Here is a 275,574-nt window from a genome sequence, read left to right on the forward strand (position 1 = left end):
AGTCAGTTAGACAGTCAGTCAGTCACTCTGTCAGTCAGTCAGTCAGTGAACCTATCAGTCAGTCAGTCAGTCACTCTGTCAGTCAGTCACTCTGTCAGTCACTCAATCAGTCACTCTGTCAGTCAGTCAGTCAGTCAGTCAGTCAGTCAGTCACTCTGTCAGTCAGTCAGTCAGTCACCCTATCAGTCAGTCAGTCAGTCACTCTGTCAGTCAGTCTGTCAGTCAGTAAGTCAGTCTCTCTGTCAGTCAGTCAGTCACTCAGTCTGTCACTCTGTCAGTCACTCAATCAGTCACTCTGTCAGTCAGTCTGTCAGTCAGTCACTCTGTCAGTCACTCAATCAGTCACTCTGTCAGTCAGTCAGTCACTCTGTCAGTCAGTCAGTCAGTCACCCTATCAGTCAGTCAGTCAGTCACTCTGTCAGTCAGTCTGTCAGTCAGTAAGTCAGTCTCTCTGTCAGTCAGTCAGTCACTCTGTCAGTCAGTCTCTCAGTCATTGACTCAGTCACTCAGTCAGTCAGTCTGTCAGACAGTCAGTCAGTCACTCTGTCAGTCAGTCAGTCAGTCAGTCAGTCAGACAGTCACTCTGTCAGTCAGTCAGTCAGTCAAAATGTCTGTCAGTCAGTCAGTCACTATGTCAGTCAGTCAGTCAGTCACTCAGTCTGTCTGTCATTCAGTCAGTCACTCTGTCTATCAGTCAGTCAGTAACTCAGTCTGTCAGTCAGTCAGTTAGACAGTCAGTCAGTCAGTCAGTCAGTCAGACAGTCAGTCAGTCACTCTGTCAGTCAGTCATTCAGTCAGTCACTCTGTCAGTCAGTCACTCTGTCTGTCAGCCAGTCAGTCACTCAGTCAGTTAGACAGTCAGTCAGTCACTCTGTCAGTCAGTCAGTCAGTCAACCTATCAGTCAGTCAGTCAGTCAACCTATCAGTCAGTCAGTCTCTCTGTCAGTCAGTCAGTCAGTCAGTCACTCTGTCAGTCAGTCTGTCAGTCACTCTGTCAGTCAGTCTCTCAGTCAGTCACTCAGTCAGTCAGTCTGTCAGACAGTCAGTCAGTCACTCTGTCTGTCAATCAGTCAGTCAGTCACCCTCTCAGTCAGTCAGTCACTCTGTCAGTCAGTCAATCAGTCACTCTGTCAGTCAGTCAGTCAGTCAGTCAATCTGTCAGTCAGTCAGTCTGTCACCCTATCAGTCACTCTGTCAGTCAGTCTCTCAGTCAGTAACTCAGTCAATCAGTCAGTCAGTCTGTCAGACAGTCAGTCAGTCACTCTCTCAGTCAGTCAGTCAGTCACTCAGTCAGACAGTCACTCTCTCATGCAATCAGTCACTCTGTCAGTCTGTCAGTCTATCACTCTATCAGTCAATCAGTCAGTCACTCTGTCAGTCAGTCATTCAGTCAGTCACTCTGTCAGTCACTCAGTCAGTTAGACAGTCAGTCAGTCACTCTGTCAGTCAGTCTGTCAGTCAGTCACTCTGTCAGTCACTCAATCAGTCACTCTGTCAGTCAGTCAGTCAGTCACTCTGTCAGTCAGTCAGTCAGTCACCCTATCAGTCAGTCAGTCACTCTGTCAGTCAGTCTGTCAGTCACTCTGTCAGTCAGTCTCTTAGTCAGTCACTCAGTCAATCAGTCAGTCAGTCTGTCAGACAGTCAGTCAGTCACTCTCTCAGTCAGTCAGTCAGAGAGTCACTCTCTCATGCAATCAGTCACTCTGTCAGTCTGTCAGTCTGTCACTCTATCAGTCAATAAGTCAGTCACTCTGTCAGTCAGTCATTCAGTCAGTCACTCTGTCAGTCACTCTGTCAGTCAGTCTGTCAGTCAGTCATTCAGTCAGTCACGCTGTCAGTCAGCCAGTGACTCAGTCAGTCAGTCAGTGACTCTGTCAGTCAGTCAGTCACTTTGTCAGTCAGTCAGTCACTTTGTCAGTCAGTCACTCTCTCATGAAGTCAGTCACTCTGTCAGTCAGTCAGTCACTCTATCAGTCAGTCAGTAACTCAGTCACTCTGTCAGTCACTCTATCAGTCAGTGACTCTGTCTGTCAGTCAGTGACTCTGTCAGTCAGTCAGTGACTCGGTCAGTCAGTCAGTCAGTCAGTCACTCTGTCAGTCAGTCAGTCAGTCAAAATGTCTGTCAGTCAGTCAGTCACTTTGTCAGTCAGTCAGTCACTCAGTCTGTCTGTCAGTCAGTCAGTCACTCTGTCTATCAGTCAGTCAGTAACTCTGTCTGTCAGTCAGTCACCCTGTCTGTCAGTCAGTCAGTCACTCTGTCAGTCAGTCAGTCACCCTATCAGTCAGTCAGTCAGTCACTCTGTCAGTCAGACAGTCAGTCAGTGACTCTGTCAGTCAGTCAGTCAGTCTGTCAGTCAGTCTGTCAGTCAGTATGTCAGTCTCTCTGTCAGTAAGTCATTTTGTCAGTCAGTCTGTCAGTCAGTAAGTCAGTCTCTCTGTCAGTAAATCATTCTCTCTGTCAGTAAGTCAGTCACTCTGTCAGTTAGTCAGTCACACTGTCAGTCTGTCAGTCACTCTGTCAGTCACTCAGTCAGACAGTCAGTCAGTCTCTCTGTCAGTCAGTCAGTCAGACAGTCAGTCAGTCACTCTGTCAGTCAATCACTCAGTCAGTCACTCTCTCATGCAGTCAGTCACTCTGTCAGTCAGTCAGTCTGTCATTCTATCAGTCAGTAAGTCAGTCACTCTGTCAGTCAGTCATTCAGTCAGTCACTCTGTCAGTCTGTCAGTCAGTCACTCTGTCTGTCAGCCAGTCAGTCACTCAGTCAGTTAGACAGTCAGTCACTCTCTCAGTCAGTCAGTCAGTCAACCTATCAGTCAGTCAGTCAGTCAGTCTGTCAGTCAGTCACTCTGTCAGTCAGTCTGTCAGTCACTCTGTCAGTCAGTCTCTTAGTCAGTCACTCAGTCAATCAGTCAGTCAGTCTGTCAGACAGTCAGTCAGTCACTCTCTCCGTCAGTCAGTCAGACAGTCACTCTCTCATGCAATCGGTCACTCTGTCAGTCTCTCAGTCTGTCACTCTATCAGTCAGTCAGTCAGTCACACTTTTAGTCAGTCAGTCAGTCAGTCACACTATCAGTCAGTCAGTCAGTCAGTCACTCTGTCAGTCAGTCTGTCAGTCAGTCACTCTGTCAGTCACTCAATCAGTCAGTCTGTCAGTCAGTCAGTCAGTCATTCACTCTGTCAGTCAGTCCGTCAGTCAGTCACTCTGTCAGTCAGTCAGTCACACCGTCAGTCAGTCACTCTGTCAGTCAGTCTGTCAGTCAGTAAGTCAGTCTCTCTGTCAGTCAGTCAGTCACTCTGTCAGTCACTCTGTCAGTCAGTCTCTCAGTCAGTGACTCAGTCACTCAGTCAGTCAGTCTGTCAGACAGTCAGTCACTCTGTCAGTCAGTCAGTCAGTCAGTCAGACAGTCACTCTGTCAGTCAGTCAGTCAGTCAAAATGTCTGTCAGTCAGTCAGTCACTTTGTCAGTCAGTCAGTCACTCAGTCTGTCTGTCAGTCAGTCAGTCACTCTGTCTATCAGTCAGTCAGTAACTCTGTCTGTCAGTCAGTCAGTTAGACAGTCAGTCAGTCAGTCACCCTGTCTGTCAGTCAGTCAGTCACTCTGTCAGTCAATCAGTCACCCTATCAGTCAGTCAGTCAGTCACTCTCTCATGCAGTCCATCACTCTGTCAGTCTCTCAGTCTGTCACTGTATCAGTCAGTCAGTCACTCTGTCAGTCAGTCATTCAGTCAGTCACTCTGTCAGTCAATCAGTCAGTCACTCTGTCAGTCAGTCATTCAGTCAGTCACTCTGTCAGTCACTCAGTCAGTTAGACAGTCAGTCAGTCACTCTGTCAGTCATTCAGTCAGTCACACTTTTAGTCAGTCAGTCAGTCAGTCACACTGTCAGTCAGTCAGTCAGTCACACTGTCAGTCAGTCAGTCAGTCAGTCAGTCACTCTGTCAGTCAGTCTGTCAGTCAGTCACTCTGTCAGTCACTCAATCAGTCACTCTGTCAGTCAGTCAGTCAGTCAGTCACTCTGTCAGTCAGTCTGTCAGTCAGTCAGTCAATCACTCCGTCAGTCACTCTCTCTGGCAGTCAGTCACTCTGACAGTCAGTCAGTCTGTCATTCTATCAGTCAGTCAGTCAGTCACTCAGTCAGTCATTCCATCAGTCACTCTGTCAGTCTGTCAGTCAGTCACTCTGTCAGTCAGCCAGTCAGTCACTCAGTCAGTCAGTCAGTCAGTGAACCTATCAGTCAGTCAGTCAGTCACTCTGTCAGTCAGTCACTCTGTCAGTCACTCAATCAGTCACTCTGTCAGTCAGTCAGTCAGTCAGTCAGTCAGTCAGTCACTCTGTCAGTCAGTCAGTCAGTCACCCTATCAGTCAGTCAGTCAGTCACTCTGTCAGTCAGTCTGTCAGTCAGTAAGTCAGTCTCTCTGTCAGTCAGTCAGTCACTCAGTCTGTCACTCTGTCAGTCACTCAATCAGTCACTCTGTCAGTCAGTCTGTCAGTCAGTCACTCTGTCAGTCACTCAATCAGTCACTCTGTCAGTCAGTCAGTCACTCTGTCAGTCAGTCAGTCAGTCACCCTATCAGTCAGTCAGTCAGTCACTCTGTCAGTCAGTCTGTCAGTCAGTAAGTCAGTCTCTCTGTCAGTCAGTCAGTCACTCTGTCAGTCAGTCTCTCAGTCATTGACTCAGTCACTCAGTCAGTCAGTCTGTCAGACAGTCAGTCAGTCACTCTGTCAGTCAGTCAGTCAGTCAGTCAGTCAGACAGTCACTCTGTCAGTCAGTCAGTCAGTCAAAATGTCTGTCAGTCAGTCAGTCACTATGTCAGTCAGTCAGTCAGTCACTCAGTCTGTCTGTCATTCAGTCAGTCACTCTGTCTATCAGTCAGTCAGTAACTCAGTCTGTCAGTCAGTCAGTTAGACAGTCAGTCAGTCAGTCAGTCAGTCAGACAGTCAGTCAGTCACTCTGTCAGTCAGTCATTCAGTCAGTCACTCTGTCAGTCAGTCACTCTGTCTGTCAGCCAGTCAGTCACTCAGTCAGTTAGACAGTCAGTCAGTCACTCTGTCAGTCAGTCAGTCAGTCAACCTATCAGTCAGTCAGTCAGTCAACCTATCAGTCAGTCAGTCTCTCTGTCAGTCAGTCAGTCAGTCAGTCACTCTGTCAGTCAGTCTGTCAGTCACTCTGTCAGTCAGTCTCTCAGTCAGTCACTCAGTCAGTCAGTCTGTCAGACAGTCAGTCAGTCACTCTGTCTGTCAATCAGTCAGTCAGTCACCCTCTCAGTCAGTCAGTCACTCTGTCAGTCAGTCAATCAGTCACTCTGTCAGTCAGTCAGTCAGTCAGTCAATCTGTCAGTCAGTCAGTCTGTCACCCTATCAGTCACTCTGTCAGTCAGTCTCTCAGTCAGTAACTCAGTCAATCAGTCAGTCAGTCTGTCAGACAGTCAGTCAGTCACTCTCTCAGTCAGTCAGTCAGTCACTCAGTCAGACAGTCACTCTCTCATGCAATCAGTCACTCTGTCAGTCTGTCAGTCTATCACTCTATCAGTCAATCAGTCAGTCACTCTGTCAGTCAGTCATTCAGTCAGTCACTCTGTCAGTCACTCAGTCAGTTAGACAGTCAGTCAGTCACTCTGTCAGTCAGTCTGTCAGTCAGTCACTCTGTCAGTCACTCAATCAGTCACTCTGTCAGTCAGTCAGTCAGTCACTCTGTCAGTCAGTCAGTCAGTCACCCTATCAGTCAGTCAGTCACTCTGTCAGTCAGTCTGTCAGTCACTCTGTCAGTCAGTCTCTTAGTCAGTCACTCAGTCAATCAGTCAGTCAGTCTGTCAGACAGTCAGTCAGTCACTCTCTCAGTCAGTCAGTCAGAGAGTCACTCTCTCATGCAATCAGTCACTCTGTCAGTCTGTCAGTCTGTCACTCTATCAGTCAATAAGTCAGTCACTCTGTCAGTCAGTCATTCAGTCAGTCACTCTGTCAGTCACTCAGTCAGTTAGACAGTCAGTCAGTCACTCCGTCAGTCAGTCAGTCAGTCAGTCACACTATCATTCAGTCAGTCAGTCAGTCAGTCACTCTGTCAGTCACTCAATCAGTCACTCTGTCAGTCACTCAATCAGTCACTCTGTCAGTCAGTCAGTCAGTCACCCTATCAGTCAGTCAGTCAGTCACTCTGTCAGTCAGTCTGGCAGTCAGTCTGTCAGTCAGTAAGTCAGTCTCTCTGTCAGTAAGTCATTTTGTCAGTCAGTCAGTCAGTCACTCTGTCAGTCAGTCTGTCAGTCAGTAAGTCAGTCTGTCTGTCTGTAAGTCATTCTCTCTGTCAGTAAGTCAGTCACTCTGTCAGTCAGTCAGTCACACTGTCCGTCAGTCAGTCACTCTGTCACTCAGTCAGTCACACCGTCAGTCAGTCAGTCAGACAGTCAGTCAGGCACTCTGTCAGTCAGTCAGTCAGTCAGTCAGTCAGACAGTCACTCTGTCAGTCAGTCAGTCAGTCAAAATGTCTGTCAGTCAGTCAGTCACTATGTCAGTCAGTCAGTCAGTCACTCAGTCTGTCTGTCATTCAGTCAGTCACTCTGTCTATCAGTCAGTCAGTAACTCAGTCTGTCAGTCAGTCAGTTAGACAGTCAGTCAGTCAGTCAGTCAGTCAGACAGTCAGTCAGTCACTCTGTCAGTCAGTCATTCAGTCAGTCACTCTGTCAGTCAGTCACTCTGTCTGTCAGCCAGTCAGTCACTCAGTCAGTTAGACAGTCAGTCAGTCACTCTGTCAGTCAGTCAGTCAGTCAACCTATCAGTCAGTCAGTCAGTCAACCTATCAGTCAGTCAGTCTCTCTGTCAGTCAGTCAGTCAGTCAGTCACTCTGTCAGTCAGTCTGTCAGTCACTCTGTCAGTCAGTCTCTCAGTCAGTCACTCAGTCAGTCAGTCTGTCAGACAGTCAGTCAGTCACTCTGTCTGTCAATCAGTCAGTCAGTCACCCTCTCAGTCAGTCAGTCACTCTGTCAGTCAGTCAATCAGTCACTCTGTCAGTCAGTCAGTCAGTCAGTCAATCTGTCAGTCAGTCAGTCTGTCACCCTATCAGTCACTCTGTCAGTCAGTCTCTCAGTCAGTAACTCAGTCAATCAGTCAGTCAGTCTGTCAGACAGTCAGTCAGTCACTCTCTCAGTCAGTCAGTCAGTCACTCAGTCAGACAGTCACTCTCTCATGCAATCAGTCACTCTGTCAGTCTGTCAGTCTATCACTCTATCAGTCAATCAGTCAGTCACTCTGTCAGTCAGTCATTCAGTCAGTCACTCTGTCAGTCACTCAGTCAGTTAGACAGTCAGTCAGTCACTCTGTCAGTCAGTCTGTCAGTCAGTCACTCTGTCAGTCACTCAATCAGTCACTCTGTCAGTCAGTCAGTCAGTCACTCTGTCAGTCAGTCAGTCAGTCACCCTATCAGTCAGTCAGTCACTCTGTCAGTCAGTCTGTCAGTCACTCTGTCAGTCAGTCTCTTAGTCAGTCACTCAGTCAATCAGTCAGTCAGTCTGTCAGACAGTCAGTCAGTCACTCTCTCAGTCAGTCAGTCAGAGAGTCACTCTCTCATGCAATCAGTCACTCTGTCAGTCTGTCAGTCTGTCACTCTATCAGTCAATAAGTCAGTCACTCTGTCAGTCAGTCATTCAGTCAGTCACTCTGTCAGTCACTCAGTCAGTTAGACAGTCAGTCAGTCACTCCGTCAGTCAGTCAGTCAGTCAGTCACACTATCATTCAGTCAGTCAGTCAGTCAGTCACTCTGTCAGTCACTCAATCAGTCACTCTGTCAGTCACTCAATCAGTCACTCTGTCAGTCAGTCAGTCAGTCACCCTATCAGTCAGTCAGTCAGTCAGTCACCCTATCAGTCAGTCAGTCAGTCACTCTGTCAGTCAGTCTGGCAGTCAGTCTGTCAGTCAGTAAGTCAGTCTCTCTGTCAGTAAGTCATTTTGTCAGTCAGTCAGTCAGTCACTCTGTCAGTCAGTCTGTCAGTCAGTAAGTCAGTCTGTCTGTCTGTAAGTCATTCTCTCTGTCAGTAAGTCACTCTCTCTGGCAGTCAGTCACTCTGACAGTCAGTCAGTCTGTCATTCTATCAGTCAGTCAGTCAGTCACTCAGTCAGTCATTCAGTCAGTCACTCTGTCAGTCAATCAGTCAGTCACTCTGTCAGTCAGTCATTCAGTCAGTCACTCTGTCAGTCACTCAGTCAGTTAGACAGTCAGTCAGTCACTCTGTCAGTCATTCAGTCAGTCACACTTTTAGTCAGTCAGTCAGTCAGTCACACTGTCAGTCAGTCAGTCAGTCACACTGTCAGTCAGTCAGTCAGTCAGTCAGTCACTCTGTCAGTCAGTCTGTCAGTCAGTCACTCTGTCAGTCACTCAATCAGTCACTCTGTCAGTCAGTCAGTCAGTCAGTCACTCTGTCAGTCAGTCTGTCAGTCAGTCAGTCAATCACTCCGTCAGTCACTCTCTCTGGCAGTCAGTCACTCTGACAGTCAGTCAGTCTGTCATTCTATCAGTCAGTCAGTCAGTCACTCAGTCAGTCATTCCATCAGTCACTCTGTCAGTCTGTCAGTCAGTCACTCTGTCAGTCAGCCAGTCAGTCACTCAGTCAGTTAGACAGTCAGTCAGTCACTCTGTCAGTCAGTCAGTCAGTGAACCTATCAGTCAGTCAGTCAGTCACTCTGTCAGTCAGTCACTCTGTCAGTCACTCAATCAGTCACTCTGTCAGTCAGTCAGTCAGTCAGTCAGTCAGTCAGTCACTCTGTCAGTCAGTCAGTCAGTCACCCTATCAGTCAGTCAGTCAGTCACTCTGTCAGTCAGTCTGTCAGTCAGTAAGTCAGTCTCTCTGTCAGTCAGTCAGTCACTCAGTCTGTCACTCTGTCAGTCACTCAATCAGTCACTCTGTCAGTCAGTCTGTCAGTCAGTCACTCTGTCAGTCACTCAATCAGTCACTCTGTCAGTCAGTCAGTCACTCTGTCAGTCAGTCAGTCAGTCACCCTATCAGTCAGTCAGTCAGTCACTCTGTCAGTCAGTCTGTCAGTCAGTAAGTCAGTCTCTCTGTCAGTCAGTCAGTCACTCTGTCAGTCAGTCTCTCAGTCATTGACTCAGTCACTCAGTCAGTCAGTCTGTCAGACAGTCAGTCAGTCACTCTGTCAGTCAGTCAGTCAGTCAGTCAGTCAGACAGTCACTCTGTCAGTCAGTCAGTCAGTCAAAATGTCTGTCAGTCAGTCAGTCACTATGTCAGTCAGTCAGTCAGTCACTCAGTCTGTCTGTCATTCAGTCAGTCACTCTGTCTATCAGTCAGTCAGTAACTCAGTCTGTCAGTCAGTCAGTTAGACAGTCAGTCAGTCAGTCAGTCAGTCAGACAGTCAGTCAGTCACTCTGTCAGTCAGTCATTCAGTCAGTCACTCTGTCAGTCAGTCACTCTGTCTGTCAGCCAGTCAGTCACTCAGTCAGTTAGACAGTCAGTCAGTCACTCTGTCAGTCAGTCAGTCAGTCAACCTATCAGTCAGTCAGTCAGTCAACCTATCAGTCAGTCAGTCTCTCTGTCAGTCAGTCAGTCAGTCAGTCACTCTGTCAGTCAGTCTGTCAGTCACTCTGTCAGTCAGTCTCTCAGTCAGTCACTCAGTCAGTCAGTCTGTCAGACAGTCAGTCAGTCACTCTGTCTGTCAATCAGTCAGTCAGTCACCCTCTCAGTCAGTCAGTCACTCTGTCAGTCAGTCAATCAGTCACTCTGTCAGTCAGTCAGTCAGTCAGTCAATCTGTCAGTCAGTCAGTCTGTCACCCTATCAGTCACTCTGTCAGTCAGTCTCTCAGTCAGTAACTCAGTCAATCAGTCAGTCAGTCTGTCAGACAGTCAGTCAGTCACTCTCTCAGTCAGTCAGTCAGTCACTCAGTCAGACAGTCACTCTCTCATGCAATCAGTCACTCTGTCAGTCTGTCAGTCTATCACTCTATCAGTCAATCAGTCAGTCACTCTGTCAGTCAGTCATTCAGTCAGTCACTCTGTCAGTCACTCAGTCAGTTAGACAGTCAGTCAGTCACTCTGTCAGTCAGTCTGTCAGTCAGTCACTCTGTCAGTCACTCAATCAGTCACTCTGTCAGTCAGTCAGTCAGTCACTCTGTCAGTCAGTCAGTCAGTCACCCTATCAGTCAGTCAGTCACTCTGTCAGTCAGTCTGTCAGTCACTCTGTCAGTCAGTCTCTTAGTCAGTCACTCAGTCAATCAGTCAGTCAGTCTGTCAGACAGTCAGTCAGTCACTCTCTCAGTCAGTCAGTCAGAGAGTCACTCTCTCATGCAATCAGTCACTCTGTCAGTCTGTCAGTCTGTCACTCTATCAGTCAATAAGTCAGTCACTCTGTCAGTCAGTCATTCAGTCAGTCACTCTGTCAGTCACTCTGTCAGTCAGTCTGTCAGTCAGTCATTCAGTCAGTCACGCTCTCAGTCAGCCAGTGACTCAGTCAGTCAGTCAGTGACTCTGTCAGTCAGTCAGTCACTTTGTCAGTCAGTCAGTCACTTTGTCAGTCAGTCACTCTCTCATGAAGTCAGTCACTCTGTCAGTCAGTCAGTCACTCTATCAGTCAGTCAGTAACTCAGTCACTCTGTCAGTCACTCTATCAGTCAGTGACTCTGTCTGTCAGTCAGTGACTCTGTCAGTCAGTCAGTGACTCGGTCAGTCAGTCAGTCAGTCAGTCACTCTGTCAGTCAGTCAGTCAGTCAAAATGTCTGTCAGTCAGTCAGTCACTTTGTCAGTCAGTCAGTCACTCAGTCTGTCTGTCAGTCAGTCAGTCACTCTGTCTATCAGTCAGTCAGTAACTCTGTCTGTCAGTCAGTCACCCTGTCTGTCAGTCAGTCAGTCACTCTGTCAGTCAGTCAGTCACCCTATCAGTCAGTCAGTCAGTCACTCTGTCAGTCAGACAGTCAGTCAGTGACTCTGTCAGTCAGTCAGTCAGTCTGTCAGTCAGTCTGTCAGTCAGTATGTCAGTCTCTCTGTCAGTAAGTCATTTTGTCAGTCAGTCTGTCAGTCAGTAAGTCAGTCTCTCTGTCAGTAAATCATTCTCTCTGTCAGTAAGTCAGTCACTCTGTCAGTTAGTCAGTCACACTGTCAGTCTGTCAGTCACTCTGTCAGTCACTCAGTCAGACAGTCAGTCAGTCTCTCTGTCAGTCAGTCAGTCAGACAGTCAGTCAGTCACTCTGTCAGTCAATCACTCAGTCAGTCACTCTCTCATGCAGTCAGTCACTCTGTCAGTCAGTCAGTCTGTCATTCTATCAGTCAGTAAGTCAGTCACTCTGTCAGTCAGTCATTCAGTCAGTCACTCTGTCAGTCTGTCAGTCAGTCACTCTGTCTGTCAGCCAGTCAGTCACTCAGTCAGTTAGACAGTCAGTCACTCTCTCAGTCAGTCAGTCAGTCAACCTATCAGTCAGTCAGTCAGTCAGTCTGTCAGTCAGTCACTCTGTCAGTCAGTCTGTCAGTCACTCTGTCAGTCAGTCTCTTAGTCAGTCACTCAGTCAATCAGTCAGTCAGTCTGTCAGACAGTCAGTCAGTCACTCTCTCCGTCAGTCAGTCAGACAGTCACTCTCTCATGCAATCGGTCACTCTGTCAGTCTCTCAGTCTGTCACTCTATCAGTCAGTCAGTCAGTCACACTTTTAGTCAGTCAGTCAGTCAGTCACACTATCAGTCAGTCAGTCAGTCAGTCACTCTATCAGTCAGTCTGTCAGTCAGTCACTCTGTCAGTCACTCAATCAGTCAGTCTGTCAGTCAGTCAGTCAGTCATTCACTCTGTCAGTCAGTCCGTCAGTCAGTCACTCTGTCAGTCAGTCAGTCACACCGTCAGTCAGTCACTCTGTCAGTCAGTCTGTCAGTCAGTAAGTCAGTCTCTCTGTCAGTCAGTCAGTCACTCTGTCAGTCACTCTGTCAGTCAGTCTCTCAGTCAGTGACTCAGTCACTCAGTCAGTCAGTCTGTCAGACAGTCAGTCACTCTGTCAGTCAGTCAGTCAGTCAGTCAGACAGTCACTCTGTCAGTCAGTCAGTCAGTCAAAATGTCTGTCAGTCAGTCAGTCACTTTGTCAGTCAGTCAGTCACTCAGTCTGTCTGTCAGTCAGTCAGTCACTCTGTCTATCAGTCAGTCAGTAACTCTGTCTGTCAGTCAGTCAGTTAGACAGTCAGTCAGTCAGTCACCCTGTCTGTCAGTCAGTCAGTCACTCTGTCAGTCAATCAGTCACCCTATCAGTCAGTCAGTCAGTCACTCTCTCATGCAGTCCATCACTCTGTCAGTCTCTCAGTCTGTCACTGTATCAGTCAGTCAGTCACTCTGTCAGTCAGTCATTCAGTCAGTCACTCTGTCAGTCAATCAGTCAGTCACTCTGTCAGTCAGTCATTCAGTCAGTCACTCTGTCAGTTAGACAGTCAGTCAGTCACTCTGTCAGTCATTCAGTCAGTCACACTTTTAGTCAGTCAGTCAGTCAGTCACACTGTCAGTCAGTCAGTCAGTCACACTGTCAGTCAGTCAGTCAGTCAGTCAGTCACTCTGTCAGTCAGTCTGTCAGTCAGTCACTCTGTCAGTCACTCAATCAGTCACTCTGTCAGTCAGTCAGTCAGTCAGTCACTCTGTCAGTCAGTCTGTCAGTCAGTCAGTCAATCACTCCGTCAGTCACTCTCTCTGGCAGTCAGTCACTCTGACAGTCAGTCAGTCTGTCATTCTATCAGTCAGTCAGTCAGTCACTCAGTCAGTCATTCCATCAGTCACTCTGTCAGTCTGTCAGTCAGTCACTCTGTCAGTCAGCCAGTCAGTCACTCAGTCAGTCAGTCAGTCAGTGAACCTATCAGTCAGTCAGTCAGTCACTCTGTCAGTCAGTCACTCTGTCAGTCACTCAATCAGTCACTCTGTCAGTCAGTCAGTCAGTCAGTCAGTCAGTCAGTCACTCTGTCAGTCAGTCAGTCAGTCACCCTATCAGTCAGTCAGTCAGTCACTCTGTCAGTCAGTCTGTCAGTCAGTAAGTCAGTCTCTCTGTCAGTCAGTCAGTCACTCAGTCTGTCACTCTGTCAGTCACTCAATCAGTCACTCTGTCAGTCAGTCTGTCAGTCAGTCACTCTGTCAGTCACTCAATCAGTCACTCTGTCAGTCAGTCAGTCACTCTGTCAGTCAGTCAGTCAGTCACCCTATCAGTCAGTCAGTCAGTCACTCTGTCAGTCAGTCTGTCAGTCAGTAAGTCAGTCTCTCTGTCAGTCAGTCAGTCACTCTGTCAGTCAGTCTCTCAGTCATTGACTCAGTCACTCAGTCAGTCAGTCTGTCAGACAGTCAGTCAGTCACTCTGTCAGTCAGTCAGTCAGTCAGTCAGTCAGACAGTCACTCTGTCAGTCAGTCAGTCAGTCAAAATGTCTGTCAGTCAGTCAGTCACTATGTCAGTCAGTCAGTCAGTCACTCAGTCTGTCTGTCATTCAGTCAGTCACTCTGTCTATCAGTCAGTCAGTAACTCAGTCTGTCAGTCAGTCAGTTAGACAGTCAGTCAGTCAGTCAGTCAGTCAGACAGTCAGTCAGTCACTCTGTCAGTCAGTCATTCAGTCAGTCACTCTGTCAGTCAGTCACTCTGTCTGTCAGCCAGTCAGTCACTCAGTCAGTTAGACAGTCAGTCAGTCACTCTGTCAGTCAGTCAGTCAGTCAACCTATCAGTCAGTCAGTCAGTCAACCTATCAGTCAGTCAGTCTCTCTGTCAGTCAGTCAGTCAGTCAGTCACTCTGTCAGTCAGTCTGTCAGTCACTCTGTCAGTCAGTCTCTCAGTCAGTCACTCAGTCAGTCAGTCTGTCAGACAGTCAGTCAGTCACTCTGTCTGTCAATCAGTCAGTCAGTCACCCTCTCAGTCAGTCAGTCACTCTGTCAGTCAGTCAATCAGTCACTCTGTCAGTCAGTCAGTCAGTCAGTCAATCTGTCAGTCAGTCAGTCTGTCACCCTATCAGTCACTCTGTCAGTCAGTCTCTCAGTCAGTAACTCAGTCAATCAGTCAGTCAGTCTGTCAGACAGTCAGTCAGTCACTCTCTCAGTCAGTCAGTCAGTCACTCAGTCAGACAGTCACTCTCTCATGCAATCAGTCACTCTGTCAGTCTGTCAGTCTATCACTCTATCAGTCAATCAGTCAGTCACTCTGTCAGTCAGTCATTCAGTCAGTCACTCTGTCAGTCACTCAGTCAGTTAGACAGTCAGTCAGTCACTCTGTCAGTCAGTCTGTCAGTCAGTCACTCTGTCAGTCACTCAATCAGTCACTCTGTCAGTCAGTCAGTCAGTCACTCTGTCAGTCAGTCAGTCAGTCACCCTATCAGTCAGTCAGTCACTCTGTCAGTCAGTCTGTCAGTCACTCTGTCAGTCAGTCTCTTAGTCAGTCACTCAGTCAATCAGTCAGTCAGTCTGTCAGACAGTCAGTCAGTCACTCTCTCAGTCAGTCAGTCAGAGAGTCACTCTCTCATGCAATCAGTCACTCTGTCAGTCTGTCAGTCTGTCACTCTATCAGTCAATAAGTCAGTCACTCTGTCAGTCAGTCATTCAGTCAGTCACTCTGTCAGTCACTCAGTCAGTTAGACAGTCAGTCAGTCACTCCGTCAGTCAGTCAGTCAGTCAGTCACACTATCATTCAGTCAGTCAGTCAGTCAGTCACTCTGTCAGTCACTCAATCAGTCACTCTGTCAGTCACTCAATCAGTCACTCTGTCAGTCAGTCAGTCAGTCACCCTATCAGTCAGTCAGTCAGTCACTCTGTCAGTCAGTCTGGCAGTCAGTCTGTCAGTCAGTAAGTCAGTCTCTCTGTCAGTAAGTCATTTTGTCAGTCAGTCAGTCAGTCACTCTGTCAGTCAGTCTGTCAGTCAGTAAGTCAGTCTGTCTGTCTGTAAGTCATTCTCTCTGTCAGTAAGTCAGTCACTCTGTCAGTCAGTCAGTCACACTGTCCGTCAGTCAGTCACTCTGTCACTCAGTCAGTCACACCGTCAGTCAGTCAGTCAGACAGTCAGTCAGGCACTCTGTCAGTCAGTCAGTCAGTCAGTCAGTCAGACAGTCACTCTGTCAGTCAGTCAGTCAGTCAAAATGTCTGTCAGTCAGTCAGTCACTATGTCAGTCAGTCAGTCAGTCACTCAGTCTGTCTGTCATTCAGTCAGTCACTCTGTCTATCAGTCAGTCAGTAACTCAGTCTGTCAGTCAGTCAGTTAGACAGTCAGTCAGTCAGTCAGTCAGTCAGACAGTCAGTCAGTCACTCTGTCAGTCAGTCATTCAGTCAGTCACTCTGTCAGTCAGTCACTCTGTCTGTCAGCCAGTCAGTCACTCAGTCAGTTAGACAGTCAGTCAGTCACTCTGTCAGTCAGTCAGTCAGTCAACCTATCAGTCAGTCAGTCAGTCAACCTATCAGTCAGTCAGTCTCTCTGTCAGTCAGTCAGTCAGTCAGTCACTCTGTCAGTCAGTCTGTCAGTCACTCTGTCAGTCAGTCTCTCAGTCAGTCACTCAGTCAGTCAGTCTGTCAGACAGTCAGTCAGTCACTCTGTCTGTCAATCAGTCAGTCAGTCACCCTCTCAGTCAGTCAGTCACTCTGTCAGTCAGTCAATCAGTCACTCTGTCAGTCAGTCAGTCAGTCAGTCAATCTGTCAGTCAGTCAGTCTGTCACCCTATCAGTCACTCTGTCAGTCAGTCTCTCAGTCAGTAACTCAGTCAATCAGTCAGTCAGTCTGTCAGACAGTCAGTCAGTCACTCTCTCAGTCAGTCAGTCAGTCACTCAGTCAGACAGTCACTCTCTCATGCAATCAGTCACTCTGTCAGTCTGTCAGTCTATCACTCTATCAGTCAATCAGTCAGTCACTCTGTCAGTCAGTCATTCAGTCAGTCACTCTGTCAGTCACTCAGTCAGTTAGACAGTCAGTCAGTCACTCTGTCAGTCAGTCTGTCAGTCAGTCACTCTGTCAGTCACTCAATCAGTCACTCTGTCAGTCAGTCAGTCAGTCACTCTGTCAGTCAGTCAGTCAGTCACCCTATCAGTCAGTCAGTCACTCTGTCAGTCAGTCTGTCAGTCACTCTGTCAGTCAGTCTCTTAGTCAGTCACTCAGTCAATCAGTCAGTCAGTCTGTCAGACAGTCAGTCAGTCACTCTCTCAGTCAGTCAGTCAGAGAGTCACTCTCTCATGCAATCAGTCACTCTGTCAGTCTGTCAGTCTGTCACTCTATCAGTCAATAAGTCAGTCACTCTGTCAGTCAGTCATTCAGTCAGTCACTCTGTCAGTCACTCAGTCAGTTAGACAGTCAGTCAGTCACTCCGTCAGTCAGTCAGTCAGTCAGTCACACTATCATTCAGTCAGTCAGTCAGTCAGTCACTCTGTCAGTCACTCAATCAGTCACTCTGTCAGTCACTCAATCAGTCACTCTGTCAGTCAGTCAGTCAGTCACCCTATCAGTCAGTCAGTCAGTCAGTCACCCTATCAGTCAGTCAGTCAGTCACTCTGTCAGTCAGTCTGGCAGTCAGTCTGTCAGTCAGTAAGTCAGTCTCTCTGTCAGTAAGTCATTTTGTCAGTCAGTCAGTCAGTCACTCTGTCAGTCAGTCTGTCAGTCAGTAAGTCAGTCTGTCTGTCTGTAAGTCATTCTCTCTGTCAGTAAGTCACTCTCTCTGGCAGTCAGTCACTCTGACAGTCAGTCAGTCTGTCATTCTATCAGTCAGTCAGTCAGTCACTCAGTCAGTCATTCAGTCAGTCACTCTGTCAGTCTGTCAGTCAGTCACTCTGTCAGTCAGTCAGTCAGTGAACCTATCAGTCAGTCAGTCAGTCACTCTGTCAGTCAGTCACTCTGTCAGTCATTCAATCAGTCACTCTGTCAGTCAGTCAGTCAGTCAGTCAGTCAGTCAGTCACTCTGTCAGTCAGTCAGTCAGTCACCCTATCAGTCAGTCAGTCAGTCACTCTGTCAGTCAGTCTGTCAGTCAGTAATTCAGTCTCTCTGTCAGTCAGTCAGTCACTCAGTCAATCACTCTGTCAGTCTGTCAGTCACTCAATCAGTCACTCTGTCAGTCAGTCAGTCAGTCACTCGGTCAGTCAGTCAGTCAGTCACCCTATCAGTCAGTCAGTCAGTCACTCTGTCAGTCAGTCTCTCAGTCAGTAAGTCAGTCTCTCTGTCAGTCAGTCAGTCACTCTGTCAGTCAGTCTCTCAGTCATTGACTCAGTCACTCAGTCAGTCAGTCTGTCAGACAGTCAGTCAGTCACTCTGTCAGTCAGTCAGTCAGTCAGTCAGTCAGACAGTCACTCTGTCAGTCAGTCAGTCAGTCAAAATGTCTGTCAGTCAGTCAGTCACTTTGTCAGTCAGTCAGTCAGTCACTCAGTCTGTCTGTCATTCAGTCAGTCACTCTGTCTATCAGTCAGTCAGTAACTCAGTCTGTCAGTCAGTCAGTTAGACAGTCAGTCAGTCAGTCACCCTGTCTGTCAGTCAGTCAGTCACTCTGTCAGTCAATCAGTCACCCTATCAGTCAGTCAATCACTCTGTCAGTCTGTCAGTCTGTCACTCTATCAGTCAGTCAGTCACTCTGTCAGTCATTCATTCAGTCAGTCACTCTCTCAGTCTGTCAGTCAGTCACTCTGTCTGTCAGTCAGTCACTCTGTCTGTCAGCCAGTCAATCACTCGGCCAGTCAGTCAGTCAGTTAGACTTTCAGTCAGTCACTCTGTCAGTCAGTCAGTCAGTCATCCTATCAGACAGTCAGTCAGTCAGTCAGTCACTCTGTCAGTCAGTCTGTCAGTCAGTCACTCTGTCAGTCACTCAATCAGTCACTCTGTCAGTCACTCAATCAGTCACTCTGTCAGTCAGTCAGTCAGTCAAAATGTCTGTCAGTCACTCAGTCACTTTGTCAGTCAGTCAGTCACTCAGTCTGTCTGTCAGTCAGTCAGTCACTCTGTCTATCAGTCAGTCAGTAACTCTGTCTGTCAGTCAGTCAGTTAGACAGTCAGTCAGTCAGTCACCCTGTCTGTCAGTCAGTCAGTCACTCTGTCAGTCAATCAGTCACCCTATCAGTCAGTCAGTCAATCACTCTTTCATGCAGTCCATCACTCTGTCAGTCTCTCAGTCTGTCACTCTATCAGTCAGTCAGTCACTCTGTCAGTCAGTCATTCAGTCAGTCACTCTGTCAGTCAATCAGTCAGTCACTCTGTCAGTCAGTCATTCAGTCAGTCACTCTGTCAGTCACTCAGTCAGTTAGACAGTCAGTCAGTCACTCTGTCAGTCAGTCAGTCAGTCACACTTTTAGTCAGTCAGTCAGTCAGTCACACTATCAGTCACTCTGTCAGTCAGTCTGTCAGTCAGTCACTCTGTCAGTCACTCAATCAGTCACTCTGTCAGTCAGTCAGTCAGTCAGTCACTCTGTCAGTCAGTCAGTCAGTCAGTCACTCTGTCAGTCAGTCAGTCAGTCACCCTATCAGTCAGTCAGTCAGTCAGTCACTCTGTCAGTCAGTATGTCAGTCTCTCTGTCAGTAAGTCATTTTGTCAGTAAGTCTGTCAGTCAGTAAGTCAGTCTCTCTGTCAGTAAGTCATTCTCTCTGTCAGTAAGTCAGTCACTCTGTCAGTCAGTCAGTCTGTCATTCTATCAGTCAGTAAGTCAGTCACTCTGCCAGTCAGTCATTCAGTCAGTCACTCTGTCAGTCTGTCAGTCAGTCACTCTGTCTGTCAGCCAGTCAGTCACTCAGTCAGTTAGACAGTCAGTCAGTCACTCTGTCAGTCAGTCAGTCAGTCAACCTATCAGTCAGTCAGTCAGTCAGTCTGTCAGTCAGTCAGTCTGTCAGTCAGTCTGTCAGTCACTCTGTCAGTCAGTCTCTTAGTCAGTCACTCAGTCAATCAGTCAGTCAGTCTGTCAGACAGTCAGTCAGTCACTCTCTCAGTCAGTCAGTCAGACAGTCACTCTCTCATGCAATCAGTCACTTTGTCAGTCTGTCAGTCTGTCACTCTATCAGTCAATCAGTCAGTCACTCTGTCAGTCAGTCATTCAGTCAGTCACTCTGTCAGTCACTCAGTCAGTTAGACAGTCAGTCAGTCACTCTGTCAGTCAGTCAGTCAGTCACACTATCATTCAGTCAGTCAGTCAGTCAGTCACTCTGTCAGTCAGTCTGTCAGTCAGTCACTCTGTCAGTCACTCAATCAGTCACTCTGTCAGTCAGTCAGTCAGTCACTCTGTCAGTCAGTCAGTCAGTCACCCTATCAGTCAGTCAGTCAGTCACTCTGTCAGTCAGTCTGCCAGTCAGTCTGTCAGTCAGTAAGTCAGTCTCTCAGTCAGTAAGTCATTTTGTCAGTCAGTCAGTCAGTCACTCTGTCAGTCAGTCTGTCAGTCAGTCTGTCAGTCAGTAAGTCAGTCTGTCTGTCAGTAAGTCAGTCACTCTGTCAGTCAGTCAGTCACACTGTCCGTCAGTCAGTCACTCTGTCAGTCAGTCAGTCACACCGTCAGTCAGTCACTCTGTCAGTCAGTCAGACAGTCAGTCAGGCACTCTGTCAGTCAATCACTCCGTCAGTCACTCTCTCTGGCAGTCAGTCACTCTGACAGTCAGTCAGTCTGTCATTCTATCAGTCAGTCAGTCAGTCACTCAGTCAGTCATTCCATCAGTCACTCTGTCAGTCTGTCAGTCAGTCACTCTGTCAGTCAGCCAGTCAGTCACTCAGTCAGTTAGACAGTCAGTCAGTCACTCTGTCAGTCAGTCAGTCAGTGAACCTATCAGTCAGTCAGTCAGTCACCCTGTCAGTCAGTCACTCTGTCAGTCACTCAATCAGTCACTCTGTCAGTCAGTCAGTCAGTCAGTCAGTCAGTCAGTCACTCTGTCAGTCACTCAATCAGTCACTCTGTCAGTCAGTCAGTCAGTCAGTCAGTCAGTCAGTCACTCTGTCAGTCAGTCAGTCAGTCACCCTATCAGTCAGTCAGTCAGTCACTCTGTCAGTCAGTCTGTCAGTCAGTAAGTCAGTCTCTCTGTCAGTCAGTCAGTCACTCAGTCTGTCACTCTGTCAGTCACTCAATCAGTCACTCTGTCAGTCAGTCTGTCAGTCAGTCACTCTGTCAGTCACTCAATCAGTCACTCTGTCAGTCAGTCAGTCACTCTGTCAGTCAGTCAGTCAGTCACCCTATCAGTCAGTCAGTCAGTCACTCTGTCAGTCAGTCTGTCAGTCAGTAAGTCAGTCTCTCTGTCAGTCAGTCAGTCACTCTGTCAGTCAGTCTCTCAGTCATTGACTCAGTCACTCAGTCAGTCAGTCTGTCAGACAGTCAGTCAGTCACTCTGTCAGTCAGTCAGTCAGTCAGTCAGTCAGACAGTCACTCTGTCAGTCAGTCAGTCAGTCAAAATGTCTGTCAGTCAGTCAGTCACTATGTCAGTCAGTCAGTCAGTCACTCAGTCTGTCTGTCATTCAGTCAGTCACTCTGTCTATCAGTCAGTCAGTAACTCAGTCTGTCAGTCAGTCAGTTAGACAGTCAGTCAGTCAGTCAGTCAGTCAGACAGTCAGTCAGTCACTCTGTCAGTCAGTCATTCAGTCAGTCACTCTGTCAGTCAGTCACTCTGTCTGTCAGCCAGTCAGTCACTCAGTCAGTTAGACAGTCAGTCAGTCACTCTGTCAGTCAGTCAGTCAGTCAACCTATCAGTCAGTCAGTCAGTCAACCTATCAGTCAGTCAGTCTCTCTGTCAGTCAGTCAGTCAGTCAGTCACTCTGTCAGTCAGTCTGTCAGTCACTCTCTCAGTCAGTCTCTCAGTCAGTCACTCAGTCAGTCAGTCTGTCAGACAGTCAGTCAGTCACTCTGTCTGTCAATCAGTCAGTCAGTCACCCTCTCAGTCAGTCACTCTGTCAGTCAGTCAGTCAGTCAGTCAATCTGTCAGTCAGTCAGTCTGTCACCCTATCAGTCACTCTGTCAGTCAGTCTCTCAGTCAGTAACTCAGTCAATCAGTCAGTCAGTCTGTCAGACAGTCAGTCAGTCACTCTCTCAGTCAGTCAGTCAGTCACTCAGTCAGACAGTCACTCTCTCATGCAATCAGTCACTCTGTCAGTCTGTCAGTCTATCACTCTATCAGTCAATCAGTCAGTCACTCTGTCAGTCAGTCATTCAGTCAGTCACTCTGTCAGTCACTCAGTCAGTTAGACAGTCAGTCAGTCACTCTGTCAGTCAGTCTGTCAGTCAGTCACTCTGTCAGTCACTCAATCAGTCACTCTGTCAGTCAGTCAGTCAGTCACTCTGTCAGTCAGTCAGTCAGTCACCCTATCAGTCAGTCAGTCACTCTGTCAGTCAGTCTGTCAGTCACTCTGTCAGTCAGTCTCTTAGTCAGTCACTCAGTCAATCAGTCAGTCAGTCTGTCAGACAGTCAGTCAGTCACTCTCTCAGTCAGTCAGTCAGAGAGTCACTCTCTCATGCAATCAGTCACTCTGTCAGTCTGTCAGTCTGTCACTCTATCAGTCAATAAGTCAGTCACTCTGTCAGTCAGTCATTCAGTCAGTCACTCTGTCAGTCACTCAGTCAGTTAGACAGTCAGTCAGTCACTCCGTCAGTCAGTCAGTCAGTCACACTATCATTCAGTCAGTCAGTCAGTCAGTCACTCTGTCAGTCACTCAATCAGTCACTCTGTCAGTCACTCAATCAGTCACTCTGTCAGTCAGTCAGTCAGTCACCCTATCAGTCAGTCAGTCAGTCACTCTGTCAGTCAGTCTGGCAGTCAGTCTGTCAGTCAGTACTCTGTCAGTCAGTCTCTCTGTCAGTAAGTCATTTTGTCAGTCAGTCAGTCAGTCACTCTGTCAGTCAGTCTGTCAGTCAGTAAGTCAGTCTCAGTCTGTCTGTAAGTCATTCTCTCTCACTCAGTCAGTAAGTCAGTCACTCTGTCAGTCAGTCAGTCACACTCTGTCTGTCCGTCAGTCAGTCACTCAGTCACTCTGTCAGTCAGTCAGTCAGTCAGTCAGACAGTCACTCTGTCAGTCAGTCAGTCAGTCAAAATGTCTGTCAGTCAGTCAGTCACTTTGTCAGTCAGTCAGTCAGTCACTCAGTCTGTCTGTCATTCAGTCAGTCACTCTGTCTATCAGTCAGTCAGTAACTCAGTCTGTCAGTCAGTCAGTTAGACAGTCAGTCAGTCAGTCACCCTGTCTGTCAGTCAGTCAGTCACTCTGTCAGTCAATCAGTCACCCTATCAGTCAGTCAATCACTCTGTCAGTCTGTCAGTCTGTCACTCTATCAGTCAGTCAGTCACTCTGTCAGTCATTCATTCAGTCAGTCACTCTCTCAGTCTGTCAGTCAGTCACTCTGTCTGTCAGCCAGTCAATCACTCGGCCAGTCAGTCAGTCAGTTAGACTTTCAGTCAGTCACTCTGTCAGTCAGTCAGTCAGTCATCCTATCAGACAGTCAGTCAGTCAGTCAGTCACTCTGTCAGTCAGTCTGTCAGTCAGTCACTCTGTCAGTCACTCAATCAGTCACTCTGTCAGTCACTCAATCAGTCACTCTGTCAGTCAGTCAGTCAGTCAAAATGTCTGTCAGTCACTCAGTCACTTTGTCAGTCAGTCAGTCACTCAGTCTGTCTGTCAGTCAGTCAGTCACTCTGTCTATCAGTCAGTCAGTAACTCTGTCTGTCAGTCAGTCAGTTAGACAGTCAGTCAGTCAGTCACCCTGTCTGTCAGTCAGTCAGTCACTCTGTCAGTCAATCCGTCACCCTATCAGTCAGTCAGTCAATCACTCTCTCATGCAGTCCATCACTCTGTCAGTCTCTCAGTCTGTCACTCTATCAGTCAGTCAGTCACTCTGTCAGTCAGTCATTCAGTCAGTCACTCTGTCAGTCAATCAGTCAGTCACTCTGTCAGTCAGTCATTCAGTCAGTCACTCTGTCAGTCACTCAGTCAGTTAGACAGTCATTCAGTCACTCTGTCAGTCAGTCAGTCAGTCACACTTTTAGTCAGTCAGTCAGTCAGTCACACTATCAGTCACTCTGTCAGTCAGTCTGTCAGTCAGTCACTCTGTCAGTCACTCAATCAGTCACTCTGTCAGTCAGTCAGTCAGTCAGTCACTCTGTCAGTCATTCAGTCAGTCAGTCACTCTGTCAGTCAGTCAGTCAGTCACCCTATCAGTCAGTCAGTCAGTCAGTCACTCTGTCAGTCAGTATGTCAGTCTCTCTGTCAGTAAGTCATTTTGTCAGTAAGTCTGTCAGTCAGTAAGTCAGTCTCTCTGTCAGTAAGTCATTCTCTCTGTCAGTAAGTCAGTCACTCTGTCAGTCAGTCAGTCTGTCATTCTATCAGTCAGTAAGTCAGTCACTCTGCCAGTCAGTCATTCAGTCAGTCACTCTGTCAGTCTGTCAGTCAGTCACTCTGTCTGTCAGCCAGTCAGTCACTCAGTCAGTTAGACAGTCAGTCAGTCACTCTGTCAGTCAGTCAGTCAGTCAACCTATCAGTCAGTCAGTCAGTCAGTCTGTCAGTCAGTCAGTCTGTCAGTCAGTCTGTCAGTCACTCTGTCAGTCAGTCTCTTAGTCAGTCACTCAGTCAATCAGTCAGTCAGTCTGTCAGACAGTCAGTCAGTCACTCTCTCAGTCAGTCAGTCAGACAGTCACTCTCTCATGCAATCAGTCACTTTGTCAGTCTGTCAGTCTGTCACTCTATCAGTCAATCAGTCAGTCACTCTGTCAGTCAGTCATTCAGTCAGTCACTCTGTCAGTCACTCAGTCAGTTAGACAGTCAGTCAGTCACTCTGTCAGTCAGTCAGTCAGTCACACTATCATTCAGTCAGTCAGTCAGTCAGTCACTCTGTCAGTCAGTCTGTCAGTCAGTCACTCTGTCAGTCACTCAATCAGTCACTCTGTCAGTCAGTCAGTCAGTCACTCTGTCAGTCAGTCAGTCAGTCACCCTATCAGTCAGTCAGTCAGTCACTCTGTCAGTCAGTCTGGCAGTCAGTCTGTCAGTCAGTAAGTCAGTCTCTCAGTCAGTAAGTCATTTTGTCAGTCAGTCAGTCAGTCACTCTGTCAGTCAGTCTGTCAGTCAGTCTGTCAGTCAGTAAGTCAGTCTGTCTGTCAGTAAGTCAGTCACTCTGTCAGTCAGTCAGTCACACTGTCCGTCAGTCAGTCACTCTGTCAGTCAGTCAGTCACACCGTCAGTCAGTCACTCTGTCAGTCAGTCAGACAGTCAGTCAGGCACTCTGTCAGTCAATCACTCCGTCAGTCACTCTCTCTGGCAGTCAGTCACTCTGACAGTCAGTCAGTCTGTCATTCTATCAGTCAGTCAGTCAGTCACTCAGTCAGTCATTCCATCAGTCACTCTGTCAGTCTGTCAGTCAGTCACTCTGTCAGTCAGCCAGTCAGTCACTCAGTCAGTTAGACAGTCAGTCAGTCACTCTGTCAGTCAGTCATTCAGTGAACCTATCAGTCAGTCAGTCAGTCACCCTGTCAGTCAGTCACTCTGTCAGTCACTCAATCAGTCACTCTGTCAGTCAGTCAGTCAGTCAGTCAGTCAGTCAGTCACTCTGTCAGTCACTCTGTCAGTCAGTCAGTCAGTCACCCTATCAGTCAGTCAGTCAGTCACTCTGTCAGTCAGTCTGTCAGTCAGTAAGTCAATCTCTCTGTCAGTCAGTCAGTCACTCAGTCTGTCACTCTGTCAGTCACTCAATCAGTCACTCTGTCAGTCAGTCTGTCAGTCAGTCACTCTGTCAGTCACTCAATCAGTCACTCTGTCAGTCAGTCAGTCAGTCACTCTGTCAGTCAGTCAGTCAGTCACCCTATCAGTCAGTCAGTCAGTCACTCTGTCAGTCAGTCTGTCAGTCAGTAAGTCAGTCTCTCTGTCAATCAGTCAGTCACTCTGTCAGTCAGTCTCTCAGTCATTGACTCAGTCACTCAGTCAGTCAGTCTGTCAGACAGTCAGTCAGTCACTCTGTCAGTCAGTCAGTCAGTCAGTCAGACAGTCACTCTGTCAGTCAGTCAGTCAGTCAAAATGTCTGTCAGTCAGTCAGTCACTATGTCAGTCAGTCAGTCAGTCACTCAGTCTGTCTGTCATTCAGTCAGTCACTCTGTCTATCAGTCAGTCAGTAACTCAGTCTGTCAGTCAGTCAGTTAGACAGTCAGTCAGTCAGTCAGTCAGTCAGACAGACAGTCAGTCACTCTGTCAGTCAGTCATTCAGTCAGTCACTCTGTCAGTCAGTCACTCTGTCTGTCAGCCAGTCAGTCACTCAGTCAGTTAGACAGTCAGTCAGTCACTCTGTCAGTCAGTCAGTCAGTCAACCTATCAGTCAGTCAGTCAGTCAACCTATCAGTCAGTCAGTCTCTCTGTCAGTCAGTCAGTCAGTCAGTCACTCTGTCAGTCAGTCTGTCAGTCACTCTGTCAGTCAGTCTCTCAGTCAGTCACTCAGTCAGTCAGTCTGTCAGACAGTCAGTCAGTCACTCTGTCTGTCAATCAGTCAGTCAGTCACCCTCTCAGTCAGTCAGTCACTCTGTCAGTCAGTCAATCAGTCACTCTGTCAGTCAGTCAGTCAGTCAGTCAATCTGTCAGTCAGTCAGTCTGTCACCCTATCAGTCACTCTGTCAGTCAGTCTCTCAGTCAGTAACTCAGTCAATCAGTCAGTCAGTCTGTCAGACAGTCAGTCAGTCACTCTCTCAGTCAGTCAGTCAGTCACTCAGTCAGACAGTCACTCTCTCATGCAATCAGTCACTCTGTCAGTCTATCACTCTATCAGTCAATCAGTCAGTCACTCTGTCAGTCAGTCATTCAGTCAGTCACTCAATCAGTCACTCTGTCAGTCAGTCAGTCAGTCAGTCACTCTGTCAGTCAGTCAGTCAGTCAGTCACTCTGTCAGTCAGTCAGTCAGTCACCCTATCAGTCAGTCAGTCAGTCAGTCACTCTGTCAGTCAGTATGTCAGTCTCTCTGTCAGTAAGTCATTTTGTCAGTAAGTCTGTCAGTCAGTAAGTCAGTCTCTCTGTCAGTAAGTCATTCTCTCTGTCAGTAAGTCAGTCACTCTGTCAGTCAGTCAGTCTGTCATTCTATCAGTCAGTAAGTCAGTCACTCTGTCAGTCAGTCATTCAGTCAGTCACTCTGTCAGTCTGTCAGTCAGTCACTCTGTCTGTCAGCCAGTCAGTCACTCAGTCAGTTAGACAGTCAGTCAGTCACTCTGTCAGTCAGTCAGTCAGTCAACCTATCAGTCAGTCAGTCAGTCAGTCTGTCAGTCAGTCAGTCTGTCAGTCAGTCTGTCAGTCACTCTGTCAGTCAGTCTCTTAGTCAGTCACTCAGTCAATCAGTCAGTCAGTCTGTCAGACAGTCAGTCAGTCACTCTCTCAGTCAGTCAGTCAGACAGTCACTCTCTCATGCAATCAGTCACTTTGTCAGTCTGTCAGTCTGTCACTCTATCAGTCAATCAGTCAGTCACTCTGTCAGTCAGTCATTCAGTCAGTCACTCTGTCAGTCACTCAGTCAGTTAGACAGTCAGTCAGTCACTCTGTCAGTCAGTCAGTCAGTCACACTATCATTCAGTCAGTCAGTCAGTCAGTCACTCTGTCAGTCAGTCTGTCAGTCAGTCACTCTGTCAGTCACTCAATCAGTCACTCTGTCATTCAGTCAGTCAGTCACTCTGTCAGTCAGTCAGTCAGTCACCCTATCAGTCAGTCAGTCAGTCACTCTGTCAGTCAGTCTGCCAGTCAGTCTGTCAGTCAGTAAGTCAGTCTCTCTGTCAGTAAGTCATTTTGTCAGTCAGTCAGTCAGTCACTCTGTCAGTCAGTCTGTCAGTCAGTCTGTCAGTCAGTAAGTCAGTCTGTCTGTCAGTAAGTCAGTCACTCTGTCAGTCAGTCAGTCACACTGTCCGTCAGTCAGTCACTCTGTCAGTCAGTCAGTCACACCGTCAGTCAGTCACTCTGTCAGTCAGTCAGACAGTCAGTCAGGCACTCTGTCAGTCAATCACTCCGTCAGTCACTCTCTCTGGCAGTCAGTCACTCTGACAGTCAGTCAGTCTGTCATTCTATCAGTCAGTCAGTCAGTCACTCAGTCAGTCATTCCATCAGTCACTCTGTCAGTCTGTCAGTCAGTCACTCTGTCAGTCAGCCAGTCAGTCACTCAGTCAGTTAGACAGTCAGTCAGTCACTCTGTCAGTCAGTCAGTCAGTGAACCTATCAGTCAGTCAGTCAGTCACTCTGTCAGTCAGTCACTCTGTCAGTCACTCAATCAGTCACTCTGTCAGTCAGTCAGTCAGTCAGTCAGTCAGTCAGTCACTCTGTCAGTCAGTCAGTCAGTCACCCTATCAGTCAGTCAGTCAGTCACTCTGTCAGTCAGTCTGTCAGTCAGTAAGTCAGTCTCTCTGTCAGTCAGTCAGTCACTCAGTCTGTCACTCTGTCAGTCACTCAATCAGTCACTCTGTCAGTCAGTCTGTCAGTCAGTCACTCTGTCAGTCACTCAATCAGTCACTCTGTCAGTCAGTCAGTCACTCTGTCAGTCAGTCAGTCAGTCACCCTATCAGTCAGTCAGTCAGTCACTCTGTCAGTCAGTCTGTCAGTCAGTAAGTCAGTCTCTCTGTCAGTCAGTCAGTCACTCTGTCAGTCAGTCTCTCAGTCATTGACTCAGTCACTCAGTCAGTCAGTCTGTCAGACAGTCAGTCAGTCACTCTGTCAGTCAGTCAGTCAGTCAGTCAGTCAGACAGTCACTCTGTCAGTCAGTCAGTCAGTCAAAATGTCTGTCAGTCAGTCAGTCACTATGTCAGTCAGTCAGTCAGTCACTCAGTCTGTCTGTCATTCAGTCAGTCACTCTGTCTATCAGTCAGTCAGTAACTCAGTCTGTCAGTCAGTCAGTTAGACAGTCAGTCAGTCAGTCAGTCAGTCAGACAGTCAGTCAGTCACTCTGTCAGTCAGTCATTCAGTCAGTCACTCTGTCAGTCAGTCACTCTGTCTGTCAGCCAGTCAGTCACTCAGTCAGTTAGACAGTCAGTCAGTCACTCTGTCAGCAGTCAGTCAGTCAACCTATCAGTCAGTCAGTCAGTCAACCTATCAGTCAGTCAGTCTCTCTGTCAGTCAGTCAGTCAGTCAGTCACTCTGTCAGTCAGTCTGTCAGTCACTCTGTCAGTCAGTCTCTCAGTCAGTCACTCAGTCAGTCAGTCTGTCAGACAGTCAGTCAGTCACTCTGTCTGTCAATCAGTCAGTCAGTCACCCTCTCAGTCAGTCAGTCACTCTGTCAGTCAGTCAATCAGTCACTCTGTCAGTCAGTCAGTCAGTCAGTCAATCTGTCAGTCAGTCAGTCTGTCACCCTATCAGTCACTCTGTCAGTCAGTCTCTCAGTCAGTAACTCAGTCAATCAGTCAGTCAGTCTGTCAGACAGTCAGTCAGTCACTCTCTCAGTCAGTCAGTCAGTCACTCAGTCAGACAGTCACTCTCTCATGCAATCAGTCACTCTGTCAGTCTGTCAGTCTATCACTCTATCAGTCAATCAGTCAGTCACTCTGTCAGTCAGTCATTCAGTCAGTCACTCTGTCAGTCACTCAGTCAGTTAGACAGTCAGTCAGTCACTCTGTCAGTCAGTCTGTCAGTCAGTCACTCTGTCAGTCACTCAATCAGTCACTCTGTCAGTCAGTCAGTCAGTCACTCTGTCAGTCAGTCAGTCAGTGAACCTATCAGTCAGTCAGTCAGTCACTCTGTCAGTCAGTCACTCTGTCAGTCACCCAATCAGTCACTCTGTCAGTCAGTCAGTCAGTCAGTCAGTCAGTCAGTCACTCTGTCAGTCAGTCAGTCAGTCACCCTATCAGTCAGTCAGTCAGTCACTCTGTCAGTCAGTCTGTCAGTCAGTAAGTCAGTCTCTCTGTCAGTCAGTCAGTCACTCAGTCAGTCACTCTGTCAGTCACTCAATCAGTCAATCTGTCAGTCAGTCTGTCAGTCAGTCACTCTGTCAGTCACTCAATCAGTCACTCTGTCTGTCAGTCAGTCAGTCAGACAGTCACTCTGTCAGTCAGTCAGTCAGTCAAAATGTCTGTCAGTCAGTCAGTCACTTTGTCAGTCAGTCAGTCAGTCACTCAGTCTGTCTGTCATTCAGTCAGTCACTCTGTCTATCAGTCAGTCAGTAACTCAGTCTGTCAGTCAGTCAGTTAGACAGTCAGTCAGTCAGTCACCCTGTCTGTCAGTCAGTCAGTCACTCTGTCAGTCAATCAGTCACCCTATCAGTCAGTCAATCACTCTGTCAGTCTGTCAGTCTGTCACTCTATCAGTCAGTCAGTCACTCTGTCAGTCAGTCATTAAGTCAGTCACTCTGTCAGTCAGTCATTCAGTCAGTCACTCTGTCAGTCTGTCAGTCACTCACTCTGTCTGTCAGTCAGTCACTCTGTCTGTCAGCCAGTCAATCACTCGGCCAGTCAGTCAGTCAGTTAGACTTTCAGTCAGTCACTCTGTCAGTCAGTCAGTCAGTCAGTCACTCTGTCAGTCAGTCAGTCAGTCTGTCAGTCAGTCTGTCAGTCAGTATGTCAGTCTCTCTGTCAGTAAGTCATTTTGTCAGTCAGTCTGTCAGTCAGTAAGTCAGTCTCTCTGTCAGTAAATCATTCTCTCTGTCAGTAAGTCAGTCACTCTGTCAGTCAGTCAGTCACACTGTCAGTCTGTCAGTCACTCTGTCAGTCACTCAGTCAGACAGTCAGTCAGTCTCTCTGTCAGTCAGTCAGTCAGACAGTCAGTCAGTCACTCTGTCAGTCAATCACTCAGTCAGTCACTCTCTCATGCAGTCAGTCACTCTGTCAGTCAGTCAGTCTGTCATTCTATCAGTCAGTAAGTCAGTCACTCTGTCAGTCAGTCATTCAGTCAGTCACTCTGTCAGTCTGTCAGTCAGTCACTCTGTCTGTCAGCCAGTCAGTCACTCAGTCAGTTAGACAGTCAGTCAGTCACTCTCTCAGTCAGTCAGTCAGTCAACCTATCAGTCAGTCAGTCTGTCAGTCAGTCACTCTGTCAGTCAGTCTGTCAGTCACTCTGTCAGTCAGTCTCTTAGTCAGTCACTCAGTCAATCAGTCAGTCAGTCTGTCAGACAGTCAGTCAGTCACTCTCTCCGTCAGTCAGTCAGACAGTCACTCTCTCATGCAATCGGTCACTCTGTCAGTCTCTCAGTCTGTCACTCTATCAGTCAGTCAGTCAGTCACACTTTTAGTCAGTCAGTCAGTCAGTCACACTATCAGTCAGTCAGTCAGTCAGTCAGTCACTCTGTCAGTCAGTCTGTCAGTCAGTCACTCTGTCAGTCACTCAATCAGTCAGTCTGTCAGTCAGTCAGTCAGTCATTCACTCTGTCAGTCAGTCCGTCAGTCAGTCACTCTGTCAGTCAGTCAGTCACACCGTCAGTCAGTCACTCTGTCAGTCAGTCTGTCAGTCAGTAAGTCAGTCTCTCTGTCAGTCAGTCAGTCACTCTGTCAGTCACTCTGTCAGTCAGTCTCTCAGTCAGTGACTCAGTCACTCAGTCAGTCAGTCTGTCAGACAGTCAGTCACTCTGTCAGTCAGTCAGTCAGTCAGTCAGACAGTCACTCTGTCAGTCAGTCAGTCAGTCAAAATGTCTGTCAGTCAGTCAGTCACTTTGTCAGTCAGTCAGTCACTCAGTCTGTCTGTCAGTCAGTCAGTCACTCTGTCTATCAGTCAGTCAGTAACTCTGTCTGTCAGTCAGTCAGTTAGACAGTCAGTCAGTCAGTCACCCTGTCTGTCAGTCAGTCAGTCACTCTGTCAGTCAATCAGTCACCCTATCAGTCAGTCAGTCAGTCACTCTCTCATGCAGTCCATCACTCTGTCAGTCTCTCAGTCTGTCACTCTATCAGTCAGTCAGTCACTCTGTCAGTCAGTCATTCAGTCAGTCACTCTGTCAGTCAATCAGTCAGTCACTCTGTCAGTCAGTCATTCAGTCAGTCACTCTGTCAGTCACTCAGTCAGTTAGACAGTCAGTCAGTCACTCTGTCAGTCATTCAGTCAGTCACACTTTTAGTCAGTCAGTCAGTCAGTCACACTGTCAGTCAGTCAGTCAGTCACACTGTCAGTCAGTCAGTCAGTCAGTCAGTCACTCTGTCAGTCAGTCTGTCAGTCAGTCACTCTGTCAGTCACTCAATCAGTCACTCTGTCACTCAGTCAGTCAGTCAGTCACTCTGTCAGTCAGTCTGTCAGTCAGTCAGTCAGTCACTCTGTCAGTCAGTCAGTCACCCTATCAGTCAGTCAGTCAGTCACTCTGTCAGTCAGTCTGCCAGTCAGTCTGTCAGTCAGTAAGTCAGTCTCTCTGTCAGTAAGTCATTTTGTCAGTCAGTCAGTCAGTCACTCTGTCAGTCAGTCTGTCATTCAGTCTGTCAGTCAGTAAGTCAGTCTGTCTGTCAGTAAGTCAGTCACTCTGTCAGTCAGTCAGTCACACTGTCCGTCAGTCAGTCACTCTGTCAGTCAGTCAGTCACACCGTCAGTCAGTCACTCTGTCAGTCAGTCAGACAGTCAGTCAGGCACTCTGTCAGTCAATCACTCCGTCAGTCACTCTCTCTGGCAGTCAGTCACTCTGACAGTCAGTCAGTCTGTCATTCTATCAGTCAGTCAGTCAGTCACTCAGTCAGTCATTCCATCAGTCACTCTGTCAGTCTGTCAGTCAGTCACTCTGTCAGTCAGCCAGTCAGTCACTCAGTCAGTTAGACAGTCAGTCAGTCACTCTGTCAGTCAGTCAGTCAGTGAACCTATCAGTCAGTCAGTCAGTCACTCTGTCAGTCAGTCACTCTGTCAGTCACTCAATCAGTCACTCTGTCAGTCAGTCAGTCAGTCAGTCAGTCAGTCAGTCACTCTGTCAGTCAGTCAGTCAGTCACCCTATCAGTCAGTCAGTCAGTCACTCTGTCAGTCAGTCTGTCAGTCAGTAAGTCAGTCTCTCTGTCAGTCAGTCAGTCACTCTGTCAGTCAGTCTCTCAGTCATTGACTCAGTCACTCAGTCAGTCAGTCTGTCAGACAGTCAGTCAGTCACTCTGTCAGTCAGTCAGTCAGTCAGTCAGTCAGACAGTCACTCTGTCAGTCAGTCAGTCAGTCAAAATGTCTGTCAGTCAGTCAGTCACTATGTCAGTCAGTCAGTCAGTCACTCAGTCTGTCTGTCATTCAGTCAGTCACTCTGTCTATCAGTCAGTCAGTAACTCAGTCTGTCAGTCAGTCAGTCAGTCAGTCAGTCAGACAGTCAGTCAGTCAGACAGTCAGTCAGTCATTCAGTCAGTCACTCTGTCAGTCAGTCACTCTGTCTGTCAGCCAGTCAGTCACTCTGTCAGTCAGTCAGTCAGTCAGTCACTCTGTCAGTCAGTCAGTCAGTCAACCTATCAGTCAGTCAGTCAGTCAACCTATCAGTCAGTCAGTCTCTCTGTCAGTCAGTCAGTCAGTCAGTCACTCTGTCAGTCAGTCTGTCAGTCACTCTGTCAGTCAGTCTCTCAGTCAGTCACTCAGTCAGTCAGTCTGTCAGACAGTCAGTCAGTCACTCTGTCTGTCAATCAGTCAGTCAGTCACCCTCTCAGTCAGTCAGTCACTCTGTCAGTCAGTCAATCAGTCACTCTGTCAGTCAGTCAGTCAGTCAGTCAATCTGTCAGTCAGTCAGTCTGTCACCCTATCAGTCACTCTGTCAGTCAGTCTCTCAGTCAGTAACTCAGTCAATCAGTCAGTCAGTCTGTCAGACAGTCAGTCAGTCACTCTCTCAGTCAGTCAGTCAGTCACTCAGTCAGACAGTCACTCTCTCATGCAATCAGTCACTCTGTCAGTCTGTCAGTCTATCACTCTATCAGTCAATCAGTCAGTCACTCTGTCAGTCAGTCATTCAGTCAGTCACTCTGTCAGTCACTCAGTCAGTTAGACAGTCAGTCAGTCACTCTGTCAGTCAGTCTGTCAGTCAGTCACTCTGTCAGTCACTCAATCAGTCACTCTGTCAGTCAGTCAGTCAGTCACTCTGTCAGTCAGTCAGTCAGTCACCCTATCAGTCAGTCAGTCACTCTGTCAGTCAGTCTGTCAGTCAGTCTGTCAGTCAGTAAGTCAGTCTCTCTGTCAGTAAGTCATTTTGTCAGTCAGTCAGTCAGTCATTCTGTCAGTCAGTCTGTCAGTCAGTAAGTCAGTCTCTCTGTCAGTAAGTCATTCTCTCTGTCAGTAAGTCAGTCACTCTGTCAGTCAGTCAGTCACACTGTCCGTCAGTCAGTCACTCTGTTAGTCAGTCAGTCACACCGTCAGTCAGTCACTCTGTCAGTCAGTCAGACAGTCAGTCAGGCACTCTGTCAGTCAATCACTCCGTCAGTCACTCTCTCTGGCAGTCAGTCACTCTGACAGTCAGTCAGTCTCTCATTCTATCAGTCAGTCAGTCAGTCACTCAGTCAGTCATTCAGTCAGTCACTCTGTCAGTCTGTCAGTCAGTCACTCTGTCAGTCAGCCAGTCAGTCACTCAGTCAGTTAGACAGTCAGTCAGTCACTCTGTCAGTCAGTCAGTCAGTGAACCTATCAGTCAGTCAGTCAGTCACTCTGTCAGTCAGTCACTCTGTCAGTCACCCAATCAGTCACTCTGTCAGTCAGTCAGTCAGTCAGTCAGTCAGTCAGTCACTCTGTCAGTCAGTCAGTCAGTCACCCTATCAGTCAGTCAGTCAGTCACTCTGTCAGTCAGTCTGTCAGTCAGTAAGTCAGTCTCTCTGTCAGTCAGTCAGTCACTCAGTCAGTCACTCTGTCAGTCACTCAATCAGTCAATCTGTCAGTCAGTCTGTCAGTCAGTCACTCTGTCAGTCACTCAATCAGTCACTCTGTCTGTCAGTCAGTCAGTCAGACAGTCACTCTGTCAGTCAGTCAGTCAGTCAAAATGTCTGTCAGTCAGTCAGTCACTTTGTCAGTCAGTCAGTCAGTCACTCAGTCTGTCTGTCATTCAGTCAGTCACTCTGTCTATCAGTCAGTCAGTAACTCAGTCTGTCAGTCAGTCAGTTAGACAGTCAGTCAGTCAGTCACCCTGTCTGTCAGTCAGTCAGTCACTCTGTCAGTCAATCAGTCACCCTATCAGTCAGTCAATCACTCTGTCAGTCTGTCAGTCTGTCACTCTATCAGTCAGTCAGTCACTCTGTCAGTCAGTCATAAGTCAGTCACTCTGTCAGTCAGTCATTCAGTCAGTCACTCTGTCAGTCTGTCAGTCACTCACTCTGTCTGTCAGTCAGTCACTCTGTCTGTCAGCCAGTCAATCACTCGGCCAGTCAGTCAGTCAGTTAGACTTTCAGTCAGTCACTCTGTCAGTCAGTCAGTCAGTCAGTCACTCTGTCAGTCAGTCAGTCAGTCTGTCAGTCAGTCTGTCAGTCAGTATGTCAGTCTCTCTGTCAGTAAGTCATTTTGTCAGTCAGTCTGTCAGTCAGTAAGTCAGTCTCTCTGTCAGTAAATCATTCTCTCTGTCAGTAAGTCAGTCACTCTGTCAGTCAGTCAGTCACACTGTCAGTCTGTCAGTCACTCTGTCAGTCACTCAGTCAGACAGTCAGTCAGTCTCTCTGTCAGTCAGTCAGTCAGACAGTCAGTCAGTCACTCTGTCAGTCAATCACTCAGTCAGTCACTCTCTCATGCAGTCAGTCACTCTGTCAGTCAGTCAGTCTGTCATTCTATCAGTCAGTAAGTCAGTCACTCTGTCAGTCAGTCATTCAGTCAGTCACTCTGTCAGTCTGTCAGTCAGTCACTCTGTCTGTCAGCCAGTCAGTCACTCAGTCAGTTAGACAGTCAGTCAGTCACTCTCTCAGTCAGTCAGTCAGTCAACCTATCAGTCAGTCAGTCAGTCAGTCTGTCAGTCAGTCACTCTGTCAGTCAGTCTGTCAGTCACTCTGTCAGTCAGTCTCTTAGTCAGTCACTCAGTCAATCAGTCAGTCAGTCTGTCAGACAGTCAGTCAGTCACTCTCTCCGTCAGTCAGTCAGACAGTCACTCTCTCATGCAATCGGTCACTCTGTCAGTCTCTCAGTCTGTCACTCTATCAGTCAGTCAGTCAGTCACACTTTTAGTCAGTCAGTCAGTCAGTCACACTATCAGTCAGTCAGTCAGTCAGTCAGTCACTCTGTCAGTCAGTCTGTCAGTCAGTCACTCTGTCAGTCACTCAATCAGTCAGTCTGTCAGTCAGTCAGTCAGTCATTCACTCTGTCAGTCAGTCCGTCAGTCAGTCACTCTGTCAGTCAGTCAGTCACACCGTCAGTCAGTCACTCTGTCAGTCAGTCTGTCAGTCAGTAAGTCAGTCTCTCTGTCAGTCAGTCAGTCACTCTGTCAGTCACTCTGTCAGTCAGTCTCTCAGTCAGTGACTCAGTCACTCAGTCAGTCAGTCTGTCAGACAGTCAGTCACTCTGTCAGTCAGTCAGTCAGTCAGTCAGACAGTCACTCTGTCAGTCAGTCAGTCAGTCAAAATGTCTGTCAGTCAGTCAGTCACTTTGTCAGTCAGTCAGTCACTCAGTCTGTCTGTCAGTCAGTCAGTCACTCTGTCTATCAGTCAGTCAGTAACTCTGTCTGTCAGTCAGTCAGTTAGACAGTCAGTCAGTCAGTCACCCTGTCTGTCAGTCAGTCAGTCACTCTGTCAGTCAATCAGTCACCCTATCAGTCAGTCAGTCAGTCACTCTCTCATGCAGTCCATCACTCTGTCAGTCTCTCAGTCTGTCACTCTATCAGTCAGTCAGTCACTCTGTCAGTCAGTCATTCAGTCAGTCACTCTGTCAGTCAATCAGTCAGTCACTCTGTCAGTCAGTCATTCAGTCAGTCACTCTGTCAGTCACTCAGTCAGTTAGACAGTCAGTCAGTCACTCTGTCAGTCATTCAGTCAGTCACACTTTTAGTCAGTCAGTCAGTCAGTCACACTGTCAGTCAGTCAGTCAGTCACACTGTCAGTCAGTCAGTCAGTCAGTCAGTCACTCTGTCAGTCAGTCTGTCAGTCAGTCACTCTGTCAGTCACTCAATCAGTCACTCTGTCAGTCAGTCAGTCAGTCAGTCACTCTGTCAGTCAGTCAGTCAGTCTGTCAGTCAGTCTGTCAGTCAGTATGTCAGTCTCTCTGTCAGTAAGTCATTTTGTCAGTCAGTCTGTCAGTCAGTAAGTCAGTCTCTCTGTCAGTAAATCATTCTCTCTGTCAGTAAGTCAGTCACTCTGTCAGTCAGTCAGTCACACTGTCAGTCTGTCAGTCACTCTGTCAGTCACTCAGTCAGACAGTCAGTCAGTCTCTCTGTCAGTCAGTCAGTCAGACAGTCAGTCAGTCACTCTGTCAGTCAATCACTCAGTCAGTCACTCTCTCATGCAGTCAGTCACTCTGTCAGTCAGTCAGTCTGTCATTCTATCAGTCAGTAAGTCAGTCACTCTGTCAGTCAGTCATTCAGTCAGTCACTCTGTCAGTCTGTCAGTCAGTCACTCTGTCTGTCAGCCAGTCAGTCACTCAGTCAGTTAGACAGTCAGTCAGTCACTCTCTCAGTCAGTCAGTCAGTCAACCTATCAGTCAGTCAGTCAGTCACTCTGTCAGTCAGTCTGTCAGTCACTCTGTCAGTCAGTCTCTTAGTCAGTCACTCAGTCAATCAGTCAGTCAGTCTGTCAGACAGTCAGTCAGTCACTCTCTCAGTCAGTCAGTCAGACAGTCACTCTCTCATGCAATCGGTCACTCTGTCAGTCTCTCAGTCTGTCACTCTATCAGTCAGTCAGTCACTCTGTCAGTCAGTCATTCAGTCAGTCACTCTGTCAGTCAATCAGTCAGTCACTCTGTCAGTCAGTCATTCAGTCAGTCACTCTGTCAGTCACTCAGTCAGTTAGACAGTCAGTCAGTCACTCTGTCAGTCAGTCAGTCAGTCACACATTTAGTCAGTCAGTCAGTCAGTCACACTGTCAGTCAGTCAGTCAGTCACTCTGTCAGTCAGTCTGTCAGTCAGTCACTCTGTCAGTCACTCAATCAGTCAGTCTGTCTGTCAGTCAGTCAGTCATTCACTCTGTCAGTCAGTCAGTCAGTCAGTCACTCTGTCAGTCAGTCAGTCAGTCACCCTATCAGTCAGTCAGTCAGTCAGTCTGTCAGTCAGTCTGTCAGTCAGTATGTCAGTCTCTCTGTCAGTAAGTCATTTTGTCAGTCAGTCTGTCAGTCAGTAAATCAGTCTCTCTGTCAGTAAGTCATTCTCTCTGTCAGTAAGTCAGTCACTCTGTCAGTCAGTCAGTCACACTGTCAGTCTGTCAGTCACTCTGTCAGTCACTCAGTCAGACAGTCAGTCAGTCTCTCTGTCAGTCAGTCAGTCAGACAGTCAGTCAGTCACTCTGTCAGTCAATCACTCAGTCAGTCACTCTCTCATGCAGTCAGTCACTCTGTCAGTCAGTCAGTCTGTCATTCTATCAGTCAGTAAGTCAGTCACTCTGTCAGTCAGTCATTCAGTCAGTCACTCTGTCAGTCTGTCAGTCAGTCACTCTGTCTGTCAGCCAGTCAGTCACTCAGTCAGTTAGACAGTCAGTCAGTCACTCTGTCAGTCAGTCAGTCAGTCAGTCTATCAGTCAGTCAGTCAGTCAGTCTGTCAGTCAGTCACTCTGTCAGTCAGTCTGTCAGTCACTCTGTCAGTCAGTCTCTTAGTCAGTCACTCAGTCAATCAGTCAGTCAGTCTGTCAGACAGTCAGTCAGTCACTCTCTCAGTCAGTCAGTCAGACAGTCACTCTCTCATGCAATCAGTCACTCTGTCAGTCTGTCAGTCTGTCACTCTATCAGTCAATCAGTCAGTCACTCTCTCAGTCAGTCATTCAGTCAGTCACTCTGTCAGTCACTCAGTCAGTTAGACAGTCAGTCAGTCACTCCGTCAGTCAGTCAGTCAGTCACACTATCATTCAGTCAGTCAGTCAGTCAGTCACTCTGTCAGTCAGTCTGTCAGTCAGTCACTCTGTCAGTCACTCAATCAGTCACTCTGTCAGTCAGTCAGTCAGTCACTCTGTCAGTCAGTCAGTCACCCTATCAGTCAGTCAGTCAGTCACTCTGTCAGTCAGTCTGCCAGTCAGTCTGTCAGTCAGTAAGTCAGTCTCTCTGTCAGTAAGTCATTTTGTCAGTCAGTCAGTCAGTCACTCTGTCAGTCAGTCTGTCAGTCAGTAAGTCAGTCTGTCTGTCAGTAAGTCATTCTCTCTGTCAGTAAGTCAGTCACTCTGTCAGTCAGTCAGTCACACTGTCCGTCAGTCAGTCACTCTGTCAGTCAGTCAGTCACACCGTCAGTCAGTCACTCTGTCAGTCAGTCAGACAGTCAGTCAGGCACTCTGTCAGTCAATCACTCCGTCAGTCACTCTCTCTGGCAGTCAGTCACTCTGACAGTCAGTCAGTCTGTCATTCTATCAGTCAGTCAGTCAGTCACTCAGTCAGTCATTCAGTCAGTCACTCTGTCAGTCTGTCAGTCAGTCACTCTGTCAGTCAGCCAGTCAGTCAATCAGTCAGTTAGACAGTCAGTCAGTCACTCTGTCAGTCAGTCAGTCAGTCACCCTATCAGTCAGTCAGTCAGTCACTCTGTCAGTCAGTCTGTCAGTCAGTAAGTCAGTCTCTCTGTCAGTCAGTCAGTCACTCAGTCTGTCACTCTGTCAGTCACTCAATCAGTCACTCTGTCAGTCAGTCTGTCAGTCAGTCACTCTGTCAGTCACTCAATCAGTCACTCTGTCAGTCAGTCAGTCACTCTGTCAGTCAGTCTCTCAGTCATTGACTCAGTCACTCAGTCAGTCAGTCTGTCAGACAGTCAGTCAGTCACTCTGTCAGTCAGTCAGTCAGTCAGTCAGTCAGACAGTCACTCTGTCAGTCAGTCAGTCAGTCAAAATGTCTGTCAGTCAGTCAGTCACTATGTCAGTCAGTCAGTCAGTCACTCAGTCTGTCTGTCATTCAGTCAGTCACTCTGTCTATCAGTCAGTCAGTAACTCAGTCTGTCAGTCAGTCAGTTAGACAGTCAGTCAGTCAGTCAGTCAGTCAGACAGTCAGTCAGTCACTCTGTCAGTCAGTCATTCAGTCAGTCACTCTGTCAGTCAGTCACTCTGTCTGTCAGCCAGTCAGTCACTCAGTCAGTTAGACAGTCAGTCAGTCACTCTGTCAGTCAGTCAGTCAGTCAACCTATCAGTCAGTCAGTCAGTCAACCTATCAGTCAGTCAGTCTCTCTGTCAGTCAGTCAGTCAGTCAGTCACTCTGTCAGTCAGTCTGTCAGTCACTCTGTCAGTCAGTCTCTCAGTCAGTCACTCAGTCAGTCAGTCTGTCAGACAGTCAGTCAGTCACTCTGTCTGTCAATCAGTCAGTCAGTCACCCTCTCAGTCAGTCAGTCACTCTGTCAGTCAGTCAATCAGTCACTCTGTCAGTCAGTCAGTCAGTCAGTCAATCTGTCAGTCAGTCAGTCTGTCACCCTATCAGTCACTCTGTCAGTCAGTCTCTCAGTCAGTAACTCAGTCAATCAGTCAGTCAGTCTGTCAGACAGTCAGTCAGTCACTCTCTCAGTCAGTCAGTAAGTCACTCAGTCAGACAGTCACTCTCTCATGCAATCAGTCACTCTGTCAGTCTGTCAGTCTATCACTCTATCAGTCAATCAGTCAGTCACTCTGTCAGTCAGTCATTCAGTCAGTCACTCTGTCAGTCACTCAGTCAGTTAGACAGTCAGTCAGTCACTCTGTCAGTCAGTCTGTCAGTCAGTCAGTCTGTCAGTCACTCAATCAGTCACTCTGTCAGTCAGTCAGTCAGTCACTCTGTCAGTCAGTCAGTCAGTCACCCTATCAGTCAGTCAGTCACTCTGTCAGTCAGTCTGTCAGTCAGTCTGTCAGTCAGTAAGTCAGTCTCTCTGTCAGTAAGTCATTTTGTCAGTCAGTCAGTCAGTCATTCTGTCAGTCAGTCTGTCAGTCAGTAAGTCAGTCTCTCTGTCAGTAAGTCATTCTCTCTGTCAGTAAGTCAGTCACTCTGTCAGTCAGTCAGTCACACTGTCCGTCAGTCAGTCACTCTGTTAGTCAGTCAGTCACACCGTCAGTCAGTCACTCTGTCAGTCAGTCAGACAGTCAGTCAGGCACTCTGTCAGTCAATCACTCCGTCAGTCACTCTCTCTGGCAGTCAGTCACTCTGACAGTCAGTCAGTCTCTCATTCTATCAGTCAGTCAGTCAGTCACTCAGTCAGTCATTCAGTCAGTCACTCAGTCAGTCTGTCAGTCAGTCACTCTGTCAGTCAGCCAGTCAGTCACTCAGTCAGTTAGACAGTCAGTCAGTCACTCTGTCAGTCAGTCAGTCAGTGAACCTATCAGTCAGTCAGTCAGTCACTCTGTCAGTCAGTCACTCTGTCAGTCACCCAATCAGTCACTCTGTCAGTCAGTCAGTCAGTCAGTCAGTCAGTCAGTCACTCTGTCAGTCAGTCAGTCAGTCACCCTATCAGTCAGTCAGTCAGTCACTCTGTCAGTCAGTCTGTCAGTCAGTAAGTCAGTCTCTCTGTCAGTCAGTCAGTCACTCAGTCAGTCACTCTGTCAGTCACTCAATCAGTCAATCTGTCAGTCAGTCTGTCAGTCAGTCACTCTGTCAGTCACTCAATCAGTCACTCTGTCTGTCAGTCAGTCAGTCAGACAGTCACTCTGTCAGTCAGTCAGTCAGTCAAAATGTCTGTCAGTCAGTCAGTCACTTTGTCAGTCAGTCAGTCAGTCACTCAGTCTGTCTGTCATTCAGTCAGTCACTCTGTCTATCAGTCAGTCAGTAACTCAGTCTGTCAGTCAGTCAGTTAGACAGTCAGTCAGTCAGTCACCCTGTCTGTCAGTCAGTCAGTCACTCTGTCAGTCAATCAGTCACCCTATCAGTCAGTCAATCACTCTGTCAGTCTGTCAGTCTGTCACTCTATCAGTCAGTCAGTCACTCTGTCAGTCAGTCATTAAGTCAGTCACTCTGTCAGTCAGTCATTCAGTCAGTCACTCTGTCAGTCTGTCAGTCACTCACTCTGTCTGTCAGTCAGTCACTCTGTCTGTCAGCCAGTCAATCACTCGGCCAGTCAGTCAGTCAGTTAGACTTTCAGTCAGTCACTCTGTCAGTCAGTCAGTCAGTCAGTCAGTCTGTCAGTCAGTCAGTCAGTCTGTCAGTCAGTCTGTCAGTCAGTATGTCAGTCTCTCTGTCAGTAAGTCATTTTGTCAGTCAGTCTGTCAGTCAGTAAGTCAGTCTCTCTGTCAGTAAATCATTCTCTCTGTCAGTAAGTCAGTCACTCTGTCAGTCAGTCAGTCACACTGTCAGTCTGTCAGTCACTCTGTCAGTCACTCAGTCAGACAGTCAGTCAGTCTCTCTGTCAGTCAGTCAGTCAGACAGTCAGTCAGTCACTCTGTCAGTCAATCACTCAGTCAGTCACTCTCTCATGCAGTCAGTCACTCTGTCAGTCAGTCAGTCTGTCATTCTATCAGTCAGTAAGTCAGTCACTCTGTCAGTCAGTCATTCAGTCAGTCACTCTGTCAGTCTGTCAGTCAGTCACTCTGTCTGTCAGCCAGTCAGTCACTCAGTCAGTTAGACAGTCAGTCAGTCACTCTCTCAGTCAGTCAGTCAGTCAACCTATCAGTCAGTCAGTCAGTCAGTCTGTCAGTCAGTCACTCTGTCAGTCAGTCTGTCAGTCACTCTGTCAGTCAGTCTCTTAGTCAGTCACTCAGTCAATCAGTCAGTCAGTCTGTCAGACAGTCAGTCAGTCACTCTCTCCGTCAGTCAGTCAGACAGTCACTCTCTCATGCAATCGGTCACTCTGTCAGTCTCTCAGTCTGTCACTCTATCAGTCAGTCAGTCAGTCACACTTTTAGTCAGTCAGTCAGTCAGTCACACTATCAGTCAGTCAGTCAGTCAGTCAGTCAGTCACTCTGTCAGTCAGTCTGTCAGTCAGTCACTCTGTCAGTCACTCAATCAGTCAGTCTGTCAGTCAGTCAGTCAGTCATTCACTCTGTCAGTCAGTCCGTCAGTCAGTCACTCTGTCAGTCAGTCAGTCACACCGTCAGTCAGTCACTCTGTCAGTCAGTCTGTCAGTCAGTAAGTCAGTCTCTCTGTCAGTCAGTCAGTCACTCTGTCAGTCACTCTGTCAGTCAGTCTCTCAGTCAGTGACTCAGTCACTCAGTCAGTCAGTCTGTCAGACAGTCAGTCACTCTGTCAGTCAGTCAGTCAGTCAGTCAGACAGTCACTCTGTCAGTCAGTCAGTCAGTCAAAATGTCTGTCAGTCAGTCAGTCACTTTGTCAGTCAGTCAGTCACTCAGTCTGTCTGTCAGTCAGTCAGTCACTCTGTCTATCAGTCAGTCAGTAACTCTGTCTGTCAGTCAGTCAGTTAGACAGTCAGTCAGTCAGTCACCCTGTCTGTCAGTCAGTCAGTCACTCTGTCAGTCAATCAGTCACCCTATCAGTCAGTCAGTCAGTCACTCTCTCATGCAGTCCATCACTCTGTCAGTCTCTCAGTCTGTCACTCTATCAGTCAGTCAGTCACTCTGTCAGTCAGTCATTCAGTCAGTCACTCTGTCAGTCAATCAGTCAGTCACTCTGTCAGTCAGTCATTCAGTCAGTCACTCTGTCAGTCACTCAGTCAGTTAGACAGTCAGTCAGTCACTCTGTCAGTCATTCAGTCAGTCACACTTTTAGTCAGTCAGTCAGTCAGTCACTCTGTCAGTCAGTCAGTCAGTCACACTGTCAGTCAGTCAGTCAGTCAGTCAGTCACTCTGTCAGTCAGTCTGTCAGTCAGTCACTCTGTCAGTCACTCAATCAGTCACTCTGTCAGTCAGTCAGTCAGTCAGTCACTCTGTCAGTCAGTCTGTCAGTCAGTCAGTCAGTCACTCTGTCAGTCAGTCAGTCACCCTATCAGTCAGTCAGTCAGTCACTCTGTCAGTCAGTCTGCCAGTCAGTCTGTCAGTCAGTAAGTCAGTCTCTCTGTCAGTAAGTCATTTTGTCAGTCAGTCAGTTAGTCACTCTGTCAGTCAGTCTGTCAGTCAGTCTGTCAGTCAGTAAGTCAGTCTGTCTGTCAGTAAGTCAGTCACTCTGTCAGTCAGTCAGTCACACTGTCCGTCAGTCAGTCACTCTGTCAGTCAGTCAGTCACACCGTCAGTCAGTCACTCTGTCAGTCAGTCAGACAGTCAGTCAGGCACTCTGTCAGTCAATCACTCCGTCAGTCACTCTCTCTGGCAGTCAGTCACTCTGACAGTCAGTCAGTCTGTCATTCTATCAGTCAGTCAGTCAGTCACTCAGTCAGTCATTCCATCAGTCACTCTGTCAGTCTGTCAGTCAGTCACTCTGTCAGTCAGCCAGTCAGTCACTCAGTCAGTTAGACAGTCAGTCAGTCACTCTGTCAGTCAGTCAGTCAGTGAACCTATCAGTCAGTCAGTCAGTCACTCTGTCAGTCAGTCACTCTGTCAGTCACTCAATCAGTCACTCTGTCAGTCAGTCAGTCAGTCAGTCAGTCAGTCAGTCACTCTGTCAGTCAGTCAGTCAGTCACCCTATCAGTCAGTCAGTCAGTCACTCTGTCAGTCAGTCTGTCAGTCAGTAAGTCAGTCTCTCTGTCAGTCAGTCAGTCACTCAGTCTGTCACTCTGTCAGTCACTCAATCAGTCACTCTGTCAGTCAGTCTGTCAGTCAGTCACTCTGTCAGTCACTCAATCAGTCACTCTGTCAGTCAGTCAGTCACTCTGTCAGTCAGTCAGTCAGTCACCCTATCAGTCAGTCAGTCAGTCACTCTGTCAGTCAGTCTGTCAGTCAGTAAGTCAGTCTCTCTGTCAGTCAGTCAGTCACTCTGTCAGTCAGTCTCTCAGTCATTGACTCAGTCACTCAGTCAGTCAGTCTGTCAGACAGTCAGTCAGTCACTCTGTCAGTCAGTCAGTCAGTCAGTCAGTCAGACAGTCACTCTGTCAGTCAGTCAGTCAGTCAAAATGTCTGTCAGTCAGTCAGTCACTATGTCAGTCAGTCAGTCAGTCACTCAGTCTGTCTGTCATTCAGTCAGTCACTCTGTCTATCAGTCAGTCAGTAACTCAGTCTGTCAGTCAGTCAGTTAGACAGTCAGTCAGTCAGTCAGTCAGTCAGACAGTCAGTCAGTCACTCTGTCAGTCAGTCATTCAGTCAGTCACTCTGTCAGTCAGTCACTCTGTCTGTCAGCCAGTCAGTCACTCAGTCAGTTAGACAGTCAGTCAGTCACTCTGTCAGTCAGTCAGTCAGTCAACCTATCAGTCAGTCAGTCAGTCAACCTATCAGTCAGTCAGTCTCTCTGTCAGTCAGTCAGTCAGTCAGTCACTCTGTCAGTCAGTCTGTCAGTCACTCTGTCAGTCAGTCTCTCTGTCAGTCAGTCAGTCAGTCAGTCTGTCAGACAGTCAGTCAGTCACTCTGTCTGTCAATCAGTCAGTCAGTCACCCTCTCAGTCAGTCAGTCACTCTGTCATTCAGTCAATCAGTCACTCTGTCAGTCAGTCAGTCAGTCAGTCAATCTGTCAGTCAGTCAGTCTGTCACCCTATCAGTCACTCTGTCAGTCAGTCTCTCAGTCAGTAACTCAGTCAATCAGTCAGTCAGTCTGTCAGACAGTCAGTCAGTCACTCTCTCAGTCAGTCAGTCAGTCACTCAGTCAGACAGTCACTCTCTCATGCAATCAGTCACTCTGTCAGTCAGTCAGTCAGTCAAAATGTCTGTCAGTCAGTCAGTCACTTTGTCAGTCAGTCAGTCACTCAGTCTGTCTGTCAGTCAGTCAGTCACTCTGTCTATCAGTCAGTCAGTAACTCTGTCTGTCAGTCAGTCAGTTAGACAGTCAGTCAGTCAGTCACCCTGTCTGTCAGTCAGTCAGTCACTCTGTCAGTCAATCAGTCACCCTATCAGTCAGTCAGTCAGTCACTCTCTCATGCAGTCCATCACTCTGTCAGTCTCTCAGTCTGTCACTCTATCAGTCAGTCAGTCACTCTGTCAGTCAGTCATTCAGTCAGTCACTCTGTCAGTCAATCAGTCAGTCACTCTGTCAGTCAGTCATTCAGTCAGTCACTCTGTCAGTCACTCAGTCAGTTAGACAGTCAGTCAGTCACTCTGTCAGTCATTCAGTCAGTCACACTTTTAGTCAGTCAGTCAGTCAGTCACACTGTCAGTCAGTCAGTCAGTCACACTGTCAGTCAGTCAGTCAGTCAGTCAGTCACTCTGTCAGTCAGTCTGTCAGTCAGTCACTCTGTCAGTCACTCAATCAGTCACTCTGTCAGTCAGTCAGTCAGTCAGTCACTCTGTCAGTCAGTCTGTCAGTCAGTCAGTCAGTCACTCTGTCAGTCAGTCAGTCACCCTATCAGTCAGTCAGTCAGTCACTCTGTCAGTCAGTCTGCCAGTCAGTCTGTCAGTCAGTAAGTCAGTCTCTCTGTCAGTAAGTCATTTTGTCAGTCAGTCAGTCAGTCACTCTGTCAGTCAGTCTGTCAGTCAGTCTGTCAGTCAGTAAGTCAGTCTGTCTGTCAGTAAGTCAGTCACTCTGTCAGTCAGTCAGTCACACTGTCCGTCAGTCAGTCACTCTGTCAGTCAGTCAGTCACACCGTCAGTCAGTCACTCTGTCAGTCAGTCAGACAGTCAGTCAGGCACTCTGTCAGTCAATCACTCCGTCAGTCACTCTCTCTGGCAGTCAGTCACTCTGACAGTCAGTCAGTCTGTCATTCTATCAGTCAGTCAGTCAGTCACTCAGTCAGTCATTCCATCAGTCACTCTGTCAGTCTGTCAGTCAGTCACTCTGTCAGTCAGCCAGTCAGTCACTCAGTCAGTTAGACAGTCAGTCAGTCACTCTGTCAGTCAGTCAGTCAGTGAACCTATCAGTCAGTCAGTCAGTCACTCTGTCAGTCAGTCACTCTGTCAGTCACTCAATCAGTCACTCTGTCAGTCAGTCAGTCAGTCAGTCAGTCAGTCAGTCACTCTGTCAGTCAGTCAGTCAGTCACCCTATCAGTCAGTCAGTCAGTCACTCTGTCAGTCAGTCTGTCAGTCAGTAAGTCAGTCTCTCTGTCAGTCAGTCAGTCACTCAGTCTGTCACTCTGTCAGTCACTCAATCAGTCACTCTGTCAGTCAGTCTGTCAGTCAGTCACTCTGTCAGTCACTCAATCAGTCACTCTGTCAGTCAGTCAGTCACTCTGTCAGTCAGTCAGTCAGTCACCCTATCAGTCAGTCAGTCAGTCACTCTGTCAGTCAGTCTGTCAGTCAGTAAGTCAGTCTCTCTGTCAGTCAGTCAGTCACTCTGTCAGTCAGTCTCTCAGTCATTGACTCAGTCACTCAGTCAGTCAGTCTGTCAGACAGTCAGTCAGTCACTCTGTCAGTCAGTCAGTCAGTCAGTCAGTCAGACAGTCACTCTGTCAGTCAGTCAGTCAGTCAAAATGTCTGTCAGTCAGTCAGTCACTATGTCAGTCAGTCAGTCAGTCACTCAGTCTGTCTGTCATTCAGTCAGTCACTCTGTCTATCAGTCAGTCAGTAACTCAGTCTGTCAGTCAGTCAGTTAGACAGTCAGTCAGTCAGTCAGTCAGTCAGACAGTCAGTCAGTCACTCTGTCAGTCAGTCATTCAGTCAGTCACTCTGTCAGTCAGTCACTCTGTCTGTCAGCCAGTCAGTCACTCAGTCAGTTAGACAGTCAGTCAGTCACTCTGTCAGTCAGTCAGTCAGTCAACCTATCAGTCAGTCAGTCAGTCAACCTATCAGTCAGTCAGTCTCTCTGTCAGTCAGTCAGTCAGTCAGTCACTCTGTCAGTCAGTCTGTCAGTCACTCTGTCAGTCAGTCTCTCTGTCAGTCAGTCAGTCAGTCAGTCTGTCAGACAGTCAGTCAGTCACTCTGTCTGTCAATCAGTCAGTCAGTCACCCTCTCAGTCAGTCAGTCACTCTGTCATTCAGTCAATCAGTCACTCTGTCAGTCAGTCAGTCAGTCAGTCAATCTGTCAGTCAGTCAGTCTGTCACCCTATCAGTCACTCTGTCAGTCAGTCTCTCAGTCAGTAACTCAGTCAATCAGTCAGTCAGTCTGTCAGACAGTCAGTCAGTCACTCTCTCAGTCAGTCAGTCAGTCACTCAGTCAGACAGTCACTCTCTCATGCAATCAGTCACTCTGTCAGTCTGTCAGTCTATCACTCTATCAGTCAATCAGTCAGTCACACTGTCAGTCAGTCATTCAGTCAGTCACTCTGTCAGTCACTCAGTCAGTTAGACAGTCAGTCAGTCACTCTGTCAGTCAGTCTGTCAGTCAGTCACTCTGTCAGTCACTCAATCAGTCACTCTGTCAGTCAGTCAGTCAGTCACTCTGTCAGTCAGTCAGTCAGTCACCCTATCAGTCAGTCAGTCACTCTGTCAGTCAGTCTGTCAGTCACTCTGTCAGTCAGTCTCTTAGTCAGTCACTCAGTCAATCAGTCAGTCAGTCTGTCAGACAGTCAGTCAGTCACTCTCTCAGTCAGTCAGTCAGAGAGTCACTCTCTCATGCAATCAGTCACTCTGTCAGTCTGTCAGTCTGCCACTCTATCAGTCAATAAGTCAGTCACTCTGTCAGTCAGTCATTCAGTCAGTCACTCTGTCAGTCACTCAGTCAGTTAGACAGTCAGTCAGTCACTCCGTCAGTCAGTCAGTCAGTCAGTCACACTATCATTCAGTCAGTCAGTCAGTCAGTCACTCTGTCAGTCACTCAATCAGTCACTCTGTCAGTCACTCAATCAGTCACTCTGTCAGTCAGTCAGTCAGTCACCCTATCAGTCAGTCAGTCAGTCACTCTGTCAGTCAGTCTGGCAGTCAGTCTGTCAGTCAGTAAGTCAGTCTCTCTGTCAGTAAGTCATTTTGTCAGTCAGTCAGTCAGTCACTCTGTCAGTCAGTCTGTCAGTCAGTAAGTCAGTCTGTCTGTCTGTAAGTCATTCTCTCTGTCAGTAAGTCAGTCACTCTGTCAGTCAGTCAGTCACACTGTCCGTCAGTCAGTCACTCTGTCACTCAGTCAGTCACACCGTCAGTCAGTCAGTCAGACAGTCAGTCAGGCACTCTGTCAGTCAATCACTCCGTCAGTCACTCTCTCTGGCAGTCAGTCACTCTGACAGTCAGTCAGTCTGTCATTCTATCAGTCAGTCAGTCAGTCACTCAGTCAGTCATTCAGTCAGTCACTCTGTCAGTCTGTCAGTCAGTCACTCTGTCAGTCAGTCAGTCAGTGAACCTATCAGTCAGTCAGTCAGTCACTCTGTCAGTCAGTCACTCTGTCAGTCATTCAATCAGTCACTCTGTCAGTCAGTCAGTCAGTCAGTCAGTCAGTCAGTCACTCGGTCAGTCAGTCAGTCAGTCACCCTATCAGTCAGTCAGTCAGTCACTCTGTCAGTCAGTCTCTCAGTCAGTAAGTCAGTCTCTCTGTCAGTCAGTCAGTCACTCTGTCAGTCAGTCTCTCAGTCATTGACTCAGTCACTCAGTCAGTCAGTCTGTCAGACAGTCAGTCAGTCACTCTGTCAGTCAGTCAGTCAGTCAGTCAGTCAGACAGTCACTCTGTCAGTCAGTCAGTCAGTCAGTCAAAATGTCTGTCAGTCAGTCAGTCACTTTGTCAGTCAGTCAGTCAGTCACTCAGTCTGTCTGTCATTCAGTCAGTCACTCTGTCTATCAGTCAGTCAGTAACTCAGTCTGTCAGTCAGTCAGTTAGACAGTCAGTCAGTCAGTCACCCTGTCTGTCAGTCAGTCAGTCACTCTGTCAGTCAATCAGTCACCCTATCAGTCAGTCAATCACTCTGTCAGTCTGTCAGTCTGTCACTCTATCAGTCAGTCAGTCACTCTGTCAGTCATTCATTCAGTCAGTCACTCTCTCAGTCTGTCAGTCAGTCACTCTGTCTGTCAGTCAGTCACTCTGTCTGTCAGCCAGTCAATCACTCGGCCAGTCAGTCAGTCAGTTAGACTTTCAGTCAGTCACTCTGTCAGTCAGTCAGTCAGTCATCCTATCAGACAGTCAGTCAGTCAGTCAGTCACTCTGTCAGTCAGTCTGTCAGTCAGTCACTCTGTCAGTCACTCAATCAGTCACTCTGTCAGTCACTCAATCAGTCAGTCTGTCAGTCAGTCAGTCAGTCAAAATGTCTGTCAGTCACTCAGTCACTTTGTCAGTCAGTCAGTCACTCAGTCTGTCTGTCAGTCAGTCAGTCACTCTGTCTATCAGTCAGTCAGTAACTCTGTCTGTCAGTCAGTCAGTTAGACAGTCAGTCAGTCAGTCACCCTGTCTGTCAGTCAGTCAGTCACTCTGTCAGTCAATCAGTCACCCTATCAGTCAGTCAGTCAATCACTCTCTCATGCAGTCCATCACTCTGTCAGTCTCTCAGTCTGTCACTCTATCAGTCAGTCAGTCACTCTGTCAGTCAGTCATTCAGTCAGTCACTCTGTCAGTCAATCAGTCAGTCACTCTGTCAGTCAGTCATTCAGTCAGTCACTCTGTCAGTCACTCAGTCAGTTAGACAGTCAGTCAGTCACTCTGTCAGTCAGTCAGTCAGTCACACTTTTAGTCAGTCAGTCAGTCAGTCACACTATCAGTCACTCTGTCAGTCAGTCTGTCAGTCAGTCACTCTGTCAGTCACTCAATCAGTCACTCTGTCAGTCAGTCAGTCAGTCAGTCACTCTGTCAGTCAGTCAGTCAGTCAGTCACTCTGTCAGTCAGTCAGTCAGTCACCCTATCAGTCAGTCAGTCAGTCAGTCACTCTGTCAGTCAGTATGTCAGTCTCTCTGTCAGTAAGTCATTTTGTCAGTAAGTCTGTCAGTCAGTAAGTCAGTCTGTCAGTAAGTCATTCTCTCTGTCAGTAAGTCAGTCACTCTGTCAGTCAGTCAGTCTGTCATTCTATCAGTCAGTAAGTCAGTCACTCTGCCAGTCAGTCATTCAGTCAGTCACTCTGTCAGTCTGTCAGTCAGTCACTCTGTCTGTCAGCCAGTCAGTCACTCAGTCAGTTAGACAGTCAGTCAGTCACTCTGTCAGTCAGTCAGTCAGTCAACCTATCAGTCAGTCAGTCAGTCAGTCTGTCAGTCAGTCAGTCTGTCAGTCAGTCTGTCAGTCACTCTGTCAGTCAGTCTCTTAGTCAGTCACTCAGTCAATCAGTCAGTCAGTCTGTCAGACAGTCAGTCAGTCACTCTCTCAGTCAGTCAGTCAGACAGTCACTCTCTCATGCAATCAGTCACTTTGTCAGTCTGTCAGTCTGTCACTCTATCAGTCAATCAGTCAGTCACTCTGTCAGTCAGTCATTCAGTCAGTCACTCTGTCAGTCACTCAGTCAGTTAGACAGTCAGTCAGTCACTCTGTCAGTCAGTCAGTCAGTCACACTATCATTCAGTCAGTCAGTCAGTCAGTCACTCTGTCAGTCAGTCTGTCAGTCAGTCACTCTGTCAGTCACTCAATCAGTCACTCTGTCAGTCAGTCAGTCAGTCACTCTGTCAGTCAGTCAGTCAGTCACCCTATCAGTCAGTCAGTCAGTCACTCTGTCAGTCAGTCTGCCAGTCAGTCTGTCAGTCAGTAAGTCAGTCTCTCAGTCAGTAAGTCATTTTGTCAGTCAGTCAGTCAGTCACTCTGTCAGTCAGTCTGTCAGTCAGTCTGTCAGTCAGTAAGTCAGTCTGTCTGTCAGTAAGTCAGTCACTCTGTCAGTCAGTCAGTCACACTGTCCGTCAGTCAGTCACTCTGTCAGTCAGTCAGTCACACCGTCAGTCAGTCACTCTGTCAGTCAGTCAGACAGTCAGTCAGGCACTCTGTCAGTCAATCACTCCGTCAGTCACTCTCTCTGGCAGTCAGTCACTCTGACAGTCAGTCAGTCTGTCATTCTATCAGTCAGTCACTCAGTCAGTCATTCCATCAGTCACTCTGTCAGTCTGTCAGTCAGTCACTCTGTCAGTCAGCCAGTCAGTCACTCAGTCAGTTAGACAGTCAGTCAGTCACTCTGTCAGTCAGTCAGTCAGTCACCCTATCAGTCAGTCAGTCACTCTGTCAGTCAGTCTGTCAGTCACTCTGTCAGTCAGTCTCTTAGTCAGTCACTCAGTCAATCAGTCAGTCAGTCTGTCAGACAGTCAGTCAGTCACTCTCTCAGTCAGTCAGTCAGAGAGTCACTCTCTCATGCAATCAGTCACTCTGTCAGTCTGTCAGTCTGTCACTCTATCAGTCAATAAGTCAGTCACTCTGTCAGTCAGTCATTCAGTCAGTCACTCTGTCAGTCACTCAGTCAGTTAGACAGTCAGTCAGTCACTCCGTCAGTCAGTCAGTCAGTCAGTCACACTATCATTCAGTCAGTCAGTCAGTCAGTCACTCTGTCAGTCACTCAATCAGTCACTCTGTCAGTCACTCAATCAGTCACTCTGTCAGTCAGTCAGTCAGTCACCCTATCAGTCAGTCAGTCAGTCACTCTGTCAGTCAGTCTGGCAGTCAGTCTGTCAGTCAGTAAGTCAGTCTCTCTGTCAGTAAGTCATTTTGTCAGTCAGTCAGTCAGTCACTCTGTCAGTCAGTCTGTCAGTCAGTAAGTCAGTCTGTCTGTCTGTAAGTCATTCTCTCTGTCAGTAAGTCAGTCACTCTGTCAGTCAGTCAGTCACACTGTCCGTCAGTCAGTCACTCTGTCACTCAGTCAGTCACACCGTCAGTCAGTCAGTCAGACAGTCAGTCAGGCACTCTGTCAGTCAATCACTCCGTCAGTCACTCTCTCTGGCAGTCAGTCACTCTGACAGTCAGTCAGTCTGTCATTCTATCAGTCAGTCAGTCAGTCACTCAGTCAGTCATTCAGTCAGTCACTCTGTCAGTCTGTCAGTCAGTCACTCTGTCAGTCAGTCAGTCAGTGAACCTATCAGTCAGTCAGTCAGTCACTCTGTCAGTCAGTCACTCTGTCAGTCATTCAATCAGTCACTCTGTCAGTCAGTCAGTCAGTCAGTCAGTCAGTCAGTCACTCTGTCAGTCAGTCAGTCAGTCACCCTATCAGTCAGTCAGTCAGTCACTCTGTCAGTCAGTCTGTCAGTCAGTAAGTCAGTCTCTCTGTCAGTCAGTCAGTCACTCAGTCAATCACTCTGTCAGTCTGTCAGTCACTCAATCAGTCACTCTGTCAGTCAGTCAGTCAGTCACTCGGTCAGTCAGTCAGTCAGTCACCCTATCAGTCAGTCAGTCAGTCACTCTGTCAGTCAGTCTCTCAGTCAGTAAGTCAGTCTCTCTGTCAGTCAGTCAGTCACTCTGTCAGTCAGTCTCTCAGTCATTGACTCAGTCACTCAGTCAGTCAGTCTGTCAGACAGTCAGTCAGTCACTCTGTCAGTCAGTCAGTCAGTCAGTCAGTCAGACAGTCACTCTGTCAGTCAGTCAGTCAGTCAAAATGTCTGTCAGTCAGTCAGTCACTTTGTCAGTCAGTCAGTCAGTCACTCAGTCTGTCTGTCATTCAGTCAGTCACTCTGTCTATCAGTCAGTCAGTAACTCAGTCTGTCAGTCAGTCAGTTAGACAGTCAGTCAGTCAGTCACCCTGTCTGTCAGTCAGTCAGTCACTCTGTCAGTCAATCAGTCACCCTATCAGTCAGTCAATCACTCTGTCAGTCTGTCAGTCTGTCACTCTATCAGTCAGTCAGTCACTCTGTCAGTCATTCATTCAGTCAGTCACTCTCTCAGTCTGTCAGTCAGTCACTCTGTCTGTCAGTCAGTCACTCTGTCTGTCAGCCAGTCAATCACTCGGCCAGTCAGTCAGTCAGTTAGACTTTCAGTCAGTCACTCTGTCAGTCAGTCAGTCAGTCATCCTATCAGACAGTCAGTCAGTCAGTCAGTCACTCTGTCAGTCAGTCTGTCAGTCAGTCACTCTGTCAGTCACTCAATCAGTCACTCTGTCAGTCACTCAATCAGTCACTCTGTCAGTCAGTCAGTCAGTCAAAATGTCTGTCAGTCACTCAGTCACTTTGTCAGTCAGTCAGTCACTCAGTCTGTCTGTCAGTCAGTCAGTCACTCTGTCTATCAGTCAGTCAGTAACTCTGTCTGTCAGTCAGTCAGTTAGACAGTCAGTCAGTCAGTCACCCTGTCTGTCAGTCAGTCAGTCACTCTGTCAGTCAATCAGTCACCCTATCAGTCAGTCAGTCAATCACTCTCTCATGCAGTCCATCACTCTGTCAGTCTCTCAGTCTGTCACTCTATCAGTCAGTCAGTCACTCTGTCAGTCAGTCATTCAGTCAGTCACTCTGTCAGTCAATCAGTCAGTCACTCTGTCAGTCAGTCATTCAGTCAGTCACTCTGTCAGTCACTCAGTCAGTTAGACAGTCAGTCAGTCACTCTGTCAGTCAGTCAGTCAGTCACACTTTTAGTCAGTCAGTCAGTCAGTCACACTATCAGTCACTCTGTCAGTCAGTCTGTCAGTCAGTCACTCTGTCAGTCACTCAATCAGTCACTCTGTCAGTCAGTCAGTCAGTCAGTCACTCTGTCAGTCAGTCAGTCAGTCAGTCACTCTGTCAGTCAGTCAGTCAGTCACCCTATCAGTCAGTCAGTCAGTCAGTCACTCTGTCAGTCAGTATGTCAGTCTCTCTGTCAGTAAGTCATTTTGTCAGTAAGTCTGTCAGTCAGTAAGTCAGTCTCTCTGTCAGTAAGTCATTCTCTCTGTCAGTAAGTCAGTCACTCTGTCAGTCAGTCAGTCTGTCATTCTATCAGTCAGTAAGTCAGTCACTCTGCCAGTCAGTCATTCAGTCAGTCACTCTGTCAGTCTGTCAGTCAGTCACTCTGTCTGTCAGCCAGTCAGTCACTCAGTCAGTTAGACAGTCAGTCAGTCACTCTGTCAGTCAGTCAGTCAGTCAACCTATCAGTCAGTCAGTCAGTCAGTCTGTCAGTCAGTCAGTCTGTCAGTCAGTCTGTCAGTCACTCTGTCAGTCAGTCTCTTAGTCAGTCACTCAGTCAATCAGTCAGTCAGTCTGTCAGACAGTCAGTCAGTCACTCTCTCAGTCAGTCAGTCAGACAGTCACTCTCTCATGCAATCAGTCACTTTGTCAGTCTGTCAGTCTGTCACTCTATCAGTCAATCAGTCAGTCACTCTGTCAGTCAGTCATTCAGTCAGTCACTCTGTCAGTCACTCAGTCAGTTAGACAGTCAGTCAGTCACTCTGTCAGTCAGTCAGTCAGTCACACTATCATTCAGTCAGTCAGTCAGTCAGTCACTCTGTCAGTCAGTCTGTCAGTCAGTCACTCTGTCAGTCACTCAATCAGTCACTCTGTCAGTCAGTCAGTCAGTCACTCTGTCAGTCAGTCAGTCAGTCACCCTATCAGTCAGTCAGTCAGTCACTCTGTCAGTCAGTCTGCCAGTCAGTCTGTCAGTCAGTAAGTCAGTCTCTCAGTCAGTAAGTCATTTTGTCAGTCAGTCAGTCAGTCACTCTGTCAGTCAGTCTGTCAGTCAGTCTGTCAGTCAGTAAGTCAGTCTGTCTGTCAGTAAGTCAGTCACTCTGTCAGTCAGTCAGTCACACTGTCCGTCAGTCAGTCACTCTGTCAGTCAGTCAGTCACACCGTCAGTCAGTCACTCTGTCAGTCAGTCAGACAGTCAGTCAGGCACTCTGTCAGTCAATCACTCCGTCAGTCACTCTCTCTGGCAGTCAGTCACTCTGACAGTCAGTCAGTCTGTCATTCTATCAGTCAGTCAGTCAGTCACTCAGTCAGTCATTCCATCAGTCACTCTGTCAGTCTGTCAGTCAGTCACTCTGTCAGTCAGCCAGTCAGTCACTCAGTCAGTTAGACAGTCAGTCAGTCACTCTGTCAGTCAGTCAGTCAGTGAACCTATCAGTCAGTCAGTCAGTCACCCTGTCAGTCAGTCACTCTGTCAGTCACTCAATCAGTCACTCTGTCAGTCAGTCAGTCAGTCAGTCAGTCAGTCAGTCACTCTGTCAGTCAGTCACTCTGTCAGTCACTCAATCAGTCACTCTGTCAGTCAGTCAGTCAGTCAGTCAGTCAGTCAGTCACTCTGTCAGTCAGTCAGTCAGTCACCCTATCAGTCAGTCAGTCAGTCACTCTGTCAGTCAGTCTGTCAGTCAGTAAGTCAGTCTCTCTGTCAGTCAGTCAGTCACTCAGTCTGTCACTCTGTCAGTCACTCAATCAGTCACTCTGTCAGTCAGTCTGTCAGTCAGTCACTCTGTCAGTCACTCAATCAGTCACTCTGTCAGTCAGTCAGTCACTCTGTCAGTCAGTCAGTCAGTCACCCTATCAGTCAGTCAGTCAGTCACTCTGTCAGTCAGTCTGTCAGTCAGTAAGTCAGTCTCTCTGTCAGTCAGTCAGTCACTCTGTCAGTCAGTCTCTCAGTCATTGACTCAGTCACTCAGTCAGTCAGTCTGTCAGACAGTCAGTCAGTCACTCTGTCAGTCAGTCAGTCAGTCAGTCAGTCAGACAGTCACTCTGTCAGTCAGTCAGTCAGTCAAAATGTCTGTCAGTCAGTCAGTCACTATGTCAGTCAGTCAGTCAGTCACTCAGTCTGTCTGTCATTCAGTCAGTCACTCTGTCTATCAGTCAGTCAGTAACTCAGTCTGTCAGTCAGTCAGTTAGACAGTCAGTCAGTCAGTCAGTCAGTCAGACAGTCAGTCAGTCACTCTGTCAGTCAGTCATTCAGTCAGTCACTCTGTCAGTCAGTCACTCTGTCTGTCAGCCAGTCAGTCACTCAGTCAGTTAGACAGTCAGTCAGTCACTCTGTCAGTCAGTCAGTCAGTCAACCTATCAGTCAGTCAGTCAGTCAACCTATCAGTCAGTCAGTCTCTCTGTCAGTCAGTCAGTCAGTCAGTCACTCTGTCAGTCAGTCTGTCAGTCACTCTGTCAGTCAGTCTCTCAGTCAGTCACTCAGTCAGTCAGTCTGTCAGACAGTCAGTCAGTCACTCTGTCTGTCAATCAGTCAGTCAGTCACCCTCTCAGTCAGTCAGTCACTCTGTCAGTCAGTCAATCAGTCACTCTGTCAGTCAGTCAGTCAGTCAGTCAATCTGTCAGTCAGTCAGTCTGTCACCCTATCAGTCACTCTGTCAGTCAGTCTCTCAGTCAGTAACTCAGTCAATCAGTCAGTCAGTCTGTCAGACAGTCAGTCAGTCACTCTCTCAGTCAGTCAGTCAGTCACTCAGTCAGACAGTCACTCTCTCATGCAATCAGTCACTCTGTCAGTCTGTCAGTCTATCACTCTATCAGTCAATCAGTCAGTCACTCTGTCAGTCAGTCATTCAGTCAGTCACTCTGTCAGTCACTCAGTCAGTTAGACAGTCAGTCAGTCACTCTGTCAGTCAGTCTGTCAGTCAGTCACTCTGTCAGTCACTCAATCAGTCACTCTGTCAGTCAGTCAGTCAGTCACTCTGTCAGTCAGTCAGTCAGTCACCCTATCAGTCAGTCAGTCACTCTGTCAGTCAGTCTGTCAGTCACTCTGTCAGTCAGTCTCTTAGTCAGTCACTCAGTCAATCAGTCAGTCAGTCTGTCAGACAGTCAGTCAGTCACTCTCTCAGTCAGTCAGTCAGAGAGTCACTCTCTCATGCAATCAGTCACTCTGTCAGTCTGTCAGTCTGTCACTCTATCAGTCAATAAGTCAGTCACTCTGTCAGTCAGTCATTCAGTCAGTCACTCTGTCAGTCACTCAGTCAGTTAGACAGTCAGTCAGTCACTCCGTCAGTCAGTCAGTCAGTCACACTATCATTCAGTCAGTCAGTCAGTCAGTCACTCTGTCAGTCACTCAATCAGTCACTCTGTCAGTCACTCAATCAGTCACTCTGTCAGTCAGTCAGTCAGTCACCCTATCAGTCAGTCAGTCAGTCACTCTGTCAGTCAGTCTGGCAGTCAGTCTGTCAGTCAGTAAGTCAGTCTCTCTGTCAGTAAGTCATTTTGTCAGTCAGTCAGTCAGTCACTCTGTCAGTCAGTCTGTCAGTCAGTAAGTCAGTCTGTCTGTCTGTAAGTCATTCTCTCTGTCAGTAAGTCAGTCACTCTGTCAGTCAGTCAGTCACACTGTCCGTCAGTCAGTCACTCTGTCACTCAGTCAGTCACACCGTCAGTCAGTCAGTCAGACAGTCAGTCAGGCACTCTGTCAGTCAATCACTCCGTCAGTCACTCTCTCTGGCAGTCAGTCACTCTGACAGTCAGTCAGTCTGTCATTCTATCAGTCAGTCAGTCAGTCACTCAGTCAGTCATTCAGTCAGTCACTCTGTCAGTCTGTCAGTCAGTCACTCTGTCAGTCAGTCAGTCAGTGAACCTATCAGTCAGTCAGTCAGTCACTCTGTCAGTCAGTCACTCTGTCAGTCATTCAATCAGTCACTCTGTCAGTCAGTCAGTCAGTCAGTCAGTCAGTCAGTCACTCTGTCAGTCAGTCAGTCAGTCACCCTATCAGTCAGTCAGTCAGTCACTCTGTCAGTCAGTCTGTCAGTCAGTAAGTCAGTCTCTCTGTCAGTCAGTCAGTCACTCAGTCAATCACTCTGTCAGTCTGTCAGTCACTCAATCAGTCACTCTGTCAGTCAGTCAGTCAGTCACTCGGTCAGTCAGTCAGTCAGTCACCCTATCAGTCAGTCAGTCAGTCACTCTGTCAGTCAGTCTCTCAGTCAGTAAGTCAGTCTCTCTGTCAGTCAGTCAGTCACTCTGTCAGTCAGTCTCTCAGTCATTGACTCAGTCACTCAGTCAGTCAGTCTGTCAGACAGTCAGTCAGTCACTCTGTCAGTCAGTCAGTCAGTCAGTCAGTCAGACAGTCACTCTGTCAGTCAGTCAGTCAGTCAAAATGTCTGTCAGTCAGTCAGTCACTTTGTCAGTCAGTCAGTCAGTCACTCAGTCTGTCTGTCATTCAGTCAGTCACTCTGTCTATCAGTCAGTCAGTAACTCAGTCTGTCAGTCAGTCAGTTAGACAGTCAGTCAGTCAGTCACCCTGTCTGTCAGTCAGTCAGTCACTCTGTCAGTCAATCTGTCACCCTATCAGTCAGTCAATCACTCTGTCAGTCTGTCAGTCTGTCACTCTATCAGTCAGTCAGTCACTCTGTCAGTCATTCATTCAGTCAGTCAGTCTCTCAGTCTGTCAGTCAGTCACTCTGTCTGTCAGTCAGTCACTCTGTCTGTCAGCCAGTCAATCACTCGGCCAGTCAGTCAGTCAGTTAGACTTTCAGTCAGTCACTCTGTCAGTCAGTCAGTCAGTCATCCTATCAGACAGTCAGTCAGTCAGTCAGTCACTCTGTCAGTCAGTCTGTCAGTCAGTCACTCTGTCAGTCACTCAATCAGTCACTCTGTCAGTCACTCAATCAGTCACTCTGTCAGTCAGTCAGTCAGTCAAAATGTCTGTCAGTCACTCAGTCACTTTGTCAGTCAGTCAGTCACTCAGTCTGTCTGTCAGTCAGTCAGTCACTCTGTCTATCAGTCAGTCAGTAACTCTGTCTGTCAGTCAGTCAGTTAGACAGTCAGTCAGTCAGTCACCCTGTCTGTCAGTCAGTCAGTCACTCTGTCAGTCAATCAGTCACCCTATCAGTCAGTCAGTCAATCACTCTCTCATGCAGTCCATCACTCTGTCAGTCTCTCAGTCTGTCACTCTATCAGTCAGTCAGTCACTCTGTCAGTCAGTCATTCAGTCAGTCACTCTGTCAGTCAATCAGTCAGTCACTCTGTCAGTCAGTCATTCAGTCAGTCACTCTGTCAGTCACTCAGTCAGTTAGACAGTCAGTCAGACACTCTGTCAGTCAGTCAGTCAGTCACACTTTTAGTCAGTCAGTCAGTCAGTCACACTATCAGTCACTCTGTCAGTCAGTCTGTCAGTCAGTCACTCTGTCAGTCACTCAATCAGTCACTCTGTCAGTCAGTCAGTCAGTCAGTCACTCTGTCAGTCAGTCAGTCAGTCAGTCACTCTGTCAGTCAGTCAGTCAGTCACCCTATCAGTCAGTCAGTCAGTCAGTCACTCTGTCAGTCAGTATGTCAGTCTCTCTGTCAGTAAGTCATTTTGTCAGTAAGTCTGTCAGTCAGTAAGTCAGTCTCTCTGTCAGTAAGTCATTCTCTCTGTCAGTAAGTCAGTCACTCTGTCAGTCAGTCAGTCTGTCATTCTATCAGTCAGTAAGTCAGTCACTCTGCCAGTCAGTCATTCAGTCAGTCACTCTGTCAGTCTGTCAGTCAGTCACTCTGTCTGTCAGCCAGTCAGTCACTCAGTCAGTTAGACAGTCAGTCAGTCACTCTGTCAGTCAGTCAGTCAGACAGTCACTCTCTCATGCAATCAGTCACTTTGTCAGTCTGTCAGTCTGTCACTCTATCAGTCAATCAGTCAGTCACTCTGTCAGTCAGTCATTCAGTCAGTCACTCTGTCAGTCACTCAGTCAGTTAGACAGTCAGTCAGTCACTCTGTCAGTCAGTCAGTCAGTCACACTATCATTCAGTCAGTCAGTCAGTCAGTCACTCTGTCAGTCAGTCTGTCAGTCAGTCACTCTGTCAGTCACTCAATCAGTCACTCTGTCAGTCAGTCAGTCAGTCACTCTGTCAGTCAGTCAGTCAGTCACCCTATCAGTCAGTCAGTCAGTCACTCTGTCAGTCAGTCTGCCAGTCAGTCTGTCAGTCAGTAAGTCAGTCTCTCAGTCAGTAAGTCATTTTGTCAGTCAGTCAGTCAGTCACTCTGTCAGTCAGTCTGTCAGTCAGTCTGTCAGTCAGTAAGTCAGTCTGTCTGTCAGTAAGTCAGTCACTCTGTCAGTCAGTCAGTCACACTGTCCGTCAGTCAGTCACTCTGTCAGTCAGTCAGTCACACCGTCAGTCAGTCACTCTGTCAGTCAGTCAGACAGTCAGTCAGGCACTCTGTCAGTCAATCACTCCGTCAGTCACTCTCTCTGGCAGTCAGTCACTCTGACAGTCAGTCAGTCTGTCATTCTATCAGTCAGTCAGTCAGTCACTCAGTCAGTCATTCCATCAGTCACTCTGTCAGTCTGTCAGTCAGTCACTCTGTCAGTCAGCCAGTCAGTCACTCAGTCAGTTAGACAGTCAGTCAGTCACTCTGTCAGTCAGTCAGTCAGTGAACCTATCAGTCAGTCAGTCAGTCACCCTGTCAGTCAGTCACTCTGTCAGTCACTCAATCAGTCACTCTGTCAGTCAGTCAGTCAGTCAGTCAGTCAGTCAGTCACTCTGTCAGTCAGTCAGTCAGTCACCCTATCAGTCAGTCAGTCAGTCACTCTGTCAGTCAGTCTGTCAGTCAGTAAGTCAATCTCTCTGTCAGTCAGTCAGTCACTCAGTCTGTCACTCTGTCAGTCACTCAATCAGTCACTCTGTCAGTCACTCTGTCAGTCAGTCACTCTGTCAGTCACTCAATCAGTCACTCTGTCAGTCAGTCAGTCAGTCACTCTGTCAGTCAGTCAGTCACCCTATCAGTCAGTCAGTCAGTCACTCTGTCAGTCAGTCTGTCAGTCAGTAAGTCAGTCTCTCTGTCAATCAGTCAGTCACTCTGTCAGTCAGTCTCTCAGTCATTGACTCAGTCACTCAGTCAGTCAGTCTGTCAGACAGTCAGTCAGTCACTCTGTCAGTCAATCAGTCAGTCAGTCAGTCAGACAGTCACTCTGTCAGTCAGTCAGTCAGTCAAAATGTCTGTCAGTCAGTCAGTCACTATGTCAGTCAGTCAGTCAGTCACTCAGTCTGTCTGTCATTCAGTCAGTCACTCTGTCTATCAGTCAGTCAGTAACTCAGTCTGTCAGTCAGTCAGTTAGACAGTCAGTCAGTCAGTCAGTCAGTCAGACAGACAGTCAGTCACTCTGTCAGTCAGTCATTCAGTCAGTCACTCTGTCTGTCAGCCAGTCAGTCACTCAGTCAGTTAGACAGTCAGTCAGTCACTCTGTCAGTCAGTCAGTCAGTCAACCTATCAGTCAGTCAGTCAGTCAACCTATCAGTCAGTCAGTCTCTCTGTCGGTCAGTCAGTCAGTCAGTCACTCTGTCAGTCAGTCTGTCAGTCACTCTGTCAGTCAGTCTCTCAGTCAGTCACTCAGTCAGTCAGTCTGTCAGACAGTCAGTCAGTCACTCTGTCTGTCAATCAGTCAGTCAGTCACCCTCTCAGTCAGTCAGTCACTCTGTCAGTCAGTCAATCAGTCACTCTGTCAGTCAGTCAGTCAGTCAGTCAATCTGTCAGTCAGTCAGTCTGTCACCCTATCAGTCACTCTGTCAGTCAGTCTCTCAGTCAGTAACTCAGTCAATCAGTCAGTCAGTCTGTCAGACAGTCAGTCAGTCACTCTCTCAGTCAGTCAGTCAGTCACTCAGTCAGACAGTCACTCTCTCATGCAATCAGTCACTCTGTCAGTCTATCACTCTATCAGTCAATCAGTCAGTCACTCTGTCAGTCAGTCATTCAGTCAGTCACTCAATCAGTCACTCTGTCAGTCAGTCAGTCAGTCAGTCACTCTGTCAGTCAGTCAGTCAGTCAGTCACTCTGTCAGTCAGTCAGTCAGTCACCCTATCAGTCAGTCAGTCAGTCAGTCACTCTGTCAGTCAGTATGTCAGTCTCTCTGTCAGTAAGTCATTTTGTCAGTAAGTCTGTCAGTCAGTAAGTCAGTCTCTCTGTCAGTAAGTCATTCTCTCTGTCAGTAAGTCAGTCACTCTGTCAGTCAGTCAGTCTGTCATTCTATCAGTCAGTAAGTCAGTCACTCTGCCAGTCAGTCATTCAGTCAGTCACTCTGTCAGTCTGTCAGTCAGTCACTCTGTCTGTCAGCCAGTCAGTCACTCAGTCAGTTAGACAGTCAGTCAGTCACTCTGTCAGTCAGTCAGTCAGTCAACCTATCAGTCAGTCAGTCAGTCAGTCTGTCAGTCAGTCAGTCTGTCAGTCAGTCTGTCAGTCACTCTGTCAGTCAGTCTCTTAGTCAGTCACTCAGTCAATCAGTCAGTCAGTCTGTCAGACAGTCAGTCAGTCACTCTCTCAGTCATTCAGTCAGACAGTCACTCTCTCATGCAATCAGTCACTTTGTCAGTCTGTCAGTCTGTCACTCTATCAGTCAATCAGTCAGTCACTTTGTCAGTCAGTCATTCAGTCAGTCACTCTGTCAGTCACTCAGTCAGTTAGACAGTCAGTCAGTCACTCTGTCAGTCAGTCAGTCACACTATCATTCAGTCAGTCAGTCAGTCAGTCACTCTGTCAGTCAGTCTGTCAGTCAGTCACTCTGTCAGTCACTCAATCAGTCACTCTGTCATTCAGTCAGTCAGTCACTCTGTCAGTCAGTCAGTCAGTCACCCTATCAGTCAGTCAGTCAGTCACTCTGTCAGTCAGTCTGCCAGTCAGTCTGTCAGTCAGTAAGTCAGTCTCTCTGTCAGTAAGTCATTTTGTCAGTCAGTCAGTCAGTCACTCTGTCAGTCAGTCTGTCAGTCAGTCTGTCAGTCAGTAAGTCAGTCTGTCTGTCAGTAAGTCAGTCACTCTGTCAGTCAGTCAGTCACACTGTCCGTCAGTCAGTCACTCTGTCAGTCAGTCAGTCACACCGTCAGTCAGTCACTCTGTCAGTCAGTCAGACAGTCAGTCAGGCACTCTGTCAGTCAATCACTCCGTCAGTCACTCTCTCTGGCAGTCAGTCACTCTGACAGTCAGTCAGTCTGTCATTCTATCAGTCAGTCAGTCAGTCACTCAGTCAGTCATTCCATCAGTCACTCTGTCAGTCTGTCAGTCAGTCACTCTGTCAGTCAGCCAGTCAGTCACTCAGTCAGTTAGACAGTCAGTCAGTCACTCTGTCAGTCAGTCAGTCAGTGAACCTATCAGTCAGTCAGTCAGTCACTCTGTCAGTCAGTCACTCTGTCAGTCACTCAATCAGTCACTCTGTCAGTCAGTCAGTCAGTCAGTCAGTCAGTCAGTCACTCTGTCAGTCAGTCAGTCAGTCACCCTATCAGTCAGTCAGTCAGTCACTCTGTCAGTCAGTCTGTCAGTCAGTAAGTCAGTCTCTCTGTCAGTCAGTCAGTCACTCAGTCTGTCACTCTGTCAGTCACTCAATCAGTCACTCTGTCAGTCAGTCTGTCAGTCAGTCACTCTGTCAGTCACTCAATCAGTCACTCTGTCAGTCAGTCAGTCACTCTGTCAGTCAGTCAGTCAGTCACCCTATCAGTCAGTCAGTCAGTCACTCTGTCAGTCAGTCTGTCAGTCAGTAAGTCAGTCTCTCTGTCAGTCAGTCAGTCACTCTGTCAGTCAGTCTCTCAGTCATTGACTCAGTCACTCAGTCAGTCAGTCTGTCAGACAGTCAGTCAGTCACTCTGTCAGTCAGTCAGTCAGTCAGTCAGTCAGACAGTCACTCTGTCAGTCAGTCAGTCAGTCAAAATGTCTGTCAGTCAGTCAGTCACTATGTCAGTCAGTCAGTCAGTCACTCAGTCTGTCTGTCATTCAGTCAGTCACTCTGTCTATCAGTCAGTCAGTAACTCAGTCTGTCAGTCAGTCAGTTAGACAGTCAGTCAGTCAGTCAGTCAGTCAGACAGTCAGTCAGTCACTCTGTCAGTCAGTCATTCAGTCAGTCACTCTGTCAGTCAGTCACTCTGTCTGTCAGCCAGTCAGTCACTCAGTCAGTTAGACAGTCAGTCAGTCACTCTGTCAGTCAGTCAGTCAGTCAACCTATCAGTCAGTCAGTCAGTCAACCTATCAGTCAGTCAGTCTCTCTGTCAGTCAGTCAGTCAGTCAGTCACTCTGTCAGTCAGTCTGTCAGTCACTCTGTCAGTCAGTCTCTCAGTCAGTCACTCAGTCAGTCAGTCTGTCAGACAGTCAGTCAGTCACTCTGTCTGTCAATCAGTCAGTCAGTCACCCTCTCAGTCAGTCAGTCACTCTGTCAGTCAGTCAATCAGTCACTCTGTCAGTCAGTCAGTCAGTCAGTCAATCTGTCAGTCAGTCAGTCTGTCACCCTATCAGTCACTCTGTCAGTCAGTCTCTCAGTCAGTAACTCAGTCAATCAGTCAGTCAGTCTGTCAGACAGTCAGTCAGTCACTCTCTCAGTCAGTCAGTCAGTCACTCAGTCAGACAGTCACTCTCTCATGCAATCAGTCACTCTGTCAGTCTGTCAGTCTATCACTCTATCAGTCAATCAGTCAGTCACTCTGTCAGTCAGTCATTCAGTCAGTCACTCTGTCAGTCACTCAGTCAGTTAGACAGTCAGTCAGTCACTCTGTCAGTCAGTCTGTCAGTCAGTCACTCTGTCAGTCACTCAATCAGTCACTCTGTCAGTCAGTCAGTCAGTCACTCTGTCAGTCAGTCAGTCAGTGAACCTATCAGTCAGTCAGTCAGTCACTCTGTCAGTCAGTCACTCTGTCAGTCACCCAATCAGTCACTCTGTCAGTCAGTCAGTCAGTCAGTCAGTCAGTCAGTCACTCTGTCAGTCAGTCAGTCAGTCACCCTATCAGTCAGTCAGTCAGTCACTCTGTCAGTCAGTCTGTCAGTCAGTAAGTCAGTCTCTCTGTCAGTCAGTCAGTCACTCAGTCAGTCACTCTGTCAGTCACTCAATCAGTCAATCTGTCAGTCAGTCTGTCAGTCAGTCACTCTGTCAGTCACTCAATCAGTCACTCTGTCTGTCAGTCAGTCAGTCAGACAGTCACTCTGTCAGTCAGTCAGTCAGTCAAAATGTCTGTCAGTCAGTCAGTCACTTTGTCAGTCAGTCAGTCAGTCACTCAGTCTGTCTGTCATTCAGTCAGTCACTCTGTCTATCAGTCAGTCAGTAACTCAGTCTGTCAGTCAGTCAGTTAGACAGTCAGTCAGTCAGTCACCCTGTCTGTCAGTCAGTCAGTCACTCTGTCAGTCAATCAGTCACCCTATCAGTCAGTCAATCACTCTGTCAGTCTGTCAGTCTGTCACTCTATCAGTCAGTCAGTCACTCTGTCAGTCAGTCATTAAGTCAGTCACTCTGTCAGTCAGTCATTCAGTCAGTCACTCTGTCAGTCTGTCAGTCACTCACTCTGTCTGTCAGTCAGTCACTCTGTCTGTCAGCCAGTCAATCACTCGGCCAGTCAGTCAGTCAGTTAGACTTTCAGTCAGTCACTCTGTCAGTCAGTCAGTCAGTCAGTCACTCTGTCAGTCAGTCAGTCAGTCTGTCAGTCAGTCTGTCAGTCAGTATGTCAGTCTCTCTGTCAGTAAGTCATTTTGTCAGTCAGTCTGTCAGTCAGTAAGTCAGTCTCTCTGTCAGTAAATCATTCTCTCTGTCAGTAAGTCAGTCACTCTGTCAGTCAGTCAGTCACACTGTCAGTCTGTCAGTCACTCTGTCAGTCACTCAGTCAGACAGTCAGTCAGTCTCTCTGTCAGTCAGTCAGTCAGACAGTCAGTCAGTCACTCTGTCAGTCAATCACTCAGTCAGTCACTCTCTCATGCAGTCAGTCACTCTGTCAGTCAGTCAGTCTGTCATTCTATCAGTCAGTAAGTCAGTCACTCTGTCAGTCAGTCATTCAGTCAGTCACTCTGTCAGTCTGTCAGTCAGTCACTCTGTCTGTCAGCCAGTCAGTCACTCAGTCAGTTAGACAGTCAGTCAGTCACTCTCTCAGTCAGTCAGTCAGTCAACCTATCAGTCAGTCAGTCAGTCAGTCTGTCAGTCAGTCACTCTGTCAGTCAGTCTGTCAGTCACTCTGTCAGTCAGTCTCTTAGTCAGTCACTCAGTCAATCAGTCAGTCAGTCTGTCAGACAGTCAGTCAGTCACTCTCTCCGTCAGTCAGTCAGACAGTCACTCTCTCATGCAATCGGTCACTCTGTCAGTCTCTCAGTCTGTCACTCTATCAGTCAGTCAGTCAGTCACACTTTTAGTCAGTCAGTCAGTCAGTCACACTATCAGTCAGTCAGTCAGTCAGTCAGTCACTCTGTCAGTCAGTCTGTCAGTCAGTCACTCTGTCAGTCACTCAAGTCAGTCAGTCTGTCAGTCAGTCAGTCAGTCATTCACTCTGTCAGTCAGTCCGTCAGTCAGTCACTCTGTCAGTCAGTCTGTCAGTCAGTAAGTCAGTCTCTCTGTCAGTCAGTCAGTCACTCTGTCAGTCACTCTGTCAGTCAGTCTCTCAGTCAGTGACTCAGTCACTCAGTCAGTCAGTCTGTCAGACAGTCAGTCACTCTGTCAGTCAGTCAGTCAGTCAGTCAGACAGTCACTCTGTCAGTCAGTCAGTCAGTCAAAATGTCTGTCAGTCAGTCAGTCACTTTGTCAGTCAGTCAGTCACTCAGTCTGTCTGTCAGTCAGTCAGTCACTCTGTCTATCAGTCAGTCAGTAACTCTGTCTGTCAGTCAGTCAGTTAGACAGTCAGTCAGTCAGTCACCCTGTCTGTCAGTCAGTCAGTCACTCTGTCAGTCAATCAGTCACCCTATCAGTCAGTCAGTCAGTCACTCTCTCATGCAGTCCATCACTCTGTCAGTCTCTCAGTCTGTCACTCTATCAGTCAGTCAGTCACTCTGTCAGTCAGTCATTCAGTCAGTCACTCTGTCAGTCAATCAGTCAGTCACTCTGTCAGTCAGTCATTCAGTCAGTCACTCTGTCAGTCACTCAGTCAGTTAGACAGTCAGTCAGTCACTCTGTCAGTCATTCAGTCAGTCACACTTTTAGTCAGTCAGTCACACTGTCAGTCAGTCAGTCAGTCACACTGTCATTCAGTCAGTCAGTCAGTCAGTCACTCTGTCAGTCAGTCTGTCAGTCAGTCACTCTGTCAGTCACTCAATCAGTCACTCTGTCAGTCAGTCAGTCAGTCAGTCACTCTGTCAGTCAGTCTGTCAGTCAGTCAGTCAGTCACTCTGTCAGTCAGTCAGTCACCCTATCAGTCAGTCAGTCAGTCACTCTGTCAGTCAGTCTGCCAGTCAGTCTGTCAGTCAGTAAGTCAGTCTCTCTGTCAGTAAGTCATTTTGTCAGTCAGTCAGTCAGTCACTCTGTCAGTCAGTCTGTCAGTCAGTAAGTCAGTCTGTCTGTCAGTAAGTCAGTCACTCTGTCAGTCAGTCAGTCACACTGTCCGTCAGTCAGTCACTCTGTCAGTCAGTCAGTCACAACGTCAGTCAGTCACTCTGTCAGTCAGTCAGACAGTCAGTCAGGCACTCTGTCAGTCAATCACTCCGTCAGTCACTCTCTCTGGCAGTCAGTCACTCTGACAGTCAGTCTGTCATTCTATCAGTCAGTCAGTCAGTCACTCAGTCAGTCATTCCATCAGTCACTCTGTCAGTCTGTCAGTCAGTCACTCTGTCAGTCAGCCAGTCAGTCACTCAGTCAGTTAGACAGTCAGTCAGTCACTCTGTCAGTCAGTCAGTCAGTGAACCTATCAGTCAGTCAGTCAGTCACTCTGTCAGTCAGTCACTCTGTCAGTCACTCAATCAGTCACTCTGTCAGTCAGTCAGTCAGTCAGTCAGTCAGTCAGTCACTCTGTCAGTCAGTCAGTCAGTCACCCTATCAGTCAGTCAGTCAGTCACTCTGTCAGTCAGTCTGTCAGTCAGTAAGTCAGTCTCTCTGTCAGTCAGTCAGTCACTCAGTCTGTCACTCTGTCAGTCACTCAATCAGTCACTCTGTCAGTCAGTCTGTCACTCTGTCAGTCACTCAATCAGTCACTCTGTCAGTCAGTCAGTCACTCTGTCAGTCAGTCAGTCAGTCACCCTATCAGTCAGTCAGTCAGTCACTCTGTCAGTCAGTCTGTCAGTCAGTAAGTCAGTCTCTCTGTCAGTCAGTCAGTCACTCTGTCAGTCAGTCTCTCAGTCATTGACTCAGTCACTCAGTCAGTCAGTCTGTCAGACAGTCAGTCAGTCACTCTGTCAGTCAGTCAGTCAGTCAGTCAGTCAGACAGTCACTCTGTCAGTCAGTCAGTCAGTCAAAATGTCTGTCAGTCAGTCAGTCACTATGTCAGTCAGTCAGTCAGTCACTCAGTCTGTCTGTCATTCAGTCAGTCACTCTGTCTATCAGTCAGTCAGTAACTCAGTCTGTCAGTCAGTCAGTTAGACAGTCAGTCAGTCAGTCAGTCAGTCAGACAGTCAGTCAGTCACTCTGTCAGTCAGTCATTCAGTCAGTCACTCTGTCAGTCAGTCACTCTGTCTGTCAGCCAGTCAGTCACTCAGTCAGTTAGACAGTCAGTCAGTCACTCTGTCAGTCAGTCAGTCAGTCAACCTATCAGTCAGTCAGTCAGTCAACCTATCAGTCAGTCAGTCTCTCTGTCAGTCAGTCAGTCAGTCAGTCACTCTGTCAGTCAGTCTGTCAGTCACTCTGTCAGTCAGTCTCTCAGTCAGTCACTCAGTCAGTCAGTCTGTCAGACAGTCAGTCAGTCACTCTGTCTGTCAATCAGTCAGTCAGTCACCCTCTCAGTCAGTCAGTCACTCTGTCAGTCAGTCAATCAGTCACTCTGTCAGTCAGTCAGTCAGTCAGTCAATCTGTCAGTCAGTCAGTCTGTCACCCTATCAGTCACTCTGTCAGTCAGTCTCTCAGTCAGTAACTCAGTCAATCAGTCAGTCAGTCTGTCAGACAGTCAGTCAGTCACTCTCTCAGTCAGTCAGTCAGTCACTCAGTCAGACAGTCACTCTCTCATGCAATCAGTCACTCTGTCAGTCTGTCAGTCTATCACTCTATCAGTCAATCAGTCAGTCACTCTGTCAGTCAGTCATTCAGTCAGTCACTCTGTCAGTCACTCAGTCAGTTAGACAGTCAGTCAGTCACTCTGTCAGTCAGTCTGTCAGTCAGTCACTCTGTCAGTCACTCAATCAGTCACTCTGTCAGTCAGTCAGTCAGTTACTCTGTCAGTCAGTCAGTCAGTCACCCTATCAGTCAGTCAGTCACTCTGTCAGTCAGTCTGTCAGTCAGTCTGTCAGTCAGTAAGTCAGTCTCTCTGTCAGTAAGTCATTTTGTCAGTCAGTCAGTCAGTCATTCTGTCAGTCAGTCTGTCAGTCAGTAAGTCAGTCTCTCTGTTAGTAAGTCAGTCTCTCTGTCAGTAAATCATTCTCTCTGTCAGTAAGTCAGTCACTCTGTCAGTCAGTCAGTCACACTGTCAGTCTGTCAGTCACTCTGTCAGTCACTCAGTCAGACAGTCAGTCAGTCTCTCTGTCAGTCAGTCAGTCAGACAGTCAGTCAGTCACTCTGTCAGTCAATCACTCAGTCAGTCACTCTCTCATGCAGTCAGTCACTCTGTCAGTCAGTCAGTCTGTCATTCTATCAGTCAGTAAGTCAGTCACTCTGTCAGTCAGTCATTCAGTCAGTCACTCTGTCAGTCTGTCAGTCAGTCACTCTGTCTGTCAGCCAGTCAGTCACTCAGTCAGTTAGACAGTCAGTCAGTCACTCTCTCAGTCAGTCAGTCAGTCAACCTATCAGTCAGTCAGTCAGTCAGTCTGTCAGTCAGTCACTCTGTCAGTCAGTCTGTCAGTCACTCTGTCAGTCAGTCTCTTAGTCAGTCACTCAGTCAATCAGTCAGTCAGTCTGTCAGACAGTCAGTCAGTCACTCTCTCCGTCAGTCAGTCAGACAGTCACTCTCTCATGCAATCGGTCACTCTGTCAGTCTCTCAGTCTGTCACTCTATCAGTCAGTCAGTCAGTCACACTTTTAGTCAGTCAGTCAGTCAGTCACTCTGTCAGTCAGTCTGTCAGTCAGTCACTCTGTCAGTCACTCAATCAGTCAGTCTGTCAGTCAGTCAGTCAGTCATTCACTCTGTCAGTCAGTCCGTCAGTCAGTCACTCTGTCAGTCAGTCAGTCACACCGTCAGTCAGTCACTCTGTCAGTCAGTCTGTCAGTCAGTAAGTCAGTCTCTCTGTCAGTCAGTCAGTCACTCTGTCAGTCACTCTGTCAGTCAGTCTCTCAGTCAGTGACTCAGTCACTCAGTCAGTCAGTCTGTCAGACAGTCAGTCACTCTGTCAGTCAGTCAGTCAGTCAGTCAGACAGTCACTCTGTCAGTCAGTCAGTCAGTCAAAATGTCTGTCAGTCAGTCAGTCACTTTGTCAGTCAGTCAGTCACTCAGTCTGTCTGTCAGTCAGTCAGTCACTCTGTCTATCAGTCAGTCAGTAACTCTGTCTGTCAGTCAGTCAGTCAGTCAGTCACTCTGTCAGTCAATCAGTCACCCTATCAGTCAGTCAGTCAATCACTCTCTCATGCAGTCCATCACTCTGTCAGTCTCTCAGTCTGTCACTCTATCAGTCAGTCAGTCACTCTGTCAGTCAGTCATTCAGTCAGTCACTCTGTCAGTCAATCAGTCAGTCACTCTGTCAGTCAGTCATTCAGTCAGTCACTCTGTCAGTCACTCAGTCAGTTAGACAGTCAGTCAGTCACTCTGTCAGTCAGTCAGTCAGTCACACTTTTAGTCAGTCAGTCAGTCAGTCACACTATCAGTCACTCTGTCAGTCAGTCTGTCAGTCAGTCACTCTGTCAGTCACTCAATCAGTCACTCTGTCAGTCAGTCAGTCAGTCAGTCACTCTGTCAGTCAGTCAGTCAGTCAGTCACTCTGTCAGTCAGTCAGTCAGTCACCCTATCAGTCAGTCAGTCAGTCAGTCACTCTGTCAGTCAGTATGTCAGTCTCTCTGTCAGTAAGTCATTTTGTCAGTAAGTCTGTCAGTCAGTAAGTCAGTCTCTCTGTCAGTAAGTCATTCTCTCTGTCAGTAAGTCAGTCACTCTGTCAGTCAGTCAGTCTGTCATTCTATCAGTCAGTAAGTCAGTCACTCTGCCAGTCAGTCATTCAGTCAGTCACTCTGTCAGTCTGTCAGTCAGTCACTCTGTCTGTCAGCCAGTCAGTCACTCAGTCAGTTAGACAGTCAGTCAGTCACTCTGTCAGTCAGTCAGTCAGTCAACCTATCAGTCAGTCAGTCAGTCAGTCTGTCAGTCAGTCAGTCTGTCAGTCAGTCTGTCAGTCACTCTGTCAGTCAGTCTCTTAGTCAGTCACTCAGTCAATCAGTCAGTCAGTCTGTCAGACAGTCAGTCAGTCACTCTCTCAGTCAGTCAGTCAGACAGTCACTCTCTCATGCAATCAGTCACTTTGTCAGTCTGTCAGTCTGTCACTCTATCAGTCAATCAGTCAGTCACTCTGTCAGTCAGTCATTCAGTCAGTCACTCTGTCAGTCACTCAGTCAGTTAGACAGTCAGTCAGTCACTCTGTCAGTCAGTCAGTCAGTCACACTATCATTCAGTCAGTCAGTCAGTCAGTCACTCTGTCAGTCAGTCTGTCAGTCAGTCACTCTGTCAGTCACTCAATCAGTCACTCTGTCAGTCAGTCAGTCAGTCACTCTGTCAGTCAGTCAGTCAGTCACCCTATCAGTCAGTCAGTCAGTCACTCTGTCAGTCAGTCTGCCAGTCAGTCTGTCAGTCAGTAAGTCAGTCTCTCAGTCAGTAAGTCATTTTGTCAGTCAGTCAGTCAGTCACTCTGTCAGTCAGTCTGTCAGTCAGTCTGTCAGTCAGTAAGTCAGTCTGTCTGTCAGTAAGTCAGTCACTCTGTCAGTCAGTCAGTCACACTGTCCGTCAGTCAGTCACTCTGTCAGTCAGTCAGTCACACCGTCAGTCAGTCACTCTGTCAGTCAGTCAGACAGTCAGTCAGGCACTCTGTCAGTCAATCACTCCGTCAGTCACTCTCTCTGGCAGTCAGTCACTCTGACAGTCAGTCAGTCTGTCATTCTATCAGTCAGTCAGTCAGTCACTCAGTCAGTCATTCCATCAGTCACTCTGTCAGTCTGTCAGTCAGTCACTCTGTCAGTCAGCCAGTCAGTCACTCAGTCAGTTAGACAGTCAGTCAGTCACTCTGTCAGTCAGTCAGTCAGTGAACCTATCAGTCAGTCAGTCAGTCACCCTGTCAGTCAGTCACTCTGTCAGTCACTCAATCAGTCACTCTGTCAGTCAGTCAGTCAGTCAGTCAGTCAGTCAGTCACTCTGTCAGTCAGTCACTCTCTCAGTCACTCAATCAGTCACTCTGTCAGTCAGTCAGTCAGTCAGTCAGTCAGTCAGTCACTCTGTCAGTCAGTCAGTCAGTCACCCTATCAGTCAGTCAGTCAGTCACTCTGTCAGTCAGTCTGTCAGTCAGTAAGTCAGTCTCTCTGTCAGTCAGTCAGTCACTCAGTCTGTCACTCTGTCAGTCACTCAATCAGTCACTCTGTCAGTCAGTCTGTCAGTCAGTCACTCTGTCAGTCACTCAATCAGTCACTCTGTCAGTCAGTCAGTCACTCTGTCAGTCAGTCAGTCAGTCACCCTATCAGTCAGTCAGTCAGTCACTCTGTCAGTCAGTCTGTCAGTCAGTAAGTCAGTCTCTCTGTCAGTCAGTCAGTCACTCTGTCAGTCAGTCTCTCAGTCATTGACTCAGTCACTCAGTCAGTCAGTCTGTCAGACAGTCAGTCAGTCACTCTGTCAGTCAGTCAGTCAGTCAGTCAGTCAGACAGTCACTCTGTCAGTCAGTCAGTCAGTCAAAATGTCTGTCAGTCAGTCAGTCACTATGTCAGTCAGTCAGTCAGTCACTCAGTCTGTCTGTCATTCAGTCAGTCACTCTGTCTATCAGTCAGTCAGTAACTCAGTCTGTCAGTCAGTCAGTTAGACAGTCAGTCAGTCAGTCAGTCAGTCAGACAGTCAGTCAGTCACTCTGTCAGTCAGTCATTCAGTCAGTCACTCTGTCAGTCAGTCACTCTGTCTGTCAGCCAGTCAGTCACTCAGTCAGTTAGACAGTCAGTCAGTCACTCTGTCAGTCAGTCAGTCAGTCAACCTATCAGTCAGTCAGTCAGTCAACCTATCAGTCAGTCAGTCTCTCTGTCAGTCAGTCAGTCAGTCAGTCACTCTGTCAGTCAGTCTGTCAGTCACTCTGTCAGTCAGTCTCTCAGTCAGTCACTCAGTCAGTCAGTCTGTCAGACAGTCAGTCAGTCACTCTGTCTGTCAATCAGTCAGTCAGTCACCCTCTCAGTCAGTCAGTCACTCTGTCAGTCAGTCAATCAGTCACTCTGTCAGTCAGTCAGTCAGTCAGTCAATCTGTCAGTCAGTCAGTCTGTCACCCTATCAGTCACTCTGTCAGTCAGTCTCTCAGTCAGTAACTCAGTCAATCAGTCAGTCAGTCTGTCAGACAGTCAGTCAGTCACTCTCTCAGTCAGTCAGTCAGTCACTCAGTCAGACAGTCACTCTCTCATGCAATCAGTCACTCTGTCAGTCTGTCAGTCTATCACTCTATCAGTCAATCAGTCAGTCACTCTGTCAGTCAGTCATTCAGTCAGTCACTCTGTCAGTCACTCAGTCAGTTAGACAGTCAGTCAGTCACTCTGTCAGTCAGTCTGTCAGTCAGTCACTCTGTCAGTCACTCAATCAGTCACTCTGTCAGTCAGTCAGTCAGTCACTCTGTCAGTCAGTCAGTCAGTCACCCTATCAGTCAGTCAGTCACTCTGTCAGTCAGTCTGTCAGTCACTCTGTCAGTCAGTCTCTTAGTCAGTCACTCAGTCAATCAGTCAGTCAGTCTGTCAGACAGTCAGTCAGTCACTCTCTCAGTCAGTCAGTCAGAGAGTCACTCTCTCATGCAATCAGTCACTCTGTCAGTCTGTCAGTCTGTCACTCTATCAGTCAATAAGTCAGTCACTCTGTCAGTCAGTCATTCAGTCAGTCACTCTGTCAGTCACTCAGTCAGTTAGACAGTCAGTCAGTCACTCCGTCAGTCAGTCAGTCAGTCACACTATCATTCAGTCAGTCAGTCAGTCAGTCACTCTGTCAGTCACTCAATCAGTCACTCTGTCAGTCACTCAATCAGTCACTCTGTCAGTCAGTCAGTCAGTCACCCTATCAGTCAGTCAGTCAGTCACTCTGTCAGTCAGTCTGGCAGTCAGTCTGTCAGTCAGTAAGTCAGTCTCTCTGTCAGTAAGTCATTTTGTCAGTCAGTCAGTCAGTCACTCTGTCAGTCAGTCTGTCAGTCAGTAAGTCAGTCTGTCTGTCTGTAAGTCATTCTCTCTGTCAGTAAGTCAGTCACTCTGTCAGTCAGTCAGTCACACTGTCCGTCAGTCAGTCACTCTGTCACTCAGTCAGTCACACCGTCAGTCAGTCAGTCAGACAGTCAGTCAGGCACTCTGTCAGTCAATCACTCCGTCAGTCACTCTCTCTGGCAGTCAGTCACTCTGACAGTCAGTCAGTCTGTCATTCTATCAGTCAGTCAGTCAGTCACTCAGTCAGTCATTCAGTCAGTCACTCTGTCAGTCTGTCAGTCAGTCACTCTGTCAGTCAGTCAGTCAGTGAACCTATCAGTCAGTCAGTCAGTCACTCTGTCAGTCAGTCACTCTGTCAGTCATTCAATCAGTCACTCTGTCAGTCAGTCAGTCAGTCAGTCAGTCAGTCAGTCACTCTGTCAGTCAGTCAGTCAGTCACCCTATCAGTCAGTCAGTCAGTCACTCTGTCAGTCAGTCTGTCAGTCAGTAAGTCAGTCTCTCTGTCAGTCAGTCAGTCACTCAGTCAATCACTCTGTCAGTCTGTCAGTCACTCAATCAGTCACTCTGTCAGTCAGTCAGTCAGTCACTCGGTCAGTCAGTCAGTCAGTCACCCTATCAGTCAGTCAGTCAGTCACTCTGTCAGTCAGTCTCTCAGTCAGTAAGTCAGTCTCTCTGTCAGTCAGTCAGTCACTCTGTCAGTCAGTCTCTCAGTCATTGACTCAGTCACTCAGTCAGTCAGTCTGTCAGACAGTCAGTCAGTCACTCTGTCAGTCAGTCAGTCAGTCAGTCAGTCAGACAGTCACTCTGTCAGTCAGTCAGTCAGTCAAAATGTCTGTCAGTCAGTCAGTCACTTTGTCAGTCAGTCAGTCAGTCACTCAGTCTGTCTGTCATTCAGTCAGTCACTCTGTCTATCAGTCAGTCAGTAACTCAGTCTGTCAGTCAGTCAGTTAGACAGTCAGTCAGTCAGTCACCCTGTCTGTCAGTCAGTCAGTCACTCTGTCAGTCAATCTGTCACCCTATCAGTCAGTCAATCACTCTGTCAGTCTGTCAGTCTGTCACTCTATCAGTCAGTCAGTCACTCTGTCAGTCATTCATTCAGTCAGTCAGTCTCTCAGTCTGTCAGTCAGTCACTCTGTCTGTCAGTCAGTCACTCTGTCTGTCAGCCAGTCAATCACTCGGCCAGTCAGTCAGTCAGTTAGACTTTCAGTCAGTCACTCTGTCAGTCAGTCAGTCAGTCATCCTATCAGACAGTCAGTCAGTCAGTCAGTCACTCTGTCAGTCAGTCTGTCAGTCAGTCACTCTGTCAGTCACTCAATCAGTCACTCTGTCAGTCACTCAATCAGTCACTCTGTCAGTCAGTCAGTCAGTCAAAATGTCTGTCAGTCACTCAGTCACTTTGTCAGTCAGTCAGTCACTCAGTCTGTCTGTCAGTCAGTCAGTCACTCTGTCTATCAGTCAGTCAGTAACTCTGTCTGTCAGTCAGTCAGTTAGACAGTCAGTCAGTCAGTCACCCTGTCTGTCAGTCAGTCAGTCACTCTGTCAGTCAATCAGTCACCCTATCAGTCAGTCAGTCAATCACTCTCTCATGCAGTCCATCACTCTGTCAGTCTCTCAGTCTGTCACTCTATCAGTCAGTCAGTCACTCTGTCAGTCAGTCATTCAGTCAGTCACTCTGTCAGTCAATCAGTCAGTCACTCTGTCAGTCAGTCATTCAGTCAGTCACTCTGTCAGTCACTCAGTCAGTTAGACAGTCAGTCAGACACTCTGTCAGTCAGTCAGTCAGTCACACTTTTAGTCAGTCAGTCAGTCAGTCACACTATCAGTCACTCTGTCAGTCAGTCTGTCAGTCAGTCACTCTGTCAGTCACTCAATCAGTCACTCTGTCAGTCAGTCAGTCAGTCAGTCACTCTGTCAGTCAGTCAGTCAGTCAGTCACTCTGTCAGTCAGTCAGTCAGTCACCCTATCAGTCAGTCAGTCAGTCAGTCACTCTGTCAGTCAGTATGTCAGTCTCTCTGTCAGTAAGTCATTTTGTCAGTAAGTCTGTCAGTCAGTAAGTCAGTCTCTCTGTCAGTAAGCCATTCTCTCTGTCAGTAAGTCAGTCACTCTGTCAGTCAGTCAGTCTGTCATTCTATCAGTCAGTAAGTCAGTCACTCTGCCAGTCAGTCATTCAGTCAGTCACTCTGTCAGTCTGTCAGTCAGTCACTCTGTCAGTCTGTCAGTCAGTAAGTCAGTCAGTCTGTCAGTCTCAGTCAGTGTCAGAGTCAGTCACTCTGTCAGTCAGTCTCTGTCAGTCAGTCAGTCAGCCAGTCAGTCAGTCAGTCTCTGTCATGTCAGTCAGTCAGTCACAGTCAGTTCAGTCAGTCTGTCAGTCACTCTGTCAGTCAGTCAGTCAGTCACTCTCTCAGTCAGTCACTTTGTCAGTCAGTCAGTCTCAGTCAGTCACTCTGTCAGTCAGTCAGTCAGTCAGTCAGTCAGTCAGTCACTCTGTCAGTCAGTCAGTCAGTCACCCTATCAGTCAGTCAGTCAGTCACTCTGTCAGTCAGTCTGTCAGTCAGTAAGTCAATCTCTCTGTCAGTCAGTCAGTCACTCAGTCTGTCACTCTGTCAGTCACTCAATCAGTCACTCTGTCAGTCACTCTGTCAGTCAGTCACTCTGTCAGTCACTCAATCAGTCACTCTGTCAGTCAGTCAGTCAGTCACTCTGTCAGTCAGTCAGTCACCCTATCAGTCAGTCAGTCAGTCACTCTGTCAGTCAGTCTGTCAGTCAGTAAGTCAGTCTCTCTGTCAATCAGTCAGTCACTCTGTCAGTCAGTCTCTCAGTCATTGACTCAGTCACTCAGTCAGTCAGTCTGTCAGACAGTCAGTCAGTCACTCTGTCAGTCAGTCAGTCAGTCAGTCAGTCAGACAGTCACTCTGTCAGTCAGTCAGTCAGTCAAAATGTCTGTCAGTCAGTCAGTCACTATGTCAGTCAGTCAGTCAGTCACTCAGTCTGTCTGTCATTCAGTCAGTCACTCTGTCTATCAGTCAGTCAGTAACTCAGTCTGTCAGTCAGTCAGTTAGACAGTCAGTCAGTCAGTCAGTCAGTCAGACAGACAGTCAGTCACTCTGTCAGTCAGTCATTCAGTCAGTCACTCTGTCTGTCAGCCAGTCAGTCACTCAGTCAGTTAGACAGTCAGTCAGTCACTCTGTCAGTCAGTCAGTCAGTCAACCTATCAGTCAGTCAGTCAGTCAACCTATCAGTCAGTCAGTCTCTCTGTCGGTCAGTCAGTCAGTCAGTCACTCTGTCAGTCAGTCTGTCAGTCACTCTGTCAGTCAGTCTCTCAGTCAGTCACTCAGTCAGTCAGTCTGTCAGACAGTCAGTCAGTCACTCTGTCTGTCAATCAGTCAGTCAGTCACCCTCTCAGTCAGTCAGTCACTCTGTCAGTCAGTCAATCAGTCACTCTGTCAGTCAGTCAGTCAGTCAGTCAATCTGTCAGACAGTCAGTCAGTCACTCTCTCAGTCAGTCAGTCAGTCACTCAGTCAGACAGTCACTCTCTCATGCAATCAGTCACTCTGTCAGTCTATCACTCTATCAGTCAATCAGTCAGTCACTCTGTCAGTCAGTCATTCAGTCAGTCACTCAATCAGTCACTCTGTCAGTCAGTCAGTCAGTCAGTCACTCTGTCAGTCAGTCAGTCAGTCAGTCACTCTGTCAGTCAGTCAGTCAGTCACCCTATCAGTCAGTCAGTCAGTCAGTCACTCTGTCAGTCAGTATGTCAGTCTCTCTGTCAGTAAGTCATTTTGTCAGTAAGTCTGTCAGTCAGTAAGTCAGTCTCTCTGTCAGTAAGTCATTCTCTCTGTCAGTAAGTCAGTCACTCTGTCAGTCAGTCAGTCTGTCATTCTATCAGTCAGTAAGTCAGTCACTCTGCCAGTCAGTCATTCAGTCAGTCACTCTGTCAGTCTGTCAGTCAGTCACTCTGTCTGTCAGCCAGTCAGTCACTCAGTCAGTTAGACAGTCAGTCAGTCACTCTGTCAGTCAGTCAGTCAGTCAACCTATCAGTCAGTCAGTCAGTCAGTCTGTCAGTCAGTCAGTCTGTCAGTCAGTCTGTCAGTCACTCTGTCAGTCAGTCTCTTAGTCAGTCACTCAGTCAATCAGTCAGTCAGTCTGTCAGACAGTCAGTCAGTCACTCTCTCAGTCATTCAGTCAGACAGTCACTCTCTCATGCAATCAGTCACTTTGTCAGTCTGTCAGTCTGTCACTCTATCAGTCAATCAGTCAGTCACTTTGTCAGTCAGTCATTCAGTCAGTCACTCTGTCAGTCACTCAGTCAGTTAGACAGTCAGTCAGTCACTCTGTCAGTCAGTCAGTCACACTATCATTCAGTCAGTCAGTCAGTCAGTCACTCTGTCAGTCAGTCTGTCAGTCAGTCACTCTGTCAGTCACTCAATCAGTCACTCTGTCATTCAGTCAGTCAGTCACTCTGTCAGTCAGTCAGTCAGTCACCCTATCAGTCAGTCAGTCAGTCACTCTGTCAGTCAGTCTGCCAGTCAGTCTGTCAGTCAGTAAGTCAGTCTCTCTGTCAGTAAGTCATTTTGTCAGTCAGTCAGTCAGTCACTCTGTCAGTCAGTCTGTCAGTCAGTCTGTCAGTCAGTAAGTCAGTCTGTCTGTCAGTAAGTCAGTCACTCTGTCAGTCAGTCAGTCACACTGTCCGTCAGTCAGTCACTCTGTCAGTCAGTCAGTCACACCGTCAGTCAGTCACTCTGTCAGTCAGTCAGACAGTCAGTCAGGCACTCTGTCAGTCAATCACTCCGTCAGTCACTCTCTCTGGCAGTCAGTCACTCTGACAGTCAGTCAGTCTGTCATTCTATCAGTCAGTCAGTCAGTCACTCAGTCAGTCATTCCATCAGTCACTCTGTCAGTCTGTCAGTCAGTCACTCTGTCAGTCAGCCAGTCAGTCACTCAGTCAGTTAGACAGTCAGTCAGTCACTCTGTCAGTCAGTCAGTCAGTGAACCTATCAGTCAGTCAGTCAGTCACCCTGTCAGTCAGTCACTCTGTCAGTCACTCAATCAGTCACTCTGTCAGTCAGTCAGTCAGTCAGTCAGTCAGTCAGTCACTCTGTCAGTCAGTCACTCTCTCAGTCACTCAATCAGTCACTCTGTCAGTCAGTCAGTCAGTCAGTCAGTCAGTCAGTCACTCTGTCAGTCAGTCAGTCAGTCACCCTATCAGTCAGTCAGTCAGTCACTCTGTCAGTCAGTCTGTCAGTCAGTAAGTCAGTCTCTCTGTCAGTCAGTCAGTCACTCAGTCTGTCACTCTGTCAGTCACTCAATCAGTCACTCTGTCAGTCAGTCTGTCAGTCAGTCACTCTGTCAGTCACTCAATCAGTCACTCTGTCAGTCAGTCAGTCACTCTGTCAGTCAGTCAGTCAGTCACCCTATCAGTCAGTCAGTCAGTCACTCTGTCAGTCAGTCTGTCAGTCAGTAAGTCAGTCTCTCTGTCAGTCAGTCAGTCACTCTGTCAGTCAGTCTCTCAGTCATTGACTCAGTCACTCAGTCAGTCAGTCTGTCAGACAGTCAGTCAGTCACTCTGTCAGTCAGTCAGTCAGTCAGTCAGTCAGACAGTCACTCTGTCAGTCAGTCAGTCAGTCAAAATGTCTGTCAGTCAGTCAGTCACTATGTCAGTCAGTCAGTCAGTCACTCAGTCTGTCTGTCATTCAGTCAGTCACTCTGTCTATCAGTCAGTCAGTAACTCAGTCTGTCAGTCAGTCAGTTAGACAGTCAGTCAGTCAGTCAGTCAGTCAGACAGTCAGTCAGTCACTCTGTCAGTCAGTCATTCAGTCAGTCACTCTGTCAGTCAGTCACTCTGTCTGTCAGCCAGTCAGTCACTCAGTCAGTTAGACAGTCAGTCAGTCACTCTGTCAGTCAGTCAGTCAGTCAACCTATCAGTCAGTCAGTCAGTCAACCTATCAGTCAGTCAGTCTCTCTGTCAGTCAGTCAGTCAGTCAGTCACTCTGTCAGTCAGTCTGTCAGTCACTCTGTCAGTCAGTCTCTCAGTCAGTCACTCAGTCAGTCAGTCTGTCAGACAGTCAGTCAGTCACTCTGTCTGTCAATCAGTCAGTCAGTCACCCTCTCAGTCAGTCAGTCACTCTGTCAGTCAGTCAATCAGTCACTCTGTCAGTCAGTCAGTCAGTCAGTCAATCTGTCAGTCAGTCAGTCTGTCACCCTATCAGTCACTCTGTCAGTCAGTCTCTCAGTCAGTAACTCAGTCAATCAGTCAGTCAGTCTGTCAGACAGTCAGTCAGTCACTCTCTCAGTCAGTCAGTCAGTCACTCAGTCAGACAGTCACTCTCTCATGCAATCAGTCACTCTGTCAGTCTGTCAGTCTATCACTCTATCAGTCAATCAGTCAGTCACTCTGTCAGTCAGTCATTCAGTCAGTCACTCTGTCAGTCACTCAGTCAGTTAGACAGTCAGTCAGTCACTCTGTCAGTCAGTCTGTCAGTCAGTCACTCTGTCAGTCACTCAATCAGTCACTCTGTCAGTCAGTCAGTCAGTCACTCTGTCAGTCAGTCAGTCAGTCACCCTATCAGTCAGTCAGTCACTCTGTCAGTCAGTCTGTCAGTCACTCTGTCAGTCAGTCTCTTAGTCAGTCACTCAGTCAATCAGTCAGTCAGTCTGTCAGACAGTCAGTCAGTCACTCTCTCAGTCAGTCAGTCAGAGAGTCACTCTCTCATGCAATCAGTCACTCTGTCAGTCTGTCAGTCTGTCACTCTATCAGTCAATAAGTCAGTCACTCTGTCAGTCAGTCATTCAGTCAGTCACTCTGTCAGTCACTCAGTCAGTTAGACAGTCAGTCAGTCACTCCGTCAGTCAGTCAGTCAGTCACACTATCATTCAGTCAGTCAGTCAGTCAGTCACTCTGTCAGTCACTCAATCAGTCACTCTGTCAGTCACTCAATCAGTCACTCTGTCAGTCAGTCAGTCAGTCACCCTATCAGTCAGTCAGTCAGTCACTCTGTCAGTCAGTCTGGCAGTCAGTCTGTCAGTCAGTAAGTCAGTCTCTCTGTCAGTAAGTCATTTTGTCAGTCAGTCAGTCAGTCACTCTGTCAGTCAGTCTGTCAGTCAGTAAGTCAGTCTGTCTGTCTGTAAGTCATTCTCTCTGTCAGTAAGTCAGTCACTCTGTCAGTCAGTCAGTCACACTGTCCGTCAGTCAGTCACTCTGTCACTCAGTCAGTCACACCGTCAGTCAGTCAGTCAGACAGTCAGTCAGGCACTCTGTCAGTCAATCACTCCGTCAGTCACTCTCTCTGGCAGTCAGTCACTCTGACAGTCAGTCAGTCTGTCATTCTATCAGTCAGTCAGTCAGTCACTCAGTCAGTCATTCAGTCAGTCACTCTGTCAGTCTGTCAGTCAGTCACTCTGTCAGTCAGTCAGTCAGTGAACCTATCAGTCAGTCAGTCAGTCACTCTGTCAGTCAGTCACTCTGTCAGTCATTCAATCAGTCACTCTGTCAGTCAGTCAGTCAGTCAGTCAGTCAGTCAGTCACTCTGTCAGTCAGTCAGTCAGTCACCCTATCAGTCAGTCAGTCAGTCACTCTGTCAGTCAGTCTGTCAGTCAGTAAGTCAGTCTCTCTGTCAGTCAGTCAGTCACTCAGTCAATCACTCTGTCAGTCTGTCAGTCACTCAATCAGTCACTCTGTCAGTCAGTCAGTCAGTCACTCGGTCAGTCAGTCAGTCAGTCACCCTATCAGTCAGTCAGTCAGTCACTCTGTCAGTCAGTCTCTCAGTCAGTAAGTCAGTCTCTCTGTCAGTCAGTCAGTCACTCTGTCAGTCAGTCTCTCAGTCATTGACTCAGTCACTCAGTCAGTCAGTCTGTCAGACAGTCAGTCAGTCACTCTGTCAGTCAGTCAGTCAGTCAGTCAGTCAGACAGTCACTCTGTCAGTCAGTCAGTCAGTCAAAATGTCTGTCAGTCAGTCAGTCACTTTGTCAGTCAGTCAGTCAGTCACTCAGTCTGTCTGTCATTCAGTCAGTCACTCTGTCTATCAGTCAGTCAGTAACTCAGTCTGTCAGTCAGTCAGTTAGACAGTCAGTCAGTCAGTCACCCTGTCTGTCAGTCAGTCAGTCACTCTGTCAGTCAATCTGTCACCCTATCAGTCAGTCAATCACTCTGTCAGTCTGTCAGTCTGTCACTCTATCAGTCAGTCAGTCACTCTGTCAGTCATTCATTCAGTCAGTCAGTCTCTCAGTCTGTCAGTCAGTCACTCTGTCTGTCAGTCAGTCACTCTGTCTGTCAGCCAGTCAATCACTCGGCCAGTCAGTCAGTCAGTTAGACTTTCAGTCAGTCACTCTGTCAGTCAGTCAGTCAGTCATCCTATCAGACAGTCAGTCAGTCAGTCAGTCACTCTGTCAGTCAGTCTGTCAGTCAGTCACTCTGTCAGTCACTCAATCAGTCACTCTGTCAGTCACTCAATCAGTCACTCTGTCAGTCAGTCAGTCAGTCAAAATGTCTGTCAGTCACTCAGTCACTTTGTCAGTCAGTCAGTCACTCAGTCTGTCTGTCAGTCAGTCAGTCACTCTGTCTATCAGTCAGTCAGTAACTCTGTCTGTCAGTCAGTCAGTTAGACAGTCAGTCAGTCAGTCACCCTGTCTGTCAGTCAGTCAGTCACTCTGTCAGTCAATCAGTCACCCTATCAGTCAGTCAGTCAATCACTCTCTCATGCAGTCCATCACTCTGTCAGTCTCTCAGTCTGTCACTCTATCAGTCAGTCAGTCACTCTGTCAGTCAGTCATTCAGTCAGTCACTCTGTCAGTCAATCAGTCAGTCACTCTGTCAGTCAGTCATTCAGTCAGTCACTCTGTCAGTCACTCAGTCAGTTAGACAGTCAGTCAGACACTCTGTCAGTCAGTCAGTCAGTCACACTTTTAGTCAGTCAGTCAGTCAGTCACACTATCAGTCACTCTGTCAGTCAGTCTGTCAGTCAGTCACTCTGTCAGTCACTCAATCAGTCACTCTGTCAGTCAGTCAGTCAGTCAGTCACTCTGTCAGTCAGTCAGTCAGTCAGTCACTCTGTCAGTCAGTCAGTCAGTCACCCTATCAGTCAGTCAGTCAGTCAGTCACTCTGTCAGTCAGTATGTCAGTCTCTCTGTCAGTAAGTCATTTTGTCAGTAAGTCTGTCAGTCAGTAAGTCAGTCTCTCTGTCAGTAAGTCATTCTCTCTGTCAGTAAGTCAGTCACTCTGTCAGTCAGTCAGTCTGTCATTCTATCAGTCAGTAAGTCAGTCACTCTGCCAGTCAGTCATTCAGTCAGTCACTCTGTCAGTCTGTCAGTCAGTCACTCTGTCTGTCAGCCAGTCAGTCACTCAGTCAGTTAGACAGTCAGTCAGTCACTCTGTCAGTCAGTCAGTCAGACAGTCACTCTCTCATGCAATCAGTCACTTTGTCAGTCTGTCAGTCTGTCACTCTATCAGTCAATCAGTCAGTCACTCTGTCAGTCAGTCATTCAGTCAGTCACTCTGTCAGTCACTCAGTCAGTTAGACAGTCAGTCAGTCACTCTGTCAGTCAGTCAGTCAGTCACACTATCATTCAGTCAGTCAGTCAGTCAGTCACTCTGTCAGTCAGTCTGTCAGTCAGTCACTCTGTCAGTCACTCAATCAGTCACTCTGTCAGTCAGTCAGTCAGTCACTCTGTCAGTCAGTCAGTCAGTCACCCTATCAGTCAGTCAGTCAGTCACTCTGTCAGTCAGTCTGCCAGTCAGTCTGTCAGTCAGTAAGTCAGTCTCTCAGTCAGTAAGTCATTTTGTCAGTCAGTCAGTCAGTCACTCTGTCAGTCAGTCTGTCAGTCAGTCTGTCAGTCAGTAAGTCAGTCTGTCTGTCAGTAAGTCAGTCACTCTGTCAGTCAGTCAGTCACACTGTCCGTCAGTCAGTCACTCTGTCAGTCAGTCAGTCACACCGTCAGTCAGTCACTCTGTCAGTCAGTCAGACAGTCAGTCAGGCACTCTGTCAGTCAATCACTCCGTCAGTCACTCTCTCTGGCAGTCAGTCACTCTGACAGTCAGTCAGTCTGTCATTCTATCAGTCAGTCAGTCAGTCACTCAGTCAGTCATTCCATCAGTCACTCTGTCAGTCTGTCAGTCAGTCACTCTGTCAGTCAGCCAGTCAGTCACTCAGTCAGTTAGACAGTCAGTCAGTCACTCTGTCAGTCAGTCAGTCAGTGAACCTATCAGTCAGTCAGTCAGTCACCCTGTCAGTCAGTCACTCTGTCAGTCACTCAATCAGTCACTCTGTCAGTCAGTCAGTCAGTCAGTCAGTCAGTCAGTCACTCTGTCAGTCAGTCAGTCAGTCACCCTATCAGTCAGTCAGTCAGTCACTCTGTCAGTCAGTCTGTCAGTCAGTAAGTCAATCTCTCTGTCAGTCAGTCAGTCACTCAGTCTGTCACTCTGTCAGTCACTCAATCAGTCACTCTGTCAGTCACTCTGTCAGTCAGTCACTCTGTCAGTCACTCAATCAGTCACTCTGTCAGTCAGTCAGTCAGTCACTCTGTCAGTCAGTCAGTCACCCTATCAGTCAGTCAGTCAGTCACTCTGTCAGTCAGTCTGTCAGTCAGTAAGTCAGTCTCTCTGTCAATCAGTCAGTCACTCTGTCAGTCAGTCTCTCAGTCATTGACTCAGTCACTCAGTCAGTCAGTCTGTCAGACAGTCAGTCAGTCACTCTGTCAGTCAGTCAGTCAGTCAGTCAGTCAGACAGTCACTCTGTCAGTCAGTCAGTCAGTCAAAATGTCTGTCAGTCAGTCAGTCACTATGTCAGTCAGTCAGTCAGTCACTCAGTCTGTCTGTCATTCAGTCAGTCACTCTGTCTATCAGTCAGTCAGTAACTCAGTCTGTCAGTCAGTCAGTTAGACAGTCAGTCAGTCAGTCAGTCAGTCAGACAGACAGTCAGTCACTCTGTCAGTCAGTCATTCAGTCAGTCACTCTGTCTGTCAGCCAGTCAGTCACTCAGTCAGTTAGACAGTCAGTCAGTCACTCTGTCAGTCAGTCAGTCAGTCAACCTATCAGTCAGTCAGTCAGTCAACCTATCAGTCAGTCAGTCTCTCTGTCGGTCAGTCAGTCAGTCAGTCACTCTGTCAGTCAGTCTGTCAGTCACTCTGTCAGTCAGTCTCTCAGTCAGTCACTCAGTCAGTCAGTCTGTCAGACAGTCAGTCAGTCACTCTGTCTGTCAATCAGTCAGTCAGTCACCCTCTCAGTCAGTCAGTCACTCTGTCAGTCAGTCAATCAGTCACTCTGTCAGTCAGTCAGTCAGTCAGTCAATCTGTCAGACAGTCAGTCAGTCACTCTCTCAGTCAGTCAGTCAGTCACTCAGTCAGACAGTCACTCTCTCATGCAATCAGTCACTCTGTCAGTCTATCACTCTATCAGTCAATCAGTCAGTCACTCTGTCAGTCAGTCATTCAGTCAGTCACTCAATCAGTCACTCTGTCAGTCAGTCAGTCAGTCAGTCACTCTGTCAGTCAGTCAGTCAGTCAGTCACTCTGTCAGTCAGTCAGTCAGTCACCCTATCAGTCAGTCAGTCAGTCAGTCACTCTGTCAGTCAGTATGTCAGTCTCTCTGTCAGTAAGTCATTTTGTCAGTAAGTCTGTCAGTCAGTAAGTCAGTCTCTCTGTCAGTAAGTCATTCTCTCTGTCAGTAAGTCAGTCACTCTGTCAGTCAGTCAGTCTGTCATTCTATCAGTCAGTAAGTCAGTCACTCTGCCAGTCAGTCATTCAGTCAGTCACTCTGTCAGTCTGTCAGTCAGTCACTCTGTCTGTCAGCCAGTCAGTCACTCAGTCAGTTAGACAGTCAGTCAGTCACTCTGTCAGTCAGTCAGTCAGTCAACCTATCAGTCAGTCAGTCAGTCAGTCTGTCAGTCAGTCAGTCTGTCAGTCAGTCTGTCAGTCACTCTGTCAGTCAGTCTCTTAGTCAGTCACTCAGTCAATCAGTCAGTCAGTCTGTCAGACAGTCAGTCAGTCACTCTCTCAGTCATTCAGTCAGACAGTCACTCTCTCATGCAATCAGTCACTTTGTCAGTCTGTCAGTCTGTCACTCTATCAGTCAATCAGTCAGTCACTTTGTCAGTCAGTCATTCAGTCAGTCACTCTGTCAGTCACTCAGTCAGTTAGACAGTCAGTCAGTCACTCTGTCAGTCAGTCAGTCACACTATCATTCAGTCAGTCAGTCAGTCAGTCACTCTGTCAGTCAGTCTGTCAGTCAGTCACTCTGTCAGTCACTCAATCAGTCACTCTGTCATTCAGTCAGTCAGTCACTCTGTCAGTCAGTCAGTCAGTCACCCTATCAGTCAGTCAGTCAGTCACTCTGTCAGTCAGTCTGCCAGTCAGTCTGTCAGTCAGTAAGTCAGTCTCTCTGTCAGTAAGTCATTTTGTCAGTCAGTCAGTCAGTCACTCTGTCAGTCAGTCTGTCAGTCAGTCTGTCAGTCAGTAAGTCAGTCTGTCTGTCAGTAAGTCAGTCACTCTGTCAGTCAGTCAGTCACACTGTCCGTCAGTCAGTCACTCTGTCAGTCAGTCAGTCACACCGTCAGTCAGTCACTCTGTCAGTCAGTCAGACAGTCAGTCAGGCACTCTGTCAGTCAATCACTCCGTCAGTCACTCTCTCTGGCAGTCAGTCACTCTGACAGTCAGTCAGTCTGTCATTCTATCAGTCAGTCAGTCAGTCACTCAGTCAGTCATTCCATCAGTCACTCTGTCAGTCTGTCAGTCAGTCACTCTGTCAGTCAGCCAGTCAGTCACTCAGTCAGTTAGACAGTCAGTCAGTCACTCTGTCAGTCAGTCAGTCAGTGAACCTATCAGTCAGTCAGTCAGTCACTCTGTCAGTCAGTCACTCTGTCAGTCACTCAATCAGTCACTCTGTCAGTCAGTCAGTCAGTCAGTCAGTCAGTCAGTCACTCTGTCAGTCAGTCAGTCAGTCACCCTATCAGTCAGTCAGTCAGTCACTCTGTCAGTCAGTCTGTCAGTCAGTAAGTCAGTCTCTCTGTCAGTCAGTCAGTCACTCAGTCTGTCACTCTGTCAGTCACTCAATCAGTCACTCTGTCAGTCAGTCTGTCAGTCAGTCACTCTGTCAGTCACTCAATCAGTCACTCTGTCAGTCAGTCAGTCACTCTGTCAGTCAGTCAGTCAGTCACCCTATCAGTCAGTCAGTCAGTCACTCTGTCAGTCAGTCTGTCAGTCAGTAAGTCAGTCTCTCTGTCAGTCAGTCAGTCACTCTGTCAGTCAGTCTCTCAGTCATTGACTCAGTCACTCAGTCAGTCAGTCTGTCAGACAGTCAGTCAGTCACTCTGTCAGTCAGTCAGTCAGTCAGTCAGTCAGACAGTCACTCTGTCAGTCAGTCAGTCAGTCAAAATGTCTGTCAGTCAGTCAGTCACTATGTCAGTCAGTCAGTCAGTCACTCAGTCTGTCTGTCATTCAGTCAGTCACTCTGTCTATCAGTCAGTCAGTAACTCAGTCTGTCAGTCAGTCAGTTAGACAGTCAGTCAGTCAGTCAGTCAGTCAGACAGTCAGTCAGTCACTCTGTCAGTCAGTCATTCAGTCAGTCACTCTGTCAGTCAGTCACTCTGTCTGTCAGCCAGTCAGTCACTCAGTCAGTTAGACAGTCAGTCAGTCACTCTGTCAGTCAGTCAGTCAGTCAACCTATCAGTCAGTCAGTCAGTCAACCTATCAGTCAGTCAGTCTCTCTGTCAGTCAGTCAGTCAGTCAGTCACTCTGTCAGTCAGTCTGTCAGTCACTCTGTCAGTCAGTCTCTCAGTCAGTCACTCAGTCAGTCAGTCTGTCAGACAGTCAGTCAGTCACTCTGTCTGTCAATCAGTCAGTCAGTCACCCTCTCAGTCAGTCAGTCACTCTGTCAGTCAGTCAATCAGTCACTCTGTCAGTCAGTCAGTCAGTCAGTCAATCTGTCAGTCAGTCAGTCTGTCACCCTATCAGTCACTCTGTCAGTCAGTCTCTCAGTCAGTAACTCAGTCAATCAGTCAGTCAGTCTGTCAGACAGTCAGTCAGTCACTCTCTCAGTCAGTCAGTCAGTCACTCAGTCAGACAGTCACTCTCTCATGCAATCAGTCACTCTGTCAGTCTGTCAGTCTATCACTCTATCAGTCAATCAGTCAGTCACTCTGTCAGTCAGTCATTCAGTCAGTCACTCTGTCAGTCACTCAGTCAGTTAGACAGTCAGTCAGTCACTCTGTCAGTCAGTCTGTCAGTCAGTCACTCTGTCAGTCACTCAATCAGTCACTCTGTCAGTCAGTCAGTCAGTCACTCTGTCAGTCAGTCAGTCAGTGAACCTATCAGTCAGTCAGTCAGTCACTCTGTCAGTCAGTCACTCTGTCAGTCACCCAATCAGTCACTCTGTCAGTCAGTCAGTCAGTCAGTCAGTCAGTCAGTCACTCTGTCAGTCAGTCAGTCAGTCACCCTATCAGTCAGTCAGTCAGTCACTCTGTCAGTCAGTCTGTCAGTCAGTAAGTCAGTCTCTCTGTCAGTCAGTCAGTCACTCAGTCAGTCACTCTGTCAGTCACTCAATCAGTCAATCTGTCAGTCAGTCTGTCAGTCAGTCACTCTGTCAGTCACTCAATCAGTCACTCTGTCTGTCAGTCAGTCAGTCAGACAGTCACTCTGTCAGTCAGTCAGTCAGTCAAAATGTCTGTCAGTCAGTCAGTCACTTTGTCAGTCAGTCAGTCAGTCACTCAGTCTGTCTGTCATTCAGTCAGTCACTCTGTCTATCAGTCAGTCAGTAACTCAGTCTGTCAGTCAGTCAGTTAGACAGTCAGTCAGTCAGTCACCCTGTCTGTCAGTCAGTCAGTCACTCTGTCAGTCAATCAGTCACCCTATCAGTCAGTCAATCACTCTGTCAGTCTGTCAGTCTGTCACTCTATCAGTCAGTCAGTCACTCTGTCAGTCAGTCATTAAGTCAGTCACTCTGTCAGTCAGTCATTCAGTCAGTCACTCTGTCAGTCTGTCAGTCACTCACTCTGTCTGTCAGTCAGTCACTCTGTCTGTCAGCCAGTCAATCACTCGGCCAGTCAGTCAGTCAGTTAGACTTTCAGTCAGTCACTCTGTCAGTCAGTCAGTCAGTCAGTCACTCTGTCAGTCAGTCAGTCAGTCTGTCAGTCAGTCTGTCAGTCAGTATGTCAGTCTCTCTGTCAGTAAGTCATTTTGTCAGTCAGTCTGTCAGTCAGTAAGTCAGTCTCTCTGTCAGTAAATCATTCTCTCTGTCAGTAAGTCAGTCACTCTGTCAGTCAGTCAGTCACACTGTCAGTCTGTCAGTCACTCTGTCAGTCACTCAGTCAGACAGTCAGTCAGTCTCTCTGTCAGTCAGTCAGTCAGACAGTCAGTCAGTCACTCTGTCAGTCAATCACTCAGTCAGTCACTCTCTCATGCAGTCAGTCACTCTGTCAGTCAGTCAGTCTGTCATTCTATCAGTCAGTAAGTCAGTCACTCTGTCAGTCTGTCAGTCAGTCACTCTGTCTGTCAGCCAGTCAGTCACTCAGTCAGTTAGACAGTCAGTCAGTCACTCTCTCAGTCAGTCAGTCAGTCAACCTATCAGTCAGTCAGTCAGTCAGTCTGTCAGTCAGTCACTCTGTCAGTCAGTCTGTCAGTCACTCTGTCAGTCAGTCTCTTAGTCAGTCACTCAGTCAATCAGTCAGTCAGTCTGTCAGACAGTCAGTCAGTCACTCTCTCCGTCAGTCAGTCAGACAGTCACTCTCTCATGCAATCGGTCACTCTGTCAGTCTCTCAGTCTGTCACTCTATCAGTCAGTCAGTCAGTCACACTTTTAGTCAGTCAGTCAGTCAGTCACACTATCAGTCAGTCAGTCAGTCAGTCAGTCACTCTGTCAGTCAGTCTGTCAGTCAGTCACTCTGTCAGTCACTCAATCAGTCAGTCTGTCAGTCAGTCAGTCAGTCATTCACTCTGTCAGTCAGTCCGTCAGTCAGTCACTCTGTCAGTCAGTCAGTCACACCGTCAGTCAGTCACTCTGTCAGTCAGTCTGTCAGTCAGTAAGTCAGTCTCTCTGTCAGTCAGTCAGTCACTCTGTCAGTCACTCTGTCAGTCAGTCTCTCAGTCAGTGACTCAGTCACTCAGTCAGTCAGTCTGTCAGACAGTCAGTCACTCTGTCAGTCAGTCAGTCAGTCAGTCAGACAGTCACTCTGTCAGTCAGTCAGTCAGTCAAAATGTCTGTCAGTCAGTCAGTCACTTTGTCAGTCAGTCAGTCACTCAGTCTGTCTGTCAGTCAGTCAGTCACTCTGTCTATCAGTCAGTCAGTAACTCTGTCTGTCAGTCAGTCAGTTAGACAGTCAGTCAGTCAGTCACCCTGTCTGTCAGTCAGTCAGTCACTCTGTCAGTCAATCAGTCACCCTATCAGTCAGTCAGTCAGTCACTCTCTCATGCAGTCCATCACTCTGTCAGTCTCTCAGTCTGTCACTCTATCAGTCAGTCAGTCACTCTGTCAGTCAGTCATTCAGTCAGTCACTCTGTCAGTCAATCAGTCAGTCACTCTGTCAGTCAGTCATTCAGTCAGTCACTCTGTCAGTCACTCAGTCAGTTAGACAGTCAGTCAGTCACTCTGTCAGTCATTCAGTCAGTCACACTTTTAGTCAGTCAGTCACACTGTCAGTCAGTCAGTCAGTCACACTGTCATTCAGTCAGTCAGTCAGTCAGTCACTCTGTCAGTCAGTCTGTCAGTCAGTCACTCTGTCAGTCACTCAATCAGTCACTCTGTCAGTCAGTCAGTCAGTCAGTCACTCTGTCAGTCAGTCTGTCAGTCAGTCAGTCAGTCACTCTGTCAGTCAGTCAGTCACCCTATCAGTCAGTCAGTCAGTCACTCTGTCAGTCAGTCTGCAGTCAGTCAGTCTGTCAGTCTCTCTGTCAGTAAGTCATTTTGTCAGTCAGTCAGTCAGTCACTCTGTCAGTCAGTCTGTCAGTCAGTCTGTCAGTCAGTAAGTCAGTCTGTCTGTCAGTAAGTCAGTCACTCTGTCAGTCAGTCAGTCACACTGTCCGTCAGTCAGTCACTCTGTCAGTCAGTCAGTCACAACGTCAGTCAGTCACTCTGTCAGTCAGTCAGACAGTCAGTCAGGCACTCTGTCAGTCAATCACTCCGTCAGTCACTCTCTCTGGCAGTCAGTCACTCTGACAGTCACAGTCTGTCATTCTATCAGTCAGTCAGTCAGTCACTCAGTCAGTCATTCCATCAGTCACTCTGTCAGTCTGTCAGTCAGTCACTCTGTCAGTCACAGTCAGTCACTCAGTCAGTTAGACAGTCAGTCAGTCAGTCACTCTGTCAGTCTGTCAGTCAGTCACTCTGTCAGTCAGCCAGTCAGTCACTCAGTCAGTTAGACAGTCAGTCAGTCACTCTGTCAGTCAGTCAGTCAGTGAACCTATCAGTCAGTCAGTCAGTCACTCTGTCAGTCAGTCACTCTGTCAGTCACTCAATCAGTCACTCTGTCAGTCAGTCAGTCAGTCAGTCAGTCAGTCAGTCACTCTGTCAGTCAGTCAGTCAGTCACCCTATCAGTCAGTCAGTCAGTCACTCTGTCAGTCAGTCTGTCAGTCAGTAAGTCAGTCTCTCTGTCAGTCAGTCAGTCACTCAGTCTGTCACTCTGTCAGTCACTCAATCAGTCACTCTGTCAGTCAGTCTGTCACTCTGTCAGTCACTCAATCAGTCACTCTGTCAGTCAGTCAGTCACTCTGTCAGTCAGTCAGTCAGTCACCCTATCAGTCAGTCAGTCAGTCACTCTGTCAGTCAGTCTGTCAGTCAGTAAGTCAGTCTCTCTGTCAGTCAGTCAGTCACTCTGTCAGTCAGTCTCTCAGTCATTGACTCAGTCACTCAGTCAGTCAGTCTGTCAGACAGTCAGTCAGTCACTCTGTCAGTCAGTCAGTCAGTCAGTCAGTCAGACAGTCACTCTGTCAGTCAGTCAGTCAGTCAAAATGTCTGTCAGTCAGTCAGTCACTATGTCAGTCAGTCAGTCAGTCACTCAGTCTGTCTGTCATTCAGTCAGTCACTCTGTCTATCAGTCAGTCAGTAACTCAGTCTGTCAGTCAGTCAGTTAGACAGTCAGTCAGTCAGTCAGTCAGTCAGACAGTCAGTCAGTCACTCTGTCAGTCAGTCATTCAGTCAGTCACTCTGTCAGTCAGTCACTCTGTCTGTCAGCCAGTCAGTCACTCAGTCAGTTAGACAGTCAGTCAGTCACTCTGTCAGTCAGTCAGTCAGTCAACCTATCAGTCAGTCAGTCAGTCAACCTATCAGTCAGTCAGTCTCTCTGTCAGTCAGTCAGTCAGTCAGTCACTCTGTCAGTCAGTCTGTCAGTCACTCTGTCAGTCAGTCTCTCAGTCAGTCACTCAGTCAGTCAGTCTGTCAGACAGTCAGTCAGTCACTCTGTCTGTCAATCAGTCAGTCAGTCACCCTCTCAGTCAGTCAGTCACTCTGTCAGTCAGTCAATCAGTCACTCTGTCAGTCAGTCAGTCAGTCAGTCAATCTGTCAGTCAGTCAGTCTGTCACCCTATCAGTCACTCTGTCAGTCAGTCTCTCAGTCAGTAACTCAGTCAATCAGTCAGTCAGTCTGTCAGACAGTCAGTCAGTCACTCTCTCAGTCAGTCAGTCAGTCACTCAGTCAGACAGTCACTCTCTCATGCAATCAGTCACTCTGTCAGTCTGTCAGTCTATCACTCTATCAGTCAATCAGTCAGTCACTCTGTCAGTCAGTCATTCAGTCAGTCACTCTGTCAGTCACTCAGTCAGTTAGACAGTCAGTCAGTCACTCTGTCAGTCAGTCTGTCAGTCAGTCACTCTGTCTCAGTGTCAGTCAGTCTGTCAGTCAGTCACTCAGTCTGTCTGTCATTCAGTCAGTCAGTCACTCTGTCAGTCACTCAATCAGTCACTCTGTCAGTCAGTCAGTCAGTCACTCTGTCAGTCAGTCAGTCAGTCACCCTATCAGTCAGTCAGTCACTCTGTCAGTCAGTCTGTCAGTCAGTCTGTCAGTCAGTAAGTCAGTCTCTCTGTCAGTAAGTCATTTTGTCAGTCAGTCAGTCAGTCATTCTGTCAGTCAGTCTGTCAGTCAGTAAGTCAGTCTCTCTGTTAGTAAGTCAGTCTCTCTGTCAGTAAATCATTCTCTCTGTCAGTAAGTCAGTCACTCTGTCAGTCAGTCAGTCACACTGTCAGTCTGTCAGTCACTCTGTCAGTCACTCAGTCAGACAGTCAGTCAGTCTCTCTGTCAGTCAGTCAGTCAGACAGTCAGTCAGTCACTCTGTCAGTCAATCACTCAGTCAGTCACTCTCTCATGCAGTCAGTCACTCTGTCAGTCAGTCAGTCTGTCATTCTATCAGTCAGTAAGTCAGTCACTCTGTCAGTCAGTCATTCAGTCAGTCACTCTGTCAGTCTGTCAGTCAGTCACTCTGTCTGTCAGCCAGTCAGTCACTCAGTCAGTTAGACAGTCAGTCAGTCACTCTCTCAGTCAGTCAGTCAGTCAACCTATCAGTCAGTCAGTCAGTCAGTCTGTCAGTCAGTCACTCTGTCAGTCAGTCTGTCAGTCACTCTGTCAGTCAGTCTCTTAGTCAGTCACTCAGTCAATCAGTCAGTCAGTCTGTCAGACAGTCAGTCAGTCACTCTCTCCGTCAGTCAGTCAGACAGTCACTCTCTCATGCAATCGGTCACTCTGTCAGTCTCTCAGTCTGTCACTCTATCAGTCAGTCAGTCAGTCACACTTTTAGTCAGTCAGTCAGTCAGTCACACTATCAGTCAGTCAGTCAGTCAGTCAGTCACTCTGTCAGTCAGTCTGTCAGTCAGTCACTCTGTCAGTCACTCAATCAGTCAGTCTGTCAGTCAGTCAGTCAGTCATTCACTCTGTCAGTCAGTCCGTCAGTCAGTCACTCTGTCAGTCAGTCAGTCACACCGTCAGTCAGTCACTCTGTCAGTCAGTCTGTCAGTCAGTAAGTCAGTCTCTCTGTCAGTCAGTCAGTCACTCTGTCAGTCACTCTGTCAGTCAGTCTCTCAGTCAGTGACTCAGTCACTCAGTCAGTCAGTCTGTCAGACAGTCAGTCACTCTGTCAGTCAGTCAGTCAGTCAGTCAGACAGTCACTCTGTCAGTCAGTCAGTCAGTCAAAATGTCTGTCAGTCAGTCAGTCACTTTGTCAGTCAGTCAGTCACTCAGTCTGTCTGTCAGTCAGTCAGTCACTCTGTCTATCAGTCAGTCAGTAACTCTGTCTGTCAGTCAGTCAGTTAGACAGTCAGTCAGTCAGTCACCCTGTCTGTCAGTCAGTCAGTCACTCTGTCAGTCAATCAGTCACCCTATCAGTCAGTCAGTCAGTCACTCTCTCATGCAGTCCATCACTCTGTCAGTCTCTCAGTCTGTCACTCTATCAGTCAGTCAGTCACTCTGTCAGTCAGTCATTCAGTCAGTCACTCTGTCAGTCAATCAGTCAGTCACTCTGTCAGTCAGTCATTCAGTCAGTCACTCTGTCAGTCACTCAGTCAGTTAGACAGTCAGTCAGTCACTCTGTCAGTCATTCAGTCAGTCACACTTTTAGTCAGTCAGTCAGTCAGTCACACTGTCAGTCAGTCAGTCAGTCACACTGTCATTCAGTCAGTCAGTCAGTCAGTCACTCTGTCAGTCAGTCTGTCAGTCAGTCACTCTGTCAGTCACTCAATCAGTCACTCTGTCAGTCAGTCAGTCAGTCAGTCACTCTGTCAGTCAGTCTGTCAGTCAGTCAGTCAGTCACTCTGTCAGTCAGTCAGTCACCCTATCAGTCAGTCAGTCAGTCACTCTGTCAGTCAGTCTGCCAGTCAGTCTGTCAGTCAGTAAGTCAGTCTCTCTGTCAGTAAGTCATTTTGTCAGTCAGTCAGTCAGTCACTCTGTCAGTCAGTCTGTCAGTCAGTCTGTCAGTCAGTAAGTCAGTCTGTCTGTCAGTAAGTCAGTCACTCTGTCAGTCAGTCAGTCACACTGTCCGTCAGTCAGTCACTCTGTCAGTCAGTCAGTCACACCGTCAGTCAGTCACTCTGTCAGTCAGTCAGACAGTCAGTCAGGCACTCTGTCAGTCAATCACTCCGTCAGTCACTCTCTCTGGCAGTCAGTCACTCTGACAGTCAGTCAGTCTGTCATTCTATCAGTCAGTCAGTCAGTCACTCAGTCAGTCATTCCATCAGTCACTCTGTCAGTCTGTCAGTCAGTCACTCTGTCAGTCAGCCAGTCAGTCACTCAGTCAGTTAGACAGTCAGTCAGTCACTCTGTCAGTCAGTCAGTCAGTGAACCTATCAGTCAGTCAGTCAGTCACTCTGTCAGTCAGTCACTCTGTCAGTCACTCAATCAGTCACTCTGTCAGTCAGTCAGTCAGTCAGTCAGTCAGTCAGTCACTCTGTCAGTCAGTCAGTCAGTCACCCTATCAGTCAGTCAGTCAGTCACTCTGTCAGTCAGTCTGTCAGTCAGTAAGTCAGTCTCTCTGTCAGTCAGTCAGTCACTCAGTCTGTCACTCTGTCAGTCACTCAATCAGTCACTCTGTCAGTCAGTCTGTCACTCTGTCAGTCACTCAATCAGTCACTCTGTCAGTCAGTCAGTCACTCTGTCAGTCAGTCAGTCAGTCACCCTATCAGTCAGTCAGTCAGTCACTCTGTCAGTCAGTCTGTCAGTCAGTAAGTCAGTCTCTCTGTCAGTCAGTCAGTCACTCTGTCAGTCAGTCTCTCAGTCATTGACTCAGTCACTCAGTCAGTCAGTCTGTCAGACAGTCAGTCAGTCACTCTGTCAGTCAGTCAGTCAGTCAGTCAGTCAGACAGTCACTCTGTCAGTCAGTCAGTCAGTCAAAATGTCTGTCAGTCAGTCAGTCACTATGTCAGTCAGTCAGTCAGTCACTCAGTCTGTCTGTCATTCAGTCAGTCACTCTGTCTATCAGTCAGTCAGTAACTCAGTCTGTCAGTCAGTCAGTTAGACAGTCAGTCAGTCAGTCAGTCAGTCAGTTAGACAGTCAGTCAGTCAGTCAGTCAGTCAGACAGTCAGTCAGTCACTCTGTCAGTCAGTCATTCAGTCAGTCACTCTGTCAGTCAGTCACTCTGTCTGTCAGCCAGTCAGTCACTCAGTCAGTTAGACAGTCAGTCAGTCACTCTGTCAGTCAGTCAGTCAGTCAACCTATCAGTCAGTCAGTCAGTCAACCTATCAGTCAGTCAGTCTCTCTGTCAGTCAGTCAGTCAGTCAGTCACTCTGTCAGTCAGTCTGTCAGTCACTCTGTCAGTCAGTCTCTCAGTCAGTCACTCAGTCAGTCAGTCTGTCAGACAGTCAGTCAGTCACTCTGTCTGTCAATCAGTCAGTCAGTCACCCTCTCAGTCAGTCAGTCACTCTGTCAGTCAGTCAATCAGTCACTCTGTCAGTCAGTCAGTCAGTCAGTCAATCTGTCAGTCAGTCAGTCTGTCACCCTATCAGTCACTCTGTCAGTCAGTCTCTCAGTCAGTAACTCAGTCAATCAGTCAGTCAGTCTGTCAGACAGTCAGTCAGTCACTCTCTCAGTCAGTCAGTCAGTCACTCAGTCAGACAGTCACTCTCTCATGCAATCAGTCACTCTGTCAGTCTGTCAGTCTATCACTCTATCAGTCAATCAGTCAGTCACTCTGTCAGTCAGTCATTCAGTCAGTCACTCTGTCAGTCACTCAGTCAGTTAGACAGTCAGTCAGTCACTCTGTCAGTCAGTCTGTCAGTCAGTCACTCTGTCAGTCACTCAATCAGTCACTCTGTCAGTCAGTCAGTCAGTCACTCTGTCAGTCAGTCAGTCAGTCACCCTATCAGTCAGTCAGTCACTCTGTCAGTCAGTCTGTCAGTCAGTCTGTCAGTCAGTAAGTCAGTCTCTCTGTCAGTAAGTCATTTTGTCAGTCAGTCAGTCAGTCATTCTGTCAGTCAGTCTGTCAGTCAGTAAGTCAGTCTCTCTGTCAGTAAGTCAGTCTCTCTGTCAGTAAGTCAGTCACTCTGTCAGTCAGTCAGTCACACTGTCCGTCAGTCAGTCACTCTGTTAGTCAGTCAGTCACACCGTCAGTCAGTCACTCTGTCAGTCAGTCAGACAGTCAGTCAGGCACTCTGTCAGTCAATCACTCCGTCAGTCACTCTCTCTGGCAGTCAGTCACTCTGACAGTCAGTCAGTCTCTCATTCTATCAGTCAGTCAGTCAGTCACTCAGTCAGTCATTCAGTCAGTCACTCTGTCAGTCTGTCAGTCAGTCACTCTGTCAGTCAGCCAGTCAGTCACTCAGTCAGTTAGACAGTCAGTCAGTCACTCTGTCAGTCAGTCAGTCAGTGAACCTATCAGTCAGTCAGTCAGTCACTCTGTCAGTCAGTCACTCTGTCAGTCACCCAATCAGTCACTCTGTCAGTCAGTCAGTCAGTCAGTCAGTCAGTCAGTCACTCTGTCAGTCAGTCAGTCAGTCACCCTATCAGTCAGTCAGTCAGTCACTCTGTCAGTCAGTCTGTCAGTCAGTAAGTCAGTCTCTCTGTCAGTCAGTCAGTCACTCAGTCAGTCACTCTGTCAGTCACTCAATCAGTCAATCTGTCAGTCAGTCTGTCAGTCAGTCACTCTGTCAGTCACTCAATCAGTCACTCTGTCTGTCAGTCAGTCAGTCAGACAGTCACTCTGTCAGTCAGTCAGTCAGTCAAAATGTCTGTCAGTCAGTCAGTCACTTTGTCAGTCAGTCAGTCAGTCACTCAGTCTGTCTGTCATTCAGTCAGTCACTCTGTCTATCAGTCAGTCAGTAACTCAGTCTGTCAGTCAGTCAGTTAGACAGTCAGTCAGTCAGTCACCCTGTCTGTCAGTCAGTCAGTCACTCTGTCAGTCAATCAGTCACCCTATCAGTCAGTCAATCACTCTGTCAGTCTGTCAGTCTGTCACTCTATCAGTCAGTCAGTCACTCTGTCAGTCAGTCATAAGTCAGTCACTCTGTCAGTCAGTCATTCAGTCAGTCACTCTGTCAGTCTGTCAGTCACTCACTCTGTCTGTCAGTCAGTCACTCTGTCTGTCAGCCAGTCAATCACTCGGCCAGTCAGTCAGTCAGTTAGACTTTCAGTCAGTCACTCTGTCAGTCAGTCAGTCAGTCAGTCACTCTGTCAGTCAGTCAGTCAGTCTGTCAGTCAGTCTGTCAGTCAGTATGTCAGTCACTCTGTCAGTAAGTCATTTTGTCAGTCAGTCTGTCAGTCAGTAAGTCAGTCTCTCTGTCAGTAAATCATTCTCTCTGTCAGTAAGTAAGTCACTCTGTCAGTCAGTCAGTCACACTGTCAGTCTGTCAGTCACTCTGTCAGTCACTCAGTCAGACAGTCAGTCAGTCTCTCTGTCAGTCAGTCAGTCAGACAGTCAGTCAGTCACTCTGTCAGTCAATCACTCAGTCAGTCACTCTCTCATGCAGTCAGTCACTCTGTCAGTCAGTCAGTCTGTCATTCTATCAGTCAGTAAGTCAGTCACTCTGTCAGTCAGTCATTCAGTCAGTCACTCTGTCAGTCTGTCAGTCAGTCACTCTGTCTGTCAGCCAGTCAGTCACTCAGTCAGTTAGACAGTCAGTCAGTCACTCTCTCAGTCAGTCAGTCAGTCAACCTATCAGTCAGTCAGTCAGTCAGTCTGTCAGTCAGTCACTCTGTCAGTCAGTCTGTCAGTCACTCTGTCAGTCAGTCTCTTAGTCAGTCACTCAGTCAATCAGTCAGTCAGTCTGTCAGACAGTCAGTCAGTCACTCTCTCCGTCAGTCAGTCAGACAGTCACTCTCTCATGCAATCGGTCACTCTGTCAGTCTCTCAGTCTGTCACTCTATCAGTCAGTCAGTCAGTCACACTTTTAGTCAGTCAGTCAGTCAGTCACACTATCAGTCAGTCAGTCTGTCAGTCAGTCACTCTGTCAGTCAGTCTGTCAGTCAGTCACTCTGTCAGTCACTCAATCAGTCAGTCTGTCAGTCAGTCAGTCAGTCATTCACTCTGTCAGTCAGTCCGTCAGTCAGTCACTCTGTCAGTCAGTCAGTCACACCGTCAGTCAGTCACTCTGTCAGTCAGTCTGTCAGTCAGTAAGTCAGTCTCTCTGTCAGTCAGTCAGTCACTCTGTCAGTCACTCTGTCAGTCAGTCTCTCAGTCAGTGACTCAGTCACTCAGTCAGTCAGTCTGTCAGACAGTCAGTCACTCTGTCAGTCAGTCAGTCAGTCAGTCAGACAGTCACTCTGTCAGTCAGTCAGTCAGTCAAAATGTCTGTCAGTCAGTCAGTCACTTTGTCAGTCAGTCAGTCACTCAGTCTGTCTGTCAGTCAGTCAGTCACTCTGTCTATCAGTCAGTCAGTAACTCTGTCTGTCAGTCAGTCAGTTAGACAGTCAGTCAGTCAGTCACCCTGTCTGTCAGTCAGTCAGTCACTCTGTCAGTCAATCAGTCACCCTATCAGTCAGTCAGTCAGTCACTCTCTCATGCAGTCCATCACTCTGTCAGTCTCTCAGTCTGTCACTCTATCAGTCAGTCAGTCACTCTGTCAGTCAGTCATTCAGTCAGTCACTCTGTCAGTCAATCAGTCAGTCACTCTGTCAGTCAGTCATTCAGTCAGTCACTCTGTCAGTCACTCAGTCAGTTAGACAGTCAGTCAGTCACTCTGTCAGTCATTCAGTCAGTCACACTTTTAGTCAGTCAGTCAGTCAGTCACACTGTCAGTCAGTCAGTCAGTCACACTGTCAGTCAGTCAGTCAGTCAGTCAGTCACTCTGTCAGTCAGTCTGTCAGTCAGTCACTCTGTCAGTCACTCAATCAGTCACTCTGTCAGTCAGTCAGTCAGTCAGTCACTCTGTCAGTCAGTCAGTCAGTCTGTCAGTCAGTCTGTCAGTCAGTATGTCAGTCTCTCTGTCAGTAAGTCATTTTGTCAGTCAGTCTGTCAGTCAGTAAGTCAGTCTCTCTGTCAGTAAATCATTCTCTCTGTCAGTAAGTCAGTCACTCTGTCAGTCAGTCAGTCACACTGTCAGTCTGTCAGTCACTCTGTCAGTCACTCAGTCAGACAGTCAGTCAGTCTCTCTGTCAGTCAGTCAGTCAGACAGTCAGTCAGTCACTCTGTCAGTCAATCACTCAGTCAGTCACTCTCTCATGCAGTCAGTCACTCTGTCAGTCAGTCAGTCTGTCATTCTATCAGTCAGTAAGTCAGTCACTCTGTCAGTCAGTCATTCAGTCAGTCACTCTGTCAGTCTGTCAGTCAGTCACTCTGTCTGTCAGCCAGTCAGTCACTCAGTCAGTTAGACAGTCAGTCAGTCACTCTCTCAGTCAGTCAGTCAGTCAACCTATCAGTCAGTCAGTCAGTCACTCTGTCAGTCAGTCTGTCAGTCACTCTGTCAGTCAGTCTCTTAGTCAGTCACTCAGTCAATCAGTCAGTCAGTCTGTCAGACAGTCAGTCAGTCACTCTCTCAGTCAGTCAGTCAGACAGTCACTCTCTCATGCAATCGGTCACTCTGTCAGTCTCTCAGTCTGTCACTCTATCAGTCAGTCAGTCACTCTGTCAGTCAGTCATTCAGTCAGTCACTCTGTCAGGCAATCAGTCAGTCACTCTGTCAGTCAGTCATTCAGTCAGTCACTCTGTCAGTCACTCAGTCAGTTAGACAGTCAGTCAGTCACTCTGTCAGTCAGTCAGTCAGTCACACATTTAGTCAGTCAGTCAGTCAGTCACACTGTCAGTCAGTCAGTCAGTCACTCTGTCAGTCAGTCTGTCAGTCAGTCACTCTGTCAGTCACTCAATCAGTCAGTCTGTCTGTCAGTCAGTCAGTCATTCACTCTGTCAGTCAGTCAGTCAGTCAGTCACTCTGTCAGTCAGTCAGTCAGTCACCCTATCAGTCAGTCAGTCAGTCAGTCTGTCAGTCAGTCTGTCAGTCAGTATGTCAGTCTCTCTGTCAGTAAGTCATTTTGTCAGTCAGTCTGTCAGTCAGTAAATCAGTCTCTCTGTCAGTAAGTCATTCTCTCTGTCAGTAAGTCAGTCACTCTGTCAGTCAGTCAGTCACACTGTCAGTCTGTCAGTCACTCTGTCAGTCACTCAGTCAGACAGTCAGTCAGTCTCTCTGTCAGTCAGTCAGTCAGACAGTCAGTCAGTCACTCTGTCAGTCAATCACTCAGTCAGTCACTCTCTCATGCAGTCAGTCACTCTGTCAGTCAGTCAGTCTGTCATTCTATCAGTCAGTAAGTCAGTCACTCTGTCAGTCAGTCATTCAGTCAGTCACTCTGTCAGTCTGTCAGTCAGTCACTCTGTCTGTCAGCCAGTCAGTCACTCAGTCAGTTAGACAGTCAGTCAGTCACTCTGTCAGTCAGTCAGTCAGTCAGTCTATCAGTCAGTCAGTCAGTCAGTCTGTCAGTCAGTCACTCTGTCAGTCAGTCTGTCAGTCACTCTGTCAGTCAGTCTCTTAGTCAGTCACTCAGTCAATCAGTCAGTCAGTCTGTCAGACAGTCAGTCAGTCACTCTCTCAGTCAGTCAGTCAGACAGTCACTCTCTCATGCAATCAGTCACTCTGTCAGTCTGTCAGTCTGTCACTCTATCACTCTCTCAGTCAGTCACTCTCTCAGTCAGTCATTCAGTCAGTCACTCTGTCAGTCACTCAGTCAGTTAGACATTCAGTCAGTCACTCCGTCAGTCAGTCAGTCAGTCACACTATCATTCAGTCAGTCAGTCAGTCAGTCACTCTGTCAGTCAGTCTGTCAGTCAGTCACTCTGTCAGTCACTCAATCAGTCACTCTGTCAGTCAGTCAGTCAGTCACTCTGTCAGTCAGTCAGTCACCCTATCAGTCAGTCAGTCAGTCACTCTGTCAGTCAGTCTGCCAGTCAGTCTGTCAGTCAGTAAGTCAGTCTCTCTGTCAGTAAGTCATTTTGTCAGTCAGTCAGTCAGTCACTCTGTCAGTCAGTCTGTCAGTCAGTAAGTCAGTCTGTCTGTCAGTAAGTCATTCTCTCTGTCAGTAAGTCAGTCACTCTGTCAGTCAGTCAGTCACACTGTCCGTCAGTCAGTCACTCTGTCAGTCAGTCAGTCACACCGTCAGTCAGTCACTCTGTCAGTCAGTCAGACAGTCAGTCAGGCACTCTGTCAGTCAATCACTCCGTCAGTCACTCTCTCTGGCAGTCAGTCACTCTGACAGTCAGTCAGTCTGTCATTCTATCAGTCAGTCAGTCAGTCACTCAGTCAGTCATTCAGTCAGTCACTCTGTCAGTCTGTCAGTCAGTCACTCTGTCAGTCAGCCAGTCAGTCAATCAGTCAGTTAGACAGTCAGTCAGTCACTCTGTCAGTCAGTCAGTCAGTGAACCTATCAGTCAGTCAGTAACTCACTCTGTCAGTCAGTCACTCTGTCAGTCACTCAATCAGTCACTCTGTCAGTCAGTCAGTCAGTCAGTCAGTCAGTCACTCTGTCAGTCAGTCAGTCAGTCACCCTATCAGTCAGTCAGTCAGTCACTCTGTCAGTCAGTCTGTCAGTCAGTAAGTCAGTCTCTCTGTCAGTCAGTCAGTCACTCAGTCAATCACTCTGTCAGTCACTCTGTCAGTCAGTCTGTCAGTCAGTCACTCTGTCAGTCACTCAATCAGTCACTCTGTCAGTCAGTCAGTCAGTCACTCTGTCAGTCAGTCAGTCACCCTATCAGTCAGTCAGTCAGTCACTCTGTCAGTCAGTCTGTCAGTCAGTAAGTAAGTCTCTCTGTCAGTCAGTCAGTCACTCTGTCAGTCAGTCTCTCAGTCATTGACTCAGTCACTCAGTCAGTCAGTCTGTCAGACAGTCAGTCAGTCACTCTGTCAGTCAGTCAGTCAGTCAGTCAGACAGTCACTCTGTCAGTCAGTCAGTCAGTCAAAATGTCTGTCAGTCAGTCAGTCACTTTGTCAGTCAGTCAGTCAGTCACTCAGTCTGTCTGTCATTCAGTCAGTCACTCTGTCTATCAGTCAGTCAGTAACTCAGTCTGTCAGTCAGTCAGTTAGACAGTCAGTCAGTCAGTTACCCTGTCTGTCAGTCAGTCAGTCACTCTGTCAGTCAATCAGTCACCCTATCAGTCAGTCAATCACTCTGTCAGTCTGTCAGTCTGTCACTCTATCAGTCAGTCAGTCACTCTGTCAGTCAGTCATTCAGTCAGTCACTCTCTCAGTCTGTCTGTCAGTCACTCTGTCTGTCAGCCAGTCAATCACTCGGCCAGTCAGTCAGTCAGTTAGACTTTCAGTCAGTCACTCTGTCAGTCAGTCAGTCAGTCATCCTATCAGACAGTCAGTCAGTCAGTCAGTCACTCTGTCAGTCAGTCTGTCAGTCAGTCACTCTGTCAGTCACTCAATCAGTCACTCTGTCAGTCAGTCAGTCAGTCAGACAGTCACTCTGTCAGTCAGTCAGTCAGTCAAAATGTCTGTCAGTCAGTCAGTCACTTTGTCAGTCAGTCAGTCACTCAGTCTGTCTGTCAGTCAGTCAGTCACTCTGTCTATCAGTCAGTCAGTAACTCTGTCTGTCAGTCAGTCAGTTAGACAGTCAGTCAGTCAGTCACCCTGTCTGTCAGTCAGTCAGTCACTCTGTCAGTCAATCAGTCACCCTATCAGTCAGTCAGTCAGTCACTCTCTCATGCAGTCCATCACTCTGTCAGTCTCTCAGTCTGTCACTCTATCAGTCAGTCAGTCACTCTGTCAGTCAGTCATTCAGTCAGTCACTCTGTCAGTCAATCAGTCAGTCACTCTGTCAGTCAGTCATTCAGTCAGTCACTCTGTCAGTCACTCAGTCAGTTAGACAGTCAGTCAGTCACTCTGTCAGTCAGTCAGTCAGTCACACTTTTAGTCAGTCAGTCAGTCAGTCACACTATCAGTCAGTCAGTCACTCTGTCAGTCAGTCTGTCAGTCAGTCACTCTGTCAGTCACTCAATCAGTCACTCTGTCAGTCAGTCAGTCAGTCAGTCACTCTGTCAGTCAGTCAGTCAGTCAGTCACTCTGTCAGTCAGTCAGTCAGTCACCCTATCAGTCAGTCAGTCAGTATGTCAGTCTCTCTGTCAGTAAGTCATTTTGTCAGTAAGTCTGTCAGTCAGTAAGTCAGTCTCTCTGTCAGTAAGTCATTCTCTCTGTCAGTAAGTCAGTCACTCTGTCAGTCAGTCAGTCACACTGTCAGTCTTTCAGTCACTCTGTCAGTCACTCAGTCAGACAGTCAGTCAGTCTCTCTGTCAGTCTGTCAGTCAGACAGTCAGTCAGTCACTCTGTCAGTCAGTCAGTCTGTCAGTCACTCAGTCAGTAAGTCAGTCACTCTGTCAGTCAGTCATTCAGTCAGTCACTCTGTCAGTCTGTCAGTCAGTCACTCTGTCTGTCAGCCAGTCAGTCACTCAGTCAGTTAGACAGTCAGTCAGTCACTCTGTCAGTCAGTCAGTCAGTCAACCTATCAGTCAGTCAGTCACTCTGTCAGTCATTCATTCAGTCAGTCACTCTCTCAGTCTGTCAGTCAGTCACTCTGTCTGTCAGTCAGTCACTCTGTCTGTCAGCCAGTCAATCACTCGGCCAGTCAGTCAGTCAGTTAGACTTTCAGTCAGTCACTCTGTCAGTCACTCAATCAGTCACTCTGTCAGTCAGTCAGTCAGTCAGACAGTCACTCTGTCAGTCACTCAGTCACTTTGTCAGTCAGTCAGTCACTCAGTCTGTCTGTCTGTCAGTCAGTCACTCTGTCTATCAGTCAGTCAGTCACTCTGTCTATCAGTCAGCCAGTAACTCTGTCAGTCAGTCAGTCAGTTAGACAGTCAGTCAGTCAGTCACCCTGTCTGTCAGTCAGTCAGTCACTCTGTCAGTCAATCAGTCACCCTATCAGTCAGTCAGTCAGTCACTCTCTCATGCAGTCCATCACTCTGTCAGTCTCTCAGTCTGTCACTCTATCAGTCAGTCAGTCACTCTGTCAGTCAGTCATTCAGTCAGTCACTCTGTCAGTCAATCAGTCAGTCACTCTGTCAGTCAGTCATTCAGTCAGTCACTCTGTCAGTCACTCAGTCAGTTAGACAGTCAGTCAGTCACTCTGTCAGTCAGTCAGTCAGTCACACTTTTAGTCAGTCAGTCAGTCAGTCACACTATCAGTCACTCTGTCAGTCAGTCTGTCAGTCAGTCACTCTGTCAGTCACTCAATCAGTCACTCTGTCAGTCAGTCAGTCAGTCAGTCACTCTGTCAGTTAGTCAGTCAGTCAGTCACTCTGTCAGTCAGTCAGTCAGTCACCCTATCAGTCAGTCAGTCAGTCAGTCACTCTGTCAGTCAGTATGTCAGTCTCTCTGTCAGTAAGTCATTTTGTCAGTAAGTCTGTCAGTCAGTAAGTCAGTCTCTCTGTCAGTAAGTCATTCTCTCTGTCAGTAAGTCAGTCACTCTGTCAGGCAGTCAGTCTGTCATTCTATCAGTCAGTAAGTCAGTCACTCTGTCAGTCAGTCATTCAGTCAGTCACTCTGTCAGTCTGTCAGTCAGTCACTCTGTCTGTCAGCCAGTCAGTCACTCAGTCAGTTAGACAGTCAGTCAGTCACTCTGTCAGTCAGTCAGTCAGTCAACCTATCAGTCAGTCAGTCAGTCAGTCTGTCAGTCAGTCAGTCTGTCAGTCAGTCTGTCAGTCACTCTGTCAGTCAGTCTCTTAGTCAGTCACTCAGTCAATCAGTCAGTCAGTCTGTCAGACAGTCAGTCAGTCACTCTGTCAGTCAGTCTGTCAGTCACTCTGTCAGTCAGTCTCTTAGTCAGTCACTCAGTCAATCAGTCAGTCAGTCTGTCAGACAGTCAGTCAGTCACTCTCTCAGTCAGTCAGTCAGACAGTCACTCTCTCATGCAATCGGTCACTCTGTCAGTCTCTCAGTCTGTCACTCTATCAGTCAGTCAGTCACTCTGTCAGTCAGTCATTCAGTCAGTCACTCTGTCAGTCAATCAGTCAGTCACTCTGTCACTCTGACAGTCAGTCAGTCTGTCATTCTATCAGTCACTCAGTCAGTCACTCAGTCAGTCATTCAGTCAGTCACTCTGTCAGTCTGTCAGTCAGTCACTCTGTCAGTCAGCCAGTCAGTCAATCAGTCAGTTAGACAGTCAGTCAGTCACTCTGTCAGTCAGTCAGTCAGTGAACCTATCAGTCAGTCAGTAACTCACTCTGTCAGTCAGTCACTCTGTCAGTCACTCAATCAGTCACTCTGTCAGTCAGTCAGTCAGTCACTCTGTCAGTCAGTCTGTCAGTCAGTCACTCTGTCAGTCACTCAATCAGTCACTCTGTCAGTCAGTCAGTCAGTCACTCTGTCAGTCAGTCAGTCACCCTATCAGTCAGTCAGTCAGTCACTCTGTCAGTCAGTCTGCCAGTCAGTCTGTCAGTCAGTAAGTCAGTCTCTCTGTCAGTAAGTCATTTTGTCAGTCAGTCAGTCAGTCACTCTGTCAGTCAGTCTGTCAGTCAGTAAGTCAGTCTGTCTGTCAGTAAGTCATTCTCTCTGTCAGTAAGTCAGTCACTCTGTCAGTCAGTCAGTCACACTGTCCGTCAGTCAGTCACTCTGTCAGTCAGTCAGTCACACCGTCAGTCAGTCACTCTGTCAGTCAGTCAGACAGTCAGTCAGGCACTCTGTCAGTCAATCACTCCGTCAGTCACTCTCTCTGGCAGTCAGTCACTCTGACAGTCAGTCAGTCTGTCATTCTATCAGTCAGTCAGTCAGTCACTCAGTCAGTCATTCAGTCAGTCACTCTGTCAGTCTGTCAGTCAGTCACTCTGTCAGTCAGCCAGTCAGTCAATCAGTCAGTTAGACAGTCAGTCAGTCACTCTGTCAGTCAGTCAGTCAGTGAACCTATCAGTCAGTCAGTAACTCACTCTGTCAGTCAGTCACTCTGTCAGTCACTCAATCAGTCACTCTGTCAGTCAGTCAGTCAGTCAGTCAGTCAGTCACTCTGTCAGTCAGTCAGTCAGTCACCCTATCAGTCAGTCAGTCAGTCACTCTGTCAGTCAGTCTGTCAGTCAGTAAGTCAGTCTCTCTGTCAGTCAGTCAGTCACTCAGTCAATCACTCTGTCAGTCACTCTGTCAGTCAGTCTGTCAGTCAGTCACTCTGTCAGTCACTCAATCAGTCACTCTGTCAGTCAGTCAGTCAGTCACTCTGTCAGTCAGTCAGTCACCCTATCAGTCAGTCAGTCAGTCACTCTGTCAGTCAGTCTGTCAGTCAGTAAGTAAGTCTCTCTGTCAGTCAGTCAGTCACTCTGTCAGTCAGTCTCTCAGTCATTGACTCAGTCACTCAGTCAGTCAGTCTGTCAGACAGTCAGTCAGTCACTCTGTCAGTCAGTCAGTCAGTCAGTCAGACAGTCACTCTGTCAGTCAGTCAGTCAGTCAAAATGTCTGTCAGTCAGTCAGTCACTTTGTCAGTCAGTCAGTCAGTCACTCAGTCTGTCTGTCATTCAGTCAGTCACTCTGTCTATCAGTCAGTCAGTAACTCAGTCTGTCAGTCAGTCAGTTAGACAGTCAGTCAGTCAGTTACCCTGTCTGTCAGTCAGTCAGTCACTCTGTCAGTCAATCAGTCACCCTATCAGTCAGTCAATCACTCTGTCAGTCTGTCAGTCTGTCACTCTATCAGTCAGTCAGTCACTCTGTCAGTCAGTCATTCAGTCAGTCACTCTCTCAGTCTGTCTGTCAGTCACTCTGTCTGTCAGCCAGTCAATCACTCGGCCAGTCAGTCAGTCAGTTAGACTTTCAGTCAGTCACTCTGTCAGTCAGTCAGTCAGTCATCCTATCAGACAGTCAGTCAGTCAGTCAGTCACTCTGTCAGTCAGTCTGTCAGTCAGTCACTCTGTCAGTCACTCAATCAGTCACTCTGTCAGTCAGTCAGTCAGTCAGACAGTCACTCTGTCAGTCAGTCAGTCAGTCAAAATGTCTGTCAGTCAGTCAGTCACTTTGTCAGTCAGTCAGTCACTCAGTCTGTCTGTCAGTCAGTCAGTCACTCTGTCTATCAGTCAGTCAGTAACTCTGTCTGTCAGTCAGTCAGTTAGACAGTCAGTCAGTCAGTCACCCTGTCTGTCAGTCAGTCAGTCACTCTGTCAGTCAATCAGTCACCCTATCAGTCAGTCAGTCAGTCACTCTCTCATGCAGTCCATCACTCTGTCAGTCTCTCAGTCTGTCACTCTATCAGTCAGTCAGTCACTCTGTCAGTCAGTCATTCAGTCAGTCACTCTGTCAGTCAATCAGTCAGTCACTCTGTCAGTCAGTCATTCAGTCAGTCACTCTGTCAGTCACTCAGTCAGTTAGACAGTCAGTCAGTCACTCTGTCAGTCAGTCAGTCAGTCACACTTTTAGTCAGTCAGTCAGTCAGTCACACTATCAGTCAGTCAGTCACTCTGTCAGTCAGTCTGTCAGTCAGTCACTCTGTCAGTCACTCAATCAGTCACTCTGTCAGTCAGTCAGTCAGTCAGTCACTCTGTCAGTCAGTCAGTCAGTCAGTCACTCTGTCAGTCAGTCAGTCAGTCACCCTATCAGTCAGTCAGTCAGTATGTCAGTCTCTCTGTCAGTAAGTCATTTTGTCAGTAAGTCTGTCAGTCAGTAAGTCAGTCTCTCTGTCAGTAAGTCATTCTCTCTGTCAGTAAGTCAGTCACTCTGTCAGTCAGTCAGTCACACTGTCAGTCTTTCAGTCACTCTGTCAGTCACTCAGTCAGACAGTCAGTCAGTCTCTCTGTCAGTCTGTCAGTCAGACAGTCAGTCAGTCACTCTGTCAGTCAGTCAGTCTGTCAGTCACTCAGTCAGTAAGTCAGTCACTCTGTCAGTCAGTCATTCAGTCAGTCACTCTGTCAGTCTGTCAGTCAGTCACTCTGTCTGTCAGCCAGTCAGTCACTCAGTCAGTTAGACAGTCAGTCAGTCACTCTGTCAGTCAGTCAGTCAGTCAACCTATCAGTCAGTCAGTCACTCTGTCAGTCATTCATTCAGTCAGTCACTCTCTCAGTCTGTCAGTCAGTCACTCTGTCTGTCAGTCAGTCACTCTGTCTGTCAGCCAGTCAATCACTCGGCCAGTCAGTCAGTCAGTTAGACTTTCAGTCAGTCACTCTGTCAGTCACTCAATCAGTCACTCTGTCAGTCAGTCAGTCAGTCAGACAGTCACTCTGTCAGTCACTCAGTCACTTTGTCAGTCAGTCAGTCACTCAGTCTGTCTGTCTGTCAGTCAGTCACTCTGTCTATCAGTCAGTCAGTCACTCTGTCTATCAGTCAGTCAGTAACTCTGTCAGTCAGTCAGTCAGTTAGACAGTCAGTCAGTCAGTCACCCTGTCTGTCAGTCAGTCAGTCACTCTGTCAGTCAATCAGTCACCCTATCAGTCAGTCAGTCAGTCACTCTCTCATGCAGTCCATCACTCTGTCAGTCTCTCAGTCTGTCACTCTATCAGTCAGTCAGTCACTCTGTCAGTCAGTCATTCAGTCAGTCACTCTGTCAGTCAATCAGTCAGTCACTCTGTCAGTCAGTCATTCAGTCAGTCACTCTGTCAGTCACTCAGTCAGTTAGACAGTCAGTCAGTCACTCTGTCAGTCAGTCAGTCAGTCACACTTTTAGTCAGTCAGTCAGTCAGTCACACTATCAGTCACTCTGTCAGTCAGTCTGTCAGTCAGTCACTCTGTCAGTCACTCAATCAGTCACTCTGTCAGTCAGTCAGTCAGTCAGTCACTCTGTCAGTTAGTCAGTCAGTCAGTCACTCTGTCAGTCAGTCAGTCAGTCACCCTATCAGTCAGTCAGTCAGTCAGTCACTCTGTCAGTCAGTATGTCAGTCTCTCTGTCAGTAAGTCATTTTGTCAGTAAGTCTGTCAGTCAGTAAGTCAGTCTCTCTGTCAGTAAGTCATTCTCTCTGTCAGTAAGTCAGTCACTCTGTCAGGCAGTCAGTCTGTCATTCTATCAGTCAGTAAGTCAGTCACTCTGTCAGTCAGTCATTCAGTCAGTCACTCTGTCAGTCTGTCAGTCAGTCACTCTGTCTGTCAGCCAGTCAGTCACTCAGTCAGTTAGACAGTCAGTCAGTCACTCTGTCAGTCAGTCAGTCAGTCAACCTATCAGTCAGTCAGTCAGTCAGTCTGTCAGTCAGTCAGTCTGTCAGTCAGTCTGTCAGTCACTCTGTCAGTCAGTCTCTTAGTCAGTCACTCAGTCAATCAGTCAGTCAGTCTGTCAGACAGTCAGTCAGTCACTCTGTCAGTCAGTCTGTCAGTCACTCTGTCAGTCAGTCTCTTAGTCAGTCACTCAGTCAATCAGTCAGTCAGTCTGTCAGACAGTCAGTCAGTCACTCTCTCAGTCAGTCAGTCAGACAGTCACTCTCTCATGCAATCGGTCACTCTGTCAGTCTCTCAGTCTGTCACTCTATCAGTCAGTCAGTCACTCTGTCAGTCAGTCATTCAGTCAGTCACTCTGTCAGTCAATCAGTCAGTCACTCTGTCACTCTGACAGTCAGTCAGTCTGTCATTCTATCAGTCACTCAGTCAGTCACTCAGTCAGTCATTCAGTCAGTCACTCTGTCAGTCTGTCAGTCAGTCACTCTGTCAGTCAGCCAGTCAGTCAATCAGTCAGTTAGACAGTCAGTCAGTCACTCTGTCAGTCAGTCAGTCAGTGAACCTATCAGTCAGTCAGTAACTCACTCTGTCAGTCAGTCACTCTGTCAGTCACTCAGTCAGACAGTCAGTCAGTCTCTCTGTCAGTCTGTCAGTCAGACAGTCAGTCAGTCACTCTGTCAGTCAGTCAGTCTGTCAGTCACTCAGTCAGTAAGTCAGTCACTCTGTCAGTCAGTCATTCAGTCAGTCACTCTGTCAGTCTGTCAGTCAGTCACTCTGTCTGTCAGCCAGTCAGTCACTCAGTCAGTTAGACAGTCAGTCAGTCACTCTGTCAGTCAGTCAGTCAGTCAACCTATCAGTCAGTCAGTCACTCTGTCAGTCATTCATTCAGTCAGTCACTCTCTCAGTCTGTCAGTCAGTCACTCTGTCTGTCAGTCAGTCACTCTGTCTGTCAGCCAGTCAATCACTCGGCCAGTCAGTCAGTCAGTTAGACTTTCAGTCAGTCACTCTGTCAGTCACTCAATCAGTCACTCTGTCAGTCAGTCAGTCAGTCAGACAGTCACTCTGTCAGTCACTCAGTCACTTTGTCAGTCAGTCAGTCACTCAGTCTGTCTGTCTGTCAGTCAGTCACTCTGTCTATCAGTCAGTCAGTCACTCTGTCTATCAGTCAGTCAGTAACTCTGTCAGTCAGTCAGTCAGTTAGACAGTCAGTCAGTCAGTCACCCTGTCTGTCAGTCAGTCAGTCACTCTGTCAGTCAATCAGTCACCCTATCAGTCAGTCAGTCAGTCACTCTCTCATGCAGTCCATCACTCTGTCAGTCTCTCAGTCTGTCACTCTATCAGTCAGTCAGTCACTCTGTCAGTCAGTCATTCAGTCAGTCACTCTGTCAGTCAATCAGTCAGTCACTCTGTCAGTCAGTCATTCAGTCAGTCACTCTGTCAGTCACTCAGTCAGTTAGACAGTCAGTCAGTCACTCTGTCAGTCAGTCAGTCAGTCACACTTTTAGTCAGTCAGTCAGTCAGTCACACTATCAGTCACTCTGTCAGTCAGTCTGTCAGTCAGTCACTCTGTCAGTCACTCAATCAGTCACTCTGTCAGTCAGTCAGTCAGTCAGTCACTCTGTCAGTTAGTCAGTCAGTCAGTCACTCTGTCAGTCAGTCAGTCAGTCACCCTATCAGTCAGTCAGTCAGTCAGTCACTCTGTCAGTCAGTATGTCAGTCTCTCTGTCAGTAAGTCATTTTGTCAGTAAGTCTGTCAGTCAGTAAGTCAGTCTCTCTGTCAGTAAGTCATTCTCTCTGTCAGTAAGTCAGTCACTCTGTCAGGCAGTCAGTCTGTCATTCTATCAGTCAGTAAGTCAGTCACTCTGTCAGTCAGTCATTCAGTCAGTCACTCTGTCAGTCTGTCAGTCAGTCACTCTGTCTGTCAGCCAGTCAGTCACTCAGTCAGTTAGACAGTCAGTCAGTCACTCTGTCAGTCAGTCAGTCAGTCAACCTATCAGTCAGTCAGTCAGTCAGTCTGTCAGTCAGTCAGTCTGTCAGTCAGTCTGTCAGTCACTCTGTCAGTCAGTCTCTTAGTCAGTCACTCAGTCAATCAGTCAGTCAGTCTGTCAGACAGTCAGTCAGTCACTCTGTCAGTCAGTCTGTCAGTCACTCTGTCAGTCAGTCTCTTAGTCAGTCACTCAGTCAATCAGTCAGTCAGTCTGTCAGACAGTCAGTCAGTCACTCTCTCAGTCAGTCAGTCAGACAGTCACTCTCTCATGCAATCGGTCACTCTGTCAGTCTCTCAGTCTGTCACTCTATCAGTCAGTCAGTCACTCTGTCAGTCAGTCATTCAGTCAGTCACTCTGTCAGTCAATCAGTCAGTCACTCTGTCACTCTGACAGTCAGTCAGTCTGTCATTCTATCAGTCACTCAGTCAGTCACTCAGTCAGTCATTCAGTCAGTCACTCTGTCAGTCTGTCAGTCAGTCACTCTGTCAGTCAGCCAGTCAGTCAATCAGTCAGTTAGACAGTCAGTCAGTCACTCTGTCAGTCAGTCAGTCAGTGAACCTATCAGTCAGTCAGTAACTCACTCTGTCAGTCAGTCACTCTGTCAGTCACTCAATCAGTCACTCTGTCAGTCAGTCAGTCAGTCACTCTGTCAGTCAGTCTGTCAGTCAGTCACTCTGTCAGTCACTCAATCAGTCACTCTGTCAGTCAGTCAGTCAGTCACTCTGTCAGTCAGTCAGTCACCCTATCAGTCAGTCAGTCAGTCACTCTGTCAGTCAGTCTGCCAGTCAGTCTGTCAGTCAGTAAGTCAGTCTCTCTGTCAGTAAGTCATTTTGTCAGTCAGTCAGTCAGTCACTCTGTCAGTCAGTCTGTCAGTCAGTAAGTCAGTCTGTCTGTCAGTAAGTCATTCTCTCTGTCAGTAAGTCAGTCACTCTGTCAGTCAGTCAGTCACACTGTCCGTCAGTCAGTCACTCTGTCAGTCAGTCAGTCACACCGTCAGTCAGTCACTCTGTCAGTCAGTCAGACAGTCAGTCAGGCACTCTGTCAGTCAATCACTCCGTCAGTCACTCTCTCTGGCAGTCAGTCACTCTGACAGTCAGTCAGTCTGTCATTCTATCAGTCAGTCAGTCAGTCACTCAGTCAGTCATTCAGTCAGTCACTCTGTCAGTCTGTCAGTCAGTCACTCTGTCAGTCAGCCAGTCAGTCAATCAGTCAGTTAGACAGTCAGTCAGTCACTCTGTCAGTCAGTCAGTCAGTGAACCTATCAGTCAGTCAGTAACTCACTCTGTCAGTCAGTCACTCTGTCAGTCACTCAATCAGTCACTCTGTCAGTCAGTCAGTCAGTCAGTCAGTCAGTCACTCTGTCAGTCAGTCAGTCAGTCACCCTATCAGTCAGTCAGTCAGTCACTCTGTCAGTCAGTCTGTCAGTCAGTAAGTCAGTCTCTCTGTCAGTCAGTCAGTCACTCAGTCAATCACTCTGTCAGTCACTCTGTCAGTCAGTCTGTCAGTCAGTCACTCTGTCAGTCACTCAATCAGTCACTCTGTCAGTCAGTCAGTCAGTCACTCTGTCAGTCAGTCAGTCACCCTATCAGTCAGTCAGTCAGTCACTCTGTCAGTCAGTCTGTCAGTCAGTAAGTAAGTCTCTCTGTCAGTCAGTCAGTCACTCTGTCAGTCAGTCTCTCAGTCATTGACTCAGTCACTCAGTCAGTCAGTCTGTCAGACAGTCAGTCAGTCACTCTGTCAGTCAGTCAGTCAGTCAGTCAGACAGTCACTCTGTCAGTCAGTCAGTCAGTCAAAATGTCTGTCAGTCAGTCAGTCACTTTGTCAGTCAGTCAGTCAGTCACTCAGTCTGTCTGTCATTCAGTCAGTCACTCTGTCTATCAGTCAGTCAGTAACTCAGTCTGTCAGTCAGTCAGTTAGACAGTCAGTCAGTCAGTTACCCTGTCTGTCAGTCAGTCAGTCACTCTGTCAGTCAATCAGTCACCCTATCAGTCAGTCAATCACTCTGTCAGTCTGTCAGTCTGTCACTCTATCAGTCAGTCAGTCACTCTGTCAGTCAGTCATTCAGTCAGTCACTCTCTCAGTCTGTCTGTCAGTCACTCTGTCTGTCAGCCAGTCAATCACTCGGCCAGTCAGTCAGTCAGTTAGACTTTCAGTCAGTCACTCTGTCAGTCAGTCAGTCAGTCATCCTATCAGACAGTCAGTCAGTCAGTCAGTCACTCTGTCAGTCAGTCTGTCAGTCAGTCACTCTGTCAGTCACTCAATCAGTCACTCTGTCAGTCAGTCAGTCAGTCAGACAGTCACTCTGTCAGTCAGTCAGTCAGTCAAAATGTCTGTCAGTCAGTCAGTCACTTTGTCAGTCAGTCAGTCACTCAGTCTGTCTGTCAGTCAGTCAGTCACTCTGTCTATCAGTCAGTCAGTAACTCTGTCTGTCAGTCAGTCAGTTAGACAGTCAGTCAGTCAGTCACCCTGTCTGTCAGTCAGTCAGTCACTCTGTCAGTCAATCAGTCACCCTATCAGTCAGTCAGTCAGTCACTCTCTCATGCAGTCCATCACTCTGTCAGTCTCTCAGTCTGTCACTCTATCAGTCAGTCAGTCACTCTGTCAGTCAGTCATTCAGTCAGTCACTCTGTCAGTCAATCAGTCAGTCACTCTGTCAGTCAGTCATTCAGTCAGTCACTCTGTCAGTCACTCAGTCAGTTAGACAGTCAGTCAGTCACTCTGTCAGTCAGTCAGTCAGTCACACTTTTAGTCAGTCAGTCAGTCAGTCACACTATCAGTCAGTCAGTCACTCTGTCAGTCAGTCTGTCAGTCAGTCACTCTGTCAGTCACTCAATCAGTCACTCTGTCAGTCAGTCAGTCAGTCAGTCACTCTGTCAGTCAGTCAGTCAGTCAGTCACTCTGTCAGTCAGTCAGTCAGTCACCCTATCAGTCAGTCAGTCAGTATGTCAGTCTCTCTGTCAGTAAGTCATTTTGTCAGTAAGTCTGTCAGTCAGTAAGTCAGTCTCTCTGTCAGTAAGTCATTCTCTCTGTCAGTAAGTCAGTCACTCTGTCAGTCAGTCAGTCACACTGTCAGTCTTTCAGTCACTCTGTCAGTCACTCAGTCAGACAGTCAGTCAGTCTCTCTGTCAGTCTGTCAGTCAGACAGTCAGTCAGTCACTCTGTCAGTCAGTCAGTCTGTCAGTCACTCAGTCAGTAAGTCAGTCACTCTGTCAGTCAGTCATTCAGTCAGTCACTCTGTCAGTCTGTCAGTCAGTCACTCTGTCTGTCAGCCAGTCAGTCACTCAGTCAGTTAGACAGTCAGTCAGTCACTCTGTCAGTCAGTCAGTCAGTCAACCTATCAGTCAGTCAGTCACTCTGTCAGTCATTCATTCAGTCAGTCACTCTCTCAGTCTGTCAGTCAGTCACTCTGTCTGTCAGTCAGTCACTCTGTCTGTCAGCCAGTCAATCACTCGGCCAGTCAGTCAGTCAGTTAGACTTTCAGTCAGTCACTCTGTCAGTCACTCAATCAGTCACTCTGTCAGTCAGTCAGTCAGTCAGACAGTCACTCTGTCAGTCACTCAGTCACTTTGTCAGTCAGTCAGTCACTCAGTCTGTCTGTCTGTCAGTCAGTCACTCTGTCTATCAGTCAGTCAGTCACTCTGTCTATCAGTCAGTCAGTAACTCTGTCAGTCAGTCAGTCAGTTAGACAGTCAGTCAGTCAGTCACCCTGTCTGTCAGTCAGTCAGTCACTCTGTCAGTCAATCAGTCACCCTATCAGTCAGTCAGTCAGTCACTCTCTCATGCAGTCCATCACTCTGTCAGTCTCTCAGTCTGTCACTCTATCAGTCAGTCAGTCACTCTGTCAGTCAGTCATTCAGTCAGTCACTCTGTCAGTCAATCAGTCAGTCACTCTGTCAGTCAGTCATTCAGTCAGTCACTCTGTCAGTCACTCAGTCAGTTAGACAGTCAGTCAGTCACTCTGTCAGTCAGTCAGTCAGTCACACTTTTAGTCAGTCAGTCAGTCAGTCACACTATCAGTCACTCTGTCAGTCAGTCTGTCAGTCAGTCACTCTGTCAGTCACTCAATCAGTCACTCTGTCAGTCAGTCAGTCAGTCAGTCACTCTGTCAGTTAGTCAGTCAGTCAGTCACTCTGTCAGTCAGTCAGTCAGTCACCCTATCAGTCAGTCAGTCAGTCAGTCACTCTGTCAGTCAGTATGTCAGTCTCTCTGTCAGTAAGTCATTTTGTCAGTAAGTCTGTCAGTCAGTAAGTCAGTCTCTCTGTCAGTAAGTCATTCTCTCTGTCAGTAAGTCAGTCACTCTGTCAGGCAGTCAGTCTGTCATTCTATCAGTCAGTAAGTCAGTCACTCTGTCAGTCAGTCATTCAGTCAGTCACTCTGTCAGTCTGTCAGTCAGTCACTCTGTCTGTCAGCCAGTCAGTCACTCAGTCAGTTAGACAGTCAGTCAGTCACTCTGTCAGTCAGTCAGTCAGTCAACCTATCAGTCAGTCAGTCAGTCAGTCTGTCAGTCAGTCAGTCTGTCAGTCAGTCTGTCAGTCACTCTGTCAGTCAGTCTCTTAGTCAGTCACTCAGTCAATCAGTCAGTCAGTCTGTCAGACAGTCAGTCAGTCACTCTGTCAGTCAGTCTGTCAGTCACTCTGTCAGTCAGTCTCTTAGTCAGTCACTCAGTCAATCAGTCAGTCAGTCTGTCAGACAGTCAGTCAGTCACTCTCTCAGTCAGTCAGTCAGACAGTCACTCTCTCATGCAATCGGTCACTCTGTCAGTCTCTCAGTCTGTCACTCTATCAGTCAGTCAGTCACTCTGTCAGTCAGTCATTCAGTCAGTCACTCTGTCAGTCAATCAGTCAGTCACTCTGTCACTCTGACAGTCAGTCAGTCTGTCATTCTATCAGTCACTCAGTCAGTCACTCAGTCAGTCATTCAGTCAGTCACTCTGTCAGTCTGTCAGTCAGTCACTCTGTCAGTCAGCCAGTCAGTCAATCAGTCAGTTAGACAGTCAGTCAGTCACTCTGTCAGTCAGTCAGTCAGTGAACCTATCAGTCAGTCAGTAACTCACTCTGTCAGTCAGTCACTCTGTCAGTCACTCAATCAGTCACTCTGTCAGTCAGTCAGTCAGTCAGTCAGTCAGTCACTCTGTCAGTCAGTCAGTCAGTCACCCTATCAGTCAGTCAGTCAGTCACTCTGTCAGTCAGTCTGTCAGTCAGTAAGTCACTCTGTCAGTCAGTCTCTCAGTCATTGACTCAGTCACTCAGTCAGTCAGTCTGTCAGACAGTCAGTCAGTCACTCTGTCAGTCAGTCAGTCAGTCAGTCAGTCAGACAGTCACTCTGTCAGTCAGTCAGTCAGTCAAAATGTCTGTCAGTCAGTCAGTCACTATGTCAGTCAGTCAGTCAGTCACTCAGTCTGTCTGTCATTCAGTCAGTCACTCTGTCTATCAGTCAGTCAGTAACTCAGTCTGTCAGTCAGTCAGTTAGACAGTCAGTCAGTCAGTCAGTCAGTCAGACAGTCAGTCAGTCACTCTGTCAGTCAGTCATTCAGTCAGTCACTCTGTCAGTCAGTCACTCTGTCTGTCAGCCAGTCAGTCACTCAGTCAGTTAGACAGTCAGTCAGTCACTCTGTCAGTCAGTCAGTCAGTCAACCTATCAGTCAGTCAGTCAGTCAACCTATCAGTCAGTCAGTCTCTCTGTCAGTCAGTCAGTCAGTCAGTCACTCTGTCAGTCAGTCTGTCAGTCACTCTGTCAGTCAGTCTCTCAGTCAGTCACTCAGTCAGTCAGTCTGTCAGACAGTCAGTCAGTCACTCTGTCTGTCAATCAGTCAGTCAGTCACCCTCTCAGTCAGTCAGTCACTCTGTCAGTCAGTCAATCAGTCACTCTGTCAGTCAGTCAGTCAGTCAGTCAATCTGTCAGTCAGTCAGTCTGTCACCCTATCAGTCACTCTGTCAGTCAGTCTCTCAGTCAGTGACTCAGTCAATCAGTCAGTCAGTCTGTCAGACAGTCAGTCAGTCACTCTCTCAGTCAGTCAGTCAGTCACTCAGTCAGACAGTCACTCTCTCATGCAATCAGTCACTCTGTCAGTCTGTCAGTCTGTCACTCTATCAGTCAATCAGTCAGTCACTCTGTCAGTCAGTCATTCAGTCAGTCACTCTGTCAGTCACTCAGTCAGTTAGACAGTCAGTCAGTCACTCTGTCAGTCAGTCAGTCAGTCACCCTATCATTCAGTCAGTCAGTCAGTCAGTCACTCTGTCAGTCAGTCTGTCAGTCAGTCACTCTGTCAGTCACTCAATCAGTCACTCTGTCAGTCAGTCAGTCAGTCACTCTGTCAGTCAGTCAGTCAGTCACCCTATCAGTCAGTCAGTCAGTCACTCTGTCAGTCAGTCTGTCAGTCAGTCTGTCAGTCAGTAAGTCAGTCTCTCTGTCAGTAAGTCATTTTGTCAGTCAGTCAGTCATTCTGTCAGTCAGTCTGTCAGTCAGTAAGTCAGTCTCTCTGTCAGTAAGTCATTCTCTCTGTCAGTAAGTCAGTCTATCTGTCAGTCAGTCAGTCACACTGTCCGTCAGTCAGTCACTCTGTTAGTCAGTCAGTCACACCGTCAGTCAGTCACTCTGTCAGTCAGTCAGACAGTCAGTCAGGCACTCTGTCAGTCAATCACTCCGTCAGTCACTCTCTCTGGCAGTCAGTCACTCTGACAGTCAGTCAGTCTCTCATTCTATCAGTCAGTCAGTCAGTCACTCAGTCAGTCATTCAGTCAGTCACTCTGTCAGTCTGTCAGTCAGTCACTCTGTCAGTCAGCCAGTCAGTCACTCAGTCAGTTAGACAGTCAGTCAGTCACTCTGTCAGTCAGTCAGTCAGTGAACCTATCAGTCAGTCAGTCAGTCACTCTGTCAGTCACCCAATCAGTCACTCTGTCAGTCAGTCAGTCAGTCAGTCAGTCAGTCAGTCACTCTGTCAGTCAGTCAGTCAGTCACCCTATCAGTCAGTCAGTCAGTCACTCTGTCAGTCAGTCTGTCAGTCAGTAAGTCAGTCTCTCTGTCAGTCAGTCAGTCACTCAGTCAGTCACTCTGTCAGTCACTCAATCAGTCACTCTGTCAGTCAGTCTGTCAGTCAGTCACTCTGTCAGTCACTCAATCAGTCACTCTGTCAGTCAGTCAGTCAGTCAGACAGTCACTCTGTCAGTCAGTCAGTCAGTCAAAATGTCTGTCAGTCAGTCAGTCACTTTGTCAGTCAGTCAGTCAGTCACTCAGTCTGTCTGTCATTCAGTCAGTCACTCTGTCTATCAGTCAGTCAGTAACTCAGTCTGTCAGTCAGTCAGTTAGACAGTCAGTCAGTCAGTCACCCTGTCTGTCAGTCAGTCAGTCACTCTGTCAGTCAATCAGTCACCCTATCAGTCAGTCAATCACTCTGTCAGTCTGTCAGTCTGTCACTCTATCAGTCAGTCAGTCACTCTGTCAGTCAGTCATTCAGTCAGTCACTCTGTCAGTCAGTCATTCAGTCAGTCACTCTGTCACTCTGTCAGTCACTCACTCTGTCTGTCAGTCAGTCACTCTGTCTGTCAGCCAGTCAATCACTCGGCCAGTCAGTCAGTCAGTTAGACTTTCAGTCAGTCACTCTGTCAGTCAGTCAGTCAGTCATCCTATCAGACAGTCAGTCAGTCAGTCAGTCACTCTGTCAGGCACTCAATCAGTCACTCTGTCAGTCAGTCAGTCAGTCAGTCACTCTGTCAGTCAGTCAGTCACCCTATCAGTCAGTCAGTCAGTCACTCTGTCAAACATTCACCCTATCAGTCAGTCAGTCAGTCGCTCTCTCATGCAGTCCATCACTCTGTCAGTCTGTCAGTCTGTCACTCTATCAGTCAGTCAGTCACTCTGTCAGTCAGTCATTCAGTCAGTCACTCTGTCAGTCAATCTGTCAGTCACTCTGTCAGTCAGTCATTCCGTCAGTCACTCTGTCAGTCACTCAGTCAGTTAGACAGTCAGTCACTCTGTCAGTCAGTCAGTCAGTTACACTATCAGTCAGTCAGTCAGTCAGTCAGTCACTCTGTCAGTCAGTCTGTCAGTCAGTCACTCTGTCAGTCTCTCTGTCAGTAAGTCATTTTGTCAGTCAGTCAGTCAGTCACTCTGTCAGTCAGTCAGTCAGTCACCCTATCAGTCAGTCAGTCAGTCAGTCTGTCAGTATGTCAGTCTCTCTGTCAGTAAGTCATTTTGTCAGTCAGTCAGTCAGTCACTCTGTCAGTCAGTCTGTCAGTCAGTAAGTCAGTCTCTCTGTCAGTAAGTCATTCTCTCTGTCAGTAAGTCAGTCACTCTGTCAGTCAGTCAGTCATTTTGTCAGTCAGTCAGTCAGTCACTCTGGCAGTCAGTCTGTCAGTCAGTAAGTCAGTCTCTCTGTCAGTAAGTCATTCTGTCTGTCAGTAAGTCAGTCACTCTGTCAGTCAGTCAGTCACACTGTCAGTCAGTCAGTCACTCTGTCAGTCACTCAGTCAGACAGTCAGTCAGTCTCTCTGTCAGTCAATCACTCAGTCAGTCACTCTCTCATGCAGTCAGTCACTCTGTCAGTCAGTCAGTCAGTCAGTAAGTCTGTCATTCTATCAGTCAGTCACTCTGTCAGTCAGTCTGTCAGTCAGTCACTCTGTCAGTCACTCAATCAGTCACTCTGTCAGTCAGTCAGTCAGTCACTCTGTCAGTCAGTCAGTCAGTCACCCTATCAGTCAGTCAGTCAGTCAGTCTGTCAGTCAGTCTGACATTCAGTATGTCAGTCTCTCTGTCAGTAAGTCATTTTGTCAGTCAGTCAGTCACTCTGTCAGTCAGTCTGTCAGTCAGTAAGTCAGTCTCTCTGTCAGTAAGTCAGTCTCTCTGTCAGTAAGTCATTCTCTCTGTCAGTAAGTCAGTCACTCTGTCAGTCAGTCAGTCATTTTGTCAGTCAGTCAGTCAGTCAATCTGGCAGTCAGTCTCTCAGTCAGTAAGTCAGTCTCTCTGTCAGTAAGTCAGTCTCTCTGTCAGTAAGTCATTCTCTCTGTCAGTAAGTCAGTCACTCTGTCAGTCAGTCAGTCACTCTGTCAGTCAGTCAGTCACTCTGTCAGTCACTCAGTCAGACAGTCAGTCAGTCTCTCTGTCAGTCAGTCAGTCAGTCAGTCAGACAGTCACTCTGTCAGTCAGTCATTCAGTCAGTCACTCTGTCTGTCAGCCAGTCAGTTAGACAGTCAGTCAGTCACTCTGTCAGTCAGTCAGTCAGTCAACCTATCAGTCAGTCAGTCAGTCAACCTATCAGTCAGTCAGTCTCTCTGTCAGTCAGTCAGTCAGTCAGTCACTCTGTCAGTCAGTCTGTCAGTCACTCTGTCAGTCAGTCTCTCAGTCAGTCACTCAGTCAGTCAGTCTGTCAGACAGTCAGTCAGTCACTCTGTCAGTCAGTCAATCAGTCACTCTGTCAGTCAGTCAGTCAGTCAGTCAATCTGTCAGTCAGTCAGTCTGTCACCCTATCAGTCACTCTGTCAGTCAGTCTCTCAGTCAGTGACTCAGTCAATCAGTCAGTCAGTCTGTCAGACAGTCAGTCAGTCACTCTCTCAGTCAGTCAGTCAGTCACTCAGTCAGACAGTCACTCTCTCATGCAATCAGTCACTCTGTCAGTCTGTCAGTCTGTCACTCTATCAGTCAATCAGTCAGTCACTCTGTCAGTCAGTCATTCAGTCAGTCACTCTGTCAGTCACTCAGTCTGTTAGACAGTCAGTCAGTCACTCTGTCAGTCAGTCAGTCAGTCACCCTATCATTCAGTCAGTCAGTCAGTCAGTCACTCTGTCAGTCAGTCTGTCAGTCAGTGACTCAGTCAATCAGTCAGTCAGTCTGTCAGACAGTCAGTCAGTCACTCTCTCAGTCAGTCAGTCAGTCACTCAGTCAGACAGTCACTCTCTCATGCAATCAGTCACTCTGTCAGTCTGTCAGTCTGTCACTCTATCAGTCAATCAGTCAGTCACTCTGTCAGTCAGTCATTCAGTCAGTCACTCTGTCAGTCACTCAGTCAGTTAGACAGTCAGTCAGTCACTCTGTCAGTCAGTCAGTCAGTCACCCTATCATTCAGTCAGTCAGTCAGTCAGTCACTCTGTCAGTCAGTCTGTCAGTCAGTCACTCTGTCAGTCACTCAATCAGTCACTCTGTCAGTCAGTCAGTCAGTCACTCTGTCAGTCAGTCAGTCAGTCACCCTATCAGTCAGTCAGTCAGTCACTCTGTCAGTCAGTCTGTCAGTCAGTCTGTCAGTCAGTAAGTCAGTCTCTCTGTCAGTAAGTCATTTTGTCAGTCAGTCAGTCAGTCATTCTGTCAGTCAGTCTGTCAGTCAGTAAGTCAGTCTCTCTGTCAGTAAGTCATTCTCTCTGTCAGTAAGTCAGTCACTCTGTCAGTCAGTCAGTCACACTGTCCGTCAGTCAGTCATTCTGTTAGTCAGTCAGTCACACCGTCAGTCAGTCACTCTGTCAGTCAGTCAGTCTGTCAGTCAGTCACTCTGTCAGTCAGTCACTCTGTCAGTCAGTCAGTCAGTCAGTCACTCTGTCAGTCAGTCAGTCAGTCACCCTATCAGTCAGTCAGTCAGTCACTCTGTCAGTCAGTCTTTCAGTCAGTAAGTCAGTCTCTCTGTCAGTCAGTCAGTCACTCAGTCAGTCACTCTGTCAGTCACTCAATCAGTCACTCTGTCAGTCAGTCTGTCAGTCAGTCACTCTGTCAGTCACTCAATCAGTCACTCAGTCAGTCAGTCAGACAGTCACTCTGTCAGTCAGTCAGTCAGTCAAAATGTCTGTCAGTCAGTCAGTCACTTTGTCTGTCAGTCAGTCAGTCACTCAGTCTGTCATTCAGTCAGTCACTCTGTCTATCAGTCAGTCAGTAACTCAGTCTGTCAGTCAGTCAGTTAGACAGTCAGTCAGTCAGTCAGTCTCCCTGTCTGTCAGTCAGTCAGTCACTCTGTCAGTCAATCAGTTACCCTATCAGTCAGTCAATCACTCTGTCAGTCTGTCAGTCTGTCACTCTATCAGTCAGTCAGTCACTCTGTCAGTCAGTCATTCAGTCAGTCACTCTGTCAGTCAGTCATTCAGTCAGTCACTCTGTCAGTCTGTCAGTCACTCACTCTGTCTGTCAGTCAGTCACTCTGTCTGTCAGCCAGTCAATCACTCGGCCAGTCAGTCAGTCAGTTAGACTTTCAGTCAGTCACTCTGTCAGTCAGTCAGTCAGTCATCCTATCAGACAGTCAGTCAGTCAGTCAGTCACTCTGTCTTTTAGTCTGTCAGTCAGTCACTCTGTCAGTCACTCAATCAGTCACTCTGTCAGTCAGTCAGTCAGTCAGTCACTCTGTCAGTCAGTCAGTCACCCTATCAGTCAGTCAGTCAGTCACTCTGTCAATCAGTCACCCTATCAGTCAGTCAGTCAGTCACTCTCTCATGCAGTCCATCACTCTGTCAGTCTGTCAGTCTGTCACTCTATCAGTCAGTCAGTCACTCTGTCAGTCAGTCATTCAGTCAGTCACTCTGTCAGTCAATCTGTCAGTCACTCTGTCAGTCAGTCACTCTGTCAGTCACTCTGTCAGTCACTCAGTCAGTTAGACAGTCAGTCAGTCACTCTGTCAGTCAGTCAGTCAGTTACACTATCAGTCAGTCAGTCAGTCAGTCACTCTGTCAGTCAGTCTGTCAGTCAGTCACTCTATCAGTCACTCAATCAGTCACTCTGTCAGTCAGTCAGTCAGTCACTCTGTCAGTCAGTCAGTCAGTCACCCTATCAGTCAGTCAGTCAGTCAGTCTGTCAGTCAGTCTGACAGTCAGTATGTCAGTCTCTCTGTCAGTAAGTCATTTTGTCAGTCAGTCAGTCAGTCACTCTGTCAGTCAGTCTGTCAGTCAGTAAGTCAATCTCTCTGTCAGTAAGTCATTCTCTCTGTCAGTAAGTCAGTCACTCTGTCAGTCAGTCAGTCATTTTGTCAGTCAGTCAGTCAGTCACTCTGGCAGTCAGTCTGTCAGTCAGTAAGTCAGTCTCTCTGTCAGTAAGTCATTCTCTCTGTCAGTAAGTCAGTCACTCTGTCAGTCAGTCAGTCACACTGTCAGTCAGTCAGTCACTCTGTCAGTCACTCAGTCAGACAGTCAGTCAGTCTCTCTGTCAGTCAGTCAGTCAGACAGTCAGTCAGTCACTCTGTCAGTCAATCACTCAGTCAGTCACTCTCTCATGCAGTCAGTCACTCTGTCAGTCAGTCAGTCAGTCAGTAAGTCTGTCATTCTATCAGTCAGTCAGTCAGTCACTCTGTCAGTCAGTCATTCAGTCAGTCACTCTGTCACTCAGTCACTCTGTCTGTCAGCCAGTCAGTCACTCAGTCAGTTAGACAGTCAGTCAGTCACTCTGTCAGTCAGTCAGTCAGTCAACCTATCAGTCAGTCAGTCAGTCAACCTATCAGTCAGTCAGTCTCTCTGTCAGTCAGTCAGTCAGTCAGTCACTCTGTCAGTCAGTCTGTCAGTCACTCTGTCAGTCAGTCTCTCAGTCAGTCAGTCAGTCAGTCAATCTGTCAGTCAGTCAGTCTGTCACCCTATCAGTCACTCTGTCAGTCAGTCTCTCAGTCAGTGACTCAGTCAATCAGTCAGTCAGTCTGTCAGACAATCAGTCAGTCACTCTCTCAGTCAGTCAGTCAGTCACTCAGTCAGACAGTCACTCTCTCATGCAATCAGTCACTCTGTCAGTCTGTCAGTCTCTCACTCTATCAGTCAATCAGTCAGTCACTCTGTCAGTCAGTCAGTCAGTCACCCTATCATTCAGTCAGTCAGTCAGTCAGTCACTCTGTCAGTCAGTCTGTCAGTCAGTCACTCTGTCAGTCACTCAATCAGTCACTCTGTCAGTCAGTCAGTCAGTCACTCTGTCAGTCAGTCAGTCAGTCACCCTATCAGTCAGTCAGTCAGTCACTCAGTCAGTCATTCAGTCAGTCACTCTGTCAGTCTGTCAGTCAGTCACTCTGTCAGTCAGCCAGTCAGTCACTCAGTCAGTTAGACAGTCAGTCAGTCACTCTGTCAGTCAGTCAGTCAGTGAACCTATCAGTCAGTCAGTCAGTCACTCTGTCAGTCAGTCACTCTGTCAGTCACTCAATCAGTCACTCTGTCAGTCAGTCAGTCAGTCAGTCAGTCAGTCACTCTGTCAGTCAGTCAGTCAGTCACCCTATCAGTCAGTCAGTCAGTCACTCTGTCAGTCAGTCTGTCAGTCAGTAAGTCAGTCTCTCTGTCAGTCAGTCAGTCACTCAGTCAGTCACTCTGTCAGTCACTCAATCAGTCACTCTGTCAGTCAGTCTGTCAGTCAGTCACTCTGTCAGTCACTCAATCAGTCACTCTGTCAGTCAGTCAGTCAGTCACTCTGTCAGTCAGTCAGTCAGTCACCCAATCAGTCAGTCAGTCAGTCACTCTGTCAGTCAGTCTGTCAGTCAGTAAGTCAGTCTCTCTGTCAGTCAGTCAGTCACTCTGTCAGTCAGTCTCTCAGTCATTGACTCAGTCACTCAGTCAGTCAGTCTGTCAGACAGTCAGTCAGTCTCTCTGTCAGTCAGTCAGTCACTCTGTCAGTCAGTCTCTCAGTCATTGACTCAGTCACTCAGTCAGTCAGTCTGTCAGACAGTCAGTCAGTCACTCTGTCAGTCAGTCAGTCAGTCTGTCTGTCATTCAGTCAGTCACTCTGTCTATCAGTCAGTCACCCTATCAGTCAGTCAATCACTCTGTCAGTCTGTCAGTCTGTCACTCTATCAGTCAGTCAGTCACTCTGTCAGTCAGTCATTCAGTCAGTCACTCTGTCAGTCAGTCATTCAGTCAGTCACTCTGTCAGTCTGTCAGTCACTCACTCTGTCTGTCAGTCAGTCACTCTGTCTGTCAGCCAGTCAATCACTCGGCCAGTCAGTCAGTCAGTTAGACTTTCAGTCAGTCACTCTGTCAGTCAGTCAGTCAGTCATCCTATCAGACAGTCAGTCAGTCAGTCAGTCACTCTGTCAGTCAGTCTGTCAGTCAGTCACTCTGTCAGTCACTCAATCAGTCACTCTGTCAGTCAGTCATTCAGTCAGTCACTCTGTCAGTCACTCAGTCAGTTAGACAGTCAGTCAGTCACTCTGTCAGTCAGTCAGTCAGTCACCCTATCATTCAGTCAGTCAGTCAGTCAGTCACTCTGTCAGTCAGTCTGTCAGTCAGTGACTCAGTCAATCAGTCAGTCAGTCTATCAGACAGTCAGTCAGTCACTCTCTCAGTCAGTCAGTCAGTCACTCAGTCAGACAGTCACTCTCTCATGCAATCAGTCACTCTGTCAGTCTGTCAGTCTGTCACTCTATCAGTCAATCAGTCAGTCACTCTGTCAGTCAGTCATTCAGTCAGTCACTCTGTCAGTCACTCAGTCAGTTAGACAGTCAGTCAGTCACTCTGTCAGTCAGTCAGTCAGTCACCCTATCATTCATTCAGTCAGTCAGTCAGTCACTCTGTCAGTCAGTCTGTCAGTCAGTCACTCTGTCAGTCACTCAATCAGTCACTCTGTCAGTCAGTCAGTCAGTCACTCTGTCAGTCAGTCAGTCAGTCACCCTATCAGTCAGTCAGTCAGTCACTCTGTCAGTCAGTCTGTCAGTCAGTCTGTCAGTCAGTAAGTCAGTCTCTCTGTCAGTAAGTCATTTTGTCAGTCAGTCAGTCAGTCATTCTGTCAGTCAGTCTGTCAGTCAGTAAGTCAGTCTCTCTGTCAGTAAGTCATTCTCTCTGTCAGTAAGTCAGTCACTCTGTCAGTCAGTCAGTCACACTGTCCGTCAGTCAGTCACTCTGTTAGTCAGTCAGTCACACCGTCAGTCAGTCACTCTGTCAGTCAGTCAGACAGTCAGTCAGGCACTCTGTCAGTCAATCACTACGTCAGTCACTCTCTCTGGCAGTCAGTCACTCTGACAGTCAGTCAGTCTGTCATTCTATTAGTCAGTCAGTCAGTCACTCAGTCAGTCATTCAGTCAGTCACTCTGTCAGTCTGTCAGTCAGTCACTCTGTCAGTCACTCAATCAGTCACTCTGTCAGTCAGTCAGTCAGTCAGTCAGTCAGTCAGTCACTCTGTCAGTCAGTCAGTCAGTCACCCTATCAGTCAGTCAGTCAGTCACTCTGTCAGTCAGTCTTTCAGTCAGTAAGTCAGTCTCTCTGTCAGTCAGTCAGTCACTCAGTCAGTCACTCTGTCAGTCACTCAATCAGTCACTCTGTCAGTCAGTCTGTCAGTCAGTCACTCTGTCAGTCACTCAATCAGTCACTCTGTCAGTCAGTCAGTCAGTCAGACAGTCACTCTGTCAGTCAGTCAGTCAGTCAAAATGTCTGTCAGTCAGTCAGTCACTTTGTCAGTCAGTCAGTCAGTCACTCAGTCTGTCTGTCATTCAGTCAGTCACTCTGTCTATCAGTCAGTCAGTAACTCAGTCTGTCAGTCAGTCAGTTAGACAGTCAGTCAGTCAGTCACCCTGTCTGTCAGTCAGTCAGTCACTCTGTCAGTCAATCAGTCACCCTATCAGTCAGTCAATCACTCTGTCAGTCTGTCAGTCTGTCACTCTATCAGTCAGTCAGTCACTCTGTCAGTCAGTCATTCAGTCAGTCACTCTGTCAGTCAGTCATTCAGTCAGTCACTCTGTCAGTCTGTCAGTCACTCACTCTGTCTGTCAGTCAGTCACTCTGTCTGTCAGCCAGTCAATCACTCGGCCAGTCAGTCAGTCAGTTAGACTTTCAGTCAGTCACTCTGTCAGTCAGTCAGTCAGTCATCCTATCAGACAGTCAGTCAGTCAGTCAGTCACTCTGTCTTTTAGTCTGTCAGTCAGTCACTCTGTCAGTCACTCAATCAGTCACTCTGTCAGTCAGTCAGTCAGTCAGTCACTCTGTCAGTCAGTCAGTCACCCTATCAGTCAGTCAGTCAGTCACTCTGTCAATCAGTCACCCTATCAGTCAGTCAGTCAGTCACTCTCTCATGCAGTCCATCACTCTGTCAGTCTGTCAGTCTGTCACTCTATCAGTCAGTCAGTCACTCTGTCAGTCAGTCATTCAGTCAGTCACTCTGTCAGTCAATCTGTCAGTCACTCTGTCAGTCAGTCATTCAGTCAGTCACTCTGTCAGTCACTCAGTCAGTTAGACAGTCAGTCAGTCACTCTGTCAGTCAGTCAGTCAGTTACACTATCAGTCAGTCAGTCAGTCAGTCACTCTGTCAGTCAGTCTGTCAGTCAGTCACTCTATCAGTCACTCAATCAGTCACTCTGTCAGTCAGTCAGTCAGTCACTCTGTCAGTCAGTCAGTCAGTCACCCTATCAGTCAGTCAGTCAGTCTGACAGTCAGTATGTCAGTCTCTCTGTCAGTAAGTCATTTTGTCAGTCAGTCAGTCAGTCACTCTGTCAGTCAGTCTGTCAGTCAGTAAGTCAATCTCTCTGTCAGTAAGTCATTCTCTCTGTCAGTAAGTCAGTCACTCTGTCAGTCAGTCAGTCATTTTGTCAGTCAGTCAGTCAGTCACTCTGGCAGTCAGTCTGTCAGTCAGTAAGTCAGTCTCTCTGTCAGTAAGTCATTCTCTCTGTCAGTAAGTCAGTCACTCTGTCAGTCAGTCAGTCACACTGTCAGTCAGTCAGTCACTCTGTCAGTCACTCAGTCAGACAGTCAGTCAGTCTCTCTGTCAGTCAGTCAGTCAGACAGTCAGTCAGTCACTCTGTCAGTCAATCACTCAGTCAGTCACTCTCTCATGCAGTCAGTCACTCTGTCAGTCAGTCAGTCAGTCAGTAAGTCTGTCATTCTATCAGTCAGTCAGTCAGTCACTCTGTCAGTCAGTCATTCAGTCAGTCACTCTGTCAGTCAGTCACTCTGTCTGTCAGCCAGTCAGTCACTCAGTCAGTTAGACAGTCAGTCAGTCACTCTGTCAGTCAGTCAGTCAGTCAACCTATCAGTCAGTCAGTCAGTCAACCTATCAGTCAGTCAGTCTCTCTGTCAGTCAGTCAGTCAGTCAGTCACTCTGTCAGTCAGTCTGTCAGTCACTCTGTCAGTCAGTCTCTCAGTCAGTCAGTCAGTCAGTCAATCTGTCAGTCAGTCAGTCTGTCACCCTATCAGTCACTCTGTCAGTCAGTCTCTCAGTCAGTGACTCAGTCAATCAGTCAGTCAGTCTGTCAGACAGTCAGTCAGTCACTCTCTCAGTCAGTCAGTCAGTCACTCAGTCAGACAGTCACTCTCTCATGCAATCAGTCACTCTGTCAGTCTGTCAGTCTCTCACTCTATCAGTCAATCAGTCAGTCACTCTGTCAGTCAGTCAGTCAGTCACCCTATCATTCAGTCAGTCAGTCAGTCAGTCACTCTGTCAGTCAGTCTGTCAGTCAGTCACTCTGTCAGTCACTCAATCAGTCACTCTGTCAGTCAGTCAGTCAGTCACTCTGTCAGTCAGTCAGTCAGTCACCCTATCAGTCAGTCAGTCAGTCACTCAGTCAGTCATTCAGTCAGTCACTCTGTCAGTCTGTCAGTCAGTCACTCTGTCAGTCAGCCAGTCAGTCACTCAGTCAGTTAGACAGTCAGTCAGTCACTCTGTCAGTCAGTCAGTCAGTGATCCTATCAGTCAGTCAGTCAGTCACTCTGTCAGTCAGTCACTCTGTCAGTCACTCAATCAGTCACTCTGTCAGTCAGTCAGTCAGTCAGTCAGTCAGTCACTCTGTCAGTCAGTCAGTCAGTCACCCTATCAGTCAGTCAGTCAGTCACTCTGTCAGTCAGTCTGTCAGTCAGTAAGTCAGTCTCTCTGTCAGTCAGTCAGTCACTCAGTCAGTCACTCTGTCAGTCACTCAATCAGTCACTCTGTCAGTCAGTCTGTCAGTCAGTCACTCTGTCAGTCACTCAATCAGTCACTCTGTCAGTCAGTCAGTCAGTCAGTCACTCTGTCAGTCAGTCAGTCAGTCACCCAATCAGTCAGTCAGTCAGTCACTCTGTCAGTCAGTCTGTCAGTCAGTAAGTCAGTCTCTCTGTCAGTCAGTCAGTCACTCTGTCAGTCAGTCTCTCAGTCATTGACTCAGTCACTCAGTCAGTCAGTCTGTCAGACAGTCAGTCAGTCTCTCTGTCAGTCAGTCAGTCACTCTGTCAGTCAGTCTCTCAGTCATTGACTCAGTCACTCAGTCAGTCAGTCTGTCAGACAGTCAGTCAGTCACTCTGTCAGTCAGTCAGTCAGTCTGTCTGTCATTCAGTCAGTCACTCTGTCTATCAGTCAGTCACCCTATCAGTCAGTCAATCACTCTGTCAGTCTGTCAGTCTGTCACTCTATCAGTCAGTCAGTCACTCTGTCAGTCAGTCATTCAGTCAGTCACTCTGTCAGTCAGTCATTCAGTCAGTCACTCTGTCAGTCTGTCAGTCACTCACTCTGTCTGTCAGTCAGTCACTCTGTCTGTCAGCCAGTCAATCACTCGGCCAGTCAGTCAGTCAGTTAGACTTTCAGTCAGTCACTCTGTCAGTCAGTCAGTCAGTCATCCTATCAGACAGTCAGTCAGTCAGTCAGTCACTCTGTCAGTCAGTCTGTCAGTCAGTCACTCTGTCAGTCACTCAATCAGTCACTCTGTCAGTCAGTCATTCAGTCAGTCACTCTGTCAGTCACTCAGTCAGTTAGACAGTCAGTCAGTCACTCTGTCAGTCAGTCAGTCAGTCACCCTATCATTCAGTCAGTCAGTCAGTCAGTCACTCTGTCAGTCAGTCTGTCAGTCAGTGACTCAGTCAATCAGTCAGTCAGTCTATCAGACAGTCAGTCAGTCACTCTCTCAGTCAGTCAGTCAGTCACTCAGTCAGACAGTCACTCTCTCATGCAATCAGTCACTCTGTCAGTCTGTCAGTCTGTCACTCTATCAGTCAATCAGTCAGTCACTCTGTCAGTCAGTCATTCAGTCAGTCACCCTATCATTCATTCAGTCAGTCAGTCAGTCACTCTGTCAGTCAGTCTGTCAGTCAGTCACTCTGTCAGTCACTCAATCAGTCACTCTGTCAGTCAGTCAGTCAGTCACTCTGTCAGTCAGTCAGTCAGTCACCCTATCAGTCAGTCAGTCAGTCACTCTGTCAGTCAGTCTGTCAGTCAGTAAGTCAGTCTCTCTGTCAGTAAGTCATTTTGTCAGTCAGTCAGTCAGTCATTCTGTCAGTCAGTCTGTCAGTCAGTAAGTCAGTCTCTCTGTCAGTAAGTCATTCTCTCTGTCAGTAAGTCAGTCACTCTGTCAGTCAGTCAGTCACACTGTCCGTCAGTCAGTCACTCTGTTAGTCAGTCAGTCACACCGTCAGTCAGTCACTCTGTCAGTCAGTCAGACAGTCAGTCAGGCACTCTGTCAGTCAATCACTACGTCAGTCACTCTCTCTGGCAGTCAGTCACTCTGACAGTCAGTCAGTCTGTCATTCTATCAGTCAGTCAGTCAGTCACTCAGTCAGTCATTCAGTCAGTCACTCTGTCAGTCTGTCAGTCAGTCACTCTGTCAGTCACTCAATCAGTCACTCTGTCAGTCAGTCAGTCAGTCAGTCAGTCAGTCAGTCACTCTGTCAGTCAGTCAGTCAGTCACCCTATCAGTCAGTCAGTCAGTCACTCTGTCAGTCAGTCTTTCAGTCAGTAAGTCAGTCTCTCTGTCAGTCAGTCAGTCACTCAGTCAGTCACTCTGTCAGTCACTCAATCAGTCACTCTGTCAGTCAGTCTGTCAGTCAGTCACTCTGTCAGTCACTCAATCAGTCACTCTGTCAGTCAGTCAGTCAGTCAGACAGTCACTCTGTCAGTCAGTCAGTCAGTCAAAATGTCTGTCAGTCAGTCAGTCACTTTGTCAGTCAGTCAGTCAGTCACTCAGTCTGTCTGTCATTCAGTCAGTCACTCTGTCTATCAGTCAGTCAGTAACTCAGTCTGTCAGTCAGTCAGTTAGACAGTCAGTCAGTCAGTCACCCTGTCTGTCAGTCAGTCAGTCACTCTGTCAGTCAATCAGTCACCCTATCAGTCAGTCAATCACTCTGTCAGTCTGTCAGTCTGTCACTCTATCAGTCAGTCAGTCACTCTGTCAGTCAGTCATTCAGTCAGTCACTCTGTCAGTCAGTCATTCAGTCAGTCACTCTGTCAGTCTGTCAGTCACTCACTCTGTCTGTCAGTCAGTCACTCTGTCTGTCAGCCAGTCAATCACTCGGCCAGTCAGTCAGTCAGTTAGTTTTTCAGTCAGTCACTCTGTCAGTCAGTCAGTCAGTCAGTCAGTCACTCTGTCAGTCAGTCTGTCAGTCAGTCACTCTGTCAGTCACTCAATCAGTCACTCTGTCAGTCAGTCAGTCAGTCAGTCACTCTGTCAGTCAGTCAGTCACCCTATCAGTCAGTCAGTCAGTCACTCTGTCAATCAGTCACCCTATCAGTCAGTCAGTCAGTCACTCTCTCATGCAGTCCATCACTCTGTCAGTCTGTCAGTCTGTCACTCTATCAGTCAGTCAGTCACTCTGTCAGTCAGTCATTCAGTCAGTCACTCTGTCAGTCAATCTGTCAGTCACTCTGTCAGTCAGTCATTCAGTCAGTCACTCTGTCAGTCACTCAGTCAGTTAGACAGTCAGTCAGTCACTCTGTCAGTCAGTCTGTCAGTCAGTCACTCTATCAGTCACTCAATCAGTCACTCTGTCAGTCAGTCAGTCAGTCACTCTGTCAGTCAGTCAGTCAGTCACCCTATCAGTCAGTCAGTCAGTCAGTCTGTCAGTCAGTCTGACAGTCAGTATGTCAGTCTCTCTGTCAGTAAGTCATTTTGTCAGTCAGTCAGTCAGTCACTCTGTCAGTCAGTCTGTCAGTCAGTAAGTCAGTCTCTCTGTCAGTAAGTCATTCTCTCTGTCAGTAAGTCAGTCACTCTGTCAGTCAGTCAGTCATTTTGTCAGTCAGTCAGTCAGTCACTCTGGCAGTCAGTCTGTCAGTCAGTAAGTCAGTCTCTCTGTCAGTAAGTCATTCTCTCTGTCAGTAAGTCAGTCACTCTGTCAGTCAGTCAGTCACACTGTCAGTCAGTCAGTCACTCTGTCAGTCACTCAGTCAGACAGTCAGTCAGTCTCTCTGTCAGTCAGTCAGACAGTCAGTCAGTCACTCTGTCAGTCAATCACTCAGTCAGTCACTCTCTCATGCAGTCAGTCACTCTGTCAGTCAGTCAGTCAGTCAGTAAGTCTGTCATTCTATCAGTCAGTCAGTCAGTCACTCTGTCAGTCAGTCATTCAGTCAGTCACTCTGTCAGTCAGTCACTCTGTCTGTCAGCCAGTCAGTCACTTAGTCAGTTAGACAGTCAGTCAGTCACTCTGTCAGTCAGTCAGTCAGTCAACCTATCAGTCAGTCAGTCAGTCAACCTATCAGTCAGTCAGTCTCTCTGTCAGTCAGTCAGTCAGTCAGTCACTCTGTCAGTCAGTCTGTCAGTCACTCTGTCAGTCAGTCTCTCAGTCAGTCAGTCAGTCAGTCAATCTGTCAGTCAGTCAGTCTGTCACCCTATCAGTCACTCTGTCGGTCAGTCTCTCAGTCAGTGACTCAGTCAATCAGTCAGTCAGTCTGTCAGACAGTCAGTCAGTCACTCTCTCAGTCAGTCAGTCAGTCACTCAGTCAGACAGTCACTCTCTCATGCAATCAGTCACTCTGTCAGTCTGTCAGTCTCTCACTCTATCAGTCAATCAGTCAGTCACTCTGTCAGTCAGTCATTCAGTCAGTCACTCTGTCAGTCACTCAGTCAGTTAGACAGTCAGTCAGTCACTCTGTCAGTCAGTCAGTCAGTCACCCTATCATTCAGTCAGTCAGTCAGTCAGTCACTCTGTCAGTTAGTCTGTCAGTCAGTCACTCTGTCAGTCACTCAATCAGTCACTCTGTCAGTCAGTCAGTCAGTCACTCTGTCAGTCAGTCAGTCAGTCACCCTATCAGTCAATCAGTCAGTCACTCTGTCAGTCAGTCTGTCAGTCAGTCTGTCAGTCAGTAAGTCAGTCTCTCTGTCAGTAAGTCATTTTGTCAGTCAGTCAGTCAGTCATTCTGTCAGTCAGTCTGTCAGTCAGTAAGTCAGTATCTCTGTCAGTAAGTCATTCTCTCTGTCAGTAAGTCAGTCACTCTGTCAGTCAGTCAGTCACACTGTCCGTCAGTCAGTCACTCTGTCAGTCAGTCAGTCACACCGTCAGTCAGTCACTCTGTCAGTCAGTCAGACAGTCAGTCAGGCACTCTGTCAGTCAATCACTCCGTCAGTCACTCTCTCTGGCAGTCAGTCACTCTGACAGTCAGTCAGTCTGTCATTCTATCAGTCAGTCAGTCAGTCACTCAGTCAGTCATTCAGTCAGTCACTCTGTCAGTCAGTCAGTCAGTCACTCTGTCAGTCAGCCAGTCAGTCACTCAGTCAGTTAGACAGTCAGTCAGTCACTCTGTCAGTCAGTCAGTCAGTGAACCTATCAGTCAGTCAGTCAGTCACTCTGTCAGTCAGTCACTCTGTCAGTCACTCAATCAGTCACTCTGTCAGTCAGTCAGTCAGTCAGTCAGTCAGTCACTCTGTCAGTCAGTCAGTCAGTCACCCTATCAGTCAGTCAAGCAGTCACTCTGTCAGTCAGTCTGTCAGTCAGTAAGTCAGTCTCTCTGTCAGTCAGTCAGTCACTCAGTCAGTCACTCTGTCAGTCACTCAATCAGTCACTCTGTCAGTCAGTCTGTCAGTCAGTCACTCTGTCAGTCACTCAATCAGTCACTCTGTCAGTCAGTCAGTCAGTCACTCTGTCAGTCAGTCAGTCAGTCACCCAATCAGTCAGTCAGTCAGTCACTCTGTCAGTCAGTCTGTCAGTCAGTAAGTCAGTCTCTCTGTCAGTCAGTCAGTCACTCTGTCAGTCAGTCTCTCAGTCATTGACTCAGTCACTCAGTCAGTCAGTCTGTCAGACCGTCAGTCAGTCTCTCTGTCAGTCAGTCAGTCACTCTGTCAGTCAGTCTCTTAGTCATTGACTCAGTCACTCAGTCAGTCAGTCTGTCAGACAGTCAGTCAGTCACTCTGTCAGTCAGTCAGTCAGTCTGTCTGTCATTCAGTCAGTCACTCTGTCTATCAGTCAGTCACCCTATCAGTTAGTCAATCACTCTGTCAGTCTGTCAGTCTGTCACTCTATCAGTCAGTCAGTCACTCTGTCAGTCAGTCATTCAGTCAGTCACTCTGTCAGTCAGTCATTCAGTCAGTCACTCTGTCAGTCTGTCAGTCACTCACTCTGTCTGTCAGTCAGTCACTCTGTCTGTCAGCCAGTCAATCACTCGGCCAGTCAGTCAGTCAGTTAGACTTTCAGTCAGTCACTCTGTCAGTCAGTCAGTCAGTCATCCTATCAGACAGTCAGTCAGTCAGTCAGTCACTCTGTCAGTCAGTCTGTCAGTCAGTCACTCTGTCAGTCACTCAATCAGTCACTCTGTCAGTCAGTCAGTCAGTCAGTCACTCTGTCAGTCAGTCAGTCACCCTATCAGTCAGTCACTCTGTCAATCAGTCACCCTATCAGTCAGTCAGTCAGTCACTCTCTCATGCAGTCCATCACTCTGTCAGTCTGTCAGTCTGTCACTCTATCAGTCAGTCAGTCACTCTGTCAGTCAGTCATTCAGTCAGTCACTCTGTCAGTCAATCTGTCAGTCACTCTGTCAGTCAGTCATTCAGTCAGTCACTCTGTCAGTCACTCAGTCAGTTAGACAGTCAGTCAGTCACTCTGTCAGTCAGTCAGTCAGTTACACTATCAGTCAGTCAGTCAGTCAGTCAGTCACTCTGTCAGTCAGTCTGTCAGTCAGTCACTCTATCAGTCACTCAATCAGTCACTCTGTCAGTCAGTAAGTCAGTCTCTCTGTCAGTAAGTCATTTTGTCAGTCAGTCAGTCAGTCATTCTGTCAGTCAGTCTGTCAGTCAGTAAGTCAGTATCTCTGTCAGTAAGTCATTCTCTCTGTCAGTAAGTCAGTCACTCTGTCAGTCAGTCAGTCACACTGTCCGTCAGTCAGTCACTCTGTCAGTCAGTCAGTCACACCGTCAGTCAGTCACTCTGTCAGTCAGTCAGACAGTCAGTCAGGCACTCTGTCAGTCAATCACTCCGTCAGTCACTCTCTCTGGCAGTCAGTCACTCTGACAGTCAGTCAGTCTGTCATTCTATCAGTCAGTCAGTCAGTCACTCAGTCAGTCATTCAGTCAGTCACTCTGTCAGTCTGTCAGTCAGTCACTCTGTCAGTCAGCCAGTCAGTCACTCAGTCAGTTAGACAGTCAGTCAGTCACTCTGTCAGTCAGTCAGTCAGTGAACCTATCAGTCAGTCAGTCAGTCACTCTGTCAGTCAGTCACTCTGTCAGTCACTCAATCAGTCACTCTGTCAGTCAGTCAGTCAGTCAGTCAGTCAGTCACTCTGTCAGTCAGTCAGTCACCCTATCAGTCAGTCAGTCAGTCACTCTGTCAATCAGTCACCCTATCAGTCAGTCAGTCAGTCACTCTCTCATGCAGTCCATCACTCTGTCAGTCTGTCAGTCTGTCACTCTATCAGTCAGTCAGTCACTCTGTCAGTCAGTCATTCAGTCAGTCACTCTGTCAGTCAATCTGTCAGTCACTCTGTCAGTCAGTCATTCAGTCAGTCACTCTGTCAGTCACTCAGTCAGTTAGACAGTCAGTCAGTCACTCTGTCAGTCAGTCAGTCAGTTACACTATCAGTCAGTCAGTCAGTCAGTCAGTCACTCTGTCAGTCAGTCTGTCAGTCAGTCACTCTATCAGTCACTCAATCAGTCACTCTGTCAGTCAGTCAGTCAGTCACTCTGTCAGTCAGTCAGTCAGTCACCCTATCAGTCAGTCAGTCAGTCAGTCTGTCAGTCAGTCTGACAGTCAGTATGTCAGTCTCTCTGTCAGTAAGTCATTTTGTACAGTCAGTCAGTCAGTCACTCTGTAAGTCAGTCTGTCAGTCAGTAAGTCAGTCTCTCTGTCAGTAAGTCATTCTCTCTGTCAGTAAGTCAGTCACTCTGTCAGTCAGTCAGTCATTTTGTCAGTCAGTCAGTCAGTCACTCTGGCAGTCAGTCTGTCAGTCAGTAAGTCAGTCTCTCTGTCAGTAAGTCATTCTCTCTGTCAGTAAGTCAGTCAATCTGTCAGTCAGTCAGTCACACTGTCAGTCAGTCAGTCACTCTGTCAGTCACTCAGTCAGACAGTCAGTCAGTCTCTCTGTCAGTCAGTCAGTCAGACAGTCAGTCAGTCACTCTGTCAGTCAATCACTCAGTCAGTCACTCTCTCATGCAGTCAGTCACTCTGTCAGTCAGTCAGTCAGTCAGTAAGTCTGTCATTTTATCAGTCAGTCAGTCAGTCACTCTGTCAGTCAGTCATTCAGTCAGTCACTCTGTCAGTCAGTCACTCTGTCTGTCAGCCAGTCAGTCACTCAGTCAGTTAGACAGTCAGTCAGTCACTCTGTCAGTCAGTCAGTCAGTCAACCTATCAGTCAGTCAGTCAGTCAACCTATCAGTCAGTCAGTCTCTCTGTCAGTCACTCTGTCAGTCAGTCACTCTGTCAGTCAGTCTGTCAGTCACTCTGTCAGTCAGTCTCTCAGTCAGTCAGTCAGTCAGTCAATCTGTCAGTCAGTCAGTCTGTCACCCTATCAGTCACTCTGTCAGTCAGTCTCTCAGTCAGTGACTCAGTCAATCAGTCAGTCAGTCTGTCAGACAGTCAGTCAGTCACTCTCTCAGTCAGTCAGTCAGTCACTCAGTCAGACAGTCACTCTCTCATGCAATCAGTCACTCTGTCAGTCTGTCAGTCTCTCACTCTATCAGTCAATCAGTCAGTCACTCTGTCAGTTAGTCATTCAGTCAGTCACTCTGTCAGTCACTCAGTCAGTTAGACAGTCAGTCAGTCACTCTGTCAGTCAGTCAGTCAGTCACCCTATCATTCAGTCAGTCAGTCAGTCAGTCAGTCACTCTGTCAGTCAGTCACTCTGTCAGTCACTCAATCAGTCACTCTGTCAGTCAGTCAGTCAGTCACTCTGTCAGTCACTCAATCAGTCACTCTGTCAGTCAGTCAGTCAGTCAGTCAGTCAGTCAGTCACTCTGTCAGTCAGTCAGTCAGTCACCCTATCAGTCAGTCAGTCAGTCACTCTGTCAGTCAGTGTCAGTCAGTAAGTCAGTCTCTCTGTCAGTCAGTCAGTCACTCAGTCAGTCACTCTGTCAGTCACTCAATCAGTCACTCTGTCAGTCAGTCTTTCAGTCAGTCACTCTGTCAGTCACTCAATCAGTCACTCTGTCAGTCAGTCAGTCAGTCACTCTGTCAGTCAGTCAGTCAGTCACCCAATCAGTCAGTCAGTCAGTCACTCTGTCAGTCAGTCTGTCAGTCAGTAAGTCAGTCTCTCTGTCAGTCAGTCAGTCACTCTGTCAGTCAGTCTCTCAGTCATTGACTCAGTCACTCAGTCAGTCAGTCTGTCAGACAGTCAGTCAGTCTCTCTGTCAGTCAGTCAGTCACTCTGTCAGTCAGTCTCTCAGTCATTGACTCAGTCACTCAGTCAGTCAGTCTGTCAGAGAGTCAGTCAGTCACTCTGTCAGTCAGTCAGTCAGTCTGTCTGTCATTCAGTCAGTCACTCTGTCTATCAGTCAGTCAGTAACTCAGTCTGTCAGTCAGTCAGTTAGACAGTCAGTCAGTCAGTCACCCTGTCTGTCAGTCAGTCAGTCACTCTGTCAGTCAATCAGTCACCCTATCAGTCAGTCAATCACTCTGTCAGTCTGTCAGTCACTCACTCTGTCTGTCAGTCAGTCACTCTGTCTGTCAGCCAGTCAATCACTCGGCCAGTCAGTCAGTCAGTTAGACTTTCAGTCAGTCACTCTGTCAGTCAGTCAGTCAGTCATCCTATCAGACAGTCAGTCAGTCAGTCAGTCACTCTGTCAGTCAGTCTGTCAGTCAGTCACTCTGTCAGTCACTCAATCAGTCACTCTGTCAGTCAGTCAGTCAGTCAGTCACTCTGTCAGTCAGTCAGTCACCCTATCAGTCAGTCACTCTGTCAATCAGTCACCCTATCAGTCAGTCAGTCAGTCACTCTCTCATGCAGTCCATCACTCTGTCAGTCTGTCAGTCTGTCACTCTATCAGTCAGTCAGTCACTCTGTCAGTCAGTCATTCAGTCAGTCACTCTGTCAGTCAATCTGTCAGTCACTCTGTCAGTCAGTCATTCAGTCAGTCACTCTGTCAGTCACTCAGTCAGTTAGACAGTCAGTCAGTCACTCTGTCAGTCAGTCAGTCAGTTACACTATCAGTCAGTCAGTCAGTCAGTCAGTCACTCTGTCAGTCAGTCTGTCAGTCAGTCACTCTATCAGTCACTCAATCAGTCACTCTGTCAGTCAGTAAGTCAGTCTCTCTGTCAGTAAGTCATTTTGTCAGTCAGTCAGTCAGTCATTCTGTCAGTCAGTCTGTCAGTCAGTAAGTCAGTATCTCTGTCAGTAAGTCATTCTCTCTGTCAGTAAGTCAGTCACTCTGTCAGTCAGTCAGTCACACTGTCCGTCAGTCAGTCACTCTGTCAGTCAGTCAGTCACACCGTCAGTCAGTCACTCTGTCAGTCAGTCAGACAGTCAGTCAGGCACTCTGTCAGTCAATCACTCCGTCAGTCACTCTCTCTGGCAGTCAGTCACTCTGACAGTCAGTCAGTCTGTCATTCTATCAGTCAGTCAGTCAGTCACTCAGTCAGTCATTCAGTCAGTCACTCTGTCAGTCTGTCAGTCAGTCACTCTGTCAGTCAGCCAGTCAGTCACTCAGTCAGTTAGACAGTCAGTCAGTCACTCTGTCAGTCAGTCAGTCAGTGAACCTATCAGTCAGTCAGTCAGTCACTCTGTCAGTCAGTCACTCTGTCAGTCACTCAATCAGTCACTCTGTCAGTCAGTCAGTCAGTCAGTCAGTCAGTCACTCTGTCAGTCAGTCAGTCACCCTATCAGTCAGTCAGTCAGTCACTCTGTCAATCAGTCACCCTATCAGTCAGTCAGTCAGTCACTCTCTCATGCAGTCCATCACTCTGTCAGTCTGTCAGTCTGTCACTCTATCAGTCAGTCAGTCACTCTGTCAGTCAATCTGTCAGTCACTCTGTCAGTCAATCTGTCAGTCACTCTGTCAGTCAGTCATTCAGTCAGTCACTCTGTCAGTCACTCAGTCAGTTAGACAGTCAGTCAGTCACTCTGTCAGTCAGTCAGTCAGTTACACTATCAGTCAGTCAGTCAGTCAGTCAGTCACTCTGTCAGTCAGTCTGTCAGTCAGTCACTCTATCAGTCACTCAATCAGTCACTCTGTCAGTCAGTCAGTCAGTCACTCTGTCAGTCAGTCAGTCAGTCACCCTATCAGTCAGTCAGTCAGTCAGTCTGTCAGTCAGTCTGACAGTCAGTATGTCAGTCTCTCTGTCAGTAAGTCATTTTGTACAGTCAGTCAGTCAGTCACTCTGTAAGTCAGTCTGTCAGTCAGTAAGTCAGTCTCTCTGTCAGTAAGTCATTCTCTCTGTCAGTAAGTCAGTCACTCTGTCAGTCAGTCAGTCATTTTGTCAGTCAGTCAGTCAGTCACTCTGGCAGTCAGTCTGTCAGTCAGTAAGTCAGTCTCTCTGTCAGTAAGTCATTCTCTCTGTCAGTAAGTCAGTCAATCTGTCAGCCAGTCAGTCACTCAGTCAGTTAGACAGTCAGTCAGTCACTCTGTCAGTCAGTCAGTCAGTCAACCTATCAGTCAGTCAGTCAGTCAACCTATCAGTCAGTCAGTCTCTCTGTCAGTCACTCTGTCAGTCAGTCACTCTGTCAGTCAGTCTGTCAGTCACTCTGTCAGTCAGTCTCTCAGTCAGTCAGTCAGTCAGTCAATCTGTCAGTCAGTCAGTCTGTCACCCTATCAGTCACTCTGTCAGTCAGTCTCTCAGTCAGTGACTCAGTCAATCAGTCAGTCAGTCTGTCAGACAGTCAGTCAGTCACTCTCTCAGTCAGTCAGTCAGTCACTCAGTCAGACAGTCACTCTCTCATGCAATCAGTCACTCTGTCAGTCTGTCAGTCTCTCACTCTATCAGTCAATCAGTCAGTCACTCTGTCAGTTAGTCATTCAGTCAGTCACTCTGTCAGTCACTCAGTCAGTTAGACAGTCAGTCAGTCACTCTGTCAGTCAGTCAGTCAGTCACCCTATCATTCAGTCAGTCAGTCAGTCAGTCAGTCACTCTGTCAGTCAGTCACTCTGTCAGTCACTCAATCAGTCACTCTGTCAGTCAGTCAGTCAGTCACTCTGTCAGTCACTCAATCAGTCACTCTGTCAGTCAGTCAGTCAGTCAGTCAGTCAGTCAGTCACTCTGTCAGTCAGTCAGTCAGTCACCCTATCAGTCAGTCAGTCAGTCACTCTGTCAGTCAGTGTCAGTCAGTAAGTCAGTCTCTCTGTCAGTCAGTCAGTCACTCAGTCAGTCACTCTGTCAGTCACTCAATCAGTCACTCTGTCAGTCAGTCTTTCAGTCAGTCACTCTGTCAGTCACTCAATCAGTCACTCTGTCAGTCAGTCAGTCAGTCACTCTGTCAGTCAGTCAGTCAGTCACCCAATCAGTCAGTCAGTCAGTCACTCTGTCAGTCAGTCTGTCAGTCAGTAAGTCAGTCTCTCTGTCAGTCAGTCAGTCACTCTGTCAGTCAGTCTCTCAGTCATTGACTCAGTCACTCAGTCAGTCAGTCTGTCAGACAGTCAGTCAGTCTCTCTGTCAGTCAGTCAGTCACTCTGTCAGTCAGTCTCTCAGTCATTGACTCAGTCACTCAGTCAGTCAGTCTGTCAGACAGTCAGTCAGTCACTCTGTCAGTCAGTCAGTCAGTCTGTCTGTCATTCAGTCAGTCACTCTGTCTATCAGTCAGTCAGTAACTCAGTCTGTCAGTCAGTCAGTTAGACAGTCAGTCAGTCAGTCACCCTGTCTGTCAGTCAGTCAGTCACTCTGTCAGTCAATCAGTCACCCTATCAGTCAGTCAATCACTCTGTCAGTCTGTCAGTCACTCACTCTGTCTGTCAGTCAGTCACTCTGTCTGTCAGCCAGTCAATCACTCGGCCAGTCAGTCAGTCAGTTAGACTTTCAGTCAGTCACTCTGTCAGTCAGTCAGTCAGTCATCCTATCAGACAGTCAGTCAGTCAGTCAGTCACTCTGTCAGTCAGTCTGTCAGTCAGTCACTCTGTCAGTCACTCAATCAGTCACTCTGTCAGTCAGTCAGTCAGTCAGTCACTCTGTCAGTCAGTCAGTCACCCTATCAGTCAGTCACTCTGTCAATCAGTCACCCTATCAGTCAGTCAGTCAGTCACTCTCTCATGCAGTCCATCACTCTGTCAGTCTGTCAGTCTGTCACTCTATCAGTCAGTCAGTCACTCTGTCAGTCAGTCATTCAGTCAGTCACTCTGTCAGTCAATCTGTCAGTCACTCTGTCAGTCAGTCATTCAGTCAGTCACTCTGTCAGTCACTCAGTCAGTTAGACAGTCAGTCAGTCACTCTGTCAGTCAGTCAGTCAGTTACACTATCAGTCAGTCAGTCAGTCAGTCAGTCACTCTGTCAGTCAGTCTGTCAGTCAGTCACTCTATCAGTCACTCAATCAGTCACTCTGTCAGTCAGTAAGTCAGTCTCTCTGTCAGTAAGTCATTTTGTCAGTCAGTCAGTCAGTCATTCTGTCAGTCAGTCTGTCAGTCAGTAAGTCAGTATCTCTGTCAGTAAGTCATTCTCTCTGTCAGTAAGTCAGTCACTCTGTCAGTCAGTCAGTCACACTGTCCGTCAGTCAGTCACTCTGTCAGTCAGTCAGTCACACCGTCAGTCAGTCACTCTGTCAGTCAGTCAGACAGTCAGTCAGGCACTCTGTCAGTCAATCACTCCGTCAGTCACTCTCTCTGGCAGTCAGTCACTCTGACAGTCAGTCAGTCTGTCATTCTATCAGTCAGTCAGTCAGTCACTCAGTCAGTCATTCAGTCAGTCACTCTGTCAGTCTGTCAGTCAGTCACTCTGTCAGTCAGCCAGTCAGTCACTCAGTCAGTTAGACAGTCAGTCAGTCACTCTGTCAGTCAGTCAGTCAGTGAACCTATCAGTCAGTCAGTCAGTCACTCTGTCAGTCAGTCACTCTGTCAGTCACTCAATCAGTCACTCTGTCAGTCAGTCAGTCAGTCAGTCAGTCAGTCACTCTGTCAGTCAGTCAGTCACCCTATCAGTCAGTCAGTCAGTCACTCTGTCAATCAGTCACCCTATCAGTCAGTCAGTCAGTCACTCTCTCATGCAGTCCATCACTCTGTCAGTCTGTCAGTCTGTCACTCTATCAGTCAGTCAGTCACTCTGTCAGTCAATCTGTCAGTCACTCTGTCAGTCAATCTGTCAGTCACTCTGTCAGTCAGTCATTCAGTCAGTCACTCTGTCAGTCACTCAGTCAGTTAGACAGTCAGTCAGTCACTCTGTCAGTCAGTCAGTCAGTTACACTATCAGTCAGTCAGTCAGTCAGTCAGTCACTCTGTCAGTCAGTCTGTCAGTCAGTCACTCTATCAGTCACTCAATCAGTCACTCTGTCAGTCAGTCAGTCAGTCACTCTGTCAGTCAGTCAGTCAGTCACCCTATCAGTCAGTCAGTCAGTCAGTCTGTCAGTCAGTCTGACAGTCAGTATGTCAGTCTCTCTGTCAGTAAGTCATTTTGTACAGTCAGTCAGTCAGTCACTCTGTAAGTCAGTCTGTCAGTCAGTAAGTCAGTCTCTCTGTCAGTAAGTCATTCTCTCTGTCAGTAAGTCAGTCACTCTGTCAGTCAGTCAGTCATTTTGTCAGTCAGTCAGTCAGTCACTCTGGCAGTCAGTCTGTCAGTCAGTAAGTCAGTCTCTCTGTCAGTAAGTCATTCTCTCTGTCAGTAAGTCAGTCAATCTGTCAGTCAGTCAGTCACACTGTCAGTCAGTCAGTCACTCTGTCAGTCACTCAGTCAGACAGTCAGTCAGTCTCTCTGTCAGTCAGTCAGTCAGACAGTCAGTCAGTCACTCTGTCAGTCAATCACTCAGTCAGTCACTCTCTCATGCAGTCAGTCACTCTGTCAGTCAGTCAGTCAGTCAGTAAGTCTGTCATTTTATCAGTCAGTCAGTCAGTCACTCTGTCAGTCAGTCATTCAGTCAGTCACTCTGTCAGTCAGTCACTCTGTCTGTCAGCCAGTCAGTCACTCAGTCAGTTAGACAGTCAGTCAGTCACTCTGTCAGTCAGTCAGTCAGTCAACCTATCAGTCAGTCAGTCAGTCAACCTATCAGTCAGTCAGTCTCTCTGTCAGTCAGTCAGTCAGTCAGTCACTCTGTCAGTCAGTCTGTCAGTCACTCTGTCAGTCAGTCTCTCAGTCAGTCAGTCAGTCAGTCAATCTGTCAGTCAGTCAGTCTGTCACCCTATCAGTCACTCTGTCAGTCAGTCTCTCAGTCAGTGACTCAGTCAATCAGTCAGTCAGTCTGTCAGACAGTCAGTCAGTCACTCTCTCAGTCAGTCAGTCAGTCACTCAGTCAGACAGTCACTCTCTCATGCAATCAGTCACTCTGTCAGTCTGTCAGTCTCTCACTCTATCAGTCATTCAGTCAGTCACTCTGTCAGTTAGTCATTCAGTCAGTCACTCTGTCAGTCACTCACTCAGTTAGACAGTCAGTCAGTCACTCTGTCAGTCAGTCAGTCAGTCACCCTATCATTCAGTCAGTCAGTCAGTCAGTCAGTCACTCTGTCAGTCAGTCACTCTGTCAGTCACTCAATCAGTCACTCTGTCAGTCAGTCAGTCAGTCACTCTGTCAGTCACTCAATCAGTCACTCTGTCAGTCAGTCAGTCAGTCAGTCAGTCAGTCAGTCACTCTGTCAGTCAGTCAGTCAGTCACCCTATCAGTCAGTCAGTCAGTCACTCTGTCAGTCAGTGTCAGTCAGTAAGTCAGTCTCTCTGTCAGTCAGTCAGTCACTCAGTCAGTCACTCTGTCAGTCACTCAATCAGTCACTCTGTCAGTCAGTCTTTCAGTCAGTCACTCTGTCAGTCACTCAATCAGTCACTCTGTCAGTCAGTCAGTCAGTCACTCTGTCAGTCAGTCAGTCAGTCACCCAATCAGTCAGTCAGTCAGTCACTCTGTCAGTCAGTCTGTCAGTCAGTAAGTCAGTCTCTCTGTCAGTCAGTCAGTCACTCTGTCAGTCAGTCTCTCAGTCATTGACTCAGTCACTCAGTCAGTCAGTCTGTCAGACAGTCAGTCAGTCTCTCTGTCAGTCAGTCAGTCACTCTGTCAGTCAGTCTCTCAGTCATTGACTCAGTCACTCAGTCAGTCAGTCTGTCAGACAGTCAGTCAGTCACTCTGTCAGTCAGTCAGTCAGTCTGTCTGTCATTCAGTCAGTCACTCTGTCTATCAGTCAGTCAGTAACTCAGTCTGTCAGTCAGTCAGTTAGACAGTCAGTCAGTCAGTCACCCTGTCTGTCAGTCAGTCAGTCACTCTGTCAGTCAATCAGTCACCCTATCAGTCAGTCAATCACTCTGTCAGTCTGTCAGTCTGTCACTCTGTCTGTCAGTCAGTCACTCTGTCTGTCAGCCAGTCAATCACTCGGCCAGTCAGTCAGTCAGTTAGACTTTCAGTCAGTCACTCTGTCAGTCAGTCATCCTATCAGACAGTCAGTCAGTCAGTCAGTCACTCTGTCAGTCAGTCTGTCAGTCAGTCACTCTGTCAGTCACTCAATCAGTCACTCTGTCAGTCAGTCAGTCAGTCAGTCACTCTGTCAGTCAGTCAGTCACCCTATCAGTCAGTCAGTCAGTCACTCTGTCAATCAGTCACCCTATCAGTCAGTCAGTCAGTCACTCTCATGCAGTCCATCACTCTGTCAGTCTGTCAGTCTGTCACTCTATCAGTCAGTCAGTCACTCTGTCAGTCAGTCATTCAGTCAGTCACTCTGTCAGTCAGTCATTCAGTCAGTCACTCTGTCAGTCATCATTCAGTCAGTCACTCTGTCAGTCATCATTCAGTCAGTCACTCTGTCAGTCACTCAGTCAGTTAGACAGTCAGTCAGTCACTCTGTCAGTCAGTCAGTCAGTCACACTATCAGTCAGTCAGTCAGTCAGTCAGTCACTCTGTCAGTCAGTCTGTCAGTCAGTCACTCTGTCAGTCACTCAATCAGTCACTCTGTCAGTCAGTCAGTCAGTCACTCTGTCAGTCAGTCAGTCAGTCACCCTATCAGTCAGTCAGTCAGTCAGTCAGTCTGTCAGTCAGTCTGACAGTCAGTATGTCAGTCTCTCTGTCAGTAAGTCATTTTGTCAGTCAGTCAGTCAGTCACTCTGTCAGTCAGTAAGTCAGTCTCTCTGTCAGTAAGTCAGTCACTCTGTCAGTCAGACAGTCATTTTGTCAGTCAGTCAGTCAGTCACTCTGGCAGTCAGTCTGTCAGTCAGTAAGTCAGTCTCTCTGTCAGTAAGTCATTCTCTCTGTCAGTAAGTCAGTCACTCTGTCAGTCAGTCAGTCACACTGTCAGTCAGTCAGTCACTCTGTCAGTCACTCAGTCAGACAGTCAGTCAGTCTCTCTGTCAGTCAGTCAGTCAGACAGTCAGTCAGTCACTCTGTCAGTCAATCACTCAGTCAGTCACTCTCTCATGCAGTCAGTCACTTTGTCAGTCAGTCAGTCAGTCACTCTGTCAGTCAGTCAGTCAGTCACTCTGTCAGTCAGTCATTCATTCAGTCACTCTGTCAGTCACTCAGTCAGTTAGACAGTCAGTCAGTCACTCTGTCAGTCAGTCAGTCAGTCACACTTTTAGTCAGTCAGTCAGTCAGTCACACTATCAGTCAGTCAGTCACTCTGTCAGTCACTCAATCAGTCACTCTGTCAGTCAGTCAGTCACTCTGTCAGTCAGTCAGTCAGTCAGTCACTCTGTCAGTCAGTCAGTCAGTCACCCTATCAGTCAGTCAGTCAGTCAGTCTGTCAATCAGTATGTCAGTCTCTCTGTCAGTAAGTCATTTTGTCAGTCAGTCTGTCAGTCAGTAAGTCAGTCTCTCTGTCAGTAAGTCATTCTCTCTGTCAGTAAGTCAGTCACTCTGTCAGTCAGTCAGTCACACTGTCAGTCTGTCAGTCACTCTGTCAGTCACTCAGTCAGACAGTCAGTCAGTCTCTCTGTCAGTCTGTCAGTCAGACAGTCAGTCAGTCACTCTGTCAGTCAATCACTCAGTCAGTCACTCTCTCATGCAGTCAGTCACTCTGTCAGTCAGTCAGTCTGTCATTCTATCAGTCAGTAAGTCAGTCACTCTGTCAGTCAGTCATTCAGTCAGTCACTCTGTCAGTCTGTCAGTCAGTCACTCTGTCTGTCAGCCAGTCAGTCACTCAGTCAGTTAGACAGTCAGTCAGTCACTCTGTCAGTCAGTCAGTCAGTCAACCTATCAGTCAGTCAGTCAGTCAGTCTGTCAGTCAGTCACTCTGTCAGTCAGTCTGTCAGTCACTCTGTCAGTCAGTCTCTTAGTCAGTCACTCAGTCAATCAGTCAGTCAGTCTGTCAGACAGTCAGTCAGTCACTCTCTCAGTCAGTCAGTCAGACAGTCACTCTCTCATGCAATCAGTCACTCTGTCAGTCTGTCAGTCTGTCACTCTATCAGTCAATCAGTCAGTCACTCTGTCAGTCAGTCATTCAGTCAGTCTCTCTGTCAGTCACTCAGTCAGTTAGACAGTCAGTCAGTCACTCTGTCAGTCAGTCACTCTGTCAGTCACTCAATCAGTCACTCTGTCAGTCAGTCAGTCAGTCACTCTGTCAGTCAGTCACCCTATCAGTCAGTCACTCTGTCAGTCACTCTGTCAGTCAGTCTGCCAGTCAGTCTGTCAGTCAGTAAGTCAGTCTCTCTGTCAGTCAGTCACCCTATCAGTCAGTCACTCTGTCAGTCACTCTGTCAGTCAGTCTGCCAGTCAGTCTGTCAGTCAGTAAGTCAGTCTCTCTGTCAGTAAGTCATTTTGTCAGTCAGTCAGTCAGTCACTCTGTCAGTCAGTCTGTCAGTCAGTAAGTCAGTCTGTCTGTCAGTAAGTCATTCTCTCTGTCAGTAAGTCAGTCACTCTGTCAGTCAGTCACACTGTCCGTCAGTCAGTCACTCTGTCAGTCAGTCAGTCACACCGTCAGTCAGTCACTCTGTCAGTCAGTCAGACAGTCAGTCAGGCACTCAGTCAGTCAATCACTCCGTCAGTCACTCTCTCTGGCAGTCAGTCACTCTGACAGTCAGTCAGTCTGTCATTCTATCAGTCAGTCAGTCAGTCACTCAGTCAGTCATTCAGTTAGTCACTCTGTCAGTCTGTCAGTCAGTCACTCTGTCAGTCAGCCAGTCAGTCACTCAGTCAGTTAGACAGTCAGTCAGTCACTCTGTCAGTCAGTCAGTCAGTGAACCTATCAGTCAGTCAGTCAGTCACTCTGTCAGTCAGTCACTCTGTCAGTCACTCAATCAGTCACTCTGTCAGTCAGTCAGTCAGTCAGTCAGTCAGTCAGTCACTCTGTCAGTCAGTCAGTCAGTCACTCTATCAGTCAGTCAGTCAGTCACTCTGTCAGTCAGTATGTCAGTCAGTAAGTCAGTCTCTCTGTCAGTCAGTCAGTCACTCTGTCAGTCACTCAATCAGTCACTCTGTCAGTCAGTCTGTCAGTCAGTCACTCTGTCAGTCACTCAATCAGTCACTCTGTCAGTCAGTCAGTCAGTCACTCTGTCAGTCAGTCAGTCAGTCACCCTATCAGTCAGTCAGTCAGTCACTCTGTCAGTCAGTCTGTCAGTCAGTAAGTCAGTCTCTCTGTCAGTCAGTCAGTCACTCTGTCAGTCAGTCTCTCAGTCATTGACTCAGTCACTCAGTCAGTCAGTCTGTCAGACAGTCAGTCAGTCATTCTGTCAGTCAGTCAGTTAGTCAGTCAGTCAGACAGTCACTCTGTCAGTCAGTCAGTCAGTCAGTCACTCTGTCAGTCAGTCAGTCAGTCACCCTATCAGTCAGTCAGTCTGTCAATCAGTATGTCAGTCTCTCTGTCAGTAAGTCATTTTGTCAGTCAGTCTGTCAGTCAGTAAGTCAGTCTCTCTGTCAGTAAGTCATTCTCTCTGTCAGTAAGTCAGTCACTCTGTCAGTCAGTCAGTCACACTGTCAGTCTGTCAGTCACTCTGTCAGTCACTCAGTCAGACAGTCAGTCAGTCTCTCTGTCAGTCTGTCAGTCAGACAGTCAGTCAGTCACTCTGTCAGTCAATCACTCAGTCAGTCACTCTCTCATGCAGTCAGTCACTCTGTCAGTCAGTCAGTCTGTCATTCTATCAGTCAGTAAGTCAGTCACTCTGTCAGTCAGTCATTCAGTCAGTCACTCTGTCAGTCTGTCAGTCAGTCACTCTGTCTGTCAGCCAGTCAGTCACTCAGTCAGTTAGACAGTCAGTCAGTCACTCTGTCAGTCAGTCAGTCAGTCAACCTAACAGTCAGTCAGTCAGTCAGTCTGTCAGTCAGTCACTCTGTCAGTCAGTCTGTCAGTCACTCTGTCAGTCAGTCTCTTAGTCAGTCACTCAGTCAATCAGTCAGTCAGTCTGTCAGACAGTCAGTCAGTCACTCTCTCAGTCAGTCAGTCAGACAGTCACTCTCTCATGCAATCAGTCACTCTGTCAGTCTGTCAGTCTGTCACTCTATCAGTCAATCAGTCAGTCACTCTGTCAGTCAGTCTGCCAGTCAGTCTGTCAGTCAGTAAGTCAGTCTCTCTGTCAGTCAGTCACCCTATCAGTCAGTCACTCTGTCAGTCACTCTGTCAGTCAGTCTGCCAGTCAGTCTGTCAGTCAGTAAGTCAGTCTCTCTGTCAGTAAGTCATTTTGTCAGTCAGTCAGTCAGTCACTCTGTCAGTCAGTCTGTCAGTCAGTAAGTCAGTCTGTCTGTCAGTAAGTCATTCTCTCTGTCAGTAAGTCAGTCACTCTGTCAGTCAGTCAGTCACACTGTCCGTCAGTCAGTCACTCTGTCAGTCAGTCAGTCACACCGTCAGTCAGTCACTCTGTCAGTCAGTCAGACAGTCAGTCAGGCACTCTGTCAGTCAATCACTCCGTCAGTCACTCTCTCTGGCAGTCAGTCACTCTGACAGTCAGTCAGTCTGTCATTCTATCAGTCAGTCAGTCAGTCACTCAGTCAGTCATTCAGTCAGTCACTCTGTCAGTCTGTCAGTCAGTCACTCTGTCAGTCAGCCAGTCAGTCACTCAGTCAGTTAGACAGTCAGTCAGTCACTCTGTCAGTCAGTCAGTCAGTGAACCTATCAGTCAGTCAGTCAGTCACTCTGTCAGTCAGTCACTCTGTCAGTCACTCAATCAGTCACTCTGTCAGTCAGTCAGTCAGTCAGTCAGTCAGTCAGTCACTCTGTCAGTCAGTCAGTCAGTCACTCTATCAGTCAGTCAGTCAGTCACTCTGTCAGTCAGTATGTCAGTCAGTAAGTCAGTCTCTCTGTCAGTCAGTCAGTCACTCTGTCAGTCACTCAATCAGTCACTCTGTCAGTCAGTCTGTCAGTCAGTCACTCTGTCAGTCACTCAATCAGTCACTCTGTCAGTCAGTCAGTCAGTCACTCTGTCAGTCAGTCAGTCAGTCACCCTATCAGTCAGTCAGTCAGTCACTCTGTCAGTCAGTCTGTCAGTCAGTAAGTCAGTCTCTCTGTCAGTCAGTCAGTCACTCTGTCAGTCAGTCTCTCAGTCATTGACTCAGTCACTCAGTCAGTCAGTCTGTCAGACAGTCAGTCAGTCATTCTGTCAGTCAGTCAGTTAGTCAGTCAGTCAGACAGTCACTCTGTCAGTCAGTCAGTCAGTCAGTCACTCTGTCAGTCAGTCAGTCAGTCACCCTATCAGTCAGTCAGTCTGTCAATCAGTATGTCAGTCTCTCTGTCAGTAAGTCATTTTGTCAGTCAGTCTGTCAGTCAGTAAGTCAGTCTCTCTGTCAGTAAGTCATTCTCTCTGTCAGTAAGTCAGTCACTCTGTCAGTCAGTCAGTCACACTGTCAGTCTGTCAGTCACTCTGTCAGTCACTCAGTCAGACAGTCAGTCAGTCTCTCTGTCAGTCTGTCAGTCAGACAGTCAGTCAGTCACTCTGTCAGTCAATCACTCAGTCAGTCACTCTCTCATGCAGTCAGTCACTCTGTCAGTCAGTCAGTCTGTCATTCTATCAGTCAGTAAGTCAGTCACTCTGTCAGTCAGTCATTCAGTCAGTCACTCTGTCAGTCTGTCAGTCAGTCACTCTGTCTGTCAGCCAGTCAGTCACTCAGTCAGTTAGACAGTCAGTCAGTCACTCTGTCAGTCAGTCAGTCAGTCAACCTAACAGTCAGTCAGTCAGTCAGTCTGTCGGTCAGTCACTCTGTCAGTCAGTCTGTCAGTCACTCTGTCAGTCAGTCTCTTAGTCAGTCACTCAGTCAATCAGTCAGTCAGTCTGTCAGACAGTCAGTCAGTCACTCTCTCAGTCAGTCAGTCAGACAGTCACTCTCTCATGCAATCAGTCACTCTGTCAGTCTGTCAGTCTGTCACTCTATCAGTCAATCAGTCAGTCACTCTGTCAGTCAGTCATTCAGTCAGTCACTCTGTCAGTCACTCAGTCAGTTAGACAGTCAGTCAGTCACTCTGTCAGTCAGTCACTCTGTCAGTCACTCAATCAGTCACTCTGTCAGTCAGTCAGTCAGTCACTCTGTCAGTCAGTCACCCTATCAGTCAGTCACTCTGTCAGTCACTCTGTCAGTCAGTCTGCCAGTCAGTCTGTCAGTCAGTAAGTCAGTCTCTCTGTCAGTCAGTCACCCTATCAGTCAGTCACTCTGTCAGTCACTCTGTCAGTCAGTCTGCCAGTCAGTCTGTCAGTCAGTAAGTCAGTCTCTCTGTCAGTAAGTCATTTTGTCAGTCAGTCAGTCAGTCACTCTGTCAGTCAGTCTGTCAGTCAGTAAGTCAGTCTGTCTGTCAGTAAGTCATTCTCTCTGTCAGTAAGTCAGTCACTCTGTCAGTCAGTCAGTCACACTGTCCGTCAGTCAGTCACTCTGTCAGTCAGTCAGTCACACCGTCAGTCAGTCACTCTGTCAGTCAGTCAGACAGTCAGTCAGGCACTCTGTCAGTCAATCACTCCGTCAGTCACTCTCTCTGGCAGTCAGTCACTCTGACAGTCAGTCAGTCTGTCATTCTATCAGTCAGTCAGTCAGTCACTCAGTCAGTCATTCAGTCAGTCACTCTGTCAGTCTGTCAGTCAGTCACTCTGTCAGTCAGCCAGTCAGTCACTCAGTCAGTCAGTCATTCTGTCAGTCAGTCAGTCAGTCACTCTATCAGTCAGTCAGTCAGTCACTCTGTCAGTCAGTATGTCAGTCAGTAAGTCAGTCTCTCTGTCAGTCAGTCAGTCACTCAGTCAGTCACTCTGTCAGTCACTCAATCAGTCACTCTGTCAGTCAGTCTGTCAGTCAGTCACTCTGTCAGTCACTCAATCAGTCACTCTGTCAGTCAGTCAGTCAGTCACTCTGTCAGTCAGTCAGTCAGTCACCCTATCAGTCAGTCAGTCAGTCACTCTGTCAGTCAGTCTGTCAGTCAGTAAGTCAGTCTCTCTGTCAGTCAGTCAGTCACTCTGTCAGTCAGTCTCTCAGTCATTGACTCAGTCACTCAGTCAGTCAGTCTGTCAGACAGTCACTCAGTCATTCTGTCAGTCAGTCAGTTAGTCAGTCAGTCAGACAGTCACTCTGTCAGTCAGTCAGTCAGTCAGTCACTCTGTCAGTCAGTCAGTCAGTCACCCTATCAGTCAGTCAGTCTGTCAATCAGTATGTCAGTCTCTCTGTCGGTAAGTCATTTTGTCAGTCAGTCTGTCAGTCAGTAAGTCAGTCTCTCTGTCAGTAAGTCATTCTCTCTGTCAGTAAGTCAGTCACTCTGTCAGTCAGTCAGTCACACTGTCAGTCTGTCAGTCACTCTGTCAGTCACTCAGTCAGACAGTCAGTCAGTCTCTCTGTCAGTCTGTCAGTCAGACAGTCAGTCAGTCACTCTGTCAGTCAATCACTCAGTCAGTCACTCTCTCATGCAGTCAGTCACTCTGTCAGTCAGTCAGTCAGTCTGTCATTCTATCAGTCAGTAAGTCAGTCACTCTGTCAGTCAGTCATTCAGTCAGTCACTCTGTCAGTCTGTCAGTCAGTCACTCTGTCTGTCAGCCAGTCAGTCACTCAGTCAGTTAGACAGTCAGTCAGTCACTCTGTCAGTCAGTCAGTCAGTCAACCTATCAGTCAGTCAGTCAGTCAGTCTGTCAGTCAGTCACTCTGTCAGTCAGTCTGTCAGTCACTCTGTCAGTCAGTCTCTTAGTCAGTCACTCAGTCAATCAGTCAGTCAGTCTGTCAGACAGTCAGTCAGTCACTCTCTCAGTCAGTCAGTCAGACAGTCACTCTCTCATGCAATCAGTCACTCTGTCAGTCTGTCAGTCTGTCACTCTATCAGTCAATCAGTCAGTCACTCTGTCAGTCAGTCATTCAGTCAGTCACTCTGTCAGTCACTCAGTCAGTTAGACAGTCAGTCAGTCACTCTGTCAGTCAGTCACTCTGTCAGTCACTCAATCAGTCACTCTGTCAGTCAGTCAGTCAGTCACTCTGTCAGTCAGTCATTCAGTCAGTCACTCTGTCAGTCTGTCAGTCACTCACTCTGTCTGTCAGTCAGTCACTCTGTCTGTCAGCCAGTCAATCACTCGGCCAGTCAGTCAGTCAGTTAGACTTTCAGTCAGTCACTCTGTCAGTCAGTCAGTCAGTCATCCTATCAGACAGTCAGTCAGTCAGTCAGTCACTCTGTCAGTCAGTCTGTCAGTCAGTCACTCTGTCAGTCACTCAATCAGTCACTCTGTCAGTCAGTCAGTCAGTCAGTCACTCTGTCAGTCAGTCAGTCACCCTATCAGTCAGTCAGTCAGTCACTCTGTCAATCAGTCACCCTATCAGTCAGTCAGTCAGTCACTCTCTCATGCAGTCCATCACTCTGTCAGTCTGTCAGTCTGTCACTCTATCAGTCAGTCAGTCACTCTGTCAGTCAGTCATTCAGTCAGTCACTCTGTCAGTCAATCTGTCAGTCACTCTGTCAGTCAGTCATTCAGTCAGTCACTCTGTCAGTCACTCAGTCAGTTAGACAGTCAGTCAGTCACTCTGTCAGTCAGTCAGTCAGTTACACTATCAGTCAGTCAGTCAGTCAGTCAGTCACTCTGTCAGTCAGTCTGTCAGTCAGTCACTCTATCAGTCACTCAATCAGTCACTCTGTCAGTCAGTCAGTCAGTCACTCTGTCAGTCAGTCAGTCAGTCACCCTATCAGTCAGTCAGTCAGTCAGTCTGTCAGTCAGTCTGACAGTCAGTATGTCAGTCTCTCTGTCAGTAAGTCATTTTGTCAGTCAGTCACTCTGTAAGTCAGTCTGTCAGTCAGTAAGTCAGTCTCTCTGTCAGTAAGTCATTCTCTCTGTCAGTAAGTCAGTCACTCTGTCAGTCAGTCAGTCATTTTGTCAGTCAGTCAGTCAGTCACTCTGGCAGTCAGTCTGTCAGTCAGTAAGTCAGTCTCTCTGTCAGTAAGTCATTCTCTCTGTCAGTAAGTCAGTCACTCTGTCAGTCAGTCAGTCACACTGTCAGTCAGTCAGTCACTCTGTCAGTCACTCAGTCAGACAGTCAGTCAGTCTCTCTGTCAGTCAGTCAGTCAGACAGTCAGTCAGTCACTCTGTCAGTCAATCACTCAGTCAGTCACTCTCTCATGCAGTCAGTCACTCTGTCAGTCAGTCAGTCAGTCAGTAAGTCTGTCATTCTATCAGTCAGTCAGTCAGTCACTCTGTCAGTCAGTCATTCAGTCAGTCACTCTGTCAGTCAGTCACTCTGTCTGTCAGCCAGTCAGTCACTCAGTCAGTTAGACAGTCAGTCAGTCACTCTGTCAGTCAGTCAGTCAGTCAACCTATCAGTCAGTCAGTCAGTCAACCTATCAGTCAGTCAGTCAGTCACTCTGTCAATCAGTCACCCTATCAGTCAGTCAGTCAGTCACTCTCATGCAGTCCATCACTCTGTCAGTCTGTCAGTCTGTCACTCTATCAGTCAATCAGTCAGTCACTCTGTCAGTTAGTCATTCAGTCAGTCACTCTGACAGTCAGTCAGTCAGTCACTCTGTCAGTCAGTCTCTCAGTCAGTCAGTCAGTCAGTCAATCTGTCAGTCAGTCAGTCTGTCACCCTATCAGTCACTCTGTCAGTCAGTCTCTCAGTCAGTGACTCAGTCAATCAGTCAGTCAGTCTGTCAGACAGTCAGTCAGTCACTCTCTCAGTCAGTCAGTCAGTCACTCAGTCAGACAGTCACTCTCTCATGCAATCAGTCACTCTGTCAGTCTGTCAGTCTCTCACTCTATCAGTCAATCAGTCAGTCACTCTGTCAGTTAGTCATTCAGTCAGTCACTCTGTCAGTCACTCAGTCAGTTAGACAGTCAGTCAGTCACTCTGTCAGTCAGTCAGTCAGTCACCCTATCATTCAGTCAGTCAGTCAGTCAGTCAGTCAGTCACTCTGTCAGTCACTCAATCAGTCACTCTGTCAGTCAGTCAGTCAGTCACTCTGTCAGTCACTCAATCAGTCACTCTGTCAGTCAGTCAGTCAGTCAGTCAGTCAGTCAGTCACTCTGTCAGTCAGTCAGTCACTCTGTCAGTCAGTCTCTCAGTCATTGACTCAGTCACTCAGTCAGTCAGTCTGTCAGACAGTCAGTCAGTCACTCTGTCAGTCAGTCAGTCAGTCTGTCTGTCATTCAGTCAGTCACTCTGTCTATCAGTCAGTCAGTAACTCAGTCTGTCAGTCAGTCAGTTAGACAGTCAGTCAGTCAGTCACCCTGTCTGTCAGTCAGTCAGTCACTCTGTCAGTCAATCAGTCACCCTATCAGTCAGTCAATCACTCTGTCAGTCTGTCAGTCTGTCACTCTGTCTGTCAGTCAGTCACTCTGTCTGTCAGCCAGTCAATCACTCGGCCAGTCAGTCAGTCAGTTAGACTTTCAGTCAGTCACTCTGTCAGTCAGTCATCCTATCAGACAGTCAGTCAGTCAGTCAGTCACTCTGTCAGTCAGTCTGTCAGTCAGTCACTCTGTCAGTCACTCAATCAGTCACTCTGTCAGTCAGTCAGTCAGTCAGTCACTCTGTCAGTCAGTCAGTCACCCTATCAGTCAGTCAGTCAGTCACTCTGTCAATCAGTCACCCTATCAGTCAGTCAGTCAGTCACTCTCATGCAGCCCATCACTCTGTCAGTCTGTCAGTCTGTCACTCTATCAGTCAATCAGTCAGTCACTCTGTCAGTTAGTCATTCAGTCAGTCACTCTGACAGTCAGTCAGTCTGTCATTCTATCAGTCAGTCAGTCAGTCACTCAGTCAGTCATTCAGTCAGTCACTCTGTCAGTCTGTCAGTCAGTCACTCTGTCAGTCAGCCAGTCAGTCACTCAGTCAGTTAGACAGTCAGTCAGTCACTCTGTCAGTCAGTCAGTCAGTGAACCTATCAGTCAGTCAGTCAGTCACTCTGTCAGTCAGTCACTCTGTCAGTCACTCAATCAGTCACTCTGTCAGTCAGTCAGTCAGTCAGTCAGTCAGTCAGTCACTCTGTCAGTCAGTCAGTCAGTCACTCTATCAGTCAGTCAGTCAGTCACTCTGTCAGTCAGTATGTCAGTCAGTAAGTCAGTCTCTCTGTCAGTCTCTCTGTCAGTCAGTCAGTCACTCAGTCAGTCACTCTGTCAGTCACTCAATCAGTCACTCTGTCAGTCAGTCTGTCAGTCAGTCACTCTGTCAGTCACTCAATCAGTCACTCTGTCAGTCAGTCAGTCAGTCACTCTGTCAGTCAGTCAGTCAGTCAGTCACCCTATCAGTCAGTCAGTCAGTCACTCTGTCAGTCAGTCTGTCAGTCAGTAAGTCAGTCTCTCTGTCAGTCAGTCAGTCACTCTGTCAGTCAGTCTCTCAGTCATTGACTCAGTCACTCAGTCAGTCAGTCTGTCAGACAGTCAGACAGTCACTCTGTCAGTCAGTCACTCTGTCAGTCACTCAATCAGTCACTCTGTCAGTCAGTCAGTCAGTCAGTCAGTCAGTCAGTCACTCTGTCAGTCAGTCAGTCAGTCACTCTATCAGTCAGTCAGTCAGTCACTCTGTCAGTCAGTATGTCAGTCAGTAAGTCAGTCTCTCTGTCAGTCAGTCAGTCACTCAGTCACTCTGTCAGTCACTCAATCAGTCACTCTGTCAGTCAGTCTGTCAGTCAGTCACTCTGTCAGTCACTCAATCAGTCACTCTGTCAGTCAGTCAGTCAGTCACTCTGTCAGTCAGTCAGTCAGTCACCCTATCAGTCAGTCAGTCAGTCACTCTGTCAGTCAGTCTGTCAGTCAGTAAGTCAGTCTCTCTGTCAGTCAGTCAGTCACTCTGTCAGTCAGTCTCTCAGTCATTGACTCAGTCACTCAGTCAGTCAGTCTGTCAGACAGTCAGTCAGTCATTCTGTCAGTCAGTCAGTTAGTCAGTCAGTCAGACAGTCACTCTGTCAGTCAGTCAGTCAGTCAGTCACTCTGTCAGTCAGTCAGTCAGTCACCCTATCAGTCAGTCAGTCTGTCAATCAGTATGTCAGTCTCTCTGTCAGTAAGTCATTTTGTCAGTCAGTCTGTCAGTCAGTAAGTCAGTCTCTCTGTCAGTAAGTCATTCTCTCTGTCAGTAAGTCAGTCACTCTGTCAGTCAGTCAGTCACACTGTCAGTCTGTCAGTCACTCTGTCAGTCACTCAGTCAGACAGTCAGTCAGTCTCTCTGTCAGTCTGTCAGTCAGACAGTCAGTCAGTCACTCTGTCAGTCAATCACTCAGTCAGTCACTCTCTCATGCAGTCAGTCACTCTGTCAGTCAGTCAGTCTGTCATTCTATCAGTCAGTAAGTCAGTCACTCTGTCAGTCAGTCATTCAGTCAGTCACTCTGTCAGTCTGTCAGTCAGTCACTCTGTCTGTCAGCCAGTCAGTCACTCAGTCAGTTAGACAGTCAGTCAGTCACTCTGTCAGTCAGTCAGTCAGTCAACCTATCAGTCAGTCAGTCAGTCAGTCAACCTATCAGTCAGTCAGTCAGTCAGTCTGTCAGTCAGTCACTCTGTCAGTCAGTCTGTCAGTCACTCTGTCAGTCAGTCTCTTAGTCAGTCACTCAGTCAATCAGTCAGTCAGTCTGTCAGACAGTCAGTCAGTCACTCTCTCAGTCAGTCAGTCAGACAGTCACTCTCTCATGCAATCAGTCACTCTGTCAGTCTGTCAGTCTGTCACTCTATCAGTCAATCAGTCAGTCACTCTGTCAGTCAGTCATTCAGTCAGTCACTCTGTCAGTCACTCAGTCAGTTAGACAGTCAGTCAGTCACTCTGTCAGTCAGTCACTCTGTCAGTCATTCAATCAGTCACTCTGTCAGTCAGTCAGTCAGTCACTCTGTCAGTCAGTCACCCTATCAGTCAGTCACTCTGTCAGTCACTCTGTCAGTCAGTCTGCCAGTCAGTCTGTCAGTCAGTAAGTCAGTCTCTCTGTCAGTCAGTCACCCTATCAGTCAGTCACTCTGTCAGTCACTCTGTCAGTCAGTCTGCCAGTCAGTCTGTCAGTCAGTAAGTCAGTCTCTCTGTCAGTAAGTCATTTTGTCAGTCAGTCAGTCAGTCACTCTGTCAGTCAGTCTGTCAGTCAGTAAGTCAGTCTGTCTGTCAGTAAGTCATTCTCTCTGTCAGTAAGTCAGTCACTCTGTCAGTCAGTCAGTCACACTGTCCGTCAGTCAGTCACTCTGTCAGTCAGTCAGTCACACCGTCAGTCAGTCACTCTGTCAGTCAGTCAGACAGTCAGTCAGGCACTCTGTCAGTCAATCACTCCGTCAGTCACTCTCTCTGGCAGTCAGTCACTCTGACAGTCAGTCAGTCTGTCATTCTATCAGTCAGTCAGTCAGTCACTCAGTCAGTCATTCAGTCAGTCACTCTGTCAGTCTGTCAGTCAGTCACTCTGTCAGTCAGCCAGTCAGTCACTCAGTCAGTTAGACAGTCAGTCAGTCACTCTGTCAGTCAGTCAGTCAGTGAACCTATCAGTCAGTCAGTCAGTCACTCTGTCAGTCAGTCACTCTGTCAGTCACTCAATCAGTCACTCTGTCAGTCAGTCAGTCAGTCAGTCAGTCAGTCAGTCACTCTGTCAGTCAGTCAGTCAGTCACTCTATCAGTCAGTCAGTCAGTCAGTCAGTCAGTCAGTCAGTCACTCTGTCAGTCAGTCAGTCAGTCACTCTATCAGTCAGTCAGTCAGTCACTCTGTCAGTCAGTATGTCAGTCACTCTGTCAGTCAGTCTGTCAGTCAGTCACTCTGTCAGTCAGTAAGTCAGTCTCTCTGTCAGTCAGTCAGTCACTCTGTCAGTCAGTCTCTCAGTCATTGACTCAGTCACTCAGTCAGTCAGTCTGTCAGACAGTCAGTCAGTCTCTCTGTCAGTCAGTCAGTCACTCTGTCAGTCAGTCTCTCAGTCATTGACTCAGTCACTCAGTCAGTCAGTCTGTCAGACAGTCAGTCAGTCACTCTGTCAGTCAGTCAGTCAGTCTGTCTGTCATTCAGTCAGTCACTCTGTCTATCAGTCAGTCAGTAACTCAGTCTGTCAGTCAGTCAGTTAGACAGTCAGTCAGTCAGTCACCCTGTCTGTCAGTCAGTCAGTCACTCTGTCAGTCAATCAGTCACCCTATCAGTCAGTCAATCACTCTGTCAGTCTGTCAGTCTGTCACTCTGTCTGTCAGTCAGTCACTCTGTCTGTCAGCCAGTCAATCACTCGGCCAGTCAGTCAGTCAGTTAGACTTTCAGTCAGTCACTCTGTCAGTCAGTCATCCTATCAGACAGTCAGTCAGTCAGTCAGTCACTCTGTCAGTCAGTCTGTCAGTCAGTCACTCTGTCAGTCAGTCAGTCAGTCAGTCACTCTGTCAGTCAGTCAGTCACCCTATCAGTCAGTCAGTCATTCACTCTGTCAATCAGTCACCCTATCAGTCAGTCAGTCAGTCACTCTCATGCAGTCCATCACTCTGTCAGTCTGTCAGTCTGTCACTCTATCAGTCAGTCAGTCACTCTGTCAGTCAGTCATTCAGTCAGTCACTCTGTCAGTCAGTCATTCAGTCAGTCACTCTGTCAGTCATCATTCAGTCAGTCACTCTGTCAGTCATCATTCAGTCAGTCACTCTGTCAGTCACTCAGTCAGTTAGACAGTCAGTCAGTCACTCTGTCAGTCAGTCAGTCAGTCACACTATCAGTCAGTCAGTCAGTCAGTCAGTCACTCTGTCAGTCAGTCTGTCAGTCAGTCACTCTGTCAGTCACTCAATCAGTCACTCTGTCAGTCAGTCAGTCAGTCACTCTGTCAGTCAGTCAGTCAGTCACCCTATCAGTCAGTCAGTCAGTCAGTCAGTCTGTCAGTCAGTCTGACAGTCACTCTGTCAGTCAGTCACTCTGTCAGTCACTCAATCAGTCACTCTGTCAGTCAGTCAGTCAGTCAGTCAGTCAGTCAGTCACTCTGTCAGTCAGTCAGTCAGTCACTCTATCAGTCAGTCAGTCAGTCACTCTGTCAGTCAGTATGTCAGTCAGTAAGTCAGTCTCTCTGTCAGTCAGTCAGTCACTCAGTCAGTCACTCTGTCAGTCACTCAATCAGTCACTCTGTCAGTCAGTCTGTCAGTCAGTCACTCTGTCAGTCACTCAATCAGTCACTCTGTCAGTCAGTCAGTCAGTCACTCTGTCAGTCAGTCAGTCAGTCACCCTATCAGTCAGTCAGTCAGTCACTCTGTCAGTCAGTCTGTCAGTCAGTAAGTCAGTCTCTCTGTCAGTCAGTCAGTCACTCTGTCAGTCAGTCTCTCAGTCATTGACTCAGTCACTCAGTCAGTCAGTCTGTCAGACAGTCAGTCAGTCATTCTGTCAGTCAGTCAGTTAGTCAGTCAGTCAGACAGTCACTCTGTCAGTCAGTCAGTCAGTCAGTCACTCTGTCAGTCAGTCAGTCAGTCACCCTATCAGTCAGTCAGTCTGTCAGTCAGTAAGTCAGTCTCTCTGTCAGTAAGTCATTCTCTCTGTCAGTAAGTCAGTCACTCTGTCAGTCAGTCAGTCACACTGTCAGTCTGTCAGTCACTCTGTCAGTCACTCAGTCAGACAGTCAGTCAGTCTCTCTGTCAGTCTGTCAGTCAGACAGTCAGTCAGTCACTCTGTCAGTCAATCACTCAGTCAGTCACTCTCTCATGCAGTCAGTCACTCTGTCAGTCAGTCAGTCTGTCATTCTATCAGTCAGTAAGTCAGTCACTCTGTCAGTCAGTCATTCAGTCAGTCACTCTGTCAGTCTGTCAGTCAGTCACTCTGTCTGTCAGCCAGTCAGTCACTCAGTCAGTTAGACAGTCAGTCAGTCACTCTGTCAGTCAGTCAGTCAGTCAACCTATCAGTCAGTCAGTCAGTCAGTCTGTCAGTCAGTCACTCTGTCAGTCAGTCTGTCAGTCACTCTGTCAGTCAGTCTCTTAGTCAGTCACTCAGTCAATCAGTCAGTCAGTCTGTCAGACAGTCAGTCAGTCACTCTCTCAGTCAGTCAGTCAGACAGTCACTCTCTCATGCAATCAGTCACTCTGTCAGTCTGTCAGTCTGTCACTCTATCAGTCAATCAGTCAGTCACTCTGTCAGTCAGTCATTCAGTCAGTCACTCTGTCAGTCACTCAGTCAGTTAGACAGTCAGTCAGTCACTCTGTCAGTCAGTCACTCTGTCAGTCATTCAATCAGTCACTCTGTCAGTCAGTCAGTCAGTCACTCTGTCAGTCAGTCACCCTATCAGTCAGTCACTCTGTCAGTCACTCTGTCAGTCAGTCTGCCAGTCAGTCTGTCAGTCAGTAAGTCAGTCTCTCTGTCAGTCAGTCACCCTATCAGTCAGTCACTCTGTCAGTCACTCTGTCAGTCAGTCTGCCAGTCAGTCTGTCAGTCAGTAAGTCAGTCTCTCTGTCAGTAAGTCATTTTGTCAGTCAGTCAGTCAGTCACTCTGTCAGTCAGTCTGTCAGTCAGTAAGTCAGTCTGTTTGTCAGTAAGTCATTCTCTCTGTCAGTAAGTCAGTCACTCTGTCAGTCAGTCAGTCACACTGTCCGTCAGTCAGTCACTCTGTCAGTCAGTCAGTCACACCGTCAGTCAGTCACTCTGTCAGTCAGTCAGACAGTCAGTCAGGCACTCTGTCAGTCAATCACTCCGTCAGTCACTCTCTCTGGCAGTCAGTCACTCTGACAGTCAGTCAGTCTGTCATTCTATCAGTCAGTCAGTCAGTCACTCAGTCAGTCATTCAGTCAGTCACTCTGTCAGTCTGTCAGTCAGTCACTCTGTCAGTCAGCCAGTCAGTCACTCAGTCAGTTAGACAGTCAGTCAGTCACTCTGTCAGTCAGTCAGTCAGTGAACCTATCAGTCAGTCAGTCAGTCACTCTGTCAGTCAGTCACTCTGTCAGTCACTCAATCAGTCACTCTGTCAGTCAGTCAGTCAGTCAGTCAGTCAGTCAGTCACTCTGTCAGTCAGTCAGTCAGTCACTCTATCAGTCAGTCAGTCAGTCAGTCAGTCAGTCAGTCAGTCACTCTGTCAGTCAGTCAGTCAGTCACTCTATCAGTCAGTCAGTCAGTCACTCTGTCAGTCAGTATGTCAGTCACTCTGTCAGTCAGTCTGTCAGTCAGTCACTCTGTCAGTCAGTAAGTCAGTCTCTCTGTCAGTCAGTCAGTCACTCTGTCAGTCAGTCTCTCAGTCATTGACTCAGTCACTCAGTCAGTCAGTCTGTCAGACAGTCAGTCAGTCTCTCTGTCAGTCAGTCAGTCACTCTGTCAGTCAGTCTCTCAGTCATTGACTCAGTCACTCAGTCAGTCAGTCTGTCAGACAGTCAGTCAGTCACTCTGTCAGTCAGTCAGTCAGTCTGTCTGTCATTCAGTCAGTCACTCTGTCTATCAGTCAGTCAGTAACTCAGTCTGTCAGTCAGTCAGTTAGACAGTCAGTCAGTCAGTCACCCTGTCTGTCAGTCAGTCAGTCACTCTGTCAGTCAATCAGTCACCCTATCAGTCAGTCAATCACTCTGTCAGTCTGTCAGTCTGTCACTCTGTCTGTCAGTCAGTCACTCTGTCTGTCAGCCAGTCAATCACTCGGCCAGTCAGTCAGTCAGTTAGACTTTCAGTCAGTCACTCTGTCAGTCAGTCATCCTATCAGACAGTCAGTCAGTCAGTCAGTCACTCTGTCAGTCAGTCTGTCAGTCAGTCACTCTGTCAGTCAGTCAGTCAGTCAGTCACTCTGTCAGTCAGTCAGTCACCCTATCAGTCAGTCAGTCATTCACTCTGTCAATCAGTCACCCTATCAGTCAGTCAGTCAGTCACTCTCATGCAGTCCATCACTCTGTCAGTCTGTCAGTCTGTCACTCTATCAGTCAGTCAGTCACTCTGTCAGTCAGTCATTCAGTCAGTCACTCTGTCAGTCAGTCATTCAGTCAGTCACTCTGTCAGTCATCATTCAGTCAGTCACTCTGTCAGTCATCATTCAGTCAGTCACTCTGTCAGTCACTCAGTCAGTTAGACAGTCAGTCAGTCACTCTGTCAGTCAGTCAGTCAGCCACACTATCAGTCAGTCAGTCAGTCAGTCAGTCACTCTGTCAGTCAGTCTGTCAGTCAGTCACTCTGTCAGTCACTCAATCAGTCACTCTGTCAGTCAGTCAGTCAGTCACCCTATCAGTCAGTCAGTCAGTCAGTCAGTCTGTCAGTCAGTCTGACAGTCAGTATGTCAGTCTCTCTGTCAGTAAGTCATTTTGTCAGTCAGTCAGTCAGTCACTCTGTCAGTCAGTCTGTCAGTCAGTAAGTCAGTCTCTCTGTCAGTAAGTCAGTCACTCTGTCAGTCAGACAGTCATTTTGTCAGTCAGTCAGTCAGTCACTCTGGCAGTCAGTCTGTCAGTCAGTAAGTCAGTCTCTCTGTCAGTAAGTCATTCTCTCTGTCAGTAAGTCAGTCACTCTGTCAGTCAGTCAGTCACACTGTCAGTCAGTCAGTCACTCTGTCAGTCACTCAGTCAGACAGTCAGTCAGTCTCTCTGTCAGTCAGTCAGTCAGACAGTCAGTCAGTCACTCTGTCAGTCAATCACTCAGTCAGTCACTCTCTCATGCAGTCAGTCACTCTGTCAGTCAGTCAGTCAGTCACTCTGTCAGTCAGTCAGTCAGTCACTCTGTCAGTCAGTCATTCAGTCAGTCACTCTGTCAGTCACTCAGTCAGTTAGACAGTCAGTCAGTCACTCTGTCAGTCAGTCAGTCAGTCACACTTTTAGTCAGTCAGTCAGTCAGTCACACTATCAGTCAGTCAGTCAGTCAGTCAGTCACTCTGTCAGTCAGTCACTCTGTCAGTCAGTCACTCAGTCAGTCACTCTGTCAGTCAGTCAGTCAGTCAGTCACTCTGTCAGTCAGTCAGTCAGTCACCCTATCAGTCAGTCAGTCAGTCAGTCTGTCAATCAGTATGTCAGTCTCTCTGTCAGTTAGTCATTTTGTCAGTCAGTCTGTCAGTCAGTAAGTCAGTCTCTCTGTCAGTAAGTCATTCTCTCTGTCAGTAAGTCAGTCACTCTGTCAGTCAGTCAGTCACACTGTCAGTCTGTCAGTCACTCTGTCAGTCACACAGTCAGACAGTCAGTCAGTCTCTCTGTCAGTCTGTCAGTCAGACAGTCAGTCAGTCACTCTGTCAGTCAATCACTCAGTCAGTCACTCTCTCATGCAGTCAGTCACTCTGTCAGTCAGTCAGTCTGTCATTCTATCAGTCAGTAAGTCAGTCACTCTGTCAGTCAGTCATTCAGTCAGTCACTCTGTCAGTCTGTCAGTCAGTCACTCTGTCTGTCAGCCAGTCAGTCACTCAGTCAGTTAGACAGTCAGTCAGTCACTCTGTCAGTCAGTCAGTCAGTCAACCTATCAGTCAGTCAGTCAGTCAGTCTGTCAGTCAGTCACTCTGTCAGTCAGTCACTCTGTCAGTCAGTCTGTCAGTCACTCTGTCAGTCAGTCTCTTAGTCAGTCACTCAGTCAATCAGTCAGTCAGTCACTCTCTCAGTCAGTCAGTCAGACAGTCACTCTCTCATGCAATCAGTCACTCTGTCAGTCTGTCAGTCTGTCACTCTATCAGTCAATCAGTCAGTCACTCTGTCAGTCAGTCATTCAGTCAGTCACTCTGTCAGTCACTCAGTCAGTTAGACAGTCAGTCAGTCACTCTGTCAGTCAGTCACTCTGTCAGTCACTCAATCAGTCACTCTGTCAGTCAGTCAGTCAGTCACTCTGTCAGTCAGTCACCCTATCAGTCAGTCACTCTGTCAGTCACTCTGTCAGTCAGTCTGCCAGTCAGTCTGTCAGTCAGTAAGTCAGTCTCTCTGTCAGTCAGTCACCCTATCAGTCAGTCACTCTGTCAGTCACTCTGTCAGTCAGTCTGCCAGTCAGTCTGTCAGTCAGTAAGTCAGTCTCTCTGTCAGTAAGTCATTTTGTCAGTCAGTCAGTCAGTCACTCTGTCAGTCAGTCTGTCAGTCAGTAAGTCAGTCTGTCTGTCAGTAAGTCATTCTCTCTGTCAGTAAGTCAGTCACTCTGTCAGTCAGTCAGTCACACTGTCCGTCAGTCAGTCACTCTGTCAGTCAGTCAGTCACACCGTCAGTCAGTCACTCTGTCAGTCAGTCAGACAGTCAGTCAGGCACTCTGTCAGTCAATCACTCCGTCAGTCACTCTCTCTGGCAGTCAGTCACTCTGACAGTCAGTCAGTCTGTCATTCTATCAGTCAGTCAGTCAGTCACTCAGTCAGTCATTCAGTCAGTCACTCTGTCAGTCTGTCAGTCAGTCACTCTGTCAGTCAGCCAGTCAGTCACTCAGTCAGTTAGACAGTCAGTCAGTCACTCTGTCAGTCAGTCAGTCAGTGAACCTATCAGTCAGTCAGTCACTCTGTCAGTCACTCAATCAGTCACTCTGTCAGTCAGTCAGTCAGTCAGTCAGTCAGTCAGTCACTCTGTCAGTCAGTCAGTCAGTCACTCTATCAGTCAGTCAGTCAGTCACTCTGTCAGTCAGTATGTCAGTCAGTATGTCAGTCTCTCTGTCAGTCAGTCAGTCACTCAGTCAGTCACTCTGTCAGTCACTCAATCAGTCACTCTGTCAGTCAGTCTGTCAGTCAGTCACTCTGTCAGTCACTCAATCAGTCACTCTGTCAGTCAGTCAGTCAGTCACTCTGTCAGTCAGTCAGTCAGTCACCCTATCAGTCAGTCAGTCAGTCACTCTGTCAGTCAGTCAGTCAGTCACCCTATCAGTCAGTCAGTCAGTCACTCTGTCAGTCAGTCTGTCAGTCAGTAAGTCAGTCTCTCTGTCAGTCAGTCAGTCACTCTGTCAGTCAGTCTCTCAGTCATTGACTCAGTCACTCAGTCAGTCAGTCTGTCAGACAGTCAGTCAGTCATTCTGTCAGTCAGTCAGTTAGTCAGTCAGTCAGACAGTCACTCTGTCAGTCAGTCAGTCAGTCAGTCACTCTGTCAGTCAGTCAGTCAGTCACCCTATCAGTCAGTCAGTCTGTCAATCAGTATGTCAGTCTCTCTGTCAGTAAGTCATTTTGTCAGTCAGTCTGTCAGTCAGTAAGTCAGTCTCTCTGTCAGTAAGTCATTCTCTCTGTCAGTAAGTCAGTCACTCTGTCAGTCAGTCAGTCACACTGTCAGTCTGTCAGTCACTCTGTCAGTCACTCAGTCAGACAGTCAGTCAGTCTCTCTGTCAGTCTGTCAGTCAGACAGTCAGTCAGTCACTCTGTCAGTCAATCACTCAGTCAGTCACTCTCTCATGCAGTCAGTCACTCTGTCAGTCAGTCAGTCTGTCATTCTATCAGTCAGTAAGTCAGTCACTCTGTCAGTCAGTCATTCAGTCAGTCACTCTGTCAGTCTGTCAGTCAGTCACTCTGTCTGTCAGCCAGTCAGTCACTCAGTCAGTTAGACAGTCAGTCAGTCACTCTGTCAGTCAGTCAGTCAGTCAACCTATCAGTCAGTCAGTCAGTCAGTCTGTCAGTCAGTCACTCTGTCAGTCAGTCTGTCAGTCACTCTGTCAGTCAGTCTCTTAGTCAGTCACTCAGTCAATCAGTCAGTCAGTCTGTCAGACAGTCAGTCAGTCACTCTCTCAGTCAGTCAGTCAGACAGTCACTCTCTCATGCAATCAGTCACTCTGTCAGTCTGTCAGTCTGTCACTCTATCAGTCAATCAGTCAGTCACTCTGTCAGTCAGTCATTCAGTCAGTCACTCTGTCAGTCACTCAGTCAGTTAGACAGTCAGTCAGTCACTCTGTCAGTCAGTCACTCTGTCAGTCACTCAATCAGTCACTCTGTCAGTCAGTCAGTCAGTCACTCTGTCAGTCAGTCACCCTATCAGTCAGTCACTCTGTCAGTCACTCTGTCAGTCAGTCTGCCAGTCAGTCTGCCAGTCAGTAAGTCAGTCTCTCTGTCAGTCAGTCACCCTATCAGTCAGTCACTCTGTCAGTCACTCTGTCAGTCAGTCTGCCAGTCAGTCTGTCAGTCAGTAAGTCAGTCTCTCTGTCAGTAAGTCATTTTGTCAGTCAGTCAGTCAGTCACTCTGTCAGTCAGTCTGTCAGTCAGTAAGTCAGTCTGTCTGTCAGTAAGTCATTCTCTCTGTCAGTAAGTCAGTCACTCTGTCAGTCAGTCAGTCACACTGTCCGTCAGTCAGTCACTCTGTCAGTCAGTCAGTCACACCGTCAGTCAGTCACTCTGTCAGTCAGTCAGACAGTCAGTCAGGCACTCTGTCAGTCAATCACTCCGTCAGTCACTCTCTCTGGCAGTCAGTCACTCTGACAGTCAGTCAGTCTGTCATTCTATCAGTCAGTCAGTCAGTCACTCAGTCAGTCATTCAGTCAGTCACTCTGTCAGTCTGTCAGTCAGTCACTCTGTCAGTCAGCCAGTCAGTCACTCAGTCAGTTAGACAGTCAGTCAGTCACTCTGTCAGTCAGTCAGTCAGTGAACCTATCAGTCAGTCAGTCAGTCACTCTGTCAGTCAGTCACTCTGTCAGTCACTCAATCAGTCACTCTGTCAGTCAGTCAGTCAGTCAGTCAGTCAGTCAGTCACTCTGTCAGTCAGTCAGTCAGTCACTCTATCAGTCAGTCAGTCAGTCACTCTGTCAGTCAGTATGTCAGTCAGTAAGTCAGTCTCTCTGTCAGTCAGTCAGTCACTCAGTCAGTCACTCTGTCAGTCACTCAATCAGTCACTCTGTCAGTCAGTCTGTCAGTCAGTCACTCTGTCAGTCACTCAATCAGTCACTCTGTCACTCTGTCAGTCAGTCACTCTGTCAGTCAGTCAGTCAGTCACCCTATCAGTCAGTCAGTCAGTCACTCTGTCAGTCAGTCTGTCAGTCAGTAAGTCAGTCTCTCTGTCAGTCAGTCAGTCACTCTGTCAGTCAGTCTCTCAGTCATTGACTCAGTCACTCAGTCAGTCAGTCTGTCAGACAGTCAGTCAGTCACTCTGTCAGTCAGTCAGTTAGTCAGTCAGTCAGACAGTCACTCTGTCAGTCAGTCAGTCAGTCAAAATGTCTGTCAGTCAGTCAGTCACTTTGTCAGTCAGTCAGTTAGTCACTCAGTCTGTCTGTCATTCAGTCAGTCACTCTGTCTATCAGTCAGTCAGTAACTCAGTCTGTCAGTCAGTCAGTTAGACAGTCAGTCAGTCAGTCACCCTGTCTGTCAGTAAGTCAGTCACTCTGTCAGTCAATCAGTCACCCTATCAGTCAGTCAATCACTCTGTCAGTCTGTCAGTCTGTCACTCTATTAGTCAGTCAGTCACTCTGTCAGTCAGTCATTCAGTCAGTCACTCTGTCAGTCTGTCAGTCAGTCACTCTGTCTGTCAGTCAGTCACTCTGTCTGTCAGCCAGTCAATCACTCGGCCAGTCAGTCAGTCAGTTAGACTTTCAGTCAGTCACTCTGTCAGTCAGTCAGTCAGTCATCCTATCAGACAGTCAGTCAGTCAGTCAGTCACTCTGTCAGTCAGTCTGTCAGTCAGTCACTCTGTCAGTCACTCAATCAGTCACTCTGTCAGTCAGTCAGTCAGTCAGTCACTCTGTCAGTCAGTCAGTCACCCTATCAGTCAGTCAGTCAGTCACTCTGTCAATCAGTCACCCTATCAGTCAGTCAGTCAGTCACTCTCTCATGCAGTCCATCACTCTGTCAGTCTGTCAGTCTGTCACTCTATCATTCAATCAGTCACTCTGTCAGTCAGTCATTCAGTCAGTCACTCTGTCAGTCAATCTGTCAGTCACTCTGTCAGTCAGTCATTCAGTCAGTCACTCTGTCAGTCACTCAGTCAGTTAGACAGTCAGTCAGTCAGTCAGTCAGTCAGTCACACTATCAGTCAGTCAGTCAGTCAGTCAGTCACTCTGTCAGTCAGTCTGTCAGTCAGTCACTCTGTCAGTCACTCAATCAGTCACTCTGTCAGTCAGTCTGTCAGTCAGTCACTCTGTCAGTCACTCAATCAGTCACTCTGTCAGTCAGTCAGTCAGTCACTCTGTCAGTCAGTCAGTCAGTCACCCTATCAGTCAGTCAGTCAGTCAGTCTGTCAGTCAGTCTGACAGTCAGTATGTCAGTCTCTCTGTCAGTAAGTCATTTTGTCAGTCAGTCAGTCAGTCAGTAAGTCAGTCTCTCTGTCAGTAAGTCATTCTCTCTGTCAGTAAGTCAGTCACTCTGTCAGTCAGTCAGTCATTTTGTCAGTCAGTCAGTCAGTCACTCTGGCAGTCAGTCTGTCAGTCAGTAAGTCAGTCTCTCTGTCAGTAAGTCATTCTCTCTGTCAGTAAGTGAGTCACCCTGTCAGTCAGTCAGTCACACTGTCAGTCAGTCAGTCACTCTGTCAGTCACTCAGTCAGACAGTCAGTCAGTCTCTCTGTCAGTCAGTCAGTCAGACAGTCAGTCAGTCACTCTGTCAGTCAATCACTCAGTCAGTCACTCTCTCATGCTGTCAGTCACTCTGTCAGTCAGTCAGTCAGTCAGTAAGTCTGTCATTCTATCAGTCAGTCAGTCAGTCAATCTGTCAGTCAGTCATTCAGTCAGTCACTCTGTCAGTCAGTCACTCTGTCTGTCAGCCAGTCAGTCACTCAGTCAGTTAGACAGTCAGTCAGTCACTCTGTCAGTCAGTCAGTCAGTCAACCTATCAGTCAGTCAGTCAGTCAACCTATCAGTCAGTCAGTCTCTCTGTCAGTCAGTCAGTCAGTCAGTCACTCTGTCAGTCAGTCTGTCAGTCACTCTGTCAGTCAGTCTCTCAGTCAGTCACTCAGTCAGTCAGTCTGTCAGACAGTCAGTCAGTCACTCTGTCTGTCAATCAGTCAGTCAGTCACCCTCTCAGTCAGTCAGTCACTCTGTCAGTCAGTCAATCAGTCACTCTGTCAGTCAGTCAGTCAGTCAGTCAATCTCTCAGTCAGTCAGTCTGTCACCCTATCAGTCATTCTGTCAGTCAGTCTCTCAGTCAGTGACTCAGTCAATCAGTCAGTCAGTCTGTCAGACAGTCAGTCAGTCACTCTCTCAGTCAGTCAGTCAGTCACTCAGTCAGACAGTCACTCTCTCATGCAATCAGTCACTCTGTCAGTCTGTCAGTCTGTCACTCTATCAGTCAATCAGTCAGTCACTCTGTCAGTCAGTCATTCAGTCAGTCACTCTGCCAGTCACTCAGTCAGTTAGACAGTCAGTCACTCTGTCAGTCAGTCAGTCACCCTATCATTCAGTCAGTCAGTCAGTCAGTCACTCTGTCAGTCAGTCTGTCAGTCAGTCACTCTGTCAGTCACTCAATCAGTCACTCTGTCAGTCAGTCAGTCAGTCACTCTGTCAGTCAGTCAGTCAGTCACCCTATCAGTCAGTCAGTCAGTCACTCTGTCAGTCAGTCTGTCAGTCAGTCTGTCAGTCAGTAAGTCAGTCTCTCTGTCAGTAAGACATTTTGTCAGTCAGTCAGTCAGTCATTCTGTCAGTCAGTCTGTCAGTCAGTAAGTCAGTCTCTCTGTCAGTAAGTCATTCTCTCTGTCAGTAAGTCAGTCACTCTGTCAGTCAGTCAGTCACTGTCCGTCAGTCAGTCACTCTGTCAGTCAGTCAGTCACTCTGTCAGTCAGTCACTCTGTCAGTCAGTCAGACAGTCAGTCAGGCACTCTGTCAGTCAATCACTCCGTCAGTCACTCTCTCTGGCAGTCAGTCACTCTGTCAGTCAGTCAGTCAGTCACCCTATCAGTCAGTCAGTCAGTCACTCTGTCAGTCAGTCTGTCAGTCAGTAAGTCAGTCTCTCTGTCAGTCAGTCAGTCACTCTGTCAGTCAGTCATTCAGTCAGTCACTCTGTCAGTCAGTCACTCTGTCTGTCAGCCAGTCAGTCACTCAGTCAGTTAGACAGTCAGTCAGTCACTCTGTCAGTCAGTCAGTCAGTCAACCTATCAGTCAGTCAGTCAGTCAGTCTGTCAGTCAGTCACTCTGTCAGTCAGTCTGTCAGTCACTCTGTCAGTCAGTCTCTTAGTCAGTCACTCAGTCAATCAGTCAGTCAGTCTGTCAGACAGTCAGTCAGTCACTCTCTCAGTCAGTCAGTCAGACAGTCACTCTCTCATGCAATCAGTCACTCTGTCAGTCTGTCAGTCTGTCACTCTATCAGTCAATCAGTCAGTCACTCTGTCAGTCAGTCATTCAGTCAGTCACTCTGTCAGTCACTCAGTCAGTTAGACAGTCAGTCAGTCACTCTGTCAGTCAGTCACTCTGTCAGTCACTCAATCAGTCACTCTGTCAGTCAGTCAGTCAGTCACTCTGTCAGTCACTCTGTCAGTCAGTCTGCCAGTCAGTCTGTCAGTCAGTAAGTCAGTCTCTCTGTCAGTCAGTCACCCTATCAGTCAGTCACTCTGTCAGTCACTCTGTCAGTCAGTCTGCCAGTCAGTCTGTCAGTCAGTAAGTCAGTCTCTCTGTCAGTAAGTCATTTTGTCAGTCAGTCAGTCAGTCACTCTGTCAGTCAGTCTGTCAGTCAGTAAGTCAGTCTGTCTGTCAGTAAGTCATTCTCTCTGTCAGTAAGTCAGTCACTCTGTCAGTCAGTCAGTCACACTGTCCGTCAGTCAGTCACTCTGTCAGTCAGTCAGTCACACCGTCAGTCAGTCACTCTGTCAGTCAGTCAGACAGTCAGTCAGGCACTCTGTCAGTCAATCACTCCGTCAGTCACTCTCTCTGGCAGTCAGTCACTCTGACAGTCAGTCAGTCTGTCATTCTATCAGTCAGTCAGTCAGTCACTCAGTCAGTCATTCAGTCAGTCACTCTGTCAGTCTGTCAGTCAGTCACTCTGTCAGTCAGCCAGTCAGTCACTCAGTCAGTTAGACAGTCAGTCAGTCACTCTGTCAGTCAGTCAGTCACACCGTCAGTCAGTCACTCTGTCAGTCAGTCAGACAGTCAGTCAGGCACTCTGTCAGTCAATCACTCCGTCAGTCACTCTCTCTGGCAGTCAGTCACTCTGACAGTCAGTCAGTCTGTCATTCTATCAGTCAGTCAGTCAGTCACTCAGTCAGTCATTCAGTCAGTCACTCTGTCAGTCTGTCAGTCAGTCACTCTGTCAGTCAGCCAGTCAGTCACTCAGTCAGTTAGACAGTCAGTCAGTCACTCTGTCAGTCAGTCAGTCAGTGAACCTATCAGTCAGTCAGTCAGTCACTCTGTCAGTCAGTCACTCTGTCAGTCACTCAATCAGTCACTCTGTCAGTCAGTCAGTCAGTCAGTCAGTCAGTCAGTCACTCTGTCAGTCAGTCAGTCAGTCACCCTATCAGTCAGTCAGTCAGTCACTCAGTCAGTCACTCTGTCAGTCACTCAATCAGTCACTCTGTCAGTCAGTCACTCTGTCAGTCACTCTGTCAGTCACTCAATCAGTCACTCTGTCAGTCAGTCAGTCAGTCACTCTGTCCGTCAGTCAGTCAGTCACCCAATCAGTCAGTCAGTCAGTCACTCTGTCAGTCAGTCTGTCAGTCAGTAAGTCAGTCTCTCTGTCAGTCAGTCAGTCACTCTGTCAGTCAGTCTCTCAGTCATTGACTCAGTCACTCAGTCAGTCAGTCTGTCAGACAGTCAGTCAGTCACTCTGTCAGTCAGTCAGTCAGTCTGTCTGTCATTCAGTCAGTCACTCTGTCTATCAGTCAGTCAGTAACTCAGTCTGTCAGTCAGTCAGTTAGACAGTCAGTCAGTCAGTCACCCTGTCTGTCAGTCAGTCAGTCACTCTGTCAGTCAATCAGTCACCCTATCAGTCAGTCAATCACTCTGTCAGTCTGTCAGTCTGTCACTCTGTCTGTCAGTCAGTCACTCTGTCTGTCAGCCAGTCAATCACTCGGCCAGTCAGTCAGTCAGTTAGACTTTCAGTCAGTCACTCTGTCAGTCAGTCATCCTATCAGACAGTCAGTCAGTCAGTCAGTCACTCTGTCAGACAGTCTGTCAGTCAGTCACTCTGTCAGTCACTCAATCAGTCACTCTGTCAGTCAGTCAGTCAGTCAGTCACTCTGTCAGTCAGTCAGTCACCCTATCAGTCAGTCAGTCAGTCACTCTGTCAATCAGTCACCCTATCAGTCAGTCAGTCAGTCACTCTCTCATGCAGTCCATCACTCTGTCAGTCTGTCAGTCTGTCACTCTATCAGTCAGTCAGTCACTCTGTCAGTCAGTCATTCAGTCAGTCACTCTGTCAGTCAATCTGTCAGTCACTCTGTCAGTCACTCTGTCAGTCAGTCTGTCAGTCAGTCACTCTGTCAGTCACTCAATCAGTCACTCTGTCAGTCAGTCAGTCAGTCACTCTGTCAGTCAGTCAGTCACCCTATCAGTCAGTCAGTCAGTCAGTCAGTCTGTCAGTCAGTCTGACAGTCAGTATGTCAGTCTCTCTGTCAGTAAGTCATTTTGTCAGTCAGTCAGTCAGTCACTCTGTCAGTCAGTCTGTCAGTCAGTAAGTCAGTCTCTCTGTCAGTAAGTCATTCTCTCTGTCAGTAAGTCAGTCACTCTGTCAGTCAGACAGTCATTTTGTCAGTCAGTCAGTTAGTCACTCTGGCAGTCAGTCTGTCAGTCAGTAAGTCAGTCTCTCTGTCAGTAAGTCATTCTCTCTGTCAGTAAGTCAGTCACTCTGTCAGTCAGTCAGTCACACTGTCAGTCAGTCAGTCACTCTCTCATGCAGTCAGTCACTCTGTCAGTCAGTCAGTCAGTCACTCTGTCAGTCAGTCAGTCAGTCACTCTGTCAGTCAGTCATTCAGTCAGTCACTCTGTCAGTCACTCAGTCAGTTAGACAGTCAGTCAGTCACTCTGTCAGTCACTCAGTCAGTTAGACAGTCAGTCAGTCACTCTGTCAGTCAGTCTGTCAGTCAGTCACTCTGTCAGTCACTCAATCAGTCACTCTGTCAGTCAGTCAGTCAGTCACTCTGTCAGTCAGTCAGTCACACTGTCAGTCAGTCAGTCACTCTCTCATGCAGTCAGTCACTCTGTCAGTCAGTCAGTCAGTCACTCTGTCAGTCAGTCAGTCAGTCACTCTGTCAGTCAGTCATTCAGTCAGTCACTCTGTCAGTCACTCAGTCAGTTAGACAGTCAGTCAGTCACTCTGTCAGTCACTCAGTCAGTTAGACAGTCAGTCAGTCACTCTGTCAGTCAGTCTGTCAGTCAGTCACTCTGTCAGTCACTCAATCAGTCACTCTGTCAGTCAGTCAGTCAGTCACTCTGTCAGTCAGTCAGTCAGTCACCCTATCAGTCAGTCAGTCAGTCACTCTGTCAGTCAGTCTGTCAGTCAGTCTGTCAGTCAGTAAGTCAGTCTCTCTGTCAGTAAGTCATTTTGTCAGTCAGTCAGTCAGTCATTCTGTCAGTCAGTCTGTCAGTCAGTAAGTCAGTATCTCTGTCAGTAAGTCATTCTCTCTGTCAGTAAGTCAGTCACTCTGTCAGTCAGTCAGTCACACTGTCCGTCAGTCAGTCACTCTGTCAGTCAGTCAGTCACACCGTCAGTCAGTCACTCTGTCAGTCAGTCAGACAGTCAGTCAGGCACTCTGTCAGTCAATCACTCCGTCAGTCACTCTCTCTGGCAGTCAGTCACTCTGACAGTCAGTCAGTCTGTCATTCTATCAGTCAGTCAGTCAGTCACTCAGTCAGTCATTCAGTCAGTCACTCTGTCAGTCTGTCAGTCAGTCACTCTGTCAGTCAGCCAGTCAGTCACTCAGTCAGTTAGACAGTCAGTCAGTCACTCTGTCAGTCAGTCAGTCACACCGTCAGTCAGTCACTCTGTCAGTCAGTCAGACAGTCAGTCAGGCACTCTGTCAGTCAATCACTCCGTCAGTCACTCTCTCTGGCAGTCAGTCACTCTGACAGTCAGTCAGTCTGTCATTCTATCAGTCAGTCAGTCAGTCACTCAGTCAGTCATTCAGTCAGTCACTCTGTCAGTCTGTCAGTCAGTCACTCTGTCAGTCAGCCAGTCAGTCACTCAGTCAGTTAGACAGTCAGTCAGTCACTCTGTCAGTCAGTCAGTCAGTGAACCTATCAGTCAGTCAGTCAGTCACTCTGTCAGTCAGTCACTCTGTCAGTCACTCAATCAGTCACTCTGTCAGTCAGTCAGTCAGTCAGTCAGTCAGTCAGTCACTCTGTCAGTCAGTCAGTCAGTCACCCTATCAGTCAGTCAGTCAGTCACTCAGTCAGTCACTCTGTCAGTCACTCAATCAGTCACTCTGTCAGTCAGTCTGTCAGTCAGTCACTCTGTCAGTCACTCAATCAGTCACTCTGTCAGTCAGTCAGTCAGTCACTCTGTCCGTCAGTCAGTCAGTCACCCAATCAGTCAGTCAGTCAGTCACTCTGTCAGTCAGTCTGTCAGTCAGTAAGTCAGTCTCTCTGTCAGTCAGTCAGTCACTCTGTCAGTCAGTCTCTCAGTCATTGACTCAGTCACTCAGTCAGTCAGTCTGTCAGACAGTCAGTCAGTCACTCTGTCAGTCAGTCAGTCAGTCTGTCTGTCATTCAGTCAGTCACTCTGTCTATCAGTCAGTCAGTAACTCAGTCTGTCAGTCAGTCAGTTAGACAGTCAGTCAGTCAGTCACCCTGTCTGTCAGTCAGTCAGTCACTCTGTCAGTCAATCAGTCACCCTATCAGTCAGTCAATCACTCTGTCAGTCTGTCAGTCTGTCACTCTGTCTGTCAGTCAGTCACTCTGTCTGTCAGCCAGTCAATCACTCGGCCAGTCAGTCAGTCAGTTAGACTTTCAGTCAGTCACTCTGTCAGTCAGTCATCCTATCAGACAGTCAGTCAGTCAGTCAGTCACTCTGTCAGACAGTCTGTCAGTCAGTCACTCTGTCAGTCACTCAATCAGTCACTCTGTCAGTCAGTCAGTCAGTCAGTCACTCTGTCAGTCAGTCAGTCACCCTATCAGTCAGTCAGTCAGTCACTCTGTCAATCAGTCACCCTATCAGTCAGTCAGTCAGTCACTCTCTCATGCAGTCCATCACTCTGTCAGTCTGTCAGTCTGTCACTCTATCAGTCAGTCAGTCACTCTGTCAGTCAGTCATTCAGTCAGTCACTCTGTCAGTCAATCTGTCAGTCACTCTGTCAGTCACTCTGTCAGTCAGTCTGTCAGTCAGTCACTCTGTCAGTCACTCAATCAGTCACTCTGTCAGTCAGTCAGTCAGTCACTCTGTCAGTCAGTCAGTCACCCTATCAGTCAGTCAGTCAGTCAGTCAGTCTGTCAGTCAGTCTGACAGTCAGTATGTCAGTCTCTCTGTCAGTAAGTCATTTTGTCAGTCAGTCAGTCAGTCACTCTGTCAGTCAGTCTGTCAGTCAGTAAGTCAGTCTCTCTGTCAGTAAGTCATTCTCTCTGTCAGTAAGTCAGTCACTCTGTCAGTCAGACAGTCATTTTGTCAGTCAGTCAGTTAGTCACTCTGGCAGTCAGTCTGTCAGTCAGTAAGTCAGTCTCTCTGTCAGTAAGTCATTCTCTCTGTCAGTAAGTCAGTCACTCTGTCAGTCAGTCAGTCACACTGTCAGTCAGTCAGTCACTCTGTCAGTCAATCACTCAGTCAGTCACTCTCTCATGCAGTCAGTCACTCTGTCAGTCAGTCAGTCAGTCACTCTGTCAGTCAGTCAGTCAGTCACTCTGTCAGTCAGTCATTCAGTCAGTCACTCTGTCAGTCAGTCACTCTGTCAGTCAGTCAGTCATTCACTCTGTCAGTCAGTCAGTCAGTCACACTTTTAGTCAGTCAGTCAGTCAGTCACACTATCAGTCAGTCAGTCAGTCAGTCAGTCACTCTGTCAGTCAGTCTGTCAGTCAGTCACTCTGTCAGTCACTCAATCAGTCACTCTGTCAGTCAGTCAGTCACTCTGTCAGTCAGTCAGTCAGTCAGTCACTCTGTCAGTCAGTGTCAGTCAGTAAGTCAGTCTCTCTGTCAGTCAGTCAGTCACTCAGTCAGTCACTCTGTCAGTCACTCAATCAGTCACTCTGTCAGTCAGTCTTTCAGTCAGTCACTCTGTCAGTCACTCAATCAGTCACTCTGTCAGTCAGTCAGTCAGTCACTCTGTCAGTCAGTCAGTCAGTCACCCAATCAGTCAGTCAGTCAGTCACTCTGTCAGTCAGTCTGTCAGTCAGTAAGTCAGTCTCTCTGTCAGTCAGTCAGTCACTCTGTCAGTCAGTCTCTCAGTCATTGACTCAGTCACTCAGTCAGTCAGTCTGTCAGACAGTCAGTCAGTCTCTCTGTCAGTCAGTCAGTCACTCTGTCAGTCAGTCTCTCAGTCATTGACTCAGTCACTCAGTCAGTCAGTCTGTCAGACAGTCAGTCAGTCACTCTGTCAGTCAGTCAGTCAGTCTGTCTGTCATTCAGTCAGTCACTCTGTCTATCAGTCAGTCAGTAACTCAGTCTGTCAGTCAGTCAGTTAGACAGTCAGTCAGTCAGTCACCCTGTCTTTCAGTCAGTCAGTCACTCTGTCAGTCAATCAGTCACCCTATCAGTCAGTCAATCACTCTGTCAGTCTGTCAGTCTGTCACTCTGTCTGTCAGTCAGTCACTCTGTCTGTCAGCCAGTCAATCATTTGGCCAGTCAGTCAGTCAGTTAGACTTTCAGTCAGTCACTCTGTCAGTCAGTCATCCTATCAGACAGTCAGTCTGTCAGTCAGTCACTCTGTCAGTCACTCAATCAGTCACTCTGTCAGTCAGTCAGTCAGTCAGTCACCCTATCAGTCAGTCAGTCAGTCACTCTGTCAATCAGTCACCCTATCAGTCAGTCAGTCAGTCACTCTCATGCAGTCCATCACTCTGTCAGTCTGTCAGTCTGTCACTCTATCAGTCAGTCAGTCACTCTGTCAGTCAGTCATTCAGTCAGTCACTCTGTCAGTCAATCTGTCAGTCACTCTGTCAGTCACTCAGTCAGTTAGACAGTCAGTCAGTCACTCTGTCAGTCAGTCAGTCAGTCACACTATCAGTCAGTCAGTCAGTCAGTCAGTCACTCTGTCAGTCAGTCACTCTGTCAGTCACTCAATCAGTCACTCTGTCAGTCAGTCAGTCAGTCACTCTGTCAGTCAGTCAGTCAGTCACCCTATCAGTCAGTCAGTCAGTCAGTCAGTCTGTCAGTCAGTCAGTCAGTCACTCTGTCAGTCAGTCAGTCAGTCACACTTTTAGTCAGTCAGTCAGTCAGTCACACTATCAGTCAGTCAGTCAGTCAGTCAGTCACTCTGTCAGTCAGTCTGTCAGTCAGTCACTCTGTCAGTCACTCAATCAGTCACTCTGTCAGTCAGTCAGTCACTCTGTCAGTCAGTCAGTCAGTCAGTCACTCTGTCAGTCAGTGTCAGTCAGTAAGTCAGTCTCTCTGTCAGTCAGTCAGTCACTCAGTCAGTCACTCTGTCAGTCACTCAATCAGTCACTCTGTCAGTCAGTCTTTCAGTCAGTCACTCTGTCAGTCACTCAATCAGTCACTCTGTCAGTCAGTCAGTCAGTCACTCTGTCAGTCAGTCAGTCAGTCACCCAATCAGTCAGTCAGTCAGTCACTCTGTCAGTCAGTCTGTCAGTCAGTAAGTCAGTCTCTCTGTCAGTCAGTCAGTCACTCTGTCAGTCAGCCTCTCAGTCATTGACTCAGTCACTCAGTCAGTCAGTCTGTCAGACAGTCAGTCAGTCTCTCTGTCAGTCAGTCAGTCACTCTGTCAGTCAGTCTCTCAGTCATTGACTCAGTCACTCAGTCAGTCAGTCTGTCAGACAGTCAGTCAGTCACTCTGTCAGTCAGTCAGTCAGTCTGTCTGTCATTCAGTCAGTCACTCTGTCTATCAGTCAGTCAGTAACTCAGTCTGTCAGTCAGTCAGTTAGACAGTCAGTCAGTCAGTCACCCTGTCTTTCAGTCAGTCAGTCACTCTGTCAGTCAATCAGTCACCCTATCAGTCAGTCAATCACTCTGTCAGTCTGTCAGTCTGTCACTCTGTCTGTCAGTCAGTCACTCTGTCTGTCAGCCAGTCAATCATTTGGCCAGTCAGTCAGTCAGTTAGACTTTCAGTCAGTCACTCTGTCAGTCAGTCATCCTATCAGACAGTCAGTCTGTCAGTCAGTCACTCTGTCAGTCACTCAATCAGTCACTCTGTCAGTCAGTCAGTCAGTCAGTCACCCTATCAGTCAGTCAGTCAGTCACTCTGTCAATCAGTCACCCTATCAGTCAGTCAGTCAGTCACTCTCATGCAGTCCATCACTCTGTCAGTCTGTCAGTCTGTCACTCTATCAGTCAGTCAGTCACTCTGTCAGTCAGTCATTCAGTCAGTCACTCTGTCAGTCAATCTGTCAGTCACTCTGTCAGTCACTCAGTCAGTTAGACAGTCAGTCAGTCACTCTGTCAGTCAGTCAGTCAGTCACACTATCAGTCAGTCAGTCAGTCAGTCAGTCACTCTGTCAGTCAGTCACTCTGTCAGTCACTCAATCAGTCACTCTGTCAGTCAGTCAGTCAGTCACTCTGTCAGTCAGTCAGTCAGTCACCCTATCAGTCAGTCAGTCAGTCAGTCAGTCTGTCAGTCAGTCTGACAGTCAGTATGTCAGTCTCTCTGTCAGTAAGTCATTCTCTCTGTCAGTAAGTCAGTCACTCTGTCAGTCAGACAGTCATTTTGTCAGTCAGTCAGTCAGTCACTCTGGCAGTCAGTCTGTCAGTCAGTAAGTCAGTCTCTCTGTCAGTAAGTCATTCTCTCTGTCAGTAAGTCAGTCACTCTGTCAGTCAGACAGTCATTTTGTCAGTCAGTCAGTCAGTCACTCTGGCAGTCAGTCTGTCAGTCAGTAAGTCAGTCTCTCTGTCAGTAAGTCATTCTCTCTGTCAGTAAGTCAGTCACTCTGTCAGTCAGTCAGTCACACTGTCAGTCAGTCAGTCACTCTGTCAGTCACTCAGTCAGACAGTCAGTCAGTCTCTCTGTCAGTCAGTCAGTCAGACAGTCAGTCAGTCACTCTGTCAGTCAATCACTCAGTCAGTCACTCTCTCATGCAGTCAGTCACTCTGTCAGTCAGTCAGTCAGTCACTCTGTCAGTCAGTCAGTCAGTCACTCTGTCAGTCAGTCATTCAGTCAGTCACTCTGTCAGTCACTCAGTCAGTTAGACAGTCAGTCAGTCACTCTGTCAGTCAGTCAGTCAGTCACACTTTTAGTCAGTCAGTCAGTCAGTCACACTATCAGTCAGTCAGTCAGTCAGTCAGTCACTCTGTCAGTCAGTCTGTCAGTCAGTCACTCTGTCAGTCACTCAATCAGTCACTCTGTCAGTCAGTCAGTCACTCTGTCAGTCAGTCAGTCAGTCAGTCACTCTGTCAGTCAGTCAGTCAGTCACCCTATCAGTCAGTCAGTCAGTCTGTCAATCAGTATGTCAGTCTCTCTGTCAGTAAGTCATTTTGTCAGTCAGTCTGTCAGTCAGTAAGTCAGTCTCTCTGTCAGTAAGTCATTCTCTCTGTCAGTAAGTCAGTCACTCTGTCAGTCAGTCAGTCACACTGTCAGTCTGTCAGTCACTCTGTCAGTCACTCAGTCAGACAGTCAGTCAGTCTCTCTGTCAGTCAGTCTGTCAGACAGTCAGTCAGTCACTCTCTCAGTCAGTCAGTCAGACAGTCACTCTCTCATGCAATCAGTCACTCTGTCAGTCTGTCAGTCTGTCACTCTATCAGTCAATCAGTCAGTCACTCTGTCAGTCAGTCATTCAGTCAGTCACTCTGTCAGTCACTCAGTCAGTTAGACAGTCAGTCAGTCACTCTGTCAGTCAGTCACTCTGTCAGTCACTCAATCAGTCACTCTGTCAGTCAGTCAGTCAGTCACTCTGTCAGTCAGTCACCCTATCAGTCAGTCACTCTGTCAGTCACTCTGTCAGTCAGTCTGCCAGTCAGTCTGTCAGTCAGTAAGTCAGTCTCTCTGTCAGTCAGTCACCCTATCAGTCAGTCACTCTGTCAGTCACTCTGTCAGTCAGTCTGCCAGTCAGTCTGTCAGTCAGTAAGTCAGTCTCTCTGTCAGTAAGTCATTTTGTCAGTCAGTCAGTCAGTCACTCTGTCAGTCAGTCTGTCAGTCAGTAAGTCAGTCTGTCTGTCAGTAAGTCATTCTCTCTGTCAGTAAGTCAGTCACTCTGTCAGTCAGTCAGTCACACTGTCCGTCAGTCAGTCACTCTGTCAGTCAGTCAGTCACACCGTCAGTCAGTCACTCTGTCAGTCAGTCAGGCAGTCAGTCAGGCACTCTGTCAGTCAATCACTCCGTCAGTCACTCTCTCTGGCAGTCAGTCACTCTGACAGTCAGTCAGTCTGTCATTCTATCAGTCAGTCAGTCAGCCACTCAGTCAGTCATTCAGTCAGTCACTCTGTCAGTCTGTCAGTCAGTCACTCTGTCAGTCAGCCAGTCAGTCATTCAGTCAGTTAGACAGTCAGTCAGTCACTCTGTCAGTCAGTCAGTCAGTGAACCTATCAGTCAGTCAGTCAGTCACTCTGTCAGTCAGTCACTCTGTCAGTCACTCAATCAGTCACTCTGTCAGTCAGTCAGTCAGTCAGTCAGTCAGTCAGTCACTCTGTCAGTCAGTCAGTCAGTCACTCTATCAGTCAGTCAGTCAGTCACTCTGTCAGTCAGTATGTCAGTCAGTAAGTCAGTCTCTCTGTCAGTCAGTCACTCACTCTGTCAGTCAGTCTCTCAGTCATTGACTCAGTCACTCAGTCAGTCAGTCTGTCAGACAGTCAGTCAGTCACTCTGTCAGTCAGTCAGTCAGTGAACCTATCAGTCAGTCAGTCAGTCACTCTGTCAGTCAGTCACTCTGTCAGTCACTCAATCAGTCACTCTGTCAGTCAGTCTGTCAGTCAGTCACTCTGTCAGTCAGTCTGTCAGTCAGTAAGTCAGTCTCTCTGTCAGTCAGTCAGTCACTCTGTCAGTCAGTCTCTCAGTCATTGACTCAGTCACTCAGTCAGTCAGTCTGTCAGACAGTCAGTCAGTCACTCTGTCAGTCAGTCAGTTAGTCAGTCAGTCAGACAGTCACTCTGTCAGTCAGTCAGTCAGTCAAAATGTCTGTCAGTCAGTCAGTCACTTTGTCAGTCAGTCAGTCAGTCACTCAGTCTGTCTGTCATTCAGTCAGTCACTCTGTCTATCAGTCAGTCAGTAACTCAGTCTGTCAGTCAGTCAGTTAGACAGTCAGTCAGTCAGTCACCCTGTCTGTCAGTCAGTCAGTCACTCTGTCAGTCAATCATTCACCCTATCAGTCAGTCAATCACTCTGTCAGTCTGTCAGTCTGTCACTCTATTAGTCAGTCAGTCACTCTGTCAGTCAGTCATTCAGTCAGTCACTCTGTCAGTCTGTCAGTCAGTCACTCTGTCTGTCAGTCAGTCACTCTGTCTGTCAGCCAGTCAATCACTCGGCCAGTCAGTCAGTCAGTTAGACTTTCAGTCAGTCACTCTGTCAGTCAGTCAGTCAGTCATCCTATCAGACAGTCAGTCAGTCAGTCAGTCACTCTGTCAGTTAGTCTGTCAGTCAGTCACTCTGTCAGTCACTCAATCAGTCACTCTGTCAGTCAGTCAGTCAGTCAGTCACTCTGTCAGTCAGTCAGTCACCCTATCAGTCAGTCAGTCAGTCACTCTCTCATGCAGTCCATCACTCTGTCAGTCTGTCAGTCTGTCACTCTATCATTCAGTCAGTCACTCTGTCAGTCAGTCATTCAGTCAGTCACTCTGTCAGTCAATCTGTCAGTCACTCTGTCAGTCAGTCATTCAGTCAGTCACTCTGTCAGTCACTCAGTCAGTTAGACAGTCAGTCAGTCACTCTGTCAGTCAGTCAGTCACACTATCAGTCAGTCAGTCAGTCAGTCAGTCACTCTGTCAGTCAGTCTGTCAGTCAGTCACTCTGTCAGTCACTCAATCAGTCACTCTGTCAGTCAGTCAGTCAGTCACTCTGTCAGTCAGTCAGTCAGTCACCCTATCAGTCAGTCAGTCAGTCAGTCTGTCAGTCAGTCTGACCGTCAGTATGTCAGTCTCTCTGTCAGTAAGTCATTTTGTCAGTCAGTCAGTCAGTCAGTAAGTCAGTCTCTCTGTCAGTAAGTCATTCTCTCTGTCAGTAAGTCAGTCACTCTGTCAGTCAGTCAGTCATTTTGTCAGTCAGTCAGTCAGTCACTCTGGCAGTCAGTCTGTCAGTCAGTAAGTCAGTCTCTCTGTCAGTAAGTCATTCTCTCTGTCAGTAAGTCAGTCACTCTGTCAGTCAGTCAGTCACACTGTCAGTCAGTCAGTCACTCTGTCAGTCACTCAGTCAGACAGTCGGTCAGTCTCTCTGTCAGTCAGTCAGTCAGACAGTCAGTCAGTCACTCTGTCAGTCAATCACTCAGTCAGTCACTCTCTCATGCAGTCAGTCACTCTGTCAGTCAGTCAGTCAGTCAGTAAGTCTGTCATTCTATCAGTCAGTCAGTCAGTCACTCTGTCAGTCAGTCATTCAGTCAGTCACTCTGTCAGTCAGTCACTCTGTCTGTCAGCCAGTCAGTCACTCAGTCAGTTAGACAGTCAGTCAGTCACTCTGTCAGTCAGTCACTCAGTCAACCTATCAGTCAGTCAGTCAGTCAACCTATCAGTCATTCAGTCTCTCTGTCAGTCAGTCAGTCAGTCAGTCACTCTGTCAGTCAGTCTGTCAGTCACTCTGTCAGTCAGTCTCTCTGTCAGTCACTCAGTCAGTCAGTCACTCTGTCTGTCAATCAGTCAGTCAGTCACCCTCTCAGTCAGTCAGTCACTCTGTCAGTCAGTCAATCAGTCACTCTGTCAGTCAGTCAGTCAGTCAGTCAATCTCTCAGTCAGTCAGTCAGTCAATCTCTCAGTCAGTCAGTCTGTCACCCTATCAGTCACTCTGTCAGTCAGTCTCTCAGTCAGTGACTCAGTCAATCAGTCAGTCAGTCTGTCAGACAGTCAGTCAGTCACTCTCTCAGTCAGTCAGTCAGTCACTCAGTCAGACACTCACTCTCTCATGCAATCAGTCACTCTGTCAGTCTGTCAGTCTGTCACTCTATCAGTCAATCAGTCAGTCACTCTGTCAGTCAGTCACTCTGTCAGTCACTCAGTCAGTTAGACAGTCAGTCAGTCACTCTGTCAGTCAGTCAGTCACCCTATCATTCAGTCAGTCAGTCAGTCAGTCACTCTGTCAGTCAGTCTGTCAGTCAGTCACTCTGTCAGTCACTCAATCAGTCACTCTGTCAGTCATTCAGTCAGTCACTCTGTCAGTCAGTCAGTCAGTCACCCTATCAGTCAGTCAGTCAGTCACTCTGTCAGTCAGTCTGTCAGTCAGTAAGTCAGTCTCTCTGTCAGTAAGTCATTTTGTCAGTCAGTCAGTCAGTCATTCTGTCAGTCAGTCTGTCAGTCAGTAAGTCAGTCTCTCTGTCAGTAAGTCATTCTCTCTGTCAGTAAGTCAGTCACTCTGTCAGTCAGTCAGTCACACTGTCCGTCAGTCAGTCAGTCACTCTGTCAGTCAGTCACTCTGTCAGTCAGTCAGACAGTCAGTCAGGCACTCTGTCAGTCAATCACTCCGTCAGTCACTCTCTCTGGCAGTCAGTCACTCTGTCAGTCAGTCAGTCAGTCACCCTATCACTCAGTCAGTCAGTCACTCTGTCAGTCAGTCTGTCAGTCAGTAAGTCAGTCTCTCTGTCAGTCAGTCAGTCACTCTGTCAGTCAGTCATTCAGTCAGTCACTCTGTCAGTCAGTCAGTCATTTTGTCAGTCAGTCAGTCAGTCACTCTGGCAGTCAGTCTGTCAGTCAGTAAGTCAGTCTCTCTGTCAGTAAGTCATTCTCTCTGTCAGTAAGTCAGTCACTCTGTCAGTCAGTCAGTCACACTGTCAGTCAGTCAGTCACTCTGTCAGTCACTCAGTCAGACAGTCGGTCAGTCTCTCTGTCAGTCAGTCAGTCAGACAGTCAGTCAGTCACTCTGTCAGTCAATCACTCAGTCAGTCACTCTCTCATGCAGTCAGTCACTCTGTCAGTCAGTCAGTCAGTCAGTAAGTCTGTCATTCTATCAGACAGTCAGTCAGTCACTCTGTCAGTCAGTCATTCAGTCAGTCACTCTGTCAGTCAGTCACTCTGTCTGTCAGCCAGTCAGTCACTCAGTCAGTTAGACAGTCAGTCAGTCACTCTGTCAGTCAGTCAGTCAGTCAACCTATCAGTCAGTCAGTCAGTCAACCTATCAGTCATTCAGTCTCTCTGTCAGTCAGTCAGTCAGTCAGTCACTCTGTCAGTCAGTCTGTCAGTCACTCTGTCAGTCAGTCTCTCTGTCAGTCACTCAGTCAGTCAGTCACTCTGTCTGTCAATCAGTCAGTCAGTCACCCTCTCAGTCAGTCAGTCACTCTGTCAGTCAGTCAATCAGTCACTCTGTCAGTCAGTCAGTCAGTCAGTCAATCTCTCAGTCAGTCAGTCAGTCAATCTCTCAGTCAGTCAGTCTGTCACCCTATCAGTCACTCTGTCAGTCAGTCTCTCAGTCAGTGACTCAGTCAATCAGTCAGTCAGTCTGTCAGACAGTCAGTCAGTCACTCTCTCAGTCAGTCAGTCAGTCACTCAGTCAGACACTCACTCTCTCATGCAATCAGTCACTCTGTCAGTCTGTCAGTCTGTCACTCTATCAGTCAATCAGTCAGTCACTCTGTCAGTCAGTCATTCAGTCAGTCACTCTGTCAGTCACTCAGTCAGTTAGACAGTCAGTCAGTCACTCTGTCAGTCAGTCAGTCACCCTATCATTCAGTCAGTCAGTCAGTCAGTCACTCTGTCAGTCAGTCTGTCAGTCAGTCACTCTGTCAGTCACTCAATCAGTCACTCTGTCAGTCATTCAGTCAGTCACTCTGTCAGTCAGTCAGTCAGTCACCCTATCAGTCAGTCAGTCAGTCACTCTGTCAGTCAGTCTGTCAGTCAGTAAGTCAGTCTCTCTGTCAGTAAGTCATTTTGTCAGTCAGTCAGTCAGTCATTCTGTCAGTCAGTCTGTCAGTCAGTAAGTCAGTCTCTCTGTCAGTAAGTCATTCTCTCTGTCAGTAAGTCAGTCACTCTGTCAGTCAGTCAGTCACACTGTCCGTCAGTCAGTCACTCTGTCAGTCAGTCAGTCACTCTGTCAGTCAGTCACTCTGTCAGTCAGTCAGACAGTCAGTCAGGCACTCTGTCAGTCAATCACTCCGTCAGTCACTCTCTCTGGCAGTCAGTCACTCTGTCAGTCAGTCAGTCAGTCACCCTATCACTCAGTCAGTCAGTCACTCTGTCAGTCAGTCTGTCAGTCAGTAAGTCAGTCTCTCTGTCAGTCAGTCAGTCACTCTGTCAGTCAGTCATTCAGTCAGTCACTCTGTCAGTCAGTCACTCTGTCTGTCAGCCAGTCAGTCACTCAGTCAGTTAGACAGTCAGTCAGTCACTCTGTCAGTCAGTCAGTCAGTCAACCTATCAGTCAGTCAGTCAGTCAACCTATCAGTCAGTCAGTCTCTCTGTCAGTCAGTCAGTCAGTCAGTCACTCTGTCAGTCAGTCTGTCAGTCACTCTGTCAGTCAGTCTCTAAGTCAGTCAGTCAGTCAGTCAATCTGTCAGTCAGTCAGTCTGTCACCCTATCAGTCACTCTGTCAGTCAGTCTCTCAGTCAGTGACTCAGTCAATCAGTCAGTCAGTCTGTCAGACAGTCAGTCAGTCACTCTATCAGTCAATCAGTCAGTCACTCTGTCAGTCAGTCATTCAGTCAGTCACTCTGTCAGTCACTCAGTCAGTTAGACAGTCAGTCAGTCACTCTGTCAGTCAGTCAGTCAGTCACCCTATCATTCAGTCAGTCAGTCAGTCAGTCACTCTGTCAGTCAGTCTCTCAGTCAGTCACTCTGTCAGTCACTCAATCAGTCACTCTGTCAGTCAGTCAGTCAGTCACTCTGTCAGTCAGTCAGTCAGTCACCCTATCAGTCAGTCAGTCAGTCACTCTGTCAGTCAGTCTGTCAGTCAGTCTGTCAGTCAGTAAGTCAGTCTCTCTGTCAGTAAGTCATTTTGTCAGTCAGTCAGTCAGTCATTCTGTCAGTCAGTCTGTCAGTCAGTAAGTCAGTATCTCTGTCAGTAAGTCATTCTCTCTGTCAGTAAGTCAGTCACTCTGTCAGTCAGTCAGTCACACTGTCCGTCAGTCAGTCACTCTGTCAGTCAGTCAGTCACACCGTCAGTCAGTCACTCTGTCAGTCAGTCAGACAGTCAGTCAGGCACTCTGTCAGTCAATCACTCCGTCAGTCACTCTCTCTGGCAGTCAGTCACTCTGACAGTCAGTCAGTCTGTCATTCTATCAGTCAGTCAGTCAGTCACTCAGTCAGTCATTCAGTCAGTCACTCTGTCAGACTGTCAGTCAGTCACTCTGTCAGTCAGCCAGTCAGTCACTCAGTCAGTTAGACAGTCAGTCAGTCACTCTGTCAGTCAGTCATTCAGTCAGTCACTCTGTCAGTCACTCAGTCAGTTAGACAGTCAGTCAGTCACTCTGTCAGTCAGTCAGTCACCCTATCATTCAGTCAGTCAGTCAGTCAGTCACTCTGTCAGTCAGTCTGTCAGTCAGTCACTCTGTCAGTCACTCAATCAGTCACTCTGTCAGTCATTCAGTCAGTCACTCTGTCAGTCAGTCAGTCAGTCACCCTATCAGTCAGTCAGTCAGTCACTCTGTCAGTCAGTCTGTCAGTCAGTAAGTCAGTCTCTCTGTCAGTAAGTCATTTTGTCAGTCAGTCAGTCAGTCATTCTGTCAGTCAGTCTGTCAGTCAGTAAGTCAGTCTCTCTGTCAGTAAGTCATTCTCTCTGTCAGTAAGTCAGTCACTCTGTCAGTCAGTCAGTCACACTGTCCGTCAGTCAGTCACTCTGTCAGTCAGTCAGTCACTCTGTCAGTCAGTCACTCTGTCAGTCAGTCAGACAGTCAGTCAGGCACTCTGTCAGTCAATCACTCCGTCAGTCACTCTCTCTGGCAGTCAGTCACTCTGTCAGTCAGTCAGTCAGTCACCCTATCACTCAGTCAGTCAGTCACTCTGTCAGTCAGTCTGTCAGTCAGTAAGTCAGTCTCTCTGTCAGTCAGTCAGTCACTCTGTCAGTCAGTCATTCAGTCAGTCACTCTGTCAGTCAGTCACTCTGTCTGTCAGCCAGTCAGTCACTCAGTCAGTTAGACAGTCAGTCAGTCACTCTGTCAGTCAGTCAGTCAGTCAACCTATCAGTCAGTCAGTCAGTCAACCTATCAGTCAGTCAGTCTCTCTGTCAGTCAGTCAGTCAGTCAGTCACTCTGTCAGTCAGTCTGTCAGTCACTCTGTCAGTCAGTCTCTAAGTCAGTCAGTCAGTCAGTCAATCTGTCAGTCAGTCAGTCTGTCACCCTATCAGTCACTCTGTCAGTCAGTCTCTCAGTCAGTGACTCAGTCAATCAGTCAGTCAGTCTGTCAGACAGTCAGTCAGTCACTCTATCAGTCAATCAGTCAGTCACTCTGTCAGTCAGTCATTCAGTCAGTCACTCTGTCAGTCACTCAGTCAGTTAGACAGTCAGTCAGTCACTCTGTCAGTCAGTCAGTCAGTCACCCTATCATTCAGTCAGTCAGTCAGTCAGTCACTCTGTCAGTCAGTCTGTCAGTCAGTCACTCTGTCAGTCACTCAATCAGTCACTCTGTCAGTCAGTCAGTCAGTCACTCTGTCAGTCAGTCAGTCAGTCACCCTATCAGTCAGTCAGTCAGTCACTCTGTCAGTCAGTCTGTCAGTCAGTCTGTCAGTCAGTAAGTCAGTCTCTCTGTCAGTAAGTCATTTTGTCAGTCAGTCAGTCAGTCATTCTGTCAGTCAGTCTGTCAGTCAGTAAGTCAGTATCTCTGTCAGTAAGTCATTCTCTCTGTCAGTAAGTCAGTCACTCTGTCAGTCAGTCAGTCACACTGTCCGTCAGTCAGTCACTCTGTCAGTCAGTCAGTCACACCGTCAGTCAGTCACTCTGTCAGTCAGTCAGACAGTCAGTCAGGCACTCTGTCAGTCAATCACTCCGTCAGTCACTCTCTCTGGCAGTCAGTCACTCTGACAGTCAGTCAGTCTGTCATTCTATCAGTCAGTCAGTCAGTCACTCAGTCAGTCATTCAGTCAGTCACTCTGTCAGACTGTCAGTCAGTCACTCTGTCAGTCAGCCAGTCAGTCACTCAGTCAGTTAGACAGTCAGTCAGTCACTCTGTCAGTCAGTCAGTCAGTGAACCTATCAGTCAGTCAGTCAGTCACTCTGTCAGTCACTCAATCAGTCACTCTGTCAGTCAGTCAGTCAGTCAGTCAGTCAGTCAGTCACTCTGTCAGTCAGTCAGTCAGTCACCCTATCAGTCAGTCAGTCAGTCACTCTGTCAGTCAGTCTGTCAGTCAGTAAGTCAGTCTCTCTGTCAGTCAGTCAGTCACTCAGTCAGTCACTCTGTCAGTCACTCAATCAGTCACTCTGTCAGTCAGTCTGTCAGTCAGTCACTCTGTCAGTCACTCAATCAGTCACTCTGTCAGTCAGTCAGTCAGTCACTCTGTCAGTCAGTCAGTCAGTCACCCAATCAGTCAGTCAGTCAGTCACTCTGTCAGTCAGTCTGTCAGTCAGTAAGTCAGTCTCTCTGTCAGTCAGTCAGTCACTCTGTCAGTCAGTCTCTCAGTCATTGACTCAGTCACTCAGTCAGTCAGTCTGTCAGACAGTCAGTCAGTCTCTCTGTCAGTCAGTCAGTCACTCTGTCAGTCAGTCTCTCAGTCATTGACTCAGTCACTCAGTCAGTCAGTCTGTCAGACAGTCAGTCAGTCACTCTGTCAGTCAGTCAGTCAGTCTGTCTGTCATTCAGTCAGTCACTCTGTCTATCAGTCAGTCAGTAACTCAGTCTGTCAGTCAGTCAGTTAGACAGTCAGTCAGTCAGTCACCCTGTCTGTCAGTCAGTCAGTCACTCTGTCAGTCAATCAGTCACCCTATCAGTCAGTCAATCACTCTGTCAGTCTGTCAGTCTGTCACTCTGTCTGTCAGTCAGTCACTCTGTCTGTCAGCCAGTCAATCACTCGGCCAGTCAGTCAGTCAGTTAGACTTTCAGTCAGTCACTCTGTCAGTCAGTCATCCTATCAGACAGTCAGTCAGTCAGTCAGTCACTCTGTCAGTCAGTCTGTCAGTCAGTCACTCTGTCAGTCACTCAATCAGTCACTCTGTCAGTCAGTCAGTCAGTCAGTCACTCTGTCAGTCAGTCAGTCACCCTATCAGTCAGTCAGTCAGTCACTCTGTCAATCAGTCACCCTATCAGTCAGTCAGTCAGTCACTCTCTCATGCAGTCCATCACTCTGTCAGTCTGTCAGTCTGTCACTCTATCAGTCAGTCAGTCACTCTGTCAGTCAGTCATTCAGTCAGTCACTCTGTCAGTCAATCTGTCAGTCACTCTGTCAGTCAGTCATTCAGTCAGTCACTCTGTCAGTCACTCAGTCAGTTAGACAGTCAGTCAGTCACTCTGTCAGTCAGTCAGTCAGTCACACTATCAGTCAGTCAGTCAGTCAGTCAGTCACTCTGTCAGTCAGTCTGTCAGTCAGTCACTCTGTCAGTCACTCAATCAGTCACTCTGTCAGTCAGTCAGTCAGTCACTCTGTCAGTCAGTCAGTCACCCTATCAGTCAGTCAGTCAGTCAGTCAGTCTGTCAGTCAGTCTGACAGTCAGTATGTCAGTCTCTCTGTCAGTAAGTCATTTTGTCAGTCAGTCAGTCAGTCACTCTGTCAGTCAGTCTGTCAGTCAGTAAGTCAGTCTCTCTGTCAGTAAGTCATTCTCTCTGTCAGTAAGTCAGTCACTCTGTCAGTCAGACAGTCATTTTGTCAGTCAGTCAGTTAGTCACTCTGGCAGTCAGTCTGTCAGTCAGTAAGTCAGTCTCTCTGTCAGTAAGTCATTCTCTCTGACAGTAAGTCAGTCACTCTGTCAGTCAGTCAGTCACACTGTCAGTCAGTCAGTCACTCTGTCAGTCAATCACTCAGTCAGTCACTCTCTCATGCAGTCAGTCACTCTGTCAGTCAGTCAGTCAGTCACTCTGTCAGTCAGTCAGTCAGTCACTCTGTCAGTCAGTCATTCAGTCAGTCACTCTGTCAGTCACTCAGTCAGTTAGACAGTCAGTCAGTCACTCTGTCAGTCAGTCAGTCAGTCACACTTTTAGTCAGTCAGTCAGTCAGTCAGTCACTCTGTCAGTCAGTCTGTCAGTCAGTCACTCTGTCAGTCAGTCTGTCAGTCAGTCACTCTGTCAGTCACTCAATCAGTCACTCTGTCAGTCAGTCAGTCACTCTGTCAGTCAGTCAGTCAGTCAGTCACTCTGTCAGTCAGTCAGTCAGTCACCCTATCAGTCAGTCAGTCAGTCAGTCTGTCAATCAGTATGTCAGTCTCTCTGTCAGTAAGTCATTTCGTCAGTCAGTCTGTCAGTCAGTAAGTCAGTCTCTCTGTCAGTAAGTCATTCTCTCTGTCAGTAAGTCAGTCACTCTGTCAGTCAGTCAGTCACACTGTCAGTCTGTCAGTCACTCTGTCAGTCACTCAGTCAGACAGTCAGTCAGTCTCTCTGTCAGTCTGTCAGTCAGACAGTCAGTCAGTCACTCTGTCAGTCAATCACTCAGTCAGTCACTCTCTCATGCAGTCAGTCACTCTGTCAGTCAGTCAGTCCGTCATTCTATCAGTCAGTAAGTCAGTCACTCTGTCAGTCAGTCATTCAGTCAGTCAGTCTGTCAGTCTGTCAGTCAGTCACTCTGTCTGTCAGCCAGTCAGTCACTCAGTCAGTTAGACAGTCAGTCAGTCACTCTGTCAGTCAGTCAGTCAGTCAACCTATCAGTCAGTCAGTCAGTCAGTCTGTCAGTCAGTCACTCTGTCAGTCAGTCTGTCAGTCACTCTGTCAGTCAGTCTCTTAGTCAGTCACTCAGTCAATCAGTCAGTCAGTCTGTCAGACAGTCAGTCAGTCACTCTCTCAGTCAGTCAGTCAGACAGTCACTCTCTCATGCAATCAGTCACTCTGTCAGTCTGTCAGTCTGTCACTCTATCAGTCAATCAGTCAGTCACTCTGTCAGTCAGTCATTCAGTCAGTCACTCAGTCAGTTAGACAGTCAGTCAGTCACTCTGTCAGTCAGTCACTCTGTCAGTCACTCAATCAGTCACTCTGTCAGTCAGTCACCCTATCAGTCAGTCACTCTGTCAGTCACTCTGTCAGTCAGTCTGCCAGTCAGTCTGTCAGTCAGTAAGTCAGTCTCTCTGTCAGTCAGTCACCCTATCAGTCAGTCACTCTGTCAGTCACTCTGTCAGTCAGTCTGCCAGTCAGTCTGTCAGTCAGTAAGTCAGTCTCTCTGTCAGTAAGTCATTTTGTCAGTCAGTCAGTCAGTCCCTCTGGCAGTCAGTCTGTCAGTCAGTAAGTCAGTCTCTCTGTCAGTAAGTCATGCTCTCTGTCAGTAAGTCAGTCACTCTGTCAGTCACTCAGTCAGACAGTCAGTCAGTCTCTCTGTCAGTCAGTCAGTCAGACAGTCAGTCAGTCACTCTGTCAGTCAATCACTCAGTCAGTCACTCTCTCATGCAGTCAGTCACTCTGTCAGTCAGTCAGTCAGTCAGTAAGTCTGTCATTCTATCAGTCAGTCAGTCAGTCACTCTGTCAGTCAGTCATTCAGTCAGTCACTCTGTCAGTCAGTCACTCTGTCTGTCAGCCAGTCAGTCACTCAGTCAGTTAGACAGTCAGTCAGTCACTCTGTCAGTCAGTCAGTCAGTCAACCTATCAGTCAGTCAGTCAGTCAACCTATCAGTCAGTCAGTCTCTCTGTCAGTCAGTCAGTCAGTCAGTCACTCTGTCAGTCAGTCTGTCAGTCACTCTGTCAGTCAGTCAGTCACACCGTCAGTCAGTCACTCTGTCAGTCAGTCAGACAGTCAGTCAGGCACTCTGTCAGTCAATCACTCCGTCAGTCACTCTCTCTGGCAGTCAGTCACTCTGACAGTCAGTCAGTCTGTCATTCTATCAGTCAGTCAGTCACTCACTCAGTCAGTCATTCAGTCAGTCACTCTGTCAGTCTGTCAGTCAGTCACTCTGTCAGTCAGCCAGTCAGTCATTCAGTCAGTTAGACAGTCAGTCAGTCACTCTGTCAGTCAGTCAGTCAGTGAACCTATCAGTCAGTCAGTCAGTCACTCTGTCAGTCAGTCACTCTGTCAGTCACTCAATCAGTCACTCTGTCAGTCAGTCAGTCAGTCAGTCAGTCAGTCAGTCACTCTGTCAGTCAGTCAGTCAGTCACTCTATCAGTCAGTCAGTCAGTCACTCTGTCAGTCAGTATGTCAGTCAGTAAGTCAGTCTCTCTGTCAGTCAGTCAGTCACTCAGTCAGTCACTCTGTCAGTCACTCAATCAGTCACTCTGTCAGTCAGTCTGTCAGTCAGTCACTCTGTCAGTCACTCAATCAGTCACTCTGTCAGTCAGTCAGTCAGTCACTCTGTCAGTCAGTCAGTCAGTCACCCTATCAGTCAGTCAGTCAGTCACTCTGTCAGTCAGTCTGTCAGTCAGTAAGTCAGTCTCTCTGTCAGTCAGTCAGTCACTCTGTCAGTCAGTCTCTCAGTCATTGACTCAGTCACTCAGTCAGTCAGTCTGTCAGACAGTCAGTCAGTCACTCTGTCAGTCAGTCAGTTAGTCAGTCAGTCAGACAGTCACTCTGTCAGTCAGTCAGTCAGTCAAAATGTCTGTCAGTCAGTCAGTCACTCAGTCTGTCTGTCATTCAGTCAGTCACTCTGTCTATCAGTCAGTCAGTAACTCAGTCTGTCAGTCAGTCAGTTAGACAGTCAGTCAGTCAGTCACCCTGTCTGTCAGTCAGTCAGTCACTCTGTCAGTCAATCAGTCACCCTATCAGTCAGTCAATCACTCTGTCAGTCTGTCAGTCTGTCACTCTATTAGTCAGTCAGTCACTCTGTCAGTCAGTCATTCAGTCAGTCACTCTGTCAGTCTGTCAGTCAGTCACTCTGTCTGTCAGTCAGTCACTCTGTCTGTCAGCCAGTCAATCACTCGGCCAGTCAGTCAGTCAGTTAGACTTTCAGTCAGTCACTCTGTCAGTCAGTCAGTCAGTCATCCTATCAGACAGTCAGTCAGTCAGTCAGTCACTCTGTCAGTCAGTCTGTCAGTCAGTCACTCTGTCAGTCACTCAATCAGTCACTCTGTCAGTCAGTCAGTCAGTCAGTCACTCTGTCAGTCAGTCAGTCACCCTATCAGTCAGTCAGTCAGTCACTCTGTCAATCAGTCACCCTATCAGTCAGTCAGTCAGTCACTCTCTCATGCAGTCCATCACTCTGTCAGTCTGTCAGTCTGTCACTCTATCATTCAGTCAGTCACTCTGTCAGTCAGTCATTCAGTCAGTCACTCTGTCAGTCACTCTGTCAGTCACTCTGTCAGTCAGTCATTCAGTCAGTCACTCTGTCAGTCACTCAGTCAGTTAGACAGTCAGTCAGTCACTCTGTCAGTCAGTCAGTCAGTCACACTATCAGTCAGTCAGTCAGTCAGTCAGTCACTCTGTCAGTCAGTCTGTCAGTCAGTCACTCTGTCAGTCACTCAATCAGTCACTCTGTCAGTCAGTCAGTCAGTCACTCTGTCAGTCAGTCAGTCACCCTATCAGTCAGTCAGTCAGTCAGTCTGTCAGTCAGTCTGACAGTCAGTATGTCAGTCTCTCTGTCAGTAAGTCATTTTGTCAGTCAGTCAGTCAGTCAGTAAGTCAGTCTCTCTGTCAGTAAGTCATTCTCTCTGTCAGTAAGTCAGTCACTCTGTCAGTCAGTCAGTCATTTTGTCAGTCAGTCAGTCAGTCACTCTGGCAGTCAGTCTGTCAGTCAGTAAGTCAGTGTCTCTGTCAGTAAGTCATTCTCTCTGTCAGTAAGTCAGTCACTCTGTCAGTCAGTCAGTCACACTGTCAGTCAGTCAGTCAGACAGTCAGTCAGTCACTCTGTCAGTCAATCACTCAGTCAGTCACTCTCTCATGCAGTCAGTCAATCTGTCAGTCAGTCAGTCAGTCAGTAAGTCTGTCATTCTATCAGTCAGTCAGTCAGTCACTCTGACAGTCAGTCATTCAGTCAGTCACTCTGTCAGTCAGTCACTCTGTCTGTCAGCCAGTCAGTCACTCAGTCAGTTAGACAGTCAGTCAGTCACTCTGTCAGTCAGTCAGTCAGTCAACCTATCAGTCAGTCAGTCAGTCAACCTATCAGTCAGTCAGTCTCTCTGTCAGTCAGTCAGTCAGTCAGTCACTCTGTCAGTCAGTCTGTCAGTCACTCTGTCAGTCAGTCTCTCTGTCAGTCAGTCTCTCTGTCAGTCTGTCAGACAGTCAGTCAGTCACTCTGTCTGTCAATCAGTCAGTCAGTCACCCTCTCAGTCAGTCAGTCACTCTGTCAGTCAGTCAATCAGTCACTCTGTCAGTCAGTCAGTCAGTCAGTCAATCTCTCAGTCAGTCAGTCTGTCACCATATCAGTCACTCTGTCAGTCAGTCTCTCAGTCAGTGACTCAGTCAATCAGTCAGTCAGTCTGTCAGACAGTCAGTCAGTCACTCTCTCAGTCAGTCAGTCAGTCACTCAGTCAGACACTCACTCTCTCATGCAATCAGTCACTCTGTCAGTCTGTCAGTCTGTCACTCTATCAGTCAATCAGTCAGTCACTCTGTCAGTCAGTCATTCAGTCAGTCACTCTGTCAGTCACTCAGTCAGTTAGACAGTCAGTCAGTCACTCTGTCAGTCAGTCAGTCACCCTATCATTCAGTCAGTCAGTCAGTCAGTCACTCTGTCAGTCAGTCTGTCAGTCAGTCACTCTGTCAGTCACTCAATCAGTCACTCTGTCAGTCAGTCTTTCAGTCACTCTGTCAGTCAGTCAGTCAGTCACCCTATCAGTCAGTCAGTCAGTCACTCTGTCAGTCAGTCTGTCAGTCAGTCTGTCAGTCAGTAAGTCAGTCTCTCTGTCAGTAAGTCATTTTGTCAGTCATTCAGTCAGTCACTCTGTCAGTCAGTCTGTCAGTCAGTAAGTCAGTCTCTCTGTCAGTAAGTCAGTCACTCTGTCAGTCAGACAGTCATTTTGTCAGTCAGTCAGTCAGTCACTCTGGCAGTCAGTCTGTCAGTCAGTAAGTCAGTCTCTCTGTCAGTAAGTCATTCTCTCTGTCAGTAAGTCAGTCACTCTGTCAGTCAGTCAGTCACACTGTCCGTCAGTCAGTCACTCTGTCAGTCAGTCAGTCACTCTGTCAGTCAGTCACTCTGTCAGTCAGTCAGACAGTCAGTCAGGCACTCTGTCAGTCAATCACTCCGTCAGTCACTCTCTCTGGCAGTCAGTCACTCTGTCAGTCAGTCAGTCAGTCACCCTATCAGTCAGTCAGTCAGTCACTCTGTCAGTCAGTGTCAGTCAGTAAGTCAGTCTCTCTGTCAGTCAGTCAGTCACTCAGTCAGTCACTCTGTCAGTCACTCAATCAGTCACTCTGTCAGTCAGTCTTTCAGTCAGTCACTCTGTCAGTCACTCAATCAGTCACTCTGTCAGTCAGTCAGTCAGTCACTCTGTCAGTCAGTCAGTCAGTCACCCAATCAGTCAGTCAGTCAGTCACTCTGTCAGTCAGTCTGTCAGTCAGTAAGTCAGTCTCTCTGTCAGTCAGTCAGTCACTCTGTCAGTCAGTCTCTCAGTCATTGACTCAGTCACTCAGTCAGTCAGTCTGTCAGACAGTCAGTCAGTCTCTCTGTCAGTCAGTCAGTCACTCTGTCAGTCAGTCAGTCACTCTGTCAGTCAGTCTCTCAGTCATTGACTCAGTCACTCAGTCAGTCAGTCTGTCAGACAGTCAGTCAGTCACTCTGTCAGTCAGTCAGTCAGTCTGTCTGTCATTCAGTCAGTCACTCTGTCTATCAGTCAGTCAGTAACTCAGTCTGTCAGTCAGTCAGTTAGACAGTCAGTCAGTCAGTCACCCTGTCTGTCAGTCAGTCAGTCACTCTGTCAGTCAATCAGTCACCCTATCAGTCAGTCAATCACTCTGTCAGTCTGTCAGTCTGTCACTCTGTCTGTCAGTCAGTCACTCTGTCTGTCAGCCAGTCAATCACTCGGCCAGTCAGTCAGTCAGTTAGACTTTCAGTCAGTCACTCTGTCAGTCAGTCATCCTATCAGACAGTCAGTCAGTCAGTCAGTCACTCTGTCAGTCAGTCTGTCAGTCAGTCACTCTGTCAGTCACTCAATCAGTCACTCTGTCAGTCAGTCAGTCAGTCAGTCACTCTGTCAGTCAGTCAGTCACCCTATCAGTCAGTCAGTCAGTCACTCTGTCAATCAGTCACCCTATCAGTCAGTCAGTCAGTCACTCTCATGCAGTCCATCACTCTGTCAGTCTGTCAGTCTGTCACTCTATCAGTCAGTCAGTCAGTCACTCTGTCAGTCAGTCATTCAGTCAGTCACTCTGTCAGTCAGTCATTCAGTCAGTCACTCTGTCAGTCATCATTCAGTCAGTCACTCTGTCAGTCATCATTCAGTCAGTCACTCTGTCAGTCACTCAGTCAGTTAGACAGTCAGTCAGTCACTCTGTCAGTCAGTCAGTCAGTCACACTATCAGTCAGTCAGTCAGTCAGTCAGTCACTCTGTCAGTCAGTCTGTCAGTCATTCACTCTGTCAGTCACTCAATCAGTCACTCTGTCAGTCAGTCAGTCAGTCACTCTGTCAGTCAGTCAGTCAGTCACCCTATCAGTCAGTCAGTCTGTCAGTCAGTCTGACAGTCAGTATGTCAGTCTCTCTGTCAGTAAATCATTTTGTCAGTCAGTCAGTCAGTCACTCTGTCAGTCAGTCTGTCAGTCAGTAAGTCAGTCTCTCTGTCAGTAAGTCAGTCACTCTGTCAGTCAGACAGTCATTTTGTCAGTCAGTCAGTCAGTCACTCTGGCAGTCAGTCTGTCAGTCAGTAAGTCAGTCTCTCTGTCAGTAAGTCATTCTCTCTGTCAGTAAGTCAGTCACTCTGTCAGTCAGTCAGTCACACTGTCAGTCAGTCAGTCACTCTGTCAGTCACTCAGTCAGACAGTCAGTCAGTCTCTCTGTCAGTCAGTCAGTCAGACAGTCAGTCAGTCACTCTGTCAGTCAATCACTCAGTCAGTCACTCTCTCATGCAGTCAGTCACTCTGTCAGTCAGTCAGTCAGTCACTCTGTCAGTCTGTCAGTCAGTCACTCTGTCAGTCAGTCATTCAGTCAGTCACTCTGTCAGTCACTCAGTCAGTTAGACAGTCAGTCAGTCACTCTGTCAGTCAGTCAGTCAGTCACACTTTTAGTCAGTCAGTCAGTCAGTCACACTATCAGTCAGTCAGTCAGTCAGTCAGTCACTCTGTCAGTCACTCAATCAGTCACTCTGTCAGTCAGTCAGTCACTCTGTCAGTCAGTCAGTCAGTCAGTCAGTCACTCTGTCAGTCAGTCACCCTATCAGTCAGTCAGTCAGTCAGTCTGTCAATCAGTATGTCAGTCTCTCTGTCAGTAAGTCATTTTGTCAGTCAGTCTGTCAGTCAGTAAGTCAGTCTCTCTGTCAGTAAGTCATTCTCTCTGTCAGTAAGTCAGTCACTCTGTCAGTCAGTCAGTCACACTGTCAGTCTGTCAGTCACTCTGTCAGTCACTCAGTCAGACAGTCAGTCAGTCTCTCTGTCAGTCTGTCAGTCAGACAGTCAGTCAGTCACTCTGTCAGTCAATCACTCAGTCAGTCACTCTCTCATGCAGTCAGTCAGTCTGTCATTCTATCAGTCAGTAAGTCAGTCACTCTGTCAGTCAGTCATTCAGTCAGTCACTCTGTCAGTCTGTCAGTCAGTCACTCTGTCTGTCAGCCAGTCAGTCACTCAGTCAGTTAGACAGTCAGTCAGTCACTCTGTCAGTCAGTCAGTCAGTCAACCTATCAGTCAGTCAGTCAGTCAGTCTGTCAGTCAGTCACTCTGTCAGTCAGTCTGTCAGTCACTCTGTCAGTCAGTCTCTTAGTCAGTCACTCAGTCAATCAGTCAGTCAGTCTGTCAGACAGTCAGTCAGTCACTCTCTCAGTCAGTCAGTCAGACAGTCACTCTCTCATGCAATCAGTCACTCTGACAGTCAGTCAGTCTGTCATTCTATCAGTCAGTCAGTCAGTCACTCAGTCAGTCATTCAGTCAGTCACTCTGTCAGTCTGTCAGTCAGTCACTCTGTCAGTCAGCCAGTCAGTCACTCAGTCAGTTAGACAGTCAGTCAGTCACTCTGTCAGTCAGTCAGTCAGTGAACCTATCAGTCAGTCAGTCAGTCACTCTGTCAGTCAGTCACTCTGTCAGTCACTCAATCAGTCACTCTGTCAGTCAGTCAGTCAGTCAGTCAGTCAGTCAGTCAGTCACTCTGTCAGTCAGTCAGTCAGTCACTCTATCAGTCAGTCAGTCAGTCACTCTGTCAGTCAGTATGTCAGTCAGTAAGTCAGTCTCTCTGTCAGTCAGTCTGTCACTCAGTCAGTCACTCTGTCAGTCACTCAATCAGTCACTCTGTCAGTCAGTCTGTCAGTCAGTCACTCTGTCAGTCACTCAATCAGTCACTCTGTCAGTCAGTCAGTCAGTCACTCTGTCAGTCAGTCAGTCACCCTATCAGTCAGTCAGTCAGTCACTCTGTCAGTCAGTCTGTCAGTCAGTAAGTCAGTCTCTCTGTCAGTCAGTCAGTCACTCTGTCAGTCAGTCTCTCAGTCATTGACTCAGTCACTCAGTCAGTCAGTCTGTCAGACAGTCAGTCAGTCATTCTGTCAGTCAGTCAGTTAGTCAGTCAGTCAGACAGTCACTCTGTCAGTCAGTCAGTCAGTCAGTCACTCTGTCAGTCAGTCAGTCAGTCACCCTATCAGTCAGTCAGTCTGTCAATCAGTATGTCAGTCTCTCTGTCAGTAAGTCATTTTGTCAGTCAGTCTGTCAGTCAGTAAGTCAGTCTCTCTGTCAGTAAGTCATTCTCTCTGTCAGTAAGTCAGTCACTCTGTCAGTCAGTCAGTCACACTGTCAGTCTGTCAGTCACTCTGTCAGTCACTCAGTCAGACAGTCAGTCAGTCTCTCTGTCAGTCTGTCAGTCAGACAGTCAGTCAGACACTCTGTCAGTCAATCACTCAGTCAGTCACTCTCTCATGCAGTCAGTCACTCTGTCAGTCACTCTCTCATGCAGTCAGTCACTCTGTCAGTCAGTCAGTCTGTCATTCTATCAGTCAGTAAGTCAGTCACTCTGTCAGTCAGTCATTCAGTCAGTCACTCTGTCAGTCCGTCAGTCAGTCACTCTGTCTGTCAGCCAGTCAGTCACTCAGTCAGTTAGACAGTCAGTCAGTCACTCTGTCAGTCAGTCAGTCAGTCAACCTATCAGTCAGTCAGTCAGTCAGTCTGTCAGTCAGTCACTCTGTCAGTCAGTCTGTCAGTCACTCTGTCAGTCAGTCTCTTAGTCAGTCACTCAGTCAATCAGTCAGTCAGTCTGTCAGACAGTCAGTCAGTCACTCTCTCAGTCAGTCAGTCAGACAGTCACTCTCTCATGCAATCAGTCACTCTGTCAGTCTGTCAGTCTGTCACTCTATCAGTCAATCAGTCAGTCACTCTGTCAGTCAGTCATTCAGTCAGTCACTCTGTCAGTCACTCAGTCAGTTAGACAGTCAGTCAGTCACTCTGTCAGTCAGTCACTCTGTCAGTCACTCAATCAGTCACTCTGTCAGTCAGTCAGTCAGTCACTCTGTCAGTCAGTCACCCTATCAGTCAGTCACTCTGTCAGTCACTCTGTCAGTCAGTCTGCCAGTCAGTCTGTCAGTCAGTAAGTCAGTCTCTCTGTCAGTCAGTCACCCTATCAGTCAGTCACTCTGTCAGTCACTCTGTCAGTCAGTCTGCCAGTCAGTCTGTCAGTCAGTAAGTCAGTCTCTCTGTCAGTAAGTCATTTTGTCAGTCAGTCAGTCAGTCACTCTGTCAGTCACTCAATCAGTCACTCTGTCAGTCAGTCAGTCAGTCACTCTGTCAGTCAGTCAGTCAGTCACCCTATCAGTCAGTCAGTCAGTCAGTCTGTCAGTCAGTCTGACAGTCAGTATGTCAGTCTCTCTGTCAGTAAGTCATTTTGTCAGTCAGTCAGTCAGTCAGTAAGTCAGTCTCTCTGTCAGTAAGTCATTCTCTCTGTCAGTAAGTCAGTCACTCTGTCAGTCAGTCAGTCATTTTGTCAGTCAGTCAGTCAGTCACTCTGGCAGTCAGTCTGTCAGTCAGTAAGTCAGTCTCTCTGTCAGTAAGTCATTCTCTCTGTCAGTAAGTCAGTCACTCTGTCAGTCAGTCAGTCACACTGTCAGTCAGTCAGTCAGACAGTCACTCTGTCAGTCAATCACTCAGTCAGTCACTCTCTCATGCAGTCAGTCACTCTGTCAGTCAGTCAGTCAGTCAGTAAGTCTGTCATTCTATCAGTCAGTCAGTCAGTCACTCTGACAGTCAGTCATTCAGTCAGTCACTCTGTCAGTCAGTCACTCTGTCTGTCAGCCAGTCAGTCACTCAGTCAGTTAGACAGTCAGTCAGTCACTCTGTCAGTCAGTCAGTCAGTCAACCTATCAGTCAGTCAGTCAGTCAACCTATCAGTCAGTCAGTCTCTCTGTCAGTCAGTCAGTCAGTCAGTCACTCTGTCAGTCAGTCTGTCAGTCACTCTGTCAGTCAGTCTCTCTGTCAGTCAGTCTCTCTGTCAGTCTGTCAGACAGTCAGTCAGTCACTCTGTCTGTCAATCAGTCAGTCAGTCACCCTCTCAGTCAGTCAGTCACTCTGTCAGTCAGTCAATCAGTCACTCTGTCAGTCAGTCAGTCAGTCAGTCAATCTCTCAGTCAGTCAGTCTGTCACCCTATCAGTCACTCTGTCAGTCAGTCTCTCAGTCAGTGACTCAGTCAATCAGTCAGTCAGTCTGTCAGACAGTCAGTCAGTCACTCTCTCAGTCAGTCAGTCAGACACTCACTCTCTCATGCAATCAGTCACTCTATCAGTCAATCAGTCAGTCACTCTGTCAGTCAGTCATTCAGTCAGTCACTCTGTCAGTCACTCTGTCAGTCACTCAGTCAGTTAGACAGTCAGTCAGTCACTCTGTCAGTCAGTCAGTCACCCTATCATTCAGTCAGTCAGTCAGTCAGTCAATCTGTCAGTCAGTCTGTCAGTCAGTCACTCTGTCAGTCACTCAATCAGTCACTCTGTCAGTCAGTCAGTCAGTCACTCTGTCAGTCAGTCAGTCAGTCACCCTATCAGTCAGTCAGTCAGTCACTCTGTCAGTCAGTCTGTCAGTCAGTCTGTCAGTCAGTAAGTCAGTCTCTCTGTCAGTAAGTCATTTTGTCAGTCAGTCAGTCAGTCATTCTGTCAGTCAGTCTGTCAGTCAGTAAGTCAGTCTCTCTGTCAGTAAGTCATTCTCTCTGTCAGTAAGTCAGTCACTCTGTCAGTCAGTCAGTCACACTGTCCGTCAGTCAGTCACTCTGTCAGTCAGTCAGTCACTCTGTCAGTCAGTCACTCTGTCAGTCAGTCAGACAGTCAGTCAGGCACTCTGTCAGTCAATCACTCCGTCAGTCACTCTCTCTGGCAGTCAGTCACTCTGTCAGTCAGTCAGTCAGTCACCCTATCAGTCAGTCAGTCAGTCACTCTGTCAGTCAGTGTCAGTCAGTAAGTCAGTCTCTCTGTCAGTCAGTCAGTCACTCAGTCAGTCACTCTGTCAGTCACTCAATCAGTCACTCTGTCAGTCAGTCTTTCAGTCAGTCACTCTGTCAGTCACTCAATCAGTCACTCTGTCAGTCAGTCAGTCAGTCACTCTGTCAGTCAGTCAGTCAGTCACCCAATCAGTCAGTCAGTCAGTCACTCTGTCAGTCAGTCTGTCAGTCAGTAAGTCAGTCTCTCTGTCAGTCAGTCAGTCACTCTGTCAGTCAGTCTCTCAGTCATTGACTCAGTCACTCAGTCAGTCAGTCTGTCAGACAGTCAGTCTCTCTGTCAGTCAGTCAGTCACTCTGTCAGTCAGTCAGTCACTCTGTCAGTCAGTCTCTCAGTCATTGACTCAGTCACTCAGTCAGTCAGTCTGTCAGACAGTCAGTCAGTCACTCTGTCAGTCAGTCAGTCAGTCTGTCTGTCATTCAGTCAGTCACTCTGTCTATCAGTCAGTCAGTAACTCAGTCTGTCAGTCAGTCAGTTAGACAGTCAGTCAGTCAGTCACCCTGTCTGTCAGTCAGTCAGTCACTCTGTCAGTCAATCAGTCACCCTATCAGTCAGTCAATCACTCTGTCAGTCTGTCAGTCTGTCACTCTGTCTGTCAGTCAGTCACTCTGTCTGTCAGCCAGTCAATCACTCGGCCAGTCAGTCAGTCAGTTAGACTTTCAGTCAGTCACTCTGTCAGTCAGTCATCCTATCAGACAGTCAGTCAGTCAGTCAGTCACTCTGTCAGTCAGTCTGTCAGTCAGTCACTCTGTCAGTCACTCAATCAGTCACTCTGTCAGTCAGTCAGTCAGTCAGTCACTCTGTCAGTCAGTCAGTCACCCTATCAGTCAGTCAGTCAGTCACTCTGTCAATCAGTCACCCTATCAGTCAGTCAGTCAGTCACTCTCATGCAGTCCATCACTCTGTCAGTCTGTCAGTCTGTCACTCTATCAGTCAGTCAGTCAGTCACTCTGTCAGTCAGTCATTCAGTCAGTCACTCTGTCAGTCAGTCATTCAGTCAGTCACTCTGTCAGTCATCATTCAGTCAGTCACTCTGTCAGTCATCATTCAGTCAGTCACTCTGTCAGTCACTCAGTCAGTTAGACAGTCAGTCAGTCACTCTGTCAGTCAGTCAGTCAGTCACACTATCAGTCAGTCAGTCAGTCAGTCAGTCACTCTGTCAGTCAGTCTGTCAGTCATTCACTCTGTCAGTCACTCAATCAGTCACTCTGTCAGTCAGTCAGTCAGTCACTCTGTCAGTCAGTCAGTCAGTCACCCTATCAGTCAGTCAGTCAGTCAGTCAGTCTGTCAGTCAGTCTGACAGTCAGTATGTCAGTCTCTCTGTCAGTAAGTCATTTTGTCAGTCAGTCAGTCAGTCACTCTGTCAGTCAGTCTGTCAGTCAGTAAGTCAGTCTCTCTGTCAGTAAGTCAGTCACTCTGTCAGTCAGACAGTCATTTTGTCAGTCAGTCAGTCAGTCACTCTGGCAGTCAGTCTGTCAGTCAGTAAGTCAGTCTCTCTGTCAGTAAGTCATTCTCTCTGTCAGTAAGTCAGTCACTCTGTCAGTCAGTCAGTCACACTGTCAGTCAGTCAGTCACTCTGTCAGTCACTCAGTCAGACAGTCAGTCAGTCTCTCTGTCAGTCAGTCAGTCAGACAGTCAGTCAGTCACTCTGTCAGTCAATCACTCAGTCAGTCACTCTCTCATGCAGTCAGTCACTCTGTCACTCAGTCAGTCTGTCATTCTATCAGTCAGTAAGTCAGTCACTCTGTCAGTCAGTCATTCAGTCAGTCACTCTGTCAGTCTGTCAGTCAGTCACTCTGTCTGTCAGCCAGTCAGTCACTCAGTCAGTTAGACAGTCAGTCAGTCACTCTGTCAGTCAGTCAGTCACCCTATCATTCAGTCAGTCAGTCAGTCAGTCAATCTGTCAGTCAGTCTGTCAGTCAGTCACTCTGTCAGTCACTCAATCAGTCACTCTGTCAGTCAGTCAGTCAGTCACTCTGTCAGTCAGTCAGTCAGTCACCCTATCAGTCAGTCAGTCAGTCACTCTGTCAGTCAGTCTGTCAGTCAGTCTGTCAGTCAGTAAGTCAGTCTCTCTGTCAGTAAGTCATTTTGTCAGTCAGTCAGTCAGTCATTCTGTCAGTCAGTCTGTCAGTCAGTAAGTCAGTCTCTCTGTCAGTAAGTCATTCTCTCTGTCAGTAAGTCAGTCACTCTGTCAGTCAGTCAGTCACACTGTCCGTCAGTCAGTCACTCTGTCAGTCAGTCAGTCACTCTGTCAGTCAGTCACTCTGTCAGTCAGTCAGACAGTCAGTCAGGCACTCTGTCAGTCAATCACTCCGTCAGTCACTCTCTCTGGCAGTCAGTCACTCTGTCAGTCAGTCAGTCAGTCACCCTATCAGTCAGTCAGTCAGTCACTCTGTCAGTCAGTGTCAGTCAGTAAGTCAGTCTCTCTGTCAGTCAGTCAGTCACTCAGTCAGTCACTCTGTCAGTCACTCAATCAGTCACTCTGTCAGTCAGTCTTTCAGTCAGTCACTCTGTCAGTCACTCAATCAGTCACTCTGTCAGTCAGTCAGTCAGTCACTCTGTCAGTCAGTCAGTCAGTCACCCAATCAGTCAGTCAGTCAGTCACTCTGTCAGTCAGTCTGTCAGTCAGTAAGTCAGTCTCTCTGTCAGTCAGTCAGTCACTCTGTCAGTCAGTCTCTCAGTCATTGACTCAGTCACTCAGTCAGTCAGTCTGTCAGACAGTCAGTCAGTCTCTCTGTCAGTCAGTCAGTCACTCTGTCAGTCAGTCAGTCACTCTGTCAGTCAGTCTCTCAGTCATTGACTCAGTCACTCAGTCAGTCAGTCTGTCAGACAGTCAGTCAGTCACTCTGTCAGTCAGTCAGTCAGTCTGTCTGTCATTCAGTCAGTCACTCTGTCTATCAGTCAGTCAGTAACTCAGTCTGTCAGTCAGTCAGTTAGACAGTCAGTCAGTCAGTCACCCTGTCTGTCAGTCAATCACTCTGTCAGTCTGTCAGTCTGTCACTCTGTCTGTCAGTCAGTCACTCTGTCTGTCAGCCAGTCAATCACTCGGCCAGTCAGTCAGTCAGTTAGACTTTCAGTCAGTCACTCTGTCAGTCAGTCATCCTATCAGACAGTCAGTCAGTCAGTCAGTCACTCTGTCAGTCAGTCTGTCAGTCAGTCACTCTGTCAGTCACTCAATCAGTCACTCTGTCAGTCAGTCAGTCAGTCAGTCACTCTGTCAGTCAGTCAGTCACCCTATCAGTCAGTCAGTCAGTCACTCTGTCAATCAGTCACCCTATCAGTCAGTCAGTCAGTCACTCTCATGCAGTCCATCACTCTGTCAGTCTGTCAGTCTGTCACTCTATCAGTCAGTCAGTCAGTCACTCTGTCAGTCAGTCATTCAGTCAGTCACTCTGTCAGTCAGTCATTCAGTCAGTCACTCTGTCAGTCATCATTCAGTCAGTCACTCTGTCAGTCATCATTCAGTCAGTCACTCTGTCAGTCACTCAGTCAGTTAGACAGTCAGTCAGTCACTCTGTCAGTCAGTCAGTCAGTCACACTATCAGTCAGTCAGTCAGTCAGTCAGTCACTCTGTCAGTCAGTCTGTCAGTCATTCACTCTGTCAGTCAGTCAGTCAGTCACTCTGTCAGTCAGTCAGTCAGTCACTCTGTCAGTCAGTCAGTCAGTCACCCTATCAGTCAGTCAGTCAGTCAGTCAGTCTGTCAGTCAGTCTGACAGTCAGTATGTCAGTCTCTCTGTCAGTAAGTCATTTTGTCAGTCAGTCAGTCAGTCACTCTGTCAGTCAGTCTGTCAGTCAGTAAGTCAGTCTCTCTGTCAGTAAGTCAGTCACTCTGTCAGTCAGACAGTCATTTTGTCAGTCAGTCAGTCAGTCACTCTGGCAGTCAGTCTGTCAGTCAGTAAGTCAGTCTCTCTGTCAGTAAGTCATTCTCTCTGTCAGTAAGTCAGTCACTCTGTCAGTCAGTCAGTCACACTGTCAGTCAGTCAGTCACTCTGTCAGTCACTCAGTCAGACAGTCAGTCAGTCTCTCTGTCAGTCAGTCAGTCAGACAGTCAGTCAGTCACTCTGTCAGTCAATCACTCAGTCAGTCACTCTCTCATGCAGTCAGTCACTCTGTCACTCAGTCAGTCTGTCATTCTATCAGTCAGTAAGTCAGTCACTCTGTCAGTCAGTCATTCAGTCAGTCACTCTGTCAGTCTGTCAGTCAGTCACTCTGTCTGTCAGCCAGTCAGTCACTCAGTCAGTTAGACAGTCAGTCAGTCACTCTGTCAGTCAGTCAGTCAGTCAACCTATCAGTCAGTCAGTCAATCAGTCTGTCAGTCAGTCACTCTGTCAGTCAGTCTGTCAGTCACTCTGTCAGTCAGTCTCTTAGTCAGTCACTCAGTCAATCAGTCAGTCAGTCTGTCAGACAGTCAGTCAGTCACTCTCTCAGTCAGTCAGTCAGACAGTCACTCTCTCATGCAATCAGTCACTCTGACAGTCAGTCAGTCTGTCATTCTATCAGTCAGTCAGTCAGTCACTCAGTCAGTCATTCAGTCAGTCACTCTGTCAGTCTGTCAGTCAGTCACTCTGTCAGTCAGCCAGTCAGTCACTCAGTCAGTTAGACAGTCAGTCAGTCACTCTGTCAGTCAGTCAGTCAGTGAACCTATCAGTCAGTCAGTCAGTCACTCTGTCAGTCAGTCACTCTGTCAGTCACTCAATCAGTCACTCTGTCAGTCAGTCAGTCAGTCAGTCAGTCAGTCAGTCAGTCACTCTGTCAGTCAGTCAGTCAGTCACTCTATCAGTCAGTCAGTCACTCACTCTGTCAGTCAGTATGTCAGTCAGTAAGTCAGTCTCTCTGTCAGTCAGTCAGTCACTCAGTCAGTCACTCTGTCAGTCACTCAATCAGTCACTCTGTCAGTCAGTCTGTCAGTCAGTCACTCTGTCAGTCACTCAATCAGTCACTCTGTCAGTCAGTCAGTCAGTCACTCTGTCAGTCAGTCAGTCACCCTATCAGTCAGTCAGTCAGTCACTATGTCAGTCAGTCTGTCAGTCAGTAAGTCAGTCTCTCTGTCAGTCAGTCAGTCACTCTGTCAGTCAGTCTCTCAGTCATTGACTCAGTCACTCAGTCAGTCAGTCTGTCAGACAGTCAGTCAGTCATTCTGTCAGTCAGTCAGTTAGTCAGTCAGTCAGACAGTCACTCTGTCAGTCAGTCAGTCAGTCAGTCACTCTGTCAGTCAGTCAGTCAGTCACCCTATCAGTCAGTCAGTCTGTCAATCAGTATGTCAGTCTCTCTGTCAGTAAGTCATTTTGTCAGTCAGTCTGTCAGTCAGTAAGTCAGTCTCTCTGTCAGTAAGTCATTCTCTCTGTCAGTAAGTCAGTCACTCTGTCAGTCAGTCAGTCACACTGTCAGTCTGTCAGTCACTCTGTCAGTCACTCAGTCAGACAGTCAGTCAGTCTCTCTGTCAGTCTGTCAGTCAGACAGTCAGTCAGTCACTCTGTCAGTCAATCACTCAGTCAGTCACTCTCTCATGCAGTCAGTCACTCTGTCAGTCACTCTCTCATGCAGTCAGTCACTCTGTCAGTCAGTCAGTCTGTCATTCTATCAGTCAGTAAGTCAGTCACTCTGTCAGTCAGTCATTCAGTCAGTCACTCTGTCAGTCTGTCAGTCAGTCACTCTGTCTGTCAGCCAGTCAGTCACTCAGTCAGTTAGACAGTCAGTCAGTCACTCTGTCAGTCAGTCAGTCAGTCAACCTATCAGTCAGTCAGTCAGTCAGTCTGTCAGTCAGTCACTCTGTCAGTCAGTCTGTCAGTCACTCTGTCAGTCAGTCTCTTAGTCAGTCACTCAGTCAATCAGTCAGTCAGTCTGTCAGACAGTCAGTCAGTCACTCTCTCAGTCAGTCAGTCAGACAGTCACTCTCTCATGCAATCAGTCACTCTGTCAGTCTGTCAGTCTGTCACTCTATCAGTCAATCAGTCAGTCACTCTGTCAGTCAGTCATTCAGTCAGTCACTCTGTCAGTCACTCAGTCAGTTAGACAGTCAGTCAGTCACTCTGTCAGTCAGTCACTCTGTCAGTCACTCAATCAGTCACTCTGTCAGTCAGTCAGTCAGTCACTCTGTCAGTCAGTCACCCTATCAGTCAGTCACTCTGTCAGTCACTCTGTCAGTCAGTCTGCCAGTCAGTCTGTCAGTCAGTAAGTCAGTCTCTCTGTCAGTCAGTCACCCTATCAGTCAGTCACTCTGTCAGTCACTCTGTCAGTCAGTCTGCCAGTCAGTCTGTCAGTCAGTAAGTCAGTCTCTCTGTCAGTAAGTCATTTTGTCAGTCAGTCATTCAGTCACTCTGTCAGTCAGTCTGTCAGTCAGTAAGTCAGTCTGTCTGTCAGTAAGTCATTCTCTCTGTCAGTAAGTCAGTCACTCTGTCAGTCAGTCAGTCACACTGTCCGTCAGTCAGTCACTCTGTCAGTCAGTCAGTCACACCGTCAGTCAGTCACTCTGTCAGTCAGTCAGACAGTCAGTCAGGCACTCTGTCAGTCAATCACTCCGTCAGTCACTCTCTCTGGCAGTCAGTCACTCTGACAGTCAGTCAGTCTGTCATTCTATCAGTCAGTCAGTCAGTCACTCAGTCAGTCATTCAGTCAGTCACTCTGTCAGTCTGTCAGTCAGTCACTCTGTCAGTCAGCCAGTCAGTCACTCAGTCAGTTAGACAGTCAGTCAGTCACTCTGTCAGTCAGTCAGTCAGTGAACCTATCAGTCAGTCAATCAATCAGTCAGTCAGTCAGTCACTCTGTCAGTCAGTCAGTCAGTCACTCTATCAGTCAGTCAGTCACTCTGTCAGTCAGTATGTCAGTCAGTAAGTCAGTCTCTCTGTCAGTCAGTCAGTCACTCAGTCAGTCACTCTGTCAGTCACTCAATCAGTCACTCTGTCAGTCAGTCTGTCAGTCAGTCACTCTGTTAGTCACTCAATCAGTCACTCTGTCAGTCAGTCAGTCAGTCACTCTGTCAGTCAGTCAGTCAGTCACCCTATCAGTCAGTCAGTCAGTCACTCTGTCAGTCAGTCTGTCAGTCAGTAAGTCAGTCTCTCTGTCAGTCAGTCAGTCACTCTGTCAGTCAGTCTCTCAGTCATTGACTCAGTCACTCAGTCAGTCAGTCTGTCAGACAGTCAGTCAGTCACTCTGTCAGTCAGTCAGTTAGTCAGTCAGTCAGACAGTCACTCTGTCAGTCAGTCAGTCAGTCAAAATGTCTGTCAGTCAGTCAGTCACTTTGTCAGTCAGTCAGTTAGTCACTCAGTCTGTCTGTCATTCAGTCAGTCACTCTGTCTATCAGTCAGTCAGTAACTCAGTCTGTCAGTCAGTCAGTTAGACAGTCAGTCAGTCAGTCACCCTGTCTGTCAGTAAGTCAGTCACTCTGTCAGTCAATCAGTCACCCTATCAGTCAGTCAATCACTCTGTCAGTCTGTCAGTCTGTCACTCTATTAGTCAGTCAGTCACTCTGTCAGTCAGTCATTCAGTCAGTCACTCTGTCAGTCTGTCAGTCACTCTGTCTGTCAGCCAGTCAATCACTCGGCCAGTCAGTCAGTCAGTTAGACTTTCAGTCAGTCACTCTGTCAGTCAGTCAGTCAGTCATCCTATCAGACAGTCAGTCAGTCAGTCAGTCACTCTGTCAGTCAGTCTGTCAGTCAGTCACTCTGTCAGTCAGTCAGTCACCCTATCAGTCAGTCAGTCAGTCACTCTGTCAATCAGTCACCCTATCAGTCAGTCAGTCAGTCACTCTCTCATGCAGTCCATCACTCTGTCAGTCTGTCAGTCTGTCACTCTATCATTCAGTCAGTCACTCTGTCAGTCAGTCATTCAGTCAGTCACTCTGTCAGTCAATCTGTCAGTCACTCTGTCAGTCAGTCATTCAGTCAGTCACTCTGTCAGTCACTCAGTCAGTTAGACAGTCAGTCAGTCACTCTGTCAGTCAGTCAGTCAGTCACACTATCAGTCAGTCAGTCAGTCAGTCAGTCACTCTGTCAGTCAGTCTGTCAGTCAGTCACTCTGTCAGTCACTCAATCAGTCACTCTGTCAGTCAGTCAGTCAGTCACTCTGTCAGTCAGTCAGTCAGTCACCCTATCAGTCAGTCAGTCAGTCAGTCTGTCAGTCAGTCTGACAGTCAGTATGTCAGTCTCTCTGTCAGTAAGTCATTTTGTCAGTCAGTCAGTCAGTCAGTAAGTCAGTCTCTCTGTCAGTAAGTCATTCTCTCTGTCAGTAAGTCAGTCACTCTGTCAGTCAGTCAGTCATTTTGTCAGTCAGTCAGTCAGTCACTCTGGCAGTCAGTCTGTCAGTCAGTAAGTCAGTCTCTCTGTCAGTAAGTCATTCTCTCTGTCAGTAAGTCAGTCACTCTGTCAGTCAGTCAGTCACACTGTCAGTCAGTCAGTCACTCTGTCAGTCACTCAGTCAGACAGTCAGTCAGTCTCTCTGTCAGTCAGTCAGTCAGACAGTCAGTCAGTCACTCTGTCAGTCAATCACTCAGTCAGTCACTCTCTCATGCAGTCAGTCACTCTGTCAGTCAGTCAGTCAGTCAGTAAGTCTGTCATTCTATCAGTCAGTCAGTCAGTCACTCTGTCAGTCAGTCATTCAGTCAGTCACTCTGTCAGTCAGTCACTCTGTCTGTCAGCCAGTCAGTCACTCAGTCAGTTAGACAGTCAGTCAGTCACTCTGTCAGTCAGTCAGTCAGTCAACCTATCAGTCAGTCAGTCAGTCAGTCAACCTATCAGTCAGTCAGTCTCTCTGTCAGTCAGTCAGTCAGTCAGTCACTCTGTCAGTCAGTCTGTCAGTCACTCTGTCAGTCAGTCTCTCAGTCAGTCACTCAGTCAGTCAGTCTGTCAGACAGTCAGTCAGTCACTCTGTCTGTCAATCAGTCAGTCAGTCACCCTCTCAGTCAGTCAGTCACTCTGTCAGTCAGTCTCTCAGTCAGTGACTCAGTCAATCAGTCAGTCAGTCTGTCAGACAGTCAGTCAGTCACTCTCTCAGTCCGTCAGTCAGTCACTCAGTCAGACAGTCACTCTCTCATGCAATCAGTCACTCTGTCAGTCTGTCAGTCTGTCACTCTATCAGTCAATCAGTCAGTCACTCTGTCAGTCAGTCATTCAGTCAGTCACTCTGTCAGTCAGTCTGTCAGTCAGTCTGTCAGTCAGTAAGTCAGTCTCTCTGTCAGTAAGTCATTTTGTCAGTCAGTCAGTCAGTCATTCTGTCAGTCAGTCTGTCAGTCAGTAAGTCAGTCTCTCTGTCAGTAAGTCATTCTCTCTGTCAGTAAGTCAGTCACTCTGTCAGTCAGTCAGTCACTGTCCGTCAGTCAGTCACTCTGTCAGTCAGTCAGTCACTCTGTCAGTCAGTCACTCTGTCAGTCAGTCAGACAGTCAGTCAGGCACTCTGTCAGTCAATCACTCCGTCAGTCACTCTCTCTGGCAGTCAGTCACTCTGTCAGTCAGTCAGTCAGTCACCCTATCAGTCAGTCAGTCAGTCACTCTGTCAGTCAGTCTGTCAGTCAGTAAGTCAGTCTCTCTGTCAGTCAGTCAGTCACTCTGTCAGTCAGTCATTCAGTCAGTCACTCTGTCAGTCAGTCACTCTGTCTGTCAGCCAGTCAGTCACTCAGTCAGTTAGACAGTCAGTCAGTCACTCTGTCAGTCAGTCAGTCAGTCAACCTATCAGTCAGTCAGTCAGTCAACCTATCAGTCAGTCAGTCTCTCTGTCAGTCAGTCAGTCAGTCAGTCACTCTGTCAGTCAGTCTGTCAGTCACTCTGTCAGTCAGTCTCTCAGTCAGTCAGTCAGTCAGTCAATCTGTCAGTCAGTCAGTCTGTCACCCTATCAGTCACTCTGTCAGTCAGTCTCTCAGTCAGTGACTCAGTCAATCAGTCAGTCAGTCTGTCAGACAGTCAGTCAGTCACTCTCTCAGTCAGTCAGTCAGTCACTCAGTCAGACAGTCACTCTCTCATGCAATCAGTCACTCTGTCAGTCTGTCAGTCTCTCACTCTATCAGTCAATCAGTCAGTCACTCTGTCAGTCAGTCATTCAGTCAGTCACTCTGTCAGTCACTCAGTCAGTTAGACAGTCAGTCAGTCACTCTGTCAGTCAGTCAGTCAGTCACCCTATCATTCAGTCAGTCAGTCAGTCAGTCACTCTGTCAGTCAGTCTGTCAGTCAGTCACTCTGTCAGTCACTCAATCAGTCACTCTGTCAGTCAGTCAGTCAGTCACTCTGTCAGTCAGTCAGTCAGTCACCCTATCAGTCAGTCAGTCAGTCACTCTGTCAGTCAGTCTGTCAGTCAGTCTGTCAGTCAGTAAGTCAGTCTCTCTGTCAGTAAGTCATTTTGTCAGTCAGTCAGTCAGTCATTCTGTCAGTCAGTCTGTCAGTCAGTAAGTCAGTATCTCTGTCAGTAAGTCATTCTCTCTGTCAGTAAGTCAGTCACTCTGTCAGTCAGTCAGTCACACTGTCCGTCAGTCAGTCACTCTGTCAGTCAGTCAGTCACACCGTCAGTCAGTCACTCTGTCAGTCAGTCAGACAGTCAGTCAGGCACTCTGTCAGTCAATCACTCCGTCAGTCACTCTCTCTGGCAGTCAGTCACTCTGACAGTCAGTCAGTCTGTCATTCTATCAGTCAGTCAGTCAGTCACACTGTCAGTCATTCAGTCAGTCACTCTGTCAGTCTGTCAGTCAGTCACTCTGTCAGTCAGCCAGTCAGTCACTCAGTCAGTCAGTCAGTCACACTGTCAGTCATTCAGTCAGTCACTCTGTCAGTCTGTCAGTCAGTCAGTCAGTGTCAGTCACCTCAGTCAGTCAGTCAGTCAGTCACTCTGTCAGTGTCAGTCAGAACCTCATCAGTCAGTCAGTCAGTCACTCTGTCAGTCAGTCACTCTGTCAGTCACTCTCAGTCAGTCAGTCAGTCAGTCAGTCAGTCAGTCAGTCAGTCACTCTGTCAGTCAGTCAGTCAGTCACCCTATCAGTCAGTCAGTCAGTCACTCTGTCAGTCAGTCTGTCAGTCAGTAAGTCAGTCTCTCTGTCAGTCAGTCAGTCACTCAGTCAGTCACTCTGTCAGTCACTCAATCAGTCACTCTGTCAGTCAGTCTGTCAGTCAGTCACTCTGTCAGTCACTCAATCAGTCACTCTGTCAGTCAGTCAGTCAGTCACTCTGTCCGTCAGTCAGTCAGTCACCCAATCAGTCAGTCAGTCAGTCACTCTGTCAGTCAGTCTGTCAGTCAGTAAGTCAGTCTCTCTGTCAGTCAGTCAGTCACTCTGTCAGTCAGTCTCTCAGTCATTGACTCAGTCACTCAGTCAGTCAGTCTGTCAGACAGTCAGTCAGTCACTCTGTCAGTCAGTCAGTCAGTCTGTCTGTCATTCAGTCAGTCACTCTGTCAGTCAGTCAGTCAGTCTGTCTGTCATTCAGTCAGTCACTCTGTCTATCAGTCAGTCAGTAACTCAGTCTGTCAGTCAGTCAGTTAGACAGTCAGTCAGTCAGTCACCCTGTCTGTCAGTCAGTCAGTCACTCTGTCAGTCAATCAGTCACCCTATCAGTCAGTCAATCACTCTGTCAGTCTGTCAGTCTGTCACTCTGTCTGTCAGTCAGTCACTCTGTCTGTCAGCCAGTCAATCACTCGGCCAGTCAGTCAGTCAGTTAGACTTTCAGTCAGTCACTCTGTCAGTCAGTCATCCTATCAGACAGTCAGTCAGTCATTCAGTCACTCTGTCAGTCAGTCTGTCAGTCAGTCACTCTGTCAGTCACTCAATCAGTCACTCTGTCAGTCAGTCAGTCAGTCAGTCACCCTATCAGTCAGTCAGTCACCCTATCAGTCAGTCAGTCAGTCACTCTGTCAATCAGTCACCCTATCAGTCAGTCAGTCAGTCACTCTCTCATGCAGTCCATCACTCTGTCAGTCTGTCAGTCTGTCACTCTATCAGTCAGTCAGTCACTCTGTCAGTCAGTCATTCAGTCAGTCACTCTGTCAGTCAATCTGTCAGTCACTCTGTCAGTCAGTCATTCAGTCAGTCACTCTGTCAGTCACTCAGTCAGTTAGACAGTCAGTCAGTCACTCTGTCAGTCAGTCAGTCAGTCACACTATCAGTCAGTCAGTCAGTCAGTCAGTCACTCTGTCAGTCAGTCTGTCAGTCAGTCACTCTGTCAGTCACTCAATCAGTCACTCTGTCAGTCAGTCAGTCAGTCACTCTGTCAGTCAGTCAGTCACCCTATCAGTCAGTCAGTCAGTCAGTCAGTCTGTCAGTCAGTCTGACAGTCAGTATGTCAGTCTCTCTGTCAGTAAGTCATTTTGTCAGTCAGTCAGTCAGTCACTCTGTCAGTCAGTCTGTCAGTCAGTAAGTCAGTCTCTCTGTCAGTAAGTCATTCTCTCTGTCAGTAAGTCAGTCACTCTGTCAGTCAGACAGTCATTTTGTCAGTCAGTCAGTTAGTCACTCTGGCAGTCAGTCTGTCAGTCAGTAAGTCAGTCTCTCTGTCAGTAAGTCATTCTCTCTGTCAGTAAGTCAGTCACTCTGTCAGTCAGTCAGTCACACTGTCAGTCAGTCAGTCACTCTGTCAGTCAATCACTCAGTCAGTCACTCTCTCATGCAGTCAGTCACTCTGTCAGTCAGTCAGTCAGTCACTCTGTCAGTCAGTCAGTCACTCACTCTGTCAGTCAGTCATTCAGTCAGTCACTCTGTCAGTCACTCAGTCAGTTAGACAGTCAGTCAGTCACTCTGTCAGTCAGTCAGTCAGTCACACTTTTAGTCAGTCAGTCAGTCAGTCACACTATCAGTCAGTCAGTCAGTCAGTCAGTCACTCTGTCAGTCAGTCTGTCAGTCAGTCACTCTGTCAGTCACTCTGTCAGTCACTCAATCAGTCACTCTGTCAGTCAGTCAGTCACTCTGTCAGTCAGTCAGTCAGTCAGTCACTCTGTCAGTCAGTGTCAGTCAGTAAGTCAGTCTCTCTGTCAGTCAGTCAGTCACTCAGTCAGTCACTCTGTCAGTCACTCAATCAGTCACTCTGTCAGTCAGTCTTTCAGTCAGTCACTCTGTCAGTCACTCAATCAGTCACTCTGTCAGTCAGTCAGTCAGTCACTCTGTCAGTCAGTCAGTCAGTCACCCAATCAGTCAGTCAGTCAGTCACTCTGTCAGTCAGTCTGTCAGTCAGTAAGTCAGTCTCTCTGTCAGTCAGTCAGTCACTCTGTCAGTCAGTCTCTCAGTCATTGACTCAGTCACTCAGTCAGTCAGTCTGTCAGACAGTCAGTCAGTCTCTCTGTCAGTCAGTCAGTCACTCTGTCAGTCAGTCTCTCAGTCATTGACTCAGTCACTCAGTCAGTCAGTCTGTCAGACAGTCAGTCAGTCACTCTGTCAGTCAGTCAGTCAGTCTGTCTGTCATTCAGTCAGTCACTCTGTCTATCAGTCAGTCAGTAACTCAGTCTGTCAGTCTGTCAGTCAGTCACTCTGTCAGTCACTCAATCAGTCACTCTGTCAGTCAGTCAGTCAGTCACTCTGTCAGTCAGTCAGTCAGTCACCCTATCAGTCAGTCAGTCAGTCACTCTGTCAGTCAGTCTGTCAGTCAGTAAGTCAGTCTCTCTGTCAGTCAGTCAGTCACTCTGTCAGTCAGTCTCTCAGTCATTGACTCAGTCACTCAGTCAGTCAGTCTGTCAGACAGTCAGTCAGTCACTCTGTCAGTCAGTCAGTTAGTCAGTCAGTCAGACAGTCACTCTGTCAGTCAGTCAGTCAGTCAAAATGTCTGTCAGTCAGTCAGTCACTTTGTCAGTCAGTCAGTTAGTCACTCAGTCTGTCTGTCATTCAGTCAGTCACTCTGTCTATCAGTCAGTCAGTAACTCAGTCTGTCAGTCAGTCAGTTAGACAGTCAGTCAGTCAGTCACCCTGTCTGTCAGTAAGTCAGTCACTCTGTCAGTCAATCAGTCACCCTATCAGTCAGTCAATCACTCTGTCAGTCTGTCAGTCTGTCACTCTATTAGTCAGTCAGTCACTCTGTCAGTCAGTCATTCAGTCAGTCACTCTGTCAGTCTGTCAGTCACTCTGTCTGTCAGCCAGTCAATCACTCGGCCAGTCAGTCAGTCAGTTAGACTTTCAGTCAGTCACTCTGTCAGTCAGTCAGTCAGTCATCCTATCAGACAGTCAGTCAGTCAGTCAGTCACTCTGTCAGTCAGTCTGTCAGTCAGTCACTCTGTCAGTCAGTCAGTCACCCTATCAGTCAGTCAGTCAGTCACTCTGTCAATCAGTCACCCTATCAGTCAGTCAGTCAGTCACTCTCTCATGCAGTCCATCACTCTGTCAGTCTGTCAGTCTGTCACTCTATCATTCAGTCAGTCACTCTGTCAGTCAGTCATTCAGTCAGTCACTCTGTCAGTCAATCTGTCAGTCACTCTGTCAGTCAGTCATTCAGTCAGTCACTCTGTCAGTCACTCAGTCAGTTAGACAGTCAGTCAGTCACTCTGTCAGTCAGTCAGTCAGTCACACTATCAGTCAGTCAGTCAGTCAGTCAGTCACTCTGTCAGTCAGTCTGTCAGTCAGTCACTCTGTCAGTCACTCAATCAGTCACTCTGTCAGTCAGTCAGTCAGTCACTCTGTCAGTCAGTCAGTCAGTCACCCTATCAGTCAGTCAGTCAGTCAGTCTGTCAGTCAGTCTGACAGTCAGTATGTCAGTCTCTCTGTCAGTAAGTCATTTTGTCAGTCAGTCAGTCAGTCAGTAAGTCAGTCTCTCTGTCAGTAAGTCATTCTCTCTGTCAGTAAGTCAGTCACTCTGTCAGTCAGTCAGTCATTTTGTCAGTCAGTCAGTCAGTCACTCTGGCAGTCAGTCTGTCAGTCAGTAAGTCAGTCTCTCTGTCAGTAAGTCATTCTCTCTGTCAGTAAGTCAGTCACTCTGTCAGTCAGTCAGTCACACTGTCAGTCAGTCAGTCACTCTGTCAGTCACTCAGTCAGACAGTCAGTCAGTCTCTCTGTCAGTCAGTCAGTCAGACAGTCAGTCAGTCACTCTGTCAGTCAATCACTCAGTCAGTCACTCTCTCATGCAGTCAGTCACTCTGTCAGTCAGTCAGTCAGTCAGTAAGTCTGTCATTCTATCAGTCAGTCAGTCAGTCACTCTGTCAGTCAGTCATTCAGTCAGTCACTCTGTCAGTCAGTCACTCTGTCTGTCAGCCAGTCAGTCACTCAGTCAGTTAGACAGTCAGTCAGTCACTCTGTCAGTCAGTCAGTCAACCTATCAGTCAGTCAGTCAGTCAACCTATCAGTCAGTCAGTCTCTCTGTCAGTCAGTCAGTCAGTCAGTCACTCTGTCAGTCAGTCTGTCAGTCACTCTGTCAGTCAGTCTCTCAGTCAGTCACTCAGTCAGTCAGTCTGTCAGACAGTCAGTCAGTCACTCTGTCTGTCAATCAGTCAGTCAGTCACCCTCTCAGTCAGTCAGTCACTCTGTCAGTCAGTCTCTCAGTCAGTGACTCAGTCAATCAGTCAGTCAGTCTGTCAGACAGTCAGTCAGTCACTCTCTCAGTCAGTCAGTCAGTCACTCAGTCAGACAGTCACTCTCTCATGCAATCAGTCACTCTGTCAGTCTGTCAGTCTGTCACTCTATCAGTCAATCAGTCAGTCACTCTGTCAGTCAGTCATTCAGTCAGTCACTCTGTCAGTCACTCAGTCAGTTAGACAGTCAGTCACTCTGTCAGTCAGTCAGTCACCCTATCATTCAATCAGTCAGTCAGTCAGTCACTCTGTCAGTCAGTCTGTCAGTCAGTCACTCTGTCAGTCACTCAATCAGTCACCCTATCAGTCAGTCAGTCAGTCAGTCTGTCAGTCAGTCTGACAGTCAGTATGTCAGTCTCTCTGTCAGTAAGTCATTTTGTCAGTCAGTCAGTCAGTCAGTAAGTCAGTCTCTCTGTCAGTAAGTCATTCTCTCTGTCAGTAAGTCAGTCACTCTGTCAGTCAGTCAGTCATTTTGTCAGTCAGTCAGTCAGTCACTCTGGCAGTCAGTCTGTCAGTCAGTAAGTCAGTCTCTCTGTCAGTAAGTCATTCTCTCTGTCAGTAAGTCAGTCACTCTGTCAGTCAGTCAGTCACACTGTCAGTCAGTCAGTCACTCTGTCAGTCACTCAGTCAGACAGTCAGTCAGTCTCTCTGTCAGTCAGTCAGACAGTCAGTCAGTCACTCTGTCAGTCAATCACTCAGTCAGTCACTCTCTCATGCAGTCAGTCACTCTGTCAGTCAGTCAGTCAGTCAGTAAGTCTGTCATTCTATCAGTCAGTCAGTCAGTCACTCTGTCAGTCAGTCATTCAGTCAGTCACTCTGTCAGTCAGTCACTCTGTCTGTCAGCCAGTCAGTCACTCAGTCAGTTAGACAGTCAGTCAGTCACTCTGTCAGTCAGTCAGTCAGTCAACCTATCAGTCAGTCAGTCAGTCAACCTATCAGTCAGTCAGTCTCTCTGTCAGTCAGTCAGTCAGTCAGTCACTCTGTCAGTCAGTCTGTCAGTCACTCTGTCAGTCAGTCTCTCAGTCAGTCACTCAGTCAGTCAGTCTGTCAGACAGTCAGTCAGTCACTCTGTCTGTCAATCAGTCAGTCAGTCACCCTCTCAGTCAGTCAGTCACTCTGTCAGTCAGTCTCTCAGTCAGTGACTCAGTCAATCAGTCAGTCAGTCTGTCAGACAGTCAGTCAGTCACTCTCTCAGTCAGTCAGTCAGTCACTCAGTCAGACAGTCACTCTCTCATGCAATCAGTCACTCTGTCAGTCTGTCAGTCTGTCACTCTATCAGTCAATCAGTCAGTCACTCTGTCAGTCAGTCATTCAGTCAGTCACTCTGTCAGTCACTCAGTCAGTTAGACAGTCAGTCACTCTGTCAGTCAGTCAGTCACCCTATCATTCAGTCAGTCAGTCAGTCAGTCACTCTGTCAGTCAGTCTGTCAGTCAGTCACTCTGTCAGTCACTCAATCAGTCACTCTGTCAGTCAGTCAGTCAGTCACTCTGTCAGTCAGTCAGTCAGTCACCCTATCAGTCAGTCAGTCAGTCACTCTGTCAGTCAGTCTGTCAGTCAGTCTGTCAGTCAGTAAGTCAGTCTCTCTGTCAGTAAGTCATTTTGTCAGTCAGTCAGTCAGTCATTCTGTCAGTCAGTCTGTCAGTCAGTAAGTCAGTCTCTCTGTCAGTAAGTCATTCTCTCTGTCAGTAAGTCAGTCACTCTGTCAGTCAGTCAGTCACTGTCCGTCAGTCAGTCACTCTGTCAGTCAGTCAGTCACTCTGTCAGTCAGTCACTCTGTCAGTCAGTCAGACAGTCAGTCAGGCACTCTGTCAGTCAATCACTCCGTCAGTCACTCTCTCTGGCAGTCAGTCACTCTGTCAGTCAGTCAGTCAGTCACCCTATCAGTCAGTCAGTCAGTCACTCTGTCAGTCAGTCTGTCAGTCAGTAAGTCAGTCTCTCTGTCAGTCAGTCAGTCACTCTGTCAGTCAGTCATTCAGTCAGTCACTCTGTCAGTCAGTCACTCTGTCTGTCAGCCAGTCAGTCACTCAGTCAGTTAGACAGTCAGTCAGTCACTCTGTCAGTCAGTCAGTCATTCAACCTATCAGTCAGTCAGTCAGTCAACCTATCAGTCAGTCAGTCTCTCTGTCAGTCAGTCAGTCAGTCAGTCACTCTGTCAGTCAGTCTGTCAGTCACTCTGTCAGTCAGTCTCTCAGTCAGTCAGTCAGTCAGTCAATCTGTCAGTCAGTCAGTCTGTCACCCTATCAGTCACTCTGTCAGTCAGTCTCTCAGTCAGTGACTCAGTCAATCAGTCAGTCAGTCTGTCAGACAGTCAGTCAGTCACTCTCTCAGTCAGTCAGTCAGTCACTCAGTCAGACAGTCACTCTCTCATGCAATCAGTCACTCTGTCAGTCTGTCAGTCTCTCACTCTATCAGTCAATCAGTCAGTCACTCTGTCAGTCAGTCATTCAGTCAGTCACTCTGTCAGTCACTCAGTCAGTTAGACAGTCAGTCAGTCACTCTGTCAGTCAGTCAGTCAGTCATTCTATCAGTCAGTCAGTCAGTCACACTGTCAGTCATTCAGTCAGTCACTCTGTCAGTCTGTCAGTCAGTCACTCTGTCAGTCAGCCAGTCAGTCACTCAGTCAGTTAGACAGTCAGTCAGTCACTCTGTCAGTCAGTCAGTCAGTGAACCTATCAGTCAGTCAGTCAGTCACTCTGTCAGTCAGTCACTCTGTCAGTCACTCAATCAGTCACTCTGTCAGTCAGTCAGTCAGTCAGTCAGTCAGTCAGTCACTCTGTCAGTCAGTCAGTCAGTCACCCTATCAGTCAGTCAGTCAGTCACTCTGTCAGTCAGTCTGTCAGTCAGTAAGTCAGTCTCTCAGTCAGTCAGTCAGTCACTCAGTCAGTCACTCTGTCAGTCACTCAATCAGTCACTCTGTCAGTCAGTCTGTCAGTCAGTCACTCTGTCAGTCACTCAATCAGTCACTCTGTCAGTCAGTCAGTCAGTCACTCTGTCCGTCAGTCAGTCAGTCACCCAATCAGTCAGTCAGTCAGTCACTCTGTCAGTCAGTCTGTCAGTCAGTAAGTCAGTCTCTCTGTCAGTCAGTCAGTCACTCTGTCAGTCAGTCTCTCAGTCATTGACTCAGTCACTCAGTCAGTCAGTCTGTCAGACAGTCAGTCAGTCACTCTGTCAGTCAGTCAGTCAGTCTGTCTGTCATTCAGTCAGTCACTCTGTCAGTCAGTCAGTCAGTCTGTCTGTCATTCAGTCAGTCACTCTGTCTATCAGTCAGTCAGTAACTCAGTCTGTCAGTCAGTCAGTTAGACAGTCAGTCAGTCAGTCACCCTGTCTGTCAGTCAGTCAGTCACTCTGTCAGTCAATCAGTCACCCTATCAGTCAGTCAATCACTCTGTCAGTCTGTCAGTCTGTCACTCTGTCTGTCAGTCAGTCACTCTGTCTGTCAGCCAGTCAATCACTCGGCCAGTCAGTCAGTCAGTTAGACTTTCAGTCAGTCACTCTGTCAGTCAGTCATCCTATCAGACAGTCAGTCAGTCATTCAGTCACTCTGTCAGTCAGTCTGTCAGTCAGTCACTCTGTCAGTCACTCAATCAGTCACTCTGTCAGTCAGTCAGTCAGTCAGTCACCCTATCAGTCAGTCAGTCACCCTATCAGTCAGTCAGTCAGTCACTCTGTCAATCAGTCACCCTATCAGTCAGTCAGTCAGTCACTCTCTCATGCAGTCCATCACTCTGTCAGTCTGTCAGTCTGTCACTCTATCAGTCAGTCAGTCACTCTGTCAGTCAGTCATTCAGTCAGTCACTCTGTCAGTCAATCTGTCAGTCACTCTGTCAGTCAGTCATTCAGTCAGTCACTCTGTCAGTCACTCAGTCAGTTAGACAGTCAGTCAGTCACTCTGTCAGTCAGTCAGTCAGTCACACTATCAGTCAGTCAGTCAGTCAGTCAGTCACTCTGTCAGTCAGTCTGTCAGTCAGTCACTCTGTCAGTCACTCAATCAGTCACTCTGTCAGTCAGTCAGTCAGTCACTCTGTCAGTCAGTCAGTCACCCTATCAGTCAGTCAGTCAGTCAGTCAGTCTGTCAGTCAGTCTGACAGTCAGTATGTCAGTCTCTCTGTCAGTAAGTCATTTTGTCAGTCAGTCAGTCAGTCACTCTGTCAGTCAGTCTGTCAGTCAGTAAGTCAGTCTCTCTGTCAGTAAGTCATTCTCTCTGTCAGTAAGTCAGTCACTCTGTCAGTCAGACAGTCATTTTGTCAGTCAGTCAGTTAGTCACTCTGGCAGTCAGTCTGTCAGTCAGTAAGTCAGTCTCTCTGTCAGTAAGTCATTCTCTCTGTCAGTAAGTCAGTCACTCTGTCAGTCAGTCAGTCACACTGTCAGTCAGTCAGTCACTCTGTCAGTCAATCACTCAGTCAGTCACTCTCTCATGCAGTCAGTCACTCTGTCAGTCAGTCAGTCAGTCACTCTGTCAGTCAGTCAGTCACTCACTCTGTCAGTCAGTCATTCAGTCAGTCACTCTGTCAGTCACTCAGTCAGTTAGACAGTCAGTCAGTCACTCTGTCAGTCAGTCAGTCAGTCACACTTTTAGTCAGTCAGTCAGTCAGTCACACTATCAGTCAGTCAGTCAGTCAGTCAGTCACTCTGTCAGTCAGTCTGTCAGTCAGTCACTCTGTCAGTCACTCTGTCAGTCACTCAATCAGTCACTCTGTCAGTCAGTCAGTCACTCTGTCAGTCAGTCAGTCAGTCAGTCACTCTGTCAGTCAGTGTCAGTCAGTAAGTCAGTCTCTCTGTCAGTCAGTCAGTCACTCAGTCAGTCACTCTGTCAGTCACTCAATCAGTCACTCTGTCAGTCAGTCTTTCAGTCAGTCACTCTGTCAGTCACTCAATCAGTCACTCTGTCAGTCAGTCAGTCAGTCACTCTGTCAGTCAGTCAGTCAGTCACCCAATCAGTCAGTCAGTCAGTCACTCTGTCAGTCAGTCTGTCAGTCAGTAAGTCAGTCTCTCTGTCAGTCAGTCAGTCACTCTGTCAGTCAGTCTCTCAGTCATTGACTCAGTCACTCAGTCAGTCAGTCTGTCAGACAGTCAGTCAGTCTCTCTGTCAGTCAGTCAGTCACTCTGTCAGTCAGTCTCTCAGTCATTGACTCAGTCACTCAGTCAGTCAGTCTGTCAGACAGTCAGTCAGTCACTCTGTCAGTCAGTCAGTCAGTCTGTCTGTCATTCAGTCAGTCACTCTGTCTATCAGTCAGTCAGTAACTCAGTCTGTCAGTCTGTCAGTCAGTCACTCTGTCAGTCACTCAATCAGTCACTCTGTCAGTCAGTCAGTCAGTCACTCTGTCAGTCAGTCAGTCAGTCACCCTATCAGTCAGTCAGTCAGTCACTCTGTCAGTCAGTCTGTCAGTCAGTAAGTCAGTCTCTCTGTCAGTCAGTCAGTCACTCTGTCAGTCAGTCTCTCAGTCATTGACTCAGTCACTCAGTCAGTCAGTCTGTCAGACAGTCAGTCAGTCACTCTGTCAGTCAGTCAGTTAGTCAGTCAGTCAGACAGTCACTCTGTCAGTCAGTCAGTCAGTCAAAATGTCTGTCAGTCAGTCAGTCACTTTGTCAGTCAGTCAGTTAGTCACTCAGTCTGTCTGTCATTCAGTCAGTCACTCTGTCTATCAGTCAGTCAGTAACTCAGTCTGTCAGTCAGTCAGTTAGACAGTCAGTCAGTCAGTCACCCTGTCTGTCAGTAAGTCAGTCACTCTGTCAGTCAATCAGTCACCCTATCAGTCAGTCAATCACTCTGTCAGTCTGTCAGTCTGTCACTCTATTAGTCAGTCAGTCACTCTGTCAGTCAGTCATTCAGTCAGTCACTCTGTCAGTCTGTCAGTCACTCTGTCTGTCAGCCAGTCAATCACTCGGCCAGTCAGTCAGTCAGTTAGACTTTCAGTCAGTCACTCTGTCAGTCAGTCAGTCAGTCATCCTATCAGACAGTCAGTCAGTCAGTCAGTCACTCTGTCAGTCAGTCTGTCAGTCAGTCACTCTGTCAGTCAGTCAGTCACCCTATCAGTCAGTCAGTCAGTCACTCTGTCAATCAGTCACCCTATCAGTCAGTCAGTCAGTCACTCTCTCATGCAGTCCATCACTCTGTCAGTCTGTCAGTCTGTCACTCTATCATTCAGTCAGTCACTCTGTCAGTCAGTCATTCAGTCAGTCACTCTGTCAGTCAATCTGTCAGTCACTCTGTCAGTCAGTCATTCAGTCAGTCACTCTGTCAGTCACTCAGTCAGTTAGACAGTCAGTCAGTCACTCTGTCAGTCAGTCAGTCAGTCACACTATCAGTCAGTCAGTCAGTCAGTCAGTCACTCTGTCAGTCAGTCTGTCAGTCAGTCACTCTGTCAGTCACTCAATCAGTCACTCTGTCAGTCAGTCAGTCAGTCACTCTGTCAGTCAGTCAGTCAGTCACCCTATCAGTCAGTCAGTCAGTCAGTCTGTCAGTCAGTCTGACAGTCAGTATGTCAGTCTCTCTGTCAGTAAGTCATTTTGTCAGTCAGTCAGTCAGTCAGTAAGTCAGTCTCTCTGTCAGTAAGTCATTCTCTCTGTCAGTAAGTCAGTCACTCTGTCAGTCAGTCAGTCATTTTGTCAGTCAGTCAGTCAGTCACTCTGGCAGTCAGTCTGTCAGTCAGTAAGTCAGTCTCTCTGTCAGTAAGTCATTCTCTCTGTCAGTAAGTCAGTCACTCTGTCAGTCAGTCAGTCACACTGTCAGTCAGTCAGTCACTCTGTCAGTCACTCAGTCAGACAGTCAGTCAGTCTCTCTGTCAGTCAGTCAGTCAGACAGTCAGTCAGTCACTCTGTCAGTCAATCACTCAGTCAGTCACTCTCTCATGCAGTCAGTCACTCTGTCAGTCAGTCAGTCAGTCAGTAAGTCTGTCATTCTATCAGTCAGTCAGTCAGTCACTCTGTCAGTCAGTCATTCAGTCAGTCACTCTGTCAGTCAGTCACTCTGTCTGTCAGCCAGTCAGTCACTCAGTCAGTTAGACAGTCAGTCAGTCACTCTGTCAGTCAGTCAGTCAACCTATCAGTCAGTCAGTCAGTCAACCTATCAGTCAGTCAGTCTCTCTGTCAGTCAGTCAGTCAGTCAGTCACTCTGTCAGTCAGTCTGTCAGTCACTCTGTCAGTCAGTCTCTCAGTCAGTCACTCAGTCAGTCAGTCTGTCAGACAGTCAGTCAGTCACTCTGTCTGTCAATCAGTCAGTCAGTCACCCTCTCAGTCAGTCAGTCACTCTGTCAGTCAGTCTCTCAGTCAGTGACTCAGTCAATCAGTCAGTCAGTCTGTCAGACAGTCAGTCAGTCACTCTCTCAGTCAGTCAGTCAGTCACTCAGTCAGACAGTCACTCTCTCATGCAATCAGTCACTCTGTCAGTCTGTCAGTCTGTCACTCTATCAGTCAATCAGTCAGTCACTCTGTCAGTCAGTCATTCAGTCAGTCACTCTGTCAGTCACTCAGTCAGTTAGACAGTCAGTCACTCTGTCAGTCAGTCAATCACCCTATCATTCAGTCAGTCAGTCAGTCAGTCACTCTGTCAGTCAGTCTGTCAGTCAGTCACTCTGTCAGTCACTCAATCAGTCACCCTATCAGTCAGTCAGTCAGTCAGTCTGTCAGTCAGTCTGACAGTCAGTATGTCAGTCTCTCTGTCAGTAAGTCATTTTGTCAGTCAGTCAGTCAGTCAGTAAGTCAGTCTCTCTGTCAGTAAGTCATTCTCTCTGTCAGTAAGTCAGTCACTCTGTCAGTCAGTCAGTCATTTTGTCAGTCAGTCAGTCAGTCACTCTGGCAGTCAGTCTGTCAGTCAGTAAGTCAGTCTCTCTGTCAGTAAGTCATTCTCTCTGTCAGTAAGTCAGTCACTCTGTCAGTCAGTCAGTCACACTGTCAGTCAGTCAGTCACTCTGTCAGTCACTCAGTCAGACAGTCAGTCAGTCTCTCTGTCAGTCAGTCAGACAGTCAGTCAGTCACTCTGTCAGTCAATCACTCAGTCAGTCACTCTCTCATGCAGTCAGTCACTCTGTCAGTCAGTCAGTCAGTCAGTAAGTCTGTCATTCTATCAGTCAGTCAGTCAGTCACTCTGTCAGTCAGTCATTCAGTCAGTCACTCTGTCAGTCAGTCACTCTGTCTGTCAGCCAGTCAGTCACTCAGTCAGTTAGACAGTCAGTCAGTCACTCTGTCAGTCAGTCAGTCAGTCAACCTATCAGTCAGTCAGTCAGTCAACCTATCAGTCAGTCAGTCTCTCTGTCAGTCAGTCAGTCAGTCAGTCACTCTGTCAGTCAGTCTGTCAGTCACTCTGTCAGTCAGTCTCTCAGTCAGTCACTCAGTCAGTCAGTCTGTCAGACAGTCAGTCAGTCACTCTGTCTGTCAATCAGTCAGTCAGTCACCCTCTCAGTCAGTCAGTCACTCTGTCAGTCAGTCTCTCAGTCAGTGACTCAGTCAATCAGTCAGTCAGTCTGTCAGACAGTCAGTCAGTCACTCTCTCAGTCAGTCAGTCAGTCACTCAGTCAGACAGTCACTCTCTCATGCAATCAGTCACTCTGTCAGTCTGTCAGTCTGTCACTCTATCAGTCAATCAGTCAGTCACTCTGTCAGTCAGTCATTCAGTCAGTCACTCTGTCAGTCACTCAGTCAGTTAGACAGTCAGTCACTCTGTCAGTCAGTCAGTCACCCTATCATTCAGTCAGTCAGTCAGTCAGTCACTCTGTCAGTCAGTCTGTCAGTCAGTCACTCTGTCAGTCACTCAATCAGTCACTCTGTCAGTCAGTCAGTCAGTCACTCTGTCAGTCAGTCAGTCAGTCACCCTATCAGTCAGTCAGTCAGTCACTCTGTCAGTCAGTCTGTCAGTCAGTCTGTCAGTCAGTAAGTCAGTCTCTCTGTCAGTAAGTCATTTTGTCAGTCAGTCAGTCAGTCATTCTGTCAGTCAGTCTGTCAGTCAGTAAGTCAGTCTCTCTGTCAGTAAGTCATTCTCTCTGTCAGTAAGTCAGTCACTCTGTCAGTCAGTCAGTCACTGTCCGTCAGTCAGTCACTCTGTCAGTCAGTCAGTCACTCTGTCAGTCAGTCACTCTGTCAGTCAGTCAGACAGTCAGTCAGGCACTCTGTCAGTCAATCACTCCGTCAGTCACTCTCTCTGGCAGTCAGTCACTCTGTCAGTCAGTCAGTCAGTCACCCTATCAGTCAGTCAGTCAGTCACTCTGTCAGTCAGTCTGTCAGTCAGTAAGTCAGTCTCTCTGTCAGTCAGTCAGTCACTCTGTCAGTCAGTCATTCAGTCAGTCACTCTGTCAGTCAGTCACTCTGTCTGTCAGCCAGTCAGTCACTCAGTCAGTTAGACAGTCAGTCAGTCACTCTGTCAGTCAGTCAGTCATTCAACCTATCAGTCAGTCAGTCAGTCAACCTATCAGTCAGTCAGTCTCTCTGTCAGTCAGTCAGTCAGTCAGTCACTCTGTCAGTCAGTCTGTCAGTCACTCTGTCAGTCAGTCTCTCAGTCAGTCAGTCAGTCAGTCAATCTGTCAGTCAGTCAGTCTGTCACCCTATCAGTCACTCTGTCAGTCAGTCTCTCAGTCAGTGACTCAGTCAATCAGTCAGTCAGTCTGTCAGACAGTCAGTCAGTCACTCTCTCAGTCAGTCAGTCAGTCACTCAGTCAGACAGTCACTCTCTCATGCAATCAGTCACTCTGTCAGTCTGTCAGTCTCTCACTCTATCAGTCAATCAGTCAGTCACTCTGTCAGTCAGTCATTCAGTCAGTCACTCTGTCAGTCACTCAGTCAGTTAGACAGTCAGTCAGTCACTCTGTCAGTCAGTCAGTCAGTCACCCTATCATTCAGTCAGTCAGTCAGTCAGTCACTCTGTCAGTCAGTCTGTCAGTCAGTCACTCTGTCAGTCACTCAATCAGTCACTCTGTCAGTCAGTCAGTCAGTCACTCTGTCAGTCAGTCAGTCAGTCACCCTATCAGTCAGTCAGTCAGTCACTCTGTCAGTCAGTCTGTCAGTCAGTCTGTCAGTCAGTAAGTCAGTCTCTCTGTCAGTAAGTCATTTTGTCAGTCAGTCAGTCAGTCATTCTGTCAGTCAGTCTGTCAGTCAGTAAGTCAGTATCTCTGTCAGTAAGTCATTCTCTCTGTCAGTAAGTCAGTCACTCTGTCAGTCAGTCAGTCACACTGTCCGTCAGTCAGTCACTCTGTCAGTCAGTCAGTCACACCGTCAGTCAGTCACTCTGTCAGTCAGTCAGACAGTCAGTCAGGCACTCTGTCAGTCAATCACTCCGTCAGTCACTCTCTCTGGCAGTCAGTCACTCTGACAGTCAGTCAGTCTGTCATTCTATCAGTCAGTCAGTCAGTCACACAGTCAGTCATTCAGTCAGTCACTCTGTCAGTCTGTCAGTCAGTCACTCTGTCAGTCAGCCAGTCAGTCACTCAGTCAGTTAGACAGTCAGTCAGTCACTCTGTCAGTCAGTCAGTCAGTGAACCTATCAGTCAGTCAGTCAGTCACTCTGTCAGTCAGTCACTCTGTCAGTCACTCAATCAGTCACTCTGTCAGTCAGTCAGTCAGTCAGTCAGTCAGTCAGTCACTCTGTCAGTCAGTCAGTCAGTCACCCTATCAGTCAGTCAGTCAGTCACTCTGTCAGTCAGTCTGTCAGTCAGTAAGTCAGTCTCTCTGTCAGTCAGTCAGTCACTCAGTCAGTCACTCTGTCAGTCACTCAATCAGTCACTCTGTCAGTCAGTCTGTCAGTCAGTCACTCTGTCAGTCACTCAATCAGTCACTCTGTCAGTCAGTCAGTCAGTCACTCTGTCCGTCAGTCAGTCAGTCACCCAATCAGTCAGTCAGTCAGTCACTCTGTCAGTCAGTCTGTCAGTCAGTAAGTCAGTCTCTCTGTCAGTCAGTCAGTCACTCTGTCAGTCAGTCTGTCAGACAGTCAGTCAGTCACTCTGTCAGTCAGTCAGTCAGTTTGTCTGTCATTCAGTCAGTCACTCTGTCTATCAGTCAGTCAGTAACTCAGTCTGTCAGTCAGTCAGTTAGACAGTCAGTCAGTCAGTCACCCTGTCTGTCAGTCAGTCAGTCACTCTGTCAGTCAATCAGTCACCCTATCAGTCAGTCAATCACTCTGTCAGTCTGTCAGTCTGTCACTCTGTCTGTCAGTCAGTCACTCTGTCTGTCAGCCAGTCAATCACTCGGCCAGTCAGTCAGTCAGTTAGACTTTCAGTCAGTCACTCTGTCAGTCAGTCATCCTATCAGACAGTCAGTCAGTCAGTCAGTCACTCTGTCAGTCAGTCTGTCAGTCAGTCACTCTGTCAGTCACTCAATCAGTCACTCTGTCAGTCAGTCAGTCAGTCAGTCACTCTGTCAGTCAGTCAGTCACCCTATCAGTCAGTCAGTCAGTCACTCTGTCAATCAGTCACCCTATCAGTCAGTCAGTCAGTCACTCTCTCATGCAGTCCATCACTCTGTCAGTCTGTCAGTCTGTCACTCTATCAGTCAGTCAGTCACTCTGTCAGTCAGTCATTCAGTCAGTCACTCTGTCAGTCAATCTGTCAGTCACTCTGTCAGTCAGTCATTCAGTCAGTCACTCTGTCAGTCAATCTGTCAGTCACTCTGTCAGTCAGTCATTCAGTCAGTCACTCTGTCAGTCACTCAGTCAGTTAGACAGTCAGTCAGTCACTCTGTCAGTCAGTCAGTCAGTCACACTATCAGTCAGTCAGTCAGTCAGTCAGTCACTCTGTCAGTCAGTCTGTCAGTCAGTCACTCTGTCAGTCACTCAATCAGTCACTCTGTCAGTCAGTCAGTCAGTCACTCTGTCAGTCAGTCAGTCAGTCACCCTATCAGTCAGTCAGTCAGTCAGTCTGTCAGTCAGTCTGACAGTCAGTATGTCAGTCTCTCTGTCAGTAAGTCAGTCAGTCAGTCAGTCAGTAAGTCAGTCTCTCTGTCAGTAAGTCATTCTCTCTGTCAGTAAGTCAGTCACTCTGTCAGTCAGTCAGTCATTTTGTCAGTCAGTCAGTCAGTCACTCTGGCAGTCAGTCTGTCAGTCAGTAAGTCAGTCTCTCTGTCAGTAAGTCATTCTCTCTGTCAGTAAGTCAGTCACTCTGTCAGTCAGTCAGTCACACTGTCAGTCAGTCAGTCACTCTGTCAGTCACTCAGTCAGACAGTCAGTCAGTCTCTCTGTCAGTCAGTCAGTCAGACAGTCAGTCAGTCACTCTGTCAGTCAATCACTCAGTCAGTCACTCTCTCATGCAGTCAGTCACTCTGTCAGTCAGTCAGTCAGTCAGTAAGTCTGTCATTCTATCAGTCAGTCAGTCAGTCACTCTGTCAGTCAGTCATTCAGTCAGTCACTCTGTCAGTCAGTCACTCTGTCTGTCAGCCAGTCAGTCACTCAGTCAGTTAGACAGTCAGTCAGTCACTCTGTCAGTCAGTCAGTCAGTCAACCTATCAGTCAGTCAGTCAGTCAACCTATCAGTCAGTCAGTCTCTCTGTCAGTCAGTCAGTCAGTCAGTCACTCTGTCAGTCAGTCTGTCAGTCACTCTGTCAGTCAGTCTCTCAGTCAGTCACTCAGTCAGTCAGTCTGTCAGACAGTCAGTCAGTCACTCTGTCTGTCAATCAGTCAGTCAGTCACCCTCTCAGTCAGTCAGTCACTCTGTCAGTCAGTCTCTCAGTCAGTGACTCAGTCAATCAGTCAGTCAGTCTGTCAGACAGTCAGTCAGTCACTCTCTCAGTCAGTCAGTCAGTCACTCAGTCAGACAGTCACTCTCTCATGCAATCAGTCACTCTGTCAGTCTGTCAGTCTGTCACTCTATCAGTCAATCAGTCAGTCACTCTGTCAGTCAGTCATTCAGTCAGTCACTCTGTCAGTCACTCAGTCAGTTAGACAGTCAGTCACTCTGTCAGTCAGTCAGTCACCCTATCATTCAGTCAGTCAGTCAGTCAGTCACTCTGTCAGTCAGTCTGTCAGTCAGTCACTCTGTCAGTCACTCAATCAGTCACTCTGTCAGTCAGTCAGTCAGTCACTCTGTCAGTCAGTCAGTCAGTCACCCTATCAGTCAGTCAGTCAGTCACTCTGTCAGTCAGTCTGTCAGTCAGTCTGTCAGTCAGTAAGTCAGTCTCTCTGTCAGTAAGTCATTTTGTCAGTCAGTCAGTCAGTCATTCTGTCAGTCAGTCTGTCAGTCAGTAAGTCAGTCTCTCTGTCAGTAAGTCATTCTCTCTGTCAGTAAGTCAGTCACTCTGTCAGTCAGTCAGTCACTGTCCGTCAGTCAGTCACTCTGTCAGTCAGTCAGTCACTCTGTCAGTCAGTCAGACAGTCAGTCAGGCACTCTGTCAGTCAATCACTCCGTCAGTCACTCTCTCTGGCAGTCAGTCACTCTGTCAGTCAGTCAGTCAGTCACCCTATCAGTCAGTCAGTCAGTCACTCTGTCAGTCAGTCTGTCAGTCAGTAAGTCAGTCTCTCTGTCAGTCAGTCAGTCACTCTGTCAGTCAGTCATTCAGTCAGTCACTCTGTCAGTCAGTCACTCTGTCTGTCAGCCAGTCAGTCACTCAGTCAGTTAGACAGTCAGTCAGTCACTCTGTCAGTCAGTCAGTCAGTCAACCTATCAGTCAGTCAGTCAGTCAACCTATCAGTCAGTCAGTCTCTCTGTCAGTCAGTCAGTCAGTCAGTCACTCTGTCAGTCAGTCTGTCAGTCACTCTGTCAGTCAGTCTCTCAGTCAGTCAGTCAGTCAGTCAATCTGTCAGTCAGTCAGTCTGTCACCCTATCAGTCACTCTGTCAGTCAGTCTCTCAGTCAGTGACTCAGTCAATCAGTCAGTCAGTCTGTCAGACAGTCAGTCAGTCACTCTCTCAGTCAGTCAGTCAGTCACTCAGTCAGACAGTCACTCTCTCATGCAATCAGTCACTCTGTCAGTCTGTCAGTCTCTCACTCTATCAGTCAATCAGTCAGTCACTCTGTCAGTCAGTCACTCTGTCAGTCACTCAATCAGTCACTCTGTCAGTCAGTCAGTCAGTCAGTCAGTCAGTCAGTCACTCTGTCAGTCAGTCAGTCAGTCACCCTATCAGTCAGTCAGTCAGTCACTCTGTCAGTCAGTCTGTCAGTCAGTAAGTCAGTCTCTCTGTCAGTCAGTCAGTCACTCAGTCAGTCACTCTGTCAGTCACTCAATCAGTCACTCTGTCAGTCAGTCTGTCAGTCAGTCACTCTGTCAGTCACTCAATCAGTCACTCTGTCAGTCAGTCAGTCAGTCACTCTGTCCGTCAGTCAGTCAGTCACCCAATCAGTCAGTCAGTCAGTCACTCTGTCAGTCAGTCTGTCAGTCAGTAAGTCAGTCTCTCTGTCAGTCAGTCAGTCACTCTGTCAGTCAGTCTGTCAGACAGTCAGTCAGTCACTCTGTCAGTCAGTCAGTCAGTCTGTCTGTCATTCAGTCAGTCACTCTGTCTATCAGTCAGTCAGTAACTCAGTCTGTCAGTCAGTCAGTTAGACAGTCAGTCAGTCAGTCACCCTGTCTGTCAGTCAGTCAGTCACTCTGTCAGTCAATCAGTCACCCTATCAGTCAGTCAATCACTCTGTCAGTCTGTCAGTCTGTCACTCTGTCTGTCAGTCAGTCACTCTGTCTGTCAGCCAGTCAATCACTCGGCCAGTCAGTCAGTCAGTTAGACTTTCAGTCAGTCACTCTGTCAGTCAGTCATCCTATCAGACAGTCAGTCAGTCAGTCAGTCACTCTGTCAGTCAGTCTGTCAGTCAGTCACTCTGTCAGTCACTCAATCAGTCACTCTGTCAGTCAGTCAGTCAGTCAGTCACTCTGTCAGTCAGTCAGTCACCCTATCAGTCAGTCAGTCAGTCACTCTGTCAATCAGTCACCCTATCAGTCAGTCAGTCAGTCACTCTCTCATGCAGTCCATCACTCTGTCAGTCTGTCAGTCTGTCACTCTATCAGTCAGTCAGTCACTCTGTCAGTCAGTCATTCAGTCAGTCACTCTGTCAGTCAATCTGTCAGTCACTCTGTCAGTCAGTCATTCAGTCAGTCACTCTGTCAGTCAATCTGTCAGTCACTCTGTCAGTCAGTCATTCAGTCAGTCACTCTGTCAGTCACTCAGTCAGTTAGACAGTCAGTCAGTCACTCTGTCAGTCAGTCAGTCAGTCACACTATCAGTCAGTCAGTCAGTCAGTCAGTCACTCTGTCAGTCAGTCTGTCAGTCAGTCACTCTGTCAGTCACTCAATCAGTCACTCTGTCAGTCAGTCAGTCAGTCACTCTGTCAGTCAGTCAGTCAGTCACCCTATCAGTCAGTCAGTCAGTCAGTCTGTCAGTCAGTCTGACAGTCAGTATGTCAGTCTCTCTGTCAGTAAGTCATTTTGTCAGTCAGTCAGTCAGTCAGTAAGTCAGTCTCTCTGTCAGTAAGTCATTCTCTCTGTCAGTAAGTCAGTCACTCTGTCAGTCAGTCAGTCATTTTGTCAGTCAGTCAGTCAGTCACTCTGGCAGTCAGTCTGTCAGTCAGTAAGTCAGTCTCTCTGTCAGTAAGTCATTCTCTCTGTCAGTAAGTCAGTCACTCTGTCAGTCAGTCAGTCACACTGTCAGTCAGTCAGTCACTCTGTCAGTCACTCAGTCAGACAGTCAGTCAGTCTCTCTGTCAGTCAGTCAGTCAGACAGTCAGTCAGTCACTCTGTCAGTCAATCACTCAGTCAGTCACTCTCTCATGCAGTCAGTCACTCTGTCAGTCAGTCAGTCAGTCAGTAAGTCTGTCATTCTATCAGTCAGTCAGTCAGTCACTCTGTCAGTCAGTCATTCAGTCAGTCACTCTGTCAGTCAGTCACTCTGTCTGTCAGCCAGTCAGTCACTCAGTCAGTTAGACAGTCAGTCAGTCACTCTGTCAGTCAGTCAGTCAGTCAACCTATCAGTCAGTCAGTCAGTCAACCTATCAGTCAGTCAGTCTCTCTGTCAGTCAGTCAGTCAGTCAGTCACTCTGTCAGTCAGTCTGTCAGTCACTCTGTCAGTCAGTCTCTCAGTCAGTCACTCAGTCAGTCAGTCTGTCAGACAGTCAGTCAGTCACTCTGTCTGTCAATCAGTCAGTCAGTCACCCTCTCAGTCAGTCAGTCACTCTGTCAGTCAGTCTCTCAGTCAGTGACTCAGTCAATCAGTCAGTCAGTCTGTCAGACAGTCAGTCAGTCACTCTCTCAGTCAGTCAGTCAGTCACTCAGTCAGACAGTCACTCTCTCATGCAATCAGTCACTCTGTCAGTCTGTCAGTCTGTCACTCTATCAGTCAATCAGTCAGTCACTCTGTCAGTCAGTCATTCAGTCAGTCACTCTGTCAGTCACTCAGTCAGTTAGACAGTCAGTCACTCTGTCAGTCAGTCAGTCACCCTATCATTCAGTCAGTCAGTCAGTCAGTCACTCTGTCAGTCAGTCTGTCAGTCAGTCACTCTGTCAGTCACTCAATCAGTCACTCTGTCAGTCAGTCAGTCAGTCACTCTGTCAGTCAGTCAGTCAGTCACCCTATCAGTCAGTCAGTCAGTCACTCTGTCAGTCAGTCTGTCAGTCAGTCTGTCAGTCAGTAAGTCAGTCTCTCTGTCAGTAAGTCATTTTGTCAGTCAGTCAGTCAGTCATTCTGTCAGTCAGTCTGTCAGTCAGTAAGTCAGTCTCTCTGTCAGTAAGTCATTCTCTCTGTCAGTAAGTCAGTCACTCTGTCAGTCAGTCAGTCACTGTCCGTCAGTCAGTCACTCTGTCAGTCAGTCAGTCACTCTGTCAGTCAGTCACTCTGTCAGTCAGTCAGACAGTCAGTCAGGCACTCTGTCAGTCAATCACTCCGTCAGTCACTCTCTCTGGCAGTCAGTCACTCTGTCAGTCAGTCAGTCAGTCACCCTATCAGTCAGTCAGTCAGTCACTCTGTCAGTCAGTCTGTCAGTCAGTAAGTCAGTCTCTCTGTCAGTCAGTCAGTCACTCTGTCAGTCAGTCATTCAGTCAGTCACTCTGTCAGTCAGTCACTCTGTCTGTCAGCCAGTCAGTCACTCAGTCAGTTAGACAGTCAGTCAGTCACTCTGTCAGTCAGTCAGTCAGTCAACCTATCAGTCAGTCAGTCAGTCAACCTATCAGTCAGTCAGTCTCTCTGTCAGTCAGTCAGTCAGTCAGTCACTCTGTCAGTCAGTCTGTCAGTCACTCTGTCAGTCAGTCTCTCAGTCAGTCAGTCAGTCAGTCAATCTGTCAGTCAGTCAGTCTGTCACCCTATCAGTCACTCTGTCAGTCAGTCTCTCAGTCAGTGACTCAGTCAATCAGTCAGTCAGTCTGTCAGACAGTCAGTCAGTCACTCTCTCAGTCAGTCAGTCAGTCACTCAGTCAGACAGTCACTCTCTCATGCAATCAGTCACTCTGTCAGTCTGTCAGTCTTTTACTCTATCAGTCAATCAGTCAGTCACTCTGTCAGTCAGTCATTCAGTCAGTCACTCTGTCAGTCACTCAGTCAGTTAGACAGTCAGTCAGTCACTCTGTCAGTCAGTCAGTCAGTCACCCTATCATTCAGTCAGTCAGTCAGTCAGTCACTCTGTCAGTCAGTCTGTCAGTCAGTCACTCTGTCAGTCACTCAATCAGTCACTCTGTCAGTCAGTCAGTCAGTCACTCTGTCAGTCAGTCAGTCAGTCACCCTATCAGTCAGTCAGTCAGTCACTCTGTCAGTCAGTCTGTCAGTCAGTCTGTCAGTCAGTAAGTCAGTCTCTCTGTCAGTAAGTCATTTTGTCAGTCAGTCAGTCAGTCATTCTGTCAGTCAGTCTGTCAGTCAGTAAGTCAGTATCTCTGTCAGTAAGTCATTCTCTCTGTCAGTAAGTCAGTCACTCTGTCAGTCAGTCAGTCACACTGTCCGTCAGTCAGTCACTCTGTCAGTCAGTCAGTCACACCGTCAGTCAGTCACTCTGTCAGTCAGTCAGACAGTCAGTCAGGCACTCTGTCAGTCAATCACTCCGTCAGTCACTCTCTCTGGCAGTCAGTCACTCTGACAGTCAGTCAGTCTGTCATTCTATCAGTCAGTCTGTCAGTCACACAGTCAGTCATTCAGTCAGTCACTCTGTCAGTCTGTCAGTCAGTCACTCTGTCAGTCAGCCAGTCAGTCACTCAGTCAGTTAGACAGTCAGTCAGTCACTCTGTCAGTCAGTCAGTCAGTGAACCTATCAGTCAGTCAGTCAGTCACTCTGTCAGTCAGTCACTCTGTCAGTCACTCAATCAGTCACTCTGTCAGTCAGTCAGTCAGTCAGTCAGTCAGTCAGTCACTCTGTCAGTCAGTCAGTCAGTCACCCTATCAGTCAGTCAGTCAGTCACTCTGTCAGTCAGTCTGTCAGTCAGTAAGTCAGTCTCTCTGTCAGTCAGTCAGTCACTCAGTCAGTCACTCTGTCAGTCACTCAATCAGTCACTCTGTCAGTCAGTCTGTCAGTCACTCACTCTGTCAGTCACTCAATCAGTCACTCTGTCAGTCAGTCAGTCAGTCACTCTGTCCGTCAGTCAGTCAGTCACCCAATCAGTCAGTCAGTCAGTCACTCTGTCAGTCAGTCTGTCAGTCAGTAAGTCAGTCTCTCTGTCAGTCAGTCAGTCACTCTGTCAGTCAGTCTCTCAGTCATTGACTCAGTCACTCAGTCAGTCAGTCTGTCAGACAGTCAGTCAGTCACTCTGTCAGTCAGTCAGTCAGTCTGTCTGTCATTCAGTCAGTCACTCTGTCTATCAGTCAGTCAGTAACTCAGTCTGTCAGTCAGTCAGTTAGACAGTCAGTCAGTCAGTCACCCTGTCTGTCAGTCAGTCAGTCACTCTGTCAGTCAATCAGTCACCCTATCAGTCAGTCAATCACTCTGTCAGTCTGTCAGTCTGTCACTCTGTCTGTCAGTCAGTCACTCTGTCTGTCAGCCAGTCAATCACTCGGCCAGTCAGTCAGTCAGTTAGACTTTCAGTCAGTCACTCTGTCAGTCAGTCATCCTATCAGACAGTCAGTCAGTCAGTCACTCTGTCAGTCAGTCTGTCAGTCAGTCACTCTGTCAGTCACTCAATCAGTCACTCTGTCAGTCAGTCAGTCAGTCAGTCACTCTGTCAGTCAGTCAGTCACCCTATCAGTCAGTCAGTCAGTCACTCTGTCAATCAGTCACCCTATCAGTCAGTCAGTCAGTCACTCTCTCATGCAGTCCATCACTCTGTCAGTCTGTCAGTCTGTCACTCTATCAGTCAGTCAGTCACTCTGTCAGTCAGTCATTCAGTCAGTCACTCTGTCAGTCAATCTGTCAGTCACTCTGTCAGTCAGTCATTCAGTCAGTCACTCCGTCAGTCAGTCAGTCAGTCACACTATCATTCAGTCAGTCAGTCAGTCAGTCACTCTGTCAGTCAGTCTGTCAGTCAGTCACTCTGTCAGTCACTCAATCAGTCACTCTGTCAGTCAGTCAGTCAGTCACTCTGTCAGTCAGTCAGTCAGTCACCCTATCAGTCAGTCAGTCAGTCACTCTGTCAGTCAGTCTGCCAGTCAGTCTGTCAGTCAGTAAGTCAGTCTCTCTGTCAGTAAGTCATTTTGTCAGTCAGTCAGTCAGTCACTCTGTCAGTCAGTCTGTCAGTCAGTAAGTCAGTCTGTCTGTCAGTAAGTCATTCTCTCTGTCAGTAAGTCAGTCACTCTGTCAGTCAGTCAGTCACACTTTCCGTCAGTCAGTCACTCTGTCAGTCAGTCAGTCACACCGTCAGTCAGTCACTCTGTCAGTCAGTCAGACAGTCAGTCAGGCACTCTGTCAGTCAATCACTCCGTCAGTCACTCTCTCTGGCAGTCAGTCACTCTGACAGTCAGTCAGTCTGTCATTCTATCAGTCAGTCAGTCAGTCACTCAGTCAGTCATTCAGTCAGTCACTCTGTCAGTCTGTCAGTCAGTCACTCTGTCAGTCAGCCAGTCAGTCAATCAGTCAGTTAGACAGTCAGTCAGTCACTCTGTCAGTCAGTCAGTCAGTGAACCTATCAGTCAGTCAGTAACTCACTCTGTCAGTCAGTCACTCTGTCAGTCACTCAATCAGTCACTCTGTCAGTCAGTCAGTCAGTCAGTCAGTCAGTCACTCTGTCAGTCAGTCAGTCAGTCACCCTATCAGTCAGTCAGTCAGTCACTCTGTCAGTCAGTCTGTCAGTCAGTAAGTCAGTCTCTCTGTCAGTCAGTCAGTCACTCAGTCAATCACTCTGTCAGTCACTCAATCAGTCACTCTGTCAGTCAGTCTGTCAGTCAGTCACTCTGTCAGTCACTCAATCAGTCACTCTGTCAGTCAGTCAGTCAGTCACTCTGTCAGTCAGTCAGTCACCCTATCAGTCAGTCAGTCAGTCACTCTGTCAGTCAGTCTGTCAGTCAGTAAGTAAGTCTCTCTGTCAGTCAGTCAGTCACTCTGTCAGTCAGTCTCTCAGTCATTGACTCAGTCACTCAGTCAGTCAGTCTGTCAGACAGTCAGTCAGTCACTCTGTCAGTCAGTCAGTCAGTCAGTCAGACAGTCACTCTGTCAGTCAGTCAGTCAGTCAAAATGTCTGTCAGTCAGTCAGTCACTTTGTCAGTCAGTCAGTCAGTCACTCAGTCTGTCTGTCATTCAGTCAGTCACTCTGTCTATCAGTCAGTCAGTAACTCAGTCTGTCAGTCAGTCAGTTAGACAGTCAGTCAGTCAGTTACCCTGTCTGTCAGTCAGTCAGTCACTCTGTCAGTCAATCAGTCACCCTATCAGTCAGTCAATCACTCTGTCAGTCTGTCAGTCTGTCACTCTATCAGTCAGTCAGTCACTCTGTCAGTCAGTCATTCAGTCAGTCACTCTGTCAGTCACTCAATCAGTCACTCTGTCAGTCAGTCAGTCAGTCAGACAGTCACTCTGTCAGTCAGTCAGTCAGTCAAAATGTCTGTCAGTCAGTCAGTCACTTTGTCAGTCAGTCAGTCACTCAGTCTGTCTGTCAGTCAGTCAGTCACTCTGTCTATCAGTCAGTCAGTAACTCTGTCTGTCAGTCAGTCAGTTAGACAGTCAGTCAGTCAGTCACCCTGTCTGTCAGTCAGTCAGTCACTCTGTCAGTCAATCAGTCACCCTATCAGTCAGTCAGTCAGTCACTCTCTCATGCAGTCCATCACTCTGTCAGTCTCTCAGTCTGTCACTCTATCAGTCAGTCAGTCACTCTGTCAGTCAGTCATTCAGTCAGTCACTCTGTCAGTCAATCAGTCAGTCACTCTGTCAGTCAGTCATTCAGTCAGTCACTCTGTCAGTCACTCAGTCAGTTAGACAGTCAGTCAGTCACTCTGTCAGTCAGTCAGTCAGTCACACTTTTAGTCAGTCAGTCAGTCAGTCACACTATCAGTCAGTCAGTCAGTCAGTCAGTCACTCTGTCAGTCAGTCTGTCAGTCAGTCACTCTGTCAGTCACTCAATCAGTCACTCTGTCAGTCAGTCAGTCAGTCAGTCACTCTGTCAGTCAGTCAGTCAGTCAGTCACTCTGTCAGTCAGTCAGTCAGTCACCCTATCAGTCAGTCAGTCAGTATGTCAGTCTCTCTGTCAGTAAGTCATTTTGTCAGTAAGTCTGTCAGTCAGTAAGTCAGTCTCTCTGTCAGTAAGTCATTCTCTCTGTCAGTAAGTCAGTCACTCTGTCAGTCAGTCAGTCACACTGTCAGTCTTTCAGTCACTCTGTCAGTCACTCAGTCAGACAGTCAGTCAGTCTCTCTGTCAGTCTGTCAGTCAGACAGTCAGTCAGTCACTCTGTCAGTCAGTCAGTCTGTCAGTCACTCAGTCAGTAAGTCAGTCACTCTGTCAGTCAGTCATTCAGTCAGTCACTCTGTCAGTCTGTCAGTCAGTCACTCTGTCTGTCAGCCAGTCAGTCACTCAGTCAGTTAGACAGTCAGTCAGTCACTCTGTCAGTCAGTCAGTCAGTCAACCTATCAGTCAGTCAGTCACTCTGTCAGTCATTCATTCAGTCAGTCACTCTCTCAGTCTGTCAGTCAGTCACTCTGTCTGTCAGTCAGTCACTCTGTCTGTCAGCCAGTCAATCACTCGGCCAGTCAGTCAGTCAGTTAGACTTTCAGTCAGTCACTCTGTCAGTCAGTCAGTCAGTCATCCTATCAGACAGTCAGTCAGTCAGTCAGTCACTCTGTCAGTCAGTCTGTCAGTCAGTCACTCTGTCAGTCACTCAATCAGTCACTCTGTCAGTCAGTCAGTCAGTCAGACAGTCACTCTGTCAGTCAGTCAGTCAGTCAAAATGTCTGTCAGTCACTCAGTCACTTTGTCAGTCAGTCAGTCACTCAGTCTGTCTGTCTGTCAGTCAGTCACTCTGTCTATCAGTCAGTCAGTAACTCTGTCTGTCAGTCAGTCAGTTAGACAGTCAGTCAGTCAGTCACCCTGTCTGTCAGTCAGTCAGTCACTCTGTCAGTCAATCAGTCACCCTATCAGTCAGTCAGTCAGTCACTCTCTCATGCAGTCCATCACTCTGTCAGTCTCTCAGTCTGTCACTCTATCAGTCAGTCAGTCACTCTGTCAGTCAGTCATTCAGTCAGTCACTCTGTCAGTCAATCAGTCAGTCACTCTGTCAGTCAGTCATTCAGTCAGTCACTCTGTCAGTCACTCAGTCAGTTAGACAGTCAGTCAGTCACTCTGTCAGTCAGTCAGTCAGTCACACTTTTAGTCAGTCAGTCAGTCAGTCACACTATCAGTCACTCTGTCAGTCAGTCTGTCAGTCAGTCACTCTGTCAGTCACTCAATCAGTCACTCTGTCAGTCAGTCAGTCAGTCAGTCACTCTGTCAGTTAGTCAGTCAGTCAGTCACTCTGTCAGTCAGTCAGTCAGTCACCCTATCAGTCAGTCAGTCAGTCAGTCACTCTGTCAGTCAGTATGTCAGTCTCTCTGTCAGTAAGTCATTTTGTCAGTAAGTCTGTCAGTCAGTAAGTCAGTCTCTCTGTCAGTAAGTCATTCTCTCTGTCAGTAAGTCAGTCACTCTGTCAGTCAGTCAGTCTGTCATTCTATCAGTCAGTAAGTCAGTCACTCTGTCAGTCAGTCATTCAGTCAGTCACTCTGTCAGTCTGTCAGTCAGTCACTCTGTCTGTCAGCCAGTCAGTCACTCAGTCAGTTAGACAGTCAGTCAGTCACTCTGTCAGTCACTCAGTCAGTCAACGTATCAGTCAGTCAGTCAGTCAGTCTGTCAGTCAGTCAGTCTGTTAGTCAGTCTGTCAGTCACTCTGTCAGTCAGTCTCTTAGTCAGTCACTCAGTCAATCAGTCAGTCAGTCTGTCAGACAGTCAGACAGTCACTCTCTCATGCAATCAGTCACTTTGTCAGTCTGTCAGTCTGTCACTCTATCAGTCAATCAGTCAGTCACTCTGTCAGTCAGTCATTCAGTCAGTCACTCTGTCAGTCACTCAGTCAGTTAGACAGTCAGTCAGTCACACTGTCAGTCAGTCAGTCAGTCACACTATCATTCAGTCAGTCAGTCAGTCAGTCACTCTGTCAGTCAGTCTGTCAGTCAGTCACTCTGTCAGTCACTCAATCAGTCACTCTGTCAGTCAGTCAGTCAGTCACTCTGTCAGTCAGTCAGTCACCCTATCAGTCAGTCAGTCAGTCACTCTGTCAGTCAGTCTGCCAGTCAGTCTGTCAGTCAGTAAGTCAGTCTCTCTGTCAGTAAGTCATTTTGTCAGTCAGTCAGTCAGTCACTCTGTCAGTCAGTCTGTCAGTCAGTAAGTCAGTCTGTCTGTCAGTAAGTCAGTCACTCTGTCAGTCAGTCAGTCACACTGTCCGTCAGTCAGTCACTCTGTCAGTCAGTCAGTCACACCGTCAGTCAGTCACTCTGTCAGTCAGTCAGTCAGTCAGTCAGTCAGTCAGTCACTCTGTCAGTCAGTCAGTCAGTCACCCTATCAGTCAGTCAGTCAGTCACTCTGTCAGTCAGTCTGTCAGTCAGTAAGTCAGTCTCTCTGTCAGTCAGTCAGTCACTCAGTCAGTCACTCTGTCAGTCACTCAATCAGTCACTCTGTCAGTCAGTCTGTCAGTCAGTCACTCTGTCAGTCACTCAATCAGTCACTCTGTCAGTCAGTCAGTCAGTCACTCTGTCCGTCAGTCAGTCAGTCACCCAATCAGTCAGTCAGTCAGTCACTCTGTCAGTCAGTCTGTCAGTCAGTAAGTCAGTCTCTCTGTCAGTCAGTCAGTCACTCTGTCAGTCAGTCTGTCAGACAGTCAGTCAGTCACTCTGTCAGTCAGTCAGTCAGTCTGTCTGTCATTCAGTCAGTCACTCTGTCTATCAGTCAGTCAGTAACTCAGTCTGTCAGTCAGTCAGTTAGACAGTCAGTCAGTCAGTCACCCTGTCTGTCAGTCAGTCAGTCACTCTGTCAGTCAATCAGTCACCCTATCAGTCAGTCAATCACTCTGTCAGTCTGTCAGTCTGTCACTCTGTCTGTCAGTCAGTCACTCTGTCTGTCAGCCAGTCAATCACTCGGCCAGTCAGTCAGTCAGTTAGACTTTCAGTCAGTCACTCTGTCAGTCAGTCATCCTATCAGACAGTCAGTCAGTCAGTCAGTCACTCTGTCAGTCAGTCTGTCAGTCAGTCACTCTGTCAGTCACTCAATCAGTCACTCTGTCAGTCAGTCAGTCAGTCAGTCACTCTGTCAGTCAGTCAGTCACCCTATCAGTCAGTCAGTCAGTCACTCTGTCAATCAGTCACCCTATCAGTCAGTCAGTCAGTCACTCTCTCATGCAGTCCATCACTCTGTCAGTCTGTCAGTCTGTCACTCTATCAGTCAGTCAGTCACTCTGTCAGTCAGTCATTCAGTCAGTCACTCTGTCAGTCAATCTGTCAGTCACTCTGTCAGTCAGTCATTCAGTCAGTCACTCTGTCAGTCAATCTGTCAGTCACTCTGTCAGTCAGTCATTCAGTCAGTCACTCTGTCAGTCACTCAGTCAGTTAGACAGTCAGTCAGTCACTCTGTCAGTCAGTCAGTCAGTCACACTATCAGTCAGTCAGTCAGTCAGTCAGTCACTCTGTCAGTCAGTCTGTCAGTCAGTCACTCTGTCAGTCACTCAATCAGTCACTCTGTCAGTCAGTCAGTCAGTCACTCTGTCAGTCAGTCAGTCAGTCACCCTATCAGTCAGTCAGTCAGTCAGTCTGTCAGTCAGTCTGACAGTCAGTATGTCAGTCTCTCTGTCAGTAAGTCATTTTGTCAGTCAGTCAGTCAGTCAGTAAGTCAGTCTCTCTGTCAGTAAGTCATTCTCTCTGTCAGTAAGTCAGTCACTCTGTCAGTCAGTCAGTCATTTTGTCAGTCAGTCAGTCAGTCACTCTGGCAGTCAGTCTGTCAGTCAGTAAGTCAGTCTCTCTGTCAGTAAGTCATTCTCTCTGTCAGTAAGTCAGTCACTCTGTCAGTCAGTCAGTCACACTGTCAGTCAGTCAGTCACTCTGTCAGTCACTCAGTCAGACAGTCAGTCAGTCTCTCTGTCAGTCAGTCAGTCAGACAGTCAGTCAGTCACTCTGTCAGTCAATCACTCAGTCAGTCACTCTCTCATGCAGTCAGTCACTCTGTCAGTCAGTCAGTCAGTCAGTAAGTCTGTCATTCTATCAGTCAGTCAGTCAGTCACTCTGTCAGTCAGTCATTCAGTCAGTCACTCTGTCAGTCAGTCACTCTGTCTGTCAGCCAGTCAGTCACTCAGTCAGTTAGACAGTCAGTCAGTCACTCTGTCAGTCAGTCAGTCAGTCAACCTATCAGTCAGTCAGTCAGTCAACCTATCAGTCAGTCAGTCTCTCTGTCAGTCAGTCAGTCAGTCAGTCACTCTGTCAGTCAGTCTGTCAGTCACTCTGTCAGTCAGTCTCTCAGTCAGTCACTCAGTCAGTCAGTCTGTCAGACAGTCAGTCAGTCACTCTGTCTGTCAATCAGTCAGTCAGTCACCCTCTCAGTCAGTCAGTCACTCTGTCAGTCAGTCTCTCAGTCAGTGACTCAGTCAATCAGTCAGTCAGTCTGTCAGACAGTCAGTCAGTCACTCTCTCAGTCAGTCAGTCAGTCATTCAGTCAGACAGTCACTCTCTCATGCAATCAGTCACTCTGTCAGTCTGTCAGTCTGTCACTCTATCAGTCAATCAGTCAGTCACTCTGTCAGTCAGTCATTCAGTCAGTCACTCTGTCAGTCACTCAGTCAGTTAGACAGTCAGTCACTCTGTCAGTCAGTCAGTCACCCTATCATTCAGTCAGTCAGTCAGTCAGTCACTCTGTCAGTCAGTCTGTCAGTCAGTCACTCTGTCAGTCACTCAATCAGTCACTCTGTCAGTCAGTCAGTCAGTCACTCTGTCAGTCAGTCAGTCAGTCACCCTATCAGTCAGTCAGTCAGTCACTCTGTCAGTCAGTCTGTCAGTCAGTCTGTCAGTCAGTAAGTCAGTCTCTCTGTCAGTAAGTCATTTTGTCAGTCAGTCAGTCAGTCATTCTGTCAGTCAGTCTGTCAGTCAGTAAGTCAGTCTCTCTGTCAGTAAGTCATTCTCTCTGTCAGTAAGTCAGTCACTCTGTCAGTCAGTCAGTCACTGTCCGTCAGTCAGTCACTCTGTCAGTCAGTCAGTCACTCTGTCAGTCAGTCAGACAGTCAGTCAGGCACTCTGTCAGTCAATCACTCCGTCAGTCACTCTCTCTGGCAGTCAGTCACTCTGTCAGTCAGTCAGTCAGTCACCCTATCAGTCAGTCAGTCAGTCACTCTGTCAGTCAGTCTGTCAGTCAGTAAGTCAGTCTCTCTGTCAGTCAGTCAGTCACTCTGTCAGTCAGTCATTCAGTCAGTCACTCTGTCAGTCAGTCACTCTGTCTGTCAGCCAGTCAGTCACTCAGTCAGTTAGACAGTCAGTCAGTCACTCTGTCAGTCAGTCAGTCAGTCAACCTATCAGTCAGTCAGTCAGTCAACCTATCAGTCAGTCAGTCTCTCTGTCAGTCAGTCAGTCAGTCAGTCACTCTGTCAGTCAGTCTGTCAGTCACTCTGTCAGTCAGTCTCTCAGTCAGTCAGTCAGTCAGTCAATCTGTCAGTCAGTCAGTCTGTCACCCTATCAGTCACTCTGTCAGTCAGTCTCTCAGTCAGTGACTCAGTCAATCAGTCAGTCAGTCTGTCAGACAGTCAGTCAGTCACTCTCTCAGTCAGTCAGTCAGTCACTCAGTCAGACAGTCACTCTCTCATGCAATCAGTCACTCTGTCAGTCTGTCAGTCTCTCACTCTATCAGTCAATCAGTCAGTCACTCTGTCAGTCAGTCACTCTGTCAGTCACTCAATCAGTCACTCTGTCAGTCAGTCAGTCAGTCAGTCAGTCAGTCAGTCACTCTGTCAGTCAGTCAGTCAGTCACCCTATCAGTCAGTCAGTCAGTCACTCTGTCAGTCAGTCTGTCAGTCAGTAAGTCAGTCTCTCTGTCAGTCAGTCAGTCACTCAGTCAGTCACTCTGTCAGTCACTCAATCAGTCACTCTGTCAGTCAGTCTGTCAGTCAGTCACTCTGTCAGTCACTCAATCAGTCACTCTGTCAGTCAGTCAGTCAGTCACTCTGTCCGTCAGTCAGTCAGTCACCCAATCAGTCAGTCAGTCAGTCACTCTGTCAGTCAGTCTGTCAGTCAGTAAGTCAGTCTCTCTGTCAGTCAGTCAGTCACTCTGTCAGTCAGTCTGTCAGACAGTCAGTCAGTCACTCTGTCAGTCAGTCAGTCAGTCTGTCTGTCATTCAGTCAGTCACTCTGTCTATCAGTCAGTCAGTAACTCAGTCTGTCAGTCAGTCAGTTAGACAGTCAGTCAGTCAGTCACCCTGTCTGTCAGTCAGTCAGTCACTCTGTCAGTCAATCAGTCACCCTATCAGTCAGTCAATCACTCTGTCAGTCTGTCAGTCTGTCACTCTGTCTGTCAGTCAGTCACTCTGTCTGTCAGCCAGTCAATCACTCGGCCAGTCAGTCAGTCAGTTAGACTTTCAGTCAGTCACTCTGTCAGTCAGTCATCCTATCAGACAGTCAGTCAGTCAGTCAGTCACTCTGTCAGTCAGTCTGTCAGTCAGTCACTCTGTCAGTCACTCAATCAGTCACTCTGTCAGTCAGTCAGTCAGTCAGTCACTCTGTCAGTCAGTCAGTCACCCTATCAGTCAGTCAGTCAGTCACTCTGTCAATCAGTCACCCTATCAGTCAGTCAGTCAGTCACTCTCTCATGCAGTCCATCACTCTGTCAGTCTGTCAGTCTGTCACTCTATCAGTCAGTCAGTCACTCTGTCAGTCAGTCATTCAGTCAGTCACTCTGTCAGTCAATCTGTCAGTCACTCTGTCAGTCAGTCATTCAGTCAGTCACTCTGTCAGTCAATCTGTCAGTCACTCTGTCAGTCAGTCATTCAGTCAGTCACTCTGTCAGTCACTCAGTCAGTTAGACAGTCAGTCAGTCACTCTGTCAGTCAGTCAGTCAGTCACACTATCAGTCAGTCAGTCAGTCAGTCAGTCACTCTGTCAGTCAGTCTGTCAGTCAGTCACTCTGTCAGTCACTCAATCAGTCACTCTGTCAGTCAGTCAGTCAGTCACTCTGTCAGTCAGTCAGTCAGTCACCCTATCAGTCAGTCAGTCAGTCAGTCTGTCAGTCAGTCTGACAGTCAGTATGTCAGTCTCTCTGTCAGTAAGTCATTTTGTCAGTCAGTCAGTCAGTCAGTAAGTCAGTCTCTCTGTCAGTAAGTCATTCTCTCTGTCAGTAAGTCAGTCACTCTGTCAGTCAGTCAGTCATTTTGTCAGTCAGTCAGTCAGTCACTCTGGCAGTCAGTCTGTCAGTCAGTAAGTCAGTCTCTCTGTCAGTAAGTCATTCTCTCTGTCAGTAAGTCAGTCACTCTGTCAGTCAGTCAGTCACACTGTCAGTCAGTCAGTCACTCTGTCAGTCACTCAGTCAGACAGTCAGTCAGTCTCTCTGTCAGTCAGTCAGTCAGACAGTCAGTCAGTCACTCTGTCAGTCAATCACTCAGTCAGTCACTCTCTCATGCAGTCAGTCACTCTGTCAGTCAGTCAGTCAGTCAGTAAGTCTGTCATTCTATCAGTCAGTCAGTCAGTCACTCTGTCAGTCAGTCATTCAGTCAGTCACTCTGTCAGTCAGTCACTCTGTCTGTCAGCCAGTCAGTCACTCAGTCAGTTAGACAGTCAGTCAGTCACTCTGTCAGTCAGTCAGTCAGTCAACCTATCAGTCAGTCAGTCAGTCAACCTATCAGTCAGTCAGTCTCTCTGTCAGTCAGTCAGTCAGTCAGTCACTCTGTCAGTCAGTCTGTCAGTCACTCTGTCAGTCAGTCTCTCAGTCAGTCACTCAGTCAGTCAGTCTGTCAGACAGTCAGTCAGTCACTCTGTCTGTCAATCAGTCAGTCAGTCACCCTCTCAGTCAGTCAGTCACTCTGTCAGTCAGTCTCTCAGTCAGTGACTCAGTCAATCAGTCAGTCAGTCTGTCAGACAGTCAGTCAGTCACTCTCTCAGTCAGTCAGTCAGTCACTCAGTCAGACAGTCACTCTCTCATGCAATCAGTCACTCTGTCAGTCTGTCAGTCTGTCACTCTATCAGTCAATCAGTCAGTCACTCTGTCAGTCAGTCATTCAGTCAGTCACTCTGTCAGTCACTCAGTCAGTTAGACAGTCAGTCACTCTGTCAGTCAGTCAGTCACCCTATCATTCAGTCAGTCAGTCAGTCAGTCACTCTGTCAGTCAGTCTGTCAGTCAGTCACTCTGTCAGTCACTCAATCAGTCACTCTGTCAGTCAGTCAGTCAGTCACTCTGTCAGTCAGTCAGTCAGTCACCCTATCAGTCAGTCAGTCAGTCACTCTGTCAGTCAGTCTGTCAGTCAGTCTGTCAGTCAGTAAGTCAGTCTCTCTGTCAGTAAGTCATTTTGTCAGTCAGTCAGTCAGTCATTCTGTCAGTCAGTCTGTCAGTCAGTAAGTCAGTCTCTCTGTCAGTAAGTCATTCTCTCTGTCAGTAAGTCAGTCACTCTGTCAGTCAGTCAGTCACTGTCCGTCAGTCAGTCACTCTGTCAGTCAGTCAGTCACTCTGTCAGTCAGTCACTCTGTCAGTCAGTCAGACAGTCAGTCAGGCACTCTGTCAGTCAATCACTCCGTCAGTCACTCTCTCTGGCAGTCAGTCACTCTGTCAGTCAGTCAGTCAGTCACCCTATCAGTCAGTCAGTCAGTCACTCTGTCAGTCAGTCTGTCAGTCAGTAAGTCAGTCTCTCTGTCAGTCAGTCAGTCACTCTGTCAGTCAGTCATTCAGTCAGTCACTCTGTCAGTCAGTCACTCTGTCTGTCAGCCAGTCAGTCACTCAGTCAGTTAGACAGTCAGTCAGTCACTCTGTCAGTCAGTCAGTCAGTCAACCTATCAGTCAGTCAGTCAGTCAACCTATCAGTCAGTCAGTCTCTCTGTCAGTCAGTCAGTCAGTCAGTCACTCTGTCAGTCAGTCTGTCAGTCACTCTGTCAGTCAGTCTCTCAGTCAGTCAGTCAGTCAGTCAATCTGTCAGTCAGTCAGTCTGTCACCCTATCAGTCACTCTGTCAGTCAGTCTCTCAGTCAGTGACTCAGTCTCTCAGTCAGTCACTCTGTCAGTCAGTCAGTCAGTCAACCTATCAGTCAGTCAGTCAGTCAACCTATCAGTCAGTCAGTCTCTCTGTCAGTCAGTCAGTCAGTCAGTCACACTGTCAGTCAGTCAGTCAGTCACACTATCATTCAGTCAGTCAGTCAGTCAGTCACTCTGTCAGTCAGTCTGTCAGTCAGTCACTCTGTCAGTCACTCAATCAGTCACTCTGTCAGTCAGTCAGTCAGTCACTCTGTCAGTCAGTCAGTCACCCTATCAGTCAGTCAGTCAGTCACTCTGTCAGTCAGTCTGCCAGTCAGTCTGTCAGTCAGTAAGTCAGTCTCTCTGTCAGTAAGTCATTTTGTCAGTCAGTCAGTCAGTCACTCTGTCAGTCAGTCTGTCAGTCAGTAAGTCAGTCTGTCTGTCAGTAAGTCAGTCACTCTGTCAGTCAGTCAGTCACACTGTCCGTCAGTCAGTCACTCTGTCAGTCAGTCAGTCACACCGTCAGTCAGTCACTCTGTCAGTCAGTCAGTCAGTCAGTCAGTCAGTCAGTCACTCTGTCAGTCAGTCAGTCAGTCACCCTATCAGTCAGTCAGTCAGTCACTCTGTCAGTCAGTCTGTCAGTCAGTAAGTCAGTCTCTCTGTCAGTCAGTCAGTCACTCAGTCAGTCACTCTGTCAGTCACTCAATCAGTCACTCTGTCAGTCAGTCTGTCAGTCAGTCACTCTGTCAGTCACTCAATCAGTCACTCTGTCAGTCAGTCAGTCAGTCACTCTGTCCGTCAGTCAGTCAGTCACCCAATCAGTCAGTCAGTCAGTCACTCTGTCAGTCAGTCTGTCAGTCAGTAAGTCAGTCTCTCTGTCAGTCAGTCAGTCACTCTGTCAGTCAGTCTGTCAGACAGTCAGTCAGTCACTCTGTCAGTCAGTCAGTCAGTCTGTCTGTCATTCAGTCAGTCACTCTGTCTATCAGTCAGTCAGTAACTCAGTCTGTCAGTCAGTCAGTTAGACAGTCAGTCAGTCAGTCACCCTGTCTGTCAGTCAGTCAGTCACTCTGTCAGTCAATCAGTCACCCTATCAGTCAGTCAATCACTCTGTCAGTCTGTCAGTCTGTCACTCTGTCTGTCAGTCAGTCACTCTGTCTGTCAGCCAGTCAATCACTCGGCCAGTCAGTCAGTCAGTTAGACTTTCAGTCAGTCACTCTGTCAGTCAGTCATCCTATCAGACAGTCAGTCAGTCAGTCAGTCACTCTGTCAGTCAGTCTGTCAGTCAGTCACTCTGTCAGTCACTCAATCAGTCACTCTGTCAGTCAGTCAGTCAGTCAGTCACTCTGTCAGTCAGTCAGTCACCCTATCAGTCAGTCAGTCAGTCACTCTGTCAATCAGTCACCCTATCAGTCAGTCAGTCAGTCACTCTCTCATGCAGTCCATCACTCTGTCAGTCTGTCAGTCTGTCACTCTATCAGTCAGTCAGTCACTCTGTCAGTCAGTCATTCAGTCAGTCACTCTGTCAGTCAATCTGTCAGTCACTCTGTCAGTCAGTCATTCAGTCAGTCACTCTGTCAGTCAATCTGTCAGTCACTCTGTCAGTCAGTCATTCAGTCAGTCACTCTGTCAGTCACTCAGTCAGTTAGACAGTCAGTCAGTCACTCTGTCAGTCAGTCAGTCAGTCACACTATCAGTCAGTCAGTCAGTCAGTCAGTCACTCTGTCAGTCAGTCTGTCAGTCAGTCACTCTGTCAGTCACTCAATCAGTCACTCTGTCAGTCAGTCAGTCAGTCACTCTGTCAGTCAGTCAGTCAGTCACCCTATCAGTCAGTCAGTCAGTCAGTCTGTCAGTCAGTCTGACAGTCAGTATGTCAGTCTCTCTGTCAGTAAGTCATTTTGTCAGTCAGTCAGTCAGTCAGTAAGTCAGTCTCTCTGTCAGTAAGTCATTCTCTCTGTCAGTAAGTCAGTCACTCTGTCAGTCAGTCAGTCATTTTGTCAGTCAGTCAGTCAGTCACTCTGGCAGTCAGTCTGTCAGTCAGTAAGTCAGTCTCTCTGTCAGTAAGTCATTCTCTCTGTCAGTAAGTCAGTCACTCTGTCAGTCAGTCAGTCACACTGTCAGTCAGTCAGTCACTCTGTCAGTCACTCAGTCAGACAGTCAGTCAGTCTCTCTGTCAGTCAGTCAGTCAGACAGTCAGTCAGTCACTCTGTCAGTCAATCACTCAGTCAGTCACTCTCTCATGCAGTCAGTCACTCTGTCAGTCAGTCAGTCAGTCAGTAAGTCTGTCATTCTATCAGTCAGTCAGTCAGTCACTCTGTCAGTCAGTCATTCAGTCAGTCACTCTGTCAGTCAGTCACTCTGTCTGTCAGCCAGTCAGTCACTCAGTCAGTTAGACAGTCAGTCAGTCACTCTGTCAGTCAGTCAGTCAGTCAACCTATCAGTCAGTCAGTCAGTCAACCTATCAGTCAGTCAGTCTCTCTGTCAGTCAGTCAGTCAGTCAGTCACTCTGTCAGTCAGTCTGTCAGTCACTCTGTCAGTCAGTCTCTCAGTCAGTCACTCAGTCAGTCAGTCTGTCAGACAGTCAGTCAGTCACTCTGTCTGTCAATCAGTCAGTCAGTCACCCTCTCAGTCAGTCAGTCACTCTGTCAGTCAGTCTCTCAGTCAGTGACTCAGTCAATCAGTCAGTCAGTCTGTCAGACAGTCAGTCAGTCACTCTCTCAGTCAGTCAGTCAGTCATTCAGTCAGACAGTCACTCTCTCATGCAATCAGTCACTCTGTCAGTCTGTCAGTCTGTCACTCTATCAGTCAATCAGTCAGTCACTCTGTCAGTCAGTCATTCAGTCAGTCACTCTGTCAGTCACTCAGTCAGTTAGACAGTCAGTCACTCTGTCAGTCAGTCAGTCACCCTATCATTCAGTCAGTCAGTCAGTCAGTCACTCTGTCAGTCAGTCTGTCAGTCAGTCACTCTGTCAGTCACTCAATCAGTCACTCTGTCAGTCAGTCAGTCAGTCACTCTGTCAGTCAGTCAGTCAGTCACCCTATCAGTCAGTCAGTCAGTCACTCTGTCAGTCAGTCTGTCAGTCAGTCTGTCAGTCAGTAAGTCAGTCTCTCTGTCAGTAAGTCATTTTGTCAGTCAGTCAGTCAGTCATTCTGTCAGTCAGTCTGTCAGTCAGTAAGTCAGTCTCTCTGTCAGTAAGTCATTCTCTCTGTCAGTAAGTCAGTCACTCTGTCAGTCAGTCAGTCACTGTCCGTCAGTCAGTCACTCTGTCAGTCAGTCAGTCACTCTGTCAGTCAGTCAGACAGTCAGTCAGGCACTCTGTCAGTCAATCACTCCGTCAGTCACTCTCTCTGGCAGTCAGTCACTCTGTCAGTCAGTCAGTCAGTCACCCTATCAGTCAGTCAGTCAGTCACTCTGTCAGTCAGTCTGTCAGTCAGTAAGTCAGTCTCTCTGTCAGTCAGTCAGTCACTCTGTCAGTCAGTCATTCAGTCAGTCACTCTGTCAGTCAGTCACTCTGTCTGTCAGCCAGTCAGTCACTCAGTCAGTTAGACAGTCAGTCAGTCACTCTGTCAGTCAGTCAGTCAGTCAACCTATCAGTCAGTCAGTCAGTCAACCTATCAGTCAGTCAGTCTCTCTGTCAGTCAGTCAGTCAGTCAGTCACTCTGTCAGTCAGTCTGTCAGTCACTCTGTCAGTCAGTCTCTCAGTCAGTCAGTCAGTCAGTCAATCTGTCAGTCAGTCAGTCTGTCACCCTATCAGTCACTCTGTCAGTCAGTCTCTCAGTCAGTGACTCAGTCAATCAGTCAGTCAGTCTGTCAGACAGTCAGTCAGTCACTCTCTCAGTCAGTCAGTCAGTCACTCAGTCAGACAGTCACTCTCTCATGCAATCAGTCACTCTGTCAGTCTGTCAGTCTCTCACTCTATCAGTCAATCAGTCAGTCACTCTGTCAGTCAGTCACTCTGTCAGTCACTCAATCAGTCACTCTGTCAGTCAGTCAGTCAGTCAGTCAGTCAGTCAGTCACTCTGTCAGTCAGTCAGTCAGTCACCCTATCAGTCAGTCAGTCAGTCACTCTGTCAGTCAGTCTGTCAGTCAGTAAGTCAGTCTCTCTGTCAGTCAGTCAGTCACTCAGTCAGTCACTCTGTCAGTCACTCAATCAGTCACTCTGTCAGTCAGTCTGTCAGTCAGTCACTCTGTCAGTCACTCAATCAGTCACTCTGTCAGTCAGTCAGTCAGTCACTCTGTCCGTCAGTCAGTCAGTCACCCAATCAGTCAGTCAGTCAGTCACTCTGTCAGTCAGTCTGTCAGTCAGTAAGTCAGTCTCTCTGTCAGTCAGTCAGTCACTCTGTCAGTCAGTCTGTCAGACAGTCAGTCAGTCACTCTGTCAGTCAGTCAGTCAGTCTGTCTGTCATTCAGTCAGTCACTCTGTCTATCAGTCAGTCAGTAACTCAGTCTGTCAGTCAGTCAGTTAGACAGTCAGTCAGTCAGTCACCCTGTCTGTCAGTCAGTCAGTCACTCTGTCAGTCAATCAGTCACCCTATCAGTCAGTCAATCACTCTGTCAGTCTGTCAGTCTGTCACTCTGTCTGTCAGTCAGTCACTCTGTCTGTCAGCCAGTCAATCACTCGGCCAGTCAGTCAGTCAGTTAGACTTTCAGTCAGTCACTCTGTCAGTCAGTCATCCTATCAGACAGTCAGTCAGTCAGTCAGTCACTCTGTCAGTCAGTCTGTCAGTCAGTCACTCTGTCAGTCACTCAATCAGTCACTCTGTCAGTCAGTCAGTCAGTCAGTCACTCTGTCAGTCAGTCAGTCACCCTATCAGTCAGTCAGTCAGTCACTCTGTCAATCAGTCACCCTATCAGTCAGTCAGTCAGTCACTCTCTCATGCAGTCCATCACTCTGTCAGTCTGTCAGTCTGTCACTCTATCAGTCAGTCAGTCACTCTGTCAGTCAGTCATTCAGTCAGTCACTCTGTCAGTCAATCTGTCAGTCACTCTGTCAGTCAGTCATTCAGTCAGTCACTCTGTCAGTCAATCTGTCAGTCACTCTGTCAGTCAGTCGTTCAGTCAGTCACTCTGTCAGTCACTCAGTCAGTTAGACAGTCAGTCAGTCACTCTGTCAGTCAGTCAGTCAGTCACACTATCAGTCAGTCAGTCAGTCAGTCAGTCACTCTGTCAGTCAGTCTGTCAGTCAGTCACTCTGTCAGTCACTCAATCAGTCACTCTGTCAGTCAGTCAGTCAGTCACTCTGTCAGTCAGTCAGTCAGTCACCCTATCAGTCAGTCAGTCAGTCAGTCTGTCAGTCAGTCTGACAGTCAGTATGTCAGTCTCTCTGTCAGTAAGTCATTTTGTCAGTCAGTCAGTCAGTCAGTAAGTCAGTCTCTCTGTCAGTAAGTCATTCTCTCTGTCAGTAAGTCAGTCACTCTGTCAGTCAGTCAGTCATTTTGTCAGTCAGTCAGTCAGTCACTCTGGCAGTCAGTCTGTCAGTCAGTAAGTCAGTCTCTCTGTCAGTAAGTCATTCTCTCTGTCAGTAAGTCAGTCACTCTGTCAGTCAGTCAGTCACACTGTCAGTCAGTCAGTCACTCTGTCAGTCACTCAGTCAGACAGTCAGTCAGTCTCTCTGTCAGTCAGTCAGTCAGACAGTCAGTCAGTCACTCTGTCAGTCAATCACTCAGTCAGTCACTCTCTCATGCAGTCAGTCACTCTGTCAGTCAGTCAGTCAGTCAGTAAGTCTGTCATTCTATCAGTCAGTCAGTCAGTCACTCTGTCAGTCAGTCATTCAGTCAGTCACTCTGTCAGTCAGTCACTCTGTCTGTCAGCCAGTCAGTCACTCAGTCAGTTAGACAGTCAGTCAGTCACTCTGTCAGTCAGTCAGTCAGTCAACCTATCAGTCAGTCAGTCAGTCAACCTATCAGTCAGTCAGTCTCTCTGTCAGTCAGTCAGTCAGTCAGTCACTCTGTCAGTCAGTCTGTCAGTCACTCTGTCAGTCAGTCTCTCAGTCAGTCACTCAGTCAGTCAGTCTGTCAGACAGTCAGTCAGTCACTCTGTCTGTCAATCAGTCAGTCAGTCACCCTCTCAGTCAGTCAGTCACTCTGTCAGTCAGTCTCTCAGTCAGTGACTCAGTCAATCAGTCAGTCAGTCTGTCAGACAGTCAGTCAGTCACTCTCTCAGTCAGTCAGTCAGTCACTCAGTCAGACAGTCACTCTCTCATGCAATCAGTCACTCTGTCAGTCTGTCAGTCTGTCACTCTATCAGTCAATCAGTCAGTCACTCTGTCAGTCAGTCATTCAGTCAGTCACTCTGTCAGTCACTCAGTCAGTTAGACAGTCAGTCACTCTGTCAGTCAGTCAGTCACCCTATCATTCAGTCAGTCAGTCAGTCAGTCACTCTGTCAGTCAGTCTGTCAGTCAGTCACTCTGTCAGTCACTCAATCAGTCACTCTGTCAGTCAGTCAGTCAGTCACTCTGTCAGTCAGTCAGTCAGTCACCCTATCAGTCAGTCAGTCAGTCACTCTGTCAGTCAGTCTGTCAGTCAGTCTGTCAGTCAGTAAGTCAGTCTCTCTGTCAGTAAGTCATTTTGTCAGTCAGTCAGTCAGTCATTCTGTCAGTCAGTCTGTCAGTCAGTAAGTCAGTCTCTCTGTCAGTAAGTCATTCTCTCTGTCAGTAAGTCAGTCACTCTGTCAGTCAGTCAGTCACTGTCCGTCAGTCAGTCACTCTGTCAGTCAGTCAGTCACTCTGTCAGTCAGTCACTCTGTCAGTCAGTCAGACAGTCAGTCAGGCACTCTGTCAGTCAATCACTCCGTCAGTCACTCTCTCTGGCAGTCAGTCACTCTGTCAGTCAGTCAGTCAGTCACCCTATCAGTCAGTCAGTCAGTCACTCTGTCAGTCAGTCTGTCAGTCAGTAAGTCAGTCTCTCTGTCAGTCAGTCAGTCACTCTGTCAGTCAGTCATTCAGTCAGTCACTCTGTCAGTCAGTCACTCTGTCTGTCAGCCAGTCAGTCACTCAGTCAGTTAGACAGTCAGTCAGTCACTCTGTCAGTCAGTCAGTCAGTCAACCTATCAGTCAGTCAGTCAGTCAACCTATCAGTCAGTCAGTCTCTCTGTCAGTCAGTCAGTCAGTCAGTCACTCTGTCAGTCAGTCTGTCAGTCACTCTGTCAGTCAGTCTCTCAGTCAGTCAGTCAGTCAGTCAATCTGTCAGTCAGTCAGTCTGTCACCCTATCAGTCACTCTGTCAGTCAGTCTCTCAGTCAGTGACTCAGTCAATCAGTCAGTCAGTCTGTCAGACAGTCAGTCAGTCACTCTCTCAGTCAGTCAGTCAGTCACTCAGTCAGACAGTCACTCTCTCATGCAATCAGTCACTCTGTCAGTCTGTCAGTCTTTTACTCTATCAGTCAATCAGTCAGTCACTCTGTCAGTCAGTCATTCAGTCAGTCACTCTGTCAGTCACTCAGTCAGTTAGACAGTCAGTCAGTCACTCTGTCAGTCAGTCAGTCAGTCACCCTATCATTCAGTCAGTCAGTCAGTCAGTCACTCTGTCAGTCAGTCTGTCAGTCAGTCACTCTGTCAGTCACTCAATCAGTCACTCTGTCAGTCAGTCAGTCAGTCACTCTGTCAGTCAGTCAGTCAGTCACCCTATCAGTCAGTCAGTCAGTCACTCTGTCAGTCAGTCTGTCAGTCAGTCTGTCAGTCAGTAAGTCAGTCTCTCTGTCAGTAAGTCATTTTGTCAGTCAGTCAGTCAGTCATTCTGTCAGTCAGTCTGTCAGTCAGTAAGTCAGTATCTCTGTCAGTAAGTCATTCTCTCTGTCAGTAAGTCAGTCACTCTGTCAGTCAGTCAGTCACACTGTCCGTCAGTCAGTCACTCTGTCAGTCAGTCAGTCACACCGTCAGTCAGTCACTCTGTCAGTCAGTCAGACAGTCAGTCAGGCACTCTGTCAGTCAATCACTCCGTCAGTCACTCTCTCTGGCAGTCAGTCACTCTGACAGTCAGTCAGTCTGTCATTCTATCAGTCAGTCTGTCAGTCACACAGTCAGTCATTCAGTCAGTCACTCTGTCAGTCTGTCAGTCAGTCACTCTGTCAGTCAGCCAGTCAGTCACTCAGTCAGTTAGACAGTCAGTCAGTCACTCTGTCAGTCAGTCAGTCAGTGAACCTATCAGTCAGTCAGTCAGTCACTCTGTCAGTCAGTCACTCTGTCAGTCACTCAATCAGTCACTCTGTCAGTCAGTCAGTCAGTCAGTCAGTCAGTCAGTCACTCTGTCAGTCAGTCAGTCAGTCACCCTATCAGTCAGTCAGTCAGTCACTCTGTCAGTCAGTCTGTCAGTCAGTAAGTCAGTCTCTCTGTCAGTCAGTCAGTCACTCAGTCAGTCACTCTGTCAGTCACTCAATCAGTCACTCTGTCAGTCAGTCTGTCAGTCACTCACTCTGTCAGTCACTCAATCAGTCACTCTGTCAGTCAGTCAGTCAGTCACTCTGTCCGTCAGTCAGTCAGTCACCCAATCAGTCAGTCAGTCAGTCACTCTGTCAGTCAGTCTGTCAGTCAGTAAGTCAGTCTCTCTGTCAGTCAGTCAGTCACTCTGTCAGTCAGTCTCTCAGTCATTGACTCAGTCACTCAGTCAGTCAGTCTGTCAGACAGTCAGTCAGTCACTCTGTCAGTCAGTCAGTCAGTCTGTCTGTCATTCAGTCAGTCACTCTGTCTATCAGTCAGTCAGTAACTCAGTCTGTCAGTCAGTCAGTTAGACAGTCAGTCAGTCAGTCACCCTGTCTGTCAGTCAGTCAGTCACTCTGTCAGTCAATCAGTCACCCTATCAGTCAGTCAATCACTCTGTCAGTCTGTCAGTCTGTCACTCTGTCTGTCAGTCAGTCACTCTGTCTGTCAGCCAGTCAATCACTCGGCCAGTCAGTCAGTCAGTTAGACTTTCAGTCAGTCACTCTGTCAGTCAGTCATCCTATCAGACAGTCAGTCAGTCAGTCACTCTGTCAGTCAGTCTGTCAGTCAGTCACTCTGTCAGTCACTCAATCAGTCACTCTGTCAGTCAGTCAGTCAGTCAGTCACTCTGTCAGTCAGTCAGTCACCCTATCAGTCAGTCAGTCAGTCACTCTGTCAATCAGTCACCCTATCAGTCAGTCAGTCAGTCACTCTCTCATGCAGTCCATCACTCTGTCAGTCTGTCAGTCTGTCACTCTATCAGTCAGTCAGTCACTCTGTCAGTCAGTCATTCAGTCAGTCACTCTGTCAGTCAATCTGTCAGTCACTCTGTCAGTCAGTCATTCAGTCAGTCACTCCGTCAGTCAGTCAGTCAGTCACACTATCATTCAGTCAGTCAGTCAGTCAGTCACTCTGTCAGTCAGTCTGTCAGTCAGTCACTCTGTCAGTCACTCAATCAGTCACTCTGTCAGTCAGTCAGTCAGTCACTCTGTCAGTCAGTCAGTCAGTCACCCTATCAGTCAGTCAGTCAGTCACTCTGTCAGTCAGTCTGCCAGTCAGTCTGTCAGTCAGTAAGTCAGTCTCTCTGTCAGTAAGTCATTTTGTCAGTCAGTCAGTCAGTCACTCTGTCAGTCAGTCTGTCAGTCAGTAAGTCAGTCTGTCTGTCAGTAAGTCATTCTCTCTGTCAGTAAGTCAGTCACTCTGTCAGTCAGTCAGTCACACTTTCCGTCAGTCAGTCACTCTGTCAGTCAGTCAGTCACACCGTCAGTCAGTCACTCTGTCAGTCAGTCAGACAGTCAGTCAGGCACTCTGTCAGTCAATCACTCCGTCAGTCACTCTCTCTGGCAGTCAGTCACTCTGACAGTCAGTCAGTCTGTCATTCTATCAGTCAGTCAGTCAGTCACTCAGTCAGTCATTCAGTCAGTCACTCTGTCAGTCTGTCAGTCAGTCACTCTGTCAGTCAGCCAGTCAGTCAATCAGTCAGTTAGACAGTCAGTCAGTCACTCTGTCAGTCAGTCAGTCAGTGAACCTATCAGTCAGTCAGTAACTCACTCTGTCAGTCAGTCACTCTGTCAGTCACTCAATCAGTCACTCTGTCAGTCAGTCAGTCAGTCAGTCAGTCAGTCACTCTGTCAGTCAGTCAGTCAGTCACCCTATCAGTCAGTCAGTCAGTCACTCTGTCAGTCAGTCTGTCAGTCAGTAAGTCAGTCTCTCTGTCAGTCAGTCAGTCACTCAGTCAATCACTCTGTCAGTCACTCAATCAGTCACTCTGTCAGTCAGTCTGTCAGTCAGTCACTCTGTCAGTCACTCAATCAGTCACTCTGTCAGTCAGTCAGTCAGTCACTCTGTCAGTCAGTCAGTCACCCTATCAGTCAGTCAGTCAGTCACTCTGTCAGTCAGTCTGTCAGTCAGTAAGTAAGTCTCTCTGTCAGTCAGTCAGTCACTCTGTCAGTCAGTCTCTCAGTCATTGACTCAGTCACTCAGTCAGTCAGTCTGTCAGACAGTCAGTCAGTCACTCTGTCAGTCAGTCAGTCAGTCAGTCAGACAGTCACTCTGTCAGTCAGTCAGTCAGTCAAAATGTCTGTCAGTCAGTCAGTCACTTTGTCAGTCAGTCAGTCAGTCACTCAGTCTGTCTGTCATTCAGTCAGTCACTCTGTCTATCAGTCAGTCAGTAACTCAGTCTGTCAGTCAGTCAGTTAGACAGTCAGTCAGTCAGTTACCCTGTCTGTCAGTCAGTCAGTCACTCTGTCAGTCAATCAGTCACCCTATCAGTCAGTCAATCACTCTGTCAGTCTGTCAGTCTGTCACTCTATCAGTCAGTCAGTCACTCTGTCAGTCAGTCATTCAGTCAGTCACTCTCTCAGTCTGTCTGTCAGTCACTCTGTCAGTCAGTCAGTCAGTCACCCTATCAGTCAGTCAGTCAGTCACTCTGTCAGTCAGTCTGTCAGTCAGTAAGTCAGTCTCTCTGTCAGTCAGTCAGTCACTCAGTCAATCACTCTGTCAGTCACTCAATCAGTCACTCTGTCAGTCAGTCTGTCAGTCAGTCACTCTGTCAGTCACTCAATCAGTCACTCTGTCAGTCAGTCAGTCAGTCACTCTGTCAGTCAGTCAGTCACCCTATCAGTCAGTCAGTCAGTCACTCTGTCAGTCAGTCTGTCAGTCAGTAAGTAAGTCTCTCTGTCAGTCAGTCAGTCACTCTGTCAGTCAGTCATTCAGTCAGTCACTCTGTCAGTCAGTCACTCTGTCTGTCAGCCAGTCAGTCACTCAGTCAGTTAGACAGTCAGTCAGTCACTCTGTCAGTCAGTCAGTCAGTCAACCTATCAGTCAGTCAGTCAGTCAACCTATCAGTCAGTCAGTCTCTCTGTCAGTCAGTCAGTCAGTCAGTCACTCTGTCAGTCAGTCTGTCAGTCACTCTGTCAGTCAGTCTCTCAGTCAGTCAGTCAGTCAGTCAATCTGTCAGTCAGTCAGTCTGTCACCCTATCAGTCACTCTGTCAGTCAGTCTCTCAGTCAGTGACTCAGTCAATCAGTCAGTCAGTCTGTCAGACAGTCAGTCAGTCACTCTCTCAGTCAGTCAGTCAGTCACTCAGTCAGACAGTCACTCTCTCATGCAATCAGTCACTCTGTCAGTCTGTCAGTCTTTTACTCTATCAGTCAATCAGTCAGTCACTCTGTCAGTCAGTCATTCAGTCAGTCACTCTGTCAGTCACTCAGTCAGTTAGACAGTCAGTCAGTCACTCTGTCAGTCAGTCAGTCAGTCACCCTATCATTCAGTCAGTCAGTCAGTCAGTCACTCTGTCAGTCAGTCTGTCAGTCAGTCACTCTGTCAGTCACTCAATCAGTCACTCTGTCAGTCAGTCAGTCAGTCACTCTGTCAGTCAGTCAGTCAGTCACCCTATCAGTCAGTCAGTCAGTCACTCTGTCAGTCAGTCTGTCAGTCAGTCTGTCAGTCAGTAAGTCAGTCTCTCTGTCAGTAAGTCATTTTGTCAGTCAGTCAGTCAGTCATTCTGTCAGTCAGTCTGTCAGTCAGTAAGTCAGTATCTCTGTCAGTAAGTCATTCTCTCTGTCAGTAAGTCAGTCACTCTGTCAGTCAGTCAGTCACACTGTCCGTCAGTCAGTCACTCTGTCAGTCAGTCAGTCACACCGTCAGTCAGTCACTCTGTCAGTCAGTCAGACAGTCAGTCAGGCACTCTGTCAGTCAATCACTCCGTCAGTCACTCTCTCTGGCAGTCAGTCACTCTGACAGTCAGTCAGTCTGTCATTCTATCAGTCAGTCTGTCAGTCACACAGTCAGTCATTCAGTCAGTCACTCTGTCAGTCTGTCAGTCAGTCACTCTGTCAGTCAGCCAGTCAGTCACTCAGTCAGTTAGACAGTCAGTCAGTCACTCTGTCAGTCAGTCAGTCAGTGAACCTATCAGTCAGTCAGTCAGTCACTCTGTCAGTCAGTCACTCTGTCAGTCACTCAATCAGTCACTCTGTCAGTCAGTCAGTCAGTCAGTCAGTCAGTCAGTCACTCTGTCAGTCAGTCAGTCAGTCACCCTATCAGTCAGTCAGTCAGTCACTCTGTCAGTCAGTCTGTCAGTCAGTAAGTCAGTCTCTCTGTCAGTCAGTCAGTCACTCAGTCAGTCACTCTGTCAGTCACTCAATCAGTCACTCTGTCAGTCAGTCTGTCAGTCACTCACTCTGTCAGTCACTCAATCAGTCACTCTGTCAGTCAGTCAGTCAGTCACTCTGTCCGTCAGTCAGTCAGTCACCCAATCAGTCAGTCAGTCAGTCACTCTGTCAGTCAGTCTGTCAGTCAGTAAGTCAGTCTCTCTGTCAGTCAGTCAGTCACTCTGTCAGTCAGTCTCTCAGTCATTGACTCAGTCACTCAGTCAGTCAGTCTGTCAGACAGTCAGTCAGTCACTCTGTCAGTCAGTCAGTCAGTCTGTCTGTCATTCAGTCAGTCACTCTGTCTATCAGTCAGTCAGTAACTCAGTCTGTCAGTCAGTCAGTTAGACAGTCAGTCAGTCAGTCACCCTGTCTGTCAGTCAGTCAGTCACTCTGTCAGTCAATCAGTCACCCTATCAGTCAGTCAATCACTCTGTCAGTCTGTCAGTCTGTCACTCTGTCTGTCAGTCAGTCACTCTGTCTGTCAGCCAGTCAATCACTCGGCCAGTCAGTCAGTCAGTTAGACTTTCAGTCAGTCACTCTGTCAGTCAGTCATCCTATCAGACAGTCAGTCAGTCAGTCACTCTGTCAGTCAGTCTGTCAGTCAGTCACTCTGTCAGTCACTCAATCAGTCACTCTGTCAGTCAGTCAGTCAGTCAGTCACTCTGTCAGTCAGTCAGTCACCCTATCAGTCAGTCAGTCAGTCACTCTGTCAATCAGTCACCCTATCAGTCAGTCAGTCAGTCACTCTCTCATGCAGTCCATCACTCTGTCAGTCTGTCAGTCTGTCACTCTATCAGTCAGTCAGTCACTCTGTCAGTCAGTCATTCAGTCAGTCACTCTGTCAGTCAATCTGTCAGTCACTCTGTCAGTCAGTCATTCAGTCAGTCACTCCGTCAGTCAGTCAGTCAGTCACACTATCATTCAGTCAGTCAGTCAGTCAGTCACTCTGTCAGTCAGTCTGTCAGTCAGTCACTCTGTCAGTCACTCAATCAGTCACTCTGTCAGTCAGTCAGTCAGTCACTCTGTCAGTCAGTCAGTCAGTCACCCTATCAGTCAGTCAGTCAGTCACTCTGTCAGTCAGTCTGCCAGTCAGTCTGTCAGTCAGTAAGTCAGTCTCTCTGTCAGTAAGTCATTTTGTCAGTCAGTCAGTCAGTCACTCTGTCAGTCAGTCTGTCAGTCAGTAAGTCAGTCTGTCTGTCAGTAAGTCATTCTCTCTGTCAGTAAGTCAGTCACTCTGTCAGTCAGTCAGTCACACTTTCCGTCAGTCAGTCACTCTGTCAGTCAGTCAGTCACACCGTCAGTCAGTCACTCTGTCAGTCAGTCAGACAGTCAGTCAGGCACTCTGTCAGTCAATCACTCCGTCAGTCACTCTCTCTGGCAGTCAGTCACTCTGACAGTCAGTCAGTCTGTCATTCTATCAGTCAGTCAGTCAGTCACTCAGTCAGTCATTCAGTCAGTCACTCTGTCAGTCTGTCAGTCAGTCACTCTGTCAGTCAGCCAGTCAGTCAATCAGTCAGTTAGACAGTCAGTCAGTCACTCTGTCAGTCAGTCAGTCAGTGAACCTATCAGTCAGTCAGTAACTCACTCTGTCAGTCAGTCACTCTGTCAGTCACTCAATCAGTCACTCTGTCAGTCAGTCAGTCAGTCAGTCAGTCAGTCACTCTGTCAGTCAGTCAGTCAGTCACCCTATCAGTCAGTCAGTCAGTCACTCTGTCAGTCAGTCTGTCAGTCAGTAAGTCAGTCTCTCTGTCAGTCAGTCAGTCACTCAGTCAATCACTCTGTCAGTCACTCAATCAGTCACTCTGTCAGTCAGTCTGTCAGTCAGTCACTCTGTCAGTCACTCAATCAGTCACTCTGTCAGTCAGTCAGTCAGTCACTCTGTCAGTCAGTCAGTCACCCTATCAGTCAGTCAGTCAGTCACTCTGTCAGTCAGTCTGTCAGTCAGTAAGTAAGTCTCTCTGTCAGTCAGTCAGTCACTCTGTCAGTCAGTCTCTCAGTCATTGACTCAGTCACTCAGTCAGTCAGTCTGTCAGACAGTCAGTCAGTCACTCTGTCAGTCAGTCAGTCAGTCAGTCAGACAGTCACTCTGTCAGTCAGTCAGTCAGTCAAAATGTCTGTCAGTCAGTCAGTCACTTTGTCAGTCAGTCAGTCAGTCACTCAGTCTGTCTGTCATTCAGTCAGTCACTCTGTCTATCAGTCAGTCAGTAACTCAGTCTGTCAGTCAGTCAGTTAGACAGTCAGTCAGTCAGTTACCCTGTCTGTCAGTCAGTCAGTCACTCTGTCAGTCAATCAGTCACCCTATCAGTCAGTCAATCACTCTGTCAGTCTGTCAGTCTGTCACTCTATCAGTCAGTCAGTCACTCTGTCAGTCAGTCATTCAGTCAGTCACTCTCTCAGTCTGTCTGTCAGTCACTCTGTCTGTCAGCCAGTCAATCACTCGGCCAGTCAGTCAGTCAGTTAGACTTTCAGTCAGTCACTCTGTCAGTCAGTCAGTCAGTCATCCTATCAGACAGTCAGTCAGTCAGTCAGTCACTCTGTCAGTCAGTCTGTCAGTCAGTCACTCTGTCAGTCACTCAATCAGTCACTCTGTCAGTCAGTCAGTCAGTCAGACAGTCACTCTGTCAGTCAGTCAGTCAGTCAAAATGTCTGTCAGTCAGTCAGTCACTTTGTCAGTCAGTCAGTCACTCAGTCTGTCTGTCAGTCAGTCAGTCACTCTGTCTATCAGTCAGTCAGTAACTCTGTCTGTCAGTCAGTCAGTTAGACAGTCAGTCAGTCAGTCACCCTGTCTGTCAGTCAGTCAGTCACTCTGTCAGTCAATCAGTCACCCTATCAGTCAGTCAGTCAGTCACTCTCTCATGCAGTCCATCACTCTGTCAGTCTCTCAGTCTGTCACTCTATCAGTCAGTCAGTCACTCTGTCAGTCAGTCATTCAGTCAGTCACTCTGTCAGTCAATCAGTCAGTCACTCTGTCAGTCAGTCATTCAGTCAGTCACTCTGTCAGTCACTCAGTCAGTTAGACAGTCAGTCAGTCACTCTGTCAGTCAGTCAGTCAGTCACACTTTTAGTCAGTCAGTCAGTCAGTCACACTATCAGTCAGTCAGTCAGTCAGTCAGTCACTCTGTCAGTCAGTCTGTCAGTCAGTCACTCTGTCAGTCACTCAATCAGTCACTCTGTCAGTCAGTCAGTCAGTCAGTCACTCTGTCAGTCAGTCAGTCAGTCAGTCACTCTGTCAGTCAGTCAGTCAGTCACCCTATCAGTCAGTCAGTCAGTATGTCAGTCTCTCTGTCAGTAAGTCATTTTGTCAGTAAGTCTGTCAGTCAGTAAGTCAGTCTCTCTGTCAGTAAGTCATTCTCTCTGTCAGTAAGTCAGTCACTCTGTCAGTCAGTCAGTCACACTGTCAGTCTTTCAGTCACTCTGTCAGTCACTCAGTCAGACAGTCAGTCAGTCTCTCTGTCAGTCTGTCAGTCAGACAGTCAGTCAGTCACTCTGTCAGTCAGTCAGTCTGTCAGTCACTCAGTCAGTAAGTCAGTCACTCTGTCAGTCAGTCATTCAGTCAGTCACTCTGTCAGTCTGTCAGTCAGTCACTCTGTCTGTCAGCCAGTCAGTCACTCAGTCAGTTAGACAGTCAGTCAGTCACTCTGTCAGTCAGTCAGTCAGTCAACCTATCAGTCAGTCAGTCACTCTGTCAGTCATTCATTCAGTCAGTCACTCTCTCAGTCTGTCAGTCAGTCACTCTGTCTGTCAGTCAGTCACTCTGTCTGTCAGCCAGTCAATCACTCGGCCAGTCAGTCAGTCAGTTAGACTTTCAGTCAGTCACTCTGTCAGTCAGTCAGTCAGTCATCCTATCAGACAGTCAGTCAGTCAGTCAGTCACTCTGTCAGTCAGTCTGTCAGTCAGTCACTCTGTCAGTCACTCAATCAGTCACTCTGTCAGTCAGTCAGTCAGTCAGACAGTCACTCTGTCAGTCAGTCAGTCAGTCAAAATGTCTGTCAGTCACTCAGTCACTTTGTCAGTCAGTCAGTCACTCAGTCTGTCTGTCTGTCAGTCAGTCACTCTGTCTATCAGTCAGTCAGTAACTCTGTCTGTCAGTCAGTCAGTTAGACAGTCAGTCAGTCAGTCACCCTGTCTGTCAGTCAGTCAGTCACTCTGTCAGTCAATCAGTCACCCTATCAGTCAGTCAGTCAGTCACTCTCTCATGCAGTCCATCACTCTGTCAGTCTCTCAGTCTGTCACTCTATCAGTCAGTCAGTCACTCTGTCAGTCAGTCATTCAGTCAGTCACTCTGTCAGTCAATCAGTCAGTCACTCTGTCAGTCAGTCATTCAGTCAGTCACTCTGTCAGTCACTCAGTCAGTTAGACAGTCAGTCAGTCACTCTGTCAGTCAGTCAGTCAGTCACACTTTTAGTCAGTCAGTCAGTCAGTCACACTATCAGTCACTCTGTCAGTCAGTCTGTCAGTCAGTCACTCTGTCAGTCACTCAATCAGTCACTCTGTCAGTCAGTCAGTCAGTCAGTCACTCTGTCAGTTAGTCAGTCAGTCAGTCACTCTGTCAGTCAGTCAGTCAGTCACCCTATCAGTCAGTCAGTCAGTCAGTCACTCTGTCAGTCAGTATGTCAGTCTCTCTGTCAGTAAGTCATTTTGTCAGTAAGTCTGTCAGTCAGTAAGTCAGTCTCTCTGTCAGTAAGTCATTCTCTCTGTCAGTAAGTCAGTCACTCTGTCAGTCAGTCAGTCTGTCATTCTATCAGTCAGTAAGTCAGTCACTCTGTCAGTCAGTCATTCAGTCAGTCACTCTGTCAGTCTGTCAGTCAGTCACTCTGTCTGTCAGCCAGTCAGTCACTCAGTCAGTTAGACAGTCAGTCAGTCACTCTGTCAGTCACTCAGTCAGTCAACGTATCAGTCAGTCAGTCAGTCAGTCTGTCAGTCAGTCAGTCTGTTAGTCAGTCTGTCAGTCACTCTGTCAGTCAGTCTCTTAGTCAGTCACTCAGTCAATCAGTCAGTCAGTCTGTCAGACAGTCCGACAGTCACTCTCTCATGCAATCAGTCACTTTGTCAGTCTGTCAGTCTGTCACTCTATCAGTCAATCAGTCAGTCACTCTGTCAGTCAGTCATTCAGTCAGTCACTCTGTCAGTCACTCAGTCAGTTAGACAGTCAGTCAGTCACACTGTCAGTCAGTCAGTCAGTCACACTATCATTCAGTCAGTCAGTCAGTCAGTCACTCTGTCAGTCAGTCTGTCAGTCAGTCACTCTGTCAGTCACTCAATCAGTCACTCTGTCAGTCAGTCAGTCAGTCACTCTGTCAGTCAGTCAGTCACCCTATCAGTCAGTCAGTCAGTCACTCTGTCAGTCAGTCTGCCAGTCAGTCTGTCAGTCAGTAAGTCAGTCTCTCTGTCAGTAAGTCATTTTGTCAGTCAGTCAGTCAGTCACTCTGTCAGTCAGTCTGTCAGTCAGTAAGTCAGTCTGTCTGTCAGTAAGTCAGTCACTCTGTCAGTCAGTCAGTCACACTGTCCGTCAGTCAGTCACTCTGTCAGTCAGTCAGTCACACCGTCAGTCAGTCACTCTGTCAGTCAGTCAGACAGTCAGTCAGGCACTCTGTCAGTCAATCACTCCGTCAGTCACTCTCTCTGGCAGTCAGTCACTCTGACAGTCAGTCAGTCTGTCATTCTATCAGTCAGTCAGTCAGTCACTCAGTCAGTCATTCCATCAGTCACTCTGTCAGTCTGTCAGTCAGTCACTCTGTCAGTCAGCCAGTCAGTCACTCAGTCAGTTAGACAGTCAGTCAGTCACTCTGTCAGTCAGTCAGTCAGTGAACCTATCAGTCAGTCAGTCAGTCACTCTGTCACTCAGTCACTCTGTCAGTCACTCAATCAGTCACTCTGTCAGTCAGTCAGTCAGTCAGTCAGTCAGTCAGTCACTCTGTCAGTCAGTCAGTCAGTCACCCTATCAGTCAGTCAGTCAGTCACTCTGTCAGTCAGTCTGTCAGTCTGTAAGTCAGTCTCTCTGTCAGTCAGTCAGTCACTCAGTCTGTCACTCTGTCAGTCACTCAATCAGTCACTCTGTCAGTCAGTCTGTCAGTCAGTCACTCTGTCAGTCACTCAATCAGTCACTCTGTCAGTCAGTCAGTCAGTCACTCTGTCAGTCAGTCAGTCAGTCACCCTATCAGTCAGTCAGTCTGTCAGTCTGTCAGTCAGTCTGTCAGTCAGTAAGTCAGTCTCTCTGTCAGTCAGTCAGTCACTCTGTCAGTCAGTCTCTCAGTCATTGACTCAGTCACTCAGTCAGTCAGTCTGTCAGACAGTCAGTCAGTCACTCTGTCAGTCAGTCAGTCAGTCAGTCAGACAGTCACTCTGTCAGTCAGTCAGTCAGTCAAAATGTCTGTCAGTCAGTCAGTCACTATGTCAGTCAGTCAGTCAGTCACTCAGTCTGTCTGTCATTCAGTCAGTCACTCTGTCTATCAGTCAGTCAGTAACTCAGTCTGTCAGTCAGTCAGTTAGACAGTCAGTCAGTCAGTCAGTCAGTCAGACAGTCAGTCAGTCACTCTGTCAGTCAGTCATTCAGTCAGTCACTCTGTCAGTCAGTCACTCTGTCTGTCAGCCAGTCAGTCACTCAGTCAGTTAGACAGTCAGTCAGTCACTCTGTCAGTCAGTCAGTCAGTCAACCTATCAGTCAGTCAGTCAGTCAACCTATCAGTCAGTCAGTCTCTCTGTCAGTCAGTCAGTCAGTCAGTCACTCTGTCAGTCAGTCTGTCAGTCACTCTGTCAGTCAGTCTCTCAGTCAGTCACTCAGTCAGTCAGTCTGTCAGACAGTCAGTCAGTCACTCTGTCTGTCAATCAGTCAGTCAGTCACCCTCTCAGTCAGTCAGTCACTCTGTCAGTCAGTCAATCAGTCACTCTGTCTGTCAGTCAGTCAGTCAGTCAATCTGTCAGTCAGTCAGTCTGTCACCCTATCAGTCACTCTGTCAGTCAGTCTCTCAGTCAGTGACTCAGTCAATCAGTCAGTCAGTCTGTCAGACAGTCAGTCAGTCACCCTATCATTCAGTCAGTCAGTCAGTCAGTCACTCTGTCAGTCAGTCTGTCAGTCAGTCACTCTGTCAGTCACTCAATCAGTCACTCTGTCAGTCAGTCAGTCAGTCACTCTGTCAGTCAGTCAGTCAGTCACCCTATCAGTCAGTCAGTCAGTCACTCTGTCAGTCAGTCTGTCAGTCAGTCTGTCAGTCAGTAAGTCAGTCTCTCTGTCAGTAAGTCATTTTGTCAGTCAGTCAGTCAGTCATTCTGTCAGTCAGTCTGTCAGTCAGTAAGTCAGTCTCTCTGTCAGTAAGTCATTCTCTCTGTCAGTAAGTCAGTCACTCTGTCAGTCAGTCAGTCACACCGTCAGTCAGTCACTCTGTCAGTCAGTCAGACAGTCAGTCAGGCACTCTGTCAGTCAATCACTCCGTCAGTCACTCTCTCTGGCAGTCAGTCACTCTGACAGTCAGTCAGTCTCTCATTCTATCAGTCAGTCAGTCAGTCACTCAGTCAGTCATTCAGTCAGTCACTCTGTCAGTCTGTCAGTCAGTCACTCTGTCAGTCAGCCAGTCAGTCACTCAGTCAGTTAGACAGTCAGTCAGTCACTCTGTCAGTCAGTCAGTCAGTGAACCTATCAGTCAGTCAGTCAGTCACTCTGTCAGTCACCCAATCAGTCACTCTGTCAGTCAGTCAGTCAGTCAGTCAGTCAGTCAGTCACTCTGTCAGTCAGTCAGTCAGTCTATCTATCAGTCAGTCAGTCAGTCACTCTGTCAGTCAGTCTGTCAGTCAGTAAGTCAGTCTCTCTGTCAGTCAGTCAGTCACTCAGTCAGTCACTCTGTCAGTCACTCAATCAGTCACTCTGTCAGTCAGTCTGTCAGTCAGTCACTCTGTCAGTCACTCAATCAGTCACTCTGTCAGTCAGTCAGTCAGTCAGACAGTCACTCTGTCAGTCAGTCAGTCAGTCAAAATGTCTGTCAGTCAGTCAGTCACTTTGTCAGTCAGTCAGTCAGTCACTCAGTCTGTCTGTCATTCAGTCAGTCACTCTGTCTATCAGTCAGTCAGTAACTCAGTCTGTCAGTCAGTCAGTTAGACAGTCAGTCAGTCAGTCACCCTGTCTGTCAGTCAGTCAGTCACTCTGTCAGTCAATCAGTCACCCTATCAGTCAGTCAATCACTCTGTCAGTCTGTCAGTCTGTCACTCTATCAGTCAGTCAGTCACTCTGTCAGTCAGTCATTCAGTCAGTCACTCTGTCAGTCAGTCATTCAGTCAGTCACTCTGTCAGTCTGTCAGTCACTCACTCTGTCTGTCAGTCAGTCACTCTGTCTGTCAGCCAGTCAATCACTCGGCCAGTCAGTCAGTCAGTTAGACTTTCAGTCAGTCACTCTGTCAGTCAGTCAGTCAGTCATCCTATCAGACAGTCAGTCAGTCAGTCAGTCACTCTGTCAGGCACTCAATCAGTCACTCTGTCAGTCAGTCAGTCAGTCAGTCACTCTGTCAGTCAGTCAGTCACCCTATCAGTCAGTCAGTCAGTCACTCTGTCAAACATTCACCCTATCAGTCAGTCAGTCAGTCGCTCTCTCATGCAGTCCATCACTCTGTCAGTCTGTCAGTCTGTCACTCTATCAGTCAGTCAGTCACTCTGTCAGTCAGTCATTCAGTCAGTCACTCTGTCAGTCAATCTGTCAGTCACTCTGTCAGTCAGTCATTCAGTCAGTCACTCTGTCAGTCACTCAGTCAGTTAGACAGTCAGTCACTCTGTCAGTCAGTCAGTCAGTTACACTATCAGTCAGTCAGTCAGTCAGTCAGTCACTCTGTCAGTCAGTCTGTCAGTCAGTCACTCTGTCAGTCACTCAATCAGTCACTCTGTCAGTCAGTCAGTCAGTCACTCTGTCAGTCAGTCAGTCAGTCACCCTATCAGTCAGTCAGTCAGTCAGTCTGTCAGTATGTCAGTCTCTCTGTCAGTAAGTCATTTTGTCAGTCAGTCAGTCAGTCACTCTGTCAGTCAGTCTGTCAGTCAGTAAGTCAGTCTCTCTGTCAGTAAGTCATTCTCTCTGTCAGTAAGTCAGTCACTCTGTCAGTCAGTCAGTCATTTTGTCAGTCAGTCAGTCAGTCACTCTGGCAGTCAGTCTGTCAGTCAGTAAGTCAGTCTCTCTGTCAGTAAGTCATTCTCTCTGTCAGTAAGTCAGTCACTCTGTCAGTCAGTCAGTCACACTGTCAGTCAGTCAGTCACTCTGTCAGTCACTCAGTCAGACAGTCAGTCAGTCTCTCTGTCAGTCAATCACTCAGTCAGTCACTCTCTCATGCAGTCAGTCACTCTGTCAGTCAGTCAGTCAGTCAGTAAGTCTGTCATTCTATCAGTCAGTCACTCTGTCACTCAGTCTGTCAGTCAGTCACTCTGTCAGTCACTCAATCAGTCACTCTGTCAGTCAGTCAGTCAGTCACTCTGTCAGTCAGTCAGTCAGTCACCCTATCAGTCAGTCAGTCAGTCTGTCAGTCAGTCTGACATTCAGTATGTCAGTCTCTCTGTCAGTAAGTCACTTTGTCAGTCAGTCAGTCACTCTGTCAGTCAGTCTGTCAGTCAGTAAGTCAGTCTCTCTGTCAGTAAGTCAGTCTCTCTGTCAGTAAGTCATTCTCTCTGTCAGTAAGTCAGTCACTCTGTCAGTCAGTCAGTCATTTTGTCAGTCAGTCAGTCAGTCAATCTGGCAGTCAGTCTCTCAGTCAGTAAGTCAGTCTCTCTGTCAGTAAGTCAGTCTCTCTGTCAGTAAGTCATTCTCTCTGTCAGTAAGTCAGTCACTCTGTCAGTCAGTCAGTCACTCTGTCAGTCAGTCAGTCACTCTGTCAGTCACTCAGTCAGACAGTCAGTCAGTCTCTCTGTCAGTCAGTCAGTCAGTCAGTCAGACAGTCACTGTGTCAGTCAGTCATTCAGTCAGTCACTCTGTCAGTCAGTCACTCTGTCTGTCAGCCAGTCAGTTAGACAGTCAGTCAGTCACTCTGTCAGTCAGTCAGTCAGTCAACCTATCAGTCAGTCAGTCAGTCAACCTATCAGTCAGTCAGTCTCTCTGTCAGTCAGTCAGTCAGTCAGTCACTCTGTCAGTCAGTCTGTCAGTCACTCTGTCAGTCAGTCTCTCAGTCAGTCACTCAGTCAGTCAGTCTGTCAGACAGTCAGTCAGTCACTCTGTCAGTCAGTCAATCAGTCACTCTGTCAGTCAGTCAGTCAGTCAGTCAATCTGTCAGTCAGTCAGTCTGTCACCCTATCAGTCACTCTGTCAGTCAGTCTCTCAGTCAGTGACTCAGTCAATCAGTCAGTCAGTCTGTCAGACAGTCAGTCAGTCACTCTCTCAGTTAGTCAGTCAGTCACTCAGTCAGACAGTCACTCTCTCATGCAATCAGTCACTCTGTCAGTCTGTCAGTCTGTCACTCTATCAGTCAATCAGTCAGTCACTCTGTCAGTCAGTCATTCAGTCAGTCACTCTGTCAGTCACTCAGTCAGTTAGACAGTCAGTCAGTCACTCTGTCAGTCAGTCAGTCAGTCACCCTATCATTCAGTCAGTCAGTCAGTCAGTCACTCTGTCAGTCAGTCTGTCAGTCAGTGACTCAGTCAATCAGTCAGTCAGTCTGTCAGACAGTCAGTCAGTCACTCTCTCAGTCAGTCAGTCAGTCACTCAGTCAGACAGTCACTCTCTCATGCAATCAGTCACTCTGTCAGTCTGTCAGTCTGTCACTCTATCAGTCAATCAGTCAGTCACTCTGTCAGTCAGTCATTCAGTCAGTCACTCTGTCAGTCACTCAGTCAGTTAGACAGTCAGTCAGTCACTCTGTCAGTCAGTCAGTCAGTCACCCTATCATTCAGTCAGTCAGTCAGTCAGTCACTCTGTCAGTCAGTCTGTCAGTCAGTCACTCTGTCAGTCACTCAATCAGTCACTCTGTCAGTCAGTCAGTCAGTCACTCTGTCAGTCAGTCAGTCAGTCACCCTATCAGTCAGTCAGTCAGTCACTCTGTCAGTCAGTCTGTCAGTCAGTCTGTCAGTCAGTAAGTCAGTCTCTCTGTCAGTAAGTCATTTTGTCAGTCAGTCAGTCAGTCATTCTGTCAGTCAGTCTGTCAGTCAGTAAGTCAGTCTCTCTGTCAGTAAGTCATTCTCTCTGTCAGTAAGTCAGTCACTCTGTCAGTCAGTCAGTCACACTGTCCGTCAGTCAGTCATTCTGTTAGTCAGTCAGTCACACCGTCAGTCAGTCACTCTGTCAGTCAGTCAGTCTGTCAGTCAGTCACTCTGTCAGTCAGTCACTCTGTCAGTCACTCAATCAGTCACTCGTTCAGTCAGTCAGTCAGTCAGTCACTCTGTCAGTCAGTCAGTCAGTCACCCTATCAGTCAGTCAGTCAGTCACTCTGTCAGTCAGTCTTTCAGTCAGTAAGTCAGTCTCTCTGTCAGTCAGTCAGTCACTCAGTCAGTCACTCTGTCAGTCACTCAATCAGTCACTCTGTCAGTCAGTCTGTCAGTCAGTCACTCTGTCAGTCACTCAATCAGTCACTCTGTCAGTCAGTCAGTCAGTCAGACAGTCACTCTGTCAGTCAGTCAGTCAGTCAAAATGTCTGTCAGTCAGTCAGTCACTTTGTCAGTCAGTCAGTCAGTCACTCAGTCTGTCATTCAGTCAGTCACTCTGTCTATCAGTCAGTCAGTAACTCAGTCTGTCAGTCAGTCAGTTAGACAGTCAGTCAGTCAGTCAGTCACCCTGTCTGTCAGTCAGTCAGTCACTCTGTCAGTCAATCAGTCACCCTATCAGTCAGTCAATCACTCTGTCAGTCTGTCAGTCTGTCACTCTATCAGTCAGTCAGTCACTCTGTCAGTCAGTCATTCAGTCAGTCACTCTGTCAGTCAGTCATTCAGTCAGTCACTCTGTCAGTCTGTCAGTCACTCACTCTGTCTGTCAGTCAGTCACTCTGTCTGTCAGCCAGTCAATCACTCGGCCAGTCAGTCAGTCAGTTAGACTTTCAGTCAGTCACTCTGTCAGTCAGTCAGTCAGTCATCCTATCAGACAGTCAGTCAGTCAGTCAGTCACTCTGTCTTTTAGTCTGTCAGTCAGTCACTCTGTCAGTCACTCAATCAGTCACTCTGTCAGTCAGTCAGTCAGTCAGTCACTCTGTCAGTCAGTCAGTCACCCTATCAGTCAGTCAGTCAGTCACTCTGTCAATCAGTCACCCTATCAGTCAGTCAGTCAGTCACTCTCTCATGCAGTCCATCACTCTGTCAGTCTGTCAGTCTGTCACTCTATCAGTCAGTCAGTCACTCTGTCAGTCAGTCATTCAGTCAGTCACTCTGTCAGTCAATCTGTCAGTCACTCTGTCAGTCAGTCATTCAGTCAGTCACTCTGTCAGTCACTCAGTCAGTTAGACAGTCAGTCAGTCACTCTGTCAGTCAGTCAGTCAGTTACACTATCAGTCAGTCAGTCAGTCAGTCACTCTGTCAGTCAGTCTGTCAGTCAGTCACTCTATCAGTCACTCAATCAGTCACTCTGTCAGTCAGTCAGTCAGTCACTCTGTCAGTCAGTCAGTCAGTCACCCTATCAGTCAGTCAGTCAGTCAGTCTGTCAGTCAGTCTGACAGTCAGTATGTCAGTCTCTCTGTCAGTAAGTCATTTTGTCAGTCAGTCAGTCAGTCACTCTGTCAGTCAGTCTGTCAGTCAGTAAGTCAATCTCTCTGTCAGTAAGTCATTCTCTCTGTCAGTAAGTCAGTCACTCTGTCAGTCAGTCAGTCATTTTGTCAGTCAGTCAGTCAGTCACTCTGGCAGTCAGTCTGTCAGTCAGTAAGTCAGTCTCTCTGTCAGTAAGTCATTCTCTCTGTCAGTAAGTCAGTCACTCTGTCAGTCAGTCAGTCACACTGTCAGTCAGTCAGTCACTCTGTCAGTCACTCAGTCAGACAGTCAGTCAGTCTCTCTGTCAGTCAGTCAGTCAGACAGTCAGTCAGTCACTCTGTCAGTCAATCACTCAGTCAGTCACTCTCTCATGCAGTCAGTCACTCTGTCAGTCAGTCAGTCAGTCAGTAAGTCTGTCATTCTATCAGTCAGTCAGTCAGTCACTCTGTCAGTCAGTCATTCAGTCAGTCACTCTGTCAGTCAGTCACTCTGTCTGTCAGCCAGTCAGTCACTCAGTCAGTTAGACAGTCAGTCAGTCACTCTGTCAGTCAGTCAGTCAGTCAACCTATCAGTCAGTCAGTCAGTCAACCTATCAGGCAGTCAGTCTCTCTGTCAGTCAGTCAGTCAGTCAGTCACTCTGTCAGTCAGTCTGTCAGTCACTCTGTCAGTCAGTCTCTCAGTCAGTCAGTCAGTCAGTCAATCTGTCAGTCAGTCAGTCTGTCACCCTATCAGTCACTCTGTCAGTCAGTCTCTCAGTCAGTGACTCAGTCAATCAGTCAGTCAGTCTGTCAGACAGTCAGTCAGTCACTCTCTCAGTCAGTCAGTCAGTCACTCAGTCAGACAGTCACTCTCTCATGCAATCAGTCACTCTGTCAGTCTGTCAGTCTCTCACTCTATCAGTCAATCAGTCAGTCACTCTGTCAGTCAGTCATTCAGTCAGTCACTCTGTCAGTCACTCAGTCAGTTAGACAGTCAGTCAGTCACTCTGTCAGTCAGTCAGTCAGTCACCCTATCATTCAGTCAGTCAGTCAGTCAGTCACTCTGTCAGTCAGTCTGTCAGTCAGTCACTCTGTCAGTCACTCAATCAGTCACTCTGTCAGTCAGTCAGTCAGTCACTCTGTCAGTCAGTCAGTCAGTCACCCTATCAGTCAGTCAGTCAGTCACTCAGTCAGTCATTCAGTCAGTCACTCTGTCAGTCTGTCAGTCAGTCACTCTGTCAGTCAGCCAGTTAGTCACTCAGTCAGTTAGACAGTCAGTCAGTCACTCTGTCAGTCAGTCAGTCAGTGAACCTATCAGTCAGTCAGTCAGTCACTCTGTCAGTCAGTCACTCTGTCAGTCACTCAATCAGTCACTCTGTCAGTCAGTCAGTCAGTCAGTCAGTCAGTCACTCTGTCAGTCAGTCAGTCAGTCACCCTATCAGTCAGTCAGTCAGTCACTCTGTCAGTCAGTCTGTCAGTCAGTAAGTCAGTCTCTCTGTCAGTCAGTCAGTCACTCAGTCAGTCACTCTGTCAGTCACTCAATCAGTCACTCTGTCAGTCAGTCTGTCAGTCAGTCACTCTGTCAGTCACTCAATCAGTCACTCTGTCAGTCAGTCAGTCAGTCACTCTGTCAGTCAGTCAGTCAGTCACCCAATCAGTCAGTCAGTCAGTCACTCTGTCAGTCAGTCTGTCAGTCAGTAAGTCAGTCTCTCTGTCAGTCAGTCAGTCACTCTGTCAGTCAGTCTCTCAGTCATTGACTCAGTCACTCAGTCAGTCAGTCTGTCAGACAGTCAGTCAGTCTCTCTGTCAGTCAGTCAGTCACTCTGTCAGTCAGTCTCTCAGTCATTGACTCAGTCACTCAGTCAGTCAGTCTGTCAGACAGTCAGTCAGTCACTCTGTCAGTCAGTCAGTCAGTCTGTCTGTCATTCAGTCAGTCACTCTGTCTATCAGTCAGTCACCCTATCAGTCAGTCAATCACTCTGTCAGTCTGTCAGTCTGTCACTCTATCAGTCAGTCAGTCACTCTGTCAGTCAGTCATTCAGTCAGTCACTCTGTCAGTCAGTCATTCAGTCAGTCACTCTGTCAGTCTGTCAGTCACTCACTCTGTCTGTCAGTCAGTCACTCTGTCTGTCAGCCAGTCAATCACTCGGCCAGTCAGTCAGTCAGTTAGACTTTCAGTCAGTCACTCTGTCAGTCAGTCAGTCAGTCATCCTATCAGACAGTCAGTCAGTCAGTCAGTCACTCTGTCAGTCAGTCTGTCAGTCAGTCACTCTGTCAGTCACTCAATCAGTCACTCTGTCAGTCAGTCATTCAGTCAGTCACTCTGTCAGTCACTCAGTCAGTTAGACAGTCAGTCAGTCACTCTGTCAGTCAGTCAGTCAGTCACCCTATCATTCAGT

Source organism: Uloborus diversus, unplaced genomic scaffold, assembly GCF_026930045.1.
Source record: "Uloborus diversus isolate 005 unplaced genomic scaffold, Udiv.v.3.1 scaffold_36, whole genome shotgun sequence".
NCBI lineage: Eukaryota > Metazoa > Arthropoda > Arachnida > Araneae > Uloboridae > Uloborus > Uloborus diversus.